This window comes from Chroicocephalus ridibundus, chromosome 6, assembly GCF_963924245.1.
Source record: "Chroicocephalus ridibundus chromosome 6, bChrRid1.1, whole genome shotgun sequence".
Taxonomy (NCBI): Eukaryota; Metazoa; Chordata; class Aves; order Charadriiformes; family Laridae; genus Chroicocephalus; species Chroicocephalus ridibundus.
The window spans coordinates 3,426,152-3,643,503 of record NC_086289.1 but is presented as its reverse complement, the minus strand read 5'-3'; the positions used below and the strand labels follow the sequence as shown (position 1 = coordinate 3,643,503).

Below are 217,352 nucleotides of genomic sequence, written 5' to 3'. Positions count from 1 at the left end.
GACTAAAATTAATGTCTCCAACTATTTTCGGAAAAAATGGTTTGTGCTTTACTTTCTATAGGAGAACCGATGAATGGAGAACGATTCCATTAGCTGTTAGCGTAAACGGCGTAGAGGCAGTTTTTTACATTCTTCAAGGAGGGTAAGAAAATGTTCTGGACAAAAGAACAGATTTAGAAGTGTTAAATAGCATTACAATGTTATTTAAATGTTTTAATGGTGTTATACAATGTTCTGTAAGTGTTATTTACATTATAATTGCCATTGTAATGTTTTAATAGCATGAATGACACGCTATTGTACTTTTAAAATTCAATCTTCAGTGTATCTTCTTCTGTATCAGGCTTCGCTGTTGTATTTGCAGATTTTAGCTAAAACTTACTCTGCAAGCATTCATATTGAAGCAAAAAGAGACAGAAGAATGGAAGAGACAGGTATAGTGTGAATATGTTTCTTATATGATACATAGAGACTATATGACATATAAACATTACCGTATGTATCTAGAATAATATCAATATGGATATTAAAATATATGATGTATTTTTTATGCCATTGCTTTTTCATATCTGGAGATTGTGATTTATAATCTGGTTTAGATCACAGCCAAAAAATGTCTTGCTAAACTTTATCTTTGGTTATCTGATATTTCCCAGATTTTGCTGCAGATGTTGAAGGTGAAAACAATTAAATGCTGGTTCAGAGCACTGGCGCTGGTTACCATTCCCTAAGCCCATGCCCAGGATGCAGGTTCTCACCTGCTTAGTTGAAGCCACTTAGTTTAATATCCAGTGAATACGGTTGGAGCTGGTTGAACTTGCCCTGAAGTAGATCGCAGTTTGCTTGCAGACTCTCTGGAGGGGACGGTGATTTCCAGACAGGGAACTGGTATCCCGCAGCTGAGGGATAACAGCACGCAGCCCCGTAGCAGTGTCTAGCACAATTGTGCCTCTGTGCCTTCACGTCCGTGTTGTTCGGGGAACTGGGAGGCTTTGATAACCCGCTTCTGAGTTCTGAGCACTGAATGTTGCAGGTCAGAAGTGATGTCTTTTAGATGGGGTCTAAAGAGGAAACTTTTGCTGTATGTATTTGCTTTACATATTACTGAAGGTCTGCATGTACTTGGCTCTAACCAACAGTGATCTTTTTTCCTTTCACTAATCCATGTACGTGTGCTTGTATTCCAAAGAAAGAAATCAAACAAAATTATTACCTTTATTTAAAAATGGCTGTCCCAAGCAAAACTCTAGCAGACTTCCACATAACACGGGAGCACTGACAGCTAATCAGCAGGCATCCTTTGCTGTGTCAGACCTCTCCACTTCATGTACGTTTTGTGAGGGAGTTGCTTGAAGAAAACCTATTTTTCCATATTCAAAAGCAAAGAATCGCTGTACATCACTGTGCACTGTGCTGCGTGTCCTACCGATTAACTTCCCTTGTATCCTGAAAGTACTATTGTGCAATTTTCACTGAAAATCCAATAAGCAGTCAAATGCCAGTTTCTGTTTGTGGTAGGTCAAGTTTTTAAGTCCCTTTTACTGAAGGATTAAAAAGCTGCAGTGAAGTAGCTCAGGTAGGCGAGTTCAGTGTGCTGGGTGTGCAGAAGCACTGTTTAAAAGCATAATGGCGAAGAAAGAGGGAGGTAGCGCTGAATTAAATTAATCTGCATTAGGCATTGCTCTTCATTTTCAGAATTTAAGGAATTTTCTGTAGACTAGAACGTCCAAACGAAGTCATTTTACATCTAGGGTTCTGTAGGGGGGTAATTGTGTCTTTAATTTCTAGGCTGTTACCGAACACCCCCTCCATCTGGTGTGTTAAAGGGCATCGGCTAGGTAGTCCAGTGGCTTAAGTTACAGAACCTCAGCACAAAGACTACTTTTGGGATTTGGCAGATGTTTCTTAGTTAAACTGTAAATCCATACGTGTGCTGATTGCCACAGCGTTTGACACATATTCAACCCTGATGGTTGGCGATCACCAAACTGACGAAGTGGGGAAGCTGATAAAATTGTTGTTAGCCTCCAGCAATGCTGTGCCTAAAACCTGTGCTCCTTGTGACCGTTTTTGTTAACTGTCTTGGATTTTTCTTCCCTGGGCTCTGATCGTCCATAGAAATTATTTCTCCTAACTGTAGCTTGGTGCTCTTTAATAAGTAACTCATATGTACGTTCTTACAGTGTTGTCGTATTTACGTATTGGGTGGGACAGCCGCACGCCTTCTGTAGGCCTTTCCCGTGGAGCATCCATGTATCTGTCAACTACCTTCTGCTGATTCTCCCATTAATCTGGTAAGTAGTGCTGGTTTTACTGGGCAGCGTTATGCCCCGTGCTATTCTGCATGGAATTTTGATAAATTGTGCCGGAGGGAATGGTTGGTTGGTTTCTTTCACGACCTGCCCATCATTCTTCGACGGCTTAAAGTGCTTCAGGAACTGGTGGGCTCACTCACTCGTGTATGATTTCATATACATATTGTCCCAAAGTTTGTAAGTTTTCTTCTGCGTTCATTGAAGACGTGGTGGTGATGATTTACTGTCTTTGCTTGAAAAAAATCATGGTTTGCATGTTTTCATCCCTGTCAAAGTACGTATTTGTGACCAAGGAGCCGGGGTTTGAAGTGTTTCTGAGCATACAAAGTATTTAAGGCTTTCTAGATAAAACCACGGTGCAACTCTACATTCAATGGGTAGTGTATTGTAAAGCAGGATAGTTACTTTTACTTGCTGAGATGATGTTGTTAGTCTAAATATCTGAATTGGGAACGGCATTTACTCACTTGGCCAGCTTGTTTAAGCGGGGTACATGACAGGCTTTCAACACTGTCCCACAGGCCCCCTCTGCAATTCTTCCCCAAAATCCATTTTCTGCAGTGTCGGTTGGACTGTGACTCTATGGCTGACAGTTTGAGGATGATGGACAGTGATCACACTTGCATTCTGCTTTTGGCTTAATTTGCTTCATTTACATTTTTATTATATATTTAGTAAATGTATTGATATGGTGTAGAATTATTACATCAGTGACAGGGTAAGCCAGTATAATACTATATTCTGAATCACATTATACATTGCCATATCCAAAACAACAAGCCTTTTAATGTGAATTAGTGTAGCTGACACGTTTCCATGGTGGTTGCTCTGCTCACTAGTGGGATAAATACATCCTAGTACTTGGAAAAGCACAGTGATAAATGTAAATGATTTTCCATTTAGAAACAAAAGAAATAAACAGAAAACTTCAACTATCGGTAACTGGAACTTGGTTTGGTTTTGACATGATTGACACAGAAATGTTTTTTGGCCAAGCACTGCATCGAAGACTCATTAATTGAGAGTCCTACAGTTTTGTTAATTGTAACATCTGAGAGATAAATGCAGATAATTAAACACCAACCAGATTTGGGTCTGACTGTAATACACAGAGGTGAAAAAAGGAAAAAAAAGGTTTTCTACATCAGCATGAGAATTTTGGAACAGCTATCCAGCTAGCAGGGGGGAAAAATTCTCCTTACACTGAGGACTGTATGTGCTAAATTTTTGAAAGGCATAAAATAGTATGATTGCTTGTAATAGCAGGAGGCTGAACTTGATAGCCTGGAAGATCTCGTTAAGTCCTGCATTCTTAAATTTTAAGATACGTGTATATGTATATATATCTACTATATATAAACATACAGTATAACACGAGAGGTGCTGTGGAACCACACTGAGGGACAGGAGAGGAGTCAGAGTAGCAGAGGATGTCAGCTGGAAATCAACACAATCATCTGATATTTTCATCATTTAAGAAAATAAGTAAGAGTAATCACCAATGAGACAGTTGTTTAGCTGGAGTGCTACAATGTTGTACTGTTCTTTAACAGTATTTTTATTTCTGTGACTCTGATAAGACATTATAGTAACTACTTTCATTCCCTGTTATGGTTAAGGTTTTGAGAACCAGTATGATTTTAAACTAAATGAAGAAGTGGATCGTCTAAGAAGCACTGGTGTGGCTAGTACAGTTAATGATGTTGAGAGCACCTGAAGCACGTTATTCAATAAAAAGAGAGGAAGGATGAGGGTGAAAATGCAAGACAAACACTCGTTAGTCTAACGTTTTAAATTTCACTCACGTCTTCACCCAGTCTAATCTTATAGACGCTTAAAGTCCACCGATGACTTGACAGCAGACATGAACTCAAGCAAGAAAGGTTTCTGGCTGGATACGAGAAAAAGCTCCTCACCGTGAGGACTGCCAAGCAGTGGAACAGGTAGTCCAGAGAGGCTGTGCCCCTTCTTCATCCCTAGAAGTTTTCAAGACCAAACTCGACAAATCCCTAAGCAACCTGGTCTGACTTCAGAGCTGACCCTGCTTTGAGCAGGAGTCGGACTAGAGACCTCCTGAGGTCCCTGCCAGTTTGTATGATTCTATGATTGAGGCAGTTCTAGACATTCACTAAAGAAAAGGTGCAGAGTTTAAAATCTGACCATTTGTGCTGGAGATAACGTTTGACTCAAAAGCTGATGGAGACATTAAACAGCTGTTGAAAGCCATTCCAGGCACATACACTTGAGTCTATTGAAGCATGTGAAGAACTATTAGAGACCTATCTGCTGGTTTTATTTTAGTGGTTAGTGCCACTGACCTCCAGCAATAGGTGGTATAGAAATGCAGTAACAAACCTCTGGAGAATAAAGGTGTCTCAAATACTTTGGCCTTTTAAGTATGAAAAGGGTATTTTAAGGTTTTACCCAAGGAGAAGAAAACCTGTTTTCAGAGCCACAGTTTGTCTCTTTTGGAATAGAGGCGTAAGTCCAGGTCTTTCAGGTTTCAGTGGTTTCCAGCTGATATCTGGAAACATAAAGGTCGCACCCTTGCATCAGAGTGGGAACTGAGAATCCAGTAGGAAGAAGAATGACCTTTGGTGTAAAATGTGGATGTAATGACATCCCCTTTCTGAACTAACGGATAGTTAAGGAAGTAGCAGAGTTGAAATTCAAATGTGGATTTCTCAACGCTTGTTTCTGTGCTCTTGTCTGTCCTCTTGTCTGACCCTTCAAGAGGTTCCAGAAAGCTCTTAGGAGCGCATCAAGCTTTTAGAATATATGTATGGTGTTATTCCTTGTCTTCACAAGCTCAAGTATTTTCATCCTTCATGTATGAGAGTTACGATACCATGGGTATATTTTTACTCTTATTTATCAGAAATTTACATAGTAGTGAACGCACTTAAAATTTTCTGAACAGTGACAATGATGTCCTGGTTTTACAGCAGGTTAATTTCCTTTTCTTCTGTATTTTTAATATTACAGCCTGATGTTAGCTGCTTTTGCTGGTCACCTGGATATGGTTAAATACCTGGGATCATAAGGTACTTCTTGGGAAACCAGAGATCTGGGAGGCCGTACAGCTTTGTACTGGGCTGCAGGCAGATGGCATCGTCATTTCATTGAACGGATGATTGATGATGGCTGTAATGTAAGTATTTTATCTATACATATTGCAGAGAAGACAGCATTGTCCCAAACGTGAAGAGGTTAATCTTTTATACCCTGCAGTGATACATTTCTGAATCCTTTGGGCAAAAGAGTATTGCTCCTTAATGGAAACTTATTTGCCTGAAAGGATGGTGACAATGGTGTGGGTTCAGAAGAGTGAAGAACTGTGAAAATGACTGAAAAATGAGGGAGTGGATAAAACCCTGCTAATATGATAGCAATAAATAGAATAACCTCCAAGACTTTAGGACAGGGATGCTTTCATTGTAGCAGTTTTGTAATTAGATCTCTCCTCTTCGGCTATATTTAATTAATGGGAAAATAAAAGTTCCGTGATAGGGAACAGGGAGTAAGGGAAATTTTCTCATTACTAGTTGATACAGGATGTAATAGGGAACATTCCTTGCCTATAACTGTACATTTTTAGTTTTAATAAAAGTATGATATTTTGTTTTATTTGCAGGCTTCCGTGAAACAGGAGATAGGCAGCATTGCCTGGTTTTGGTTTCACATTGCAGAGAGACACAAACGTGCATTAGCAACCAAAATTGGACATATTTAGTAATGGCTCAGTAAATATTAGCAAATGGATGGTATAATTTAATCAACATGGTTGCAGTTGATAAGGTGTTGAAAAGCTCTGATCAAGACTGCTGGGAGGCTAAATGAAAAGCTGAAGATTCAGAGATAAGGATTGATGGGTATAATGTTATTCTGATTGAGAATAGCGGAGAACCTAAAGCACTGAGAAATTAAATTGATGACCTGTAAAACAAGCTTAGATTAAGAAAAAAAAAAAATCAGATTGATAGAGGTGTCTGCAGGAGTGCAGACAGAGCAAGGGGCAAGAAAAGACAGGGTATGTGTTGGATAAGCTTAAGTTCTGCCTAACGGTTTTCTTAAAGATAGTCATGATAATTCGTGTTATGTTATGATGGTATAGGTGTCACTCAAAACTTGTATACTGTGTATACTCTTTTATAGAATTGAGGGTTTTTCTCCCCTTACAAATCCCCTTTTTTGCCAGAGTCGTCTTGTTTGGGAACCGTGAGTTGGGCTGAGATTCTCTGCCCCTCAGCTCACGTCACTCTGCTCCCACCATTAACCTAAGCATATGGTTACTCGCTTCTGCCAGCAATCTGGGTTGAGGGAGAAATGCTGCTCGACTGTCTTTGGAGGAGAGTAGGAGGAGGTGAACTATGAAATGGAGATCTGGTGCGTGTAGCAATGTCCCAGCTCTGGAGAGCAAGATGGAGCAGAGCACCCTCATTATTTACCCGGTATTTCTGTCTCAACCATCAGTAGGTTACCAGAGTTTCTGTCTTAATAGCTTTAATGCTGCTGGATATTTGTTCTACTAGTAATTTTATGACTAAGGTGCTTATGATTACATACTTTGTATTACTTAATTTATTTCTAACGCTGCACAGTACAACATGCTGTTCATGCTTGTGGTTTGATGCTTTTAGAAGAAAAGGAAGGAAAAGTTCTTTAGTGGGAACTGCAGTTCTCTGGGAGTTATTGCCCCTGGGCACGTTCTGCTGTGGGTGAACATGCCTTGAGAGGTGAAGTTTGGAAAACTTTCTGTTTAGCAGTAGCTGCTGAGAGGCATTTGTCTTTACTTTTTTCATGCTGTTTCCAGAGTACAAAGGGCAGTAATGTTGTTTGTTCCTCAAAAGACAAGAGAGTTTGAAGAGGAAGGGCAAGGTGCAGGATAGCGCTTCTCCAAGCACTGTATTGCAGTGGGAAATAACCTTTCTTTAAGCTTTTGCCCATTTTCTTATTGTACTGTGGTTGACTTTGGGCTGCTATTGGAGATGAATATCAATTGGAAAACCACCAAATTCAATACATTCTCTGGGACTTCCTTGCAGCCACAATACTTTTATTGTTGCATTTCTGCATCCTCAGTACTTGGAATAGGCACATTCTGTAAGAAAGACATTGACGTTGCTTGGTATCTGCTGAGATGAGCTGTGTTCACCATTAATAGAACTGCTGAACCATTTTTGTATCTGTATTTTAAGCATCCGAGACTCCAGTGACTATACTGTCACTCAGGATAGAGATTGTTACGGTGTTTGATTTCCACTCTGGCTATTTCATAGGCTTCTATAGAATGGTTGGACCTTATTTTTTGGTGTGGAGGGCTCGTAGCTGTACCCATTCCAAAGGAGTCATATGGTGTATATGTTTACTTGGATGAGTTTCTGATAGCACTAGCTGTGCCCTCGAGGAGGTCTTATCCACACAAAAAAAACAAAGGATCTGTAAAAAACAACTTAAAGGATATGTGATTAGAACGTGATGCTGGGAAAAGTACTGGCTTTGCAGTAATAAAGTCTTTTCGGACAGAGGGAATAGTAATCATTGGCTGAAGTGGTGACATAAGAAGTGAGTAAGGTTAAGTTGAAGTTCCAGCAGCAAACAGACCCCTCGTTGGAAAAAATGTTTTGGTTACAGCTTTCAGAAACTTCAGAATGTTCCAGATGGGGCGAATATAAACAGTGAAGTGCTGAGGTGGTGCTCAGGTGCACGTTCACAGAATGAAGAAACAAGGTCTCAGGGTGTTTCAATAGTCTAGAAAAGTCAAAGTTGTAGGAAAAGAACAGCCTGAAATGTGAGCATATTGAAAGTGTAATTCATCTATTCCAATCAACCCATTTAACTATGCTGTTATTTATGATGGTGCTTCTGGATATTATTAGCGTAAATCTGAGGTTGCAAAGCTTCATGGCAGAAACTAGATACAAAGAGGGGGGAAAAAAGGGATAAAAAAAAAAGAAGAAATTCCTTAGAGAGGCTTGTAGAAGATCTTCCTTTGTAGTTACCTTTAGGTTTGGGATTGGCTTGAATGGCTGAAAAAAAATGGTCTGGCAAGAGAATTGTGCCCCAGCAGAATTTGCACTGCTGTACGCTGGAGTTGTAAGCTGACACTGGGAATTACTCACGTAGTAAATCTGGAATTTGGCTTTATACTGTGGGCTGGCATAGCAAGTGAGCTGTACCCACAGTGCGCTTCTAGGGACCTGGGGCTCTCCTCGCTTACACAAATACCAAGTGTGCCCATCTGAGCCAGGCACGGTGCCGCCCTGGGAATGATTCGAATCTGCATGCCTTGGAAAAACAAAGATAATGCTCAAAAGACCAGCCTGGCTGAAATTTGAAGGGAAAAAGAAGCTCATTCATCTAGAGGATTTAGGTAAAATTGGCTAAGGGAGGCGTAAGTCTGTCAAAAAGACAACAGAGCACAAAGAGGGTACAACAAAAAGAAGGAATGAATGACAGAAAAAGACCCAAAAATGATTAAAAGGGAATATGTGAAGAAAGGGTATGCTGGATGTGGGAGGGCCAACAAGATTGTGAAGACTTTCTTGAAGAGAACTGAAGAGCAAAATACGAGTGTGAATGTGCCTGTTGCAGGGCTGCAAAGGCACACGTCTACCCGTGCTTGAGAGGGGAAATGCAAGCTTCAGAAGGCTAAAACCACAAAAATCATGTTTACGCTATTGCTGGGTAGCTTACTGAATGCTTGAGAATATTGGAATTTTATCTAATCTCTCTGCTCTACTAAATCTGGAGGATTTTTCTGTCTTCAGAGCTGTTGTTTTTCTTTAATTTAGGCTAGTAATTTAAGGTAACAGGTTGAAAATAATTGCAAAGGAAGGAACAGTCCAAAATTTAGACAAAATGTATTTGTAGGGAAAAGAATTGTAAGCGCTGAATCTATTCATTGGATGAATATATTTTTGATACTTTCCTAACACACTTCAAAACGATGCTAGCGATAAACAAGGAGTTTGATTAATTTTTGCAGCTGTTCCTGACCTATGTTTTTATATAAATATGTAAGTCTCATGCAGATTACTTGGGCATTACCTAAAAATTCTTTCAGACCATCTGTTTGATGCAGTTTCCAAGTTACTAGGCTTTACTTACTGCCAAAATGAAATTAATGGTTTCTGTACCAATCTAATGACTCTGCGTTGCATCCTTCTGTGGGCTGTAAGTAGCAACAGGGGTATTACAGTGCTTTGATACTTTATGCTTTCTTAAAACCTCAGTCCATGCTTTAATGCCCATCACCAGCACCCTGGATTAAATTGGTATAGGACATAGATTATACCTTTCAAAGAGGATTTAGGGTTCTTGTTTCAGTATCGGCTTCTTCTCGGACTCCAGAAGAAAGTTCCCCGACCTGCAAGCGCAACAGTTGGGATTGATTTTCAGGCATTTTTTAGGATCTTATTTCTAATGTTGATGATTCTGCAAAGCGTTGATTATTGTGGCTCTCCTTCAGGTCTGTAGTCACGACGGGGGCTGCAGAGCGTGAACGCATTTTGGCGTGTGGCAGGTAACGCCATGCAACTCCTCTAGAGCGCTCTTCGTCAGACGTGCAGGTGTCAGTGGTACCTAATAATAGAGAGCTTGTTCTGGTGCTGCTGGGAAGTGGAGGAGAAACTGCTGTTAAAAATGAGATAGCTAAAGTAAACACAGCTTTCTCTCTTTTTAATTGTTAAAAGGAATATGCTGTTTTGTCTTTCAGTATTGTAAAGGACTCCTGGAAGACTGGAGGTTTTCACAGGCGGATATGAATAATTTCTATATATTGATTTTTCTGGTTCTGGGTTTATTCTTTTAATTGTATTTCCTTCTCCATTTTTTATGATTTTTGTTTGTTTGGAGCTTGGTCAATTTATTAGAGGACAAGAAGAGAAAACTAAGAGGAAAACCAGCTATTTCCCTATCTTTCAGCTCAGAGACGGGTGATTTAGATATGTTTGTTTTTGTCCACCAAGACAGTGAAAATATGAATACTGGACCTCAGTTAAATGCCGTAACTTGCCTGTTTCCCCTCTAGTATGCAGTTTTTGGGGTCCTTGGCACTCGTTAAATCGTGGGGCTCAGCCTCCTCTTCAGCATGTTCTCCTGTATTTCAGCGTCTCTCTGGGATTTACAGGCACTGTTTTCTTATAGCAAAACCAAAACCCTCTTGCATACAGAGTCAGATGTAGAGCAAGAAATTCAAATAAACAAACATACTTTTTGGCATTCCCCTCAGGATATGGCAAACTGTCTTTAAGCTGCTGGAAATTAAATGCTGAATTATTTTTTGTTTTCTTCTCGGCTGCTTCCCTCTCTTCTTCAAGACCTTTTTTACTTTCATGATTGTCCCTTTAGTGAACAGAAGATTAGCATTTCTTACCCAACCTTGTTAATACTAATCTTTTTAAATTTTCCAAGGAGATGCTTCTTTACTTCAAATCGTGAGCACAATGCTTGCGTAGCTTCAGCTCTAGAAGTGAAGAATATGTTCGAGGTGTAAGGGCATCTAATCTTCTTTCAGAAAAGTGTATTACGCTACAACTAACCTGATGTATCTTTGTAAAAAAAATATATACTTTAGCCTTTGGCTTTCAGAGTTAAAAAGTAATTTGCAACTTTAACAGTAAAACAATCTGATACCAATGACCTGAGGTCTTTTCAGACCTGTGTGACAGTGGCACAGATGGGAAGGTAAAAATGAATTGCCACTGTTCATTTCTACTCAGAAAAAGGTACCCTTTCCTTTGAAGATGTAAACCCTTTATTTTTGCATTTGACTTAACCTGGTATTAAATAATGCCTTAATTTACTTTAAATTATTGCATTATTGTATGTAGGGTATTACTGTGTGTAGCCTACTCTGAAACAGAGTCATTGAATAAAAATTTAGAGGAAATTATATTTTTACATCAACAGGTTCTTAGTAGGAGGCCACATCAATTGCACAGGAAGAGAGAAATGGTGGTTAATTCCTACAGACTGGTGAGGAATAGTTGTGTTTTAATACAAATAGCATTAAATTTTCGGAGTGGGAGGACCGCTTAGAAGGCAAAAGGACACTGTAACTTTGAGAACAGGGTGTAGAAATTTTATGTTGACTCATCTTAACCACAGCTAGTTTTTGATGATTGTCTGCACGTTATAGCATGAAATATGAACAGACTAGCATTTAAAAGATTTTGTAATTCTTTCCACTTTGTAACATGGAACGTCGTAGTACTCTCGGGTACTTGCTTTGCTCTGAAATGGCCACGCTACCCAGCCGCCGAGGAATAACTTGTACAAACTTACAGGGTAACTGTATGCCAAAATACAAAGTCTGCTCCAAGAAGAAGTAGCTTTCATTTTTTGATAAAGTCTAGTCAACATTTCGTGACAACAAAAACCGCCATGTGGCTTTCTTTTTACTTCTTGACTTTACATTTTTCCCAAAAATGCTTTTACTACCGGTCCTCAATGCAGCGGTCTTCTAAGCCATGATGTGGACGGGTTGCCAGAACAACAAATACATTCATAGAAAAATGCTACTGAAAATTGAAAGTGGAAATTAAAATACAATTTAAAAATAATTCTGCAAGTTACTTGAACGCTTTACAAGAAGAAAGCTTCTAAAATCATTGCAGAAACATTTTACTTTACTGGGGAATATATGAGTATCTTCCTGTGATATTACTTTACTATCTGCTTTAGAAAAAGGAAAAAGCACCATATTTCTAGGATATGCTTTCATCTATTATTTTTTTGTTCTGTTTATGTAATTTTAAAATCAGAAAATATTTCTAGCATTCCTTCTCCTTTGGGAGAGGAATCTGTATCTGCAGTATCTGCAAGTAAAACTGTTAACTCAGCATTTTAAAAGCCACAACGGAAATGTTTGGAAGAAGCCACAGAAAGTTACGGAGCCCAGTTTTCTGTTAATTCATCTTCATGTGATGCAGACTTCAAACTATAGCAGCTGAGGAAGTTTTTAGAGAAACCTAGACGTGGAGAAAGGGGTGCAATTTGACCAGAGCAGGAAAAAGAAGGAAACAAGTCAGGAGGACGAGGGAGATTGGAAACCTGCTGCCTGGGAACTGGGAACGGCAGGGACAGAGGCTTGGACGGGGTGATGGAGATCGGGAGGGACTCAGAAAAGTCAGTCTGGCTGCGATGGAGCCAAGATGCAGGATTCTGTGGTCCCGTTCCTGGCAGCGAGCATCTGGGACACTGATAATCAAATACATGTTTCGTCTTCTACCCACTGCTGCTTCTGGAAGCCCATCTATTGCTGCTGCTTGTAAGAAAAACGGTGGTCAGGTAGAGTCGGGCATGCCATAAGGAATGATTTCGGTGTTTTCAGGGTTTAAAAAGTGGCCTTAGATGTCTTCATACCAAGAAGCATCCAGATTGCACAGTCAAGCCTTGAAAAATGCAAAATTAAAGTTGCATTCTTTAAAAAAATACAGTCCTTTCCTCCAAATAAAGCACCATCTAATATATAGCATCACCAGGTATTTGTTTTTTCCCCACAGGGTCATTTGCACACCAATACTGTAAAATAAAAGTAGTAGTAGGTACACATTGCTTGCATTTTCTACAATGGAAAGGGTCTGCAGGTCATGATTCCCCTACTCTTGCAAATTTGCCCGCAGGGCAGAGTGTTGGAAGCTTTTAAATATTGCTGGCGTGCTCGCGCACAGCCGAAGCGCAGCTAACGCGAGGCTGTTCAGTGTCATATACATCAAATCTTGAAAAGTGACCCGTCTTGTGCGCTTGCCCAAAGGGACGCCTGGCCCATGGAGAAGCAGGTGAGCGATTTCTGCAGGACTACATTTCTGCGCTGGAACCGCGCCAACAACGGCTGCTGCGTGAGCCTTTCTGCTTAACGGTGGCCACTGGATGTTCCGTGTCTCTGCTTCATGCGCTTTCCGTGCTCGGCACTTTCTGTGGTTTCAGTTTACAGGACAGCCAATGCCGCCGGTGGCCTTTTTTCTGAACGGGATGCTTTTCTTGGGCTAACTGAAGCGCTTTTATTTAGCAAATCTCTCCTTTTCCAGTTCTGATTAACGGGAGGAAAATATCCTGCGAATATCTACATATATAAAGACCAGTGAGGTGACAATGGAAGGTACAAAAAAAAGGCAGTTATCTATGGCATAGTATTTTATTTTTTTTTTACTTGTATTTGAAGCAGTGAGAACATACATGCCCTTTTCTCACAGCATATAGTATTTTATGTTGTGGAAACTCTGGCATTTTCTTAACCATTTGGGTAGTTACCTAGGCGAACCACCAGATATAATGAAGCATGTCTTTATGGAGAGATAGTACTTAAGAATGAGCAGATAGTTCAGCTGTGGAATTACCAGATCGCGTTTGCTTGGAGCACCTTCAAGTGGAAGATCCTACTAGAAATCCACATGTAAGTTAAAACCTGCTGCATGGGTAAAAAAACCCCGCTATATAGCACAGATGATTGTAAAAAGTGCAGCAAACAGAAGTTTAATCGAAGGATTGTAAATCAGTAGTTCACAAAAATGGCGTGCTGGTCTATCTGCATTCATATCAGCCCGTAGTGACGTTAAACAGTTAATTACTCGTCACTCCTAAATTTCTTTTTTAACAACAGCACATTTTCAAATAAAAAATATGCTTTTATTTTTAGTCAGCCTGCCTTAAAGTGTTTTAAAAAGGTCTCTGTTCCTTCTCTTAGTTTGATTGGTTACAATCATAGGAAGCACTTTATAATGGTATATTTAAAAATATATAAAATTATTCTTGTGCTGATGCTGTGCACCAGAAAGTTGTGTATTCATAGGTAAGTTAAAGGATATAAATTTAGATATGTAAAAATTAGACATGTAGCGAAGCATTAGAAACGTATTGTTCATTTTTACAGCCACACCCTACCTGCACGTTGCTTCAAAAAAAAGGAATAATGGAAAAGAAACAAAACTTAGTCATGATGATGTTGGGTACTGGATTTCTGAATTACCTGAATTTCAAGAGTTCAAAACTTAATCTCAATATGCTCTAGGTTTTTAATGCTTCTCTCTTAAAAGTATTACGTGAAAAGGGCACCCGCCTGTAATGTCTGGGGCATCTTTTACTTCTGGTGATGTGGGGTGTCTTTATCTGGAAGGATGATACGCACGCAGAATGAGTTTTAGCATTAAAAAATTGTTTTGGAGAATGTCTGTAAGATAAACAATGAATTTGTTAACTGCTACACGGTAATTTATAGTCAAATTAAAAACTACTGTTATTTGATTGGAAGTTAATAAAAGAGAGTTAGTATTGTGTACTCAAATGATCAGAAGAAATCAGTATTGAAACTAAGAAAAAAGCTATCTATCTCTTTCTTTTCTTAGCTTTTGAAAAGGCTCTCAAAATATTCCATGGAATTAAAAAAAAATAAAAATCTTGCTATTCTGATAATTGATAGCTCTTAAAAAAATATTCTAGGAATAATAAAACTACGAGATTTGATGGGGAGAGAGAGGGCAAATATGCCATTTTCTTTTTGTTTACTGCCTGTTTATTCATGTTCATTGACGGTGTTTTGTACTCGCTGTTCTAGCGATTAGCGTAATAGCAGCGCCGTCGGGCAGCGCTTTAGGGAGAGCCCACGGCGTTCTTGCCTTGCCTCTGGAAAGGGGACTCGTCTGTACCAGTGCCCCGTGTTGAGTGGTGGAGGCTGAAATACCCGCGTGGAAGCAGACGACAGGAAGGAGGAGCAGACACCAGCGCGGCCTGTTCGGAACATCTCTCCCGCCAAGAGAAACTGAACACTGTAAAAAACCAGAGGATTGAAAGGATGATGTATCTTAATTTTTAAAGGTGAGTTAAAAGTTAAACTTTGCTGAGCACAGAGATAGATGAATATACTGTGACAGGACTTAAAGCCCGTGCTGACAGCACGTCTTTGTTGCCAGATACTACAGGTCCCCTCACTGAGCAGCTACCGCAGAGTACAGTAAATGTTAAATTTCGCATCCTGGTGTATCCCATGGTAATTTGTTCGCTTACACTGTCCTTAAGAATGTAAAACCATTCATCTGTTTTTCACAATGGAATTTTACGTGACATCTGCATGTCTAATCATAAAGACACTAATTTGGTATGAAAACAGCACACAGCCAGCTACTGCTCACGTCCTGGGGAAAAAAACTGCACCAAAACAAAAGAAGTATTTTATAGCTAGGATTTAGGTTTGTTTTTTTTTTTTTCCCCTCCTCTAAAAGCTACAGATCCTTTTCTGCCTGTAGTATTTTGCATCTGAATATGTATAAATATATTTGCATATCCGCTAATTGGAAGGATTCCAGATTATATGAGTGTTGTACACATTGCACCTACCCGTCAGTTTTACTACCAAAAAACCATCAGCTTGTAGCACGCCATAACTACCTTGTGCTGGGTTCAAGTCCTGGTAATCATTTTTACAGCATGTTCAGGTTTGCTCACCCTTGTTTCACACAGGGAAGTAACATTTTTTTTTTTCCCAAATGGCTAGAAATCTCTAGCTTTAGATATCTCTAACGTCTCTATGATTACTATCTCTAACATAAGGTAGTAACTCTGTTAGATAACACGTACATGTAATCACGCACTCTTCACCGCAAGACTCCGTTCCCTGTCACTGGATACATGTGCTTCAGCTGCTTGCTTTAGAAAAGTGTTAATAGTTAATAAATTTGACGTATACTTTTCTGCTTAGTAACGTGCTTACTTCACAGCTTGTTTAAACACATTTTTTCATTCGTTCTCTCTCTCTCGATGAATTGTTAAAGACAGTAAAAGGTATTACATTAGTGATGCCCTTTTGCCTCCAGGCTCCTGCTGCCCCGCTGCAGAAGCCAAGGGTGTCCTCTGGCACCTCATCCCCGATGAGTCCCTGGGCTTTCTTATTCTAGCAACAGCAGACGTGACACCAGGCAGCGCGCGTTGATGCTTGTGCAGGATGCTTGTCCTCAGCCCAGGAATACACCGACAGCCAGGTGCGGGGCTCTTTGAGGGATACAAGCCAGTGAGTAAGTCCATCCAGGCATTTCAATCTAAAAACTCCCCTGTGCTGGGACTGGGGACACCTAGCAGTGTCCTTGTTACCATCGTTCTGCCATTTTCCTCCATACATGAAAAAGTGTGTGGCTGGGATGTTTCTCTGTGGGGTGGAGGCACTCACCTGTATGTCCGACAGGTTCTCGGCGTCACCTGAGAAGGGTTCTCGCTTTGGTGTGCTGGGCTGCGCAGCCCCGAGGCCTCTTCGGGGCTCCGTGTTGGCGAGACGGCTGCTGGCGATTACAGGGGTAGGTTTGGGTGCCCTGAATGGATCTTTCTATTTCTATACTTGTAAGACTGCATAGGGGGGTCATGTTTATTTTAAGCCTAAAGTTTACTTTAAAGCTTTATGCTTATATATGTGCTAAATCTTACCTAAGCTGGTACCATTAAATTCAGATGTTAGAGCTGCTGATGCAAACAGATATGACAAACTTTTTAGTAATTTAATTTCACCTTCTTCTTTGGCTACTTACAATTTCAACTTACGATTTCCAGCGGTTATCAGACGCATTTTGATACAGTCTGATGACTTGGCATTCTAAAAATGGGAGTGTTCAAACCACGAACTGAGATCATATCTCTGCTTCGAACTGAGATGTCCCCCTTACCTCCTCATTTTAGATATAAAGCTAGTGGTGACAGGAAGAAATTAGTATTTTAAATGCAAAATACGTAAAATACATAAAATGCACTTACTGAAATGAGATCCAAGTTTCTATCAATGCTTTTATTTTTGCTTAAAGAAACAAAAACTACAAGCAATGAGGAAACTAACCTATATAAGGTTATAGTTCCTTCTATTTCTCCAACTGATATTTGAAAACTGTTTTTATTACAGCATAGTTGAAAACCGTATTCAGCAGTACTACTGCGAAGGTACAGAAGAGATCAGATGTAACGTTACCACATACTAAAGAGATGAATTTTTTTTTTTGCCATGTCTTAGGATAACCAAAGTCTATGTATTAAAATATACATTTTGATTTGAAAATTAGGAAACCCAGCACAATATTTTAGAAGTTAAATACAAAACAGTAGTAAATATGCAAAATAGAGTTGGTAAGCAGAGCGATGAGGCAAAAGAAGTAAGTATAATAGTTGATTCTTAAAATGTGGTTCTTCGTAATGCTTCTTGGCTTCCCCCCACCCGCTGCGTGTAATGTATTGTCGGTCCAAGCAGGCCAGCTATGCGACACCGTGGGATGGTACTGCCTTACACAGTCCAGGCTGAATTTAATTACCAAAGCATCGCAAAGGTAACGACACTGGAAGGCCTGATATCTGCATTAATACGTACTAACCATACCGTGTGTGAGGAAAATGCAGTTTAAAAAAAAAATACAGTTTCATGATATACAGTACTTCTTCAGTAAGAGAACTTGTCCAAAAGGAATATGTCCTCTTTCAGCACAGATTTCTCGACGATTTCAAACAGTAACGTGAAAGCTGAAATTACAGTAAAACTGCTAACACTGAGTGATACTTCGGTTAAATACATATGTTACACATCTGTGTGCAGATATCGGGCATTTCACCATGTTCCAGAAGAGATTTTTTTTTTTTTTTACCCTGACATATTTATTCAAAAGTTTGTTATGAACCATTGAGATTGAGTTGCTTCTACATTTGATTTATCCATGAGTATCAGCACTCCTTAAAGAACAGATCAAAACTAAAATCTCTACGTAGGACCAATAGAGCAGAATTATTCAAGTTCAATGAAATATTACAAAAAAAAGGCTTCCTCTTTAGGAAAACTCAGCTATGGTAAAAATATCTACTACAGTGCACTGCACTGTAATAAATATTCAACATAAATTAATAATTTACAAGTACCTGAGCAAGTATACAGAGCACCATAGCACAGCACAGCACCAAAGGCAGTAGCTCAGAATTCTTAAAAATAATGCTGTTTTAAACATTAAAAATTCTAAGTATTGTCATAAAAATGAACTCCAGCTGGAGTTTAAAGGTAGTGCAAACTTCTGTCTTCACTTTTTTAAAATAAAGGTGTCAGATTTTCTAGTCATTTCACATCAGCAGTGTTGCTGAACCTGGATACCTGTGGTGGATGCTTAGGAGCAGGTCTGTTGGAAAGAAAGAAAACAGCAAATTGTTATTTAAACTTTTGTTAGGTCTCGCTTGCAGTGTCGTGCTTGAGGCATGAAGATGAATGGTAAGACCTCTTAGAGTTGTCAAAGTTAACTTCAGACACGTAGCATGGGACTCTCATCCTGGGAGGACATCTGAGCAGCCTGGTCTGGTGGGAGGTGTCCCTGCCCAGGGCAGGGGGTTGGAACGAGATCATCTTTAAGGTCCCTTCCAACCCAAACCATTCTAGCATTCTATGTTACTATATAAACAGGTCTCATCAAGAAGCGTAAACGGTACCAGGTGACTCCTTTCTTTCAGTTCATGTTTTAATTGCAGCCTGGCCAGTGGGATAGGCTAGCTCAATGTTTCAGGTGTTGCTCTTTAAACTCTTCATTTCTTTGGGTGCTCATCAATTTTGCACCCGTTCAAAAATATTACTTAATGTTGCAGAGTAGCAGTTGGTTTCAAAAAGTTGTAGTAGTCAGCTTGAAATATTAGAACTTTCAGAGTATTTTACTAGAATGGAGAGCCATGAGCTTAACTAAAGTTCACTCTTGCAGTCTTTTTGCTAGAAGTATTAGGAAACTAACTTTTTTTTTTTTTTCATAGAATCAGAGGGTTGGCAGGGACCTCTGGAGATCATCTAGTCCAACCCCCTGCCAGAGCAGGGTCACCCAGAGCAGGTGGCACAGGAACGCGTCCAGGCGGGTTTGGAATGTCTCCAGAGACGGAGACTCCACCACCTCTCTGGGCAGCCTGTGCCAGGGCTCTGCCACCCTCACAGGAAAGAAGTTCCTCCTCATGTTTAGGTGGAACTTCCTATGCTCAAGTTTGTGCCCGTTACCTCTTCTCCTGTTACTGGGCACCACTGAAAAGAGCCTGGCCCCATCCTCCTGACACCCACCCTTGAAGTATTTATAAGTGTTGATAGGATCCCCCCTCAGGCATCTTTTTTCCAGACTGAAGATTGTTTTTAATTTTTCTGAGCAATGTTAAGTGCCTCACTAGTGGAATTCCTGTAACTTAAAATACTACTTTTACCTTCCTTGGAGCTCACTTTTTACTTGTAGGAAACTGAAGAACATTGGGTAAGAAAATACCATTGACTGTGCCCATTAACATTGGGCATGATTATTTCACTTCCAGATTGTTTTTTCAACATCCTCTTTTGGAAGTGTACAATTTGTGTGCTTTCTGAATGTTTTGGGTATCATGTTCAGATGATAGAAACTGATGTTCCATTGTGAAATGTGTGAATGGAAAAATGCTTTTATTGGTGGCTGATCTTAACAGTATTCAGTTCTCAGCCTAATTCTGTAGGTGGTCTGAGTAGGATTTTTTTTTTTCTCCGAGCTTTGTTTCTCTTGAAATTGGTGCTTATTAACTCCATTCTTTTGAAAGGTATTGTATTTATTGGGCAGCTTTTGTAAATATACTGTCAGATGCTCACAGCCAAACCTTCATATGTAGTATAAATTCTCATACTTGTGTGGAAGTCAGTGCAATTGTGCCCAGTGAGAATCAGTCTGATATTGCATGATTTTATATAAACCAATAAAAAATGGTTGTTGTGTAGCTCTTGGCAGTAGTTCAGCACAAGAAGGACATGGACCTGTTGGAACGGGTCTGGTGGAGGGCCACAAAGATGATCCGAGGGCTGGAGCCCCTCTGCTGTGAGGACGGGCTGAGAGAGTTGGGGGGGTTCAGCCTGGAGAAGAGAAGGCTCCAGGGAGACCTTAGAGCCCCTGCCAGTCCCTAAAGGGGGCCTACAGGAAGGATGGGGAGGGACTCTTTATCAGGCAGTGTTATGATAGGACACGGGGTAATGGCTTCAAACTGAAAGAGGGGAGATTTAGGTTGGATATCAGGAAGAAATTCTTTACTGTGAGGGTGGTGAGGCACTGGAACAGGTTGCCCAGGGAAGTTGTCAATGGCCCATCCCTGGAGGGGTTCAAGGCCAGGTTGGATGGGGCTTGGAGCAACCTGGGCTGGTGGGAGGTTGTCCCTGCCCAGGGCAGGGGGGTTGGAACTAGATGGTCTTTAAGGTCCCTTCCAACCCGAACCATTCTGTGATTCTGTGAGTAGTTACAGCAGAGCATAGTTACTCAAGACATTTTAGACCCGTCATTGAACGAAGTGCTAACAGTCAAGGCGTTTTGATTAGAACTAACCTTGCGGGAGTAACGTGAGGCAGAGCTTTCGTGTGTCCGGGCACTGCTGTGCACGCGCTGTTATAGCGCACTTTGGTCAGAGGGTCTGCTGGTAGAGGCTTCCGAGGAGGGTTTGGTTTGTGGGTTTCCTATTATAAAACATAAACGTATTAGGAAATAAAACATATTAGTCTTTGGCACTAGCATAACGTATTTAACATAGCAACAATTGAGTTAAATTGAAGATGAGTTCAAGTGTAGTTGTGACTTACTCATATTTAAATGAGTAAGCCATAACTTATTTTTAATTAACCGGGTTTTACATTTTAAAACAAAGTTTTAATCCTGTATTTTGATGATTATGTTTCTTTTCATTCTTTACTCTAGCAATATTGGATGCATCTATACTGGAGTTGATGATTAATTGGTGGTAAATGAAAAAAACGTAGATTGAATATATAAAACTGTAAAAGGAGTTATATAAAAATATGGAAATACTAGAAACCACTTTAAAATGCAAATTCAGATGACCACAGAAACAAACTGCTCAAGTCTAGTTTGAATTGGTAGCATCTGTGGAATTTTTTTAGAGATGCTGCTGTGCTTTCATTCTGTGGAATTAAATGATTCATTAATAAAGAACAGAAGTCATCTGCTGTCAGGCATGAGCTAATGTCTCTTCTGTGTGGTCCCTGAAACATTGCAAACATGGTAACGTGTCTATTTGTGGTCTTCATTATGAAGAACTGGGATAGATTAAGTGACTTGCTCAGGGCATACAAAAACTCTCCAATGTTATCCGAAAACTCACTTCAGATCCTTCTACGATTTGAACTGCACAGTCATGTTTTTTCTAAGTAATTTTATTCTTTACCATTAGTATGCAATAACTATCATTAGTAAAGTTGACGGAAAAGAAACAAGAGCTTACAAGCCTAACCTAGCTAAAAACCTCCTGAAAGACGCAATCAAACCAAGCAATCAGAGGCACGAATTGCTCCTGAATAAAGGACAAATTTTCATTATTTGCTTTGAGCATCCCTTTGTTTTCTCACTTTTCATGGCAAATGTTTGCTCTTTCAAGAAGAAAATGCAGGTTAACTACCAGAAGGCATTTTGATAAAGAAGAAAATACGGAGCTTAAGTAAACCTTGTATGTAGTCGTCTCAAATTTGCCACAAACTACATTTTAAAGCTGTGTACAATGTCCCTTTTCTTTTCCACTACTGACATAACATGTACTAGTTCTTGAGTGAATAAGAAATAGCAACATGAGAAGTTTTTTCTTATTTTAACTTATTGTTGTTGCCAATCTCTCATTCCATATAAAAATGAGTCTCAACTATCATCCAGAAGAACTTCTTCCACTATAAAACAAGATCAACACATGTTGCTATAAGAAGCTTGTCTGTGATTTCTGTCTTTAGGGAAAAAAAAAATAATTGCATGTATTCTTGAGATGATCAGAGCTGGCAAATGATTAAATAAACAGCATGCTTGTAAATACTCTATGTAGCTTTATCTCGTAGGGCTATCCTGTTGAAAGTCACGGAGTTTAATTAAACACCTGCAAGGAAGTTCTTCAAACCATGATCATTTCCTATGACACAGAACTAGAACCCTGAAACGATTAAGAGAAGAAATCTTACCATCAGGGTTACTTAACCGAAGGTTACCTTGTGCACTAAATTTCTTACACAATGAAATCTTGCTGTATGTGTTTTGAAGTGAAAAATACCAATTTGGAACAAGCTAGATAACAGCAGAAACCGATATTTTTAAATAACTGAATTATGTCTGCAGAAAACATAAATAATAATATTTAATTATTTTTCTTAAACTTTATGGCTTTTAAAAAATTATTATTTATTACATGGGAGAGTATATGGATCATCACCTCGAGTGTGACAGTATTTTAAAAAAAAAAAAGAAAAGTTGTAACAAACACAAACCCATCAGCATTATAAAGACAGCAAACAACGAATGCGTCTTTGAGCACCAAAAAGCCTTTATTCCCTTGATTGCCTTCACAGAAGTGGCCTTTTCCCTCAAGTACTTTTACATGATTAATCACATGAATTAGTCTGATCACATGAGTATTCAGCTGTGTGCTTGATCAGTCCCTAATTGTTATTGCATGATTTGTATTTACTCGTCAATTGGCAGAATGCTTGGGTACCATAATTGGGAAGAGGAACCGATCCAGGCTCAGCAGTCTGGAGAAACAAAGATCTGAAGAGCTTAAGATCTGGTAAGGATGAATGAACAAAAAGAGAGGAGATCTTTCCTTGTTTGTTTGTGTTTATTAGCTGTGTCCCATGTCCAGTCACCACCTGCAACACGTGGTAGTGGAGAAAGATTGACTTTCTGAGAAGCTCAGAGCAGCGAAGTATTGATGGGACCCTGCCCGTTGTCTTTTTCCCCCGTTTTGCAGGGGAAGCTGGCTGAAATGGCTAATCCGTATGTGCTGATCTAGAACAGCTCTTCAGCTATGGAGCGCACATCTTCTCACGGCTAAACATTAAGATAATCTTTGATGCCTAAACCAAAGGAATTCTTTAGGTCCTCTTATTCCAGAAGGAGCATCCACGTGAGGAAGTACGTCGAAACAGCAATCATACTGTAAATATAACTCTGATGGGTAGAAAAGTCCAACACCTGATTTCCTGATTTCTTTTTTCTTTTTTTTTTTTTCCCCCCAAGGCTTTTAAAAATGTCATCTTTGAGTAAATATACTTGAGGAGGAAGCAGCAAAGAAGCTTGACAGAAAGTCTAATGTGGCGAGCTGCTAAGAAAGGGTAAAAGAAAGAGGGGGAAAACAAAAGGGAGGGAATGCAGATAAAAATGAAGATGGAGAGTGTGTAATGGCAGAGATGAAAAATGGAGGGGAAGTTCATATTAAAGAGTTGTCAGCACAGGAAAATGCCCCCAGGAAAACATACACCTTAGAAGCAGAGGAAAAAATATTTGAAGAAATCAATCCCCTCCCCCAAACTGACTTCAGGATGGTCTTTTATATTCTTTATGTGCCTCAGGAGAACCCAAACGGATACCGCTTTGTATGTTAACATGTGTGGAAACCTGCTGTAGCCTTTGCTGTCCCGGCAAGTCCCTAGCACAGCTCCTAGTACCACCATGGCTGGGCTTCCCTGATTCACCTCTCTCTCCCTTCTCCCAGCCCATTTTTGTCCCCTGCAGAGCTTCAGCTCTTCAATACAAAGAGTTTCTTGATGGGTTTCTTTGTCCAGTTTTACATCAACAAGTTAGCATTTAACGCATGTAGTCTCAGTCTGTATTTGGGGAATTACTGTTTTAAATATTGTCACGATCTCCTTTTACAGCTAGAAAGAAAAACATAATTCTCATATCGAGCAGATACAAAGACATCGGGTGCATGGAGCTTTAGTTTGTTTCACCGATAGATTTTTTTTTTTTTTTTTTTAAATAAGCAACTAGAAGAAGGTTCTTGCCTGAAATGCAGTGGGTGAGAAGGGCCTTCCCCAATCTGTCTTGGTGGGGACTTAATTTGTGTTAGCCCTTTGTGCCTAAAGCCGGCCTGAGGTGCCACAGGAGAGATATTAACACGATTAACTACGGCAGAATGTGCAGAAGGTGAGCCCAGCTTAGTTTTACTAGGGGAAAAGTAAAAATACAAAGCTGTATTTCCTGTAATAAAGATGAGCTATAAAATATGTGATGTATTTTGCTAATAAGATGATGACAGTACCCGAGGCAGCAACCGAATGCTAACAGTAACAAAACCAAGTGGAAGCGATCAAATTGGAATGCATGGACTTAACCCCCAGTCACTATAAACCTGCAACGTTTCCTTGACTTCAGCAGTGCTGTGCTGATTTATATTGGCTGGGAATCTGGCCCCTAAATAAAGTATGTATGTTTGCCTTGCGAGAGCATCTGAAAGAAGAAAAAGCTCTTTATCAGTCAAAAGATTGTTAAATATTAAACTTGGCCACAGTTCATTTGCAAAGTTTTTTTGTGTGTGTGTTTGGTTTTGTTTTTTTTTAAACTATTTTACTTGCATCTGCAAGGAAATTTTATAGCAAAATAATAATCCATTCATTGCTGTCTCAATAGCCACTAGAGGCGAAAAGAGAGTCTTAGAGTCTACTCAGTATGCTGTGCCTTAGTTCTTCACTGGTCAAAGCCTAGAAGCGTCACGGAAGTAGCTGGTGCTTATATATATATATATGTACCTCTCGGAAGGGAGAGGCAGGAGGAGGCAGCTGTGGTGCCATAGAAAGAATAAACGGTTTCGGATACTCTTCTTCGGCACTATACTGCAGTACCGAGCATCTGGATGATATTATGAATGTAGCAATGATTTTTAAAGTGCTTCCTCTTGATGACCTGATGGATGCACTTCCAAGAGAGTGCTGAAGCCATACATCAAGTAGTATCTATATAAACTAGACCCAAACTATTCTCAAGTTAATTTACTTCTTCCAAGCTTTGAGGGAGCAAAATTGTTAACTTCAGAAGAAAAGATTTTCTTTCCATACAGCGTTTTGTGTGTCCCTAGGATATAAAAAGGAGCTATTTCTGATGGTCTTGAATTGAGGTTATGGACATTTTGAAAGAAGTCACTCTTGCTTATTCACTAGGTTGCCTGGAGTTGATCCCGTTTGTCCTACTTCTGTTTCATGCAGCAACTGAAAATTGAAAACAGGGATATTTTGCTTGATGGAGGATCCATCTGCCAAACTGAAAAGCTTTTTGGCAGTTTCAGATCTGTCAGTCTTTGGTAATGATAGGAGTAGAGATCTGGTATTCTGCCTTGCCCTTTATGTGGGATTTGAAGGGGAGGACACTTAGGAACATGAATTGTAGTGGCACATTGGGCTGCTTTGATGTGCCATGACAGGCTGGGGCAGATACAGATGCACCATCAGCGTGAGAAATGGTTACTTGCTCTTGGAAAGCCTTTTTTCCATCTCTCTTCTGCTAGGGGGAGACAGTGTAAGCTAATAAGTTGCTAGATAAGAAGAAATAGAAGAAATTCCTTCTTTTTTTTTTTTTTTTTAAGTAATCTTCTGATTAAGAAACAGAAAAGCACTTGCACTTAAACTCTTAACTTTGACCACTGTGAAAAATGCAGAATGTTTTAAGGGATGCAAGAAAATAAACAACGAAACCATTGGTGCTAGAGACAAAAGCAACACAAACCAACGCTACTTCAGATTTCCTACGTAATTGATTTTGGAAAGAATCAGTATTTCCCATTCCCCTGAAAAGTAAAATAAATACCTAGCAAGATGGGAGAGGGAAGAGGAGAAAGCTTAAACACTTATAAAAGCTGGTCTAACCCGAGTGATTCAGTGTTCAGACAAAATTAAAACTAGACACGCTTTTTCTGCTGTCATAATACATAAGCACACCGCCATGGCCGCTTGGCAGTGTCTCCTCCCTTTTTGTTTCTGTGTTGTTTTTACAACCACTTTTCAAAGCACCGCACTTCAGCGACTGTTTCTCATAGCCGTATCCTCCTACAAATCATTGGGAATGGCGAGTAGCTCACAGGGTTGCTGTGGGAATAGGATGCTCTGTCCTTGGACATCCCCATAGGTGCAGATGGGCACAGTCACTCGGGACACAGCTATCTGCGTACGGATTTGCAGTATGTGCCTCCAAATCAATGTGATACTCATTTAATTTAGCTTGGTGATAATGACATTCACTTCATTTTAATCTTGTACTATATCCAGAATAGCACAATGTCAACGTAACAGAAATAGCTGGGTGCCTGATTCCCTTGCTTGGACACAGTCACGCTACAAATACAACCAGAAGAGAGAAGCCAGTGACAAGAACAGGGACAATTTAATATAGACAACTGCACAGACAACTTCATCTACTCCGAATATGGCCTTGAGATGCATCTTATTACAAAAAAAAGGGTTGCCAGCTCTATTTAAATGTTGCAATGAAAGATATGTCTACATGAAATAGTGTGGGTAATTACAAGTCTGCTTTTCAGGTCTGTGTTCTGGAAAAAAAATACTCAATTCATAGACCCCTTGGCAGAAGAGAAGCACATCCAAGCTAATATACCTTTTGCTCTTTCACAAGACATCTGCAAGTTGACTTCCTAAACTATATCACTGTATTTGGCACCTTGCTAACAAACCGTACAGTTTCCCCTCCGGTTGGGCAGATGGCAAGATGAGCCTGTGTTTGCCTGTTAATATGGAGCTTGTTTATAATCTTGTGCCTTCTGAGCGGTGAAGAGAGAGTTCAGGATCCTAAATTTTAGGATCACAACCTCAGCTGGCATAAACCAATATATCTACACTGCGTTTCTAAACTTGTACAAAGAAATACTGTGAAAAAAGGCCAATATGAAAGATGAGAAAACACTTTGTTCCTCTTCATCACATGCAGATACTCACTAAATATTAAACAGAAGAGAAGCATAAAGAAAACCAATGGTTACCTGGGTGAACCTCAGCGAAGGGTTAGCTGGCAAGGGTCTTTCAGGCACAGCTTGGTGACTTGGCAGCTGGGGAAGGGGTGGGAGGACTCGCTGCGGTGTTTTTAATTGTGGCAAATCGTGTGTCTTCACAGGGTTACTGATGTCAATGATCTGATACGGCAGCGGTCGTCTTGGACCATCTCTCTGTAAGAACAACCCCAAACAAAAGTTATAAACTTCACGAGTTGAGATAAGCATTGCTACTTTAAGACCTCTGTTATTCACTTGCTTTTCTCTTCTACTCTGCTTTCGTCTACCTTCAACATCTCTGCAACCAGAGACGCAATTAACAGCTTCCAGACTCCTACTCAATCATAGAATCATAGGGTTAGAAGGGACCTCTGGAGATCATCTAGTCCAACCCCCTGCCAGAGCAGGGTCACCCAGAGCAGGTGGCACATTCAAGCACAAATCCTTCACCGCTCAGACGTAGTGTTCTGGTGTAAGCTGGCTGGCTCTGTCCTGCAGAATAAAGTATTTCTTTTCTCCACTTGACACCTCCACCTATCTAAAACTTGGAAGATGTAAATGTATTTTGAAGCCTACATCTTCTCCCATTTTACATATTATTAGTTCTACATGAAATTAAGATCATGTAATAATTGTGTTTTAATTAATGACTTAAATGAGATCCAAAATATACAACATGGTTTTTTTTTTTCCCTTTTTTTTTTTTTTAAACTATTTAGGTACTCACTTTTTGTATGTTTGTATTTTGTGGCTTCATGATGAGATTTTTACTGAGAGATGTGGTATGAACATGACTGGGCTCAGATGAACTGGAAGGTCTCGCTGGACCCACAGACCTGCAATACAAACATATACTTATTCACCACAACATTCTGCTTTATAACATTTTATTTTTAAACAGTAGCCTCTTTTCAGAATGAGATTTTGCAAGGACTTTGCGACTTTTTATAGTAAACAAGGAAAGTAAAAATTGTCTAGCGCTCCTGCAAGAATAAAAATAAATATTGATTTTTTGGAAACCAGTAGTCTGTTAAATTAGGTTCTGCAATCTGTGGAAATGCAGCTTTGTAACACCCAAGAGACTATTCTAATGAATCTCGCATTTAAACAGTAATGACCTCAAATATGAAAGTTTCAGCTCACTCGACTGAGTTTAGATAAAAGGCCACGCAGTGTAATGAAACTATTTCAAGCAAATGAAAATAAAGGCAATACTTCCTTCACTTCTGAATTTTTTATCACAAAAGAGAAGAGGTACAGGGTCAAACCAAACCCTGTATTATTTACTGACAATCAGCAAAGTCGAACTAAACCAGGAAAAACACCGCTGTTAATACTTGTAGCATATTTTTGTTAAGGCTGGCTCTTTCTGAAATATTCACATCGTCCTGTGATGAACGTCAAGATGAGAGCTGCCACGTTTACAGCTACTCTCTACTGATATCTAGTGGAGTATAACTAGGGAAGAAGATCATACCTTAGTTTCTCTATTGTTGTCTTTTTACTTGTAAACAGCCATCTCATGAAAGTCTTCCTTTTCAGATACATGATTGATCCAGCGAAGACAAGGCACAGAACGGTTATCAACACTCCTATGGTTAAACTCTTATTATCTGCAACAAAACACATTGAGTTAACTTCTGCCAGGAGCCATCGCTGTTGAAAGGTGGGCTGTGGATGGAGCAGGACATTGTTGCCTGGCCCGGGTTTCTAACTGCAATGCAGGTGAAGGTAATAAACTATGAATTAAAGACTAATAAGCTCTTATTTCTTCTAGCCTGATGCTTGAATTTTGCCTGGTTTTAAAGTTGCTTCTTTAACATCTGGGGAAAAATTGGTTAAAATATAATGTTGTACGTCCCTTCCAACTGAACTAGTCTATTCTATTGTAGTCAGATATCTAGGTCCAAACATGAACACCTCTCTCTGCACCTAGATTGAGGTCCTGCTTAGGTTGTCACCTGCAAATGGGGCCATAAGGTGCGTGGGCTGTTGGCCTCATCCAGCCACCCACAGGGTGATGGCCATAGCAATGCCAACTGGCACCTTCTTCGTGGGCTGCCTGCTGCCAGGGTGGGAGGGAGACAGAGGCTGAGAGGGAAAGAAAAGGGACAGAAATGCCCAAATCACGGCTAGGATAAAGCGCAAACTATTAATTATTCCGTCCCTCAAACACAAGCAGTAACCCTAGCTCCTTTCTAACCAGATTTTAAGGGTTTCGTTGCGCTTTAACACTGGGAAAACAGCCTGAAATCTGGGCTACTGCGGCCCAGCCCAGATGGCTGTCAAGTTGAATCTGGAGGCAAGCGAGGAGTCGAAGGAAAGCCTTCAGCAGCAGCCCTGTGTGCTCTCAGAGGGATGTTCTGCTTAGCACGGGGCTGCAGCCTTCTGTACTTGTTCCAGTTTTCAGAGTGCTTTAAGCTGCTTTAAGTACCTTGCTGGGACCTAAGCGAGGCACAACGGTGAGGTGAACCCCGACTAGATGACTTGCAGCTGAAAGAAAGCCTTATTTTTAGGAAGAGGCAAGCAGCAGCTCTGATCCTTACAGATATGTGATATGGTCATTGCCTGGAGGAGAGGATGTTGTGATTCTTCAGGACTGCTGACCTAAAAAATGCACACGCCTGCAGTAGGAGAAACAGCTTTAATCTTTGCTCTGGTAACCTATCATCACTGTCTCAGTTTTATCCTGATTGATTTTCAGCCAGCTGGCTCTCGTCTACTGGCCTGAACCCACTCGGGTGCCGGGGAACACAGTCAGCAGCACTGACCGAACAAGCTCCACGTGGGGCTGGATGGGGCATGAACGCCACGCTTTTTACCTTAGAGCGCTGCGGAGTCATAAATCCCTCACCATCTCTAAAAGATTAATAAAATCGATAAGCTAAGATTATGCAATTTAAATTAATTAACACTTCTACCTAACAATTAAATATTTAAGGCTTCTTTGTAAGAAAAATACAGAGCGTCAAACACACATGTTTATCCTAAGTCAGGTGGGTAAAATCAGTTACTAAATACTGATGAGACCGTGTGCCTTGTTTGACTAAGCTGAAAGTATTTTACTGAGCTAATGCTTCTGTAATTTGATTTAGAGATGTGCAAACTCAGATCATAATCCAAGCCACCCCATCAAGTGCTTGTACTCCAATCCAAGTGTCAGCGATAGAAAATTAGGTCCTCTAGCAATTTCCGTATTCGTTTATTCCCAGTATTCCTGCATGTAGCACTGTCTTTTGAGAAAAATGGTGAAACTACCACACTATATTAAACTGGTGTTAAAACAATTTTCTGTTAAATTGAAGAGTTAGCTTCCAAAACACAAAACGCAAGAATTATCAAGGATGTTCTATATTTGCCTTCTCCAGTTAGTGTTGTCTGTGCAGCATATTATTATAATATATTTTGTAGTTCCCCTGGATACTTAGCTTTCAGGTGAGCTGAAAATCGACTGTAATGCTTTAGAGCAAGTCTTAAAAGGAAACATTTAACACACAAGTAATCACATTTGTTCAGTGCCTGAGTGCAGTTTCTTTGCTATCTTACCCGCTGGTAGGTATTTAAAAAAAAAAAAAGATCTTTCAACAGTGAAATCGTACTGTGAAGCTTTGTCATGGAAATGACTGTGATGTCATAAATCCACTATTACAATTCACTGCAGGACCTGGCATGTAGAGAATACAATCCATTTTGGTTTTGAATAGCATTATTCATATGAAAACATGCAGATCATTCTTCCGGCAAGTGTTAGTCTATATATGTATATGCGAGTAGACTGCTTGTCCTGTCACTTACTCAGACATAAATCAGAAAAATCTCTGTGGAAGTCACTGAAGTGACAGTACTCTGGGGGAAAATTGGCATGTGATGATTATCAAATCCTATAAAAGTTCACAATGTGTAGAAATAATTCTTTCTGAGGTTGGCCCAAGGTGAAGTAAGATACTATAGCCAATGTTCTGCAGATGGAACAAGGGGAAATAGAAATACAAGTTATGGAAAATGCGCATCTCCTACTACTATCATATGTGAGGACGAATTCTAGTAAATGTGTGACAGCTGTCTATAAAATGTAGTTTTAATCTGAGATAGTCAGAAATCTGCTGTTTTCCACAATACAAAAGATCCTCCTCAGAAGCACAATATCAAATATATTTCTGATTTTTGATTCTGCAGTTATTTTGCATTTGTAATCATTGCAATATCCACTCCTCGTTAGACACCCAGCTACAGAAGCAGGTTATGCGTACGATAAGGTAGTCCTGTCCGGATGCACTCGGTGGAGAACACCGGAGCTTGGCATATCTCAAGGTGAATCCAAGAGTACTGCAGCGTTCATCTACCATGGCAACAGGATTAGCTCAAGCGTGGGAGTTAGCTCCTCATCCTCGCCTTAAATCAATACCATTTCCTACTTATTGCAGTGAGATACTCAACATGACTATGTATCCTGAAAAAAAACAGAAAGGCAAGGAAAGGCCAGGAAAGGCAAAGAAAAAAAACCACCTGGACCACTGTGCCTTGAGTTACGCAAGAAAATTGATGCACGCCGCTAGCCTTGGTTTTGCTCCACTACATTTTCAAGTTGGTGCCAATGTGTTTGGATTAAGCCATTTGATTTAATGACTTATTTCCCGATCTTGCTCGTTGCGTACACGACTCTCTATCACGGGAACAACAGGTAAAGCATGAATCACTACTAACCTGCTTGCCTAATTGGTCCGCTGTCAATGCTGCCACCAAACCCGGGCTTGTCACAGTAGGGGGGGGCCCAGTCAGCCTCGCAGTGACAGTTCTTTTTATTGTTGCAGACCTGCAAAACAAGACAAATGACTGAACATGAAAAAGATTACCCTACACATCGGAGAGCAGCACTGGCTGATAAGGCCCCCTAATCAGATAGTGACCCATCTGAAAGAAATAAAACTTATAGAAGGAAAGAGATGTACTGGTATCTCTCTGCTGGCATAACTAAGAGGGCATACAGCGACTCTGAATGCAAGACACCATGGAGTAACAGGGAACCTAAAAAAGCATTATTTATTTGGCAGGTAATTGTTTTGAGTTGCACCAGCTGACAACTTCAATAATATAAGGATAATCACACACCTCTTAAGTCTTATTCGCTCTTTGCCTCCAGGAGCAACGTTATCTGCTTTCTAACTTCTGTTCTTTCTGCCTTTGTACGAATAAGAGTCTCTCTACGCTGTTAATGCTGTAAAGCTTTGTCAGCCCACTTGAACACTCCTATCCATCAAGGATGGCACTAGGCTGCATGCTGATTTTACCACTGCTCAGTTCCCCCAGCTCTAAGATGGACCAGTTGCTGGAAGAACATGTGAAACTGAAATCAGGGCTGAGGGAAACCTCCCTTTGATATCGCACCTTCATTTTCTATATGGATACAGTCCTCAGTGGTTTTAATCTGGGTTAAGCAACAACTAGCAAGACCTGATTTACCAAATGCTCTCTGCAGAATAAGAGAGCTCCAAAGAGCTCTCACAGAATCATAAAATCATAGAATGGTTTGGGTTGGATGGGACCTTAAATATCATCTAGTTCCACCCCCTGCCCTGGGCAGGGACACCTCCCACCAGCCCAGGCTGCTCCAAGCCCCGTCCAACCTGGCCTTGAACCCCTCCAGGGATGGGGCAGCCACAGCTGCTCTGGGCAACCTGGGCCAGGGGCTCACCACCCTCAGAGTGAAAAATTTCGCCCTGATACCTAATCTAAATCTCCCCTCTTCTAGTTTGAAGCCATTGCCATCATTAACATCAGTCTGTTCCCACTGCACAGAGCAGAAGGAGCCGGTAGACTCATGCCATTTTCCTCAGGAGGTCCCACAGTCCCAAACACCCACCAAAAGAAGGGCCGCTTTTTATTTCCTTTTGCTGCCACCCAAGTAGTGGCTATGTGACTAATGCAGAGGCCAAAGCTCCATGCTGTATCGACAGAATACATGAACTGAACGGGTGTAAAAATTTGTCGCAGAGGACAAAATTGGGACAGTCACACGTAGATGCTCAAAATGATTTTTAAGGAAACTTTTTGAGCTTAGGGCTAGTGGTCAATATGGTCCTTAATTCTGTGCTAACACTGATCTACCACCACCACGGAGAAACCACACAACAGATTAATAAATGGGTTTCTGAGTAAGACACTAGGTAGTTCACAGGAGGCTGCAAATATGCATTTTTCTGGCAAGGTCAGCCAGCAGGCTTTCAGAAAGACTATACTGGCTGTGTCCGCAGAGTCTTAAAATATCGTTCACTGGTTACGGTCATGTAAAATGCAAAAAGAAAAAAAAAAAAGATTTACTTTTCAGAGACAGCAAGATAACTAAAAATATCATTTGTTAAGCATTATTTCTTAAATTAAAGCTCTACAGGAGTTCCCATCCGTAATTCCACAAGGTCATTCTTTTGCTACTTAGGAGTCACCGGAGGTTCTCCCTCGTACGGACGTAAAGATGCCAGCCCAAGCTGATGCTCATTCCAGCACAACGCCAACATGCAGCACCATCAACACTGCACAGTTTTTCAAATGTGGGATGATAAAATAAGTTGAATCAAATTAAAATCCCTTCTCAGGAGAGGACAGAGAATTTCCTATGCCTCTTCCAATGTGGTTGCCGCAGCTTTTCACAGAAACAAACAGCTCATCAGCCAATCAAGGGTAATAAGGCATAGCTTGACATAATTACCATTTTCATAATATAAACTAGGTTTCAGAACACTGATACTATTAACTGATATCATCACTTTTGCATCCTGCACCACTTTCATACCATGAAACTCAGCGATATGGTCTTACTTTATTTTAGTAATTTTGGAAGTGCTATTCCATTTGAATCTCAATTCGAATGCATATTTTAACTTCTCTGTATCCACATAAAAACTGTATTTTTTAGCTGTTAATGGGAATTCTTCATGAAGGAAGGTTAGACTTAAAACTGCTTTGAAGAAGACAAAATTCCTTTTTATCACAGATTGTTAATTAAGAACAAGATAATTACTACCTGATAAATATTTCTTTGCTAAAGAAAAATAATTTCATCGCTTGCAGTTCAAATGAGGGACACTGAAAATGGAAATACATAATAAAAACGTATTGCAGTGACGGACTGATATATTCCAAACAATCATAGATCCCAAAGCTATTACATAAAATGATTTCTTGTCTAGTGTTTATTGTCTGATGGTAAAAAAGTGTTCCTATAATGCTTACTCCACGTCCATGGCACTTTGTTGCACATTTATGTACACCAAAAACACTCGTATTCTGGCACCGGCGATTAAGGCAAATCTGCAAAATAAGAGAAAAGGAGTTTTAATAGGGACAGAACTGCTGGCGCTCACACGGCATCACGTCCCTCTCCAGCTCCCTACATCTCCTCATCCATCAACGGTGCTTTTAGCAGTGCAAGATTTCCCAATACGCGCGCTGCATTGCCGGCGTTACATTGACAGAAAGATAAGGACACCAGAATTAGGGGTCATCGTCTTCTTACACCTTTGTAAGTAGGTCCAGCTCTGCGGAAGCTGAATGCTGCTCTCGATCGGCATCCTGGCCAACGCTGAATTTCAGACATAGTTCGTATTGGGTTGATGTGCTGAGCTTGTGTAAAGAAACACTCAAGAGTTTCACTGAAGTGGAACTCGTGGTGAGCTGCTGGGGCTCTGGGATTTTTTAAAGCCAATTTAAAAAAAAAATGCATTTTGCATTTTTTCAGGACCAGGAATGCATTGAGCAAGGTTCTTTCGTGTACCTGATCTGGCTGCATTCATGTCTTCACAGCAGCAGATGGTTCCTCAAGGCAAGTTTCAGGTCCCCTCATGGTGTAAATGAGCATAACTGTTTATATCAATAGTGCAATACTTATTTGTGCTAGTAAAGAACTTGGACCCAGGACAGCCCGAATATTTAGCTGAGGGCACTGATATATATGGGCTCATCATTGTTCTTCAGCAAAACTGAGACCTTTCTAGGAGTTTTCCCAAGCTAAACATCTTTTTGGGTGTCAATTATAAACCAACCATATTTAAAGTGTAACAATAATAATCTTATAGGAAATGGACGTAAACAAATGGCATACGCGAAGTAATAAAATTCAATTTTTTTTGTTTTCCAGACATTACAGGTAAACTTTACTGTGCCAATATAGCTGAAAATTGAGGCAAAGCAAGATCAGTACCATCTAATAACACCATCAAACAATCAAATGACTGATGAAGATGCAATGAGAATTTATCCAACTCAAAATTGAGAAAAAGAAGATATTAAGACTGGATTAACTGTTACTATGCCATGTTGACCAAAAAAAGAAAAAAGAAAAAAAATCACTGCACAATTTTGCTCATGTTTAACTGCAGTTCAGTTCAGTAGTACTAAAAGTCCGTCACAATAATTAGCATTAAGCAGGGAACAGTGTTGAAGGAGACGACAGGGATGCTTAATCAGGGCACTTATCCCCTGGGGAGAAGGAAAAATGGGAAGGAAATTAGAGTGAATTGGCATCAACATGCACGCATGTAGAGAATATGGTCTGATTACAGCAGTATTCACAATTCAAATATTCATAGTGCAGTAGCTCACAGAATTTTGATCACATTAAAATGGCTGCGTTTCAAATTGTGTGTCTTCAGCTTAGAAAACTCAAGAATATTTAAATTCATATTCTTAATCCATAATACAAATGCACTAATGTCCTCAAAGTAAAACATACAATTTCATAAGTATTAGCCTGTGTATTCTATAGTGTGTATGTGTATGATTAGATAGATTAGAAAGATTAAATACTCATTAGTAAAACATAATGGGGTGCTTTCTCAGCGTCGAATTTTCTTTGAAAAGACATTTTATAACAGATTGACTTAGAAATGTTGCAAGGCTTGTTTTCCTGTAACAGAGCTGCAGTTTCACTAGGGACGTATTTTAAACCCGTTCCCAGTGCAGTGCGATAATCCCACATAACTCAAAAGCATTCAGAAATTCAGAGGCTTATTTGAATGTGCCACAAATTATCAAAGCACTTTTTTTTTATTTTTTCCTTATTGCAAGTAATCCACCGAGGGTGTGGAAACCTTCTTCATTTCAATAGTTCTTGGAGTCTTTTCCATTGCTCCCCCTGTAAACTCATGGCTGTCTCCCACCTTTCTCCCGTCTTTTTCTCACGAAAGAAAACCTAAGAATGGGACAGCCATAGGAAATCTGGACTACATTCACACCGGATAATTCACAAAGTTTGCAAAATACAATTGCAAAAATCAGTTTTGGTGGCTGAACATCAATGGGTTTCTATTTTTCTAGTAGCATATACAGAGATAGCTTTTCCCGCAAGAAAAAAAAAGAGGAGGGGGAGCCATAATCAGCAGATATAATACATTTTGAAACCTAAAGTGACGTTAATGACAGTTTTGTAATGCCATAGACACTGGGAAAGCGAATACATTGAACTCCTCAGAAACTCATTCACCATCCTGTAAGGTATTCTGCTGTACTTATTTGCAGAAAACCTCTAACATGGACAGATACTTGGGACTGCCCTCAAAAAATCAGTAATAAACTTAAGCAACTTTTACTGCATCTGCAAATCTGAAACCCAGAATACTGGCCAACAAAGGAAGGGAGTAAAAATCTGACTCAGTGTGAGCATGAGAAACAATTCTTTTATGGAAAAAAAAAATAAAATATCCCAAAGCAAAACCCGGTCAGTTTAGTACTAAATACTTGGCAACATGAGAATAGTGATGTTCTCCTCGTTTGGGAGTATTTCAGAACCTTACTTTTCCATCTTCACACTTGGTTCCCGACAGCACGAGCCCAGGGTCGGGCATATCATCCCCCAAATACACGTGGGTACCACGACACAGAATCTTGCCACCTTCCTGAAGTGGGATATTAGTTTCTATGGAAACAGCATTGGTACCAATTACGGGTCGATTTGCTCCTCCTTGACACTGAATTTTGCCACATTTAGCATCTCTGAAGGAAATAAAGAGAACCAAAGATTAATTAAATAATTTTAGATGTTATAAGCCCTCTCCCACCACCGTACATCTGGTCCTGTGTTTGTAGGGGGAGACCCTACCTGGGTTCGCATTTAGCAAAGGAGCTCTTGGAGTCTTTGCCACAGTTGCCGTACGGATCCCCTGCAGAATTGACTCTCTCAAAGCAGATCCCAGGAGCAGGTTTCGCACCTGAAACAAAACCTAATCAGAACTTTCATCTCATACAAGGTGTTTTCAATAATTTTCTTTGAGCTCCGCTGATGCTTTGGGGGAAGGTAAGATGCGCTCTGCATAGCGATGAAGCACAACAAAACAGGAGTGCTGGATCAGCATGCTAATCGAAGAGCCTGGATGTGCGGGTCTCCCACTGTTATTTGTCTCTCTTGGCAATGCTGAGCAATAGACAAAGCAGAACTCATTCTCTTTTAGAATTTCTCTAGATGATATCCCTCTTGTGAATCCTCCTAGGACGCAAAAACTTTTAACAAATGCCAAATCCAGTTTGGTGAAGAAAGACAAAGGCCAGCTGGTAAGTTAACTCCCTTCTTTTTACAGGAGTCCACATTATGCTAGTGAGAGCCCAGGAGCTGAAGCCAGAGAAAATACTTTTCAAGAAAGGCCTTTTTAAGTGCAATTCAGAAGAACAAGAAACCAGAAAAAATCCAGTTGCAAACCAGGGTGCTATATGACTGTAAAAACACGACAACATGCCGTGGCAAGGCGAATCCACTGCTGTTTGCGGAAGCTAATGTAGTGAGGAGAGGAAGGGAACCCATCCCCACCCTAATCCTCAGCAAATCCACTCCTGAGAGGAAAGACCGACTTGAAAGAAGGGTTGTTTCTACCATGGTGGTAGAAGTTGGAATCTGGGAAGACAGGCAGCATCTGGTTCTTATCTACTGTAGGATTTTATGAAGGAGACATATCCTAACGGCAAAGGAACTTCCCAGATGGGAGTAGTACTGGAAATGTTTGTGCAGACAGATTACTCATCCCTACATTTTAGAAGTTAAAAGGTACTATTAGAACATCGATTCTAATGTCTTATACAGACAAGCTCCTGTCCATTTTCCCCTAGAAAATAGTTCTGAAAATAGTACTGAATATCTTCTAGGGAAGATACATGCGTTCACCTGAAACGTCTACGAGGTGGAAGATCTACTTCCCTCATTTGACTTGTGCAACAATGAATTAGTCCCTGTATTAGAATTTAATCCCTTTGTTCCATTTCAAAGTGTGGCTTTTATTTCCAGCCAATAATTGTTGGTCCTTGCAAAATTAAAAGGCCCTTTGCTAGGGCTCTTTACTACCCCGTATTTTCTTCCCATGAAGACAATTAATAGCACAATCAAGTCACTGCCATCATTTCAAGTACTTCAACAGACAGACTTGCTTTGAGGAGACAAGGTGGTGAGGAGATAGACTGGCTAAAACTCTTAACAGATATCTGCTAGATGCATTTTTGTACTTTTGATAGATCAGCCAAACTCAAACAAAAAGAACTGGCAACAAATGATGTGATAGCCTAAAGGCTGAGAATATATAATTTCTGCAGTGTTCCCTGATCTTTAACAGAGACAGAATATCTGAGTTAATGTTATATTTTTTTTCAAATGTTTTGAGCCACTTCCAAGTGCGTATGCCTCTAACTGTGGGTAAAACATATCATTTATTTAAACCATCCTGAAGATTCCATTTGAAAGCCTTCAAAGAGGAAGAAGGTTTTTTTTAAAAAGGGGTCACATTCCTGGAGACGAAAATACAAATATGATTCTAAAACTTCCAATTAATGTGGATCTTTTCACTAATAACTCAGAGATTAAAGCCTCAATTAATTATCTGCATTTCACAGTCAGAAGCTTGACTAATACTATATACTGCTGAACAGCAATCTAATGCTATTAAGGACAAAATATTAAAACTTGGAGAGGCTTAAGATGGCACCCTCTTCTCCTTCTAACATTTTTACATACTGAAACTAGAAAACCCAGAAAGAAAGGCACAGAAGGAACAGAATGTGAGCTGCTGCTTCCCTGGGGAGCAGGACAAGAGCTTGAAATTCTTTGGAAGATTACGATCAAGCTTGCTGAGTTCAGAATATTTCTCAAATCTGGAACTATTAAAAGGGACTCACACAGGATTCTTTCGCTTCTTTTCATTAAACCACAAGCAATAATCAAAAAATCAACAAAAGCATCCAGACAAGGCACTGTGCAAAAAGCAAAAGTAAAATTTCCATTTTCAGCATGTAGATTCCTCCTCATCTTTCCAGGGCAGGCACATTAGCTATTCAGCTTGATACAAACATTAACATGTGCATATACTATGCCAGCTTCAGAAGGGAAGGGGAGGGAAGGAAAAAAACACGCTGTAAGCAAGAGGCCAAGTAAAACTGCTTTTTCTCCCACATCTGCAAAGGTTGACTTGCTCAGACCTACCTCACCAAAGGAATAACCCCCCAGCCATCTACCACAATCATATGCGATTGCTCTGGGTCTCGTTTTTTCTTGGCCGGGAGCCTCTTGCCCCAACCAGTTCAGGCAATGGTGTAGCGTCGCAATGACTGGAGGCTTCCTTGGAGATGTGTCAGCAGCAGCCCAGAGCTCAGACACACTTTCCCCAGAGTGGTGTGTGGCTCCAAAAGCTGCCAAAAGCAAAATGAATGCTCACATCCTGCGCTGTGACTGCAAGTGACCTAAGAAAGACTTGTTACAGAAATGGTGTTAAAAAGAGAAAGGGCTCCCTGAAATACTAGGATTTTAAGGTATTTGTCTTCCCCTTTCAGCTGGTGAAGCCTTTTTGCTTGATTGGTTTTTTTGAATGTAGAAGTCAAGTGTGCTACACATGATGGAAAGCAGCCTGCAGGAAGAAGAACACATCTGCAGCATCCTTGCAGGGCTCAGACAGTGAGCTTTAACTCCAACCAATAATACTTGACAAGAAAACAGATCTCATGGAGTACAAAAAAATGCTCCCCTGCCAGGCTCGGAGCAGTCTGTGTATGAAAACACCTGGTACCCAATGATCATCTGCAGCTTGGAAACCAAAATCTAGCTTCAATTTCTGTCTTTGGTATCAAACCAAAACATGTTGTTGCTTGGGATTTAGATGGCTGCTCCCTCTCCTGACTGGTTTCTCACAATATTTGGACTTTTTTATAGATGAAAACATCAGAGGGTAGGAAGCTGAACAGATGGAGCTACCAAGTTAAAAGGAGGTTTTCAGAGGATGCTTAAGGAAGAGAATTGTAATGTTGTGTTTCTGGAGGAAACCCATTTATCATGATTGCACTGTATAAACTGAAGCAGCAAGTCCTGTCTTTCTCTATTTTGCAACCTCTACAGGCGAAGGCAAAATGGTTTGTGAGGGATTTCCAGAGGTTATTAAGTGCTTTGAGATGGATGAGCAGAGTTTATTTCACTTTGCTATTGATAATTACAGTATCGTGACCCCGTAATTAAGGTCCTGTCAGCCTTTCCACGCCAAGCCTTATTCAAGGGATTAAATCAGCCGCTTGAAACTGCGGAAGGTCAAAGCTCACCACTGCAGTTGTCAGCCTGGAGACTTCCCCCCCCCCCCGCCCCAAACGTGTATATTGATGAGCCTACTTCTCTCCCTATACGGCTGCCAAAAAAAAAAGAAAAAAAAGAGAGAGAGAGAGGGAGAGGTTCCGTGCTTTTGGCAGCGCTCCAGAACGGCCGCGCGGGTTCGGACCGGTGCGAGCGCCGGGGCCAGGAGAGCGCAGGGCGCGGGCGGCCCGCGGGAGAGGCGGGGCTTCTGACCATGGTGCTGATTCCCAGCGCAGGGCGACGCCCCCCGGACAGCGCGAACGGGACTCAACCCCGGCCCCAGCGCCGGCTCAAGACCTACTTTAACAAAAAAATACATACAGTGTTTATGGGCGCGGAGGTGGAAAAGGAACCCCTCTGAGCAAAAGGCGGGAGTTCTGTTGCTCGGAGCATAGCGACAAGCACCACGAACAACTGTATAAATCCATGCAAGCATAAAACTACTGTTCTCTGTCACGTGATTTGCACCCGGATTTTATATCTCATTAAGTTTGTTTTACCGCGCTGATGATGCAAAGCAAACTTTCCGCGAGCTCCCCTTGGCCTCTCTCTTCATCTCGGTGATCCCTGTTGTTAGGTCCGTGCAAGAGTGAGATGGGGTTGAGCTGTTATTTGTTGCGTTTACGAGATGCATTTTTTGCATCTCACTAGCTCCATGAATATGGCTGAATGCCTTTCACATCTCCAAGAGAAAAGGCCTGGCCATAAAGCTGTGATCATCAAAATATTTTGCTTTTACTGAATTCAAATCTTTACAGTGCTTGGATAAACTAGTATTTTTCAAAAAAAAAAAAAAAGCACTTAGCACTGGTTTAGTTGGCTAACTTAGATGGGGAAGCCCATCTATTTTGCCTATAGGGTTGGACCTGGAAAAAACCGCAAAGCTCTTACACCAGTGACAGGCCTTTGTAACAAATATTGACATTAAAATTAAGACTGTTCATGCTTAAACAAACAGCCATGTCTATGCAACTAATTTAAGTATGTTCTAATTATTAAGTCAATGCCTGCCACTGGCTCCCCCAAATCACTGCTTTTGGCCCTCTCAGGGAAAGGAAGGAAAACACACTGACAAACATCTCCTTTCCTTCTCCCTAAAGAGTCATTTTCTCATCAGTGTAGAAAAAGCCATGAGGCTAAAGCTGAGAATCTTCTACTCCCTGGTAATCAATAATTTCTCTCTTTTAAATAGCTTTATCTGTGTATCTAGCTGCTCCCGGAAAATGCCAGTGGAGTACCAGACATTGCACAGCTGCATTACTATCGATGTGTCTTTCAGTCACACCACTATCAATAGGTCACATCAGTGCAATTTGATATTTTTGAACACGAAACAAAAAAGGTCACAAGCAATTCACGCATGTTGCTCCTTAAGGATAAAAAGGACATGAATTAAGGTGAGAGAGAGAGTAGAGAATTTTACGTGTTCTGTGAGCAGACTGGAATGAACTTGGTCTTTAAGAGGAATTTATGGCTATTTTCAGAGACTGTCCCTATGTGCTCCTCCCCTCTTTCACTCCAAGCTTTCCACACTGTTGGAGATAGGGAATAGCAAAAAGTATTCCTCTGTTTGATTTGAATTTATTTGTTGAAAGCGACAAAAAGACCCCCCCAAGGAAATGCAAGTACCTCTTTCTGGAAACAGGTTCCTATTGCTCAACCTAATGTTAACAAGCTCTGACAGTGCTCATCATTTTTCTTTAACTAGATCTAAAAATATTAAGATTGATGTTTATCATTGGGCTACTGGACATCCGTAACCTGACGAATAAAGGAAGATATATAAGAGAAGACATTGATAAGGAATTCGATATACTGAACATTATTTTAAGAAAGTTATTGTATTTTGTTCTGCATGGCTTTCTCCTACCGGCAACAAGAAAAGAGGAATTAACGTAAGTTAACTATGATCTGTTTTCTCATTATGGTATTGAGTTTTCTTTTAAACCCCCCCCTCCACTCCAACACTCGCAGTTGCTGAAAACAATTTTAATCAATTACAACAATCTGGTAAAAGGTTCAAATGTATCTTTTTGATACAATGTCCAGAGACAACATCTTAGAATGTCAAGTCTCTCTTTTTGCTACAAGCTAAGTTGGAAGGAAAGTTCTTCCATCTGTCCCATGATATTTTCCCAGCTATTTTTCCCAGCTAGCCTTCTTCCCATGCCACTCTGTGTCTGCCAGCTCATACTCCAACCAGATGACATCAAGTGGTGGATATTCACATCCCTAGTCTTTAAATCCAGAATATAGGCCTTGGTTTTCACTTGAACCATATGTACTAAACTGTTTGAAGGTTTACTTTACTGGCATTATTTCTAATTCATATTTCCAAGAATGTGATCAGAATCAAGCCTTTCAGTTCAGGTTTTGTAATGTCCCATCCTCCCTTTCAAAATCTTTATCCCTGGCTATTCCCAAGACAAATAAGGGTATTCCAGTTAAAGTCTGTTTGTGCTCCGTTCTTAACAAAGTCATCTTTCTCATAAGCAGACCCCCATGGCCTTGACCACTGGAGACTCCAGCCACAGCAGTGCCCATATTGAATAGTCCCAAGAAGGAAGACAGGAAAGAATTAGGGAAGCCTGGGGAGGGGGTGTGGGGGGTGTTGGAGGATGTGCTGTGTTGGGAAACAGACTTGGCAAAGGAGCTGCAGCAATTCAGCTCCCTGACCTTTAGCTGAATTTTTCTCAGCGACTGAAATTATTAACAGTCCGACCGAGTAACTTTCCATGGCATGGGAAACTGGTTCATAAGGAGATTTTGCTTTATACAAGAGAAAATGTTTCTGTATCCAGGGGACTGAAAATCCCAGTATGACTAAGACTGGAGGCTATAATTGTACGTGGCTATATGAGCTCATATGAGCTCTACGACGCGAGTGGGATTTGGAGGAGTATATCAGGTACGTGGTTTGTTCCACGTGGGGAGTTTAATTTTGAACTGGAACTCCTCTAACGTGTTCTTATACCCACACGACCAATCTAACCTGCTGTCTGCATCAGTGGCATTATTTCTTCAGATGCTTTAATGCTCTTTAAAAGAAAAATTGCGAATGGTCTGAGTCCCTGTGAAGATAACAGATAAATCCTTCAATAGACTTCTGATGAGGGTTTTGACCAAGGGAAACATCTGTGTGTTATTATATTTATACCTAAGTTTTGGAACAGAGTCGAAGGCAGAGAGATAGTGAATTGAAAGAGAGCAATGGAGATGGAAAAAATTAGTTTAAAAGAAATAATTAAATCTAGCTCTAAATAATGCTTCTCTTCAGGAGAGGTAAAAGTGGTATTCCCATTTGAGAGAAGGGGTAAGTGAGATGCTGAAGGAGACACGACTTGTCGCCAGCGATGCAGGAGGCAACAGCAAAATGCTGAGTTAGCACTTGTATTCCAGTGGAAGGGTCACAGGACATTACAGAAAGGTGAATGCTTTCCTGGGATATCATGTTTCGGATAACCCAAGAACTCATGCTATTAGATTTTTGCTAGAAGTAAGTAAATTCCCAAGGCAGAATAAAATCTCTTTCTGCTTCGGAGTGTACTCTGCTAAGAGTACTGTCAGGAGGCAGGTTTACAGCGTAGAACCAATTAATAAAATACACACAATAATACAAGAATCCTACGTTAATTCAAATACTGAGACCTGTTTTGGGATGTAGACAGACATATATGTTTTGCAGATGAGCAATTTAGAGCGCAGAAGGAAGCTTAAATACCAGTCTAAAAAGGGATGTGATTTTAACCTTTCAAGAGCATTTGGCGCTGGGTGGGATGACCTAAGGCCGTTTCAAAGTCAGCATTAGATGATTTGTCTAAGTTCACCCAGCCATTTGCAGCAGTGTTGCAGAATGAGCCTAGTTACTGTTGCTCTCTACCTCCTGCTGCAAGAAACGAACACGACAGCAAATCAAGGATAAAATGAATCACGAAATGATTCCCTCATTATTCAGTTCCCCTATTTCTGAAAAGAATAGGTACAGATTGGTACTGTATAAAATTCCTCCAAAACCATCCATAATCACACACTTTTTTTTTTTTTCTTTTTTCCCGAGTCTCTCTCATAAAACCAGATCTCCTGGTTCTCAGGCTCACCTTGGCCCCAGAGGGTGATACACTGCTGCTCGTGGGTCTGGCATATGCCGTTGTAGCAATAGCCGTCCACCCCGTGGCACGCGTGCCCGTCGTGCAGGTACACGTTTGCTGGGCAGTGAGGGCCGGCTCCCGTGCAAAACTCGGGCAGATCGCAGGAATTACTTGACTCTCTGCAAGAAATCCCGGCCGGCTTTAACTGCAAAACAAACAAAACCCCTTAACTGCTGTAATTCCAATCAATCAGAGGTTTGCAGTGGTACAACCCATGCAGCACATGAACAACTTTTTCCACTGGCTCTGCACCAACTGACCGCAGAGGACAGTATAAGGATTACGCAGCTCTTAAATACATTTATGTGACACAGGTTGGGAAGGGTTTGGCAGGAAGGAGGCCCAAACTGAAGCTGCAGCTGCAAACATCGCTCACGTGGCTCAGGTCAGAAGGTAAACCCAACCTTTTATTGGTTTTCAAATACGAACCAAAGTTTTCACAGTGCCTCCGGCAAAGGATGCTCTCTAGCACTGACCAAAAGTCAGACCAGAAACCCTTTCATCCACGTGGCCTTAACAACGCAGCAGTGACCAGGGCAGTCAGCTGATCACATAACACTAAGTTATGTGGTATCACAGAATCACAGACTGGCAGGGGTTGGAAGGGCCCTCTGGAGATCATCTAGTCCAACCCCCTGCCAGAGCAGGGTCACCCAGAGCAGGTGGCACAGGAACGCGTCCAGGCGGGTTTGGAATGTCTCCAGAGACGGAGACTCCACCACCTCTCTGGGCAGCCTGTGCCAGGGCTCTGCCACCCTCACAGGAAAGAAGTTCCTCCTCATGTTTAGATGGAACTTCCTATGCTCAAGTTTGTGCCCGTTACCTCTTGTCCTGTCGCCGGGCGACTGAAAAGAGCCTGGCCCCATCCTCCTGACACCCACCCTTTCAGTATTTATAAGCATTGATAAGATCCCCCCTTAGTCGTCTTTTTTCCAGGCTGAAGAGACCCAAGTCCCTCAGCCTTTCTTCATCAGAGAGGTGTTCCAGTCCCCTCATCATCCTGGTAGCCCTTTGGTGTCCCCTCTCCAGCAGTTCCCTGTCCTTATTGAACCAGGGAGCCCAGAACTGGACACAGTACTCCAGATGTCTCCTCACCAGGGAGGGGAAGGATGACCTCCCTTCCCATGTTACGGCTCATGAAGCCACCAGCCCACCTGACCCCGAATTCATTTGCCTGACAGCTTCCTGGGATGGAGCGGCATTTCCTCCAGGAAACATCGCCCTGTCACGGGCATCAAGATCTTCTTCAACTTAATTATACAACTAGGTCATGTAACTGTTCCTGTCCTGTCCTGATTTCCCTGGGTAACTACATTTTTTCAGCACTGAAGGCAGCTAGTAGGCAATGGCAGAATGTGCCAATCTGAGCATTCACTTATCAACAGCAACCGCAAAGGATGGGTGTGCTCCGGGAGCAGCACTGAATTTTAACTGCATCACCACACAGCGCCTTTGGTAAAAAGCAAAAAGACACAAAGACCGATTTTGCTAAAAAGCATTTGCTAGCTGTTTTGATAGCTCGCTGCTACTGAGCTTTTAGGCAGATGGCTGCCACAGACACAATGGAAACTTGCTGAATGCTTTATTAGCCCATATGCAAGAGATGGTCTGAGAATTCAAGAAGGTAAATGCCTGTGGCAAGTTGGCTTTTTATAGTATGTTAGGAGTCCACAAGAGCTGATGATCTGCCATTAAAAATACATATGCTGTTGACAGAATTAATATTTTAAGAGTCTTCCCACAAAAAGAGGGTCCAGCATTTAATGAGTGCTTGCCAGAGCACAACATCCACATAAGCGTGAAAAAAAAATCAAAGCATACAAAAGTTCATGAAAAGAGAAGAGGTTTTGCATGAGCAAATGAAATGGGGACAAACAGCGCAGACACCATTTAAAAAGTCCGTTGATCTGCTCCTTCCATGAATGTTACGGTTTCGGAATTTTTGGAATCGCTTACGTGAAAGGCAAGCGTCTTAATGCTTAATGATACCAATTTGCTTGTTCTGCCTCCATGCTTACTGCTCGGCGGTTGGGAAGACCGTGGAATTCCGCCCACCCCACACCGGTAAGAAACGTCTCCATTGGTTCACCTGGCAGCCTTCGCAGCAAAGTCCATGCGCGCACACCGCTCCCGCTTTCAAAGCACAGGTGGTTGCGTTGCAGCACGGGTTCGTACATTCCTAGAGGGAGGATAAATTTAGAGCAGACAACTTTCAGTCACAACGAGCTGTAAATCAAGAGGCTGCCTATAGCTCCGCCAAGAAAATCTAGGCATGAAATAATGAATTATGCATGAAATCCCACAACTCGATCCAAACAGTCTTGTCTGTCCTTAGATTCGACAAGCACAATAATTGTAGTAAAACCAGAGAGGCCACTGAGGAAGGCTGGTTTATTCTAGCTGTGGATCCACCCCCAAATATCACAAACAACTCAAGTATGCCGATACCAATCCTGATGCAGTAGTATGGTGGTTTATTTCCACAAAAATCAGTGGAATGATGCCATTGCCTCCTGCAAGGATCCAGGCCCTGGGTTACAGTTACCGAGCATCACCACTACAGCTCTCTGCCTTGTGATAGTTGCTCACCAAACTTCTCCGTATTTCACGGAGGCTGGTGGCTGCCACGAAGAAAGCTGATGGCACCATTCCACGTAATCTCTTAGCAGGGTATGCCAGTAACAGAGCTCTGAGAAACAAAAGGAGTATGAACTGCATCCTCGCTAACTGATACATCCCACTTTCACACTTACGGATTAGATGGTGGCATGTGTGGGCTTTTGCAAACTTTATTCTCCATAGAATGAGCTAGTAAGAAGCTTCGGAAAATAATGGGTTTGTTTTTCCAAGATTATGCTCACAAGCTGCAAGTTACATCAGCTGCGCTGGAATCTCAGCTCTCTAACAAAAATAGCAGCCGATAAAATTGCTCTTCAGCTGCGTTAAGTCAGTTTGACTTAACAAGGGATCACTAACAATATAGGGAATACAGGAAAAATAAGTGGGTTAGAATGATGTTCACAGCCTCTTGTTGCTTTATTGGCTTTTGTGAAGCTTTCTAACCGGAGGACTGGGCTACCACTGCACTCACAAATGAAGAGCAAAATGATTCTCAGCATTTCACCATTTCCTTAGATAATATTGGCCTGAATATACAAAGTTAACTGTGCTGCTCGGAAGCAGTGGAACAACGTCCTGCACCTATTTTTGATCATGCCGGAAGGCTACGCAAATATTTCTGTGCAGCTGCCATATATAAGAAGTAACGTTCCTCTGCGCAGAAGCACATTTTATAAATTCATCTCAGTAGCCATCTGAGAAAAGCAGAGGGGAGGAAAGCAATGTCAGTCCAATTAAGGCACTTCTGAAACCGTCAGCTCCTATATCCCCATCATCTGGCCCTATACCGGCCAGCCTCGGCATTCCACAGACAGCTTGGGAGAAAGACACGGCTCTTTGAATGATGTTACTGCAGCCTCTGAAATTTCCAATCGCTCACTCACTTATTACTCATTGGAGGGAATGAGGTTGGTAAATAGTTTTTGTGCCCGGGCTATTAAATTGTCAGGAATGGTTTTAACACAAGCAGGCATGCAAACAGAAAAGGCTCACAAGGCTCTCGGAGGCTGGAGGCTGCCACCCAAAATTACCGCTGTGTTGTAATTTATTATTATTAGTTGTTATTATTAGTAACCGCGGCAATGACGGGAGTTGGGTTTCTTGGTGTAGGTCTCCTGGGCTCATCGGGGCATCTCAGACAAATGCAACAGCAACTGCAGCATCACCTACACGCTGTTGGATGCTGTAGACAGGACATCTTGTTTTCAACCCCGCTTTTCTAAGAACACAAGACAGACCCCACTGGGTCGGCCTATAACCCTTCTAGCCTTGTGGCCCCCTGACAGCTGCCAGCAGAAAATGCTTAAGGACAAGAATGTGAACACACATACATGATACCTTCCTTGTCTCCTGGCTTTCCCTTGGCTCCATGGACATTTTTATCACCCCTAACGTTGAGTGGAAAGGAATTCGCAAGTGATCAACACAGTCTGGGGGCAGCTCCTTCTGCTTGTTTGAAACCTGCCATTTTCTAACTTCATTCGCACAGTTCTTGTTGGGGGCAATCACTCCCTACTCTCTTTTTCCATTTCACTCACGGTTTTATCCACTTCTGTCACATCTTCCTTCGCTTTCTTCTTTTCCAGTCAGAGCCCCTGCAAAACTTTGAACCACCTTATTGCTTTTCTTTCAACCTTTTTCATTCTGCTTTATCCTTCCTGAGATCAGGGAGGGGTAGGAGAAACCTGCTCATGCAGTTTCAGACACGGCACGCTGCAGATTTATAGAGGCTTACTGGTGCTTTGTTTTGTTTTCCTATTTCTTCCCGAGTAATTTCTAACAGCCTATTTACCTTTTAGACCACTCTCGAGCACTGAGCTGACGTTTTCATGAGACTATTTATTGCAGTATGAAGTCTTGTTCCTCTACGGTCAGAGTCAGCTCAGAGTCCATCATCTTATATGTGATGTTTGGAACGTGCATCACTCCACACTGAATCCCATTTGTCACCTTAATGCCCGGTCCAGCTGCCTCAGAAGGTTCCTCTGCAGTTCTTCACAGCCAGCTTTCACCTCTACCATCCTAACTAATACCATCAGCAAATTCAAGACTATTCCTCTTCCCAGGCTGTTTATGAATATGCTGAATTTTGTAGTCCCCAGGACACATCTCATGGATACATCACAGCGGATCTCCTTCCACTGCATAAAATGGATGATTTATACCCGTTTGGATTTCCTGTCTTTTAATGCATGCAATATTCTCTCATCCTACAGCTGCTTAGTCTCCTAAAGAGGTGTCGGTGAAAGGCTTTGGTCTAAAGACTCTCTGAACTCCTAACAGGCTGCAATAACAGCATCATCCCTTTCCATCCGCTTGTTAAGTCCTTCGGAGCACTGTGATAGGTTTGTAAGACAAGATTTCCTGGCACAAAAGCTGTGTTGATTCGTCCCTGGCATGTCACAGCTGTTCAGGCACTAGCTCTTAATTATATTTGGAAGTAATTTGTCTGACTTCTGATTTACCAATTTGTAGTTTTCTCATCCCCCTTGCAGCCTGTTATAAAATTAGCTACATTTGTCACCTTTCGGTTCTCAGGGACTGAGGATATTTTTTAGGTTTTTTTTCCTTCTTCTATCTTTCCGTGTGTAATCTACTCTAACTCTCCTTCCACAGACACTGCAGCACGTCAGACATTTTCGGTAATATGATCCAAAATGAAGTTGGAGCTTAATTGGTAATATCATCCTTGGTCAGCTCATACACTCTTGGCCTGGTGGTGGGCATGCCGGCATCTGTTACACTCAAGAAGATGACCAGCGCCTGGTGCACATGAGACCGTAGTGTGGATGGAGGTGGTCAAACAGTCCGTACTGCATAAGCGTTTCCAGAGCTGTCCGAAGGGTGCGAGGCGTGCTGCAGTCACGACTCTCCACCTTTATGAGCCCATTGCTGTCCTACTGCTAAGGAGTGTCACTGAGCATGGACCTCAACACAGGGCTAATATTTTACTTAGAATAAAGGAGAAATATCCCTACCAACCACCTACATCTACATGTTCAAACCAGTATTTCATAGAATAGAATCACAGAATCATAGAATCATCTAAGTTGGAAGGGACCTTTAAGACCATCGAGTCCAGTCATCAACCCAACGCTGCCAAAACCACCACCAAACCATGTCCCTCAGCACCACGTCTGCCCGTCTTTTAATTCTGATCGCTGATAAAATACAACCGGCATCTGTTATTGTACAGCTTGCCATGCCATAAAGTATTGCAACACTATTGACAAAACTCAGCTGGTACAAATGACTGGGCAGTGAATTATTAACTAATCTAATGGGTTTTCTGGTACCACTCAGATTATAGCAGTATACTGGCTTTGACTTGAAAAGGTATCGCTAACATTTAAGAGTGAAAATGAGAAAGATAACTGGGTTAGAAAGACATTTGCAAGCTGCTTGCAGTCTATTGACTTTAAACAAGAAGATAAGCCTGCTTCCTCCAACCTTGTTACCCTGAAGAATGAGTGAACTGTCAGGAAATCCTTATGGCTTGTGTAAATCCAATACACTGTATAGACAGGATACAGCAATATCTTGCTGTTTTAACTGCCCCGATCTATTTTGTCTGTAGAACCATATTTATCACAGGAAACAAATCCCTCATCTGCTGATCTATTTAATTCAGATAATCTGAGAGAAGTTCAATACAGCCAATGAGCATGGGAAGCCAAAGGGATAAGGATGTCGGCTCAGATATTATTTGAGCCCCAGGTTTTGCCTATCTCCTCCTGATCTGAGCACTCCTCTGACACACTCACTAAACCAGATGGAACGATCTTTGAAGTAGCAGCAATCTTTTTGGGAGGCAGTAAAGGCAATTTCTGTTAGTAAGGTAATTGGTTAGGGGCAAAGAAAATTCTCATAGTGAAGGAGGGGAAGGTCTTGCACCTAAAATCTGAAGCTGGCTACAATGAGAAAGTACCTAGGCGATATTAATATGTACATAAATATTTATATTTGTATTAATATATGACTGGCTTCTTATTTATAGAAAAACCCCTTCAATTAGTGCATGGCATCTTGAGAAATTTGAGCAATGTTAACACGTTTGTTTTGAGTTTATCTCATTAGCTAGCACTTAAAGGAATTTCTGTTGTTAGGACCATGAGAGTTAGTCATGGCCAACCTGTTGGACAAGCCGTGAGAGAGTTTGCTCTCTAATGGTGAAGCACGAACATTCTTAACTAAAGCCCTGCCTGAACTGTAGCAACTCAAATGCAAGTTGAGTGGAAACTCCCCGCGTGCCTGAGGACTGAGTTCTAAGCTGATAAGGTAGAAGCAGAGAAGGAAGAGTTTTGATTTACACCGAATAGCGTTAGACATGCCAGAGCAATTCTGATCCGCCTCTGCTGCTAAAAACCTGCAGACGGGAGGTGAGCAGTGATTCTCAGGTGGTGCCTTACATCAGGCTCCCCGCAGTCGCACTCCTCTCCATCTTCCACGTAGCCGTTCCCACACTTCTGGCCACCGAAGGACTCCTTGACCTCAGGCAAGTTAAACAGACACATTCCCACTCCTTTTTCCAGGCTGTTTTCCAGGTCCTTTCTACTGCAGCTACTGAATACCATGGGAAATGGATAGCTAGGAGAAAAATACACGGAGACAAAAAAAAAAAGGTAGTTTTATCAGATGAAAACATCTCTCCCCTGTCACACCGGTGACCTTTTAGCACATCTGAGCACAAACGAGAAGACTGTGTTAGTTTTTTTTTAGCCCTTCAACACAGGATTGACATCCAGCAATTCACTGCAAAATGGAACCCATTTACAATTCCTGACTATAAGTAAGGGAATTTCCACCATTTTCACTTAAATTTGTAGCTGCTGTGTTCACATTTGGAGCTCTTTCTCCCTCTTTTGCATATATAACTTACAGAGCAAATTTTGATCACGATCCTAAAGAAACTCTGGCCTTGCAAGGAGGATTCCTGCATTTACAGGACTGCAAAACATCCTAATCCTTCTTGGAAAATTTAGCCTCAAATGGCAAATTCATTCATCTTGCTCTGCAATACGGCAAACTTCCTGCTCTTTTCAGGAAAAAAATAATAGAGAAAACCACTGAGTTACTTGATAAGAGCCTGCCTCTGCAATTCATCAAAGTCCAGTTTGGGAACTGCGTGATTCAAGCAAATACAGTTCTTATTTTAAATCAGCATGGCTGTAAAGACACTACTGAAAATATCCATAATTTGAATTCACACTGTTGAGAGCAGGATTTGACCCTGTTGTGCAGGCACACAGGAGCTCTGATTTCTTTCGCAAAACACATGGACAAGGTTAGCAAAACGATCCAGTGTCATACAAGTATCACCAGACAATCTGTGTTTACCTGTCGGAGGACTTAATTCCATTTTTCTAATGAATGTTTGCAGTTTGACTCACAGACACGAGCCAAAGCAGCACCTGGATCTGGCCACCGGTGTCCCGTCCTAACATCTACTGTGTCCCCTCTGCGCTGAGATGTGCACGTGGTTTCGTTGAATCTGTATCACAACCCAGTCATAAAACAGCACCTCCCCGAAGACTTGGTGCGTTCACCACTGCTGCTACATGGTCCAGCAGTAATTCAACGTTACGGCAGCACAGGGAGCCAACCTGATAATGACTGGACATCATTCACTCGATGCTTTGTATCGCTCACGTGTTATTGGGGCATAATCGTTACAGACCAGCAAGATAACAGATGGAAGTTCTGCACTGCTGAACTTCAGACTGCGATTAATCTACTGTTGTTTCTAATATCCTGAAATGAAAAGCTTGCTTTGTGAATGATGATGCCTACAGGTATGAGAAAGGGATCACTTCTATTAAAAAAAAAGAAATGTTTGACAATTACAAACGCAATAGGGCTTCCTATGCTGACATAAAGAGGTTAGTTAGGATCTTCTAGAAAGGTTACAGGTACCTTACAGAACAGAATTTATTTTGTGCCTATTTAAAATGACCACTTTTACAGATTCTTTTGCAATAAAACAGCCAGCTCATTGCAAAAGAACATAAACATGACTCTGAAGAAGAAAATAATTTTCATATATCTATATAAGGCTTGTCTAGTTAAACTAAACAGTTCTGTGATTCACTGACAAGTGACTTCAGAAAGTTAACAGGCACGTCCACATAAAAAGTTGATTTCTGGAAAATAACAATGTTTAGGCAAAATGACAGCGTCTAAGATAAATAAAGAAATTTCAGAATAGCAAGAGGTAGGAGTCAGGCTGCTCGCTGCAGCTCTGGGCCCCAAGGGAAAACAGAGGAGGCACTCAGGGTAATGGAACAGAAAATAAAGGAAATAAAGGCACTTGGGAAACCTCCTGCTGACCATTTTACATTGAGCAATCGTAGGTATTCTTAACAGGACACCACAAACTCCTGTCCTCCTCTTAGCTTGATTGGAAAAAAAAAACCCACAAAATTTTGTGTACATGACTATGAACAAGTAGATGGCTGTACGCCGCTATCAAACACCAGAAAAAACTCAAGAAACCCAGATACCCCTGAGTGATAAATACCGCGCAAAACACACGAGTGCTTGATCAGATGTGACCCTCATCTCAACGTACGAATAAATGAATAGTGCAGCATCCAGGCAAGACCCTTCACTTCAGTGACACAGATTTGCTTTGATACCCACCGAGACGGCACGGGGAGACATATGTACCTCGCACAGACTGAAACCAATTCAGGAACACAAATAACGCATTTTTCCCCATGCCATATGTCTCAGCCACACACGCATCATGAGGACAGCCCACCGGTCAAAACTGTCGATATTTTGGGGCTGTTCCTTTGTATCCGTGAATGCTCGGGGTCATTTGCATGAATGTGAGATGTGTCTGTCTTTCGCCAGGAGAACAGAATCCTTACTCTCTACCAGAGGTGAAATAATGTCATTGTTAATGAATGAGGTTTCTGTTTCCCCCCAAAGGAACTTCAAGCTGTTTCCTATTTTGAACTAAGAGATCCATTCATCTTCTGGCTTTTCCTGCTCTTGACGCCGATTTCCTCAGCTGACATCAGTGCAGCACATGTTATTTGATGAAATTTTCTGAAAATATTTTTTTCTTTACCAAGTAAGCCCAAAATAAAGCAATACAAAACCAGAGACGAACCCAACAAGTGGAAACAGAGAGCAACCGAAGGGGAACCACACCATGCAAGGGAAGATCCCACATCAATCGATGCCAGTTGGTATTTCATTGGAAACATAATTGATCTTTAATACAGTAATACTCTGACACTCAACCATTCCTCATTTTTTTGACAAAAAAAGATCCCATGTAACAGCCACAGCATTTGATCATTGTGATTTTGGGCTACATTTTGGCTGTCTTTGCAATTTTAAAGCTGTTTCATCAGAAGCATGAAATCCCTGGCAGATGGGAAGGGAAGCTATAGCTATCAGATGTCAGCAGCATTAGGCATGATGTTTAAGTGAATCTGGAGCTTGTGAAAAATGACAAAGTTAATGGTCACGTGAAAGAAACTCATCCTCTGAACACATGCAGCAAGCTTCCTTGCACACTACCCTGTTCAGAGGCTTCAGACCCCACCTGGAGGAACTACCGTTGGGTGGGAAAAGGTAGTGGGATCTCCACAGTAAAGCCAGCCCTTGACTTGCCTCCAAGATTTCAGTAACATGCTTAACAGGGATATTTGTGCTTTCTGTGGTAGATCAGACACTTAGCCCATTGGAAAAACCCTCAGCTACCAGCTCATATAGGCCATTGGAGAACTCCCAGAGGTAAAAAATTCATTAGCAATCAGAATATTCCGTTATCCTCCACCCGAGACATTTTCTTTTACGTATCCTTATTTTTCTGCAGCTGGGAAGAGAAAGGAAACTTTAGTCCAACCTAATTCCTATTCTAAGATCCTGAATAGCCCACACATTTTTCTACACTGTTTGAATCTGTAGATTTAATCCATAATGGACCCCTTTGTCAAACCATTCTGTCTGCGGGTACAACTCTACAGACCTCAAATTGTGCCCAGCACTACATCCGTCTCTTCAGTGGGTTTACAGCAAGGAAAATGATTTCAGAGTCTTTCTGTCTCTCTTGAATCTACAGCATTCCTCAGTGTCTCCTTGGTGCTTAAAAGATGCACTTAATCTCAAGCAATGAATATCCTAGTTCCCAGCAAAAATAGCTTTGACTGCTCCTGCAAATGAGAGCTTCACAGCAGTAAGAGGATGCCTGGTAATTGATTCCTTTAGAAACAGTCCGGTCTTCTCCCGTTCATTTATATTTCAAGCACTCAAACCATTCAAATGCCAGTTTCCTCTATGCAGTTTTGCATTTGGCCTGTATTAGATGGCTCCTTTCATTAACTAAGTGAAGTGGCATCATCCCTGTGTCAAGTCCCTTTCAAAAATAGAGAGCGCTTTGTACCGGCACCGCGTTGCCCAGCATAGGCTTTTTTTTGCATTAACTATAAAAGTTCATCTCCACCATTTCCATTCCAGAGCGTTTCCCCCTCTGAACAGGCTGAATAGCAAGAGAGTACAGGCACAGAAACAGAGACAGCCACTGCCCCAGAAAATTAGAGTCTTCAGAGATCGTTTGGGAGAAACAGAGCGGCCACTGATTCATGCAGGGTAACGCTGCAGATCAGCTACAGACCCAGCACCGATCCCACCGCTGAGGCTGGTGTGCCATCTTCACCATCGCTGTCTTTCCCGTTGCTCCACCTGGAAAATATCTGGAGCAGCATGGACGGGGCCTGCAGGAGATCTTTGCTCTGTTTCAAACCCTACCACCGCACTGCAGCAACACCTTGGGAAAGCCATACGCAGTGAAACTCCCTTGGTTCCTCCAAATCACGTCTATCAACACCTTTAGGCATCTAAACATTTAGTACGTTAGATCTACCTCCTCTGAGTTCCTCCACACCGTATTTTTCTGTATCACAAGAGGCATCACTGAAGCGGTAACACCATCGATGCTTCTGGCAATTCTCTATGCGTTGCACAGGAGGATAAACTGCAGGTTCACAATATCTTGAAAACTAACATTTTGATTATTATGATTATCGCTAGCCAATCTCAGGCACTTGGTTTTTGTTATTCAAGAACTGTAGGACTTTTACAAAGTAACTGCCTTGGTTTTTCCAAAATGTTGGAATATATACACACTTACATTATATGTATATATAAATGATATATCTATTTATAGGGTTCATTTATTCCAGTTCATATCGCAACCCGATTATTCAGCATTATGGCAATGTTTATACAGAGCCTTTTATCAAAAGGCCCTGAAGTGTTTTACAATTATTCACTCAATTAAAATGCACAACAGCCCCAAAGAGCTCTATTAAGTACCACCAGGCCTTCCTCCCCGAGGTAATATGATAATTGGAGATTATATTAATTTTAAAAGGGCATTTTGATTTTCCAGACCATACTTATTGAAACAACTGTTGACTAGCTGATTTCCAAAGGTGCAGAAAACTGGGACCGGACTTTGTCCAGAATGCTTGAAAAATCCAGCCTGAGAGGCCCTATCTGGAAACAGCTTCGGCACCAGCCGTGGTTTTTAGGAGCATGAAGGTGCTCGAAGACAAGAGGGGTGCTGAGTCCCAGCCCTCTGAGACAGAAGCTTCACTGGTCAAGCACCTGAATTTCCAACACTTGCCAGGGCAACAGCTTGTCTGGACTGAACCTCGCAGTGTCTCTGTGTGTCTGTCTCGAACTTAGGGTGCTTCCAGAATCACAAATATGAATACTTACCCTCCTTAGCCTCCAAAATTCTTGATTTTTGGCTGCACGGTGGCTCGCTCACAACTGGAGAGGAGGAGAGCAGCTCAGATCCTTTCACCGGAGGCAGAAGATGTGAGTTTGAGCTCCCTCCTGTTCATACTCTACAGAATGACTGATGCTTATGGTTTTCTGTTGCATATTCCAGTCTTACAAAGGAGCCTAAAAATAGGCTTTTTTTAAACTTAAAAATAGAGATAGCTTTTGTTAGTTAAGGTATAAGTGATTTTTCCATGGAAAAAATGTCAGCAGTAGAGAGAGTAACACAAGAATAAACCTCTAGAAGGTAGAAGCTCAAGCGACATGAACGTTTCTAGACCCAGCGAGGTGCTGATTTCAAGGAACTATGACAATTTTCCAGCCTCCTCTGACTCCTGATCTAATTGACATGATTTTTACCACTAAAAAGCATCCTCCTTGGTTTTAACCTTCTAGACATTATTACTGCTCTCCATCTCTGGAAAACAACTTTTATGGTCTCCTAAGAGATATGAGCCTACTAGAATAAAACCGAATTTGCTATTAGGTGACATTTTTTGACACTTCAGCTGTTCTGTACAGCATGTATGTTAATGATTTAGTGAGCATAAAGAACCTCACAGAATTAGGTATTAAGCAGGAACGAAAATCTAGTTTTCTTTGATATTGAAATAGGTGTTCAAATACTACAGATCCCGTCGTGTATCAAGTTCTGTCATTATATATTATTTCATACGCCTCGTGTTTTAATAGCAATTGTTTAAAATTAGACAAGTGACATAATATGGAAGGGCTTTTTAATCTATTATTTAAACAATGTCTTCACTTGTAAGTACTTTTGAGGGAGAAAGACACAAATGGAGTTTTAAAGTAGATCCCACAAGCACAATAAAGGGAGAACCTGCAGATTCTCTCCCACCCAAAGCTTTTGCAAATGGCAAACACCCAGGACAACTGGGAGGACGGGATAAACTGGAGGACCCTTTGGGCTCCTGGAAGATGTGCAGAGCCTTGCGAGCAGCACAGGATAGAGCTTTGTACAAGACACCAGTGCCAGAGCTGATGGGGGGCACCTTTTTCGGCAGTGTTGGAAGGATTTAGCTAAAAATATAGAGTGGTTTTATATATATATATACACACATATATACCTATATATTGTTGAAATGGGAAGTTTGCTTCAAAAGGCAGTAGAAGTCTGACAACTCATACTGATTTTTCTAGCCTATTTTTCACTCTTGCTCCTCTTTTATAGTTTTAATCCCTAGAGCATCAATAAAGTAGAGCACGGAATTGGGCCATGTACTTATGCATGACATCAAAGCTCTTGCTGTCTGAGTTCATGGCCAGTGATTTCAAAACAAGCCTAGATTTCTCCTACAGCTTTTGTCATGTCCATTACATGGTAGTTTTTACACTTCCAATAAATAACTGTGAATACGTCACACTAGTGGTTAATTTAATTGATGTGTAGTGGCAATGGCTTGTTGTGCCACGATGAAACTTCCAGGGTTATTGAAAAGAAAGTCTTTCCAAGTAAATGCTTAAACTTCACACACAAATGCTTTAGGTTCATTTTAATTTGGCCCTGGGGATAGTGCGGATTCCCAGAATGCATTCCAGTAACCTCACTCCAGGTGCTAGACTGGGTTGTCATAGACCCAGCTGAGACTTGACCTCTGCCATTACACGGAAGGTGAAAATTTAACTACCTGAAATATTCAAAAAGGCAGATTTATAATTCTGAATGTGGGGCTCCAGGGCAGAAAGCCGCGATGAAACAAACAGCTGGATGGTTCAGAAAAATACTTCCTGCAAAGGAACAACACTTAATGGCTTTACACAGTATACACCGTCGTGGCTTGATATTTCTGCCGTCACAAAACTGCCAAATAAAACATTATTAGCAGTTACTTTTACTTTGACAAATGTATGGCCAGAGAAGTTTTTTCTTGTTGAGAGGCCTGTTGTGACTCTCCTTTCTGTGTTCTGGGGGTGAAGCGATACTAAACCAATTTATCAATCCTGACAGTATTCTGACTGTAGGCTGGAGTTATCTGCATTGCAAAAGCTCTATGGGAATTGAACTCAGGCAACTGTTCTTCCTGTTGGAAACCAGACAGCCGAGGAAAGTAGCTATAATCAGTTTGGATTTGCCTCTGGCTCATCTTTTGCTCTGTTTCCTTTTAGACCACTACCTCATTAATAAAAATTTGCTGGATTGCTGAGAGTTCGGTTTTCACAATCTGCTACTTAGAATTTGAGGTTAATCCAATGCTGACTACAGGAAAAGTAAAAAAGCAACACAGAGCAGAGGGGAGGGATGAAAAGGCCAGGTCAGGTCTGGTCCCAGGCTAAAGAAAAGCAGGGCGCAGGCGCACCGTGCCTGCCAGCAGCTGCCGGCAACGAAGGAAACTCCAGATAAGAAGCACAACCAGAATGGCCCGTGTTTAAATTTGTCACGCAAAACACAACATCCGCAGCACGTGACAAGCAAATGAAGACAAATGGTATAAAATGCAACATCCTCGGCATGTGACAGGCAAATAAAGACAAACGGGCCGTCCCGTTGCTCAAAATACCTTGCTGAACATCAGCGTCCTGCTGATTTCTGATTCGAGGGAATGCACTCTCTGACCTGGCTTGAAATGCCAGGGCAGCGCTACATCATGAGGACACTTCGTTTAGTTCCCAATGTGATTTTACAATCATCTTTTGTTTTAGGGACTCACATTCTGATTTTCTCCCTTGAAAAAACCTTGAAATTGTTTTTTAAGTGGGTCGGGAGCAGATTGGGAGGAAAAAAAATAATAATCTGACTTTGGGAACTCAGTTTGGAGAGGATCACTTTATAGAGAGCATGTTTGGGTGAGGGAGAAGAACAAAATAATTTTTCAAAACCCAAAGCAGATCAAACAAAAAGGAACATCAAACCCCGACTGTAATACAGGAAAACCAAGTCATGGTATTTATTTATGGGCATCTCCTCCTTTCACCAGGACAAGTTCCTCTCCCGCCCGTGTGTATCCTAAACACAACCCGTGATACGCTGCAGGCTGAAGAACGACAGAAGCATTCAGGGTTATTCTCCCAGCCGATGTGGTCAGTGCGAGCAGCTCGATTCAAAGACCTGCCCTGCTGTGGGCACTTGGCCTCAGCAGATGGATTTGGGGGAGGAGGAGCCCGTACACGAGGTGAGCAGACCAAATGACGGCCAGCTAAGGGAAGAGGGCTCCGCGGAGGGCTAAACGCCACAGGAAAGGAACCCAGGCCACGGAGAAGAGGTTTGGGAAGCAGCCCTCTGGACAAAGCACGTGAAGAAGCCGCCCACCGGGAAGAGCGGGAGCAGAAGCTCTAAGAGAATGAAGCTTATGGAAATGCCCGTCGGCGAGACGTGGGCGCTTGAGAAAAACATCTGAGCCCTGCAAAAGGCTGGAAAGAATATATACCCGGAGGACAGGCTCATATTGATTTCACTTAACATCTGTACTACCTCGTCTCTTAGTAAATCAGGACTTCAAGACAGGAGTATCTGACTTGCAAGCAGCACGGCTCAAGATTTTCTTATTTCTTTTAGAAGATTCAAAGGAAAGGTAAGTGAGGCATAACAGTGCCAGAAATCACTCCGTGTGTCCACCTTCCCTTCTCCTGCTACGAGGCATGCACTGGCAAAAGAGCAGTTTATCCCCTCTCACCTAAATCACCTCAGACGAATGGAAGTGGAATTTTTTTAAAAAAAAGTAATAAATTTAAAAATAAAAACAATAAATGCATCGCTTTTTCTACCTTCCCTTTCCTTTTTCATGGAACTTGAACAAAGAAAATAAACTAATTAGCAGCAACATTGTACGTAATCATCATTTCAAGCCACGAGAAAAGAATGGATTGAGCCATGATCTGAGACTTAGGGATCCTTAAACGAGCAAATTAAAGCTTTCACTCACAGGAATGAAAGGCTCCTGAGAAATCTAAAGGAATCCATAGGTATCCTGACAAAATCCTGGCCTTACTGAAGTCCACAGGGGCTTCCCTATCAACTTGGAGGGAGCCTGGATTTTGCATCTAATGCTGGTCGGCTGCCAGGAGAACATCAATGATGAAGATGAACGCAATTTCCACACTACGTTAGAAGAAGCCAGAAAGGCTCCCCAGGACACCAAAGTTATTTCACCTCTCTATTTTCAGTGACTTTACACTAAAATAGGTGGTTGCTTATCTTCATCTCACCACTGGGGCTGTGCCGTTCCGTTTTAAGAAGGTGAAACGGGGCCTACCTGCACTTCTGCCACGAGAATCCCACGGTAAACGCGTCTGGGACTTTGTAATAGGCTCTGAGATTAGAAAAGGAAAAGAATGACTTTGCAGGAAGCAATTGTTGGGGTAAAATGGACACCTTCCCCTCTCTGAATTTTAAACATTTTGCACATCTATCGCAGGCACAAAAGACCCTGTGATTCCCATGACAACTGTGGCAAATGCAGCTGTAGGCATCATTTAATTACAGCGATTCAGACTTCCAAGTCAACATCAATTCCTTAAAGTGCTTCAGGGCATACAACACATGTTCAAAAAGGAGCGTTCATGTGACCTTAAGAATATGCCCTTTAAGGTATGTTTCCATTTATACTCTGGGAATTTGAAATTCATTAGCACCAATTAAAACTGGACGTTGCGCGCTTAATTCTCCATGCGCTGCGCTACAGATTTATCCCTGCAGGTTGAAAAGGTTTTTTTCGATGAAACAGAAAGCTAAGATAAAGGAAAATGTCCTTCTATGATTTGTTCTCACGGGTCATGGCAACAGCAGCACTGCGGGAGAAAAATGTCCCTTCCAGAGCTGTATTTTCTATGGATATTACAGTGACAAGACAAAATGCAGCTGAGCTCTCACGTAGCAGCATCCAAGCCAGTAAAACTGTACCCGTTCTGGACACATCACATAGTAGAAAACAGGACTTGTCCTTAAGTATCTGCTATAAATAATCACACCAGAAGTAAAATGTGTTTTCATTTGAGCAGTAACCTCTCTCCTTGTCAGCTTCACTTACAGAAAACGCATGCCATAAATCTGCACGAGTTCTCCTCTAGAATACACCAGAAAAGCCAAATATTTTCATTTCTAATGGCACATCTACTGGGATGTGAAAGACTAAACTACAATAAAAAGCAAAATCTTTTTTTTTTTTTTTTTTTTTTTTTTTCCTAAGACCTGCCCTGTGGCTCTGTGTGCTAATTGTTAACAGTGACCCACCCCAGTGAAGGACTGGGAAGCATGCAATGCGTTTCAACCAACGTTACTAATTCTTCAACGCAGATCTTATTTACTTCAAGAATTAAACCTATCTGTAATGTATGGAAATTATTAACAAAAAGGAATGCCAAATGCACTGCAGACATGGGGCTACTTGGAGTTAAGCGAAAGACTGACATAAATCTATTCTGTAATCTCATGGCTGTTTCCTACCAAAGGAAGGACCAGAATGCAATGTGCTCAATTACTAAGGCACAGGGATACGTTGCTTCAGTTTTGTTTTTTTTAAAAAAAGCAGTTGCACCGCTGGCACAACAGACCTCGCTCTGTCACAAGCAATTTATTACATCAGTATATCAACTTTATTAAAAAAAGAAAAAGACAACGAGGAAGCCTGTCTTTGTGCAGAGCTCAGCTCAGACCGGTTTGGAAACATAAACAGCTTCAGAGTTTAATTAGAAACTGTTTACATCTTAAAGATAATTTCATTTTCTTCGAATTGTAACAGAGGTAATTCCAGATAGGACCGCTGACTCCACAGTTTAACGTCTCTAAGCTGCCAGACTGAAAAACGCAAAGTGAGGTCTGCGCAACCGAAAACTCACTGCGCGGGGTCAGGCGACACCGTGCTAACTACTAATGGTTCGATCATCTGATGTTTAACAGCGCTGCAGCTACGAGATGCTGCGAGATGTCTAGAAGGAAGAAAAGAACCAGTCAGTAAGTTAAAGTGTCCTTTCCCACACTGTATTTCTGATTTCTGTCCCATTTCTAGCATGACCTTTTGCCCTTTTTATTTTTCCCCCATCTTTTTTTAATTATTATGTTTGTTTTTTTTTTTAACCTTGTGAAGTGTTGGAATAAACGGTTTTCACTTCAAGTCGATTTGGTCCCAAAGCCAAGGTGCTGTTTTCATGGCATACCTGACAGTCTCCTGAGGCTAGCGTGCTGGAAATCTCCGGAGGGTGTATGTTTACGTAGCCCGGTTTGGTAGACTCCAGTTCAGAGTACGAATAACCAAAATCAAGGTGACTTTATACCCTGCTTCCTTGAGATCATTTTTCAAAAAGAAGAAATGTGATTGAAACTAATACTTAATAAACGACACATATGATTAGCGCTTTCCTAACTTGTCCTTAATAAACTATGTTTGATTTATTTAACTACATTTTCATAATGTAGTTAAATTTATTTTTTTTTTTGCATAGCAGTTTAAAACCAAAAATCAAACAAAAGCAGACGACAAAACAACAAGGCTCCCCACAAAAGCCTTGGAGAGTCAACCCTACTGAGCAAAACGCTTCTCCAGGAGACACCAGCCACCCATCTATCATGCAAATATATATTTCTGCATTAGAAAATCAGCATTACTGTTACTAGCCTTCTTTTGATGTGCAGTCCTAGAGCTCATTAATGGTAATGGGTGATACACGGGGGAAGAACAGGCCTTCAGCACCATCAAAGGACATCGGTTGTGTGAGACACTTAGAGGACAGGGTGCTGCTCCCCCAGACGCTGCCCTGGGTGGTGACGGAAGACAGAGAAGCTGTGAGCATCTCCTCACCCTGGCCCAGTCCTGCTGGTCACAGTTACCCCACTTGCATCGGGATAACTGTGCACCTGAACGGCCAGGCAGATCGCTAAATAATCCTCATTACTATACATTCTTCTGCCCCCACAAGCCTTGGTTTTAACTTGGATGATTTCTTTCAGCTGGATTATCACGTAGCCCCAGAAAACACTATTCCAGTTCACCAGAGGTGGAAGTAAACCGCAGCACAGGAACAAACCAGGTTGGGGTCTAGATACACAGGCCAATTTCTCTGCCCAAATCCATATGTCACGGTGTTTGTTGTGCGTGTGACGTGATAATCTGAAATATCTGACAGCTTTTGGATAGAGACCCTGTACGTAGATTCTATAACTCACATGCTCATGACCTAGCATTTAATTTTACTTTAGCAGAGAGAACAAATACCTAATCCAAGTTGTGACACCTCGGTGGCTCTGGGGAGCATCACCAGAAGCGCCCTTAGACCCCAGCAGTTTGGGGAAGAGGGATCGCAGCGATTGCTGGACTCCTAAAACACTAGCTACGCGCGAGTGCTAAAACTTCTACTAGCCCTACCTTTCCGCTGAGCATGAACGATGGAGAAATCTTAAAAGCCTGAGCACTGCAGAATCTGAATCAGGGCACTTAACACAAGGAAAGTTAGGAACCAAAACAAAGACAGACCTTCAACAATGCAAAAGTAGCATGAACTGGGAATGGGGGAAGAGAAGAAAGCAAAGAAACAGCTATTTTAGATGTCTCCGATTATATACTTGCTACCACAGAGGGCTGTCAATAGAGTGTAGCCAATAAAACCAAGTTTTCTTTGCCAGCAGAAATGGATGCTACAAACGACACAAACCAAAGCGTAACGCACCTCCCCTTGGCCACTGAAGTTAACACATAAAAGGAAAGTGTCAAATATAACTGTTTTTCACTTGCAGGAGAGCTGCCTTTCAAGCATAGCTGCTTCTCCCAGCTCACACAGCACTACGCTTTTAAAACAGCTGGGAACTGGCCTGTGACGTGCAACACAGAACAAATGTTTCCTCACCTAAGCCTTGGATGTCTGGGCCACTCGTACAATGAACAGCTTATCACCAGTGGGGCAAAGGGGAACGTTCACATTTATATCTATCTTCTGTGCAACTTATGATTCTTTCTTCTTCTTTTTAGCTACTCATAGACATCTGGTACTATTACTTAGGAAAAAAATGCTATGATTCCACTTAAATGTTTTATTTAGCCTTAACTGTAACTAATGTACTCAGTCTTCAGTGCAGAATACCTAATTGTTCCTAGAGGGAATTAAAACATAGTACACACTAATGCTTTTTTTCAGCAGTATCTGGAAGAAGCCCACCTGATGGTCCTTCCCGTCTTCCCCCATTTCTCCCCAGCAGTACTCAGATTGAGCCAATTGCTTTAATTTGGGATTGTCACTCAGCTGATTCTTAACAGATTGTATTTCACTCCCACTCTCATTCACAAATATGCAGCTTCCCACTGGCTATCTGCTTTAATTCTAGCACAAAGGTTTCAATTTTACTTAAAAATATACCCATAACAGTGGATGGGTTTTGGATTGGTTAAAAAAAAGAATCTTCTCAAAATTCCAGTAGTAAATGAACCAGTATTTTTCTACACACTTTGTGTGATTTCCACTATGTGCTCTTTCTGTGTTCCTAATTGTTCTCCTCCTACAAACCCTGCCTCCAAAAACTCCATAATTAAAGCAAAATTGTGTACTGAAAGGCAATTACTCAAAATTATCTGGTATTTTCTACCGAGAGGCACAGTTCCATAAAAAAAACCCAACAATCCAACCTTCTAAAATGATGATCAGCAGCTGAGAGGTTAAAGAATTGATCTCAATTCCATTTCTCCTTCTGCTTCCCTTATGATCACTACACTAAAGCCGGTCCCCCGGCTGGAGCAGAGCCCCAAGCTATCCTGCAGCACAGGCGAAACACAGGCGTTTCCACCAGCACAGTCGCAGCGCGACAGTCCAAACCCAACTTCCCTGGAACATATGCAGTCACATTTATCTGGGTAAATTGAATTGAAAACCTGACCGAATCAGAAAGATATAGTGGCTTTAAATTCTAGCGGTGAAAATGGAAATGGTAACACAAGATCCAAGATTAAGAACAGCAAAAAAAAAAAAAAAAAAAAAAGAAGGCAGGCATGGAGGGATTCAATTCACTCTTTGACTTTTCAAAAGGAACGTCACACTAAAAGGAACGTGACGAAGAGGAGGAGTTGTGTGGAGAAATTATCATGGAGAAGCTGTTCCCTTGTTTGTGGCCCTGGCCCAGACCTTCCTGCATGGCACCAAACGGCTTTCTGTCCCTAGGCTTCGTGCCATCTCTGGGGTGCAAACCCACATATGCCTTGGAACTCCGGGAACAGAGGGAAAAAAAACAGGTCTCCTAGGGACCTAGATTAAAATAAAAATTTCTGAAGAGGTATTCTTTCATTCAAAACTCTGTTGAGCAAATAGCAATGGCCAGGCTCTCTCTCAGACATTAGGTTTGGCACTTCCTAAATATATATCACTTGTTCCACGCCTTGAAACAATAGCGCACACAGTATTTTTCTTTTCCTAAGGATTTGTTATTTTCGATTATTTTGCATTTATTTAATCTCTCCTTCATTGCGGTCTCTGACAAGAAGCAATTCACAGCCAAGGTAGACATGAGAGTCAAAGTGGACTCACACGACCTGCTGCCATGCTGCCCTTGACGTGCATTAGAACTTGGAAGACCGGACACAAAGTGATGGTGCTTGATGCTACGGTTCAAGGGCATTTGAAGGCATGCCCTTGCAGACACAGTCACGGTTCCTCAGCACAGACCCATCCTGCCTTCCTACTATTGTATTTCTTTGCAGGGACAAACTCCAAGCTGGTTTGCATTTTCCATGTGTAGTTTCAGTGCAATGGGGTAAGTGGGGTCTGCTGAATGGATGTGTAAAAGCCCCCCATGATTTATAGCTGTAAAGGCAGCTTTCAGCCTATGGTTAAAGCATGCATGCTTCCACGTCAAGATGAGGTATTTGATCTCACAATACATGGATAGCAAAAGAAATGGGGTGTGGGTAGTAGGTCAGATCTGGTGAAAAATCTCTGTCATTCCCCCAGCCAGGTGCAAAGGGGACTGGAGGGGAGACGACAAAGCCGCCCTTATCCCGTCATCCTCTTTTCTATCAGCATGGTGAAAACCTGCTTTTGTCTACGGAAGCGCAAAGAGAGATGAAACAAACGGCTCTATCCTAGAAGCCTGCCTGGCATTTCAATTAGCTGTGGCTGGGATGATTCAGCAACAAGCAATGATCCTGGTAAGTGCAACACACTTCTGCGAGAGGACAATGAAAGACTCTTTCGTTATAGCAAGTTATGGGTCTCTGCAAAGGGATGGAGACTACAGTAGGATCAGCATCTGAATGAGCTTGGTAAAACTAGCTGCCCTTAGTGGATTCCTGGTCTCTCATTAACACCTAAATTGTGTGTGGGTGTGAGAAATGGAAAGGCATCAAGGAGGTACATACAAGGAGGTACTCCAAGGTACATCAAGGTCAGGCTGGACAGGGCTCTGAGAAAACTTACCTCGTTGTAGATGTCTCTGCTCATTGGATGAGGTTGATGATCAGATGACCTTTAAAGATCCCTTCCAACCCAAACTATCCTATGAGTCTATACTTTCTGTAAGAGGGAAGGAAGAACATGCTTCCGGTATGCTCAACTTCCCTGATGACAAGTTAGCTGTGTAAGTCACCTATATATAAACTAGATGAGCATGCTACTGGCAAGGACACAGATATGTGGGTGAGTTGAAGTATAAACCCTTGGGTTTACAGGAGGGGAGAAGACTAACTATAAAATTTTTGCTTCTCTTAAGGCTGGCAAGAAATTTCAAGCATATATGAACTCTTAAGCTTTCAGCTACTTTGGGGGAACTCACCCCATTTCAACCCCCATGGAGATACCTGTGCTCAATGCTGATGAAGTCCCATTTCCAAAATTATTAAATAAACAAGCACTGCTAATTGGTATAATTTTGCTCGACTGTTTGTGATAAATTCTGCTTTAGTTGCAGTGGTACAAATCTAGACTAACGCCTTGGGTTTCACCAGAACTTTTCTGTATTTATCTAGCTGTCAGGAAGAATATTTTCACTCCTAAGACTGGAAACTTTAGGGAGATACTTGGAAAACAAGTGGAATACTGAAATGGCCTTGCTTGCTCAGCCTAGTCCCTTTGTTTTCAGATATTGCGATCTCAGTAAAAAGAACTGCAAATATCTTTAAGACACCTTATAGCCTTCTTTTTCACTTGGAACAGTCCATGGTCAAAAAAAATCTAAAAGAACTGGAGGAATATTATTTAAAATGTGCACAAAAGAGGGAACAATGTGTTAGTATTAAATATTTCCTTATTGATACTATTTTTTATAGCAAACCCCCAAACTTCTACAGTGGGATTTATGCGATTTCCATAGCAGATATTTGAATCTCTAAAAGGCCTGAAGTGCCACAAATTTTGGGTTTTATGTGCTTAATTCCATGTTATACAAAATATATTTTGCTGAAGTAGTGGGTCTTTAAGGCATTTGCAGCTCACACACAAGTGGTACACATCGTGCTGGTATCTTTCAAGAGTGAAAGCTATAGGAAGCTCATTAAAGGATAGATCCGACAGAGTTTAAATCCCACACTGATCCCTGGAGATTTTTTTCCACCAAGAAGTAATTTCCAAGACCTCTTCAAAGACTGAAACATAAGAACTGAAAGAAATGGCAATAATTAATGAAATCGCTTTTAAGTAAAAAGCCCTAAAACATTCCGTTTTGCTGCACCACCACACAAATGACTCCAAAGTTAAGTTTACAGAGGCCTTTCTGTTATAACCCAGATATTTCCTATTCTTTTCAGACATCAGATAAGGACTTCTCAGGGGCTTGTACTTTTTACACTAGTTTCAGCCCAAGGATTTTTTTTCTTGGACTTGTTAAATCTACCCTAAACCAACAGAAATTAGAAGGGCACAGAGTGAGTGCTAATGAGTGTACTGAGAGAGCAGGCTGTCTCTCTAAATGTATGTGGCTTCCATGGGATGCTCTTTGTTTTGATGTTTTTGCTGTTCTAAGAATGCATTTCAGGTAGGGAATATTCATTTGGCTTTCCCTTAACAGACACGTACTTCCAGAGCCAAAAACTCTTCAGCGTGCCCTGAATAATGGCGCTCAGAGGAATATTACTATTGGTCAGATGTTGGGTAAATATTCAAAGTGTTAATTTTAAATTGGTAAAACGCAGTTTGGCTTAAGGCATAAAGTATTCTCCCGGAATACTTATTACAGATTGACAGCACAGTATGAAGGTAAAGCCTAAGGCTATAAACCCAATGGTAAAATTTCCATTTATAAATCAATAATCACTGCAAACACAACAGCCTACCCAGTTCTGTAAATGCCACAACCCTTCTGCAGGCACAAGTTATACACAAAGTTTGGCAAAAATCCAAAGAGGGCGTTACGACGCTGAAGTGTCCCTGATGGCCACCGTCGAACCTGACAGAAGCACAGCCTGTAACCTGTAGGGACTACAGGAACCCCAGCACGGAGGGAGCCGAGCTGCTTGGAGTCACATCTGAGGAACCGGCTGAGCAGGTACAACCTTGCTCTGTCTACGTCCCGAGCCAACCAAGAGCCAAGTGTCCGGACCGGCACATCCAGCACAGACGACCGCTTCAGATACACCCAAAGGACTTGGGGCAGAAGGCAGGAGCAGGGAAGAGCTGTCTAACCTCACGTTAGAGAGACCTTCACAAGGTGAGTTCAATAAGTGTCTAGAAATTTCCATCCTGAGAGCATCTCCTGCAATTTATTTCCAAGATTGAAGTAACTGGATGCCCAACCAGTCACTACCTGAGATGACTAAAGCTTGCTTGCATCTTTCAGGAGCTCAGAGCCCAGACCTGTGTGCCCACTGCCAACCCGCTATCACATCACCTCACCTCACCTCAGAGCCCCGTTTCCAATTCCAGTTTGTTTTCACAGTGTGCATCCCAGCCCTGACGTGCTGCAGAATGCAGTTCCATACGGATATTTACTACCTACTGTTTTAGAAGAGACGAGTTATTTTTCTTTTCCAAACTGTAGAAATCACCCTCATTCTCCTCCACACACACAACTCTCTTTTGTTTGTCTCTTAACTTGCTGTGCTTGGCCTCTGGCCAGAATCTCTTTTTCTGCCTTGAAGGAGGGTGACAGCACGCCTTTGAAGAAACGCCAAGGCTGCTGTTAGGCTGACCAGCAGGGAGCAATCCTGCCCAGCACTCCTTGGCCTCTCCCACATTGCCCTCCTCCTTTCCCAGAAACAAGCAGTCTCGGAGAAGGCAGAGGTCGAACTGATCACATTTCCCAGAAGAGATTTTTAAGCAACAGACGAAGTTGAGGCACACACAGAGAAGGCTGGAGCTGGAAGAGACATCAGAAGATCATCTAGACCATCCTCTTGCCCCAAAGCAAATCCAGCTGTACCTACAAGACACTGCTGACAGATATTTGTCCGACTGGTTCTTACCAGCTTCCACTCACAGGCAGTAACATTTCTGCAGGCACTCCAGTCCAGCACATCACTTACCAGCAGGAAGCTTCGGTAAATCTACTCTCTCTTACTTCCATTTAATCCTATCAGTTTGAATATGGACATGGAGAGCTCACTCATTATATCATTCTGTTTCTAACAGTGCTTTAAAATACAAAGAAGCAATCTGTATTTAGTTACCCTGGTCACAGTGCCTGAACTTTCTCTGTCTACAAAAACACCAGTCTTCTCCGTCGACATCGTGCCTTCACCATCAGCACCGCAACTGTTCAGCACTGACTCGGAGAGATGACCGAGTCCATCTGGCTTTATTTCCCACAGTGTCCGATATCTTTTCCTGTAAGATCTCCCTTCGGCCACTGAACAACTCTAACCCCACTGTCCTTAAAGATTTGATTTGCTCAACGCTGATAGTGCTGCACACGAGGGGTGAAATGCAAAAGTTTGGGCAAAACTAAAAACCTTATCTGCACAAGACAAAGGCTTTACAGAGAGTCTAATAATATATTTCCCGTATTGCTTTATTTGCTACACATTCATCTTAGTCTTGGCCTTGGGATGTTGCTCATTTCTTATTATGGCTGATACTCAGTTGGCAAGATGAGAGAAGGTGAAATTCTGATTCAACACTTGCAGTCTGCTGGTTTTTTTTTAAAATTAACTAGTTGCTTACGGCATTTTGTCTCTCTCACTGGTAACACGGAAATAGAAAGGTACAATGGTACATGTCATGCTCTGATAACAAGTTTAATTGTTTCAGCTTGAGGGGGATAACTGCGAGAAGATCTGACAGGTGCTGAAAAGGTTTTTCTTTACTCCCTTTAAACGTTCCTGAGACACAAAATGAAAACAAAAATTTCCCACTATAACTGCTCACCCTCGCACTTACCCTGTGGAAGGGTTCATGATGCAACCCCCTTTATCGGTCGATGCTTTGCAGTTACAGCCCCTCTCCAATGTGTCATGATTCATTCCAAAATTGTGTCCCAGTTCATGAGCCAGGGTGACTGCTGCACCTAGAGGGTTTTCTGAGTGATCCTTAAAAAAACATAAAAGAACTAGTGAAGTGCATGTATAAAACCAACTCAAAATACACATTCCACCTCTAAGGTCCTATTGCCTGTCCTTGAAATGTTTTATAAACTTACCAACTGTAGTTATGCTGTTATTAAATGGACACAATCTTAAATTCATCCGCATATATTGAGTACAGACTGGGAATTTCAGGGCAGCCTATCTGTCCTGGCCATCCAGTTTCCGCAGCACATCAGACATTTGAGACCATTGGGCAACTTTGAACATCTGAACATCTCTTTATTTAGAGCTTAAAATCCCCCTGCTCAATAAATCCCCGAAACTCCCAAGACATGGCAGTGGCATAAAACAGGAACCCACCCAGATGTGGAGTGTTGGAAAGGCTTATGGGTGAGGACGAGGGAAAAACAAGAAGATCTGTCATGTCAGGAGATAAATTACAAATGCAGCAAGATACTTCACTTGGTCTATTTAATATTCTTAGAATCATGGAATAGTTTGGGTTGGAAGGGACCTTTAAAGGCCATCTAGTCCAACCCCCCTGCCATGAGCAGGGACATCTTCAACCAGATCAGGTTGCTCAGAGCCCCATCCGCCCTGACCTTGAATGTTCCCAGGGACGGGGCATCTCCCACCTCACTGACCAACCAGAGCCAGTGTTTCACCACCATCAGTGTGAAACATTTCTTCCTTATATCTAGTCTGAATCTACCTTCTTTTAGTTTAAAACCATTACCCCTCGTTCTATCACAACAGGTCCTGCTAAAATGTTTGTCTCCATCTTTCTTATAAGCCCCCTTTAAGTACCGAAAGGCCACAATAAGGTCTCGCTAGAGCCTTCTCTTCTCCAGGCTGAAGAACCCCAGACTGTTCTTTAATATCAGAAATTATATAATTCTTCAGACTGTTTGTTTAATATCAGAAAGTCCAAGATTTCACAAGCCTTGTAAGAAAAGCCAAGTACCTTTGAAAACCTTCTTTTCAAAATGAAAGGGCAAAGGAAGTCAAAATCTTCGATGGCCTCTTGTTAAATATTCTAAATGTTGTAAGTGTCAAAATTGAAATATTAACATTAATCCTTGTTGAAATGGTGATTTTGGGGACAATTATTTCTGAGAAATTCACTGCATGCTCTGATTACAGCCTGCTGATCGGGCTGATGTTTTGGCTTAACCACAAGTAAGAGACCTTTCCACATTGATCGTTTTCTTTGAGGGAAAAAATTCCACTGTGTTCATATAAAAGCCTTCCCTAAAGGTATAAGCATGTAATATAAATGCATGATCCACTATTTATCAGCCAGTAAATGGAATCGCTATATATGCTGTAAGAGCATATATGAATATATTCAGTTTAAATAACTCTTAGTATCATCGGAGCCAACCTTCAGACTAAAAAGAAGTGAAAGGTAAAACTGTCTAAAACGTTAGCTATATGCTAATGAAGCCCTTAATGCATGATTTGGGGTAGATTTAAGTTTTTCTTCTTTCATCTGTCTGCACTAATATTTTTAGTAAATCATTCCTCAAATAGAAAACCAAACCAAAAAGAGAATACAGTCATTCTGAAAACAAGAAACGACTCCTTCTGCATCTGGAATAAACCCAGAAGAATTTTACCTTTTGACAAAGGATCTCTTTTTAGTTTTTCCCGAATTTTAAAATTCTAATATAAAACATCACAGCCAGTTTGTGCGCAGTTATATTTTAAGATGCCTGTTTGCTGAAAGAAGCTGTACAACCTGTCCTAGTAAAAGAAACAACAGAGTAAACCTATCCACCAAAATAAGCTGTAATAATCAAGAAAATACGTGATCCTGCACAATGCCTACGTATGGAGATGTCTTATCTAGTTACTGGTCACATACAGATTGATTTATCTTTGTACTCAAAGCAATTTATGAACTATTTAGAGAATTCAATGTGTTCAAACCTGATGTTATAAAAAGAGCGCAACCTCTCACTCAACTGGAAAACAATCCAGGACTGAAGATTAAGAAAATAATAATATAATTCCATATCATTTACCACCAGCACACTGGAGTGATGCCTTGAAATTGGGGCTATATGGTCAAGACAGAAACTCCTCTAAGCCTTGAGCTACCTGGACAGAGAGCAAACAGCTCAGTTCTTCTTCATTTTGCCAGCCTCTCTTACTGAACAGAGATTATACTTATTTGAACACCTCTAAAGCTGGCAATTAAAATTAAAACCAAGAATTCACACAGTCCACTCTGAAACTAGAGCAATAAATGATTTGAAATGTAATTTGAGTCTTGGATAGGCAAACAATTATTACAGCCCATGCGGTTCTCATTACTTGCTCAGATCCACTTGGAATGCAATTTTATCAGTTTCTAGAGAGGGTTCTTAAAACAAGGAATGTGATGTCTCAGCAAAAGAGGTTATTTGAAAACAGAGTAAATGAAGATTATCAAAACAAACAGTGACATGTCCCATTTGATACTGAGACCATTTAAGTCTCACAAGGACTAAAGAAATGAATAGCAATGTGACTTTGATTTATTCCACCGGGGTCTTTTAAAGTTAACTTGAGCAGTAAAAGTCATTACCAAACAGTTTCACAACCACTGAGTAAGCAACCATCTACTGTTAAGCCATTATAAACTGTTGCACAAAGCACGCAGCTGCTTTCGGCCGAACTCTGCTTCATTCCACTGAGATTCAGATCAAATTGTAATAATAAAATATTGTCACCTACAGCTAGAACAGGCAAATGCCCCAGTCCTGGTACTTTCCATGCAGGTTCACTCAGTCGTAGGAATACATTTCCTAAACCACACTTCTATTTCATTGGAGCAATTCTCTGAAATGTAAGTGCCTCAGTTCCGCTCTTGTCATTTAGCCTAAATTCCCACTAAAGTCAATAAAAATTTGACTTGGGAGAGAATACTACATTACATTACAGCAACTCAGCAATATTTAACTTTTAAATCCACGAATTTAGCAGGCAATCTTTCGAAACAGAAGAATGAAGCCTGAATCACGTGTCAAAGACTTGCTTTAATGTCAACTTTTGTTTGGTCTTTCTATAACACGACAGAACTGTCACAGTAAAATAAAATTACAGTGCTCTTGATACACCAAAAGCTTCTCATACTCAGATGACTGCTCTTCCCACTTTGAGTTTCTCTTAAAATTAGTGGGAGACGGGGTGTCACCTACCACTGAGAGAATTCAGCCCTATGGAAAAGCAGAGAAGGGCAGGCTCTCAGGGAGGCACGGCAGAGGCATTTAAATCATAGAGTAGAGCTGAATAACTGCAAAAACAGTCAGGAAAATCAGATCATACAAGGATGACTCCAGTTGTTGTACTCAGATGTTATTTCTCATGCAGTCTCTCCATTCTCTTCTTTCAGAACAGCTTTGGGAGCTTTTTGGTATTGAGTGTTTGGAGTGGGATGAGGTTGGCTGAACTATAAGGATGGCCAAATGTTCAGTTGCCCAGTGTTGAGACAGTTGAGTTCTGTAGCCTCTCCGGTTCATAGTTATTCATTCTTTCATTTGAGTATCTTCCAAATTTAGATGTTTCTTCTGTAGGTACCGATATACATAAAAACTTTTTTGTATATACCTGAATTAGCCTTTGTTAACTGCGGGGGGGGGAAGATTGGGCAGCTGCCCATTTGGGTTTCGAGGGTGAGTGTTTGCTTGTTTGGGATTTGGCTCCTTTTTGAGGGTTTGCTTAAAGAACTGGAAAGCATTTCTAGTTACGCTGTGCGAGCCTCGAGTTAATTTGCACCTCAAAAGTTTCAGCTGACTGAGGTGGGAGCCTCTGGGAAACATCGCGTTCCCCTGCACGACCGAGCTGCAGCCCGGCCCACGATTCATACTCAGACACTGGACTTCTCCTGGACATATAAATCAGTCTCTCTGTCAGGTCCCTGAGAGCAATTAAAGAAACGCTGATTCTTGTTTTCTTGTAACCGGAATGAAATTTTTTTTTTGTTCTTTCTGTTTAGAACGGCAGTTTCCAGAGCGAAGGCGACTGACTTCGCGGTAAAATACACTGTAGTGTATTTTAAAGCTTATGCTAAAAATTTAAAGGACAAAATAGTCATCATCAAGGGCATCTCTGGCTGCAGATAAAGCCAAAGCTGTGACTGCTGGCCTGAGGGTGAAATGGCTAAAATGGGGCTTCTGCCTCATGTGTGCCTTTGACAGGATTTGGAAGTGCACTGGGAGACTCCTACAGCTTCTTCCTCCTCTTTTCCTCCTTTTCCTTTTGTACCTATCGCCCAGGCACCCAGTGAAAAGCTGTTACAAACACCCATTAGAAACGCAGCTTCTAAAGCTACCAAGAGACGGAAGCCTTTGTCTTTTCTACATTTTTGTTTCTCCAAATTATGTGATTTGATTGTTCTTTCTAACTCTCCTACACCTCAGCTTCCCTGCTTACCTCATAAATTCTCCCAGTCTGGACCGTCTATACATCATCTTCCATCAATGCATATACATCACCCCAGCTTGGCTTCTTGCCTAGCTGTCCAAGAGACCACAAAGGGGCCCTGCATTGTGGACCAACCTCAGCTTGGATGCTAGTTAAGAAAGAAGGAAATGCAGGAGCTTCAAGAGACTGTATCTCTGGGATTACCCTGCTATGTGGATTGTTTTGCGGCAAAAGCCTTAGCGTCCTGAGCTCCACGTTAGTCCCATAAAGCTTTGAAGAACTGGGAGCTTCGAGACCATGCAACCTTTGAGCGTTGTGCAATCCTGAGCTTCCACCTCATTTATGTAGGGATGTGCAGCTGAGGTGTCCAGCAGAGGTGGAGAGAACGACCACACCACCTGAGGTGCTGGAAATCTCCACAAAGCTGTAGAAAACACACAGGTTTTCAGCATGTGCAGGCTGAAATTGAGACTTTCTAAGAGAAAAGGGGGTCAGAGAGGGGTCCCTGGCTTTCTGCTCTGGAGTTGAGCTTTGAGGTCACCAGCTGAGCCTGTTTGTGGCCTGCAAGCTGTGGGACTCCACATCTATTTTTATTTAAAGTACTTCTACTGCAAAGCTTAGTTTACACAGAAATTCTTTCCCCCTCTTTTGCACAGAACTGTTAAAAATAGTAAAAAAAAAAACGAGTTCTGAAAGAAGACGTTTCGGAACTACTTCCAGAAATTGGCTAAGATGTTTACTTGCATGTTCGTCATGTCTAGCACCTAACAACAGCATTACTAGTAATACTCTTTGAGAGAGGCTCAGGAAGAATAAATGCTGCCATTGTTTGCTCTCGTTCTCTGGTAATGCAATAAAATCACTGTGCTGCAAAGATGGAAAATAAGGCCTTACACAGGAAACTCTGTAAATACAGAATAAAATCAATATAATAAAAGATTCAGGATAGACTGCTGTTGCCTGTAACACTAGTATACCCAAGTGCATAACAAATACATCTTCTGGTTCTCATCTGTCACAGCACCTCAGCACCTGATTTAATGACAATTAGGAATGGAAGATTCTTGCAAAGTTGTCATGCTATAGTTTAATGCAGTATTTTATTTTTTTTTTCACTATGGAAACTATGATTTACAAGCAATCTGAATGCGGATATAGATAATATTGAGACTGAAAATGGGACAAAAGGGGCTGATGTTCTGGTACAGAATATGGTGCTACAAAACTTGAGATTGTGTCGCACCGGTTGGGCCAGTTTCAAGTCCTGCACTTTTACCACTTACCATGACGACCCCTCCAGACTGCTCTGCCGTGCACATGCTCATTATGGGCGCCATGCCAATGGTAGTCCCTTGGAAGTACACCCCGCTGCAGGAGGGAGGGAAAGGAGAAGAAGCACGGAATCACCACTCAATGCCAAGATACCGCCCTATTAGTTTTCAGTCTTGTATTTCTGCCAATCTCTAACAAAGATCCCATTTCAAATGTGTCAGCTCCAGACATTTGCAGGTTTAAAACAATGAAAAGCACAGATTAGTCATGCCGACTTGCCGAACTGACAATGACAGCATCCCTGCTGTGAGAAAGATCTGTTTGATCACCACCCTTTGGGTTTACTGCCATAACAGGACCCTTCTTCCCTTTCTTTTTTGCCCGACTGAAGTTGGGAATAGAAATACAAATGTAAAAATAATGTCTCTAGCTCAAAGAAGGGTTATTTTAATGCAGTGAAAAGTTTATATGCTACTTTTTTCAATACACTGCCTAGAATGCAATAATTCCAAGCAAAGTATTACTATACATAGAGAGTGATCAAATATATAATAATGTAAGAATATCTATGTAACGAGTAAAGAGCTCCTTTTAATTACTAAGACGTCAGGTTTGTTTATCTCCATAGTATAAAGAATGGTTCACGGATCAAAATGATACCTGGTTCAAGAAAGAGGTGTTTCTCTTACGTTTATTTTTTAAAGAGTGCTTTTACTTTGGGCATGTTTACTCAATTACTTTAGTCCAGGAAACAGCAGCAGGGTAAAAGATGTGTATGATTTAATTTTTAAGTCACAAATGCAAACGAATTGCCCAATTTAGCCTGCATTTTTAAGTCTACTGAGGTCTTTCTACTAACAAACAGGCTTCACATAGTGCCCCCTTAGCTCCTTTTGGGGTGAGGGCAGGACCGCCTTTTTCAGTAACGATTTAGACTGAGACCAGCTTAAACCCCTTGTAAATTCACACCATAAGTCTTTACCAGCTTATTACACATTTACACTTCTACATGAGTTGTATTCAGGAAAGGCCTACAAGTAACAGGGCTATTGCAGAGCTGTGGAAGGAAATTCATCCGAAGCATCTGCTGAAGGGCTCTGCAAAGCCCTTTTATGTTTGATGTTCGCAGAGGGGAAAGACAAACCCTCAGGAGCACCGGTGTTCCTCCCAACAGCTTAGCAACTGGGGAAGAATTCAGTACAGCTATCTTCAAATCACTGAAATCCCAGCCGATATTAAATACGGTGTCAAGTCTACCTTATCAGCTGTGCATTGTCATGGGGTTTACGAGGTAGTAGTTTTAGCTTTCTCCAGTCCAGAAACTCATGGAGGCTGGTGAAAGGGTCTTGAGAAATAGAGCACTTATCCATGTCATTCCATACTTCCACTCCAACCAGCGCTACTCGAATATTTAGTGGCCTATAGAACTAATAAGAAAAGAAAAATAGTAACATGTCTATAAAACCCATTTTAGACCACATTGGATTAGAATATTTCAACGGAAGCATAATGTGGATATGAACCTTTCTTGCAGAGGCTTAAATGGTCTCTTCTCCAGGGCAATAGTGAACACCTGATACGACTAACTCAGACAAAACATTTCCGTGACTTAGAGAAAACAGTTCCGACCTGACTAAATATAATATAATGTAAGGCATTCAAAGACATCCAGAGATACATTACTTCTCTGTGTCCCACCCAAGTTTGGTATCTTCCTTCAAGATGAAACTCTGCAACTACCTTCACACTTCCTTCACTTCTGGCCAGACTTGCTGCTCCAGCAGGTGACTCTCTCCATGGCTGCCCACCGTCATTAGCACCAACGAAATTCGAGAGGTAGAGGCAGCTGTGCTGTGCTGTACTATGGTTGCGGTCCAAAATAATAGCTGAAAATTAGCCAGAGTCATCGAGTTTTGTTCACAGCAGATAAAACCAAGGATTTTAGTGCTGTGGTCTACATACACTATTGTCACACTGGTAAATGCCACAGTTGCTATGAAAGGGGAGCCAGAGCAGCATTAACGATGGAGCAGAGATAACAATTCTAATGTGAGACTAATGTGAAGAAGGATTCAAGAATCGATCAAGTCCAGATTTTGCTGACAGTCTGAGAAAAGCATATACTAGATCTCTGTCTTGTTTATATGCATTACAGTCATTTGGATAACATTGCATTTGCTGGGCATAAATTAAGCATGAAACATAAATATATTATAATGCGCAAAATTAATTTTGAGCAGGTAACATATAAACACATATCCATCCTCCAGTAATAAGTCAGCGAGACAATTATGGAAGAGGTGGAGGTGTCTTCAGCAGCTTGTTTTTAATCAAGAATGCTTCTCCTTGAGTTATTGCTTTTGAAGTATCACTTGATAAGTTCTCAACTAAATTAAGACTCCCTCAGTTATAATTTCACTACTGGACTCCTAATTTTTTCCGGTCATACAGCCCAGCAAAAATAAACTTTGATTTGTTCAAAAACACTGTAGAGGACTCTTAGCATTTATTGTTAAGAAATTACTTCAAATACAAAAAATATAGTGTATGTCTCTCTCTTACTGCTCTCACTCAGCCATCAACTCCTCCTTCCTTAAGCACTGCATATTTTAGTAAAATGGTAGGGCTAAATGATGGATCTCCTTAGGAACAGTGCTTTCACAGATAGATGCATCCCATATGGTTCATGCATTGCTGAGCACTGCGCAGAGCAGAGCTTAGTACGCTGAAGGGCATACGAGAGGTTTAAGTTTACTTTTTGGGTTTTACTGGCTGGAGAGAAGCATTGCTCTTAAATACTGGAGTATTAAGAAAGCAGCAGGGTTAGCTCTTTGAAAAGTGGGTGGATAAGGAGATGTGGCAAAGGTTGAGAAAACTGCTGATCCGAGCATGGCGCTTTCTTAATGTACTAGTAGAAGAAACATAGATTTCACAACACCTTCAGAAAGTGTAGAAAGTTTGGAAAAAGTGAAGTAACGCTCATGTTCTTACCTTATCAACATAATTTGCGATTTCTATCAGCCTCTGCTTAATTTTTTCCACATCCTTGCCTTGTCTCTGAAACTTGGAAGGTAAAGGATCAATGTACTAGCAGCACAAATATTGTAGCATTTCCCCCCCAACAGCCACCTTACTCTGCCAGCAGTGTCCGTGATGTTTAGGGATTACGCAGTGCAACCGAAGGCCATCAGCGGACTCCTGTTGGCTTCGTGGGACCACAGTCTGCCTCAGAATAAGCACAGACTATGGGATAGGATTTTGGTTCTCACAAAAAGATTGTAAAATCCCTAAGTCTTACATAGGGATCTTTCGGGGACTGATTTGTGGAAAAGGCTCTTCTGTTAGCTGTTTAGCTCTTACAGCAGAGTGATTTTAATTCCCTAACTAGGAGTGTCCAGGGAGACAAAATGTAAGTAGCAAAATAATTCAAATCAAGATTGGGATCTATGGTTGCCATTCAACTCACTGGAACGTTTCTACAGTCAGTCCTGGCTGCTCGCTTTGAAGCTTTCTTTGCAAACTGTCAGGAAGGCAGTTGTGCTTCATGCAACCTGATGGTGAAGTACTGCTTCAAAAGCAAGTGCAGGAGGAATCTATTTTTCAGCACCAAAGGAGAATGTTTTTGAAGAAGTTGCAGAAAGTGTTAGTTAAAATCATCATTATAGAATGGTTTGGGTGGGAAGGGACCTTGAAGATCACCCAGTGCCACCTCCTGCCCTGGGCAGGGACACCTCCCACCAGCCCAGGTTGCTCCAAGCCCCGGCCAACCTGGCCTTGAACCCCTCCAGGGATGGGGCAGCCACAGCTGCTCTGGGCAACCTGGGCCAGGGGCTCACCACCCTCACAGCAAACAATTTCTTGCTGATATCCAATCTAAATCTCTCCTCTTTCAATTTAAAACTGTTACCCTTTGATCTATCTCTACACTCGTGGTAGAGTCCCTCCCCATCTTTCTTGTAGACCCCCTTTATAGCAAGGCTGCTATCAGGATCCTGGGCAGTGAATCTGCATTTGTCTCTTCCTCATTTACTGACAGATAGCCCAATTTTTTGAGAGTCAAATTCCCTATGAAGTATTGCGAGAAACTTTTACGATCTAGTTTCAACGTTGCCCTATCTTAATAGTGCCTTCCATTGCTTACCCCTAATTATGGAAGAAGCTTTACTTTTGAAAACCCCCATGTTACTATCCGAAGCCGATGGCTCACAATATCGTGGGAGCTGAACTGAGCTACCTGTTTCCCACCGGTGCTTCCCATAACTTTTTAGTTTTAAGTTTCTTACCTCACGATTATCTGCCACAATAACAAGCTCCACATACTTCGTTGTCTTCAGAGTCTCCCTCTTGTGCTGCCAAAAAACATGCAAATAGCATTTTGTTTTTTGCAATGTGACCCTTGGAATCAGCTCTTCCTCAGTCCAACAAAGCGCTTGCGAGAGCAGATACACAACATCTCATACTTCCAAAGACTTCACTACATACAAATTGTTATAGTGTTCTTTCTCCTCATGGAAGTCTTCCTTTTATCTACCACGACAGAAATAGTCTACTTGGTACTTCCAAGAAAAAAAAACACAAAAACACCCAAGATTTGATCACAGCAAGCAGGAAAGTGGTGCAAAGACTCTCTCAACCTTTCAGCTTTCTGCAGTTGAAATGTTTGAGTTATCTTTCCTCGCAGGAGAATCTCATCTCTAGCAGAAAGACCTTTGCTATTTCCAAGGCTCATTTAAAGAAATGATGAGATGACTTTTATCAAACATTTCACACAATAGATAAACTGGCTACTAAGAAAAATGAGAGATAAAGGGATATTGAGTGAAGCAGAGAAGAGATCAAGTGGTCAACTGATAAATCATGTAGGAAGAAAAACGGAAGAACAAAAACTGCAGAAAAAACCGGACTGAACTGTCAGCGTCTGGAGAAGCAAACTAATACTCTTAAAACAGAAGGCATACATTTAATTTTATATCTGTATATTCATATAAAACAGCCGAACATGCTACTTGCAGTTCTAAATGCAGGTCTAAAAGAATCATAATATTTAGCTGCAAAAAGATCACTGAAGAAAAGGAAACGATTTCGTAATAGAACTAGTCATAGCACAGCTCCTCTGCTACCCTAAATTTAAGTGACCTATTAATGCCTGTAAAAGTTCCGTGATTTACAGCTGCTGAGCATCTATTCTATCATTCCTCCCTTGTTTCTGGAACGAGACAGTTAGGGAATAGAGGTCTCAGCAGTATATCTGATCTTCATGCCAGAACTGAAGGAGCTTAAGCGGATGTATGACCTACTAATGACCACGATGTCTTGAACTAAACTAATGCTCTGTAACCTAAAACATGACTAAAGCTTTCCAAAGCAAACTGTTCCAAGGCAAACTGCATGATCTCCTAAGCTAAGTCAGTGCTGGACATCACCTTCGAGCCAAATTTCACAAAGGTTTCTTCACATTACCAAAGCATTCCTCTTTGTTATCTGCAGGCTAATGATTTTGAACATTTTACAAGAAGCATTGTGTTTCAGAGGAAAATGACCGATATAACCTTTAGTAACTCTGACTTTCAAACTCATATTTAATAGTGTTACACAGCCTTTGAACTACAGTAACTGAAGAATAGATACGTTCCATTTGGACAGTATTTATGAAGTGAGAAAGCAGTAAAAGCTATCATTAACGAACTAAGCATCAATGATACAAACACTTCACAGGATTACACTTATTAGGGGGTCTGGCAAATGAGCTCAGGTAGATCTCCTGGTATTTGGGTTCTTTGTCACCCTTTTGTGAAACTGTCACCACCATGGGGACATGGTGTGTGCAGAGACTTGGCGGACATGCCCACACCTCGTCTGTCACACAGACCATCAGCAGCGCCTGGTGATTATGCTGGCTGGGAACCAGGACACCAAGGAGTTACCATGTCCCCTCCTGCTGCTCCTGGAACAGCAGCAGATGCAATACAAAAGGGCCTTCCATGTCTCAGTGGACTTCAGATGGATCTGCCGTGCTCTGGCAGAGTTCGATTTACCTCCCTGCAAAATATATCAGACACGAGTGAGATGCCACGTAGGCAAATGAGCATGTAGGTTTTGTTTGTGGCAGAATTGCTCTCTCACACACTAAAAGACATAAACCTGAAATTTATTATGTCGTCCTGATCAGAGATATACCCCCAAGGCGCCTCTAGTCTTCTTCCAAGTGAAGAGTAAAAGATGAGACATGAAAATCCAGGTACAAAGATATAAGAAGAGCTCTGTTACATCAGTCAGTTTAAACCATCTACGCTCTGCCAAGAGTAAAACTGCTTGGACTGGAGAGGGTTAGCCTGAGAGAAACTGGCTAGCAGGGTATAATCATATAAGCCTCTGGTGACTGACTTGCATAACGAATCCATTCCTGTGATTTGCCCAAAGGCTATGCACAGTCCTTGGATACAATATTTATTTATAAAATGTACCTAATTATGACTTCTTTCAGCTTGCTTTCTGCAGCCAACCGCATCAATGCGCAATCCATTGCCTGAGTTAATCCTTCAGAATTAAAACGAAGAGTCAATACTACAGCCATGATAGATACACATGACGGGAGACAATATGCTTTGTGCTGCTGACCGCTGCCTGTCTCCCCTGCCACAGGACCATGTCAGGAGCACACCTGATCCCATCACAAAGCCACTGTCCCGTGTCGCTGTATCCCTTCCTCATGCTCCCCTCCCTGGGAACCGGCATGGCTGAGGTTCACGCTGCAGTGTTGCAGCTCCTCTTTTTCTCCGTTGCCCCGAAAGGCTCAACTGCCTGATCTGTGGTCCACCAGCACCACCAAAAATGGCTATTTTGTGTGGCCACAGAGAAAAAAACATGCTGTAGGGTCTGTCTTACACATCAGGTTTGAGATGTGTAGGTTGAGATGTGAGATAGGATCCTCTCTCAATGGAGCTCAACTGGAAAACACACTCCCTGCTGCAATTTGAGGGTCCACTGAATTATGAAAGGACCCAATATTTATGAGACCCAGCTCCAATGGAGCAAAACGTGTCTGCACACATCTGCTACGTTATCTGACTTGCTCTATTAAATCTCGTGTTTGGATCTGGGAAGCTGAGTCTACTGTTTGTCCCACCATTTATCTGTATTTAAATCTAACCCAAAGGCTAGTCTAATTTTGTGGTATATTGATCTCACATTTCAGCTCTGCTCAATAAGCGTTTTGTGTAGATAGTTGAGTGAAAGGTCAGGGGACAAACAAGAAGCTCACCCCACACGCGGCAATAAACCAAAAATTTTCATCGTGGCCTGAACCTGAGATAGATTTCTGCTGAATTGTGTCACCCAGTGTAATTTGGAGCAGCCTTACGTCTCCACACTTTGCAGGTCATCTTTATTCAGTACGTCCTGACAGTCTACTTAGATGATGACAACTTTGAAATGTGAAAACTCGCTCCACGCGTTACATTTGACAACTTTCAAAATTCATACATTAGAAGCGTATCCAACATACTCATTATATATATTGTACCTACCCATATGATGTGACTGTTGACAGGTTTTATAATTACGTCCACTCAACCACAGCAAAAATATTTTTCAGATATTTAAGGCGAATTCTGACACGTAGTGGAAGCCATCAACAGAATGTGAGAAGCAAGAGGGTAACAGTAAAATTGCTTCGATTGTATCAGCTAGTTGTGTGCACACATTTTATTTCAGTTTCCCAGTGTTACATTGATTACTTCAGTGAAATTCAGTCAAAAGTCACAAAGATTTGGGGGCAACCTTAATAAGGTCGTGAAAAGCACTTTCCAATGCTACGTACGTATTCAGAAATAAGCTTAGCCCAGAAAATGGTGTATGAAAAGGCATTAGAAGCAATATTTAATACTCCTAAAAGTAAAATAATTTAATTCCACTACATAAATAATATCTAGGGATGCCATTTAGGTTGCTGTCCTTAAGAATTAACTTGATGCAAAGGCTTAGCAGTACATGTAAGTATAAATCCCAATATGGGATATTTAATAAATGCTGAAGGCAGATTTATATCATTGTATAGTTTCTGAACACCTAAGCCAGTCTTTTCTACAATCCCCATCCAATATGCAGATGATATTACTACAGTATTTCCTCTTCCTGATTTTTAGCTCATTTAATTTTCTGCAGTTTCCATTAGCTAGATGCATTTCATATTAAGTGCATTTCTTCCTACATAGAAACAATTACAATAATACATCTGTAAAGTAATACAGTGATAATGTTTTGTCCTGCGTAAGACACTTTCCTACTAGAATGTAAAGGTTCAAAATCTAATATTAGCAAGGCATCACAGCTATCAGGTTCTCTTCCATCTTGGGTGGGCAAGAACTTTTCCAGACATTGCTCAGTGCTCTTAGGGGGGTCTTAAATTCTTGTTATAATCATACATGAACCAAAATATATTACCATAAGATGAAACCATAAACTTTTCTGTGACGTCTCATTACAAAAAGAAAGTAAAAAGCAAGTTACACATGCAGGATGAAGAAAAAGTAATAAAGCTTTAGCAAACTGTGTAAGTACATGCTTGATTTTAAGCATGCACTTCGGAACATGATGTCAACAGAAATCAGAAGGTTGAACGTTTTGCTCCGTAGGAGCTCTGCAACAAAGAATTTTGGTGGGCAGTAATATGGAAATGCTACCAGAGACGTAGTCAGCAAACCAGAAACATAGAAGTGCGTCATTCACCTACCCTGCCAGCTTGAGAATGGTGTGATGTGTCATCGTCACCAGCTCTCATGGCAGAGATGTCCAGCTGGTGGCCACAAGATCCCGGGGCTATTTTCAAATTCTCTGCTCGGTAGATCTTGTGTTCACTTGTAGCACCTTCTAATGGCTCCAGAATGTAGCTTTTGTTTTCAAATACAATAATTCCCCTGTTACAGGAGAGAACAGAGTAAGACGCATGGTTTTCAAGAGCTAATGCGTGTTTGTCTGCAACCAAGTTACAACAGGTTTTAATAATGATGGCATATGAAAAAGCAAAACGCTGATTTACAACGTCATGGTCGGGTAGAGCAGGAAATATAAAAGCTGTATATTTGTCATTGCAGCACACTATACTTTAAGAGAAGCAATGGCTCAAAGAAAATTTTCCTTTTCTGAAGTGCTGTACTGTAGAACAAAATTACATTTGTTTTTCATGTGTTTTCCATTCTCCCAGTGATGCATTGCTATTGCTGAATGGAGTCATGATGCGTGTGCTCCTGAGGACCTGTGGCAAACAGTAATGAATGAAAGCGTGGTGAAATGCTTTTGTAAGAAGAGGTACAGAGTGAAAGCATTCGTTATGAACTGCAGTGGGCATTATACGTTTTAAACCAAATGCTGATGCAAGCATCAGCTTTGCCAGATGAAAGATGCACCGCAGTATCAAAATGGATTATTAAATATTGCACAGTGGAGCAGCAGAATAAAGCTTCAGTATATTAACCAATGGAACCTGTTTAACGCATTTTACTACCCATAATAATAATTTATACAGCAATACCACCTACTCTCTGAGGATCTCAAGGATTTTCCATCAAGGAAAGCTCTCTTGCTGCACTACTCAGCTACAGCACACAAAGAGGAAAGAGGGCTTTAGGAAGAGACAGAACACCTCGCTCCAAGAATATGTGGAAGAACATAGGACATGCAGCTGATTCTGGGCTTTATGTCCTCCTCCTGACCAAAAACCACCCTCCCAGTATGCTCCAGACAACTCACCGAATAAACCCTGTGCTTGGATTATTCTGCTGGATCCTGCCTCACTATTCTGAGCTGCTACAGTAAAACAAAGTTGACAAAAGCTTGAATATCTTTCCCATTTCTCCTGCTGAAGAGGCTTCTGGCATAAGGCCGCCCTTTCAGCTCAGCAGAGAAATATCGGCAGCGTGGTATGGGTGTCCATGGTCTGCACATGCTGGAATAGGACTTCTGGTACTATATGGTATAAAGTAGGACAATCTCCAACAACACCACTGGAATTAGCCATCATAACTGCAGCTGGAAGACCACAGAGTAAAAAGACTGTACGTTGGGACTGGCATAAACAAGAAGGCATGAAGCAGATTTACAGACAGCGCTCAGGTAGAAATCACTGTAAGAAAATGGAATTTAATTCTCAGTGCCTTACAAGTGTCTAACTTGCACCCTGAGCAACATGCTGCCAACCACCCAGAAGGGTCCTAGATAGTTCCTACATCGAGCTGGACATCAGGTTTTGTTGGGTAACTGTGTGACCAAAGAAAGGCACCCTTTAAAAACCATTTCTCTTTTCTAAACTAGGGCTAAGCGTTTGCTTATGGTGTGTTGTAAGCTTTCATCAATTAGACACTACACTGAAGAGTGCAGTGCATTACTGATTTCTTCCCTGTCTTTAGATTATACAGGCATTAATCCCTAAGAAGCGGCAAAAGTTCAGCAGCAATAATTACCATCTACCTACCTGGAATTCCTATGAAACTTTTAATTGGCCAAGGCATTCTTCCTCAGTTCCTCCTCTAAAGTGCTCTATACTGTCTATATATATGCACTTACAAAGCAATCATTTTCAGCCCCAGACTGGTCCAATTTTATTAGTGTGTCTTTTTGGTGTATAGGAAGTGTCTGCTCTTTTTATTTCTGTCTGTACTGCGACAAAGGTAAGATACTATAACCATTGTGAGACTGATACGTGTCTCTATACAACTCTTCTGCAGAAAGCTGAAAAAAGAAAAAAAAAGAAAAAAAGAGGAAGGACCTGGAAGCAGGTTAATGACACCATAAAGAATGATTTTAAAATAAAAAGTAAAATTATAAGGAAAAAACTGCCCTAGCTATTCTATTCTTAGCAAGAGATGCTGAAGAAACTCAAAGCCTTTGCCTCCTAACCAGTCAACTGGAATTTTCCTTCCAAGCTGACTGCGCAGTTTTGCTACAAAACATCATTCACGTCAGTTCAGCCGAGCCAACAGATGACCATCTCACTGTTAACTAGAACAGCTATAAGTCCAAGAGGGAAAAAAAAAAAAAGACTGGAAACCCATATTAAAAAGGCCGGGCAACAGGATTCGGAGAAGCGTCTCCAGCGAAAGGAGCCTGCTCTACTGATCTGAACCGAGATTCGGGGTCTGATAATTCAGTTGTAGCTTCCTTAGTACCTCGGCAAATCAGGTGAGATACGTTATTTACCCATCGCACAGGCATGCTGTGTATGATGGATCACGTTTGGAAGAGCAGCACTGATTTATCACCACAACCCTTGTAGCTACAGCTCGGATGCGCTATCGCATGTGTGACCTATTAGAGACCTCCGAGCAGGTCACCCCGTGACTTGAGTAACCTTACACCCTACAGTTCTCAATTATTTTCAGATCTGCCTTATTCCTTGAAGAATTTAGGAAACTAGGGCAACATATTCCCTTTGCTCCAATAATCAGCAACTCTTCTAATCAGCCAACATAATCAAATAAGGATTGTTGTCCTTCCCTTGTGCAATTAATCATTTAATTTTGGAGGCAGCTGGAACCAGCAGTGGAGGCAGAAGTCCATTAGTCACTGTTTGAAATGGGCCAGCCTGACCATCTCCCTTCACTGACAACTCCAAAACAACATAAAACCATGAAGGGTTTTATTTTTCATGTCAAACTTTATCCTGCTTAGAACATTCACTTAAAAAATATAGACTTAAATAATTTAATTTAATTATTTACACTAGAAAGAGAGAGACTTAGTAATATCTTTTTCCTGGGTAATGCACTCTCTCTTTTTTTCTTTTTTTTTTTTTAACAAAAAAAAAAAGCCAGAACCTTGGTGTCAAGAGTTCATACCCAAAACATGCTACATCAATGCCAGGTTTCCAAGGTAGCCCTTGTATTCCCAGCTATGTCTAAAACAACTGAATAACCTTTTCTTTACCCTGCATTTTCTTTAGCTGCAGAGGATATGGACAAATGACCAAGGTGATTAATTTTGTTTCCTGCTGAGCACGCCAGAGCCAGGGCAGCCACTGAGGCTCCCAACCCAAGCAACAGCATGAGCCTTTGAGAACAGTTCCACCTTCGCGTATGAAGCAATCCCATGGTAAAAAAAAAAATCTGCAGATTCGGCATAAAGGAAAATATTCATTTTCCTTTTCATTTTTTGCACACTTTTCATTTAATGCACAGTTCTCCTTTGAGTGCCGCCTACAGGATATCACACCTGGCCTGTGACCATCTGTAATAAGATAATGAATATCAAATATGAATTATCTTGGCCAGCTCTCTGGTTTTGACTAATTTTCTTTTCCTACAATTGCATTTTCCCCCCCAGTGATCAGTGCCAAGCACAGCACCTTAAAAATGCAACTAGTCAAAAGCTACAGCGTCTTTTTTTTTGGTGTGGCCGGATTAGATGAACAATACCCACCAGTCACTCAGTACTTAGAATTTGATGCAAATAAAACAAATACAGAACTACTTTTTCCTTCGACTTTTGTCAGGTGTTTCAAAAAAGCCTCTGTTACTCCTACACCATTTCTGCATCTTCCTCTTGACCGTGGCTCTCCACCCTCCAGAGTCAGCCTGTCTTCCCCAAAGACCAAGGTGGTGCGGCTTTTCCATTTTTCAGGAGGCATTAATGTTAAATAATGTAACGTTTTCCAATGTGGCAAATAGTATATTAATCTACAGATCCCCAACCAAAAATGATACAAGAACCCTAAAGGGATTTCAGCAGCTCTGCGAGTGCCTGAAGAGCGGCTATTCTTTAAGACCAACTTCTGCTAAAATCTGTGGGATTTCTAACATTAGCTCTACCAGACAAAAGACTACCAGAATTCCCAAGCTTATAAATATTTGGGAAAAATGCAATATAAAGTATACATTTTTTTGGTGACCAGGTCTGTAATTCATAGCATCTGTGCTTTCCCCAGTCCCAAATCACGGTGACGCTAAGTCAGAAAGATCTTGCGAATGAGCTGGGCAAGAAAGACAATTCAACCCCCACGGGGCTGTCCTTTTCATCACTGGTAGCAGAGAGGGAGGGGGAAATAAAAAAAAAATAAAATCTATATCACACAGTATGTCCAGGCATCAGTTCACAGGCTCCAAGCCAACTGGAAGCAGCTTCAGTGTGGTCTTGAGCTAATATTTTACTCTGCCTCTCAAGAGGGTTCGAACCCTGCTCGTGTCTGGTGGTCAGCACCAAATAAGCCACATCCACGTTGCTGCTCATCAGCTCTAAACACAAATGGCACATTGGCATTTGCCCACGGTGTGCCATTATACACCGTATGGACACACAGGAAATGTGTATATGGGATGGTCTATGACGGGACAACTCCATCTCAAAGAAAAAGAAATTAAAACAGAAACGAAATAATTACTTTTTTATTAATTGCTGTTTAACTTGCCAGGAATCTCTCAATTAGGGAAGTGTAATTTGATGGAATAATCCCACTATTTAAATCGTTGATAAAGTAAAACGCGTTATTTTTTTTCTCTTGGAAAGAAAAACCAAAACAAAACCTAATGCAAGGCCAGTCGTATTTCATAAATCAACAGGCTTTAGGAAATCTCAAAATATAAATGGGATTTTTCTTTTCCAACTTGTCAGCAGAAGCAAAGGCCCTGCCAACATAAACCATCAATGCATACTTGTCTGAGAAATTGTGATGCTGAAGTAAAACTTGGCTATGACAGCATTATATGAAACTGTGATATATTATTCCGCTGTACTATACAGGGAACGTTAAGTAAATCAATAAATCTGATACCCATGAATGCAATTAAACATTTGGTTTTAATGAAGCTCAAAGTTATACTAATTTCTAAACAATAATAATATAAAGCTCTATTACCACTGGAAGAGGAATGTAGATGTTTTCAGTTTGTAAGAAATTAATTAGACTACAGCGGGCTGTCGTGCTCACACACCACATACTCACGTGGAATCTGCCTCCGCCCGCAGGCACCGCGAAAGGCTGCGCAGTCCTCCCGTGCCACCTCGAAACCTCCAGGACCTTCCTTTCGTAATTAATGCTACGGCTTCTCAAGTAAAGGGTCTGACCCCATAACCGCACCGACAATTTCGACGGGGGTTTTCGGTGAATAAATAACAGCATTGGAGCCTTGTGGCCCGGGAGCGTTGTGCTGGTGATGCTCAGGGTGGAGGTACAGCAGTTACTCGCTGCAGTGCGTCTCAGCACACGTGAAAGCAGAAGGTGATCCGTGAAGTGACAGGGGATTTTTATTTGTTTTTCTTATCAATTCTACATTCTCAGGATTTTGTGTAACAAATTCCCAGGCAAGTAAGCAGGCAAACAAACAAGCGAGGAAGAAAAATGAAGTAGTGAAGGAAAACTTAACTTTTAGCCTGTTTTAATAAGTTGCAGATGAATACTATTGGGATAAGTGAACAAGATGATCTACCGACTGTTTTTCTAACAGGCTAGGTGATCCTTAGATATTTTCCAAATGATTTGGTCATTCTTTAACTCTACAGTACTGGGAAAGGCAGAGAATGGGAGCAGGACTCCAGAAACAGACGTACTCCTGTCTGCACCACTGCCCCTGGGCAGCCTTGGGCAGGCAACGCACATCTTTCTGCATCGGTTCCCCACCTTTAAAATGGGGTAAATTTTAGTAACCACAGACAATAATTAACTATTTGATGAAGGGCCTCACAGAAGACCCGAGTAATACTGTTATGCCCCTATGCTGCACATCAGGATTCCATTAAAATAACAAGCCTGACCCAAATCAGCGAAGGGCAGCCTCGCAAAGGGAGGTTAAAGCAGAAGCATTATTGGTTTTTACATACTGCAGGAGCGGGAGAGGTGTTCTCACGCAGACACATCGTTAGTCAAACACGTTTTATTCCAGCCAATGCCTTTCACTAACCTGAAAACATATCCTAGAGCACAGCGTCTAAAACGTAGTCATACCCAGAGACTACCATAGCCCGCACTTAATCCTTTCTCAGTGCAAGACAGATTTGCCCAGAGCAAATGCCTGTTGGGCTGCAGCTAAGCAGGGAGTTACTTGAATCGCAAACGATAATGCAATTTCATGTCCAGCGTTTGGGTTGCAAGAAACAGTAATTGTGTTATCAGAGAAAGTGTCCCATGTGAGCTGGACGGGGAGGGTGACAAGGCGGACCAAGGAAAGCAGAGAAAAATGGAGGAGGAAAGAGACGTTGGCAGCAGTGCCGATTTTGTGAGCGAACGGCGTAACAATAAAAGGCGGCTTGATTCAAACTTGCACATCACATTAAGGCTTATAGGATGCTTTTTCGAGACACAAAATATGTGAAAATATTTTAAGTTTTGTGTTTGTCGTTGTTGTTTTTTTTTTTTTTTTTAATTAAGTGCTGTCAGACACAGACTTGATGGAGAAGAGGCAGGCTCAAACAGCCGGGCACAGATCATCTGTCACGCTCGTCCCGGCAGAAGCAGGGATGCTTGGGGGATTACCAGGCACCCAGGGACAGGGTGCGCACAATTGTCAGAGTAGAGATAGCATTCATCTCAGATCACAGAGGTGAGCGTGATCCAGGAGCTTTTTACCACTGGAACAGACAAAATACAGAAGCTATGAAACCCCAGAAGCTGAATGCTTTCTATGCTCAAAAACCTCCAGTAGTTTCACAGTCAGATAACTTACAAACCATGCGAGATGTTTATACGAACTAAAAGCTCTTCAGAAATTATGGAGAAAAAACACACATCCAAACCAGTGCTTTTCTCAGCTGGGATTTTCTCCTAACTTCTTTTTTGGATGAAATCTCACCCTCTGTGGGGAAATCATGCTTGAGGAGTCGTGAGGAATTTAATTTTTTTTTCTCACTGGTTTCCTACTTCCATTCCTTTTTTTAAATAGTTGATGTCTGGAGTGTCATATTTAAATCCCCTCATCAGCTGACCATGTCTGGGATGCAGCGAGTTCAGCCAGACCATTTGAAAAATGGATGGCTCTAGTGCTGGCGGCCTCGTGCAGCGTAACTACGTAATCCCATTAAAAATGACTGTCTGCTCAGTTCCGGGGCCTTATCCCCATCAGTGTCACGGTGGACACAGCATCCTCCAGTCGCTGGTGAGGGTGGACAACGACTGAACACTTTTTGTATGTGTGAAGGGGTTTATTATCTAGCAATTGGGTAACTCTGAGGGATTCTGTGTCCAGTTCTGGGCTCCCTGGTTCAAGAAGGACAGGGAACTGCTGGGGAGGGGACACCAAAGGGCTACCAAGATGATGAGGGGACTGGAACACCTCTCTGATGAAGAAAGGCTGAGGGATTTGGGTCTCTTCAGTCTGGAAAAAAGACGCCTGAGGGGGGATCTTATCAATGCTTATAAATACTTCAAGGGTGGGTGTCAGGAGGATGGGGCCAGGCTCTTCCCAGTGGTGCCCAGCGACAGCAGAAGAGGTAACAGGCACAAACTTGAGCACAGGAAGTTCCACCTAAACATGAGGAGGAACTTCTTTCCTGTGAGGGTGGCAGAGCCCTGGCACAGGCTGCCCAGAGAGGTGGTGGAGTCTCCATCTCTGGAGACATCCCAAACCCGCCTGGACGCGTTCCTGTGCCACCTGCTCTGGGTGACCCTGCTCTGGCAGGGGGTTGGACTGGATGATCTCCAGAGGTCCCTTCCAACCCTGACCATTCTGTGATTCTCAGGATTTTCAAAAGCATTTTGGTGTTTCAGAACGAAAAGGCTGCCTGGGAGATTTGTTCCTTTGAACATTTTGAGGCAATGAGGCATTTCTGAGAGCACCTCTGCAGCTCCCCCCACCAGAGAGGTCACTGCAGATGCCTTTGTGGCCGCACATCCCTGAACCACCACCCCCTGCCAGCCCCTGGACCATGGAGATTGTGCTCTTCAGGCTGTATTTTTGTGTGTATTTGCCAGGTTCTGCACTTGCAGAGAAAGTAATAGGGAAAAACCATTCAAGTCTGTATAAATTTATCACAGAAGATGTGCGTGGTGGCTACAGGCCAAAATTATTTGCTAAAAACTTGAAGGGCCTTCAAGCTAGATAAACAGAAGGGTATTTCCTGAGGACAGGAAGGAAACGACTTGACTTTGTCGTACCTTCACCTTCCCACAAGCTTTGGCAGTCTAATTTGCTTTCTTTCCCAGATGGAAGCGCCGGAAATCCTGATTGCCCATTGTTCCCATTTCGTGCATTCAGCATTTACCGTCTCCTCTCCGCCATTCAGCTCTTCCTCCTCCGGAGGAGCCAGCAGGATACAGATTATGGCATGATTATATCCTCCTCTAACCTGCATTTTAGGCAGCTATCTGTGTCAATCCAACTGTTTATGCCATTGTAATCCTACATGAAGCGAGGCGCTCGAATGTTATGTCTGAGAGGACGTAATATAGCTGGAATACGTGGGCGCCTGTGTGTAAGAGAACGGAGTCTACTTCTCCCTTATCTGTATATCTCACCCCCTCTATTTGCCTAAAAACCATAAACTAGTCAAACCTGTCTCCGTTTGCAGATTTCACACTTGATTTTTCCTCATCACAGAGTAATCATGTCGTATTGACAAGCTAATAACACATCTCAAATGCTCAACCATGGGGCTGCACTGATGGTTGCGGTAGGTCAGAGCAAGGTTGCTCCAACTCAGCACCTTGTCTCTGGCAGATACATAGGGGTAAGAGATAAGAACATGACAAGCACACCCCAGTTGGCACCCCCAGCTCTGCCAGTGCGAGTGTCAGGGACACCTTTGGGTTTGACGGCCCTGGAGAGGCCCCTCCAGCTCCCTGCCCCAGATTGTCTCCTTTTTTTTGAATCTACTGGTACTTTTTACAGTGATACCCACCTGCGACATCTTCATTATGTGGTGAACAAAAATACTTCCCTTCGCTTAAAAGTTTCATTTGATGTCTCCTAATTCGGGGGTTATGAAAAATATTCAGTAATTGTCCCCTCTTCAGCGTGACATTCAACCTCGTTTCATCACACCCCTTTTCTCCGTCATCTCCTTTCAAAAGTGACAAATCCTAGTCTATTTTCTCTCCGTGGATAAAAGCTGTTCCACACCTTTGATCATAATTTTTGCCCTTCTCTGTACTTTCCTGGATATAATGCTTCCTTTTCTGAGGTGGGGATGGGGAGGGGAAAACAAGAACTGCATGCAGAATTCAAGATGCGAGTGCACTATGGATTATAAAGTGGTAATGAGGGGTTTTGTTCTATCCTCTATTTCTGTCTCAGTAATTCCTATGATCCTTTTTGCTTCTTTGACTACTGCTGAGCACTCAGGCTTCAGAGCATGCTAAAATATGGAACCTATTCTTTATGACTAGTTTCGTGCCTTTTAATGAACTCTCCTAATCTGGGGGAAAAGACACGGTCCCTACCTACCCACACCTGGAACAATGCCCAGGTGCCTGTCTAGCAGGAGTGGGAGGATATTAGTGCTCTGAGATTTCAGTGAGCTAACAGCTTCACTTCCTTTCATTAGATGTTTTTCAGGCACTTAAACTTTAGTCCCATGCAACAGCTGTGTGAGGTAGGTAAGAATCATTAAATGAATTTCACAGATGGAGAAACCGAGACAGAGAGATTTGTCCAATTCACTTAGAAACTGTCACAAAGCCAGGAACAGACTGAGAACGAGACCAGTCTTTCCTTCCACCGGCTGCTGCAAGTGAAACGGCTGCCCCAGGGACTGTCCTCACCCAGGGCTCCATGGCCACACGATGTCTTTACCCCTGAAGCTTGCGGTCTTTATCATGCCATGAACAAGAGTCCCTACTCCAGCAAGTTGATGGGCAAGTACATCATCCTATCCTATGCTATCCTATCCCATCCCATCCTATCCTATACCACTTCATCCCATCCCATCCATAGCTATTCTTTCAAGCCATAATACCAGTAAAGTTGCCATCAAAGTATGCCACGAAGTAGTTTTGAACTGTCCTGTTTCTCCTCATATTATTTCAGACTGGATCACGTGCAGTAAATCACAGAATCATAGAACGGTTAGAGTTGGAAGAGACCTTTAAAGGCCATCTAGCCCAACCACCCCGCATCGAGCAGGGACATCTTCAGCTAGATATTTCCACCCAAAAATTCTCAAGGGACGCGGTGCCACAGTAATGTTTTGGTATACAGTGACCTGTGGGCCTGATTCTGGAAGAAGTTTAGTGCCCTCAGGACCTCAGTGCAGCTACACGGAATTGCACACCACCTGGCCTTTTATCCCTACCCAGTTTAAAGGAGAGGGCCTGGATGGTTCAAGGAGCTGCCAGTGCATTATGCACTATTTCAAATAGACATCACTGGCTCAGATCAAGCTCAGGTAATGACTGCAAGTTATTACTGCTGGCTAGCAGGCTGTGAAACGAGTTTTGTGGAGTAAGTCGACAAGCACCCTTATCACAATCTGCTGTCACTCATGGACACTCCCGTAACCAACCTCAGCGGCAAATGCAGCAGCTAAGGGGGCATGGCTACTGCGGTATGTCCTCTGCTGTTCTCCTGCTAGAGCAAAACATGCATTGGCAGGGAAATTTTATGAAACTTTATGAAAAATTGTATTGGAAAAGATGCTGCTACACTTTTTCTACAAGGACGGAGCCTACTACTGTCAGCTTGCACTTTGGGGATTTATCTGCGATAGTGCCAGATGAGAGAAAAATGTCACTGCCAGCATATGTTGCCTTGACATACATACCTGACTACCTAAAACTGAGAAACGACTCTGTGAGCTCAAGAACTGTAAGAAGCGCACATTAGAGAAGAAAAGGAAATGCATTTAATGTGGAGAAAAATAATTTCTCTTGAGAGTTCTTCATTTCTTAGGTATCTCTGGAAGAAGACATTGGCGCAGACCCTGTCTCACTCGGTGCAAATCTTCCCTGTGGACCTTGCAGAAACGCGATCCCTTCAACTAAGCAGTGCTTAAAATACTGGAAGCACTGCATTGTATTTTTACAGACTGCAAGAACAACTGCTGAACACAGACCGCCATGGTCCACGCAAGGGCTTTATTAGAGTAAACTTGTGGAAGATGCCAGATACATACAAAGGACCCATAAAACCCCATCTCTGTGTGGGAATGAGCCCCAGGAATCCCATCCACTACAGCAAATGGGTCCCTCAGACAGGGAGAGGGCTCCTGGTAACTCTTTCTGCTGCTCTCTGTCCCCGAGCTCCGTTCTAAAAGCCCTGATAATACCACTATTGCACAAAATGCAAAATCAAGGGAAAAGGACTCCAGCTACCCATGCTGTTTGTAGATAAATTAAACAAACCCAGAAAAGGTTGAGACAGCTGGAAATCTGACAGGAAAACTGGGTTTTCCAGGGAGAACACTAGAGCCAATTTACAGTTAATTACTGTGATTTGGAACTGCTCTGTGAGTAAATACCAGTCTCTGATTGTCCAAGTAAGGAAGATAATTGTTTCCTGAACTGTGTCCATTGTGTATTTAATATGTTGTCAGCCTGTTCCTTTCTCAAACTCGGAAGAGATTTGGTTTTCAGCGATGTGAGTCTGCTACTCTTCTGTTCACAAGTAGCTAAAATCCTAATGCTGAGCATCATACCTGCCACAAATGCAATTTATTGAGCTCCACAGCCACTTTTATAAAGCAAACTTTCCTAAAGAGGAGGCCGCTGGATGGTGTGTGAGTTCACAGCGGCAAGGCAGTCCTGCCATCACTGGGGAAACAGCTTTGAGGACAAGGAGGACCAGGCACCACCAGCCCAAAAAAAGTGCCAAGCACCACGCTGCTGCAACAGGGTGTAGACAAGGATGGGCAGCAAGAGAGAAAGGACGTCACGGAAAACCCCCAGATCGCATTATCTATTCCCTTTTTGCTCTTCAGAGCAACTGGAGTGAAAATATTTTTGCAGAGATTGTGCCAACATTTGAGAAACGGTTATCGATACACTCATTAAAAGGCAAAGCAAAAACTCAACGGGTACTAGGATGGTTTCTCCAAGTATCACTGAGATCTTGGCTCACCTGAGTCCAGAGCAGGTACTGAGACTGACGGAGGAGTCGGGGTACCCTCGTACATTGCCGTGGTAATAGCAGTGACCCTGATTGCAAAAAAGAGAAAACATTTCAACAGTCACAAGCGCTCTTTGCTCTCTAGTTTTCTCATGGTTTTCCCGCCCCCGTTATTTCAAAGCGACTCTCAATTTCAGGCTACGGCACTCAGAACCACACTGACAGCACCTTTCCCACCCCACTAAATAGTCTCCGTACTTAACAGTCCCAATGGCTCCTAAATGGAAATCTTGGGTGTTTTTCAAAACACAAACCGTGGGAGTGGTTTGGTTTTTTTTTTGTTTGGTTTGTTTTGTGTGGTGCTTTTTAAAGAGGTTCAACAGTGTTTAAATTGCATGACCGACCACCTTTTCTTCCGTTATTTACTTCAAAGCTACAATATGGAATATTTTATAAAATTAATCAGATGAACAAATCAGCTGACACATTTTACTACTTTCTGTAGACACATTTTTTTTAAGGTCAAGTACATCTATGTCTGTCTATAAGAGACAGCTACGTATAAAGGGAAGTACAAGAAAAGCCAATTCCAGCCCTATAGTTTGAAAATAATCACGGAGCAAATGAAGGGGAAGGGAAACAGGTTGGAAAGGGAACCTTTTATTGAATTACCCAACCGAGTGGCTGCATGTTATTGAGAACAACCAAGAATAAGAGGGTCTTCTATTTTGAGAGGCAACAATCCAATTTCATTTTGCGGCGAGGTTATTGTATTTCCTTAATAATCCACTGCTCGCAAAAGGCACCCACAACAGAGATACTTTCTCAGCACATACACATATCTGTCTGGAATCAAGGTTAATTTTATTGTTGACTAAAGGTTATATTACATTCCCAATTATGTGGCTGGCTGGAAAGCAATGATTGTGTCACGTCCAGCATTTCTTTTCTCATGGCTCCTTTGAATGCCACCTGGAAACCGCAAACACTGTTGTAAAAGGTTCCTATCTTATTAGCGCAAAGGAAAGTTATCACTCATGCTTCAACCTGACAGTCATCTCACCGTGCCTTTTTATTACTGGGTTCATTCACATCCATCTAGCTGCATTAATTAACCTTTTCAGTTTTGGGGCACGGTTTTCACTTACAAAGCCTCACATAGCAGACTTCTAAAGACCACCTCGATTTTGTTAAAGAAAGCAATGGCCATAAAAATGCTGGGCAAGATGGAATAAATCAGATATGATTTTTCTGCAAATAAGGCTATACCATGAAAAATATTTGTTTAGAGCATTTGTATTTCCAACATGAGCAGATGAACAGAACGGCATCATCTAACTTTCTAAATTCAAATCTCCATCGTTTTTCTCAGTGAAAGAAATAACAGAAACAGGGTAATAGTATTTTACTCTTGGGTATTTTTATCATCAGTACTCGTAAAGAGTCAGTAACACATTAGCAAGGATAAAGCCGCAATAAAAGGGAGGAAGTCATAGACTGAATTTTTGGGGGATGAGTGCTTCGGTCGCAATTGCTGTGGACGCCAAAGTTTTCAGTGTACTATTTCACTTCAATAGGAGCAGTTACCAGCATCCAGTTGATAAGACAGAAGAAAAAACAACCCCTGCCTTAGCACTGACTCTCATACGGTGACCCTGAAACAGTCTAAAAACTACAAGAAAGTGGGTTTATTCTTGTCACTTAAAGTGAGCGTAAGGCAGAGGTGCAGCTCAGAGCTCTTACGAAGGCAGTCGTTGGGGTTTAGCATCGCCAGTGTTAAGCACAGGCTGATATCTCGTCCCACACAGGCTGCTGCTGCAGTCTAGCTGTCTTTATCAAAGAGTGAATTATGGCCAAGGTCCCGATTTCTTTCCCTCTCCACACACAACTTGTCATTTTATTAACTTTGAGCTCCTTGTTGTGCCCCATTTCACAGCCTCTCTGCAATCCACATGCTATATGATGCCAAAGCTCAATACCAAAAATGTAAACTTATCAGACCATGGCCTGCAATTGGACTGGTAGAAAATTGATTTCTAGCTCAGTAACTCCACTGAACTGCAGGATTATTTTTTCTCTCCTATCAAATCTTTTTATTCCTGTAAACTAGTATATAAAATGGATGACCCCTTAAAAACAAATAATTACCGTGGCTGATTTGTCATACTTAAAACAGTACTCTACCCTGCCTCGAGATCATTTAGTAAATACCAGCTTTTGAAAACTGCAAATCTTTCAAGTGCTATAAACCAGAAAAATAACCTGGACACTAGCTCGCGTGCTAGAGACACTCCCCACACGACAGCTCCACACACCTGCCTTGGTTTGACCTCCGGGCAGAATTTGACTAAGCAACTTTCCACCGGGAAATTGGATTTGGTTTCAACTACAGACTATATTGATGTCCTCGGTGAAGAAGAGATGTAAAAAGAAAATCACAGAGACTGACCCTTTTTTAAATCATATCGCAACATTTAATAAGAAATTAATTCACTGATCTCTCAAAGAAATGTTTTAGGCAGCGATATGGAAGGCCAGTATTAATGGTGACTTACTGCCATTATGAAAACAGATACTTATTTCAGTAAGGGAAAGCCTAGCTATCATTAGCTGTACACAGATTCACATTAACGTAGGTTAATCCGTCAGAGGTGTGTGCTCCATTTCTTTCCTTTTACTTCCTTTAGCAGCCTATACAGCCTTCCTGTTTCTAAAACAGATGACTATTTTCTACTAAGCTGGTTTTGAAGAAGACAAGAGCATCCAGCAAAAAAGAAAACACCGAAACTTTTCAAAGTGATTGCTTTACTTGGGAGGTCTGGGGCTATAATGAAGATGCTTTTTCAGAAGTAAGATGCTAGGCATAGAAATAATGCCTTTCACTGATAGCAGCTGAGCCCATTATGGATGGGAATACAAAGCACAATGCCTCCTCTGACAGCGTCAATAAATGAGTAACGAAACATAACAAATACTTTATAGGACTTAGGCAGATAAAAGATAAACTTTCTAATTAAAATAGTTTGCTGCATTGTTTCTCATTAAGGCGTCCATACTGTCAGAGGACAAAAGCGTTACTGCCTTAAAGTGTTTTTGATTTATAAAACTACTTGGTTTTTTTAGTAGTATTTTTAACTACTAATACTTTAGTAGTATTTTTAACTACTGATTTTAACAAGGATCATATTAGCCACATTTATATATATATTTTATATATATATATTTATCATATTAGCCACATTTTTATATATATATATGCATACACACACACATACACATACATACATATATGATAAAATATGTCCCTAACAATCTTATGGTCTGGTTTAAATAATAAACCCAAACAACCAACCGCCTGTCCCAATCCCCAGCCATGGCTCCCCCAGGGCAGAAGGACACCCAAAGCCTCCAACACCTCTGTTGTGAGCTTCTGCATTACGGAAATCAGGTGTTTCGGGCTTTCTTCCTAACTGAACCAGGACTTTCTCCATAACTGATCAACAATGGCTGCATTTATTATAAAATTTTAATGGCTATATTTCTAAGAAGCTGAATAAATCCTACCGATTTTAAAAGTTACCTGGTTAAAACCCCACAGCTTGCCTTTAAAGTCTCTCTCTCTCTAAAAATTCATGTGTAGGATCACAGCAGTCAAAAAGGTACTGAAGGCAACAATAAAAAAAGATCACACATCTTGCTGTTTCATCCCATGGCTCAGATCCCGGCGGAGAGCACTTTGGGTTTTAACGATGAAGCATCACCTACCCACGAAACACCAACCTTACCGTGTAATTGCGTGTGAGAACCACATCAGTGCCGTCTTTCAAATAATGTGTTTCTGTGAAGCTGCTGGCTAACAGGCCCCTGAAAAAAATAGAGCAAACGTAATATTAAGGTCACATCACCTCGACTTTGTCCTTTAGTGGTTCCATTTGAGATAGCGATCAAAGCCATGCATTAACGATGACTACCGGGGCTGTGTGCGAAATAAGGAAAAAGATAACTCCAAATACTGAAGCTGCAGTACACGAACGCTTCCTTCGTTAACTGTGAAAAGACTACAAGTTTCCAGACCGCTTTCTCTTCCAAATGAGGCCTGCGTGCCAGCACATCTCGGTGTTGAATCGTCCATGTAATTTTCAACACGTTTTACATTAAATCTGCAATCTAGACATTTGGAGTATTGTTAAGTAATGGTGGCTCAAGGAAAAGAAAAATGTTTTCCCTGTGTTACTTATTTTACTATATGATGTGTTCTCTTCACCAGCAAGTGACCACCCAAAGACTACTTTAGCTCTCGGTAAATGAAACCATCTTCTTCCACTGACACTCAAGGAAAAACACTAAAAGAACATTACAGAAGTCAGAGTACTGGATTTATTCTGATCATCTGGAAAGGATATTCATGAATAGAAATCTAACGACTTGAAATGATGCATCAGGAGACCATGAAAGACCATGTCTGTGATGAGACATTTTGTTCCCATCCTTGCCACACTTCTCCTCCTGCCTTTGGCAGTGATATAAAAAATTCTGACTCACAATTAACATCTTCCGGAAATCTCCAGAGAGGGGCATGGTGTGTGACAATGATGAAAACTTTTATTTTTGCAGGAAACTCATGGAATAGGGAAAGCATCATCTGCCTTTTTTTAATTTTTTTTAAATAATAATATGTTTTGCTATTGATCTGTTTTTCAACTCCTTATCTAAAGAGCATTTCTGTGAAGGCCAGAAGGAAGAATACACATTCACATTTCCTCCTGACGTAGGTGTTAAGCTATGTACCTCAATACAAACATGCTTGAGTTTTGACAAACACTCTGGTGAAATGGGAAAGCACAATATAGAAGAAACCAAAGCCTAAATGCCGCCATCACCTTCTGAAAACTGGGGAGTTTGGACTAGTGAAAATCTTTGGCATAGGGTTTCACGATGAATAGTTTCTCCCTTGGGTTGTTCATTTGAATAAACCAGACTCTTTCTTTTGTTTAAAGCAGGTTAACGCTGCACTTTTGCATACATACCATTGTGAACTAGTACACAGTCTCGGTACACGTTTCTTGCACTTGGTATAAACATTAAAACTAGAACACGAAAAACCATTTAATTTTCATTACTGATTTATTTGCATCACTTTAGTATCTAATGGCTCAGTCATGATCAGGACCTGGTTGTGCTAGGAACTGTATAAACACTTGTTAGAGAGAAACCCCACCTTTAAAAGCCTCTACCTTAAGGTAGAAGGAAAGAAAAAAAAAACACTCGATGAAACAAGACAAAAAAAGAAACGAAAAAAGAAAAAAGGAGATGGCACCGTAAAAAGATGAAGACAGCAAAGCCCCAACACAATGAATATTCAAGTACAGGTTCTCACTTTACATTTTTCAGCTTGTGGGAAATATTAGCATATTAATAGATACCGACATTTGAAACACTGCGGCGCATGGCGGGTTGTAGAGGAACCGCTCTGGATCTCAGCCAACCACCGCACCTAGAGCAGGATTTGGTTGCTTACCCAAGCACCTAGCCTTGGTTTAGACAGGCTATACGTTTCACCAACCAGCTCCGCAGGGACATCTTAAACACCCTGTGGTGTCTCGGATGGCACTTAACCCCTACGTTTATCTCACCCCTTGTGCCTGCAGCCTCTGGAAGGCCCGTCTGGAACAGCGTGCTGTATCCATGTTTCCTACTGTCTCGTTATCACAAAGAGCAGCTGCTTTCCTAATTATCATTATTATTTATATAACAACACTGCTAAGGTCTGCACTTAGCAGGCATTCATTACCTCTGTAAAGGCAAAAGTAAAGATCCATTGCTGTTGAAGCCAACAGAGTTCTGCTGTGCACTTTCTGGAAATGGGATTTCATATCAGATACCTGAGCGATTTTTATTTAATGGGACAAACTACAGGCGTTGATAGGGTAACAGATGTAGCGTAAGGGCAAAGTGATTGAGCAATACACCGGCTTTGTGCTCTGCTGTTTCCAAAATGTTTGACAGCAGTGATGATAAAGGTGACCTTTCTGCTTCTGTTCATTCTACCCTCAGGCACAGATTTAGAAAATATTTCATAGATTCATAGATTTTAATACCAGAAGGGAGCGCTGTGATCAGCAATCTGACCTGCTGCATTACATAGGTCATTTGACTTGAATTAACCTTCTGGTACAATAACCGTGATGGAACCAGATGCGTTTTCTTATTGTATAGAGCGCTTGTCTAGATCACTCGTGATGAAGAAGCTATCACAAGCCTGGTAACTTTTTAACAGTTAATTAAGCTCAGTGGAAAACACTGCGCTTTGTAGATAGTTTGACTGTGTCAAAGTTCACTTTCCAGCCACTGGATCTCGTTCCTTTACATCAATGCTTCCTTTTCACTGGAGTCTTTCATGGACAGTTCTACTTACTAAAGTGAGGAAATGCAGCAGGTAAACAAATTCCTGGTGTAGCTGGCACCCACCTCCCTATCAGACACATTTCATCAGGATGAAAGTTTGCTATCTATCCTGATGAAAATACCGTCTGAACATAAGAATTCCCAGTGCGAGGAGTACAAGAACAGCAAGAGCCCCAAGAGGATGGAGTTCCACTATTGGACTAACCCAATAAAATAAAGAGTATGCCCCAATGTAGAAGCCCAAGTAGGATTTCAAAACGTGGAAATTTCACGTACCGCTGAAGGACCTTTTTTTCAGAAAAAGAGAATGTTTTTTCAAGAGTCTGCATTAACACTCCTTAGTTTAGTAACTAAGACATCATTGCTGAGACATGTGTTTTCCTGCCACGTACGGCACTCCTGCTGGTTTGAGAGTGAGCCGGAGGACAGGTTTCCTCCACGCCGTAGAGGCTGGGGACCTCTACAAGACATGTCGCCAGGGAGTCCAACAATTTCTGGCAGAGAAAGAAGCTGTTATCCCCACTTTCAAAACGTCTAATATCTTAAAAGCTGCGTAGCCGAACAAGCACTCGGCATCAGTATCCAGGGACAGCGAGTCATGTAAAAGCATTTCTTGAAAGATTATGAAAACTGAGTGTAACAAGCACTCAAATTCCACAACTGAGTGTGCACCACTTCACTTTCCAATTACGGCAATAACGTTTAACATACCAAAGAATGAATTCAACATACGTATCTATCAGGTAATTTAATTACCCACCCCCCGCCACCCAAAGATATGCAGTGTAATACATTGATTTACATTTCTGTTTTTGACCCACAGTGAAGGAGATTAATAGAGGAAAGTAAATTAATTTAGATGGCAAGCTACTTAACCTAATTGGATCAATGTAATTCTGAAAGAGCAGGGATCAAAATAACATTAATATATCATAGTGCAATTCATCACCGTGTCTGGAGTTCCAAATGTCGTCAGCTACGACGCTCAGCAGTACCAGATGATTATCAATTTTCTGCACCGCATGAAGAAGACACAAACGCTACCGAGAACTGCATCAACTGCTGGATACGATTAAAAAACATCAGTTGGGGCAACACCACAACTTTCTAATTTACTCTCTGGAGATGCGAAAGTGCCATTCTTGAGTTAAATTACTTACGTACTTAGTCACTCTGTTTGTCAGCACCGTGGATTTTTTCACATTTCCCAGAGCCAAATTATCAAGTAGAAGCTTCGACGGCCCAGAAGGACAAGTTTTATCCCTCCTGATCTATGACAGACAGAGCACAGGCTTCCTCATCCTCTGTAAATCAGCAGGAAGCTTACCTGTCAGATTTGCGGAAACGTTTTCAGGTGTCAAGCAGCTTCCACTAACCTAAGCCTCAGGGAATACGATGAACGTTATTTAAACCTCTGACCCTCACCTTCGCATCCCCCCCCGCCCCCAACACGAAGTTTTAGGTGGTTTGTTTGCGGAGGGGGAAAATGTCCTGTTTTAAACACATCAAATTTTTTACTCAATCCATTTAATGACAGGAATGGTAATTTAACACACTGTCTCTCACTTGCAAATGAGAAAATCACTCTCTGCTCTCCAGGCACCAATATATTATTTCAAAAGGTTATAATGATATTTCATCACCCAGAGAGAGTCAGAAAGACAGAGTGGCAGAAGTTAGAGATGGGAAAAATCTAGTGGATCATACCGACGGCCTCCCTGGAAGCCAAGCATGCTGTAGATCAAATTAGGTGCTGTCTCATCGAGCTTCAAATGTCAGAAGCAACGCTGACCCCCCCACCTTCAACGGGAGATTGCTTTGCATTCCAACAGATGTTACTGTCATGATGCATTTCCTGATATTCAGCCTTTTCTAGTTTTTCCTAGTTACACTTCTTTCACTAGCTGAAACAATTGCTTTTCCTTCTTGGTACATACATCATTCCGATAGGTGCAGATTATTATCAAATTCTCCCTTAACCATCCACGTGCCAAGTCTAGCATGTCAGGCTATAAGAAAATGACAAGAGCTGTGTGCTTTTTATGCTCGTGCTACTCAGGAGGAATTTAAGCATGATCACAGCAGGAGCAGACACCAGGGCTTCCCTCGGTGACACAGGAGAAACCAGCAGACAAAAGCCTGAGGAGTAAATCTCATTCTAACAGCACACAGGCTTGTTTTCCAATCCGTTTTTGAGGATGAAACTTCCCTGGTTGCCCTCCCTGTTCCAGGTCATCCCCCTGCAATACAGATATAAGGGGGAAGACACCAACATTGTTATCCATCAAAATGGATCTACGAGTGTCTCAAAGCTGCTCTGCGAGACTGAAGTGACACCCAGCAACCGCGATTCAACAGCACTGCTTTAAAGCCAAACAATATGATGTCTGGATGGTCTAGTACACGTTTCTACAACACCCTGCGTGGTGTGTGGCTCACTGTTACACATCTCAGAAGGACTATGTCTTGCTCTGTCATGACATGGAGCATAAAACTTGACCTTTCCTTCAGCGACTCCTTATCCTGTGGAAAGGTTTGGAAATGCAGCCCCTAATTGTCACCTTAAATCTTGTTTCAAATACGGTCACACGTGGACCTCTCTGTTCTGGGGTCTAACATCACATGCACCCTTGGTTAGGAGGCTTCACAGAGTTGCTTTTGGTTTGGGTTGGGTTGTAAGGGACCTAAAAAACCCATCTCATTCCACCCCCCTGCCCTGGGCAGGGACACCTCCCACCAGCCCAGGTTGCTCCAAGCCCCAGCCAACCTGGCCTTGAACCCCTCCAGGGATGGGGCAGCCACCCCCTCTCTGGGCAACCTGGGCCAGGGGCTCACCACCCTCAGAGTGAAAAATTTCTTCCCAATATCTAATCTAAATCTACCCTCAACCTATTGAGCTTCAAAGGGGAACACGCACTTTTCATGCTCTTAAGTTTGCTTTTCTGCTTACCTTTGGTTTTGATTAACATCTCGGTATAGTTACGCTACTGTAAGAACTGGTGTTTTAGGAAGTACATTAAATACTCCTGTGACTTCTTCAGTGATGACAATCAGCTGCTCCACCTACCCTGTGGGAGCATTGATCATAATAAGCCACCGGTAGCGCAGAGCTGACTCAGACCCGCCTGCGGTGCTTTCCTTCCCCTCAGACATGCCGCCTGCAGCTCAGACAGACATCTGACCTTTACTTACACGTGTTACTCTTTCTCCTCCTTCCGAATGACAAAGCGCCTGTTTTCTCCCCCATCCAACTACTGCCTCACTCTGTTACACAAATTCTTATTAAAAGCCCTCTGGCTATCCATTTTAAACCTTGCCTACAACTGGGGGAGGTGAGGAGAGTGAAACAGGATGGCATATAGGCAGTTATAAAAAATGTCATCTAAACCTCTGCCTACTGACACCGGCGTACTCCATTAATTCTTAAGCATCTCAATTCAGGTCATTTTGACCTTTATACTGGAATTAGTTGTTATTTCTTCAATTGCTGTAAATCTTCTCCGGTATATCCATAGGAATAAACAAGTCTGTTAAGCCTACTGCTCCTGCAGCCGTGTCTCCGTGCAAGTACCTCCTGATATTCACAAAGGAGATACTCACAGAGGCGTTTTTCAATTCTTCTTTCTCACTACAATATAACAAATGAGTGAAGCATGGGTAATGACTTTCCCATGCATAGGCACCTAACATCATCCTATTCACAAAACCACCACATATTCTTTAAACACGCCACATTCTTTCCCCTTGTTTAATTATCTTAAGTGATTTGAAATGCTTTTGGACATTTTCCCATTGAATGTCTCCATAATATCCTATCTGCTACACTCCAGTGTGCTGCCATGGAGGGACTGCAATGTCATAATTGAAGAACCTGAGAGATTGAAATTCGCAGAGCTTAATTAGCACAACAATTCTGAGGAAAAGAGGGGAGAAAAATAAAACTATAATAGCTAGGAAATCAACCAAGCATCCAAAGTTTCAACATTAACTCTATAGTAGTAGCCTCTGGCCTATTTCACATGGTCTGTAGATAGACAATTTGAGTTGATCATACGCTACATTTGAAAAATACGTCTCTCTACTTCCACCCAGTTCATTCGATGCAGAAATTCATAACAATCCTGAGTCAACTGGAGATCATGTTAAAATCCCACTCCCATCCCTTTGCATGCGTGGAACAGTATCTGGCACGAAGAGAGCAAATTTTCATGAACACGTGCTACAACGTCAAAAGCAAGAGCCATGGTCCGAGTTGTCCCTGAGAGTGTGTTGAAACACAGGGACTCTCATCGATAGCCGCTCCCTGGTGTGCTGGGGACAGGGAGACAAGAGGGACAAGCACGGCTTTTAAAGCCTACAAGCACCCTGTCTGCAGAGCTAGTCACTACATGAGGCTGCAGCGTACGGAAACCCAACGAACAGTCCAAGCAAACAAATCTGAACAACAAAGACAGAAAACCACCTCCCTAGCTGGCACTCACTGAATGATTGAGAGCTTTCTTATTCCTGACTGCTTGGAAAATAAACCATAAACCCTACCTCCCCAAACTTCAACAGAAAAAGATTGACGTGAAATTAAGCACGTCAGCAGCCTCCCATGCTGCTCCAGGCTCTTGGCTGCACACGCTGCTTCCATCACTCATTGTAATGTTTACGGCAAACATTCACTTGCCACAACTGTGGCATTTATTTTTTCATTCTAATTCCAAAATGTTAATGAAGAGACTACTGCTAACCAGTGTTGCGGTGAAAGCATGTTCTCCTTTGGAAGAAGATAAACAACATGTTTTCCAACCAAGCAGATGGGTAAAAACAAGTTCTCTCTTTAAAATGGCTTCAGCTGGGCCAAACTCATAATGGGACAGCTTTAGGTACCCTGCACCTCGGATGGTCATTAAGGGAAGAAGAAACCACACGGCATGCATGGGGGCATGAGCGGAATATCAGCACGGTTCGCTCTGTCTTCGCAAGAGCTCTCGGAGACACAGAAAACTTCTCTGGCAGAAGAGGGAACGGCTCCACTTCTGTGAGCTTTGACTAAAACTGCTCATCTCCCACACACCGAAAGCCAAAGTCAGAACTGGTTTCCCAGCATCCCGCCCACGTTAACCTCAAAGATGTTCTGACTTTGTTTTTCACCGGCCAACTCTAATATCCCAGAGCAGCATTTGACAAGTCTTCAGCATCTCTCTGACGGAATTGTCCTAGGAGGGCTCCTTGTGAGGAATATTTTACATTACCTCCTCAAGCTTCCCTGGGGAGTGGAATAATAGAAATCATGTTATCATTTCAGCTGGGCAGCATACCATGAAAAGCAAACACCTTCATATAGGCTCCAGGACAACACCAGCCACAAATCGTCATCAGCTATGGAGAGATGACAGCACTTCTTGGCTAACTGATTTTTGAAGGAAAATACAATTCTTTACATTTAGGCAAACTATGTAGGCTGACCGCTTTAGAGCTACTTTACTGCGTGAGCTATATTAAGTAGTTTTAACTTTGACTATTGGAAGTGGCTGCGAAAGCCTGAAGCAACGTGCCAAAAGTAAAGCATTATGCTGGAAATAACCACTGAACCACTACACCTCTGAAGTGTCTATGGCAAAGATCAAAAGTAACGCGCACTGCGACGCTGCAGGCTGATCCCCGACAAATTTACGCAACTCAGGATTCTGAATTGGCTCTGGCGAGACTAAAGACTAACATGGCTCTGAAACTTCTGGCTCCCCTTCCATGGATCTGTTCCTCAGATGACAATACTGTGGTTTGTTATGAAATACATACTTCCTATTATTATGATTCCACTAAAATTTGTACAAGATAATTTAGGGGCTTTTTTTTAACATTCCGATCTTGCATGCGGCATTAGAGTTATAGATGTAGGCAACACAGACAGGACCGTAAAATCGTGGCTCAAAAGATTCACTAGAAAACATTGAGATGTTTCAGAAGCTAAGTAGTACGTATATCACAAGTGGCAGACATAATATTTTAATGCATTCTTTTCTAACATCACAGTACTGCCTTTCATAAAAGGAATTCTTTATAGCCCCTGTAACACTTCTAGGATGGCATATTTTCATTCAATAGTAAGTTTGGAGGTACTGGGCTGGAAAACTGTCAAAGTCTATTTGAAATGTTTCATTCAATTAAATATGTCATTTGTAGCTGAGCAAAATTCTGCTGCCGAACAGATGTCATTGGCCAAATTGTCTAACTGTACTTTCATCTGAACACTTCCAGACTAGTACAGAATTGTATTTAAAACATCCAAGGAAACTAGTCCAAACAGGGAAAATTTATAAACATAGAAATATAACCAATTCCAATGAAAAATCAGAACTTATTAAAATATAACTAACAAAATGTAAATAGCGCTGTGGGATTACAAAAGCTTATATGTAAGTATCTGCAATACTTTCAGAAAGCCAGGCTCTTACATTAATGAAAAGTCACTGAGCCTGGGTTTATTCTTAGGCTCCAACCGACAATCACATCCTCTCCGTATCTTATTCTTGCTTTTGAGTGTGTGCCTGTAGGTTTACATTTGCATTTTTAATTTAAATGCAGTTGTCTTACCATTTCTGCCAGTTTGTTGAAACATAAAATAGTATTTTTGTTTTACTAAACCCATAATTTTTTCCTTGCCACAAGAACGAGCCGTTTGCTCTAAGCAGGCCGTACTCGTATTTCACTTGCAGGACACCAGTGACTTTTACAGATACGCCTTCCTTTTTGCCCTACGCCTCACTGTCTCTCTCTAACCTTTTAAAATTCTAGATGGAGAGAGCAGCGCGGCATAGGGAAGTTTTTGTGCAAAAAAATCTGTGTTTAGGTCTCAAGCCTACAAATCTGGTACGCGTGCTCATTTAAAACTAAGTAGGTGCAAAAGCCGTAAGATTGGCTGCGGGCTGTCAGATGAAAGGTCCACCTAATCCTATATTCTGTCTCCAACAGCAGCCAATGCTAGGGAAATAACTCATGAAGAGAGCAAGCATGATACATTTACCCGAAATAGTGCTCCTGCTCTGCCTCCAAATCCTTTATGAGCCAGGGACAAATGCGGAGTGGAGACTATGAGATTGAACAAGAACTCACAAGGGTGTTCTCGCTCTCTCCTGACAAGCCTTTCTTTCCAATTAAAGCAGTGACTTCCATGAAGATCAATTAATTTGGTAACACAACAAGACCGCAGCTGCAGATTTAAGGCTAATGACAGCAATTACAGCGTGGTGTGCTCTGAAGTCTGCTCCCGTGGAAGTCGATGGATAAGGCTTTGATTTTGCACCATCTTACTGGGACAGAAACACAGCCAGTAATATACTCACTGTCTCAGTAACCTGTGAGTTTTTGTTTGGAGTCTGACCACGAATGTTCGTGTGGTTTTCAGGTGTGTTAAGGGTGATTCTTACTGGAGCAAGCAAAGCTGCATGAGATCATGGACTCCTGTTAACACTCCTCTGATCCAATAAAAACACATTCACTCTCTGGCGTTGCTAACAGCATCATTTCTCGCAGGAAGGTGTAACTGCACATTTTCTAAGCCACTTCTGGAACGAGCACATCCGCCACCGTTCACGCTTGAAGAGGGCAGGATGCTCCTGCCCTGCACCGACCGCCCCAGCCCCTGCAGCTGGGGAGCCCATCCCAAACACGGCATCAGCTCTTGGCATACGGCACTTCAGGTGACCTGGGAAAGCCTGGAGTGATTTTTTCAAGTTAACATCAAGTAAACAACACTCTCGGAGGAGGATGGCTTCTGCTTCACCTTAAGACTTAAAATTGGGATGAGGTGATTCGGGTGTTTGCAAAACAAAAGCATGGGCCTGAGGTATCAAGAAACGAGCAAGTTTACAGAGTGAGGGAATGTGAGAGAAAGGATGGGGGATAAAATAGTCCTCCTACCTTTCCTCTCTTTTACGCATTAACTACTCTCCTACAGTCCTACATTTTACCTTAGCCATTCTTCACCATCTTTCCATTCCCTCTCCTTTTCTCCATGCTATTCTTCCACAGCCCTCCTTTCGTCACCTCTTACATGCCTATGCTTATTATTACGCTGTTAAACAGGAGATACATTTTTCTTAGTGAGCAAGACACAAAAAAGAAACACAACCACATTGGTGCTTTTCTTAAACAAGCTTCAAAGCCGGGGCTACCACCACGTGCTACGTGAGGCTGGCAGTTGCCAGGGCACCAGGCAACCAGCTCCACAAGACGTGACTTCAGTGGGACCTCCAATGGAGATAACACGGACTTGTTTGTCAGATCAAGTTCCACGTTCAAGTTTTTCAGGCAGGAAAGGAAGAACAGCCAGCGAAATTAGGACACTGTGATAAGGTTAAACTATGTTACTAACTTTTTTCTTTGTTTTTTTCACCTCTTTCTCTGCTGCACTCCTCCACTATATCTAATTCCTTGACTCTGCCACGTGTCAGAAGCCTCGATGAACCAATTAAACAGAACATTAATTCAACAGCAAACGACCGCAAGAAAACATCAGATCAACACCTGTGGCTTTAGCCACCAGGAGCGTGGCAGAGCTGCATCAGATAGAGGTGGGAAGGAAGGGCAGGCGGTGGGGCTGGGCCATGAGGATCCCACCTCCCCGCTCCGGCAGCGAGCCTGCGGTCAGAAACACAAGGAAAAACCCCACAGCATCGGCTGCTTCTGCTTTTACCTATTCAGGAAGCGATTAATGTCAGAAAGAGACTCTGACTTCTTGCTACAGCACGGTTTTTTGCTGGCCCAGGGGTCCAAACTTGGTTCTCACTCACTTCGAGGGCATCTCATGGCACTGAAGGAATGAAGATAAACCAGCAAAGAGCTTGGGCGAGAGAAGGATCAGACACTGTCTTTTAGCAGTTAAGACACAAAATTATGATTTTCTTTTCAATTCAAGGAAGTAATTAGTTTATAATAACATTTAACATTTAGTTGCTGACAAAGATATGACACTTATCTTACATAAGTCATTTTAATTATTCCTACTAACCAAGACCTCAGAAATATTGTGTACTCTAAGCTAACAATGCCTTTCCAGATATATTTGGTTCTACTCTCATTTGAAAAATTGATGCCTAGAGCATCAGCATTTATCAAGCTCATTATAGATTTCATCCGAATGACTACAGATAATTAAAAGTATGCTTCATTTTTATTGTAATGTTTTCCCCCCTAACACCGCAAAGTAATTCTGTTGTTGCTCAGGGATTTAGGAATTAATGTAGACTCATCTGCCAGAAAATAAAGTTCCATAGGATTATATACAAGCTATTCATATACACAGACATGAGTGAAACATGCAGTCAAACATACTTTGGAGCACTATATGCATTTGCACATACATAAAATACTCTTAAAAGCAAACGTTTATTTCAGATACACACCTTCAGACACTTGGATAACCATCCTCTGAAAATCGGTCTTCTCTAAGGCACTCGGTCAAGTTGGACACAGAAAATTACTTTAGAAAATGTTTGTTATGCTCATATTTCTCTGTTACCTACATAAAATACATGCTCCCGATGCCCCATCATCTTAGACCGCACAGAATTATTCACATTTAAAAAAAGCATATGTACGTTACTACTGCAGGCATGAGTGGAGAAATCCTGGCAGCTTTATCTTGTGTAGGTGTTACTGACTTAGAAGATGCCCAGAGTGAAAAAACAAATCTTTTGAGAGACCGTTCAACAGGATTCTGGAGAGCCATCCTTCCTGAGCTAAGATTGAAGTGATATACTGGAAGTTGTTCAGCGATGTAAAACCCATTAGGAGACGTCTGAGCTAACTCAGCTTCCTCTGCGTTGGGAACTACATCATTCACATACAATATCTGGGTTGCTGTATAAATATAGGGCATCCATTTCCACGCAGCACCAAATTAACATCAGTTTAAATATTTTTTTTTTTACTATTTATGGATCAGGCCATGTCTGTCATACCCGGAACTGCTATAATTGTTAATAATGCTCTTATAAAACTTACATATGTTTTTTTTTTTTACTGTTTATAAATTTTTAATAATTATTACGACACCGTGTTTGACTTGCGTAAGTATAATACACTGCACCTACAGACCTGCTTCATTCTAGGATCCTTAACAATACTTCAATTAAATAACATCACGTATGATGAATTTTCCTTGGCACACCTTTATCATCAAGTGCTTTATGTTTTTGCATGGCTTTCCAGGGTACTTTGAAACTAAAATTACCCATAAATAGCAACGGCATTAAGAAGCAATTACAGATACGCGCCTTTTTTAATGCCTCTGTTACAATCCACATTCTGGTAAACCAGAGAGAAACTATTTAATGACACAGGCACAGAAGAAACTAATGATTTAGTATTAACATCCATGTGAAGCACTGCTAGCAAGGGGCTGGTGAGGTAGTTTCAGATTGAAGTAAGAAAGAGGAAAAAAATATAATGAATAGGTTCTGACATAAATATTGGGAAATAGATCTATATTTTATAAAGGCCATTTTATCCAAGACAGTTTAGGTTTCCTCCCACGCACAGAATGAATTCACAGTGAATAAACCCTTGACTCATGAGAATATTTCACATGCGGATTTGTATTTTATGTAAATTATTTAAGTATGTTTCAGCAAGTTTGGGCAGTGATGTAGAAATGTCCCCCTGCCTATGCCTATCAGTCAAAGAAACAGCGCTCATCACCAAGGAATTCATAAGGGTAAAAGTTTTGCCAAAAAGCTGAAGAGTAGACCGGGACATGGAAAAGACGAGACTATATTATTCTGTCCCTTCAATTTGTCTCCTCCTGGCAACAGGAGGAGAAGGCAGTGCCTTGGACCGGGCTGTGCCAGCAGGACAAAAACCTCTGCCCAGAAAAGCACATTGCAAACTGGAGAAACCTAAACCCGGAGAACGTGGAGACACACGTTAATGCCAGTCGATAGCCAAAAGGAAAATTTTGCAACCTTCACATCTGGAATACCAAAAGAAAGGTTAATTCATTACATGAAAGGATAAGATTTTTTTTTGCTTTATCTCCTGGTTATTTCCAAACTACTCAGAATTATCTTTATTTTAGTTGAGTTACACTCAAGCCAGGACATATTCCTCCATGTTTCAGTGTCGGATAGTATCGGAAAAGGCAAGAGATTGCTTTTAACGACAGCTCTAAGATGACAAAACCCCTAGAGTAAGTCCCTCCAAAAGAGTTCTCCAAAGAAGAACTGTTGAGACCCTATAAGAAGCTCGAGGTAATCGACGTATAATTGTCCACTGCATTGCAAACGTCAGAAATTTCTGTTTGCTTTCTTGCACATCGCTGAATTTTTAGCCTTTAAATGTATTTGTGTCCCCCGAAAATGCATGCGATATTTTATTGTTGATTATCCTACCTAAATTTTTTTTTTTTTTTTAATCTAAGTGGGGCTCTGCCATTAGGTCAATACTGACAGAGAAATCATGCGGCTGTTTTATTTGATGAGAGATGTTACATTGTGCTGCACTGTGGGAATTAGCTACAACGCTTCCATAGCAAAAAGCAGGACGTAAGATTTTATGGGTACCGTGCCAGCTGCCCAAACAACCCAGCACCCACTAAAGGTGCACGGAGACCTTCTACCACTCACGTATCTGTTCTGCTAAGCCGACGACAGCGTTGTCCACAAAGGTTAGAGAGAAAGCACACGTTACGGAAGAGACGCCAGGTTGTCAGGGAGATCTAGATAATACTGAACATAGACGCTCTCCCCCAGCTCGGATAGGTGAGAGACCAGAAGACACGATCGGAGCTACTAACAAAATAGCAGGGAATTCAACAATTTGGGAAACGTGTAATGGGATACTGAGCCTTTCCCCTCCAGACTTGTGTTTTTAATTAGATCCTTGTCCAGAATAATGGAAAGGTTTTTAGCAACTGATGGCTGATGCGTAGATTGCAAAAAATGAGCCGATGTCCGATGAGACAGTGATATCATAGTACAATACACTCAATCCAGCCACATTCCCCTTTCCCCCCTCAATTCCGCCAACTGTCGCTTTTGTTATCAGTCTGAGCAGGAAGGAGATACTGTATAAATTCCCAACTGTTCTCTCGCTATTGGGAGACAGGAGGCAGAACACGACTGAGGTAAATGAAGCGGGCAGGGAATAGAAGAGTGCAGGAAAACCGGTTTACAGGTTCTGCATGCAGAGCTCATCAGTCCCAGAGATGTAAGCCCGGCATCTCAGGCAGCTAACTAATGCAATAAAAAGAACAAAAGAGAAAGAGAAATACGGACAAACAGCTAGAAAATCAAAGCAACAACCACCAAAGAAGTAGGTAGAATTTTTCCTTAATATTTGTAGGCATTTCCCAGTGTCGGTAATGTTTTAGGACATCCTTCTACTGCTTTGAATGCTTTTCTTCCCCACCTCCTGACTGTTTTTTATGGGAAGTGGCTGTTTTTTCCAGATTTAATTTTCACTGCACCTTCGCTGCGTTCACATTTTGGCCTAATTTTCCGTATAGGAGTCAGACCCTTCATTTCGGTAGTAAACCACATGTACGCTGCCACGGCTTTTAGATAGGGTAGAAGTTTTTACGATAACCACTGTCACCACAGCCCTAACATTTTTAGATGCCATTAATGAAATACCTCTACTTGACCCTTCCCTTTAAGGCCAATCTGCTTGGTCCTGGGTTTCCCCTTGGTCTGTTCCAATTTGTCATGCTCCGGAGAGAACTAATACTCCAGCTGTACTTTGGGAAGTGCAATGGCTTGCAGTTCACATGACCTTCTGAGATGTGCTGTTTCCCCATATTGTGACACGCCAAGAGAGATGAGCTTTGGTCCGCAGCCCAAGATACTGGGGTTTTTCAGCACCATGAGGAAGTTTTCCTTGGAAGATGGTCCTCCGTGCAGCAGTTCATTTCTTCACCTTGATCTGATAGAAATCTTTACTCTTGAAGAGTACTTCAAGTGATGAATGTACATACTTGGTTTCATAAGCATATTTTGGACACACCTAGAAAGTGCGCGGGAAGAAGTATTTCATAATTATTAGTGCAAATCAGGAGAACCTCATTATCTCCTCCTGAGCTATGGTGATTCATATCAGCTGAAAGAGATACGACAGTGAAACACAGAATGCAAAAGAGACTGGGTCCTTCAATTAAAATGCAAGACAGTAATTGTAGCCTAATGAATGAAAGAAGAAAAAAACCCAAACCATCACAGAACTGGAATTCCAGAAATCTGCTCTCTAAGAGGAAATTTTTCTTATCCTTTCTGATGGATGAGAGGCTCAAAGTATAGTGTCACTGGGACAGGAAAGTAACTGCAGCTACAGAGACCCCAATCTGCCAAGACACAGAGCGTGCTGCCAAAAAGGCATTTTAAACTTTAACAAGACCTGACCAAAGACTATTTGGCTTGTCTCAGCTTCCCTATGGTTAAAAGCTGGAATGGTAGCAGAACCTCAGCAAAACCACCTGGAAAGCCTAGGTGGCAGAAAAATAGCCAGGAGCGTGTCTGGAAGGGGGAGGACACAGGAACATCTCTGGACAGTTTGCTGATACGTACAGATACGTAACAGTACGTAAAGATACTGTTTACTTGAAAGCTTTTCTAAAGCTGGATTGATCACGCAACATGTCATCTCAGCTTGTGACTCTACACCTCAACAAACTGAAGGCAAAGCTTCCCCTGCTTCCAAAAATGCCCATCTGCATCTCACTGAGCTTATTTGTGTTTATATGTCTTCAGATATTTTTTGCTTTGATGGACTAGAAGCAAGAAAGTCTTATAACTTTTTGAGATGCAAATGGTTCCAGTTTGAAAGCAATGACCAACCACCCTACGAAAGGATCAGCAAGAAAATGTTGACGTTTTGTATATTTGTTTGTATTTGAAGAATCCCCATTGCCAATTACAGTTGGCTGCTGTCAGAGAGCATTACCCCTAACAAGATCTCTAGAAACACACAACGAACGCGATCTTGAAGTTTCTAATACTCCAGATCAGTAGAAAGCTTGAGGACAGTGATATCATGCTGCCAACAGCTGTCATAAGTAGTACGGTTTCATCTTGTCGTGGGCCTAACAACTGTCTTTTCCTTTTCTGTTTCGTGCTTCAGCATATCTTCAGCTGTCATAACAGATATGTCAAGCAATATTACCCTCCCAACAATATCAGTTCAAATTACTTCCCAGAATATTCCTCTTCTGGCCTCTCAAAGGCAGGAGTCTATTTTCTCAACTGCAGTCAGTGCGATAGTAGACTAATCCACTCTATATCAGCGTATCTTTTCCATAACGTACCAAATTCAAGATGCCAAAGATTAATCCAAAAGGCAAATTCATGTAAAATTGCTAAATCACGGCCCTTATGTGCTGAGTTGCTATGGAAAGCTTCCCAGCTGAAGGAAGAAAACCTTTTTGCTTTCGGCATCAATGCCAAGGTAACGGGAAGATGCGCTCTGTGGTGCAGACCAACCGACCACCCGCAGGCTTCTGCCCACCAGCAAAACTGGGAATGTGTAATGCTCTTTTTAACCTTTGCTTCTTCCTAATAATTACCTGCTCCTGGAATCACAGACGTGAAGAACATACCGGTTTAAAGAGAAATCCTCAAGAAAACAATATCTCTCCAGTAGCAGAAATTTCAAAACGTCTACAAAAATCCATCCAAGATGGGAGAGGAAGAGAAACTGTCATTCTGAAGGCTGCAAATTCAAAAAAAGCTGCCACATGTCACAAACAAATTACAGGCCAGCCTGCATTCATTGACGCAGCTCTCGGTGGACTGTTCAGACCTTTTCTCCCCCCTATGTAAACATCAGCGTTTAGGAATCCTGTTCTTTCATGAAGACACAGCTCTTGCTGTAGCAGAGCCCTGAACCTGCCGTGTATTTATTGTAAGGGGTCAGCTGTGCGTAGCAAGGAAGAAAAAAGCTGACAAATCCTCTTTCTCACTGTATGTCTCCACGTTAAAAAAGCAGGTGTGCCACAGAATGAATATTTTATTTCCACAGAGAAATTATTTCCTCATTATAACGTTCTAGCTGCTTGGCACAGCTGATTTCACACTTGGTTGGTGTAGATGATGCTACACGTCATGCAGTGGCTTTCTGACACACAAGATGAAAACCTGTCTGCTGGAGTCAAACCCCAAGCTGTCTTCATCAGGGCCAGTATTTCACTCAAATCATTACCGCAAATATGGTTTATCTGTAGGTAGAAGAAGAAAGGGGTAAGCCAGCAGACAGCATTCAAAGACGGACATACAGACATGTACCAGATAATACACTGGAGAGCTAAATTGTGTCTGTGCAGAGGTAGACATGCATCAAGTATGCCAACAGTGAACTGCTGCCAAGAAAATGAAGTCCAGTCAATTTAAATTGCAGTGAAGAGTATTTTCAAGTTTTCTCTTTTCCCTTTATTCGCCTGCCAATTGTGTGTGTGTGGGGGTACAATTTCATTTTCCTGTTTTGAAAAATATCTCCTCCTCTTCCCAATGGGCAAAGCCTACCAAAACTAAATAGGGAACTGCAGAATTATGGCTAGGATCCAGCTGAGATTTCAGCACCCATTTAAGTAAAAACACATGCTTATTTCCAGCTCTTTTCAGAGAAGTCTATAAGCACATGGCTGAAGATTTTTTAAGTGTTGTTTTTTGGGTTTTTTTTTAAACCGCTTGATAAAAGTAAATGTTAAGTAACGGAGTGCTTCAGAAGAGAAGCAGCACTCAAGTGTGTAGGTTTTAACTGGGACTTGTACAGCACACAAGCCTAGGTTTGCTCAGGGCACTTTCTGCCAAGATGTTTCTATATCTAGAAAGCCAACACGCGGCAAACAGGAAGAAAAAAAATGAATTGTGCTTCATCTCGCTTGTGCACAGTAACTTTTGAAAACATCCAGACAGAAGTATGACTCTTAACTGTGGCCCATTTAACAAAGAAATCATCCGTACGACACAAAGAGCAAAAAAAGTACCAGCGCTCAGTGTACCGATGAAACGTGCGAGCACCATCGACTGCAGCCGCTCTTATATCCAGGTACAGACAGAAAAATGCCGGCTCCTCGGAGCACGAAAGCAAATCAAACATCACAAGTTGCAAGTACGGCAAGTGCCACCCTATCCTATCACGAAGGAAGCACGGATGAGTTAGCAAAGTCATTTGGCAGGTCCAGTCAAGAAATAAAAAAGTGTCGTCATAAGAGAAAATAATAATTTGGCTTCCCTACTCTTGCTAGTTCACCTGTTCTCTCTCTACAGCTACCCTTTGGCATCTGGCCTAAGCGGCTCAGAAATCAGTGTCCTCTGACTGCTCGGCTCCTGTCTCCCAAAAAACCAGGCAGGCCCTGAGCCGCTGAACGCCAGGCTGATGGGTCACCAGCAGTTCGGTTTCAACTGCTGCAGGATCTGGGCAGCACACGAGGCGAGGCAAGCTTCTGCTTCCCCCAGGTATTCACGGTCACCCACAAGTATCAAAAGCTTTCTGCCTCTCATCTGATTAGCTCCCGTACAAGTCTGGCAAACACTATAAAAAATCTTCATTAAAAGAAAAGAAGGGATAACTATGGAAAAGAAGCCTTTTGAAACCACAGTTCCAGTATCAGCAGCTTCTGTACTCCAGGCAGAATGAAATCCAATAAAATTCACTGGAGAAATTTCAATATATTTTAGAGAAAATGGAAGAGACAAGGAACACGGCTCTGAAAAACCAGAAGACCGCAGAAGCCTTAGCACAATTTACAGTCTTCTCAAGTTATTTATAACAACTTAAAAGTATCTGGAGATTGCACCACAGAAACCGGTGGGCTGCTTCTACAGCTCCTCACTCGCCTGCCTTCTCCAGGCCAACACCAGGTCTGCAGTAGCAGGGATCTCCATAACACCCGGGTTCACCAGCATCTTGAGCCAAGCGCTGCAGAACAGCAACAGAAATTGTAGTATAGTACAATGGAGGATCACTGTCCTATACAAGTGGTCCAAATGGTAGTCTGAGGTGTCAGCGGTTACGCAATTTCCAGAATAAAAGCATTTTTTCCATGCGGCCTCCAAAATGTTCATAACCAGTTCAAGCCAACAGCTAAGACTTATTAAACATGCCACTGCAGCTAGTTCACTACTTCTTACACTAACGTTAATATCTCAAGCTTAATATCTCAATATTAACGTTAATATCTCAATAATAGCGTTAGACTTCTGTGTGAGTTCGTAAAATGCTGAGTCGCTATAAATTAATTCAAAACGTCAGCTGATAACAGAACAGGATTTTCAATGTAAGCATGTGAAAAGAAAGAAGAAGAATGACAGTGGCAAGAAAGGCCATTAGTCTAACTGCTGTAGACTGAGCAGGGCGCCCATCCTAGCGAACGGCTATTGTGAAGGTATCGATCCATCATTATAAAATGAAGTCAAAGGGTTAAAGTATAAAGAGGTACTGGCAGACTTTCATTTATGGAATTGCGCTACGATTGTATCTCACAGTATGAAGGTGAATGAATTTTGCTGTTTTACAGGAAGACTGCTAAGGAAATTGAAGAGTGTGTGTCTTTTGGCATAACTATCAGTCAGTCCCTGCCGACGTTTGGTTACACTGGGAAGTGCTAGGTTAGATTTAACCCTTCTATCTCTCACAAGCATAACTACCCACCATCCCTGAAACACACACTGAAGCTTCCTCAATATGATGAAGAACAAGGGAAGGGGGGAAAAAAAGAACATCTGATACTTAAAGGTTGACCAAAAGAGAAACATCTGAAATAATACTTGAGAGCAGTCAGTAATGAGGGAGACACAAGAGAAAAATGAGCAGAAAGAACCCCTTGGGTCTAATCCTAACTCCTCTGCTGAAGCACCTTCAGGAGCTCTCTTCATTTGTCCAATTCCATAGTTTCTTCCTCTGTGAAATGCAGTTACGCTCTCAGGCGCCAGTACTGCAGACGAGACTGTGGGATCTGCCGATCTTCACCATTTATATCACATAGCCCCGTGGAGTCTGGTGCTACAAAACATCTACAGTTCCAGGGTTACACAATGTGAAGAGTTCCATATCTAGTTTTATCACATTTCTAACGCAAGATCTTAAAGAGAAATAAAGCTCCTAACTAAAACTGAAACACCATTCAGACACTTCTCTTCAAGAGAGGAATAATGAAAATAAGACTAAAAATGCAGCAGCGTTAAGGGACAGTTGTGGAAGCGAGGAACTTCCGTGCTCAGATGAGGAAATCTGCGCAGCACGAAGACGGTCAAAGAAGAGCATGGGGCAATGGGCTGGTGAAGGCAGTAGCACCGTGGGTGTGATGATGGAGTGCTCCGGTCAGAGGAGGAAAGGGACACCGGTATTTATACGCATATCTTCACTACAGCCACAGGCAAATTAGAGCCGACTACACAACACCACAAGCTATTCTGATGCTGGCAAATTCTAGCCAAGTGGTTAGCCTGATCGCTATTAATTATCAACACAAAACACATTATCACATCAGCAGCAGAGAAAGGCTTTATGACGAGTACGTGTTCACCTCTTAAGAACTCAGGAAGAGAACAGAACTGTATTACCAGGTGAGAGAGAAGCTCCAGAAGAAGGGAAACAGGAAAGTAAAAACTACTGCTAAATAATAATCCACCTTAATATGTGGAATTACAAATTATTTGGGGTAATTTACTGCTGTCTGTATAAAAATGCATATCTTTCTATTGTTGGTTTGTTTTAGAATTGCATCAATACTTCTATCTTTACCTTTCCAATAAAACTCTACTGTAACCTCGTTACACATGTGTCTTTAAACAACGTATGTTGTGTTGTTCTGCTGTTAGGTTTTAGCAGTTTTACACTACCTCCAACAGCTATGATATTCTATTAAAACACTTAGTATTCATTACCTTTTAAAAAAGTTATTTAGCCAGCAAGAAAGAATGAGGAACAGTGTGAGTACAGATGAAGAACTGGCCGCCAATGGCCTCTATTTTGTTCTCAGCACTGATCTAAAGAAGTTATTCTTACATTCACACTCTTATCCATCACCCTTGTCCCATTTCATCAAAAAGCAAAGCTCAAATCCACACGATGAGTTACAGGTATATAACATTTACCACTTCTTTCAAGTGTAAAAAGTATTCTTACATAAAGCATTCAAAAGAAAGGAGATCTTGCGAAGTCATTTATTTTTCAGACATGATCCCCTAACTGTTAAGTTTTAACATCAGTTAGTTGGTTGAAGGAAAATCTAGAGAGGAACTCAGCATTACCAGCTAAAATCCATTAGAATTATAACGCCTCTTTCCTATCTTAGCATTTCAACGCACATTTTTAAAACACGTTTAAAATCATACCCTGTTCCTCAGGAGGACAAGGCTTTCAAGTGCTCTGTAAGGTGCAGACGTGTGCAATACAAAGGCAATACAAAGCAGCCAGACCTGGATGCTGACATCCCTTAATGGCTGTTTCTCTGGCTTTAAATTTTGCAGTGATTCTATAGAGAGCGACTTTGCCAGTTCTTGCACTTAGAGACTCTGTGATCTTATCGTCTTGGCTGGAGAGACCTCTTCAGATTCCCATTGTACTCTCTGTCTTGTAGCTTCAGCATTTTATTCTCCTCAGCTGTATTCCAGCCTTTCTTCCACTCACACATTCACCATTGTGTCTACCTGAATGGTGCCCATTTCCTTCACGTATTAGGAAACCGAGATTTTAAAAGGGAATACGTGATGGAGGTTCTGTCACTGATACCAAAAGGCTCCGGGTTTGACCAGCTCCAGCATACAACTTAAAACCCTAAACTGAGCCAGCAAGGCACTCTTCAGCAGGCTAGAAGTCACAAAAATAATGATCATAATACAATTGTATTTCAAATCAAACGAGGAAAACATGTTAATGAATCTAATCCAACAAGCAACAGAAATTTAGATGGGTCTATGTTAAATCCGGGATGTTTGATATCCCAGCCTTCATGAATTTAAGAACATTCCTTAAAGCAGCATCACAGAGGCTTCCGTGTGCTTTATTTTTATATCAGGGTGTATTTCATACCTCTAATTGCCCTTCCTTTCTTTCCCCCATTACCAGATGGCTGCAGAAGACTCTGAACTGGGAACGACTTCAGCTCACCCCCCCCACTTCATGGAGCAATATGACAACATGACGCCCACGGGGTGTTCACTACGAGGGGCTCTGCCTGTGGAGAACGTACGAGCTTAACCTGGAGTGAGGATGAAAGCCACCGCGTTAGCATTTTGAAAAGGCTGAGACCTGTGAAACAATTACAAGCAAAAGGAAGTTTTGTAAGTGAATCTTTGGCGGCACTATTGGAGGAAAATAGGTCACGTCAAGCAAACCTGATCTCATTCTTTGACACGATTACACGTTTGTTTTTATGAAGATGATTACATGGTTTAAATTGTTGCAAAGCATTTGACCTAGTATCGTACAGTAAACTGACTGAAGATCCATGTACAAGACATCCTAAATGAAACAGGGATTAGTGAAGCAGGAAAATTTAAAAAAACGAGTGTCAGCAAAGAATGGTCTTGTTCAGTTCCTGGTGGGATTCCACAGGCTTTTGTAGTAGGCACTGTGTTATTCTGCACTGCAATCAACAACTTTAAAGCAAACATAAAATATGCAGCTTACTCAAACTTGGAAAGAAAATTCATACGATGAGAACAAAAGGACTAAAGGACTATGCCGTTAATTGGGCCACTTCAAGGAAGGTGTCTCTTAGTGCAGCAAAACACAAAGCCATTCATCCATTAGAAACTTCTCCAAATCAGTGGTGGTTTTGATAGTCTTAAATGTATGAATGCAGCATATAACTACAGAGGTACAGTCAATGAGAAAGAAGGGGGGAGAGATTTTTCTTGGAAAGCGGTGACTGTAGAAGAACACAGGGTCGTACGTAACATCAGCCATCCGAGTCTCTGGACATGAGAAAAAGCAGCCAAGTGAAAGAATGACCCAAAATTGGGAGAATCAGGAAAAGTGCCCCCAAGTAGCAGAAAATGGAGATAATTCGGTGAGTGGTTCAAAGGATCATTACAGGACCTTTAAGAAAATAGCAAAGAAGAGAGAGTGAGAGAGAGGGGGAGCTTCACAGCTCTGAGGGCTTCACAAAGGAAAAAACAACAAGAGAGAAAAATATTGAGGAAGATTCTTCTGATCTAGACTGGGACTGTCTGGAAAGGTCTGAGTTAGCTCACCAGGCGTGTCAGGGGGCTCTGCACTGCACTGCCAAGCAAAAAGCACGCCCCAGGTAGCTCACTCTGCCAACCACGCCGGCACAAGCGTAACTCAACAGCATCCACTGCTCTGGAATAAATAAGAGGTCGGTCTAGAGAAAATAACAGTTGGACCTCGTGTTCTGTACGCATCTCTGTGTAAATATCCACCACGGAGGCAGAAGGAAACGTTATTAGTGTGAGTCTCGCAATCGAGAACAAAGGGATTAGATGCAAAAATATTTCAAGGAGAAAAAGGCTGCTGGGAATGCATCTCCCAGGGCAACGCAGCATAAATTGGGAATTGTGGATATGGGATGCTGTGGCCTTTTTTACTGTACCCACGGAGGGGACAGACAGCAGCATATTAAGTGGCCTGGAGAATACCAAGGTGCTTATGTCGCTACTCACTACCAGAAGGTTTAAAATAAAGCTCATAATAGTGAGATCTCAACTTCTGTGTCATACCAGACCTTCTGAAAGCTACGCATTTCTTATGCGGAGAACACAAAGGTGAGGAGCATTGCTGGCAATACATCTGGTGACTGCTCCTACTCAGAGGCCTCCTTCCTCTTTGAATTTAGTGGAAACCTTCTCAACCGCCATCGTACATGTTGCCTGTAATTACTAACCATCCATCAGGTTATTGGGATGCAAGTTAAAATACGCAGCAGGAAAAGTTCATTTTTTAAAAATACATATTTCTTTAAATTATACCGTGGTCTGAAAACACAATTAGACAGCTAGCCCGTGTATTAATTCCCAATAAGGACTTTTGCTCAGAATTAATGCGAATTCTCCACAACCACCACTTTTGGTTTGGATAAACAAATTGGACATTGCTGTTCAAAGTAGCAGAGAACAGTGTTGGGAGCGCCTGCTGGCTGCCCGGGAATGCAAGGTATTCCAGAACAATGAGGTATTGCAGCGCAGGAGGCTCGATACTTCTCTAACAAAACGGCGTTTCTCTGACTGAAGGCTTTCAAGGTTAAGTATGTAGAGCAGCTACAATTTATGCGAACAAAATCTCCCCTGATTCTCTGAACTGATCACATCTATTGTCTATCATCTCAAGCGTAATCTAAAAACATCAAAAACATCTGATTTTCCTTTTCTCCCTCCTCCCCGCCCTTTACGGAAAATAGTGGTGGTGCTTTCCGGCAAAGGTCCATGAAAGCACCACCACCGTTGCTCAGAGTTCACTTGCGATTTTCAGGTGTGCTTATTTTGACAATGTATTGCTTATCCGGTTTGGGGAATATTTTGAAACCACCAAGCCACGTTGCAGTACATACCTCTCCACTGCAAAACTCACCAAGGAGCACGTTAAATAAAAATTAAAGAAAATACCTATATGTGCAATAGAAAATAAGTAAGGTGCAACCACTGGCTCCTACTAAACACAATCTGACTCAATATTGTTTAATTTACTGTCTTACCCTCTCTCTTCCAATATCCCTCCTTCCTAAAGATCTCCCCTTTACCACCGACGTGGACCAGAAACTCTTGTGCCATTTTAAGTTTTGTCATAATTTAATGTGTCCTTTAAAACACGCCCACTCTTCCTGCATGAACTCATTGAGAACATGATTTATTACCTCACTTTTCATTTCATCAGCCAGTAATCAAATTCTTAATGTGATAATACTAATGCCAAATAGATTTCACGGGAAGAAATATGAAAACAATTTCCATATGCTCCATTCTTCCTGTTTCTTGACTCTTATAAGCTGACAGGGCCCAGAAAACCCCCAGAAATCTGAAGGCAATGTGCGATGCTCATTTCCCAAGTTCTCCGTGGTGACGTAAGCAATAAAAAACCTAAGAAATAAACTCATTTTTCTGGCTACTTGAAGTACAAAAGCTTAAATTGGTAAATCAAGCTAGTATCTGTGCTATGCAAGGCTTCTGGAGGTATAGGTATTAACCATCTATTTACAAGAAAACTCTGCCTTCAAATCACAAATGATCACCTTGGAAATGAGATCTCTACTTACGTAAGTGAAACATTTACAGGAAAATACCAAATACCAGTCAAAGGCACATTTGCTCATTGTTGGAAGATGTCACCTGAAATACGATGTCAATAAATACATTTCATTCCCTGCTCTACATCAGGGTAAGTAAAATCTGTCAGCGTGTTGGCACACACAGAATGCAAACCGGGAAAAACTAGAAATGTAGCTGCAAGGGTTTAATAGAAGACGCTAAATTTAATATCGTCTCCCCTTTACTGGCAAGGAAAACACGAGGGTGGGCAGATGCAGACACAGTTTCCACTGGCTCTTTCCGTGAGACATTTGCCATCTGGTTTGTTGAGGCAAAGTGAGTTGAGAGAAAAAGCCAAGATCTCTCTTTGACTGTTAAATGAGTTGTTTCTCCTGGAGAGTAGATATTAAAACTTAAACTACCTGGGTAGAGGGTTCTTTCTCTTTCTTTCAACAGCCGTTCAGTTGTTAATACACTATTCAATTATAAGTAATGCAGCATATATGAGAAAACCTAATGACACTATAGCATTTATAAGTTAAAAGCACAGGCTTCATATGCTGACAATGAATTGCAATTTTTATCTCAAGGTATGCATGCTTACCCTTTCCAATGTTCACTTTCAATTCTGTAAACTATTTTTTCACATTTCATGTATATTTATGAATATACTATTACTGCCAAATTCCTAGCTTAGCTATCCTTGCAGACCTTAATACATATTCAAAAGTCACAGCTGTGACTAGGAGGAGATGAGTATTTTTGTGGAAACCAATTTTTCTCACATATCAAAATGTATTTCCTTAATTTATTGTCACATGCTTGTTAAACCATATTTTAGATTCTTTTCCTAACGCATACTTACGCAGACTATGCGCTGCAGTTTAGAAGACTCCTACAATTGCAGTCCACACTTACTTAAGGAAAGATTTCCTTCAGTTATGAAATACTGTGGGCAAAACACTGGCAATAGTATTTGGTGCTTAACAGGAACACTTGGAAAACTAACAAAACTTAAAATTTTATTAACGTGCAGAGCGTTGATGACTCTCCTATAATATCTGTGACAGTTATTATGGCTGCCCTCAGAAACTACTGATTAAATAACTCAGTAATAACAATAAAGGATGATAACTGAAATAGATTTAACTCATGATAAAAATCCCTCTGTATACTACAAAATATACTTGTGCTTTATAAATCTTGGGGAAAGCTGTCTTCTGAGAAGAAAACCAGCAAATTCACTGTTTGTCATCCAGTCTTAACTGAACAAATGACTTTTTAAATCTTGATTTCACTGAAAAATCTATCTGTAAATGTCTGATACATGTATGCTACTCATACGTAGGCTGAAATGGTATTGCACCCTTCGGCAATAATCCCACATAAAGGCAGGTTTAAGTAGTTTTATGGAAAGTGTAGCTACAAATTTTCTCTAAAAGTGCATCTAAATGTTTCATTTAAAATGTTACAAATTTCAGTTCAGTAAAATCTAGGTTTGGACCCATAACGAAATGGAAATTTTCAGCTGGTCTTTCCCACCACGGATGAATTTTCATTCAGGCAAAGGCTACAAGACGAATCAATGAGGCCAGCAGAGGTGGCTCACTTGGCTAATTAGTGCCTAAGCCGTTTCTCCAGGCAACAGAAACTCCCATTCATTCCCGTGGACGCAATTGTCCTGACTGGCGCAAAAGCTATGTATTTGCAGCACTAATACTGTGCTTTAAACTCCAACGTGGACAAAACAAAAGGAGTTAGGTGTTATCGAGGCAAGAGGAATAACCAGGAGAGGGCTGGTAGATAGATCAACCAGCTACAACCTCTTCCGTCTGTACCAGACAAGCATTCAGCTAGTGCATCTAACACACATTTCCTTCCCTAGTCTGGACAAACTCAAAGAACAGTAATTGTTAAGTTATAACAAGATATGCAAAGAATAAAACATCTGGCATTAAGATACAGTCTGTTCTGGAAAACAATACAGATGTAATGTTTTTGCATACTTTGCACATTCATAATGGAAAGGCACTATCTCTAGAGCATGGATTTTCCCAATATCATTTTCATCTGGTGAGCAAGCTAGAGTTTGCTAACCATCTGCATATGTGCAGTATAGATTTTAAAAGTAATTATTTTTATAGCATTCCAAATTGCTATTGCGTAAAATAGCATATAGTCTCCAGTTAAACAGCCGGAGGTTACATAAGTCATAAAATAGCATTTTGCATTCATTTTAGTTTAGCTGTTGTGCAACTAGAAGGTTTTATATATGTATTTTGACACAAAGAAATGCAAACATTTGGATTAAAGTTTTAAGGTCCCTCGCCGGTGACAATATTTGAAGGGAGAGGTTTTGGTGTTTTATTTTCATGCCTTTAGGGATATACTCGGGATGAGGTCTGTCACGACCAAAGTCTACAGAGATTGAATTCAGACAGAAGTTGTTCAGGTGGGGTTTTGCAGGGGAAGGGGTTTCATTCAGACACGTGACTCTCTCCTCTCTTTCTACTTTTTCCTACTGAAACTCTGATTCACAAAGGGAAAAGCAATGTCTACAACACCCGTTTAAGGCTACCAAGGCTTGAGGTTGTGCTGTTGTCTCGGTTGTTCAGGAATGCTGGTGTTTTTTGAGGGAGAGGAGGATTCAGTCTAAAGCCTTCTGCTGCATAATTTGTGAATTAAGTCATCAGAAATACTCTAGGTTTCTGAAATATTTACAAATATAAATAAAACAAGGCTAAATTGCAACGGAGTGAAAACCACTTGGCTTCAAAAGACAACTTTCAGTAGGCAGATTCATGGAGACAATAACATTAATGCTGTAGTTAAACCTTCGTAACGAAAGACTCCACTGAAAACTAAGCGTCTAAAGTGCGTTTAAATTTTTCACGTAGCCAAAGACAGAGTAATTTCTCTTCAAGATAGCCATCGTAGCCAAAATAGCGGCTCAGGGCAGTCCCAGACTGGTTGAGCTCCACGTTCGCTAGGACAAGCTACTTTGAAAGATCTCTAATTATTTGAAAGGTCAGAATGAGACCAAATACCTCAAAACCACTGGAAAAAAACCCCCATGTTTTACCGAAGGCTTTTTTTTTATTTTTATTTTGCTTTCTTTCAGTGAAGAGCACGGCTGGCAGTTAAACCCACATAAGAATCGTACAAAGTTGGGAGGTTTCTGATAAGCAAGTCTTGCAAAATACTACACTTTCCTGGCCTCAGGCAAACAAATTTTTTCTGGTGGATAAACAACAATATCATCCTACTAACACGTGTAAATTCTATTCCTTCACGCACAAATTCCATAATTATTTTTCAGGCTTTGATAAATAGCATGAATTCTACATTATGCATAGTCCTCCCCCGTAAGGAATAAATTTGCTTTTAAAAGTCTGCAGCCCTAATAACACAAATAGGAAGTAAACAAGAAAAACAGAAATAAGAACTGTTTCAACACGCTGATTGTAAATGAGGTTAAAAAAAAAAAAAAAAAAAAGGAAGGCAAACCCCCTAAAGTGTATTCAAAGTTTGGTAATGATTTCCAAACGAGACTATTCTAAATGTAACACCTTCAGACAGCTGTAAATTTGATCTACAACAGTAACAACTGCAGCAGTGATTTCTAATCAGAAATTACTAGCCCTATCATGTCTGGTACATTTTTTATTCATAGCTATATGTTTCTCTTTTAGCATCCATTTAAACAGAGCTGCATATTTTTTGGAAATAAAATGACAAAACTGTACTGTCGCTCAATCAGTCGCTCAATCAATTTAAAGCAAATACAGAAATTAATATTTTTTCCTTTCAAATGTCGCAGCAATGGAGTTCCTTTTCCTTAACAAGGTGTGTTCACCAACGCCAAGAAAGTTTTAAGATTTTCAATCCATTTCTCCTATAGGTACATGCAAATGCCTCCACGCCCTTACCCAGACGCCTCAAGAGCAACCTGAAATTTGATCAACACGGTGGGATTACAAAAGAATAAAGATCTGCCTGTACGATTCAGATTGCAGAAATCAGGAAACTGGATTAGGAGTTAAATAATATAAGGAGTATTGAGTTTACAGATATGCACAAGCTAAATTTCTCTGAACTTTTCAGGTCACAGAAGGCTCCCGTTAAAAAGTGGATCAACCACAGACACCAAAGAGAACTTGCACACTGTATGACATGCTTTAAAAATCAAATTATTTCATTCTTTAAGAAGTGTTTAAGAGAAGAGAACCCTGTTCCTACCATCTGGGAACCCAACGTGGTTCCGTGTACCTGCATCTTCTCTTCAATGACATAGTTACTGCAAACCAACAATTTCTTCTACTCTGTAAACCAACTATTTCTCTTCAAAATTACGTGAAGTCATGGAAACAACATGCAAACACCTGCACTCTAAAGCTCTAAAAATATTGGTTAAGAAGTTGATGTTTTACAGTCATCTGACCAAAATATCTTTTTTTTTTTTTTTTAATCAAAATATCTCTTTTTGCGCTTACGTCTATGTAACCTGAGGTCTCTTTGTACTTTTCCCCTTCTGAAAAAGTAGCGCAGAAAAAAAGCCAGGAGAGAATAGTTACAAAGCTGGTGATTCCCACCTGGCAACTACTGTGAGTGCCACTCCAAAGTGCTGCCATGACAGTGTCACTACTAATAATACTTTATTAAATCAAGAGCTAGCTCAATTCCAGCTGCTCTCCATATGATCGGTTCACTTCACTGGAGAGAAAGGATTTCCCTCTTCATATGTTTAAGGCAGACCTTGTGTGCAATATGATTATTCCGCAGTGCGAGATGACAGACAATTCCACTTTTGCTCAAGCAAACCCATAAATCTCTGCTCACATCACCCGGATCAACAAAACACGACTCTTAAAAAACACTGCCTTTTGTTATGCTTTCTTGATTTCATTCTCCTTTCTCGGTTTCCCGCTTGTTCTGGGATTTCTCTCTCTGAAAACAGTTGTATGTGCATGAGAAAAAGAGAAAGGGAGGGCGAGGGAGTCTCGCATCGATACCCACACTTCAAACAATAAAAGAGGGTTCAGAAAAAGATGCCAACTCTGACCTGCAATCCCCGTGGTTATATCCCCTCCGCGCCGAAGAACAAGATCCAGTTTTGAAGTCATTACACAAATACGCCTCCATTTACCTTCTGACTGCCTGTCTTTTGGGGATGCCCTTAGGGCACGCAAACGCTGAAAGCCTAAGCGAAGACACGATTATAATGATACTCATTGTAAAATCAGTCAAGTTTACAACGCTGCCTCAACGTGGGGAAAAAAAAACACAACCCAATCATCTGTATGCCATGCAAGGAACGCTCGTGCCCCACCAACAAGGCTGGAAGTGCTAGAGCAACCAGCAAACGCTGAGTATCTTTAGCCCAAAATGCTGCATTGCAATGGTCTTTTTGGTCCCGTCCATCCCGCGCCCCCAGCACAAGTGTTTTGCCCCGAGGACAGTGGAAATTCCAGGTCCTCTCTCCTCTCTTGTGACCCAGACTATTTTCTTTCAGGGCTTGGTCCTTGGAGTAATTCCAGTGCAAGGAAGGGCAGTACGCCGAGCACCCTCGGTCACAGCTCCCTGCCCCAAACCAGTGGGTTTCCTTCTGGAATCCAGTTGCAAAATCAAGGTCTTGTGTACCGCACAGCACAAAGCTCCTTGTTCCTGCAAGACTATCCGTCAAAGTATATAAAATTATTACAACTGACAGCTACTTATGTATGTGGAAACTGCATTCTTTTTCTGGTGTATTTTAGTCTGCAAGCCAAAACCAATTCTATGAATGTCCAAGGGTATGAAGACTACAGCAAATCAAGGGCACTCCACATCTGAATGAAAGCATCTGCTGAAGGGAGGGTGGTGAGAGTGGAATGCAGATATTTCCACTTAGCCTGTATTAACTTTGTATTTTTGATTAATCCATCTTAACTTTCCGAGCTTCCCTGTGTAGAGAAGTCCCCAGGGAGCTTGCAAGAGACTGTCATTCTTGCTGCTGTAGCAGCTGCTGTCACTGGAGGGCACACTGCTGCTGCTTTCGCAGGCTTTCACAGGCTCATCACATACATTTTTGGACAGATAATCTTTTTTTTTTTTTTTTTCCCCTTTGAAAAAATATTTTATCTCCCCAAATTGTCTGAATGCACAAGTCTTCCCTTTATAGAACTCTGACTGCTAAATTGTGCAAGAATAAAACAAAACCCCCAAAAATAAAAAGCCAAAAAAAACCCCCAGAGTTTTTATTTCCTGTGTAGCGTTCCAGACAGTGTAACTATTCATTAACTTTAAAGCATACAGTTTAAAATTCTGTTTTTCTTTTGGTCTCGGCTTTATATCCTGGAGTTCATTTAGACCAAAACCAAATCCCTGGCTCTGATTCTGCCCTGAATATTAGGAAAATTGGGCTTACATCCATTTAGGCTGTTATGCTTATTCAGCATTTCCTCTAGATACTTGAGGAAAAACCTGACCCAGGTAAAGCTCCTTCTTTAGGAAATGCATTGAACTCCAAATAAAATCCTTTTTCATTATGCCTGTGCTGTTCTGGCAGAGCTCTCTCCGCTGATGAGTGTCCAGATAGGGTGAAACACTGAGCTACGGTGCAAAGTAGGAAAGAATTAATAGGAAAAAAAAAATTTTTTTAAAAAATAATAATCTTTATAGAAATGATAGAGATCTTAAAGCAATGAATTCTGCAACCCCTATGTATTCCTGCCAGGTTCCTCCATGCGATGCCTTTGCTCCACCAGACCTGGAGAAGGCGACCACAGAGGCAAACGCACCAGCAGATTCTTCTGAAATGGGCCCTCTGTGTGGTTTTCCCTTCCTGCCACAGCTTACGAGATGCAAATTTGAGCCACCCAGGGCCAGGAAATGTGTTTCACAACGCTGACGGGCTCCTCAGGACTTTTGAAATCATATTGTGACCCATGGCTTGGAACAGTTGGACAAAACTACTGGAGAAGCTTTTTGGAAAGCAATTTCATTAGCATACAATATTGGCCTGAGTCTGCCTGAAAAGTCAATGGCAAAACTCAAAGTGATTTTAATGAGAGAAGAAGTAGGTCAGTACTGGAAAATCTCATGCACAGCCTTTATAGTCTGTCACTGATTCCTTGTGATCCCCAGAGAAAAAGGAATAATTCTGAATCTCCACCAGCAAAACAGGGAAGTCAGTTTTACAGCCCTAGCTGGGGTTTTCTACGATCTGTAGAAAAGTCCTTTACGGCTTAAGAGTTCAACCGTGACACTTGCAAATAAATGGCAAAAGCACCTTTGCTGTTGTCCCAGTCTCTCAGACCATCTCGCTGTAACAAGTTGCCTTTAAAAAAAAAAAAAAAAAAAACACAAAAAGCCCAACATGAATAGAGTTTTAGATTAAGATATTCTAGATTGCAGAGTAACAAGTCTCACGTAGATGTAAAAGCTGCTGGAGGACACGTATGAGTGTCAACAATTCAGTGTCTGTCCCTAAAAGGATCAATTCTTAATTCCCTGACCAAATGAGGTTGTAACACAGCCCGTGCTGTTCAGACTCGGAGGGTTTCTTAGCTCTATTTACAGTCTGAGTTTGTCTTTGCCTAGAATGTGTGTTATTCGATCCTGCATACCTCCCAGCCCAGACCCTGAATGCCTCATTTATTAATCCGATATTATTTCCTCGAATGAAAGGATTCACAGCTGATGATTCGGACTGTTTGCTAAACAGCTGGGTCTTCTTCCAGGCCTTTTTCACGCTATGCCTTCTCGCATGCTTGAGAGTTCAGCTACAGCTACGTTATACAAACTTTTCAGCTAAAGGAACAAATTAAAACACTGGAATCCAAACCACTTTAGATTGGCAACCACATGCAATTGCTTGAATCTCCCTAAGCCATAACAAAACTGTGGTGGAGATCAGACCCCAGCTTCCAAAGCCTTCATGGAAGTTTTCCATTCTGGCCCGGCTCGTCACATTGCTGATACGCAGTGACGCGCTGATCCGCCGTGCCCTTTTGGTAATGCCATACACCTCGGTCCCCGCTCTAATTACAGACTTCACCAGCAGAGAGAAGACCCAGCACCCTCTGCAAGGCTCTGATTAACTGTGCACTGTAGGTGCATAAGGTTGTATTCCCCACTCTGTCCGCAGGAAGGGGGTGGTCCCACACTAAGGACGATTCATCAGTCCACTTGGTCAGCCCCAGAAGAAGCCTCTGGAGAAAGAGCACGTGGACAGAAACTGCAGGTCCATCCTTCGAGGTCGCATAAACCCCTGCCAGAACTGCATTTCCAAAGCATCAGCTTCCTACCGGTGAGGAAGAGCACAACAGAACATCTGAAACTGGATAAACAGGGCTAATTATCAAGGGAATGACAATTGTGACAGTGAAATATGATGATCTACTAGGTCAAATATTTTCTTCAAAGAAACGTGCTTGAAAATTGTATTGAAAGCTTGACTTAGACAGATTGCAGGGAACTGATCCAACACTACGTTCAAAGATATCTTTCCCCTGAAGAAATCAGTCACCGCACTACACAAAGCTTGCACAGACACAAGCACAAATGCAAAAATAATTTAATGTTTATTCTGATTCATCTTCCTGCGTTAACATTGTTAGCACTGATCCATACTGGAATACCAGTCAAATCTTGCATACATGTGTTCCTGCAATACAAGTTGAGGTCTTAAAGGATATTCTGAAAAGTTGAGTTCAAGAACAGTTGAAAAACCAAAATGTTAATATTGACAGGATTTTTAAAGCACCACCTAAAGATAATTTGTACCTGATAAAGTAATATTTTCTATTCAGCAGATAAGACCTCCTTATTAACATATTAAAAATAGATTGTAGCTTTGTTTTCAGGGAGCCTAATGTATATATTCTTAGATATCATTCAAATTCAATAGGCCACAAAACTTCACCCAATATCCTAGGTCCCTGATCTTTACATTTCCACCCTCAAATGACTAAACTACATTGCTTCTTGATAAAACCGCATGACATAATAGTTTGCAAAAGAATCACAGGAATGTAGGAGTAGAAGGACTCAACCTGGTAATAAACGTTCACTTCAGAAGGGTGTATATAACACCACTTCCATTCATCTCAGGTTGAGAAATTCCCAGAATCTCATAATAAAACAAAAGCCTTCAGAAAAGAAGCCCAGAAGCCATAAAACTTTGCTGTGCCACAGGAGGACAGCAGAAGAGATCAAAGGTATTGCCACCGCCTCAAATCCCTCCGTCAGCAACAGATTTGCTAGCTGAAAACACCCGGACAGCCAAATTACCTGGAGAGTTTTGTACTCACTCGTCTACATCCATATGATAGAGGAAATCCTATCTTACTGTCAAAACAAACAGACATTTCAAAGTAAAGAGTATTATGTTCAAACAATATTTCTAAAGATGACCATCTAGATATAATATTAATCATAAATTAAGTACGGTTGCATCCAGATAAGTTACAGTTGCGTATCATTATCCATGTTCTTCCAGATGTTCTGGAAATCATTTGTTGTAGTTACATTCTATAACTAGAGAGGTAGTTACATTGGTAAACATCCTATGATTTATTGGCTTTTTAATTGCTACAGGAGTGAAACTAGATGTCTAGAGCATATTTTACTGACAACCTCACAACGCAGAGGTCTTCAAATGTGGCCAGGTTAGTAGTCACAGACACCTGAAGAAAGCGATCACAGTGTGAGATCTCAGCCAGGAGGACACTGCCTGTTACGGCTACAGACCATGAATGATATCATGGACATCTTTGGAAATCATGATTATAAATGTATTAACCAAAGATGAGCATTAGGTCAATTAGCCATTAACCTGATGATGAATGCTAGGTCATTACATCTACTCTAATATGCTTTTTCTACCACCTGTTGTACGAGATCACCAGTTACTGTAAATCAGCATAGCTCAGTTAAATTGGTGTAGGGCCATTGATTTTATGTCAATGACGGATCTACTCGACCGGTTTCTTTGCTCTTATTTTTCAGCTTTGCCTAACTTATGCTACTTTGCCTGCCCCTGCCATGATGTCTAATACTCTAATACACTGTCATTCTGGCAAGCTGATGCGTACATTAAAACACAGAAGAAGTAAGAAGATGGAATTCGTTTAAAAAGGTGCTGGCAGCTGCAAGATGTCATCTGCATTTGTAATAATAAAGCACTCTTCTGGGGAGGACAAAACCCACAATTTTCAGTAATTAATACAAAACCCAAGCTAAGTCAGTAACGCTAGCCAAGGGTGATAACATGAGCATATTTTATTAGTAGAATATCATCCATTTATTTTTTTCTGGCATACAACATGACTGCTTACATTTTTTCATGGCATCTGAATTTGTATTATAGTCCTACAAGCTACTCCACCCTCAAAGCACAAGAGCTTCTCTGTACGTCAATAAATATCTATCTGTTCTTTTGGCATATGGAGCTTTCATATTGGATAAAGGAGCTTTTTTTCCCCTCGCGCTGAATTCTCACCTCAAAAGTGCCCATTTGGAGAAACCTTTTAAACACATCAAGCAGCAACGAGTGCTAAAAGAGTGTTCTACCCTTCCCCGCGTAGGGCGTGCTAAAATCCCGCTGAACCACTGATTACTGGAGCCTGCTCCGGGGCGGTGGTGGGGGGGGGGGGAAGGCCCTTGTAAAAGATAAAGAAAGCTGAGATTTCATATTAATGTCAACATACTTTGATCTAGCAATATATCTACCAAATGTTATTCCGGTATCACATTCTAAATCTTTGCCTCTAAAATGATGCGGATTGTCAGAACTTCATACATAAATTTATAAGAAACCATCTTTAATTTCATGCAAATGACAGTCCTAAATGGCCCTAGTAAAATAGTCATTGTCTTCTACTATCATAAATTTCAAATTTCTTTCAGTTTTTCATGAACTCGGAAGATGAATGACATTCTAACTGTTCTCATAACACATTATTGAGGCCTTGGCCTTGCACCGTGTTGCCATATCGAAACATTAAGTTCCAACAAAAAAGTTGATATCAAGAAAAAGTTTTAGCAGTTCTGACATAAAATTCTCTATAAAGTTGGGAAATTAAATGTTTTAGCATGTTCTAAATGTCCCTCTTATTTCCTAGGAAAAAATGCGTGATATATTCGGTTCAAATTCATGATTATTTTGGAGGCCTGTTCAGAGCAGAAAAACAGGAAGCCAAAGGATTTCCCAGCTCCGCTCCTGTAACCATGCTGCCATCCTACATATTTACTACCTGTATAGTGATAATAGATGTGACCGAGCTAGTTCATCATGTGGCCAGGCTGTGGTGTGAACGTACTGGGACCCAGACACGGCCATAATTTGGAAGACCCCTAACTAATAGATGAGTCTTAATGAGTCCATTTCCATGCTACTTGTCTCTCAGGATTTAAAAAAAAACCCTGTCAGGTCACCAAGGGCAAGATATTGGTTCTAGAAATGCATCCAGAGCTGTGACACGCTGTAACAGTTGGGTCACAGATATAAATAGTTCAAACCAATTAACAGCATAGAGGTTCATTTACTATAGCTGTGAGGAGCAATTCTACATCTGAGCCCCCTGCAGAGCACCTGTGGGCTCTAGGGACATGAATCAAACATGAGAAGGACCTCATAGGTCTTATTCTACATCATTACAGAAATTCTACTGTGGCCTTTCAGGGGTATGAGAGTCAGAAACGAACGCACTGTTGCTGATACAGGCATTCAGTTCACCCAGGCCCACTGAAAAATCAGCGTCTCAAATCTTTCCATAAAATCTTTCCATAAAAACGTTACAAAAGTTGGCCTTGGAAGTCACCACTATAAAATTAGTACCTGTAATATGGAATAGAATTACTACATGTACAGTTCAGAGTCCAGATGAACACATGCAGTGAATTCCCCTATGTCATGACAATAATAAAAAAAAATAAGTTCAGAGATACCCCGTGAGGGAATGCGGAACCAGCAGAGTATCTGTGACTATTAAAAATTCAAATTTCAATTTTCAGAAGGAGGACACAAATCAGCAGCAGAAAAGAATGGTACTGGGATACCTTTCACATGCAACAGAAAAGAAACAGAATAAATCAAATTCGCCACTGCGAACCTCAAAATGACAAACAAACCGTGACTAAGGAGTCACAGGAAACAAGAGCAAGGGTAAAGCATGCTCCTCTTCCCTATTTATCCACAGAGAGATTAGAAAAGGAAACATTTCTTAACCACCACTTGATGCCTTGATTTCAGAATAAGGGTGTTATGGTCCTTCTGCATTTAGGACACCGCTGCTCAAAATATACTCGTGTGTGTAAATAGAAGAATCAGTCTTTAGAATCTTTCTTTTACGTTATGATAGATGTATCACATGAAGTAGCTGTGTCCTAGCAACAACATAACTCTTGCTAAACTCAGGCAATTGGAAAATCAGTCAAATTCAGACACAATTAAGATTAAATGTCATAACTGACAAGGTATGAAAAATACTAGGCCTTTCCAATTTAACTTTTTTTTTTTTTATTCTCATCTCCATATCTTTTGCAATGATTCATTCAATGACATTAGTAATACACGGAAATAAATTAGAATTGACTTTCACTAAAATATCTGAATAGCACATTAGCTCTTCTCTAAGCATGTCTGAGCGGAGTTCCCATTCTCCTCTGAACTAAGCGCATGCAGATGATACAAAGCATGAATATACCCAAGCTCCAGACTGGGCTATTTTAGTACTTAAACTTAAGTCACATCCTAAACCTTTTCCTAAGCCTGAAGTCTCCTAATTTTTCCTTGACTGGACCTCAACTCAGCACCATTGCCAAGTCTTTGTTCGTTTGCTAGTGAATGCAAAGACTTCTGTCTGTGCTCCATTTGAGAAAATCCTGTGCTTCTGAATCCTTTGTTTCCCTCCCTCCTAAATATAAGGTTTTCTATTTTCCTATAGAAAACAGAGTTGCTTCCTCTACTACATAAGCGTGAACAATCAAAATCAGCCAGCTAATTCTGGTATCAATAAAATTGTTTCTTCACTATCCCAGAGAAAATAAAAAATTACACATTACTATAGAATGAGCATATTTTCAAGTCTTTTAAATTATTACGTTTCATTTTACTTCTCTACCATGGCATATTTTCCAGTAGTTTTCTTTTTAATGTAAGTTTTGTTAAACAAAGAATCTATCCTGTGACCAATTTGTTCTCTCCCATTGCTACCTGTTGTCTTCCTCTCTACCTCTTCTCTTCTTTGAAAACATCTTTTTACTTAGGCAACTGAAAACAAGGATACGGAGAACACACCGGAATTGCTCATGGTTGACACCATTACAGCTTTACAAATTAAGATGACCTTAAATGAGTAATGTGTCCTCTTGACCTAACCTACTCTTCCTGTACAATTTTTAGTCAGGAATTATCATGTTGTGTTGGTTTCCTTATACTTCATTCCTGACATAATTTCCTAAGGGGAAAGACAGTTTCCCAACATCCTCTTCCAATACCATCTGGGCACTCTACCTTGTACCTAGTGTGCAACTTCCAGGGTTAAAGTAATTTGCATATTTTAGTCCTATCGATGGTTATACTGTCAATCACATACTTGACATTCTTCCGTTGCTTGGACTGAGCTATTATCTTAATTTTTTTCCTTATCTCTGGATTGCAATAATCCCTTCTTAATAAATTCTGTTCTCAGAATCCTTCTGGGAGTGAAAACCAAAACAAGCTTTAGCAGGGCAGCCGGGTGCATACGTGATCTCCTGACTTCCAGGTCATTAGCAGCAGTTCCTGTGCAAGCTTGCTATGCAAAAAAGGTTTTCCCTAGGAGATTCCTACGTGTATAGCTTACCTGACCGTCTCTTCTCTGCCATCGCCTACACAAAACACACATCTGCCCCTCCAGTGCTCCTTAGCCTCTTGTGAAGAGCTAGAAGTGGTGCCCAGGGTGGAGTACTGTATGGCATATCTGCTGTGTTACGTAAACCGGGTTGTAATCACAGCCTCCTCTCGCACCTTCTCGGGAACCACCTCACTGCAGGATTTCATGCCTGTGTGAAAGCCAGGTGAGTTAATTCTGTGATCGCGTGGCATCAGCAAGCCCATCCGCATCCAGATTGACTGAATCCCCCCAGATTCCTTACCCTCATAGTACCAGTACTACCTCTTACTTCTTCCAAACTATCAATCACAACTTCTCTACTACCTCCAGCTCTCTTTCACATACTCTTTTTTGTTCCTTTTAACATGACAATAGCGTCAAGGATTTTTTTCCTACTGACCTCTTTACATTTCAGTGCTAAACCTTTCCCAAAGGAGTCTCCATTTCTCCCCTTTCCCCCTAAATCATCAACGATGGTAAAATTCCTACTCCTTCTTCCAGAAAAGACTTGCCTGTGTCATTTTTGCTGTCTTCATCCAGTTCCTCCCTCAGATTCTTTTGTCACTATTCCACTACGTTGTTTCTCTACCTTTGCCTCACTGAAACTGGTAAACAAAGAACATGACAGTCTCATTTAATGAGTTTCTGCTCTGTGTCTGATATTCCCATTAGCTAACTTATGTCAAATATATTTCTGCTAAGAATGCAGAACTCTAGAAGAGCTACCTGAATTCTGATCCAACCCATGTCTCAAGTGAATTATTGATTTATATCCAAATGGAGATGCATTTCTGTTCAGTTACTCCGCAGGTGCTTTACGCTCCCTAAAGTAAAAACACCCAAACGCTTTAATACTCAAAAGTTAATTTTAGATTGTCTATTTCACCATCAGGACAATTTTCCAACATTCTACACTTGGACCAAGGATGGCATTCCTGAGAAGCGACTATCAGTCAAGACCCTCAGCGCCTGCGGCAATGGTTTCATTTTGCTGTTGATACGAAGTTATAATCACGGCTAAAGAGATTGCCTATACCCCACATTCCCATCTTAGACTTCTACTTAAAAATTGGTGCTCCAACTCGTGTGTAACCTACGCACAAGACCTTTTTTGCGTTCCTCCTCCAATGTTTCTAATAACGCACAAGCGCTACACCGTGTTTTCCAGTCCCACAGCAGTGTCAGGGTACCGCTCACGGCAACTGTCACGAGCAGCAGCAGTCTTTTAGGTGATCCCTTCACATAAAGTAAGGAGGAGGAAATTGCATCTGTCCGATGTTTAAGACTAACTCCATCGTTACAGTAAGGAAGAGCTCAGGTTGTAGACCGCAGTCACCAAACCATATTGATTTCTCAAAAAAAAAAAAAAAATACAGTAATGTAAAATTTTGGAACCTCGTGGGATCTGAAAGTCTTGGACATTTCAGTTATCACGTACTGAATTTTCACAGACATACATGCCCCCTTGCATGGTCTTCAGGAAACACGGCAAAATCCACAGAGCTAAGATCAGATCTCAGGATCTGAATCTCCTGCAAAACACGTTGTGCTGTGGGCTTTATACTCTCCCCGTGGTCTACCTGGGTGGAAAATCCATACCTTTCCTTTAGAGTAAGAGTAGTATGGGAAAGCCAACAAAAGAGGGATTTTCTCCTTTCAGTTCTACTGACAAAAATGAGAACGTTTTCCAACTGAAACACAAATAAATAAGGTCACATCCTGCTTTGCTTTAACGCTCAGATGTTGATAGACCCTTCAAAACCTACCCAGTGTACTCTACTCAAACCCAAAGTGAATTATGGCTTCAGCTGACTGTGTGAATGAAAAGAAGTATGAAAAACTAAATAAAACTGCTACACCTCTAATTGTCTTAATAGGTGACTAAATATTCGTAAAAATCTACACAATTCACCCCAGTGCAGAGAGCCTACGCAAAAATCCAGCAACAGCAAAAGCCCTAGAGATGTGGTTTCGGTACACTACACGATCTTCCACATTCCCTCTGCTCTTGAAGCGATTTTCACCCTGCTTGAACTCTGTAAAAAATGTGCATAAGGAAGCAAAGAAGAACATTTGAGATGAGAAAAGCAACCATGTTATGATTAAATATGTATGGTTAATGCCAGTGCTCCTCGTGGAAGTATACAAGAAAAGCAGCTGGCTATTAAGCCAAGTAACACAAGACAAGGCATCCACCTCTCTGCAGACTTCTAATATTGTAAGGACAGTTTCCAAGGAGAAAGGTAATATCACTGTAATACTTAACTTTTTCCAGTAAAACATATATGCTTTTGCAGAACCGGATTCACTTCTGAAGCTGTAGCAACAAGTAAATTATTCATAACAGAAGAGATAAAAGACAGAACATTTCACAGAGTAAAATATTTAGACCCCCTTAGCTCTGAGGGTGTGATCACACTCATACTAACTGGGCATACTGGGAATCAAAATGAACCTAAATTAAGTGGTACAAACTATGCATGTAAATTAGATAAAGTTGATAAAAGAAGGGAGCTCTCCTGTTCCTACATTTCATCTTTCATGTTGAACTCGTTCAAACAGAATTAAGCAAAGATGCAATTAATCAGTGCTCTTACATTGTGCTACTTATCAATATGTGAGTTTAAAACTTCAATAAAATAGGACGCTTAAAGGGCTGCTAAATGCATCAATATTCAATTAAATAATGTTAATAAAGCCATTAAAAGAGAATTAACAAGGGTTTACACAGGAAGTATCTCTGACATTAGGTGGCTCTTTAAACATTTTCTAAAGAAATACTGTAAAAAGCTATTAAAATATTTATGCAATGCTTGCATTAGTTCTATTTAACGGGCATAGCTGCAATAATATCAGCAGTTTAAAATGCCTCGCTTCTCAGCGCCACATGATTATCCACCAGTGATGAGAGATAAATAAATTCCCAGTTTCAGAATTTTAGTGCTTTTCATCATAAAGAAAAGGTCTTCAAATCCTTCATTAAAGCTCATAGCTTCACCAAAATTGGATGCTTCCAACTATTTGTTGGGAAACTAATATTAGAGAATGCTGCAGCGGGAACCTGGGCTGGAGCCTGCCACCAGGGCTCAGCAGTTCAGGTAGCCCCGGAGGAAACCTGGGTCTCGCCCCAAATCTTTGTTCCTTGTGAACTCAGGCCTCGCAGGCAAAACCCTTGATGGAGAGCTTAGAAAGCAAGGAAGATTATTTCATTCAAAGAGATTGTGCTGGTGCAGCAGTTCTGGGGTTTGTGCCTCCTCCTCTATTACCGAGTAACAAAAAGCCTCCTAGGACTTGTTAAATTAGCCAATGTAATGAAGTCCAATTCTGTGTTATTTGCACAGGGACTGGAAAAGATTTTGTGTTTCCATGTGCATAAACAAAACCTGGCTCAGCACACCAGGGACTTAAGAGGTTTATAAAATATAAAAGACATTCACATTAATCTGTTAAACAATTCATTCTCTACCCTGCCCTTTCCTACTAAGTGAATTCATTACTTATTAAAAATATATATTTGCTGCTGGCTCTTTTGCTCCCAGTGACTCACTGCTGGACCCCAACACCTTGGGGCTCACTGGTGGGGGCAGCGATGCTGCCCCTGGGGCACCTCCAGCCTGGGGGGGGAGGAGAAGGCCCTGTGCTGGCAGCACAAGCACGGGGAGAAAATTGAAGATGCAAGTACATCTCTTCCTGTTACTACAAGATTTTGGGTCTACAACAATGTCAGTCTTGCTGTAGCAAGAAGGACAGAAAGTCTTTGGGACTGCACCATTGACGGGAGTTAAATTATTAGGACACGTGGAAATGAAACAAATTAATTCACCCCCTGGAAAACAAGAAATAAAGCAGTCTCTCTGATGCTGCCTAGACAATGGCGAATATTTTTCTTCCAGGAATTGCTAAACTAAGGGAAAATGTTTGTTTCTTGCAGAGAAGCTTGGGCAAACGTTGTCAAGATAAACCCATCTTTACATTCAGGCATCTGTGACGCCTCTCAAGGATCTGCTGCTTGCAATTTTGATGGATACTCCTCTAAATTTGTAGAAAAATCCACATTTTTTTCTGAAAATAACAGCACTTATTTAAAAAGATCAAACAGGTAACACTAAATAAAAATACCTTAACACAAAATGGGTTTGGTCATTTTAAAAAAGGCCATTATACCAAATCACTACACCTCTGAGTTTGAAGGAAGTCAAATGCATGCACTACTTAAGTATTGTTCCCATAACAATCTGGAAAGACATTAACTTGGCGCAATTTATATCCACAAAATAAAGTGATGAAGACTTTTAAAGATGGTACAACTCCTCTACGAACAAAGATTGTACTACTCTTCAACCCAAATGCAAGTAAAAGTGAAAATAGTAGCTACTTACTTTTGATTCTTTTATTTTCAGAAGACAGTGACACTTCTTTAACAAACCCAAAAGGATCTTCTGATCACATTCCCTCCCCTCCTCCCCAAATATTTTTGTTTTAGAAGCATTTATGTTACAATCATTGCTGGTTTTTATGCTACCTCAACACTATCGCCCAGCTAATAAAGTGACACCATCTACTTTGCATTTGTTTTGTTTTGGTTTTTTTGCTGTTTACGTAGGGGTAAGAGTTATATTCTATTTTTCATTTCTTGTGTAGCATTCAAAATCCCTGCCGCTTCATAAATTAGTTTTTTATTTGTCCAACTAATACTGCATAAGTGATCCGATGGGTCTGTGGAACAAGTTAAACTACTGTAGCTTCCACCAACCCCATCTCCAGCTAGCTTAGTTTCAAATCTAATCAAGAGTGATACACCTAACAGGCACTAGCCAGTCCGTAAAGGGAGATTTGCCTGTTTTCCAGCCAAATGCAGTGGGTCTGAACACTCTTATTTTCATTTTGAGTCCTCTGCCAAGTTATCGTACCGTCATCTTTCACCCAGTGACTGTAAGAGTGTCTTTTTAAAGCCCATATCCAGCCAGGGGACGCATCTAATACAGGAAATGGTGTTGCACCGGACTTGACACGTACTGCGAAGAAACAAATGTGTACGTTGAATTTATGAGTCACCCCAATACATTTATTAAGCATTAAGTTGTGCTTTTACAACTGGTCTTCATCAAAGATATTTCGTCTGTTAGCCAAAGCGTCATCTTTTCTAATGACTCATAATGAAGACTCATTCCATTTAGCTTGATTTTACTGGCTCATCAGCCTCTTGTTCTCAAGGGGCTAAGCTGTTCTTTTCAGCATGTTCAACCCACATATAAGTGGCCATTAACTATACTTTCTCATTATGTAAGAATCAGCTAATCAAGACTGACCAAGAAATAACTGATGCTGTGATTAAAGAGAGAGAGACATCTGCTTGGAATTATCCAGACTGCTGTTTCAAAACTGATAAGGCATTTACTGCCTTAGTATTAAATTATAACAGGAAAAAATGATTTTGGGGGGCCGCGGGGACAATGTGGACTTTGTCCTTTGCCTATCACTTGGAAGGGGAAGAGATGGAGAGCACCAAGGGCATGCAAGGACCTGTGCTGAGAAGAAAAGGCAGAACCTGTCCGTGAACCACATCAACACGAGTGACAGAGGGAAGCAGGCAAAAATTCTAGGCTATATTTGAGGGACTGTATGTAATGTAAAGAAAACTATTTCCATGGTTGTCAGAGACGTAGCAAAGGCTAAGTTGTAAAAATATTATCTACTTCTATCTCCTAGTTCCTATTTAGTGTTTTTTTTTCCTTTTTCTAATATCCAGAATAAAAATAACATTCATATCTATCAAATTCTTTTCTCATGTAAATCAAGAACCATTCCCCTGAAGTCAGAGTGGGCTGCATACATGTATTTCTGAGTGAGTTGGACTAGGAGGCTTGCTTTACTTTATATCTAAACGTCACATGCAACTTTTCTGAAGGCAAAAGTTTACATATTTTGATCACAGCACAGGAGATACGTACTTCCTCTTATTCTCTCTTTTTTGACAGAAAAACTGCAATAAGATGTGATCATTTTACACATAAGCACTAGCAAAACACAGATACCAGAACGCTAGTGCAATAAAATACGTAATGTGATGGAGACTGCGTTGAAACTGGATCATAACTAGAGCCGTGACTGAACATAACTCTTTTTTTCCCTTAGGGGAAAAAAGAGCATCAGATAGGCAGAGGAGAGCCTGCTCTCACTGGCCTGAGCAACACTGAGAAAGTGCAAATATGTGGGTCAGATGAAGGAACAGGCAAGCTCTGCTCTCGTCCCGAGAGGACTCAGGAAGCACAAATTGCCAAGAACAGTCCCATTTAGGGGGAGTATTACAGTGTACTCCAATTACCTTATTCATACAAAAAGCATACTGCTACACACAGCCAGGTACTCCATTTTTTTTTTTTAATTTCTTTTTTTTTTTTTTCCATAGCTACTTCAAATGAACAAGTAGCAGGTAGTAAGATAAAAGCACAGAAATAAATTGGACCAATTTCTTGAAGGAATCTGTCTGGATTACTGAGGCCAGACATCAAAGAAGGGGGAAAAAAAGCGCCCTACTGCCAAGCTTATGTTTCCATATATGTATTTCCTCCACACTCAGACTCTTCGTATAGACTCTGCTTTTTGAATCATCCCTCTTGGCCGATATTGCAATACTTAGTGCTCGTATGCTGCTTTTCATCTTCAAAATGTGAACAAATTAATCCTCAAGGCTCCGCTTGAAGGAAATGAAATAAATAAATACCCTGAGCCCTATTTCGGGGCTCGAGCTGCCCTGGCCGGGGCTCGCAGAGCTGGAGGCGGCCGAGCACCTCTCGCCCCACCGCGCTTCGCAGGCGGGCATTTATTTCTTCGGCAGTGCTTTCTGCCATCCTCTGCAGCCCTGAGAAACTGCTCTGTCACTTGGAAAGGAACTGACATTTTCTGGAAAGCGTCTCACATTTAGCGTCCAGGAAAGTATCTGCTTCTCCTCCGAATCCAGCCCTATACAGAAGACTCTTGTCCTTAAGTACCTTGCCTCTGGCTTTTTCTCTCTTTCTTTCTTCATTTCTTTTTGTTTTCTTCTTCTCCTCTCTTTTTTCATTTATTTTCCTCTTTTTTTTTTTTTTTTTTTACTTAAAGAGGAAAACCTTCCCTAAGTAGATGCAGAGAAACAGCTGTTTCAGCGAGCAGCTCTGCAGACATGCCTCTTGCCTGAGTCACACAACGCCTCTCTCAAAAAATGTAAAAGAAACCGTTACATCAGGGATGTTGAATCAGGTCTTGCCCAAAGAAACATCCAGGGATCATATTCTTCTCCTGCCGACGTGGGGCATTAATTTTTTCCTCCCCCTGGCCCTCCTCTTTCCCTGTATTTTGTGAGACAGGACGACCCAAATATTTTTGGAGAGGGGTCTGGGCACGCTGGCCTCCTTACCTGCACCCCGGCAGGAGGGAAAAGCTTGAAAAGCTGATGGCTGCCCTATTTTGTCTATGGAAATTTATATACACCTGGAAAAGGGGATTTGAAAAAAGGCAATAAAGAGGAAAAAAAGAAGGAAAAAAAGAAAGAGGGAAAAAAGAAAAAAGAGAGACAGATTAGACCAAAATTAATGTGGAAGTTCCTGCACTAAATTCCTGACTGAGATTTTTAAAGGAACCTAAGGTATGAACTCTTCACAAGAACACGATGACTAATTTCTCTTTGGACCCTTAAAAATATTCCTACATTCAGAACTTCATAAACATTTATTGCTTTAAGGCTACAGGGATGTAAAACCATGTCCCAGGACCTAAAAATACAAATCACCTGGGGTGAAGCGCGTGGGAGAGTAAGTCTTCTTGGACCTTCATGTACCTAAACTCCTTGACCAAACTCCACGGCAAAGCTGCCAAACCTTAGGATTTTACCATGACTGCGACAATATTATTAAGGTTTTGTTTTGGTGTGGGATTTTTTCTAACTTATGACAGAACACAAAAGCTTGCGGATATGAGTTTTAAATATCACAAAAGAGAAAGTTAAAAAGAACTTCAAATACTTGCATTTTTTTCCAGTCTGTACTGACATGGACATGTATTGCCTGGACGTGGGACATCCTCCTCCTGTTGTTATCTCCTTTCTGATACATCCACCACCCAGCTAAAATCCTAGGAGTGCAAACTCAGGGAAGGGACAGTTACCTGAATGGGCCACGATACAAACACGTGCCAACAGCAGTGGCAATCTGATGTATAGGTAGTCCACCACATTAAAATATGTGTTTTAGGGAAACAGTAAGGCGTACGTCTTCCTTGCACATGTGCAGTTTGTGCTTTGGTGGGTCAGAGCGGAAGGCCTGAGTGGATGTTCGCTCAGATGCTGAAGATTAATTTACGTTTTACATAACTTTGGACATCTATAGACACAAATCTGCATTACAGAACTTAACTCCATTACTCAATATTCATCATAGAATCATTTAGGTTGGAAAAGACCCTTGGGATCACCGAGTCCAACCATCAACTCCACTCTACAAAGTTCTCCCTTACACCATATCCCTTAACACCACATCTAAACGAGTCTTAAACACATCCAGGGATGGTGACTCCACCACCTACCTCCCTGGGCAGCCTATTCCAGTGTCTGACCACTCTTTCTGGGAAGAATTTTTTCCTAATGCCCAGCCTAAACCTACCCTGCTGCAGCTTGAAGCCATTCCCTCTTGTTCTGTCGCTCATTACCTGTGAGAAGAGACCAGCACCAACCCAACGTGCTGTGCCCAGCCCCGTGCCTGGTGGGGACGCGGACCAGGCTCCCAGACGGGGATTACGAGCAGAACTGAATTGTTCCTGTTGAATACTTCACTTCCACATGCAACATAAAATAATGGAGAATTCATCTGAGGAACTGTACTTCAGTGTACTCTCTATTCACTAACCCCCTAAAAATAAATACATGAAACAGTGAACACCATAAGCAAATTAAATAGTTGGCATCTTTCCCTATAGAATTTTATGAAGGCAACACTGTTCTTCTCTCTGCAGAGCCTCCAGGAGAAGTTGAGATCCTAGGAACCGAGCGTGTGCCAGCAAAATGCCACTAGATGCAAAAAGAGAGACGCTGGACATACTGTCACATATCTGCTCTTATTCAAAGACACTGGACCCCTGGGACTGAGCATCAAAGTGAAAACATCTAATAGAAAATTCATCAAAAGCAGGTTCAGCCTCAATTTTGACTTGAAAACTCATTTACAGTCCTCCCTGTGTTTCTGAAGCAGAAAGCAATATCTACAAATGTTTCTGAAAAGCAGGAGAATCCTCTCGGTTTTGGCCCGGTATCTTTACATGTGTTGGGAAAAGGAGACCAAACACCCCGGGTAACGTTGGGGCACATGACGATGCAAAGCTTTCCCTTTGCTGCCATCGAAACGCTGCTCACTCTTGTTAGAAACAAAAGCAATCTGAAACCTGCCCAAGCAGCAGATAGCAGGAACACGTGAGGAACACCCCGGAGGTTTGCGAGCAGCGCCTGGGTCCAGCTGGACGCACCCGTACTTCGCCTGCCAACCTGCGAAACATCTCAGTGTTGGCCATCGCTCCTCGGGCGCAAAACGCTTCTGCGCCACGCGGGCTGGCATCTGACTATCAGCGGGAGATTGCAAGGTTCCCAGAAAGCTGTTTTTATCTCTTGTCTCTCCCCTAATTATTTATTTTACAGTCCCAGATGATTACATTTTGCCTGTGTGTTCGTTATCATCGCGATCAAGCTGACTCCAGCCCGCCCGCGGGAGGGAGGGAGTGCACATTCCTATTGTGTTCTTATAGCCAGCTCTCCTCCCCGACCTCTCTGCTGAGCGACGTCAAAATGAAACACCGAAAACCTCGTATTCTGCAGTACAAAGGGAGATTAAAACACAGTTCTGAAAATATAATATTCTACTGCTGCAATATATCTCGGGAGCGAAATCTAAAGCAGACACTCCTTTATTAAATTTATTGCACCAGCAAGGACATTCCCCTCTCCATTATTGTTACAAATTTAATTGGAAGGTAGAGCTCTAGGGTCGCTCCAACTGACAGACACTGAACAAGCAAAACCTTGTGCTAACTTGGTTCAAAGCTGTCAACCGATGCAGCAGTGGAAACCACCATTCTCAGGAAAACGTTTGCGCAGAGAAAACGGTACCTGGCCTACCCACCAGACTGTAATTTTTTTGCATGCTACGTGAACAAGGTTTGTCGTTCCGCGGTACAGACAGAAATGTTAACCTTCCCCACATCTCAGTTTTCCCATCTGAGAAAGGGGTTCGTTGCCCCAGTCCCTCCCACGTGCCAAGCTGCGGGGCAGGGACAGAGCAGCGCTGGCTCTGCCGACCCCACGTACTGCCCCGGGGTCTGGGCTGTGACCAGGACACAGTCCTCTCTTCTCCCCAGGGGACTTGGCACAGCCCCACTGCCCCACTGTTTTATGGGGCACGGGAAGAGAAGAAGCCTGACCGTGTTAAGAGATTATGACATTTGGCCACAAGGATCCAGAATACAAATTCCAGTCTTTTTATCCTCTCCACTTCCAGCATATTATATCAGCGTATAAATATCTTCTCTCATTGTTCCTTTCTGTTGGTGTATTTATGTAAGGAGAGAAAAAAACAGATCAAGAAAGCAGCAGTTTCTCTCCTGATGGAGCTGAACCCTTTCGCTCCAACACGCAGCTCCACAACGACACAGCCAAAGGTAGCCCCAGTCACACAGCCTCGATCACCACTGCCAATACCACCCTACACTAGTACTCCCTCAATTACAGAAAAAATCTTGGTATCTCAATGCCCACACTACGTCTGCCATCCGTATACCACAAAGCTATAGCAAATATCTGTACCCTTAGAGACACGCGTCGACGCCATCATTACTGTAGCTGTGGGAGCTGAATCTTTGCATTTCGGCATGGTGTAGACCATTTGGCTGTTGCCCTTAGAGGAGGGAAAAATTGTTACTCCCATTAAAATGAAACTTTTACTTCAATTGAAGTGAAACCCCAACTGTCAGCTCACGCTGAAACGCTGCAGTACAGCTGCCAGCTCCCGCATTTGCAGGTAGGAGAGTCATGGGTCACAGTTTTTCGGCTAAGTTACAGCACAGAATTATAATGGCAAGTGTATTCCGCGAGGTCCCGTTTCTCTATTTGGTATTTGTTTGTTTAGATTTGTTTCCTCAATCTGTATTTCAAGCCATTGATTGTACGTAAGCATGTCAATTCATTAACAAATTTTGTCAGCTATTTTCTTTGGCACTGGAAATGGGTTGTTTCCCTGCTAAATTAATCCAGCTAGAATGTCACTTGCACACCAATCAGCGCTCCTATTCAGAAAGGTCACAGAGAAGGGAAGGCGAAGCGAAGGCGAAGAGAGAACTACTTTTTTTTTAACCAAAAAAGAATACAAAAATTCCCGAACACTGAAGCCTCATTGGAACAGGTCACCTTAGCACTATGCATGAAGTCGCCTGTTGCCTGCTTTTCAGACTGAGGGAATACTGCTGGAACCTCCTCTGTCCTGGAGCTAAGCTTGCAAAGTGACCTCCAGTACCGGACCATTACATCCCAATGCATCCCTGGCACTGTGTCTCCATGTAGAAGTGGTATACGTGCAAGGGGGACAGTCACAGATGCTCTGAACTTCTGGAGATCTCTGGGATCCTAGGGGATTTAAAGGATAAGATTGGGACTTATACCATGGCCTGGGGTGGATTTTGCCTCCTGATAAAATATAAAGAATTTTTACTGAGGCAATAAAAGGCAGCAACTTAAACGCATATATTCCCTTTTTTATATTGCTTTGTTAAAGGCTGTGTTATAAACCTGACGATAAAGGGTATGAAGTTATGGGGAAATGAACAGTCATCTCTGCTTCCCTAAAATACTTGAGCTTTTTCTTTCCATTTCACAGAATCACAGAATCTTCATGGTTGGAAAGGACCCTTAAGATCATCGAGTCCCACCAGACAACCTACAACCTCTGCCACTAGAATCTCTGCCATTTCCACGTTTCCCTGGACACTGCCAATGGCCCCTCAGCCACGACTGCACTGATTGCACCCTCGCTGCTCCTCTGCAAAGCTGGTCAACGAGGTCCCACCAGAAGAAAACCATCCAGGACACACCGGAGATGCCGCCGAGGCCGATGTCCTCAGGGCAAAGCCACCCTACCTCCTTACTTGCCCTCACATGCTCTTGACTTATCTCAGCTTTCTATCTTCATCTGCCATAGACTCAGGTATATACAGGAGTTGAAAAACTCTAACATCTGTTCAAAATTATATTTCTTTGACATTCATAATTATGACCTTTGTCAGCAAATCATTTGAGCATGAAATTAATTTTGGAAATAAGTAATTCCACTGACTTTACCTGGATTACTCATATGTTTAAAGTTAAAAGAACACTTAAGTACTTTGCTGTATACAGCCCGATTTCTGACAGGGTGTAAAATGTTTCCAGTTGCAGAAAAACAGCCAGTAGTCACATACCGTTCCACCCTCCAACTCAGATTTAATCTTACAGGGGTTTTGTTTCATTTACACAATTGTAAGCCTACTTTCCTCTAAGACCCACATGCTGCCATCAGCTTGAAAGGAATTTCTGTGCATACATTACTGTCCCTTGCACACCAGAAGTGCATCAGTCTTACTGATGTAAGGCACACCAGTACAGCCAGTCCCTCTGAAGGGTCGTTTGTTTTGCAGCTGATCGATGATTTGCTGATTCTGGAAATCTCTCCATATGACAAGTGTTTCTAAAACATTTAAGGTACTACAGAGCTTAAGGTTCTCAAGAGCGCAATCGTATTTTGCAACTCAATCATCGTAAGAAATGTACTCGCAACATAAGCTCACTCGCAGGTTCGCTACGATTGACAAATTGAATTCACGGCAAATAATTTTGTTTTTGCAATTACAAATGTGCAGTGCCTGGAAATTCATCACTAAAGCATTTAATGAATATGTACAAAAGTGAACTCAACAGCTGGAAACCATAGAGAAGATTTTAAGCCCTAAGCTGTGAAGTCAGGTACCAGTAACTCTTCCAGAACTAACTCACGGTATCTTGCCCAGTACATATGAACACATCTTGCTGAGTCTAAATATCAGAAAACACCAAACTGACATTAAGTATTTCCATAGATAACAGATGGTTTAACACATCAGGCCCCACTTGGGGTTGCCTAATGCATCTGAATCATGTTTTGAAATGTAACTCAAGGTTTGGAAAATCTCTAAGGTTTTCAATAAATGGAGTTTAATGTCAAGACTACTCAAAGCAGCTGTTTCTACTAACCATGGAAAATCACATCCAGTTTTTTTTTGCATGACCCAATGCAGAAATTATGTAATTTAGGGGTCCCATCCACCTCCACCCCCACCATTCTCCAAGGAATAACATGCTTTACATGAAACTACAGAAAAGTAACAGCACACATATCAGAGCTTCACGTGTGTTGCCACTTATTACTCAAGAAAAGATGTTTGTGTTTAACGCTCTACTTCTCCCTAAAGCATGCTCATTTAATGGCTACTCCAATGCTCAGCATCAATGCTTTCAAGATATTTGAGCTGCGTGTTTCATGCCAGCATCAGGAAGACAGAGCAGGCTGGAGAAGACGGGGTCTGTATGCGCATCTGCTGGTCCTCTCTGCAGCCTTGGAGACTCAAGGGCAGGACCCACAGCATGGAAACATTGCTCCCTTCTCCAGCTATGAAGTTCCACCTAAACATGTGGAGGAACTTCTTTCCTGTGAGGGTGGCAGAGCCCTGGCACAGGCTGCCCAGAGAGGTGGTGGAGTCTCCGTCTCTGGAGACATTCCAAACCCGCCTGGACGCGTTCCTGTGCCACCTGCTCTGGGTGACCCTGCTCTGGCAGGGTGTTGGACTGGATGATCTCCAGAGGTCCCTTCCAACCCCTGCCATTCTGTGATTCTATGTGATGACCTTCTCACACCTCTGGAGTCCGTAATCTACCTTGGGTCCAGTCTGTCCCACTGCCGCCAGCTGTTATTCCCCATTCTCTGCTCTGCAGAAATGCATTTTCTCGTTTCTCTCCTGGGCGTAATTTTTCACTCCATGAAGCTGTAGGACACCCTTGCTTCATGCCCCAACTGTCTCACCTCCTCTGCTGCCACTTGCCTTTCCATGTCAGTGACAACATGCCCAACACTGTCATTGCAGGCAGAAGAAATGCAACCACCGCTTTCCACAGACAAGCCCAGAGGCCTCGAGACTGCCCAGTCGTGCAGACCGTGCTATTTACAGAAACAGGTAACAAACAGACCTACGCACACACCCACCGGAGCAACTTCTGCAAAGGCTTGCGCCACCCAGACCATTATTTCTTCTGAAAATCAAAGTCAGTAACACTCGACGAAAAGGGAGAAATGATTTTGCAAAACCATGACCAACTTTTTGTGTGGTTTGGGATCTATGAACTGCCTCGTATCCTACAAATGCCAACCACAGGCAAGGCTAATTGTACCATTTCACAATGCTACCTAGAAGCTCCTGCTAAGATGAGGAACCTCATGTTGTTCACACCATACACAACTCTTCTAGAATGCAGATCTTCTGGTGGACACCCCACCATAGAGATAGGTAAGCTAAAAAATAATCATTGATAAATACTACGTTTCTTAAGTAGCAGATCTCAACATCTCCCAATCTGATTAGTCAAGACAGATGTTCACAGAGTTAATTTACAGTACTTTCATGTCCTGCTTCTAAAAGAGGTGGAGATTGCATCTTACAATTCTCTAAATCTGACTTTATTACAGGTACAAGAGAGTTTGGTACGTTCAGTGAGGCCTGTATTAGCAGTTTTATGTTCTTTTAATCGCTGACATGGAATGTAAATAGTTTCCTCAATTGCTGCATACTTCCCATTCCTGAAGGAAGGCACACCCTTTGACAAAGATTAAGAGAATATAAAGTTAAATGCCTATTTACTAAAGGAATTAAATCCTCCTCTAGTTACTGAAGCAGAGCAACCTATGTATGGGGGATCAACATACCCTTCTAGGATAGGAAATGAACAACTAAGAAGCATTAAAAATAATGTAAAGAAAGATTTGGGCCCGATGTTGAATAATAAAGTGAGCTGGATTTTATCACAGCTGGGTAATGTTAGGGTTCATCCAAATGACAGGGGGAAAACAAAGCGTTTTGTGTTGTTTTACTGCAGAGGAATAAAGAGGTGCCCCGTCGTTTTTCCATTGAAGTTGTCCATCACCAGCCCGAGGCAGCATGTACCCGGCCTCCCTTGGACATTTGCTTTCACACGCACATTCCTTCCTCTTAACACAAAGCGGCACCGCTTAAGTCCACGGCCTCTCTATTACAGTAAAAAAAAATATTTCTGCTGCTTTTATTTCACAGCAGGGAAACCTACAGAACACATAGATGCTTGCTAACATTTATAAAAAGTTTTCCCTAGGTTGAGCGTGATCTTTGGTTTTCCTTTGACAAGCAGCACGTAGCTGTCCTGATCTGGATTCCTACAATATATTCTTGAGACGCTCTTAGAGGAAGAGCAATTGAACAGTTGAGAAGGTAGACTTAAGACTTTGATGACTTCAGTTGCATTTGTCATGTACTTCCAGAGAAGGACTTCACTTCTGTATGGTTCTGTACCCCTTTGTAAAAACTCTCTTGGGTTTCTGCTGATGGGACCGTCTCTACAGCAGCCCCTGGAAGCCCTCTCTGAAAGCTTATGGACATGAGCAGGAGTTCTCAAGAGCATGTGGAAGAAGATGCAATATTTACAGCCCACAAACAAGGGCTCAAGCTCAGGTTTGGTCACAGGCCTCGTGAACAGCACAAACATCCCTTGCCAGCAAACTCCCCTTTAAAAGTCCAGCAGGAGTTAAGCCCAAATGCTTGACTCATCTTCCCTGAGCAGATGCCGACAGCCACTGCACGGAGGCAATCATGGATGCAGGCAGCGTTAGGAGGGATGTGTCCTCCAAAAATGTTCCGAAGACTGTAGGATTTTCCACATTACTGTAAATAACAGGGCTTGCCACAGGAAAGGACAAGCCCAAATCAAATAAAAATAATGATCAAATAAAAAGAACACACTGAGAGGCAACATGTCCATCTTCAGTCCCACATAAATGCAGACGACCATAGAGATTCTCGCTGTATAATCAGTGTGCAAATACACAGACTCCAAATTGGAACAAAACTCTCGTTAGGGCCCTGTTCTGTAAGGGACCAGTAGCAAACTTGGCCACAGGTTACTTTTAAACCATCAATTTTAAAATTATAACCCTTCTCTGAAAACCTCCTATATAAAGTGAACATGCAGTAAGGGTACTTACTCATTCCTCTCCAGATTGATGACTAGATGTTTACTTTCAGCTTGTATTACAAACTGCAGCAGCGCTGGGTGACTCTGAAAAAGGAAAACAGAGTTGGCTGAATCCAAACTCAGAGCCCATCATCCTGCACCCCCCTCTTCCAGGGAGCTGGACACACACGTGGCATCGTAGCACCAGGCCCTACTTGGGAGGAGCTACCAAAAGAAGTGTTCGTGGTGTCCCAGCTCTTTAGCCACAGCTCAGTGTGAACAACCGCGGCGAGGCAGCACAGGTCCTCTAGACACCATGGTGCGCCCTTAAGCAGTCGCATCACCGGCAACCTCGTAGATCAAAGTGGATCTTGCCTGGGAAGATAAGCATAGCGATGCAGTAGACATCAGTTCCAGGAGACATCTGACAAAGTTTTGAATTTTCTCTTTTTCTTCCCCATAAAATAGCATAACTACATTAAACACTAATATAATCTCTCATTAATGCTCAATCTTGCTATACTTTTTTTTTTTTTTTTAAAGTGAGGTACAGGTAAGTAGGTTTGGGCTTCACGTGACCATTTTTAGTTGAAGATAAACATGTTCAAAGCTGGTACCTCCTGCCTTAAGAGCAGACCTGTAAGTGCTGTGATCACTGACTGGCTCTAACAGAGATGCTATTTCCCTTAAGGCAGAGTATGCTAAATATTCACACGTAGAACAGCACACGTGATCTAAGACCATCACGGAAACTAAACATAAGGTACAGTCATGCTGAAGTATTTTTCTTCCCTATAAACAGCTCAATATTTTAATATGTATTTTAAACTTTTCATAAGGAATAATTAAGTTTTTGCTTAAACGAAAAGAATTGGCGTCGGAGCAATTAGAAATACGGTCAACAGTATTATCATCAAGCATCTCTGTGAGAACCACAGACAAAGTATTTGTACGTATACAAGTGTTTAAGAGAATTTTCTAAACAAGACATCAACGGCAGAGCACACGGAAATCCCAACTGCACTCCCGCATGGAGACATCTGGATTGCATTTTCAGCACCATCGCGACTGCGTGCAATCCTCGTCTTGCCGTTCTGATTATAAAACAAGTTCTTTCCCATCTCAAGCATCCGAAGGTAAATCCACCAGGTTTTTTTGGAAGCCATGAAAGAGCACCAGAAGGACCTGGTGGCCCATCCGCCCTCGGAGCCAGGGGGGAGCGGAGGCTCCAACGCTCGTTTGCAGAAAGGGGCAGAGCATCTATATCGGCTCTTGAAACTGCACTTCAAATGGGAAAACGCAGTTTACAATATGCTGCTTACTCTTAATCCAAAAGACTGAACTCCCATGTATTTTAAGACTGTTTACACTTAACTTACATTTCATTAAACAAACTTACTGGCTTGCGAGACAGTATTCCCTTGGTTTGAAATCCCGACAGTAGCTCAACAAATCAGTTCTTCCTCTGCACGTTCAGTCTGCTTTTCTGAAGGTTTATGCCAGCCAGTTGCAGTACTGAAGCAGGATAATTTTAGGGTTGTAGTATTTAATTGATTTATTGGGAAATAGGTCTGAATTTGTGATTGTTACAGCGGTGCCTCGACGGAGCCCCGGCTGCGTGGCAGTCAGAGCACCCCGCCCCTGAAACGTAAGGATTTTTAAGTGATTTGGAAAATTGTAGATGTTTATTAAAAAGTGAAATTATGAGGAGGCTGGCGTAGACTAAACAAAACTGTAATTTTATTATAATAAAAAATAGCTGACAGCTCCCCAGAGCTCTCAGACGTTATTAAGCCCAGACTGACGGAGATACCATTGCTTTCTTCTAAGCGTCCTGCCCCACTGCTCGTGCAAATTCAAACTTGTTTTCCCTCTCCCCATGCAAAACAGCAACAATATTGAAATTCTGCATCTACGGGAACTTTGCAGAAACTGGGTCCCACTAGAATGCTAAATAAATGCTTCAGACTATCCGTGGCACCCAGCAAACACATGGGAACCATTTATTGGCATGAATATTTAGAAGCAGCATTGATTACCACTTTAATATTAGCACATCGGTTCCAAACCCCGTAAGATATACATGCTATAGAGTTTTGCGAGAGTGAAATACAATTAATTACAATATAACACAGTAAATAATTAAGATATTGCAGTAGCACAAATGGATTCTTTTCAGCGAAAGGCCCTCCGTTAATATGTAAATGATAACTATGTTTATTCATGAGTTCACAGTGGTAGTTATTTGACAGTCAATTGATGTTAGTAAGTTGTAAAGTTAAAAAAGCAGCTGCGGAATCAAAGCGACTGCTACGAGACAAAAACATCTCTCAGACAATTCCTAGAGCTGAAACTTCTTATTATCGAGCACAGTAACGTCCCCCGTTCGGAAGCTGGAGTGCTTTGCATGAGACCCAGGTTCAGGTTCTTGCTTTACCACAGACTGTTCTTTCAAACAAATGGCTCATTTCCCTGTTTGCCATCTGGGAAGAGATGAAACTACACTTTTTCTTATTCTGACTGGCAGCCATAAGCATAAATACAGTAAAAATTAAACACTGCTCAGGTGGTATGGAGATTGGAAACACACAGGCACTTGAAATGATGCATTTCTAATGGGGGGGGGGGAATCATTCAGAAAGGGCATTTTAGTTTTGTGGGGTTTTTTCATCCCCTTTTTAAAATGTATACACTTGTGAAATGAACTCGGATCTTTTACTTTACCTTTTTTGCAGCATTGCTGGAGTCTCCCCTAAAGTATTTGCACAGTTTTCTACAAGACCTTAAAAGCTCATTTTGAATCTCATGAAGCACCATAATACTCTTCCCTTACAATCAATATTTTTGAAACTGAGTTGCAAGATGAAATGGGAATTACTATAAATACAGATATTAGATTGCTGTTTTATATTTTCTGTTTAGAATAATCGAAAAAGCATGTTGTGAGGCCATATATACTTCTGCTCAGAACACTGCAGAACCACTCGTTAGAAGCCTTTCTTAAGAGCCAGAAAAAATAATTTCCATGCCGATACCACAACTTATTCCCACATTGATCCCTTTAAAATTATAAAATATGAAAGCACAGCGAACCTTACGAGAGTAGCATGATTTAAACCATAATAAATAATTTTGTATGGTTCTACCTTCTTTTCTCTACAGACTTATGTTTTCTAGTTCTTTCTACTCTTGAACTACAATTCGCTGTGTTCTTTTGGGCAATGTTTTTTTGTGGCACAAGAGAAGATTTCATCGATGCACACAAACTGTTCCCTGATATCCTAAGAGGCAGAACTGACTTCAGGACGGTTAAAGTAGTACTCTCCGTAACTTTTCCCTCTTACTTAGAGGATTTTCTTTCAAAATCTACATCAAATTGTACCAGCAGAAAAGGAAAAGTATCATCTCCCCCATTAATTTGCTCCGTGCTTGTTTGCTTGCTGATGGATGTCGGGTTGAATTGGCATTAGTGAAATTTAATATTCTGAAGGAAGTTACTGAAACAATAAGGTAAGGCCAAGGAAGAATTCTCTCTGATAAACCGCATAAAAAAATAATGAATAAAGCACTACTTGAACAACTGGAAGTTGGTGAGTCAGTAGCTTATTTCTGAGTCAGAGAAGATTTCTTGTTTTCTTCCAATGGAATTAAAAACACTATGCACCAGTAAAACTAGTTTAACTAGTACATGTTTTTTAGGTACTATTAATTTTTTCCCTTTTAAATCATATTGATCTCCAGATCTGCATATAGAAAGGGAAAAGAAAGGATGGTTTGGGGACTAAGGGCTTCCCCTGTGAACCCAGAGATGGTGTTGGGAGCCCAGCTCTACCATGGACTTGTGTCTTGGCTGGGACACCCGTGTTTCACTGGGGGAAACAGCAAAACCCTCCGGTTGAGCCAACCTGTTACATCTCAACTCCTCCTACGCTTCATTCAGCTTTTCTACCTCTTTCCTCCAACTTCCCGCTCCAAAATGGGCATGGCAATAGTTTTCATCCTCCTGTCTTCGTCTACTTAGCATGTAAACTGTTTTAAAGGCTTGCTCCCTAAGCACAGAGGTGAGCAAGAAGACACCTTGGTGAAGGCACCAAGGCATTATAAGAACAGGGGCTCAAAAATAGCAGTAACACTTTTTTTTTCCTTTAATTGCTCATGTTTTATCACATCACCGCGAATACCAAGACAGAGTCGCAATAGCAGATTTTGAACTCCTCATACTTTCAAGGACTACTTCCTAATAATAATGATATGATAACCTAAAAAAAAAAAAACCCAAATATTTTTTATGCCTGAAATACTAGTAGCTGTCCGTTTGGAGTAGATTTGTTCGCTGTGATGGCATGCCCATTCTGGATTTTGAATACAGACTAGTTGTCACTGAGCATATTTTTCTACACCGTGATCTAGGAAAAAGTCTGAATCATTGCTGCATCATCTCTTCCTCTGGGCTGTGGAGTTGGCACGCACTGTGATCGCACTGCGGTGCTGGGAGCTTTTCCCTTGATACCGACTGTTGAGATAGGGACAGAATACTTCAAGTCATTTCTTATTACATTTGAAGAGAAAGAAAACTGATGAAGTGGACAGTTCTAATGCATATATTTTTGCAGCTTCCTCTCTATAAAAGATAAAGGATTTTATTGGATTATGATACATGAGTTAGACCAGCATTTACAACTTTAAATAAAAACAATATTCTAGCAATTACATGACAGAAGTAAGAGGAAATATCTATAGACAAGGGAAAGAGTGTAAATAAACTCAAAACAGCAGCATTAATTTGTCTGGAAAGAGAAACGCATTTTTAGCCGCGTCAGATGTCCAAATGCAGGATTTGAGAATAGACATCAGCACAAGAAATAGAACCAAAAGGGATGATTTCGCTTCTCTGGTTTCAAAGTTTTAAATTACATCCTAACATAGTAGACTGAGATAGTCAAGTTCATTTAATCCAAGAAAGTGGTTTCCAGTTCCTCTAGAGCTGGTATTAACTTCACAAAAGCCAACCCTGCAACAGAGTCAAATTTATACATGTGGTCAAGTCGACCTACACCCACGAAGTGCCAGTCACAGGCCAGGCCACAGTTTGCATGAACTGTCCTGACGGGTCACTGGTGGGACACTCCTCGTCTGAAATGGGTCAGAATTGGCAAGATGGTAAGGAAAAAAAAGAATTTTAAGGAGAACTTAGAACTTACTTGCAATAAGATTGCAAATAGTTGCAGGCAATAAGGCTCCGGGCATTCAACATGGAGCAAAAATAAGAACGTAGCAAAAATAAAAACAGGGCAAAAGTAGAAACACATCGAAACCTCATAGACTGTCAAATTTAATAATTAGGTGCCTGGGCTTCAGTTTGAAGTAAGAGAAATCACATCATCAGTGACAAGCCCAGGAGAAGAGATTCTGGAAGCCGCTCCAGCCTTGCGCAAAGCTTGTCATCGCTGTACCAAACCACAGCAACAAAGCGCAATTTTCCCATAGGATGCATAAAGAACATTGAGATGCAAGAGACGAGTGTCATTTATTTTGACCAGCTAGCGCAAAGCCAGCCTGGCTCTGATATATATGTGGTTGTGGGTGGTAGCTTAATGCAGTGTTATACAAGGCAGCTGGATGCAGAAGCAAATCAGGGTCTGTTTATGAAAAGAGTGAGAGGAATAGCGAAGAGACATCTCCGTAATGTGAAGAAACTAGAACATGTTTCTGAAACTTCAGCGTGCATTTAGAATGAAAATAAATACATAGCTCGTTCACGCAGAAATTACCTACTCACAAGTGGCCAAAGACAGCCAACGAGGACTGTCGCCTTTTGGTTACCTGGTTTCCACCAGCTTTAACACACGTCAAACCAGACTCGATGATGTGACAGTCAAAGTAGTCTAACAGGGGATAGTTTGGGAGCATTTTTTAATCCAGAGTCTTAAAACTGTGCAAAAAAGCACCAAAGTTTGCTCTAAGGGTAAGACTCTATTTACTTTCTCCTCTACGCTCCTGGAAACAGAAATCCCAGCACAAAAAAGTGAGGGTCATAAGTTTATGCTATCTCTTAAGCGTAGCTCTGGGAATGAAGGATTTTTGAGATGTATCAGATAGTTACATTCCACACAAATCTAGATGCTTTTTCTCGTATCTGAAGAGTTAACATCAGGAATTAGAAATTGCATAACTGAGGAAAGAGTACATTATTTCCAGTAGGGACACATTCTGTGCCATTTTCTGCTATCTATATGAAAATACCTTTTTTTCCCCTTCTCACACACTGATGTTCTGTGTTGGCACCTTCACAAGCTAAAAGGTATGTTTACAGGTGTCAGATGTCTGGGCTGATATTATTCCTCTACTATCTGTAATACACAAAGAGGGAAAAGCTGGGAAATCTATAAGAAATAAAGCCACCTGGGGAATCTTACCATGATAACTGGAATTCAATCCAACAAATGCAAGCTGTCTACAAAGTATATACATTTAAGATCATTACAAACGGCAACGAATACCATAAATTGCATGCATTGCGTTTAAATCAATTTCATCCTTTTCTTTTGGCTTTAGTTTAGAAGCGAACACAAGAGGCTATGTTTCTTGCGAACACCTCCAAAACCAAGCGATATTTCATGCGGACATGAAAAGTATAAACATTTAATTCATATTGTTTTGCAGGTTCCTGAGGGCAGTGAATTCAGCTGTGCTTTCCTTACTGTCAAATGACAAGCATGTATCCCTGTGGCCGTATGTAATGAGTAGCAACAAAGAGAACAGAGTGTTTTGCTGTGTTTTTTTTGTTTTGGTTTGGTTTTTTTCTAATGGCCCAGCAAAGAATCACGGCCGCTTAACAAATTGGCTGAGCCACTCCAATAACGTAGGAAACCAAAAGAACTTCCAAGTTTGTTCCCAACTTTAAAATAAAGTGGTTCTTTGAAAACAGGACGATCATTCTTTTCTCTTTCTTGCTGACTGTACCAATAGGTCCAAGATTCTTCCATGTGGAAGGCATAATTTCTAATTTAATTTTTTTTTTTTTCCTGTTCTCTTTCCTTTTTTCTTACCTCCTTCTATAGCTAATGAACCTGCTGTTTGGAGGTAGCCAGGCTTTTCCACCTCTTTCTTTTCCCATGTCCTATACTGCTGCCCACCACAAGACACAGCAGAAACCATCGCACCTGAGGTCCTAAAGCAGGGACGGGGTCCTAAAGGGAGCAGCTCTTCTGCCCCTTCCCTGGCTTCCTTACAGGAATAGAAAACCCCACCATGGAGCTCATGCGACACGCATGAAACAGGAGCAACAGGACAACCTTGAGAATGACCCGAATTCAGCAGACTTCATAAGCTAAAAAAGATTTTCCATTAAAACGTAAAAAAAAAATAAAAGTTTAGGTGCACTGCCTCTATAGCACTGGCAGTCCCAGCCACCGGCCACCAGGTTATTGGGCAACATCTGCTGAAGCTCCTACGAAACCCTGTAAAGGGCTATTGAAATTAACAGTTCCTTGCTCACTGTTGGTGTCCCAAGATCCCTATCCAGAGTTAAAAATTCAAGCAAATAACACTCCAGAAAGAGGAAACTGAGAAGTTAATTGTGCCAGACCAAAATCAATAAAACTACACAGCTCTAGCACACAGTTTCCTGGTTTCCATGCAGAAATACAAAGCTAATGACTACTCTGGGAAGGGGAAAGCATGCTTACAATTTAGCTACATCCTTTTTGTGAGGTATTCCTGATTTACTTTTTTTTTTTTTTTTTTTTTAAAATCAAAGAATAACCTTGCTAAAACATGTTCAAAATATTTGGATCAAATATTTCAGGAGCAAATCCAAAATAACTAGTTTGATGTTTTAAAGAAATCTGCATCTTCGAAGGCTGAGTTGTTATGCTGTGAATTTGTTTGGTGCCAGTAAAAAGTCAGGTACAAAAGCTGAATTCAACGTTTGCGCCACATTTTCATTATCAGGCACTGAAGTTGCACTAAAACATATCTATGAACATTTGGCCAGCTAAACTGGGTTTAGCAGAAAATTCACAACTTTATACATAAAAAAAAAAAAGAAAAGTAAAATGTGTTCTATCTTTCTAACTAAATCTGAGCAGAGCAAATAGGGCAGCCCTGGTTTTTAAAGCAGCTATCCAGTTATCTGCTGAACGATACTGGTTAAAAATAGGTCAAAATCAATACTCCTTTTTCAGGACAAACTTTGAAAGAAAAATCTTTCAAAGATTCCTAAAAACAAGTTGGGAGAACAAACGCTAGTGAATTATGAAAAAGGGGAGTGGTGTTGCCAACGCTTTGAAAGAGCCGATGGGGAGCGAGCTCGGCTATCCTCCGTGTCAGGATGTGGTTTGGGAGAAGGATGCGTGCTGTAACACAAACCAGCCAATGCGAGGTATTGAAGCCCTTCCTGTATCTTTGGAGCAGGATGGATGCAAACCAACACAAACCAACATTCGGTGTGTATTTATTACACTTCTCTGCGTGCCTGATGACCTGCAAGGAGCCTGCTCCGCATCTGGGAGCGGGCGATTCGTTAGATTCCCGAATCACAAAGGAAGAAAGAAAGGAAAATGAAACAACATATGGTTTCGACTGAATGGAAATGACTGCACCAAACTGTGAACTCAATTTTGCATTAAGAACAAGTAATAAAAATAATAAAAAAATATGTATGCTTTTAGCCAGCTGTCATTTAGCAGGGCCTGTAGAGACAGGACAAGGGGTAATGGTTTTAAACTAAAAGAGGGTAGATTCAGACTAGACATAAGGAAGAAATTTGTTTATGCTGAAGGTGGTGAAACACTGGCCCAGGTTGCCCAGAGAGGTTGGAGATGCCCCATCCCTGGAAACGCTCAAGACCAGGGTGGACGGGGCTCTGAGCAACCTGATCTGTTGAAGACGTCCCTGCTCATGGCAGGGGGGTTGGATTAGACAATCCATAAAGGTCCCTTCCAACCCAAACTATTCTATGATTTATTGTGAGGTACCCCAAACAGCCCCCCACTTAAGGTGCTGCCTGCCATCTCTTTGAAGGACTATCTCCACAAAGCTACCTAAGGCCACCAAATTTTGGCATTCAGGTACTGACCCAACTTCACGGAGCACAGGACTTTCTACCCACACCATCTGTACAACTGGTAGGTCCTCAGCTTGGAAGCAGGTCAAGAGCAGTAGTGCTTTTTAATCCGAGTTTGATGGAGGGGTGTGTTGTTTGCTATCACAACCCGCTCCCTAATCTGGCTGGAAAAACCCTGCCCTTCCTCTGACACACCGTGACCTTGCCGAAGAGGTTGGACAGGAGGTCGATTGCAGCGATGCACATTTTAGCTTTTTTGAAAGACCTGCAAATATAAAGGTCTTTTTAATAGTAAAAAAAAAAAAAAAAAAGACTTGCTGAAGAGTCTGAGGGAAGAGTCTCTTGTTGGAGAGACTTGAAGACTGGTTAAAAATTAAAACCTCCCCTACGTTGGGGGTAGGTTAAAGGTTGGACTTGATGATCTTAAAGGTCCCTTCCAACCTCAGCGATTCTATGATTGTTTTTCCTTATTGTGTTGCCCCAAAAGGTTAAAAATAGAAATACCACAGCCCTTTTAAGTCTCTGGGTGAGTGTCTGCGTGACCTGCTATTCAGGAAAGGTGCCCAGACACCACACAGCCTTGGAAGTCCGAGAAGCACGTGGCAGCTCATCCTCCCGATACCTGCTGCGCTCTCAGGTCTGCTCGTGGCAGCCTTTTGCTGCCATCACCTCTGGATGATGATGGGTCACTGTTAGAGGGATGCTTAACACCTGAAAAGTTCAGGCCCAACATCAGAAATTTTTCCCTGACTCAAAAGCAGACTAAAACCTGGCACAGGAATGAAATAACCTGGAATTTGCTCAAAGTAAACCCATAGTCATTACACAGTATTTACACTGTACGTACGAGTCACAACTGTTCATTTTGCTATCAAACAGATGGGAGCAAAAAGTACCTCGTTGTTGGAATACATTATGTGCTGCTTAAACAATGCTTTGTGGAAGGCTGCTGCAAAGAAAACAAACATGTCTGTTCTGTAGCAAAGTGTTACAAAACAAAACTTAATAGAGCTGGCAGCTCGGAAGCTGCCAATTGCAGTGGGTCTGGGTAGCCTTAGTTATTGAACAGGACTTGTTGCAGACGGTCCTTTGCAATTGGGGTAATTATAATGTGAATGAACAGCTGTTGATATTTGCCAGTTTAAAACGTACGTGAACTTCTTTGAGGACTATGCCATCTAGATTTAGTAGATCCCATTTGGGTTTAAAACCACGCGTAGCTTTAAAAGTAAAATTCCTCCTCTTTGTAAGGAAACTGGGGACCGTGACCTCCTTCTACTAGAAGTTTGATTACAACATCATATTCTTCCAATGTACTCAAAAAATCAAGGTCAAGCATGGACGGCGTCCAAGTCTGAGTAGCTACCCACTGTCAGGATATTTTATGCACCTTGCTCCCTTTCTCCTGCTGTAATTTCTGTGAGTATTCCCACCTAATAGCTCAACATTTTACCACCCACACACCCACTGTGTTTTAACAGAGCCGGAGCTGAACAGCAAACCTCTTTAGAAACACCTCTTCTCTCCCTCTTCTCTCCTTCTGTGCACGTAATTACTGCAGCACAGATTTGTGGGGAACCCGCAATGTGCTGTGCACTGTAGGGGATAAGAATTATGATGATAATTACTTCTCAGTTCCCAACGATAAGAAGTGACATGTCCTCCAGATAGTATCTGAAAACGTTCTCCGCAGTGGGAGTTGGCCGGCACGCTGAGGAGGGCACAAGGCGATGAGCGCCATGTATTACACATGGGGAGAGCGGGCACAACGTGTTTGTGTATGCCGGGGAAGAGGCAGACCAAGAGAACTGGGTTTCAGAGTCAATAGCAAATTAAGTCTATTCTGAACTGTGCCCATTATAGAAACCATCTGAGCCGCCTGCCCACTCCTTATGTCGCTTCAGGGTCACCTGCATCCTCTGAGCCTCCTGCAACTGCGACATTTCCAGGATGGAGGCTTCTCCACATCCATACAGAAGAGCTACAAAGCCGCCGAAGAACAAAACCGAAAACCCACAACCCCCTCCCAATAATTCCATGGTTCAGCTAGCTCACACAGAAAAAAGGAATGCAAAATTCAGTAGTAACTGTGTCCATCGAGAAGCAAACTGAGATGGCCACCCATTTCACTGAACTGAAAGTCAACTCAGAATGCTTCAAGAAAGCCCATAAATTATTCTATCACTGAAAGAGGATTTCAGATGCTTTTTGTCTCCCGTCAATACAAATCTGGCTGGGCTCAGTAAGTTATATTAAATGCACATGTATCTCCTTCAAGCCACATTTCATGCTCTCCAAACATCTTTCTCTAAATTAGATCCTTTCATATTCCTTGAAAAGCTCAGTTCTTAATTAGGAAAGAGTTCTGATTTTCCATTTTCATTAATTCACTTGATTTCAAGATTTTGAAGCCAGAGTAATTGCAACTAAATGAAACTTACTGAAAGGCAAAAAGATACAATCAGTTTCAGACAATGAGAAATTTAAGAATTTTTTTAATGCAAGTAAAGGGTAGGTCGAAATGTCCTGGCTATACGGAATCCTTGACAATGCAACAATCCCCAGAGAAGCGATGATATATGTTTTGCTTCTCTGAATGAACTCGGAGGGTTGGCTAGATTAATGCTTAAATCACTTAATTACTTGGCTTAATTCACATGCCGTTCTTCACTTTCAGATCCCTCCCGCTCCCCTCCAATCACACTGCTCCACCGCACCACGTCTGTGCCAAGATCTCTGAGCTCAGACTTCGTCCTGCCTAAACATCTTTTCATATTATGTGGCTCAGATTAAATCTTCTTCGCTAATTTGTTATTGCAATCACAGATGTGCTTCTGGATTCAAGTTCCCTTTTGCATCACAAATACCAGAATGCAAACCAGGAGTGAGGAGCTGGTATCTAATTTCCACTCCTTCAAACTGTACTTTGTCTCTGATGATCTTTTGAAGGTGACGAATGAGTTATACAAAGACAGATATAATATTAATATTTTTTAAACTAATGGAAGGGGAGATTTCACCCCAGTCTTGGGCTACTCAAGATAACTTGACAAACTTTCCAAAGCTGCACTTCTAAGACACATGAATCATTTTTATATCCTGGAATGTGCCCTAAGAGAAAGAAGGATCTGACGATTTCCTAGTAAAGCAAACAATACTGCAAACCTGTGGGCAGCACCTCGCATTTTTCGGCTTAATTAGAAAGAGGCTTTACTTACAGATACCACATCTATACCTCTACATTCTCATACAAAATAAATGACACAAAGTAGTGTGGAAAGCTCAGAAAACTTATCTAAGAAAGTACTCCCTAGAACAAAAAACATACGTTTTATTCTGAATGATACCCAGAGATTTAAAGTATTAATGACCAGCATATTTCTTGCCACAAAGGGCAAAGACAAAACACAGATGAGAATGCCATTACCATTAATATATACACACAAAACCGCACACAAAATGTATCTATTAATTATACAATACATTTTAAAAGATATCTAACTAGATTATAAAAGGCCAATATGCGTATAATTCCTTCTGTAGATAATTTGCTTAAGTATTTTCAATTGCTAACTGCGCTTACAGAAAATCAGTTTCATTTATTACTCGTAGGTTCAATAAGAATAAGCTATAACATGGTATTTCTAGAACAAGCTCTCCCATGACATATTAGATAAAGTTGTGGGTCTAAAAAATAACCCCTGTATCAAGGTTATATAAATTGATATTAAAGCTCAGCAAAGATCTGCTTTACACTAAATCATCTAGAAATAGAACACCTCTTCTCCATTGAAGGGCATGAGGTAAATAACTGAAGAGGAGGTAAAAACAGATAATCAATTATTTCAGTTGGCTTCAGGGTTAGTGCTGAAATTTTCAGGCCCTCAGAGAAAAAGCAAAAATCAATATAGCACAGTATTTTGAGATAACAAAGAAAGAAACATCTCAAAGGCATTTGCAACGTGTGATAAAAGTATAAAGTCCGCTGTCACCTTCAGCTGCTCTACCGTCCAGTGTAAATGAACAAAAATATTCCCATTTCTTTGCTGAACTGACTGCACGGGCTTAGAAAACAGAAAAATGAAAATTCCACGGAAGGCTCGTAAAATGTTTCAATTACCCAACCAGTCTCATGGACCAATGCAGCAAAACAGAACGAGCAACGATATTTTTCAGGTCAGCCAGTGGATGCCGGAGTCAAATACCCATAGGGACTGCTGGAAAATAGACCTGACAGCAGCTTTGAAATTCGGGAAGAAAGCAGCAGTTGTTCGTGCAGTTAAAAGATGAGGAGCAAGTGGAGTTACACACAGCAAACTCTATTTTCGTTGTTCTTTGCGTAACTGGACCTCTGTCCAGGATCTGCCTGGGCAAAACCCAGGCTACCGGAGCATCCCGTCATGGGCGAGGGTGGTGCGTCTGCCTTTCTGGACAGCTTTCAGCTGCCTTTATGTTAATATATCATTCAAGCATGTATTTACAATGTTTCCCCCTCTTCTTGTCACTCCATTATTTGAATGAGCCCTGATCTATTTTGCCTGCCTTCCCCAATACCAGAAGCCAGCGAATTAGCATAGGTAAGAGAATAATAAAGATTGTCTGAGACAAGTCTTATTTGATGCGGTTTTGCCTGAGCAAACGCCGTAAAGCTCTGACAACGCACTGATTTAAATGTTAGTGATACTCTCAAATTCTCTTATTTCAGTTTCAGAGATATTTTTTCCCCCAGGATTGAACCCCAACGGAAATTTAAATACAACCGTTTCCCCAGGGATGGGCTATGATACACGGAGTATTTCGGTATTTGCACTAGATGAATTGTGTGCCATATGCTGCTGAATTTCCATCAGCTTTGGAGATTTATTGTCTTCTGGGGGAAAATTCTCACTTTTAGACACAGAGGAGCTTTCCTTCTAGACCTAGAACTACAAACCAACTGTCCTTTGTACAAAAAAAAAAAGAAAAAGAAAAAGAAAAAAGATAAAATGAAAACAGAAAAATCATATTTTCCAGCTTAGCACTGGGAAGAGTTGGTAACCACAAAAGAGATATATTACTGAGGAGCACTGAGTGAAAAAATCTGTTGAACACCTGAAAATTTCTAACAAAAGGCCAACCACAGCATTATCTGCCCCAACCACGCCGCGCTCTGCATCCCGTCTACTTCCTCCATAGCTACTAACACGAAACTGCAGAAAAGATACTGAAAGGAAAAAAAAGACTCACAACCAGCTCTGGAGCGAGTGTTTTCATTCAGATGATCCTTCAAAAAAAAAAAAAAAAAACCCAACACACACACAAAACAAAAAAAAAACCCCACCCAAGCCCATCACCATGTCTCTGTTCACTGCTAATTAAAACTAAGACAGCTCTGCAACACAGCCCATGTGATCTACAAGGGCTTTACAACCCGAACGTCCCAGAACGTGTTTTGAATTACTTCATGCTTATTGTAAACAGTTGAAATTGTCATCTCAGGATTTGGTCTATTTATGATGCACTGCAGTTAAATCCTCTCCTCCCTTCCCCCTTCCTGAAAAATCGTTTGAAGCTTTGATGCTTCTCAGAGTAACAGATGACAGATACGAGTCTGCTGCTGCCACCCAACATTGTTCATGGCACTATGCTCCCAGAAAGCCATTGAAGGGCCTCTTCAATTCAGGTGAAGCCTGATTATTTCTATGTAACAAGTTTTCCATAAAATCCAGGAGGATATACAAAAGAGACTTCACCCATCTTTCAAAAGATTAATCTCCCCATGCAATTTTTGTTTACAATATTTTATAGCACATACTTTGGAAAGAGGCAATAAGGAAAGTGCTACTACAGGACACAGTCAACAGTTCACATGGACACTGTATTTTTTCATAATCTGTCTCAACAGAATGGCTTTTACATCTCTTTCTTGAAGCTCCAAGATTCCTCAAAGAAAGGATTTCCTCAGGCTGTCTACTACTGTTTTCTAAAGCTATCTTGTATGTCCGTAAGAGCCTCCATCACTGCAACCGAGCACCTGTGAGGCAGAGATGTGCCACTATCTCCATTTACAGATGGGCAACTGCAGCGCGGAGAAGCTAATTGATTTGTCCAGGGGAACTCTGTAGCACAACGCAACATTTAACAAGTTCTGCCAGAGCCGTAACTACTTCCTCCCTAAACCAAACCTCTTTGGGTCATAAACATCCCAGCTCCATGGCATCCTGATCCACCTCTGTGATTTCACTGTCCATCCTTGAATTAATAATAAAATTTAAAAGAACAAAAAAAGGCTCAACTTTTGCTAGAGCATTTTCTCTTCATCCAGTTGAGACATGATTATAGTTGATGTTTTAGTTGTCTATGTATTATTTAGAGTCTGGTTCTACGTTGTGTAAAAATAATCATCAGAAGAGAAAGAAAAGCTATGGGGCAACAATGTCTTCATCCTAGGCAAGAAACGGAAGTGTTCCCTGTGAAGTTTTAGGTACTTAAAAACCCAGAAATATCCAAATCTTGTTCTTGAAATGTAGAGATGGCAAAAATTTGCAAAGCAGGTTTTGATAAAGGAGAAAGAATGGTCTGCACATCAAATCATAGACGACGTGGCTTACGGGACCTCAGAGCTTCCTGCCCCATGTCAGGATCAACGATATCTCTCTCATTAGCAGCTGTTTCTCTGGCTTTTCTGAAAATCAAGTGCACTCTGAGAGACTTCAAAGCTTCCCTTCCTGGCTATATGCATGTAAATACATTCTTTTCTCATTATCTTCATTACTGAGCTCTTACTTGCTGCTTTGTAAGGCCATTCTTCTTGTCCCTGCTAGACAGGGAGCACATCTAACAGTGACACAGAAACTAATTACTCCCTCGTACTTTCCCGCAGCCTTTTACATACTGGACGATTTATCATGTCCCTGCCCAGCCTCTTCCTCTCTAGACTGACAGTCCCAGTTCTTTGGTCCTCACCGTGGGCCATGGTTTCAGACCTCCAGCCATCCCCTGCACTCCTTCCTGTCTTCTCCCCAGGTGACCCCTGTCTCATTTATTTTAACGGCTGTCCTCCTTCCTGGTAATTATTCAACGAGGATCTAATATGAAACATGTACAGTCTCCAGGGCTGCAATCTCCTGTGAGATTCAGTGCCTCGGATCCACAGCCTCCCACCTACACTCATGAGTACTCCATGGATTATTAACCACTAAATTATTAATGAACAGGTTTGGACCCCACTGTTGTTCTTGAGCCATTCCACACTCCTTGTTTCTGTTTTTTGGGGTTTTTGTTTGTTTGGTTGGTTTTTTTTCTCCAGAAAGCAAGAAGCCCAATGTTTCACTGAGGTATGCACCTAAACTACTGAGTTACCACTGCTTTACAGCCCTTAAAAAAAAAAAAAAAGTTTTAATGCTGCACCGTGTTGCATATTTAAATGAAAGTACGAAATTCAACAACTAGATGATCTTTAAGGTCCCTTCCAACCCGAACCACTCTATGATTCTGTAATGTGAGTGTATGAACCTGCCTGTTAAAACACGACATATCACACCAGACTTCTGGTTTTTGTCCTCCCGAGTCACACAAGTTAGCAGAATGCGAAGAGGAAGGCTTCTGGAAAGGTTCATTAGTGTCTCTATAAATAGCAAGTGTTTGCCTGATACAGGTACCACTATGCTGTATCGCAAAGTGCCAGCAAATACAGTATGTTTAGAGCAGGGCTTTGAAGCACAAGAGCAAGCCAGAGCCTCCTGGCAGGTTTAAAAGCATATATAGTCTTTTTGGAAGTTTTCATCCAAGCTCATCAACATATAAATGGAGAAGGGCTCTGCAGGGGTTCCCCCTACTGAGCTGATTTCCTGAGAGGAGGAGGGAAAAGAGCCTTATCACAAAGCTGAAATGAGAAGCCTTTCCCATCAGAAAACTGAAGACGTTTCAGAGAGGAACTCAGACGGACAATTCATCGAGGTGCACAAGAAAATAACATTTGAGGACTGAGTAAATTGGTTACATTTAGACAAAGAATTAGGAAGAGCGAAGATGCCACGTGTGTCCTCGTCCCCAGAGGGACTCGAGCAACCGACTCTGAACTGCCTGAGCTGGGGGATGCCGCATTATTCCCTCAGACAACAGTTACTTGCTTTTACATAGAGACGCTCTTTTTAAAGAAACCTAAATTTCATGAAACATTTGATAAAGAAGATATAGCAACTGCCCCTCCAAACAACTCAAACAAATTTTAGTCCGCAAATCGGAATTCACAGACAAGAATACCTTGCACATACAAACTTTACCTTAGGCTGAATACGTGGGACAAGTTACTTCCTTTCCACGTACCCAGGCTGTGACGGTGACATTGCATCAACAGACAAGATACAGCTCCCTAAAATCGAAGAAGCGAATTTGCACATTCCGAGAGATGCAGGGGAATGATTTTTGTGGGATAGGTAAAGACAGCAATAAATTGCCACATGACTTTATTTTACGCTGAATAAATTTCTCACTAGCTCACGGTAGACTGCCAGGCGCCAGACAGTTCTTGAGGAACTTTTGAAACTGCTACTGCTATGACAAGAAAATATACGCATATAATATAAAAATATAGAATGCGAAAACATAAATTGGTATGGTGGCTGCTGAAAAAACAAAGCCTATCGCGGTATTTCCAAATCACTTGGCTTGTTTGTGATGGCTAATGTAAGAATTCACATTCAGCTTAAGTAATATACCTCGGCGAGACAGAGCTTTGTGTTTTACCGGTGATATATCGATTTGACTTTCCCTGAGAAAGATAAAGATTTTGCTGGAAAAAACAAACCAGCATTGCTTTTGAAGACTTCAAGCAGAGACTGGGCTCTTTGTCTAAATTGTTTAGTAATGAAGGCTGTGAAGAATTTCTTGATGTTTCTGTGCAAAAAAAACAAAAAACAAAAAAACAAAAAAAAACAAAAACAAACAAAAAAACCCACAAAAAACCTCAATCTCCCTTTGTTACCTGCCCAAAATTATTAGAGTTGTAGGAAACATTGTTCAGCTCGAATACACCATAACGGGGGAGCCCCACAAGACACTTACTTCAAATACATCAACTAAAATATCTGTAGCTGCTGATCCTGTTGCAATTTTTAAGTTCTTTCATGATGACACACATAATATCCACACTTTCAATGGCTGAATGCTGCTTTTATTTCTTTTACATTATGCTATTTTTTTTCCCCCCACTGCCTAGTCCTAAAATTAGAACAACTCTGTCTCCATATATGAAGTCCATGACATTGGCAAGCGTGTTACAAGGACACACTGATAAGCTCCCTGCTTCTAAATGTAATTCCTTCCCAAGAACGTGTCCTAGCAAAGCAGAAACATTGACAGGAATTTCGCTCAATGGTATATAACTTTCCTCTCAACTACTTGATTTTATGATTTGATTTCAACACACAGTCTTGCTGTAACCTTACTCAACCATCTTCCCCCTCGCACGCTGTTGCAAAACTTTTCAAACCATGATTTAAAAGCTGAATCCTGAGACAAGGTTGGAAAGAGAGTATCTGTATGTATGTCTAGATATAGACAGCAATATAGATATTGTTATATCTACGATATCGATCTAAATACAGATACACCTACCAGGAAATTCAGCAATGCCGTGCGAAGGCCTCAGGAATCTCTTTTAAAGAAATGCTTCAAATCTAGCTGTCATTCCCTCCATCCCAAACACACAGATTGGGAGAAATTGCTAAATACTAATGCTGCGAAGGCGGAAATTAGAGTTGATTTCAATTCCGCACATAGGAATTTCTTTTTAAATTAGTTAATAGAAGATGTATGGAAGTGTGTTAAACCTAATAAATTCAATCTTAAAAATAAATTGATGCTTGATGATTAAACTGCATATGTGAGAGCAGTAAAAATGTGCGCGCGGAAGAAAAATACATAATACACTAAAATATTATTTCTCAAAACGTTCCTTAAAAATCAAGTGTTTTCATGTCAATGTTAATCTTCCTCAAAGACAGGTGATTGTGCTAAACTTGGACTGATTCACATGGCTCATCATACACTATAAAAATCTCAATTATTGTTCTTCGTGGTACTTACAAGCTGGTCTTAAATGGCCTCCAAGATTGTAACAGTGAAAATCCTTGTACGCAGCATCGCAAACACTCCTCCTCCTTGATTCTTCGAGTACTAAAATCGTGAAAATATTTGGTCCCTTGTTCTGACAACACACGCGTGATTTATCCACACGTGCAAGACATCCCCCTTTCCCCCAGAACAGCAAACCCTTGCTCCCTAAAAGTTGTGCGAATACAAATAACACTTTTAATCTGAAAAAGGCCATTACCAAAATCAAATTGGTGTCCCATGGCTTGGATTAAACTTTATTCCCATTTTATAGATGGAAAAGGGCAAGAGAACAAAAGGGGAGATGTCTGACTGTACAAAGCAAACAATTTAGGTCTCGATCTTAAAAAAAAAAAACAAAAAAAAAAAACAACAAACCAACTGTTCCTATCCATATCTTAAATTTGCCCTCTTGCAGTCTTCCCAGGCTCTTGATGCTTGGTCTCCACAGAGTAGCATTTTCCTTTCCTCTTCCCCTCCTATGGGGATCCTGGGAAACAACCGCTTTGGTCGGCGGGCTCCCACAGATCCCCGTTTAAACTAGTCCAGCCCTATTCCCTTTTTTCCTTTATGATCAACATACCGCGGCAGTAAGGAATTCTGCACTAAACTTGCAACGAAAAAAAAGGAGAGCAATATTTTGAAATATCTTTTTGTTGCAATTGAAGCCTTTTACAAGCAGAAATGCCAAAGTAATAAATAGAAACACAATAAAGTATGAAATACAGGACTTTAGGTTTAATTACGGGCATTTAAATTGATTTTCATTTTTCTCTGCAGGGTGTACTTTTGGGGTTTGGTTTGTTTTTGTTACATATGCCGCTCACTTTTTCACAGTGATTTACATGCCTCGGTGTATCTCAGTAGCTACTTCACTAACAAACATGACATCTCTTGGCAATAAAAGGTTAAAATTCACTTTGCCCTCTGACTATAACAGAAATACCTTTGCAAGCTAATGACTGTAACAGGCTGGTCTGTTCCCGAATAAACATTCTAGGGATTTCCTGAGGTGTTTTTTTGTTTTGTCTTTTCTCTCCCCACTCCCCCCCCTCGCCCCCATCTTTTTAATTGAGGGAAAAGAATTTGGAGGGCACGGCCAGCTGAGATGCTATTTCAGTCAAAAAAATGTGTATATGTTGTCTTTCTATATACTTTTTTAAACTGAAAAAATACATTTACACAGCTTCTGGATATTCATTTTATAGAAAAAAAATAAAAATCTTTAAAGCTCATCCAACTCATCTCCTCCTGCCAGCTTTCCTTGCCAACTCTTTCTTAGTAATGCCAGTAAATGCCAAAAAAAGTCTGGTTTAAACAATGTTTCTGTCTGTTGGAACCAAGAGAAAGGCAGTTTCTGTTGGAGATACTCGATTTGGGGATCCCAGTTTTTCTTCTGCTGCTGAAAACGCACCCTGCCAATGTCAGCGTGGGCAGAAGGGAGTGTGCAATGTTAAAACCGTAATATGCTCGAAGTTGCTTTGAGGACAAAATTACACAGTTTCTCTTACTGGCTTTTCCCGCAACGAATTCATTTCCAGAAACTCCCCTCTCCTTTGAAAAAGGCAGATTCAGTATCTGCCAAGGAAACGGTCCTTTTTGGGACAGGGATACTATGGCTGTTTAGATTAACACATCTAAGAGCTTTTGTCTCATCGTCACTTGCCAGGAGCTGAAGCAGATCTCCTTCAGCAGCGTTTCTTTTTCAGTACAAGATGTACTTAATGTGAAAACATCTAGGGAAAGATGATGGAATGGGTGAAACTAAAGTAAATAATGTCATCTCAGAGACACCAGTGTAGGATTTCATCCAAGACTGCTGCCCGAAGAAGCCTGCCATCTCCAACACTCACACAAATGAAGTGTGCCGGAAAACAGCATCCACCAGCGTGCAAAAGGAGGCATCTCAATGAAGATCTGATCCTCCCCTAGCTAGGCAGCAGCTTTGACTAACAACGTTTGCTCCTGTGCCTGTTTAAGTGGCCTCAGGTAACAAATACAATCCTCCTGAATATTAAAATTATCTGTAGGCTTCACTTCAAGCACACAGTGTAAAATGCTGCCACCTCAGGAGGAGGCAAATCACTCCGGACAGTGACGACTGGCAGGTTCACCCCAAAAAGGCCATTTTTGTGCAGGACAGCTGAAGCGCTCCTCAAAGGACGCAGTCAGTGGAGACAGAAGGAGCAAACAAGGAGATGAACCCTGCCAAGAAACCGCCCAGTAGCTCCTGGTGGAGGGAGATGGCCAGAAGAGGAAGGGGGAACAAGTTCATTCAGAAGCAAAATAAAGTTAATCCTAAGGCAGGAGACAGAGTAAGGGCAAAGGAATGAGGGCAGGACCTAGGAGCACTTCATTTCCTGACAGTGATTCAAACTTCAGAGGAAGCAACATAGCATCCTGGGACTTGGGGCAGAGGATGAAAAGGCAGTGACAAAGCCAGAGCTGGAGATCTAAATGGAGCTTAATGCATTCTAGAGGTGTTGGCTGATGAGAAGCTCAACGTGAGCCAACAATGTGCACTCGCAGACCAGAACCCCCCCCCCACAGCCCGGGCTGCATCCCCAGCAGCGTGGCCAGCAGGGCAAGGGGGGGGATTCTGCCCCTCTGCTGTGCTCTCCTAAGACTCCACTGGAGTACCGCGTCCAGCTCTGGACATGGACCTGTTGGAGTGGGTCTAGAAGAGGCCGTGAAGGTTATCATAGGGCTGGAGCCCCTCTGCTGTGAGGACAGGCTGAGAGAGCTGGGGGGGTTCAGCCTGGAGAAGAGAAGGCTCCGGGGAGACCTTCCAGCCCCTTCCAGTCCCTAAAGGGGCTCCAGGAAAGCTGGGGAGGGACTCCGGATCAGGGAGGGGAGCCATAGGACAAAGGGGAATGGTTTTAAGCTGAAAGAGGGGAGATTGAGATGAGATCTGAGGCAGAAATTGTTTGCTGTGAGGGGGGTGAGCCCCTGGCCCAGGTTGCCCAGAGAAGCTGTGGCTGCCCCATCCCTGGAGGGGTTCAAGGCCAGGTTGGACGGGGCTTGGAGCAACCTGGGCTGGTGGGAGGTGTCCCTGCCCAGGGCAGGGGGTTGGAACTAGATGGTCTTTAAGGTCCCTTCCAACCCAAACCATTCTGTGATTCTGGTTTGCTGAGGAGCAACGAGAAGCAACAAGAAATCTCCTTGGATTCAATGCCCCATTAAAGGCACCATGTGTGTCTAAATGCTGTATCAGGGTGAGCAAACACATACCTCAGTACAACCAGTTTCACTAGCGGATTTATCCTTACACTGACTAGAAACATCCCAAACACATCCTTGCAGGACAGGGTTGAGATCAAGTCCAGTAAAACGCCTGCAGCTCTGGCAGCATCCCCACCGCACACACGCATCTCACAAATGGAAATGCATCCCACAAATCATCACCGAATGCATTTCATCTCCAGTCTCACTAAGCTTCATCACTCCACTGTGTCTGCAATGCTGCAAATTCCGATCGTTTTGTTAAATTAAGCTTCGAACGCTCAATTATACTTTAAAACTGTGTCCTTGAGGAAAGACAGTGCACAAAAGGGACACATAATTTCCTCAAGATAGAAATTGAACACAAACTTTCTGCTACAATATCATAACAATACAGATCATTTTTACCTCATCTACACCAGCTTTCAAAAACAATTGGCGGATTTTTTGGCAGTCATTTTATTTCTAGAAAAATAGCAACGCTTTGAAATCCTTTTGTTGTCAAGATATTACTACTGCATTTAAAAAAATTAAAAAAAAAGCTTATTATCAATCCTAATTATTTTTTCTTATCAAGCTTTAAACTGTATATGACCTCTATGATTTCTCATTATAGTTCTGAGAAATGAGAAACACTCCTATAGAAGAGGTTAATCAACTGGGGTTTGAGTAAATCATATTGAAGTAGAATTATAATTCAACAACAAAGGCGTCAGGCTTGTTAACAATAGGACTCAGTGGATCGACCGGCTAAATTTACCTCTTCGTCCCTAAAATATACACTGAGTACAATTCAGTTTACTATGGCTTCCTGAGATAAGGGTCTTGATCACAGCAGGTGTCAGCAGCTCTTAGTTTCCACGGTCTTTCCCTGCTCAGAGGACTTAAGTCCTTGGAAAGGCCCCAAGTTCTTCTGCCGTCACCTGCGAGCCCTCGAACGACTCCTTGTAGGAGCTGAACACCAAGAGCTCATGGTGGGAGAGAGCCTGCGGCAGGACTTGCCTTGGGTTCAGTTTGACTCAAGGCAATCACAACAAGAATTAAGAACAAGGGAGATTCTCCTTTTGCCTGTAAAAAGCTGATCACGTGTTCAAAGCTGGAAAGCAAAGTATTACTTTAATCCAACACTGAAATTCATACCTTAAGCTCTCAAGATCTGTTGCAAGAGACACGAAATAGCCAAGTATAAGCTAAATTAATTCAATATGAAAATGCCTCAGTACAAGCACTTTACAAACCCAGCATAATGCCACATAATTGCAAGAACTTAGTTTAAGATTTTAATACCACGTTACAGGGTTGTGAGCATTAACTGCATCATTAAGATCAAAATATTTCTTTTCCATTTTATTATGGAAAGTATGATCTGTTTGTTTGGATGATGTTTGGGTTTTGGGTGGGTTTTTTTTTTTTTTTTTTTTTTTTTTTTTTAATACCAGTCTGAAAACCTGTGTCAAAGAACATCGCTTCAGCCCCATCACCTTACAGAGGAACATATGAATGGATTCCTCAAGCTCAAATCTGAGACACTACCTCATAGCGGGTGGGTTCACAGGCAGCAAACGCAACAAAACCCTTCCGCCGAGTCCCATCGTCTACAATTGCTGGCAGAGGGAGGCCGGGTGGTACGGGGAGGCAGAGCTCGCCCAAGACTTATATCACTGGCGATCTTTATTGGCCAAGTATGACAAAATTCCTCCCAGCAGCTCAGCGTGATACGAGCTCAGGAAAGCGACTTTCACCCTCTTGGGGGCTCCGAGATGCTAAGGGGAGGGGGAGGGTGTTTGTGTGTGTCTGGTGGATGGTTAATGTAAAACTCTACATTTTCTGTTTATTGAAACAGCAATCCCTCTCAATAATATCTGCTATTTATATTGTGCATAAACTATCGCACAAAACTTTACAAACTTAACACACTGTATCACTTAAGCTAAGAACGAAACGGACCATTTTCTGGGATGAATCCCAATTGCTTAACACTTCCCAGTATGCCCAAGCGTTTCAGGCAGGAAATGAATACTAGTATATCTAGTTGAAACTAGGGCACTGATTCAGTGCAGACAGAGAAAAGAATTTCCCCTACTCAATCACCAACACAAAGTTTTTATTGGTGGTCCCAGCTCCAGGAATTTCTCAAGCCTGTAGCTGCCATGTAAGATCCAGCAAGTCCCTAGAAACTTTTTAGAAACGTCGGCATGAGTATCCTGGTTCATAAATGCAATTATCAGATTGACCCATTGGCTAAAGACAGGTACGGGGCTGGCTGAGAAGGGAACACGTTTTCCTCCGTGAGGACCTCCTCTCGCGGGAGATAAGGTGAGAGGGATGGCTTTAAGCTGCTTCTGGTCACCCAACGAAGCAATCCAGCCCTACTAGCATAGTCACAGAAATTCAACCGAGTACCAGAGGAGGCGACACACTCCCTTTCCTAATAGCTTCCGTGCAAAAATTATGCTATTTCTGAATTAAACAAATGCAGAAGAGTTATTAAATAATAGAGCATATTCGAACTAATTAGCCCTCGCAGTGGCCCTACAAGGCAGGGGTATAGGTATCATAAAAAGCAAAAGAAATAACAGATTGTTTACTGGGCTATTAAATTAATGACTACCAGGTTCCTAATTAAAGGCTCAAGGAGCAGATCTCCCAGAGAATTTTATCGAGGATTAGTGCAGTTTCTCACACCGCTGAGGCTGCCTGTGCCAAGCTACATTCCCAGCTGATGACACAGCCTTAGCAGCATGCACGGCTCTGCCTCTTATATTTGATACTCATGAGTCATAAAAATATGGAGAGCACTATAAATTCTGTTTATGCCTCTCTCTCTCTTAAGATATGTAAAACAGCTATGTAAAAGAGCTATGAAAGCTGTCCTCTCAGCCTTCAAAGACTTGTTTAAGCAGCACCGTATGATTCCCCTTAATACAATTGTCTGGAAGTCTAAACTTTGGTAATTATTTCAAATGAAAAAGAACAGCAGGAGGCTCTGTTGAAGGGAATATAAACAATTATCACTTGCACGAAGGCTATGCCAGTTATGAAATAAACTTGAATGGGTTTGCTCTCGAAAACATTGAGCACTAAATTAATTATCTGACCTAGCAGGCCTCTTAGCTGTACTCCATGCTTCAAACCCTATATTAGAGTCACGCGAGAACACTGAGAGGTGCAGCAAAGAGGGGAAACATGAACCACCACCGAGATCTTGTCAAATTGGGGTCTTTCTAATGGGTGCACCAATAACTTCATAACAATACTGAAGCTGGTGTGCACACCATAACTCCAGATGATAGACCGGGCTATGACAGACAGTGCCTGTTCTGCCAGTTTGCAAGAGAAATGCGGTGATGCAAGAGTATAAAGATAGGAAGGGTAAGGCTCATCCCTGCTTGGCAGCTTCGAATACGGTCTTGAATCTCCAGCATCACTCCTCCGACTTTTTAACAAATTTAAAGTTATTTCTTGTTCCTTCCAACGATATTTTGTTTCGGTGGCAAAAATCCCTGTTTCAGTAGGTGTTGAATTAGGGCCTTCCGGTGAAGGCATGAAAAAAATGCAAAAAAAAAAAAGGTGAAAAGAATCAGTGTAACATCCGATACATTTCATAAATCTGGAGAACCATAAAGATAACTATCAACAGTCAGAGCACACGATACTTTTACAGATAGTGCAGAGTTTCACATTGAAATTTAAATAGTGTCCAGAGTGACATACGGATAATCAAGACTCTGATGTTTGTTTATGAACGCAACCCAGAAGACCATACTTCACGAATGAGGCAGGCAGCAATGCAAAAGCTACTTCTTTGCAAGCTCAGTGAGACGCAGTGCATGCTGAGCAGTAAAAAATGGTAATCTCCCGCCACTTTACATGCAGAATCTTTTGAGCTGTGACAAGCATACACTTAAAAAACCAGAAGAAATATGGTCTAAGCATATATTTATAGCTGGCCTTCATCTTTATCTTTGCATTTCATTGCTAGAGTTTATATTCAAAGTACAACATAACACCAAGAAAGAAGACCAAAAAAAAAAAAAAAAAAAGTGTTGCTACAAGAAAAGGAATTCTGTCTTCTCATCTTTCTTTTCTCCTTTTCTGAAAACACTTCTTTAAGATTTTGCTTTGCAAACCTGATTTATACCAGCCCAGCCAGTGGAGGGAAACTGATTCACACTAACTCAGAATCTGGCCTTGAAAGCTTAAACCTGGTGATGTGGTTTTAGTGTTCTGTGACTCCACGCCCCCCTTCCCAAGGGGAAATGAATTTCTGATTTATTTGGATTTAAGAGTCGTTGGTGTTATAGTCATAGCTGTTCTTCATCAGGGAACCCTCTGCAGGTCTTCCCATCCTCTCTGCCCACCATGGGCATCTTTCTTTTCCTTTGCTTGTCTCTAACTCCAACAGGAACAGATCCAAATCTCCTGGTGCGTGGAAAACCATTCAGCATCCACCACCGAACAAGAGGTCTCGCTCTCTGCAAGGTGAGGGAGAGGTTGCTTTTCCAATACACTTTTTTATATATTGAGGTCAGTGGCAGTACTTTAAAAGAGTCAGGGGGACTGGAACACCTCTCTGATGAAGAAAGGCTGAGGGACTTGGGTCTCTTCAGCCTGGAAAAAAGACGACTGAGAGGGGATCTTATCAACGCTTATAAATACTGAAAGGGGGGGTGTCAGGAGGATGGGGCCAGGCTCTTTTCAGTGGTGCCCAGTAACAGGAGAAGAGGTAATGGGCACAAACTTGAGCATGGGAAGTTCCACCTAAACATGAGGAGGAACTTCTTTGCTGTGAGGGTGGCAGAGCCCTGGCACAGGCTGCCCAGAGAGGTGGTGGAGTCTCCGTCTCTGGAGACATTCCAAACCCGCCTGGACGCGTTCCTGTGCCACCTGCTCTGGGTGACCCTGCTCTGGCAGGGGGTTGGACTAGATGATCTCCAGAGGTCCTTTCCCACCCCGTGATTCTGTGATTCTATGATCAGAATTATAAAAGTACGTCCATGAGCATCAAAAGATGCAAGGCATCCCGCAGTAAGGAGAGTTGCGCCTAACTTGCTCATATGTTTTTAGAAACCGCAGAGGATTAAATCTTTTAAAGCAGTTGATCAGCCTCATGATTATATTTGAGTCCTTGCAGGTGCCAGCAATGACATTATAGATCCTGCACAGCCAAGACTAGAGAAAAGCCCCAGACCTGAGTGACAGATGCCACCACCTGAGGACTCTGTGTCTACTTGCATAATTGATCATATCATATATGCACAAAACGCTTTCAATTTCCCAGAAATTTAATGCATTTTAAGATTTGGACCAAACCCTGCATCCAAAGCCAACTTCATTAATGAGTGTGTCACTCCGGGAGAATGAATGTCAGCCCAGGGCAATGCCACACCGGGATCCCCCCCCGCGTTACAGCTATTTCATGCCTGCCCCGTCTGGTCTCTGGCAGGGAATGTATCCCCACAGTTACGACCTTTTAAGCATAGAAATGGAGCCAAGAAACCCTTAATGCCCATGTGAAATGCTTCCTACCTAGCGCTTGTGTCTCCAAGAGAAGGCCCGTGCTTCAGGCTCGGGTCTAACACAACCAGTGTTACCTGACCTACAGCTCCTGTGGCGCAAGGATCTGGCGCACATTAACCAGTGTGTGTCCCTAACAGGGTGTGAGGATAAAAGCCGAAGCCAAACAGATGGTCTTCTAAAAATCTTCCCTAAAGTGTTCTGTGTACTAAAACATCGCTTACCCTACGCTCATCGAACTTGGCTTGATTTGCACGTCTCAAGCCAAGTTTGAAGAAAAATATTCAGCTTGGAAACATGCGGGGAAAAGTGTCTTTTTCCTGCACTTGAATAATATAAAAATGAAACAATTTTGCTCAAACCTTAGAAAAAGTGAAGAAAAATAGAACCCAACCCTCTTGGGTTTAAACCAAGCATTGGGGAAGGGGGGAAAAAAAAAAAAATTGACTCAGAATGCAAATTGATGAACACATGAAAAAGAGAAGTGGAAGGAGAACTGGAGCTATAATGTATAATGACCTATCAACACGTTCTATAATGCACACAAAATTTCAGCGAAGACGGAAATCACATCTGCACCGAATATGGGCAGCTATTGTTTGAAAGCACAGAGCAACGTTGCACAACACTTCGGGGTCCCGATTTCCCTGTCACACGCCCACAAATGCAGTTACTCATCAGTGTAGTCCTGACTAGCAACAACTGGATCCTCGAAATAGTAGCCACTAATTTTAGCAGCGTGTTCAGGATTAGCAACGGAATATTATATCCGCTTCATAAAAGAATGTAACTGGGCACCATTCAAAAACTCCAACTGAATATGATCTAAATTTTCTGAATTCAACAAAAGATGTCAGGAGAAAGGTTAGGAACCACTAACTAGACGAGCAGCATCATACGGTTGCAAAAACATAAACATATTTCCATCCTAACTTCTCTTAAGTGTACAAATTTAGTTTTAAAATGTTCGTCTTTTTAAACAAGGAAGAAGTAACAGCATTTCTGAAATAATACTACCACAATGAGATCCTGGCCTTGGTCTCTTACGGCTTGGATTTGGGGTGGGGAGGGCAGGGAGAAAAATCGATCCGCCCAGTAAAGGGTAGGTTCTCTCCAGAAACAAAAGGCTATATTTATACTTAGGGAAACCCAAATTCTTTATATATCATTTGATTACACGATTTTAAGATTGGATTTTTCCTACCATTAATTTGAACGGTCATTCTTAGGAAGCACCTAAATCATTAGGTGTCCTTGAAGGACTACACCTTAACTGTATTAAAGTAAAGCCAGGTTCTAGCTAAGTAACTTTTATTATTTTTTTCTTCTCAGTAAATGTAATTCTGCTGCTGCTGAGCAGGTCTGTGTGACTAGTTTCAGCTTTTTTGCCTCTGCGCTGCACAGCGTACCGCAGAGATGGCCCTCAACGAGAAAGTCATTGGCTCAATAATAACTCCTGACAGATTCCGAATGAGATATTCCAACAGATATTGCAGTGACTCCTGGGGTAAATAAAAGGACAGTTTTATCTTCAAGATGGGAAAGAAAGAGTACGCTGCACTAAATGACTAGCGTGGTTTCCCAGGGACTAATTGTTAAGCGGGAGTATTTACGATCAAAGGATTGGAGAATGGGGCTATCATTGCGAGGCAATTATCTATACACAAATAACTTTAATACTTTGGCATTTTTATAACCACTACATTATTTATTTTACTATATATTCTATTGCAATACCATTCCCCTGGTTACGAGTACACGCTACTTCGCAATTTTTTTTTACTTCATATAAAATTAAAATAAAACGGAGGAACACTTTGAAATGAGTTGAAGAACAATAGGTCCTATTTAACCATCAAATACAACAGTATTTAACTTTTGTGCTTTTGATCAATATTTATGTGACAAGCTATTCATTACTCTTCTCCTCTACCAGTGTAATGCTGCTGTTCTTCCCACAGCCTGATCTGCACTTTTGTGTATTTAATTTATAACAGTTTCCATGGAAAAGAAGTATTCAAAGAAAAGAAGTGCTGATGCAGCACGTGGATCTTTCTACCAGACCACAAATCTTTTCTAATGTTCATCTTAAACTGAAAGCAATTCTGGGAAACAAATTAATGATATAAATCACATTATCATTACTCACATAAAGATACTCTTGTAACTCTTTCAGAAAGCTACAGTGAGTAGCTAAAAGAACTCGATATGGAGAATGCCTGCTTCTAATTAAATGATCTAAAAATAGAGTTGCACATACGTCTAGGACCAAGCCATCTGTGTTATCTCTCTAAGATAAGCCATTATCCACCCACAACGATATCCCTTTCATCACTGCGGATATCCAAAACTAGGACCGGCCCTTCTTTCCCATTTAGGAAGGGAAAGAGAAAAAGGAAGCAAAATTTTAAGCCGGGCAAAGATTTTTTTTTTTGAAAGTCACATCCCTTGTTTTGAAATCTCTTTTCCCACCTACTCCTGTCAATTAGCAGCTGCTGATCCAAAACCATGTCCCGCAAACGGTGGCAGTAGTCAAGTAGCATTTCTCCATGAAACCCTTTCCCAATGCAACAAAGCAAGCTCTTTCTAATGGGCTGCCCTGGCTGTTTGCATTGTTTGCGTGTGAAGTTTTTTCCTTGGATTTTTTTTTTTTTTTTTTTAAACTATTAGAAAAATTTAACTTTTTTTCCCCTCATTCTGACAATAAAAAGAACACTAAAAAAAAAAAAAAAAAAAAGTAAGCTGGATCAAAACCGGACCTGAGTTTAAAAGGTTGGGTAAAATATTCCCATGACATTTTTGGTGATAATAAACAACAACCTGCCTTCATGCTCCAAGCAAGAGACAGAAAACAGCCCTTTTCTCCTAAAACCAGCTACCCATATTATCAGCCAACGTCTGAGGGGAAAAAAAGGAAGGAAGCTTATCAGGGCCTGTCAAGAGGGGGAAACGACCCCTGCTCAGTCACAGCCAGTGGCAGGTTATCCCCTTGTTAGGCAAAGGGAGAGCGGAGCGTGAAGGGAGACATCCCCGACTCCCCCGCGGAGCATCCCAGACGGGCTCCGGGTAACGCCCCCGGCTGCAGTCAGGGAAGCAACATTATTTACGCTTTTCCTTAAAGTTCTGGCTGTCGGACTGTATTTAACCAAACGTGTGTGTTGGCTTTGCCCCTCCTTCAGTTTTGGGGCTGTTTCGCCCTTGCGTGATACAATCTCAAGCAACGTATGTTAACTTCTCCAAAAATACTATTTCGCTTTAAGCGTCCCTTTCTGCCATCAGAAACGAGAATGCAACTATACAGTAAAAAATGTATTCATTCCAACCAAAGACCTTACCCATTTTCTTAAACTAGGTGACAACTTTAGACAGCAGACTCTCTACAAAAATATAAAATATACTCTTATAACTGATATGATGAAGTAAGCGCGTTTACTTTCCCCTAAATCCTTCCAGTTGGTATACACCTTAGCATAAAATAACAAGCAAAATGAAGACTAACCTTTGAATAAATGCCATTTACTGGTCTCCACTGTTCTCCATTCAAAAGGAAGGGAATTGTTATCTCATAGTCTTTTGACTGGTCCTTTGGCATCTGCTGTCTCGAGGACTCCAGTTTGCTGCCCACATTCTCGCCTAGGGACAGGGAGAAGCACTGCAGGTTAGTGGGGAACAGCATCTGACAACACGAACCTTGTTATTTAAGGGACCCGGCAGCATGTTTCGAAAGGAAGTAATTCGGGAAAAGAACTAAACATTAAAACACCGTGGGGTCATAACGTCAGTGTCAAAAGCCCCCACAAATTTCTCAGAGAGCTGGGGTTGCGGGAGAGAAGCTTGGAGGTGATTTCCACCGTCGATGAGGTGGTGCGTTTCTGCACCAGCAGAAAACAAAGACCGCACAGAAGAGTAGAGATACCAGGGTACAAAGATAAGGAGTTGGGATGCAAGACTTAAAAAAAAAAAAAAATTCAGAAAGGTATCGGCACCAACTATTTAAAGTGTTACACTAATTATCGTACTGGAGTTTGATTTTTTTTTTCCCCCCCATCGAAGATGACAGCAGGGGGAATGCAGTAGGTGCCTGTCTTTTCAGTGTCACCGTTACGAGGGGAAGCGAGCTGCAGGGATTTAGAAGAGAGATTTTATCACGACTATTTTTCCGCAATTAAGGTAAAAGATTAGCCTTGATCATTCCACTCCCCAGTCCCGCTTCTCCCCATCCCTCGTCCCAGATACAGCCGCGCTGGATCAGATCCAAAGCAGCGGTGGTAGGAGGGGGGACAGTGCCCTGGGGGTGTCACAGGAGCCCTCCCCAAGGTGAACAAACCCTGCACGACACAGGCTCCCTAAGCGCAGACAGTGACCCCAGATTTTCCCTTATCTCCCTCCCATTTCTGCTTTGCGGGTCAGAGTCACAGCACAGACGCAGCAGCCTGGTCCGGGGCTGCTGAAAGCTCCAGGTTTATCGTACACGGCAGATTGACCAGGTTTAATCCTCGCTATTTTATTATCCCCCAAACGTTTCTTAATGAGCCATCTTAGTCGGCTAAACATGGAAACGTGCGGTTGTACTCCATTTTAACAAGCCCGAACTGTGTACAACAAAAGACGGAATATTTACGTAGCAGCCTCAGCATTTCTATACAAACACGCAAGGAGTCACGAAATACTGAGAACCCCGTAACATCAAGGATGCACATTCCCATTAGTGGGGAAAAAAAAGACTGGAAGAGAATATAAACTCCCAGTAAAATAATGTCCTACTCCTACACAGTCAGACGACTTCAATTCATACTACAACGTCAAAAAGCTATTTGCATGCAACATTTATCAAGTGTTTTTCCTCTCACTAACCATACTAATGGTATCGTGCCTGTCAAAGCAGAGTCCTAAAAAGCAGTATCCTACTTCAAGAGCTGGAAATGGTGGTGAGAATAAATCTTGAAGTGAAGATAGGGACGGCTTCCAAAATGCTGTCGGGGTTTGCCACACTTTTGACCTAGCATCACACCGAGCCTTCCGCTGCACTTGGACCCCATGAGGATGAGACCTGAGTCTTCACAGGTGCTCTGGAAACACGTCCGTTCTCCACTAAGGTGGAGAAACGCTAGCATTACCCGCCTTCCCTCCCCCCATCGCCTTCGTGCCAGGAGGTGCAGAGGGAAGGTGATGGGGTACCGTTTTAGCGGCTGAACCGTGTTACGGGAGTGAGAGGAGAGCTGTCGGGTCAGACCTGCCCACACAGCCCAGTGCCGGGTACTGCCACCCCAGCAACCTCCCTGCCCTCTCGGGCCACCTAACGCTCTTTGAGGATCACGACTTCACGTTTGGGCAGAATGAGCCCACTGTAGCCACTGTTAGATTAGCTTAAAAACACCTACGCAGCCGTTAGGGTTAAGCTGAAGTGCAAAGAAGACAAGTTCAGTATTTTCCAGCATGCTTTTAAAAATATGACACTCGCCCTAAAACAGGGCAGGGGGGAAGGGGGGGAAGGCTAAGATAAAAAGATAAAGTATATTTGGGAGAGGAAATGTGCTTATAATACGGGTGTTCTAGCAGAGAAAGGGTTCTCACCCCACCTTCAGCACAGCCCAAGCCCAAGTGACAGGGTCCGGGAGTGTCAGCCCTTGGAAGGGATGCTCCAAACCCTGCAGAGGAATGGGTTCACCCCTTTGGAGGCATCTCATCTGCCTAGGAGGGTCTAAACAGAACCTTACCGCTTTTTATTCTGATTATCAGGCAGTGAGGTCCCTGCACAGAACAGAAATTTATGAAGCATATCTCACAGAAATGAGAAAAGTTTGGCTCTAGCCCTGATTTTTTTTTTTTCTTGGCTCACTAGAGCAGTCTCAACTATATGAATTAAATGACTCAGGCCCTTCTATTATTTTGTAGGATTTGCACTCCGAAAGTTTCATGAAATCTAAGTTTTAAGAAACCCTGTGAGCACACTTTTCCTCCCACGGATGCATTGTCTACATTGCTTCCACCCAGTCTTACACCACGGAGCTGCAGCTAGAGACCAGGAAGCATCAAAGTCTTTCTGGTACTCCTACATGTGCAAGTTGCCTTTCTTATTAATTCTGCAAAGCATTAACATCACAACATTACCCGAAAGGGAAGAAAAAGGAGAGGGGGAGGGATCAGCATTTGCGCACAGATGTGTTATTCCCCCATTACATCGCGTGGTCCAGAAAGTGCAACCGCTATAAAAATATCACGGGGGAAAAAGGAACAATATCTACACAAAGTGCGGTTCGATTTTGCCACTCCTATTCATCATGACAAAGTGATGCTTGCGGTGCGTAACAAAGCAAGGTTACAACAAGCAAATTTAATCTTACACACATGCTTATTTATCTGCACACTGAAAATGCATATTGTGCAGACGCGTTGATAGTCTGGAGACAGACATCAAGACAGGTTTATAGGCAGCAGTTGGATCTTTATTGGAAGAGATAATTTATTTGGGGGAAACAAAACAGACAAGCTTTAGAGTTTGCAAACTTTTCTGAAGCCGTAGCATTTATAAAACAGGAGATCAAGTTCTGCCTAGTTGCTTTCCTTCAGCCAAATATTTTGCTGCTTATCTGAATGCTTTTATTTAAATTATTGGGCGTGATAAAAATCACGGCTTCCTGCAGGAGGCGGAGAAAGCACCGCAGCCCAGTCACGGGGCCTCAACCTGAAGAGCGCTTGGGCACATGCTTAATGTTACGCACTTGCTTAACTCCCAACCGTCCTCAGTGTGATATATGCACATTTAAGTTTCTTTTGTAAATCAAATAACGATGTTTTTCCTGATTTAAAGTCGTTATATTTACGTACTGAAAGACTACATAATAAAGAAACCCGTATAACTGACAGGTAAGCTCTAGATCAGTCTTTAAATATAAAAGTAGGGGGAAGATAAAAAGGTAGATCCTTTAAATAGGACTCTGCAGCCCGACTGCAAAGCTCCAAAGAACACGTTGCAGAAAACAAGGGATCGCAGCCAACGAAGAGCGACCCACACACATCTGTCGAGAAGGGAAAGATGCCAGCATCTGAAGGGCCATGGAGCCCGACCGAACAACAGGACGCAGACGGAAAAGACAGAGGTAGAGGAAGACTCGAAGTCAGGAGGAAAAAAAAAAAAAACAAAAACCACAAAACCATACAAAGAGAGCCAGGTGAAAAAACGGTAGGCATAGGAATGGAAGTGTGCAGGAAACTTTGAAGAAACGAGATAAGCAGACGCGCAGCCCCAGAGCGGCAGCGTGGGCTTCTGAGTAGCTACACAGGTGGGATGGCTGCTGGCAACCTCGGAGCGCCTTCGGCACTCACAGCCCTCGCCTCAAAGTTGGAAACACCAAAGAATTCATCCCAGTGAGGGCTACTTCACCCTGGCTCTTGCCCAATGGCTGAACAAAACACAGTCCAAGTTTTCTTCTGTTAGTTTCGGGCCACCCATCTCTGCACAGAAGCGGAGCCCTCCTGTCCAAGGAGCACCACGAGAAGAGCGCGGTGGGACAGGACCGGAGATCTGCGCTAACAAAGGGTTTCCATCACCCTGATCACGTCCCGTGAGCTCCCAGTGCTGCCGTCCTTCATGCGCGCAGACGTGCTGGTATTTCCCCTCTGCCACTCTTCATCTCCTTTACCCATTTTCATTAGGATTTCTTTGAAGCTGGAACCATTAGAGTTGTTTGCGTTACATTAATAATGAGGCCTCTTCTCTACGGGGACTCTTGGTATTACAGCAATATAAATAGTGTAATAATTGAAATCAGAGAATTTAAATTCTGGTAACGTGTCATGAGAGGGGAAGAAAATCAGGCCATCTTTATTACCAGAAACTTTTATTAGACCCAGGTTTCCTATCTTTTGTGTCACATGCACCTACTTACTCACCTTCTTATTTTCCATTTCAGTGAAATTCTGTCCAGTTCTTCCTGACGCAAGCTCGTCTCCCACTTTTTCACATGAAAAACTCACAGTCGTGTCTATCTGTTTTCTATTTTCAGCCTGTGCTGAAGGTAACGCTTTTGATCCACAAGCAGCCCACAAGCTGATGTAGCACCCTTTATTCTTTTTTTTTTTCCCCCCAGTAATATAAAAGATACTTCGTACAAATAGTGAGATGAGTAGATGTTATCTGTCAGTGACTTTTGTGCGCCTTAAATATTTTTCATCTGCCATGTACTTCTACAACTTTTCTTCTTTGCTCAGTATCATACAAGGAGTTGTTGGCAAAGAAGTTAAGAACAGTTTTCATCTTTTGGCTTTGTATTTCAGTTCCTCTGAGCTCTATGTAAAATAAACTCCAAGCATGCGATGTGACATCTTTGTTTAATGGCCGCTGCCTCCTGAAGAAGCCCAGACGCACTTCAGTTTTGCATTTACTTAAAATTAATAAGCTCTTAGTTAGGCAGTGCAATTTATTTGTCCTCAGGATAAACAAAAAGGTGAATGCTCTCAATACCGAGTGGGTCTGGATAAAATGGGCTGAAGCGGAAGATAAAAAATAAAATTCCCCCCAGCTGCACACCCCTGCCGTCCTGCTAGTGCTTGTTCTGCTCCCCACTGCCCCGGCGCGGCACAGGAGTGCGGAGTCAGACCTGGGGTGGTTTATAAAAACCATCCATCTATCCACATACAGATTTACAACGAAGCCGACATATGACACTGCGCTTCCTTCCCGTTGTGGAAGCGTGCGTTCTGGGAGTCCCATCCGCACGCCTTGTCCCACACACGTTAACGTGACCCCACCGGGGTCCCCAGGCACCCGAGGGCACCCCACTGCAGCCCAGCCCCAGTGATGCTGCGGGATGCCCATCTCCAGCCCATCTCCCCGGCACACTGCACCCAGGTACCCTTCGTGTCACCCATAATAACAGAAGCGGCGGGTGGGGGAATAAAAAAAAAAAAAAAAAGCCTAAATTAAATTAAATTCTATTTTCCTTGCGTTACCTTTCATATTACAAACGGGCTCAGCATTGTAAGTTGCCGCCTTTTTCCTCTGCAACAAAGCACCAATGCACCGGAATCATCTTAGGACAGAAAAGAATAATAGGACAGAGTAATCTGTCCGCAAACTGAAAACAGCTACCGGCACTGCTCTGTATCGCAAGGCGTGGAAGCCAGGAAGAGCATACTTTATCCATTTCCCTCCTCGTTTTCTCCAGCTTCCTCGGCTTAGTTCACAGTCAGTGGGATCCGCGACTTGGATGGGCCATTTCTGGCTATGGAGGAAGGGCTGTATATACGCGGCTGCCTCCTGCACTCACCGGAACATTGGCAATTAGTTTTGTGGCAGGGTATGGAGGCATCCCCACAGGCTCTCCCAGCAGCTGGCTTCCCCGATAGCCCAGGATACCTTGGATCTGCTCTGTGCCGCCACACCAGCAAGCTGGGCAGGAACCCCAAGAGAGCCACCACTGCCAACAGGGACATCCATCAGAAGAGCTTTATTCCCCCCCATCTGTTACTTCTCTCTTGTGTCTTATTTGGGCCGATTTTTATATCGCCTCCAGACTCAAAATAGAACTTTTTAATCCAAAATTACCAAGCTTACACAGTGAGAGGGCCAAGCATTTGCCCTTCAAGATGCTCTGGCGGGGGGTTGGACTAGATGATCTCCAGAGGTCCCTTCCAACCCTACGGTTCTATGATTCTATGGGGGTGAACTTAGAAAATTTAAGAAGGGCGTGAAACTGGGTAAGGAATAGAGACTACCCACCAAGCACATCGCTAACCAACCAGGTAAAGGAAGGCTTCTGTCAAGGTTTAGTAAGAAAATGTAGTAGGATCAGCCTTAATATTTCTATCGGCAACCTTTACTTAATGTGCAGAAATGTCCTCCTGAATTCCAGTGCTCCAAGTTAGGAGACAACATCTGCACAGAGAAGGACAGGAATATTACAAAAGAACCCAATAACTTGCAGACCGGAGCAAAGGGTTGAGACCACGTAGTACAGAATGGAAGGCCGTATTCTTAGGGACTAGTAAGTTTTCTGCTCTACGTGGTCATCCCCAAAGGCAAATGACACAAGAAAGATCCATACATGCTATTCACTATGACATCGATGTCACATGAAGCAAAGACAGTCCTGGAACGATGCATCAAAAGAGGTGTTTGCAGTGAATATCAGACATTGAAGTTACTGCTGAGAGTTACCAACACAAGAACATCTGAATACTGCGGGCGTTTCTCCTCACCTGCGTTCACGGAACATTAATTCAGCCTGGAGCTGGTGGATCGGAAAGGCTGCCAGGGTGATCAGGGAAGTGGAAAGACTTAATTACAAGAAGGGAACTAAAGAGAATTATTTTGCATAATCTAGAAAACCAAAGATGACAGGGCCCATGAATATCCTTTAGCTTTATATACCTCTTGGTATTTATCTTGCCAGCGCTGATATATTTATAGATGGCAAGAGCAGAAAATGGCTACACATGAAGTTAGATTGGATTGCAATACAGGACTTCAGAGCAAAGGAGGACTGCAGCCAGCTCTTGTGCATTAAGGAAAAAAAAAATAAATTAAAAATCAATTCGCTTTAAATGGAAATTGTTAACATTAGGACTCAGACTATATCATGCCAAAACCAAAAAGTGTCAACTATCCAACTATCCAGCCAAGGAGTGGGGAGGATGCGTACTCCCAGTCCTCCGTTTCAATCCGTCTTCCAGCAAAAGCCCAAACATTACCCAAGCTAAACATTATCCAGGTACAGATCTCGCTGAAACCACCTTCTGCGATGGTACCCGTTCTGTTTGAAACAGGAAAAATAATAAATTGTCACCTGTTAACATAACAAAAATACAAGTTATAATAATATCTGGTAATAAATAAGGAAATGCTGCAAAATAAACCCATAAAAGATTTCCAGTGGGTAACGATTAAAGAAAGAAAGCCCAGTAACTTGCATAGGGTCGAATGAGCAATAGCTTGCCTTCAAGTCAACTGTCCATGCATCTTAAATTTTACACTAACCACCATCTGAAGACACAGCCGCCCTCTCAAAAGAAAGGACACAAATCAGAAGCTCCACCAGACTGATAAGGTACTTCCCATTATCCCGCTAAAAGCGACTTACACAGCTTTAAAAGAGACAGCACATAACATGCCAGACTCTGCCCCCACCTGAGAACAAGCACAAAAGTCTGGGCAAGATTTGACTGTGCATAAAATAAAAATCTTTTTCTTACAGAAAAGTTTTTATTTGTTCAAAATCATAAATTATTTTTCCAACTAACCTTTGCACGTCTAAGCAGTATATTGATTCTCTCTGCAAAATCTAGTAAAATTAGGCTTTTCATGGCCTGCCTGGAAAATAATTCTTTAAAAGAAAAAAAAAAAAAAAAAAAAAAAAAAAAAAGGCAAGCAAGCCACCTAACTAAAACAAAGTTCTGCTTGTCTTCTCACTCCTCCCCCATTCCCAAACCCAAGACCTCAAGCATTTAAGCACAAGTAACTTTTGGAACGCAACTAATTCTGTGGATCTTCTTGGACTTGATTCTTGCCTTTTCCTTCACGCTGCAAAATTACAACTCAGGTACAAAATTTTTTAAAACATCAAAAGTCAGCAAAGGTCTTTGATGAGCCTGAGGACAGGCAACAGTAAGATGACTCCGCACGTTTCTGAATTTAATTTTCTGTTCTTTCTGCTTCCAATGAAAGATCATCCCTTCGCCAGCTTGACAGGTCTGTCAACTTTGAACTGATCCGTGCGCGACTCCGCAGCATCTCCACTTGATCTTTCACACTAAGCAGCTTCACGGGCACTGACCGCCCGGATGAGAAATTGGAGTTTGAGAGGCACTGATCCCTTTTAACTAAACAGCATTAGAAACATGCTTTTTAATATTTTGATTTTATAAATTCTAAGAACTATCTCCTGTCATCACTTGTTCTTGCACGAGCTATTCCCTTCCTAAATCTAATTCTGCTGATGAAATAATCTGCCACAGGAAACAGCCCTACCACCCCTCCCCCACGAAAGCCCATAAACTCCATGGAAAAAGTCATGTGTTCAACAGTTTAACATGGACACGGGAGTGAAAGCTTAAATTTGAGGGTAACTTGCTGTTTCTTCTCCACTAAAGGCTCTGCGGTCAGTGTCACCGCGCGACCAGCTGAACAAACTAATGACACATTTTAGGGCGAAAAATAGAGAGAGAGGGGGGGGAAAAAAAAGAAAAATAAAATGTTCATTGTGGAACATACCCCCTAAGCAGTTGGATCATCTTAATCTTCAAGCTTCTGTAATACAACTGTTGGAAGGCTCTAAGTTTGCGCACAATAAAGTGCTTTATTCAGGGAACCATATGACTCCATCAGTCATTCAAGCACATGTTTGGCACAGATTGAAAGTGAAAAGCATAGCTAAGTCAAATATTTCAAAACTGAACTTGTCTTTCTAACACACATGGTTTATATATTGGTGTAATATCTATATAACTTTTCAGTTCTCATATACGGTAATGTCATGGCTAGAGTACAAAATGATGTCTGCTGCACCGGGCAGCATCGCGCTTCTTGGGAGTTAACACATGCCAAAAAGCCATTTACTAGGAAATTAAAAGAGAACTATCACACTTGACAGGTCCTCAAGAAAACTGTAAAAATAGCTTTTGTTCATTCTAATTCCTGAATATCCATTTCTCAAATCAGGATGCTACCCCATTCTTCGCTAGAGAGCTGCGCTGTAACGAATCCAGGACAGCCAGTTCCTTCCTCATCACGCGCCCGAGATTGGTCCCCTCTGTTTGCAGATGAAATATTGCTCATCATACAGAGTTACTCCTGCTGATGCAAATGCGATTAAAGCAATCTTGGGAGAGCACAGTGTGATTAAAGCCTAAGTAATGCGAGAAGGATTTGGGCTCTCATTATACAAAATACATATTGAAATGCACTCAAGGAAAGAAGCCAGTATATCTCAATATCCTCCCTGTTCTCGAGAACAAAATGTGACAAGTGGAGTTTTGAGAACAACATTTGCCATTGACTGCAGGAGGGGGCAGGGAGACTGCGGAAGGTTTCAAATAGTGAAAACCCAGCTTTATTACTGTGTATAGAATGTATACGTATACTATATTTGGGAAACAGCTGCCCAGGCTCATTTGTGATGTTGTTACGTTTGACTGAGGGATTACTATTCAGGACCAGTCCAAAGACAGAGTTGTCTTTTTTTTTTTTTCTCTCTCCTAGAAGAGAACATTTCAAAATACGAGAGAAATAAAGCAGGGAAGCACTGAGGCGGAGGGCACTTCGGCACACCGGGTGATGGGTATGTATCGAGAGGTTCCCCCCACGGAATTGCTCAGCCCGGAGAGTGCACAGAAAAGGGCAAGTTGTAAGTACAAGATTCAACCCCAAAGCAGCTTTGAAAGGCAAGTGATATAACGGCTTAGGAGAACTTCTGTCCTCTTGCTGCAAATCCTGTTTTAAGTTTGCTTCATTTCCAAGTCCTGATGCACGCCGTATAAATTGACTCAGTCATTCTTCCTCATGAAAAAACATAGGACAGGATTAATAATAGGTGAAAAACAGTGAGGATCGCCTTTCCCACAGGAATTTCCAGGATGCCATAGTGAAGGATGTCCTACCTTAACTCAGCATCACCCCAGCATAGGCACTACTAGGGCACATCTGCTTCTTCCCAAACCGCTGCTCCTTCCCCAAAAGATCCCGTTCCCAGAGATTCTCATTTTGATTATAAACTCAGCCTTTCACCCTTCAGCATCAGCGAGGCAGCACCTAACAAAAAGACTTATTCGAGTAGAGAAGTAACAACCTGTGTTTTACAAGCTCAGACACAACTAGTCCGTAGAGCTCCAATGTCAAAGAAAAAAGCACTGAATATATTCACTTTTCAGCAATGAATCCACATAATTACACGAAAATCCAGATCCAGCGTTCCTCTCCAGCTCCTGCCCTCCGAACCCTCAAGAAAGGCTACTTTCCACCGAATAAAAGTTCAAAATTGCTGCCCAAAATACAATTTCCTCTCGGTCTTTTAAAAGGTACGGTACAATCCTTTTGTCCAAGGATTTACTAGCCTCCCCCACTGAGTACAAGGAATCCCTAGCATAGCTGTATGGAGGGATGTTCCTTCCCATATACAACCATCAGTGAAAAAAAAAAAAGTATTGAGTGGGAGTTTGAGTTGTGCTCGTCACACGCACACAACTTCATTCAGACGTTCTCTGGGAAATCCCACTGAAAACACAGAAAATCCAGCTGAAGCAAATTTCAGTATTAATTTAGGTAAACGTGGATGGGAAACGAGCCGTAGTTCTTTCCCAAGCCTAGCAAATGAGCTACTGGCCCGGGGAGTTAATATCCATCAGGCGTTTTTGTTTGCATGGGGAATACCTGCTACTCGCATTACACAACAGCAGAAAAAGAAAAATTATCTGCACCTGTGCTAACGTAAGCTGTCACTGAACTCTGTCTTCCTATTTTTCAAAACGCGAATGACCAGAAAACTTAAGAGTTACTTAATGTTGCTGAAGCCACCTACCCTGCTCAGGCTTACGTGTGCCACCTCAGAACAAACATCACCATACGGAGCGGATCAGTCCGTAACTCCTGACTTTCACAGGCTTCTTCAGGAGGTGAGCTACGGGAGTAATGACCATTTCTTTTTATTGTTTCCTCAGGGCAGGGAGAACCCCCAGGATACCTTCCCCATAGCTTTGCTCGTCTAACCGACGCATCCTCCCATCCCGCCGAGCAGATTTTAAATGAACAGCACGGAACGTCACCACCAGCTTGTAGAAAGGAGCCACATCCACGGAGGCGAGACAGTTCATCCCAGCTGAGGATCAGACTCACAAACAAGGAATGTACACAACCCAGAATAAATAGACAAGCTCCTTCTTTCTGAGGCGTGAGGATTTCTTCTGCAATGACCCCGGGCCTTCCCCTCAACCACAAGCGTTTAATCAAAGCGTCTCTTCATTGGGGTGCATTTTCCTCACTTGAGAGGCAATACGCGAAGAAATAAATACTATTTCACTTGGCATGCGTACTTCATGCTTTAACATCTGCATCAACGTGCGAGAGCGGTTTTTAACCTGGATACAGTTTTATGACCTCCAGTTCAAAAAGGGCCGTGGATCAGAAATGAGATGCTGCATCCTCCCCTAGAAGCTGCGAAGGCCACAGTTTATTCTCAGCTATAGCTCTGTCCCCGCAGCGCTCTCCATGGCAGGAAAGGAAAGCGATACAGACTTCAGTAGTCCAGACTGAATAGTTCTCCTCCTCACGTCTTCTAACTTCTAACTGCTCTTCAGCACACTGCCGTCACTGCTGAATAAAGACACTGGCGAAGCGAAGCTCCACGCAGGGTCAGGCCCACATGCTCACCTTATTAAATGCAGCATTATGACAAAGTCCAGATTTTTCATTTTTTCAATATTCTTTTTTACATGACTACATCCAAACAAAATGCCATAAACACGGGGATTCGGTGAAGTTTATATTCTAATATATTCTTTCAAAGGTAAGCAGTCACCCATGAGGTTTATTTCTCTCACTTGGTCAGCTGTTTTCAGAATTAGAAAACATTAACTAGAAGCACAAAAACGGCAAACTTTCGCCATTGTCGGAAGAAGGTTTTTCACTCAACGCATCTGACATATACTATTGGACTAAATTTACAGGGACTGACACGGTTCCTCTTAACAAATATCTCAGAATATGATAAGTAGTTAAAGATTCTTTTGCGCCAAAAGACTTTTCATGCCTTTCTGTGTATTACCCAGCATGGTTAACAGGCCATGAAAAAAATTCACTTCTTGCCTTATTAGATTATATATTTTGGACAAGAAAGAATGTGTTCATCAAATCAGCGGTTCCATCCCGTTGGCCTCCTGAATGGACAACCCCCTGCCCCCAAGCTAACCAAGTATTTCCCATCCTATCTCCAAGTCATGGAAAGCAGCGAACCTCATTTATATAGGGTGTAAAAAAATTTATGAAACAACATGAAGTGATTTAACCGAGGAGTCAGCATTTCTGATTAGATGATGCAGCCAATCAAGTCACCTTCTGAACCACGGATGCCAACACCACCCTCGATATCCAACTCTTACTCTTTAGTGTCTTACTCAGACACTAAAAAGAGAAGGTTCAACGTCCTGGAGCAGGGACCTCCTAAGAAACAAGACCTTTTCTCAGTGCAATCCTTTTATCAAAAAGATACAAATTTAATGCAATTGAAGCACTTTGTTTTGTGTTAGCGAGAAACAAGATGCATTGTCCTTTTGGGCTGCACTGTCCTATCGAGAATCAACCGCCAACCCTCTAACAGACTTACGCAAACCATGGATTTTTAATTTTGTTTGTCACAGGTTTGCCCTGGAGACTCAGCAGGGCCTACAAGAAACCTCTGCAGGCGTGACTTAGGCCTCTAGTACTAGAAAATTTTGGACATAACGTGCTTTTGTCCTAGGAGTAATCTGAAAAGCTACTTGAAATGCAAGTACAAGGTGCACGCAACATGAAGAGCAGAATCTGAGATGATGTAGAGTAAAATATAAGAACTTGTAGAGGAAAAACAAAGGCAACAGAAAAAGGCATTAAATTAAAAAACCTCTCCAAGGTGAACAGCATGGAGGGCCTGGCATCCTAAGCAGGGCTGGATGCTGCGTGAGATGCAGAGCTGGGGAGAGCCTGCCGGTGGAGCGGCGCCTGGCCATATCAACGTTAACGGTATTTCAGGCCTAATTGCAAACACCCCGGAAATGTCACTTCTCGCTTTCCAACTCTGACGGCAAAAGTCAGGCCCAAACCCCATCCCATCGGCCCTCAAACGTGCAGCCTCCAAACGTCAGGTTCTCTGGCAGGAGGCTTGGTGGCACCTCCAGCGGAAGCTTCGGCCACCCCGGGCTGGCGGAGGCTGCTCGCCATTCCCGTGCAACGCCGCAGCCCTGGAGCGCAAACGGTACTGCCCAAAAGGATGCACATAAACGCTAATAAAACACAGCCCAGCTGGACTCCTCGGACTATTTGCACTGGCAATGCGAGATATGTTAGAAAAATAGGGATCACTAGTGATAAATCTGTCAGGATTGGGATAGGCAAGGTCTGAACAAGGCTGGTGGAGGACCAAATAAGTCTTTACATAAATTCAGCCTTTTTAAAACAGAATTTCATGATCAATAGCGTCAGCGGCAGCTGACAGCCTGAGTGGAAGTAGCAGATAAACACAGCCCTGATCCACCACCATCACTCATGTGTCCTTAGAGCAGGATGAAAAGCCGCCCAAAACATAGCCTGTCAATCAAGGATGCTCTTTGCGGCTGGATGGCGACCTTTCCAAAAATCTCAAGGAAAGCAAGAGATGAGAAGCCCCGACAAAACACTGGCAAACAAGCCGGCAGCTCCCCAGCGAGCGGCAGAGCTAACGACACGAACATGATTCGAAGAGCGGGCATAGTATCCTCAGCTGGTGTATTTTGGCATGGATCTACGGAGCCCCACGGACAGTGACAGCTCATGCCAGGCTATCTGCAGGGGACCTGATAGGGATAATCGGCAGACAAGAAGGTGATTATACACAGACCGTAAATATCTGCCACAGACGCTGGAACGGTTTGAAAGAGGAGAGTATTTGAAAGTGAGCTCCAAAACACGAAGCGCGTTGGAGAGATCAGTTTTAGAGCGAGAGAGAAGGAAAGATTTCTCCTTCTGCAATTTATTTCTATTCCAGCCAACACAGTTGCAGTCAGCAACAAAAATAAAAACTGAGAGAAAGTTGTTTTAATTGAAGGTAAAAAATTCTCAACTGCAATTTTAGGATTTTCATTTTTCCGCTGTTCTTCCAGCCAGCGCCTAATACCCCAAAGAGATTTAAGAGTTTACACACACACACTAATTTGGAGTTTACCTTTACACACCATCACTTTCATGGTCTGCCCTGCAGATACAGGAAGGCCTTGACTCTGCACAAAGCTTATACAGATGTAGATTTTAAGGCATTTGACTAAATCTCTAAGATTAGATCTTATCCTACTAGGTACTACCCTCCGCCGGGATAGCAAAGCTCATTTCGCTTTGCTGAGGCTGGTACTTCAGTTGGTTTTCCTTTTTGTCCATGAGGTCCTTTAGCCAACAACCAACAGCTAGCAACACCGAAAACTGGAAAAGGCCATTGTAAAACCATAAAAACTGGAAAGGAAACTAAAAGTGAGCGGCAAGGCTACTCTTTAAGTTGTCTATCTCATAACCTGAGAATTTCTGTTTAATATTAAGAGTTGTTACTAGGGCAGTCCCACGTTATGCTTATCTCTTGCCACATTTCAAAACCAGTTTTCAAGACATCGCATAATTTAAACTTCTGTCTTCATCACTAAGCATGCGTTTATATAAAAATTAGCATGTCCTGGCAGCACCTCAGATCCCTAAAACCGGGCCCAGGGCAGGCGCGGCGGTAAAGGTAGAGGTTGCAAAGCTCCAGAACGGCGGTGGAGATGCGTGCCAGCACAGCTAAGAGGACTTTTCGTCACCGGGCAGCTTCGCTGGGTCTCAAAACAGGCGGCTGTAACTTTCAGCACCTCTGCCACCAAGAGAGCAGCACACGCTCTGGCAAAGCCAAAGCTGGTCTCTGCTTCCCCGGGATAAAAAAAAAAAAAAAAAAAAAAAAAGGAATTAAAGGAGAGGATGCTCTGCTCGCCGGGCACTCTGGCTGCAGATGCAAAAGAGCAAGTTAGAGACATGTTACAGGAAGAAAAGGAGTGGGAGGGATGTGTCAAGGCAAACCTAAAATCCAGCTGGGTCAGCAAGCAGCACTGCTGCTCAAGCTCAGGCACCAGAAGATGGGCACCATGAAGATGAGCAGCTGACACAAACTCTACGGGAGCTCAATTCAGCGGCGCAAACGGAACCCCAGAGCTTCAGCTTGGCTCTCGGGGGATCCCAAACCACAGGTAGCAGGATTTCCACCCCCACTTACCATTCCGCCCTCTCATCTGTGTGCTAGATCCAAGTCACCTGCAGTTTGCCCTCTTATTTTATTGGAGGGACGACTGCTTGGGGTACGTTTAGTTCTTCATTTCTGTCACGGGTGAATGCTTGAAGCATCTTACCTCAAACTTTCCTGGATACGTGGTCAAGTTTACCCTCTGTGCTAGCCCACCTCCAACACAGGGAGGGCCCCGGGCAGCCCCAGGGGGTCCCACGCTCAGAGAAGGGGCACGTGGTGCCCCCACCCAAACAGCCCCCCCCTCCACCCACCACTGCTGGGGACCTGTTTCTCCTCATCTACCTGAGAACTGCTGCAGGCTTTAACCCATACACGCTGCTTTGGTGTAAACACCAATGTTAACGAAGAGAAATTAAGAACCCCTCACAAAGGCCAAGCAAAGCTTCACCTCCCGTTACTTCATTAACATAAACCCTCCCCGCTCCATTAAACTTGCTCCGTCTGCCCTAGGATTTCAACGTGCTGGCTAACGGGATATAAAGTTTATCTCTCTCTTCCTCTTCGCAAGTCCAGAGCCCAAGTCCCAGCGAAAGAGTCGCTGCGCATACATTTGGAGACAAGCAAACATTTACAAAGTTTAAAGTTACAATGAAAAAAAAAAAAAAAAAACCAAAACAAAAAAAAAAAACCCCAAAAAAACCCCAACCACCAAAAAAGACCCCGGGGGGACAAGAGTTTGTAGTAACACGTAGGGACACGCGCACCCTTCAGCGCTGCTACATATATTTACGCCAGAGAATCTCCCTTCCACTCTCGCGTAAAATATAGGGCCTGGGCCCTCCAAGGATTCCCGAAAAAGCCCCAGACTTGGCGTACAAAGAGACGGGTGACTTTTTCTAGGCTCTTCCCCCCCCCCCCGCCATCTGCCACGACTTTGCAAAAACATCTTTAAAAAAAAAAAAAAAACAAACCACAAAACACCAAACCAAACCTGAAGACACCGATCTGCCCCCCCCACCCCTCCCCGGGTCACTCTGAATGAACGCGGCGGCGAGGAAACTTTTACCCGGCAAAAATAAAAAAAAAAAAAATTAAAAAAAAAAGAAAGAGACGCTTTTTGACCAGCAGGATTTGGCTTTTTCCAGGCAATTCTCGCCGGCTGGAAACACGAGTCGGAATTCTCTGACAATACTCTTCAAAACCTGAATTCAGCCCCAAGGCTGCTGTTCACAGGGGACCCCTGAGGGGATAAGTGACCCCCGCAGGGCACCCCCCATCCTCCGCGGGTTCCCCCCCCCCCCCTCCCGCCTCCCTCCCCCGCACCGCGGCCGCGGTGCGGGGGAGGGAGGCGGGAGGGGGGGGGGGGGGGGCGCGCAAAATCCGCGCCGGGAGCTTGTGGGTGCGCTTTGTTAAAAGTCATTTTTCTGTTGCTGGTCCCCTTAAAAGGGAGCGTAAGGTGAGGAAGTATTTTTTTTTAAAAAAAAAAAAAAAAACACCAAAAAAAAATTAAATCTCTCTCTCTCTATCTCGTGAACTTACCTTGCGCTCTGGGTGATGCTAAGAAGAGCCAGCTGAGGCTGAGCAGCAGCAGCATGGAAATCTGGGCTGGGGGGTGCGGAGGAGGGAAGCGCTGCCGCTCGGCATGGAGAGGCTTTGACATCTTAGCCCAGACGGAGGGAGACAAACTTTCATCAGCTGGGGCTGGAGAGCAGCACCATAATATACAGTTACAGAGAGGAGCGAGCCGGGACTCAGGATGTGAGAGATTTCCTGCATGCAGTTAACTCCAAAACCCCTCCTGCTCCCGCTGATGAGTTGGGCTCTGCTTTCTTAAGGGGAGGGAGGGGAAAAAAAAAAAAAAAAAAAAAAAAAAAGAAAAAGAAAAAGGAAGAAAAAAAAAGTTAAAAAAAAAAAAAGTTGTTCTTCCTTTTTAAAGAGGTTTGGGGTTTGTTTTTTTTTTTTTGTTTGTTTTGTTTGTTTTGGCAAGGGAAATGCTGCTGACCGTTGCAATTAAGGAGCAGCCCGTCCGCGCTGGCTTGCGCTCCCCGCGCTCATTAGCGTGGAACAAATGAGCTCCGCGCCCGCCGCTCCGCCGGGTCCTACCGCCCGCCGCCGCGCAGGCACCTCCGCCGCTCCGGCGGGGGTGGCGGGGGGCACCTCTGGGGTCCCCCCCGCCTTCTCCCTCCCAGCTGCCAAGGATTCCCCGTTTCTGCTGCACACACAGCCCTGGCTGCTTCCTCTGGAAAGCCATCTGCATACGTTAGAGCTCGGGGATTATTTATTAGTTCCATAATTATTTCAGAGTTGTTCCTGGTGCCTCCGACTTATTTTATATTGTGGGGTGGTTTGGTTTGGTTTTTTTTTTTTAAAGAAAAAAAAAAAAACAACAAAAAACAACCAACACACCCACAGAGTTGCCAGATGCATTTTTTAAAATCCTCCTCATTCAAATTATTATTACTGACTGTCTGGGAGAATAACTAAATACAGACTATCTATTCCTTAACGTACCACCAAAATACATGTAACGCCCACATGTTGCGCAGAATGCTGCAGAGCAGTAGAAAGAAAGATCCTAATCCTGTAAATCCTCGCACACTTTCATTGCGCAGATTTATTTTGCATTTATTAAGATTCTTCCCAAATCGCACTTTGGATATTGATACTTAATTCTGCAGATTGGCCCCACGTTCCTTGTGCGTGAAACAATTGGCAAAACTGGCCTAATAGGTGTCTGTACGTCAGAAGGCACAACGACCGTGCAATCCTACTTAAAAAATTGATTTTTGGAACCGTGGATTTGGGTCTGTTCTGGAGCAGAGGCTGGGAACCATTCAGTGATCCAGACCATGCCTTTCCCCAGCTCAGAGCATAAATGTCCCAGCAGAAATTCAATGGGTGCAAAACGCTGCCGTTCCCAAGCCGGATCCCTGCATCGTGCCTCGTGCCGGCTTTGTGCCATTGAGAGCGTCTCTGAACCGCGCCAGGGACAGTCACATCCCCCGGATAACGGTGGTAACGTCAGCACCAATCTCAGCACAAATAAACCTGGAAAAGAGCTGGGATCGGGAAGCACATGCAGAAAGGCCTCTTAGCAGCTGCTTTTCTTCACAGAAAAGTACATTTTCTTCCCTTACCCGAAACTAGACCCATGGACTCACCTCCAGTTGCTCTGGATTTTGAACTCTGTCTGCATTTACCCCTCGCGTCTCACCTCTGCAGCACACATTTTCTTCATCACCCCCCCTTCCCAGGAACCCCCTATCCTTGCAAGCAGTCGAGGATTATCCTATATATAGCTTTAAATACCCAAATGCTAAATTTTCCCTACTCAGCCATTATCAATTACATTTTAACAGCTAAAGTCAGCATAATTTCATCCCTTAAAATATAAACTAATGAACTCTATTGACTATCTCATTGAGGACGTACGTGCTCCATGCAGCACATTGGTTAAAAACATTAGTATTAAAATAGACGATCCTTTTGTAGAAGGCCACCATAAAAGCCATGTAGACATTTTTATTCTTTGAAGGTATTTTCCCCATTAAAAAAAATCAGTCAAAGGGAACTAAAGACTTCTAAATAGAGTTTTGGTAATCCCACATGGCTTTTCACTTAAAAGGTAATATTTTTATTTTGAGTCAAAATATTTGCTAACAGAGAACGTGGAGCCAATTATATCTTGGTCATTCACTAGCACGAATGAACTAGATATTATCAGAATTCCTCCTCCTTCCCCAAAACTTAACCAGAAAGGAACACTTGCATTTTACCACACTGATTTTATGGTCTTGAAGTTGATAGATAAATTGATAGTTTATCACAAAAGAGTCCCAAATATTTTATTAACGACATCCATAACGGAATGCTACTGAATTGCAGTTACCCCTGGCTCTGGAGAACAGCAGTACAATTTCACAGCAGTTTCAAAACTCTTTCGGGAAAAAAAAAAAATCAAGGAAAAGGGAAGTTAATCTGAAGTGCCCCTGCTTCACTATTGTGTGCATAAGAGAGGCCGAACCTTGACTTTTAATTTCTCATGTCAAACCACCTCCCACAATTAGTTTTACGAGGCTTGGTTCATCCACTTCAGAAGAACAAGGCTGAGTTTCCCTGCAGGAAATGAAAATTGCATCCAGGTTGTGTGGCTGCTTCAAAGGGGGCCACAATCCTGATTCTCCAGGTTATTCCCGCGGGCGATGCCTCTCCATCCATCCATCCATCCATCCATCCATCCATCCATCCATCCATCCATCCATCATTCCTTCCTTCCTTCCTTCCCAGATTTGTTCTTTAGCACTATCAGGGGAAGGGCTGTGGGGGGTGTCTCACTGCTTCTGGGATTTTCTTTACCTTTGTATCTTTTGCTACTAGTTCTTGATGCCCCCCCCACCCCCCACCCCCCCTTATCTTCCTTGCCCCCCTTATCTTCCTTGCTGTGTGTATCCTGTTTTTCTTTACTTCAAGCACTAGTAGCTTTTCTTACCAAAGCACGCACTCCGCTCTATGCTAGTTTAGGGCTACCCTGCAGTAGCAACAGCATACGAACAGCTAAATAGTCTTTTTGCACTTTAGTTTTGTCACCTTGGGAAAGGGAGACACAATACACTGCGATCTCTTCTCTATTCCTAGGGTGGCATACGCTGGTACTTGGTTTGCGCCGTGCTTTAAGCCTCGGCCTCTGCTCTGCAGCAAAAACAAGCCACACACTCACTACAACCTGAAGGGCACAGATGCCGCCGCTGTAGCATCTCTGTACTGTGAGACGTGCGGATGAAATATCTCATCCCGGGGCTGCGGGTCACCCGTGGCTCGAGGAAAGAGCAAGGAATGAAGCGCTAAGGATCTCTGAGACCCTCTCGGGACCCCTCGTCGGGCATGTCTTTCAGCTGCATCGCCCCCGTTTCCCCCCGCCAAGTGGTTTGGGAACGTTTAACGCGCCTCTGTCGGCTGGATGCTGTGCGAACTGGTAACGCTCACAGGGTGCCCAGGAATGTGTCCTGCATTAATCGTTGCCTCTCCCCATTCACGAAGCAGGGCTAAGGCTACGCAACCTTTTCTCTCCAGCTCTCATACCCGCCTCCGACTTGTGTCACCGTGTCACTTTAATAGGTCAAGTTGAAGTAGCTTAACTTTCAGTCTGCATTTACATATGAAAATAATGTGATGTAAAGAGCGCTCGTGATTTTTAACACTGAATACTTGACTGTTTGACAATACAGGCAGTTGGCCTGGACTCTGGTTATCAAATTACTAATTCATGCAGGAGCTTTAGTTCACATGGCACCAAAAAGGTCAATTCAGAAGAGAGCAATATGGAAGAGAGCAGTGTGGAATAATTTACCGGGAAGCAAGCATAGCATAGGGGTTAGGACGGACACCAGAAAGGAGGAGAATGCACTGAGGAAAACATGAACTTCCATTATTTTCCCCTCGGTTAAAGGAGGAGATTTGAGAAGGAATTAGTGACTGATGGAAACACCATGAAAAAAAAAAAAAGAGTGGAGAGAAGATATATTAAGCCTAAAACCTCCAGATTATGATACTGTATGCTTTCGTGACAAAGCATTGCGACAAACTATACGGGACTAGTGAGATGGGTTACGATATGCTATAGGGTATGGAGTATTAAAGAGAAGGGAAAAAAGAAGAAAAAAGAAGAGAAGAAGAAAAAAGAAAGCTATGTCTGCTACCCTTCTCTGCTAGAGCAGGAATTGCATTCCTGCATCACAGCCTGAGTTAAACGGAGAGAGGATAAACCACCTCCAACAGTCGAACGATTTCAAGAGAAGAGGTTCTGGTCGGGAGAAAGCACCACTGTAACCCTGCTCTCACGTCTTCCCCGATCAGCCGCGATCTCCTTTGGGATATCCAGGAAACCGCGCTGTAGTCACAGCATCGAGTATTATCCAGAAACCCAAGTCCTTTTATTCCCGTATGTGCCAAAACGCATGAAGACTTGTCTGGGCTTAGCTACAGGGATCTACAGTTTTGGGGCCTCCGGGCTGAAGTTTTTGCTTCTTAGAGTAAACAAAACAAAACAAAAAAAGCTTTTCCCTTTGAAATCTGCGTGTCCCCCAGCCAGCTGCGGAGACTTTGTGTCTCCAGTCCTCCCTCACTTCATGAACTCTCCGCAGAATCAAGATCCAGCGGAATGGTGACTGCAGCGGCAGATTACAGCCCTCTATAATTAACAGGCGTAGATACAGCGTAATACAGCGTGACCTTTAGCCACGGAGCTTTGCCACAGGCCTCTGTCACAACATTCTGACATCAAATCGCAGGCACCCCAGAATGGCATCCGTCAGCTCCGCACATTGAAGTTAAATACTGGCTGTAAATATTGTTTCCTGCACGTACTTGGGAGAAGTTGCATTCTATAGATTTCCTAGTCTAGGAGGGCAAGTTTCCATCCTCCGTATCTTCGGTGAGCGTGCGCTCCAGCACTCTGAGCCGAGCCGACGTCCTGCCCTGAGCAGCGCAGCGAGTCTGGACCAAGAGGTTCAGCCCACGAAATGCAGCACGCAGGCAGCAATCTTCCCTCTCTGCTATCAGTACACACATTCCTACCTCCTCCTCCCTTGCTGCTCCCTCCTTTGGTTTTGACCTTTTTCTCTTCCTGTCCTAAAGGTACCATAACGTTGAATTTATCTGGTGTTTCTGCCCCGAAGCTTGGAATTTGCCCGTGCAGCTGGGAGCGGTGAGCAGGGGGCAAACCGTTCCACGAGGAGTGGCTCGAGTCGATGGACTCCCATTGCCCATCTGGTGGCCCAAGAGTTTCAGTAGAGCCCAGTGTAATCCCAGGGATAGACTCCTCCTGGCTTTGAGAACCAAGGATTTACTCAGTTTCTCCCTTGTTGCAGACATGCAAGGGACACGCTTATAAATTTGGGGTTCTGTTGGGCGGAGACTGTTTCTTTCTGAGGAGCACCTGTGAGCTATTTGAGGTAACACAGTCCCGTGTACTTGTAGAGAACCTTGAACCGCTACAGCTGATCGATGGGGTATAATGCTGAATTAATTTTCATAGAATCATAGAATCGTAGCATACCAGGTTGGAAGGGACCTCAAGGATCATCTGGTCTAACCTCTCTTGGCAAAAGCACGATCTAGACAAGATGCCCAGCACCCTGCCCAGCTGGATCTTAAGAGTGTCCAATGTTGGGGAATCCACCACTTCCCCGCGGAGATTATTTCAATGGCTGATTGTTCTCATTGTGAAAAATTTTCCTCCTGTGTACAACTGGAATGTCCCCAGGAGTAACTTGTACCCATCACCCCTCATCTTTCCCATTTTATTATGGAAGTCCCAAACTGAAATGTTTCTAGATACCTTTTTTTTTTGATAGAGAAGAAACTAAACCGACCCCTACCTTGTTTGAATAATAAAGCATCATAACATTGTATTCACTATAAGTAAAACTGACACAGCCGTTCTGAAGTTGTTTATACCTTTAATAAATGAGATGGACTATGTTTAGTTTGCCTCAGGGATAAAACATAATCTGAGGGAGCAAGCCCCTTCCATTAAGCCGTGTTTGGAGAACATTGCCTGCTAGCATCATTTCTACCTGGGAGAAGGACAGCTGGGCTGACAGCAAGTGGTACCTGCTCATCACGTTCCTCTTCCCCTGCCTGCTCTGCCCGGTCCATCCTGCTCCTCCACTGCAACGCCGATTTGGAAAACAGCTCATTTTCTCTAACAAAGCAGGGGAGTCAGCTCTGCTTTAATGCTGATTAAGCTCTATGTACCGCTTTATAGGGAAACTACACAGCGACTGTTGCAGGCTGCTGTAACAGGGCCAAGGGTGAAAAAGCCAAGAGGAGCTCAAGCAAGAGCAAACAAAGAAACCCACCGCTCCAAGGATACAGGACCTTAACAACAACAACAGCAACCCCCGAAATTCTTCGGCAGTTAAAACACAAAAAAGGCAAACCTCACACGGTCCCTAGTTACATTCTTTTCCTGTAGCATAAAGCCTCTTGGTCATGCAAACACAGAGCTCTCCATGAGCACAGACACCGCCGGAGCTGAGCATCCCCTGCCCCCACCCTGCAGCTGAGCATCCCTCGGGGCACCCTCCCCACCTTGGGGCACCCCAGCGGCCCCCAGCACCCTGACCCGACAGCATCAGCATCCTGGGGGGTGGAGGAGGGCTCATCTCCTGGCTTCACCCCACACCGAATGAGCCATTGACATTTTACCTCTTCCAGTCTTTCTCCAGGAAGAGGGAAAAACCACGCAGGCTAAACTTTCTTCTGTTTTAGTAGTACGTGACCAAATACTTATCTTCAAAAATAGGGTAATGGCTTCAGACTAGAGGAGGGTAGATTTAGATGAGCTCTGAGGCAGAAATTGTTTGCTGTGAGGGCGGTGAGCCCCTGGCCCAGGTTGCCCAGAGCAGCTGTGGCTGCCCCATCCCTGGAGGGGTTCAAGGCCAGGTTGGACGGGGCTTGGAGCAACCTGGTCTGGTGGGAGGTGTCCCTGCCCAGGGCAGGGGGTGGAACGAGTTGATCTTCTAATTGATCACCTTCTAGTTGGAAGTTTCTTTCCAACTCAAACCGTTCTATGACTTTTCGTTTCCCCTTTTCGTTCTGGTGCTGCCATGTTCGTACTCAAACCTGTTGCGGTAAGCGATGATCCCCCCTCTCCCTCGCAGTGCACAGCGAGGAGCTGTGGCACGCCAGCTTGGTGAATGCTGTCAGGCAGGAATTAATAGCCTGCAAAAGAAAAAAAAAAAAAAAAAAAAAAGGTTGTGCTCTCTTCCCATTTGGTGTCTGCTGTTGATCAACCCCTTTTTACAGTTGTGAGACTGAAATTCTGCCATGTAGGAAGAAGCACCCAGGTTTTTCTGCCCAACAGCCTGCTACTGAAAAATCCTGAAAACATCCAGACCAGAGTAATTTGGGCCCACGTTCTGGACATCCTCTAACCTCCCCCTGAGGACCTGAATAGCTGCTTATTTTTCAGACCACCTGAACAGATCATTTTGCCATGGCGGAAGAAACATCATTTTAAGCTATCCTGCTAATTTCAGTACTCATTCTGAGAAGTGACGATTCCCCAGCAGGATCCTGATATCAGACAGGACAGGGCAGCATGGCAGGAAGGTTTCCTGTGCTAAAAACTCTTTAAATACGACAAATAACCCATTGAGTATGTTTTTCTGACTTCAGACCAGACATTGAGAATAAGCACTTTGATCTGTTGCTACAAGTTTCACTGTCTCCCTGAAAACAAAAGACAGAAAAAAAACCCACAATTTTTTACATGTCTCACAAGAGGACAGTATTCAACTCAGACTAAAAATTATGAAGTCATATATTTTTAACATTCCTGTCTAGCCCTCTGCAAACCACAAAACAATGCAACATCCATCATCATAAATGCTGAGACAGTAAATTAGGAGGAGAGCATATTTTGGGGTGTTTTTAAATAAAAATAAATATTACTAATGGGAAATTTGAGAGAAGTAATTACACACTACTGTGGTATATACCACGGGCGAAGGAAATCAATTAGGTCTCCATCTCATATTATTTATGAAAGGAAGAGTGAAACGGAGCCTCTTTTATTATAGGCATTTTCCGACTGTTAGATTCTGTTGCAAAACTTTCCTTTGCATTGGGTCACAAACAGAGTAAGTGAAACCTCTCAAAACCAAACCCAAGAGAAGGAAAATGTTGGTTTTGTAACATCAGCTAATGGTATTAGATAGAACAGTCAGCCCATAATTATATATGTTTCGTGCAGTTTAACTTATGCCATTACATAATTAAATTTAGACCAATGAGCCCTCAAAGTTATATTTTTACATAATAACAAACACAAAAATTATATATGTGCTCCCAGTAGCATTACAAATTAAGTATATATTTGGCGACACTTTACAGTAAGTGGGTATTCATTACTAATTCCTCTGGTATTCATTGTAACAACATTAGTCACAAAGAATTAATGTGGGTATAATATTTGAGCACTGGTTTATTTCTCTATAAATCGGAGTGTAGAATCCAGTGGTAATTCCCTTTCCCTGCCATCCCTGCAATGCTGTTGGAGACCACACTGCTGTCACTGGGGGATTATTCAAAATCCGCTGTGTTATTCTCATTGAGGGCAATGTGTCCAGCAGCCCTGGCTGGGCGCTCCTCTGGCCTGTTATTTATCCATGGAGAAGAGCATTGCCCTTTCCTCAACATTTCTACCCCAAATCATGGCACACACCCGTCTCCAGCCTATTTCCTTGCCTTTTTATCATAGAATCATAGAACTGTTAGGGTTGGAAGGGACTTCAAAGATCATCCAGCTCCAACCCCCTGCCATGGGCAGGGACACCTCCCACTAGATCAGGCTGCTCAGAGCCCCGTCCAGCCTGGCCTTAAAAACTTCCAGGGACGAGGCCTCCACCACCTCTCTGGGCAACCTGTTCCAGTGTCTCACCACCCTCATGGTGAAGAACTTCTTCCTAACGTCCAGTCTGAATCATCCCATCTCTAGTTTTAATCCATTCCCTCTAGTCCTACCATTACCCGACATACTAAAAAGTCCCTCCCCAGCTTTCTTGTAGCCCCCTTAAGATACTGGTAGGCCACTGTAAGGTCTCCTCGGAGCCTTCTTTTCTCCAGACTGAACAACCCCAACTCTCTCAGTCTGTCCTCATAGGAGAGGTGTTCCAGCCCTCTGAGCATCCTCATGGCCCTTCTCTGGACACGTTCCAGCACGTCCATATCTTTCTTGTAGTAGTAGTTCTTCTGCAGTGACACAATTTCAGAGGACAACCCAGTTGCGAAAACCTACTTCTGTCCTGAATATGTTTTTTTTCTTAACTCCCTGGCCATGGTTATATATTACAATTCATTAAAATGATTGCCGAGGGACCTTTCTTTCAGACACCATTATCAGGTAATCTTCTGATTAGTCCAAGTTCAGACTGGACGCCATTCCCATGGCCACCCTTTTGGTCACCTTCTTTATTAACTTTTCCCACATCACCCCAGAAGGGGACAAAAAGCACTTACTTACTTAAGCGAACAAAAAGTTGTAAAATAGCACAGAAACATGAAATAAAAGTGGAAGTTTCCCCATTCTTCAAGCACAGCTTTAAGAGCTGCAAGAGCACATTAGATGCTGTGTTAAAAGATGGCCCGAGCGAGAAGCAGCAGCTAAAATGGTTTCAAAAGGGTTGTTGCCATTTTCTCCTGGCAATTGCTCAAGCCCATTGCAGACCTGCAACTCTAGAACCACCTAGCGCTGCCTTCATGAAGTAGGTGTTTGCACAAGGATCGTCCTGTAATTATATATTCACTCAAGCCTAGTCATTGTATGATACTATAGAAGATAAAATTATTTAAAACGTGAGGTGCAAAAATACATCACTGAGACCAATTTTTAAATGAAAAATAAAAAATCTCTGCAATTAGGGGCTCTTTTACATATTCCTATCTATGCAACACAAACCTCAAGCAGTTCACTGCACTCTTCCTATTACAAATTTTATATAATTGTGTGTACCATGAGCACAATTGTGCGGTTTCTTCTCCTTTTCTTTTTTTTTTTTTAATTTTTAAATCACTCTGCAGCTGGTAGGGAGATGATACACCTCATTATCTTATTCTGTGGGTCACCTAAAAATGGATATTAAGTAATTCTGCCTCCTACAGCTTTGGTACGGAGCCAAGGAGAACTAGGAGAAGTAAGATGCCCGACTTTTAAAAGGGGATGCTTTTTATTTCCAACATAGAAACATGTTTTCACGTGACATGCTCCTTTGAATGGTTTTGTTGTAGCTAAACAGAAGTTGTGAGAGAGAAAATCATAACCTCCTGAAACACCTCCAGGTGGTTCAGCTGGGAGACAAGTTTCGCCTCCAGAGACCGGGACACTGATACGCCGTTACCAATAGGCAGGCTAGCACCGCTCAACGAACAGTGCACGCTCCTCCCTACGAATAAGGGTTTGGGGCAAGGATTTTCATGATTATGACATCACTAGATGCGTATTTAAATCAAAGCTTAATAAATATTTTCATACATACGTTGAGCTTCTCTACCCAAGTAGATTAGGAATATTTTCAGTGTCTTCTTTTCCGTATGTATCTAATCCATGTATCTAACCTATCTATCTGCAGTATCTGTCTAATTGTTTTTATGCTTGGATGCCCTTGCACTTGAGTCTGTGCCACTGCTTTCTAATCACCTTTGACTCAGAAGACTGCAGATTGGGAATGGTCTCAGCTGGGGCTGGGACTTCTCAACCCCCGTTGCCTGGTGCTGACCCATGGCCACAGCAGCGGGGGAGCACAGTGAGGGCATCTCACAGGCATCCAGCCGGCCGTCACCCAGCTCAGCAAGAAGCGTACTGGGTATTAAACTACACGGGCTTAAGTCGTAGTGGCTTGATGAAATATGTCCCTGTGAGACAACCCTGTGTACTGATCCACTCCGTCAGTGAACAAGTGGCCAGTCAATGCCCCTGGAAAGATAATTACCCACCCATCAAAGCACACAGGCATTTTTGTCCCTGGAGTCAAAGGGGCAACCAGCCCTACGGATGAGGCAAGCCGGGGTATT

The 217,352-nt window shown here is 42.0% G+C and overlaps 1 protein-coding gene and 1 long non-coding RNA gene across 2 annotated transcripts; one reads left to right on the top strand and one right to left on the bottom strand.

The window, feature by feature from the left end:
* Nucleotides 1-17,155: 17,155 nt before the first annotated feature.
* ADAM12 (ADAM metallopeptidase domain 12) lies at nt 17,156-206,583 on the bottom strand. Its single transcript, XM_063339585.1, has 23 exons — nt 206,319-206,583; nt 189,359-189,492; nt 157,990-158,063; nt 102,021-102,099; nt 98,248-98,324; nt 86,007-86,190; nt 81,559-81,624; nt 80,267-80,338; nt 78,533-78,702; nt 77,287-77,371; nt 71,448-71,596; nt 51,815-51,992; nt 46,876-46,965; nt 44,736-44,931; nt 37,150-37,258; nt 36,845-37,043; nt 34,287-34,364; nt 31,764-31,872; nt 28,537-28,672; nt 27,787-27,895; nt 27,051-27,233; nt 20,621-20,748; nt 17,156-18,442 (listed from the first exon to the last, which is right to left on the bottom strand). The coding sequence occupies exons 1-23, from the start codon at nt 206,437-206,439 to the stop codon at nt 18,382-18,384; spliced, it is 2,787 nt and encodes a 928-aa protein (XP_063195655.1). The 5' UTR covers nt 206,440-206,583; the 3' UTR covers nt 17,156-18,381.
* Nucleotides 62,381-67,942, top strand: LOC134517915 (uncharacterized). The gene is made up of 3 exons (XR_010071759.1): nt 62,381-63,117; nt 67,092-67,288; nt 67,849-67,942. It is a non-coding gene; the product is annotated as an uncharacterized LOC134517915 (long non-coding RNA).
* Nucleotides 206,584-217,352: the final 10,769 nt, after the last annotated feature.

Coding starts and splice junctions, on each gene's coding strand:
- ADAM12 (XM_063339585.1), bottom strand. CDS start 206,439: ATGTCAAAGCCTCTCCATGCCGAGCGGCAGCGCTTCCCTCCTCCGCAC. Junction 189,493..206,318: donor AGCATCACCCAGAGCGCAAG/GTAAGTTCACGA, acceptor CCCTGTCCCTAG/GCGAGAATGTGGGCAGCAAA. Junction 78,703..80,266: donor TCGCAAATTATGTTGATAAG/GTAAGAACATGA, acceptor TTTTCTTATTAG/TTCTATAGGCCACTAAATAT.